The sequence below is a fragment of the Venustampulla echinocandica genome, assembly GCF_003357145.1.
Source record: "Venustampulla echinocandica strain BP 5553 chromosome Unknown scaffold_1, whole genome shotgun sequence".
NCBI lineage: Eukaryota > Fungi > Ascomycota > Leotiomycetes > Helotiales > Pleuroascaceae > Venustampulla > Venustampulla echinocandica.
The window spans coordinates 3,591,670-3,826,392 of record NW_022474206.1 but is presented as its reverse complement, the minus strand read 5'-3'; the positions used below and the strand labels follow the sequence as shown (position 1 = coordinate 3,826,392).

General features: G+C 48.9%; 75 protein-coding genes across 75 annotated transcripts; 43 read left to right on the top strand and 32 right to left on the bottom strand.

Annotated features, from left to right (window-relative positions):
* Positions 1 to 390: 390 nt before the first annotated feature.
* BP5553_03790 (Uncharacterized protein) lies at positions 391 to 1,272 on the top strand (the record flags this gene model as incomplete). Its single annotated transcript, XM_032012413.1, has 3 exons — positions 391 to 540; positions 621 to 896; positions 946 to 1,272. 3 exons carry the CDS (start codon positions 391 to 393, stop codon positions 1,270 to 1,272), a joined length of 753 nt encoding a protein of 250 aa, XP_031872106.1.
* Positions 1,273 to 1,928: 656 nt separating this feature from the next.
* Positions 1,929 to 2,957, top strand: BP5553_03789 (uncharacterized protein; the record flags this gene model as incomplete). Its single annotated transcript, XM_032012412.1, has 1 exon — positions 1,929 to 2,957. One exon carries the CDS (start codon positions 1,929 to 1,931, stop codon positions 2,955 to 2,957), a length of 1,029 nt encoding a protein of 342 aa, XP_031872105.1.
* A 576-nt stretch (positions 2,958 to 3,533) lies between these two features.
* Positions 3,534 to 4,505, bottom strand: BP5553_03788 (uncharacterized protein; the record flags this gene model as incomplete). The annotated part of the gene is made up of 1 exon (XM_032012411.1): positions 3,534 to 4,505. One exon carries the CDS (start codon positions 4,503 to 4,505, stop codon positions 3,534 to 3,536), a length of 972 nt encoding a protein of 323 aa, XP_031872104.1.
* Positions 4,506 to 5,299: 794 nt separating this feature from the next.
* BP5553_03787 (Uncharacterized protein) lies at positions 5,300 to 7,076 on the bottom strand (the record flags this gene model as incomplete). Its single annotated transcript, XM_032012410.1, has 4 exons — positions 5,300 to 5,686; positions 5,737 to 6,384; positions 6,448 to 6,537; positions 6,699 to 7,076. The coding sequence occupies 4 exons, from the start codon at positions 7,074 to 7,076 to the stop codon at positions 5,300 to 5,302; spliced, it is 1,503 nt and encodes a 500-aa protein (XP_031872103.1).
* A 2,145-nt stretch (positions 7,077 to 9,221) lies between these two features.
* BP5553_03786 (uncharacterized protein) lies at positions 9,222 to 10,410 on the top strand (the record flags this gene model as incomplete). Its single annotated transcript, XM_032012409.1, has 3 exons — positions 9,222 to 9,284; positions 9,337 to 9,480; positions 9,532 to 10,410. 3 exons carry the CDS (start codon positions 9,222 to 9,224, stop codon positions 10,408 to 10,410), a joined length of 1,086 nt encoding a protein of 361 aa, XP_031872102.1.
* A 1,532-nt stretch (positions 10,411 to 11,942) lies between these two features.
* On the bottom strand, positions 11,943 to 13,255 carry BP5553_03785 (uncharacterized protein; the record flags this gene model as incomplete). The annotated part of the gene is made up of 2 exons (XM_032012408.1): positions 11,943 to 12,944; positions 13,007 to 13,255. 2 exons carry the CDS (start codon positions 13,253 to 13,255, stop codon positions 11,943 to 11,945), a joined length of 1,251 nt encoding a protein of 416 aa, XP_031872101.1.
* A 1,102-nt stretch (positions 13,256 to 14,357) lies between these two features.
* On the top strand, positions 14,358 to 17,941 carry BP5553_03784 (p-loop containing nucleoside triphosphate hydrolase protein; the record flags this gene model as incomplete). The annotated part of the gene is made up of 6 exons (XM_032012407.1): positions 14,358 to 14,420; positions 14,489 to 14,509; positions 14,592 to 15,550; positions 15,633 to 17,135; positions 17,182 to 17,507; positions 17,559 to 17,941. The coding sequence occupies 6 exons, from the start codon at positions 14,358 to 14,360 to the stop codon at positions 17,939 to 17,941; spliced, it is 3,255 nt and encodes a 1,084-aa protein (XP_031872100.1).
* A 415-nt stretch (positions 17,942 to 18,356) lies between these two features.
* Positions 18,357 to 19,693, bottom strand: BP5553_03783 (putative 54S ribosomal protein L35, mitochondrial; the record flags this gene model as incomplete). Its single annotated transcript, XM_032012406.1, has 2 exons — positions 18,357 to 19,111; positions 19,168 to 19,693. The coding sequence occupies 2 exons, from the start codon at positions 19,691 to 19,693 to the stop codon at positions 18,357 to 18,359; spliced, it is 1,281 nt and encodes a 426-aa protein (XP_031872099.1).
* Positions 19,694 to 20,034: 341 nt separating this feature from the next.
* Positions 20,035 to 20,859, top strand: BP5553_03782 (50S ribosomal protein-like protein L4; the record flags this gene model as incomplete). Its single annotated transcript, XM_032012405.1, has 2 exons — positions 20,035 to 20,128; positions 20,180 to 20,859. 2 exons carry the CDS (start codon positions 20,035 to 20,037, stop codon positions 20,857 to 20,859), a joined length of 774 nt encoding a protein of 257 aa, XP_031872098.1.
* A 4,436-nt stretch (positions 20,860 to 25,295) lies between these two features.
* Positions 25,296 to 25,994, top strand: BP5553_03781 (uncharacterized protein; the record flags this gene model as incomplete). The annotated part of the gene is made up of 1 exon (XM_032012404.1): positions 25,296 to 25,994. One exon carries the CDS (start codon positions 25,296 to 25,298, stop codon positions 25,992 to 25,994), a length of 699 nt encoding a protein of 232 aa, XP_031872097.1.
* Positions 25,995 to 27,902: 1,908 nt separating this feature from the next.
* Positions 27,903 to 28,334, top strand: BP5553_03780 (Nucleic acid-binding protein; the record flags this gene model as incomplete). Its single annotated transcript, XM_032012403.1, has 2 exons — positions 27,903 to 28,164; positions 28,264 to 28,334. 2 exons carry the CDS (start codon positions 27,903 to 27,905, stop codon positions 28,332 to 28,334), a joined length of 333 nt encoding a protein of 110 aa, XP_031872096.1.
* Positions 28,335 to 28,816: 482 nt separating this feature from the next.
* Positions 28,817 to 32,790, bottom strand: BP5553_03779 (uncharacterized protein; the record flags this gene model as incomplete). Its single annotated transcript, XM_032012402.1, has 3 exons — positions 28,817 to 30,129; positions 30,175 to 32,607; positions 32,667 to 32,790. 3 exons carry the CDS (start codon positions 32,788 to 32,790, stop codon positions 28,817 to 28,819), a joined length of 3,870 nt encoding a protein of 1,289 aa, XP_031872095.1.
* Positions 32,791 to 33,742: 952 nt separating this feature from the next.
* On the bottom strand, positions 33,743 to 35,240 carry BP5553_03778 (3-hydroxyisobutyryl-CoA hydrolase, mitochondrial; the record flags this gene model as incomplete). The annotated part of the gene is made up of 2 exons (XM_032012401.1): positions 33,743 to 35,140; positions 35,190 to 35,240. 2 exons carry the CDS (start codon positions 35,238 to 35,240, stop codon positions 33,743 to 33,745), a joined length of 1,449 nt encoding a protein of 482 aa, XP_031872094.1.
* Positions 35,241 to 35,576: 336 nt separating this feature from the next.
* On the top strand, positions 35,577 to 36,022 carry BP5553_03777 (Small nuclear ribonucleo protein Sm D2; the record flags this gene model as incomplete). Its single annotated transcript, XM_032012400.1, has 3 exons — positions 35,577 to 35,596; positions 35,656 to 35,688; positions 35,761 to 36,022. 3 exons carry the CDS (start codon positions 35,577 to 35,579, stop codon positions 36,020 to 36,022), a joined length of 315 nt encoding a protein of 104 aa, XP_031872093.1.
* A 696-nt stretch (positions 36,023 to 36,718) lies between these two features.
* On the bottom strand, positions 36,719 to 40,320 carry BP5553_03776 (uncharacterized protein; the record flags this gene model as incomplete). The annotated part of the gene is made up of 4 exons (XM_032012399.1): positions 36,719 to 37,062; positions 37,232 to 38,104; positions 38,555 to 38,983; positions 39,033 to 40,320. The coding sequence occupies 4 exons, from the start codon at positions 40,318 to 40,320 to the stop codon at positions 36,719 to 36,721; spliced, it is 2,934 nt and encodes a 977-aa protein (XP_031872092.1).
* Positions 40,321 to 41,327: 1,007 nt separating this feature from the next.
* BP5553_03775 (Uncharacterized protein) lies at positions 41,328 to 42,048 on the top strand (the record flags this gene model as incomplete). The annotated part of the gene is made up of 2 exons (XM_032012398.1): positions 41,328 to 41,816; positions 41,878 to 42,048. 2 exons carry the CDS (start codon positions 41,328 to 41,330, stop codon positions 42,046 to 42,048), a joined length of 660 nt encoding a protein of 219 aa, XP_031872091.1.
* Positions 42,049 to 42,948: 900 nt separating this feature from the next.
* On the bottom strand, positions 42,949 to 48,808 carry BP5553_03774 (uncharacterized protein; the record flags this gene model as incomplete). The annotated part of the gene is made up of 8 exons (XM_032012397.1): positions 42,949 to 43,038; positions 43,118 to 43,302; positions 43,679 to 43,835; positions 44,491 to 47,000; positions 47,059 to 47,958; positions 48,008 to 48,302; positions 48,355 to 48,396; positions 48,449 to 48,808. 8 exons carry the CDS (start codon positions 48,806 to 48,808, stop codon positions 42,949 to 42,951), a joined length of 4,539 nt encoding a protein of 1,512 aa, XP_031872090.1.
* A 420-nt stretch (positions 48,809 to 49,228) lies between these two features.
* BP5553_03773 (CBS-domain-containing protein) lies at positions 49,229 to 50,578 on the bottom strand (the record flags this gene model as incomplete). The annotated part of the gene is made up of 4 exons (XM_032012396.1): positions 49,229 to 49,875; positions 49,929 to 50,078; positions 50,134 to 50,257; positions 50,381 to 50,578. The coding sequence occupies 4 exons, from the start codon at positions 50,576 to 50,578 to the stop codon at positions 49,229 to 49,231; spliced, it is 1,119 nt and encodes a 372-aa protein (XP_031872089.1).
* Positions 50,579 to 51,890: 1,312 nt separating this feature from the next.
* On the top strand, positions 51,891 to 54,013 carry BP5553_03772 (ARM repeat-containing protein; the record flags this gene model as incomplete). The annotated part of the gene is made up of 7 exons (XM_032012395.1): positions 51,891 to 51,921; positions 51,984 to 52,069; positions 52,134 to 52,254; positions 52,412 to 52,525; positions 52,584 to 52,829; positions 52,882 to 53,631; positions 53,682 to 54,013. The coding sequence occupies 7 exons, from the start codon at positions 51,891 to 51,893 to the stop codon at positions 54,011 to 54,013; spliced, it is 1,680 nt and encodes a 559-aa protein (XP_031872088.1).
* A 377-nt stretch (positions 54,014 to 54,390) lies between these two features.
* BP5553_03771 (uncharacterized protein) lies at positions 54,391 to 54,832 on the bottom strand (the record flags this gene model as incomplete). Its single annotated transcript, XM_032012394.1, has 2 exons — positions 54,391 to 54,564; positions 54,626 to 54,832. The coding sequence occupies 2 exons, from the start codon at positions 54,830 to 54,832 to the stop codon at positions 54,391 to 54,393; spliced, it is 381 nt and encodes a 126-aa protein (XP_031872087.1).
* Positions 54,833 to 55,233: 401 nt separating this feature from the next.
* BP5553_03770 (uncharacterized protein) lies at positions 55,234 to 55,962 on the top strand (the record flags this gene model as incomplete). Its single annotated transcript, XM_032012393.1, has 1 exon — positions 55,234 to 55,962. One exon carries the CDS (start codon positions 55,234 to 55,236, stop codon positions 55,960 to 55,962), a length of 729 nt encoding a protein of 242 aa, XP_031872086.1.
* A 665-nt stretch (positions 55,963 to 56,627) lies between these two features.
* On the bottom strand, positions 56,628 to 58,349 carry BP5553_03769 (putative maltose permease; the record flags this gene model as incomplete). Its single annotated transcript, XM_032012392.1, has 3 exons — positions 56,628 to 57,119; positions 57,164 to 57,228; positions 57,281 to 58,349. The coding sequence occupies 3 exons, from the start codon at positions 58,347 to 58,349 to the stop codon at positions 56,628 to 56,630; spliced, it is 1,626 nt and encodes a 541-aa protein (XP_031872085.1).
* Positions 58,350 to 59,368: 1,019 nt separating this feature from the next.
* Positions 59,369 to 59,959, top strand: BP5553_03768 (Uncharacterized protein; the record flags this gene model as incomplete). Its single annotated transcript, XM_032012391.1, has 2 exons — positions 59,369 to 59,652; positions 59,710 to 59,959. 2 exons carry the CDS (start codon positions 59,369 to 59,371, stop codon positions 59,957 to 59,959), a joined length of 534 nt encoding a protein of 177 aa, XP_031872084.1.
* A 2,070-nt stretch (positions 59,960 to 62,029) lies between these two features.
* Positions 62,030 to 63,452, top strand: BP5553_03767 (uncharacterized protein; the record flags this gene model as incomplete). Its single annotated transcript, XM_032012390.1, has 2 exons — positions 62,030 to 62,524; positions 62,589 to 63,452. The coding sequence occupies 2 exons, from the start codon at positions 62,030 to 62,032 to the stop codon at positions 63,450 to 63,452; spliced, it is 1,359 nt and encodes a 452-aa protein (XP_031872083.1).
* A 361-nt stretch (positions 63,453 to 63,813) lies between these two features.
* BP5553_03766 (putative NADH-ubiquinone oxidoreductase 14 kDa subunit) lies at positions 63,814 to 64,137 on the bottom strand (the record flags this gene model as incomplete). Its single annotated transcript, XM_032012389.1, has 2 exons — positions 63,814 to 64,043; positions 64,104 to 64,137. The coding sequence occupies 2 exons, from the start codon at positions 64,135 to 64,137 to the stop codon at positions 63,814 to 63,816; spliced, it is 264 nt and encodes an 87-aa protein (XP_031872082.1).
* Positions 64,138 to 64,545: 408 nt separating this feature from the next.
* On the top strand, positions 64,546 to 66,985 carry BP5553_03765 (uncharacterized protein; the record flags this gene model as incomplete). The annotated part of the gene is made up of 2 exons (XM_032012388.1): positions 64,546 to 64,725; positions 64,817 to 66,985. 2 exons carry the CDS (start codon positions 64,546 to 64,548, stop codon positions 66,983 to 66,985), a joined length of 2,349 nt encoding a protein of 782 aa, XP_031872081.1.
* Positions 66,986 to 67,658: 673 nt separating this feature from the next.
* On the bottom strand, positions 67,659 to 73,055 carry BP5553_03764 (uncharacterized protein; the record flags this gene model as incomplete). Its single annotated transcript, XM_032012387.1, has 10 exons — positions 67,659 to 67,999; positions 68,052 to 68,157; positions 68,215 to 68,367; positions 68,422 to 68,781; positions 68,859 to 69,103; positions 69,153 to 69,873; positions 69,932 to 70,435; positions 70,493 to 70,627; positions 70,679 to 70,693; positions 70,755 to 73,055. 10 exons carry the CDS (start codon positions 73,053 to 73,055, stop codon positions 67,659 to 67,661), a joined length of 4,881 nt encoding a protein of 1,626 aa, XP_031872080.1.
* Positions 73,056 to 74,205: 1,150 nt separating this feature from the next.
* BP5553_03763 (uncharacterized protein) lies at positions 74,206 to 74,940 on the top strand (the record flags this gene model as incomplete). The annotated part of the gene is made up of 1 exon (XM_032012386.1): positions 74,206 to 74,940. One exon carries the CDS (start codon positions 74,206 to 74,208, stop codon positions 74,938 to 74,940), a length of 735 nt encoding a protein of 244 aa, XP_031872079.1.
* Positions 74,941 to 75,497: 557 nt separating this feature from the next.
* On the bottom strand, positions 75,498 to 76,792 carry BP5553_03762 (uncharacterized protein; the record flags this gene model as incomplete). The annotated part of the gene is made up of 2 exons (XM_032012385.1): positions 75,498 to 76,273; positions 76,342 to 76,792. 2 exons carry the CDS (start codon positions 76,790 to 76,792, stop codon positions 75,498 to 75,500), a joined length of 1,227 nt encoding a protein of 408 aa, XP_031872078.1.
* Positions 76,793 to 78,873: 2,081 nt separating this feature from the next.
* Positions 78,874 to 80,991, bottom strand: BP5553_03761 (Cysteine proteinase; the record flags this gene model as incomplete). Its single annotated transcript, XM_032012384.1, has 1 exon — positions 78,874 to 80,991. The coding sequence occupies one exon, from the start codon at positions 80,989 to 80,991 to the stop codon at positions 78,874 to 78,876; it is 2,118 nt and encodes a 705-aa protein (XP_031872077.1).
* A 1,033-nt stretch (positions 80,992 to 82,024) lies between these two features.
* BP5553_03760 (Kinase-like protein) lies at positions 82,025 to 83,138 on the top strand (the record flags this gene model as incomplete). Its single annotated transcript, XM_032012383.1, has 2 exons — positions 82,025 to 82,169; positions 82,273 to 83,138. The coding sequence occupies 2 exons, from the start codon at positions 82,025 to 82,027 to the stop codon at positions 83,136 to 83,138; spliced, it is 1,011 nt and encodes a 336-aa protein (XP_031872076.1).
* Positions 83,139 to 84,148: 1,010 nt separating this feature from the next.
* BP5553_03759 (Uncharacterized protein) lies at positions 84,149 to 84,752 on the top strand (the record flags this gene model as incomplete). The annotated part of the gene is made up of 2 exons (XM_032012382.1): positions 84,149 to 84,182; positions 84,235 to 84,752. 2 exons carry the CDS (start codon positions 84,149 to 84,151, stop codon positions 84,750 to 84,752), a joined length of 552 nt encoding a protein of 183 aa, XP_031872075.1.
* Positions 84,753 to 85,345: 593 nt separating this feature from the next.
* BP5553_03758 (uncharacterized protein) lies at positions 85,346 to 86,779 on the top strand (the record flags this gene model as incomplete). Its single annotated transcript, XM_032012381.1, has 1 exon — positions 85,346 to 86,779. The coding sequence occupies one exon, from the start codon at positions 85,346 to 85,348 to the stop codon at positions 86,777 to 86,779; it is 1,434 nt and encodes a 477-aa protein (XP_031872074.1).
* Positions 86,780 to 86,906: 127 nt separating this feature from the next.
* Positions 86,907 to 89,096, bottom strand: BP5553_03757 (DNA polymerase alpha subunit B; the record flags this gene model as incomplete). The annotated part of the gene is made up of 4 exons (XM_032012380.1): positions 86,907 to 87,083; positions 87,177 to 88,497; positions 88,549 to 88,722; positions 88,771 to 89,096. The coding sequence occupies 4 exons, from the start codon at positions 89,094 to 89,096 to the stop codon at positions 86,907 to 86,909; spliced, it is 1,998 nt and encodes a 665-aa protein (XP_031872073.1).
* Positions 89,097 to 89,928: 832 nt separating this feature from the next.
* Positions 89,929 to 94,082, bottom strand: BP5553_03756 (Uncharacterized protein; the record flags this gene model as incomplete). Its single annotated transcript, XM_032012379.1, has 4 exons — positions 89,929 to 89,969; positions 90,020 to 93,688; positions 93,747 to 93,934; positions 94,009 to 94,082. 4 exons carry the CDS (start codon positions 94,080 to 94,082, stop codon positions 89,929 to 89,931), a joined length of 3,972 nt encoding a protein of 1,323 aa, XP_031872072.1.
* A 2,818-nt stretch (positions 94,083 to 96,900) lies between these two features.
* BP5553_03755 (uncharacterized protein) lies at positions 96,901 to 97,478 on the top strand (the record flags this gene model as incomplete). The annotated part of the gene is made up of 3 exons (XM_032012378.1): positions 96,901 to 96,991; positions 97,045 to 97,340; positions 97,404 to 97,478. The coding sequence occupies 3 exons, from the start codon at positions 96,901 to 96,903 to the stop codon at positions 97,476 to 97,478; spliced, it is 462 nt and encodes a 153-aa protein (XP_031872071.1).
* Positions 97,479 to 97,936: 458 nt separating this feature from the next.
* BP5553_03754 (uncharacterized protein) lies at positions 97,937 to 102,534 on the top strand (the record flags this gene model as incomplete). Its single annotated transcript, XM_032012377.1, has 11 exons — positions 97,937 to 98,067; positions 98,131 to 98,174; positions 98,229 to 98,326; positions 98,384 to 98,919; positions 98,980 to 99,109; positions 99,156 to 99,253; positions 99,311 to 99,623; positions 100,088 to 100,148; positions 100,337 to 101,690; positions 101,762 to 102,030; positions 102,302 to 102,534. The coding sequence occupies 11 exons, from the start codon at positions 97,937 to 97,939 to the stop codon at positions 102,532 to 102,534; spliced, it is 3,267 nt and encodes a 1,088-aa protein (XP_031872070.1).
* A 784-nt stretch (positions 102,535 to 103,318) lies between these two features.
* BP5553_03753 (putative Carbonic anhydrase) lies at positions 103,319 to 104,417 on the top strand (the record flags this gene model as incomplete). The annotated part of the gene is made up of 4 exons (XM_032012376.1): positions 103,319 to 103,485; positions 103,569 to 103,787; positions 103,878 to 103,975; positions 104,062 to 104,417. 4 exons carry the CDS (start codon positions 103,319 to 103,321, stop codon positions 104,415 to 104,417), a joined length of 840 nt encoding a protein of 279 aa, XP_031872069.1.
* Positions 104,418 to 105,815: 1,398 nt separating this feature from the next.
* Positions 105,816 to 107,677, top strand: BP5553_03752 (uncharacterized protein; the record flags this gene model as incomplete). The annotated part of the gene is made up of 3 exons (XM_032012375.1): positions 105,816 to 106,100; positions 106,154 to 106,455; positions 106,510 to 107,677. The coding sequence occupies 3 exons, from the start codon at positions 105,816 to 105,818 to the stop codon at positions 107,675 to 107,677; spliced, it is 1,755 nt and encodes a 584-aa protein (XP_031872068.1).
* Positions 107,678 to 108,271: 594 nt separating this feature from the next.
* BP5553_03751 (POZ protein) lies at positions 108,272 to 110,015 on the top strand (the record flags this gene model as incomplete). Its single annotated transcript, XM_032012374.1, has 3 exons — positions 108,272 to 108,515; positions 108,594 to 108,800; positions 108,850 to 110,015. 3 exons carry the CDS (start codon positions 108,272 to 108,274, stop codon positions 110,013 to 110,015), a joined length of 1,617 nt encoding a protein of 538 aa, XP_031872067.1.
* A 348-nt stretch (positions 110,016 to 110,363) lies between these two features.
* Positions 110,364 to 111,827, top strand: BP5553_03750 (uncharacterized protein; the record flags this gene model as incomplete). Its single annotated transcript, XM_032012373.1, has 1 exon — positions 110,364 to 111,827. The coding sequence occupies one exon, from the start codon at positions 110,364 to 110,366 to the stop codon at positions 111,825 to 111,827; it is 1,464 nt and encodes a 487-aa protein (XP_031872066.1).
* Positions 111,828 to 113,289: 1,462 nt separating this feature from the next.
* BP5553_03749 (uncharacterized protein) lies at positions 113,290 to 116,065 on the bottom strand (the record flags this gene model as incomplete). The annotated part of the gene is made up of 2 exons (XM_032012372.1): positions 113,290 to 114,644; positions 114,694 to 116,065. The coding sequence occupies 2 exons, from the start codon at positions 116,063 to 116,065 to the stop codon at positions 113,290 to 113,292; spliced, it is 2,727 nt and encodes a 908-aa protein (XP_031872065.1).
* A 1,510-nt stretch (positions 116,066 to 117,575) lies between these two features.
* BP5553_03748 (PLP-binding barrel) lies at positions 117,576 to 118,999 on the top strand (the record flags this gene model as incomplete). The annotated part of the gene is made up of 3 exons (XM_032012371.1): positions 117,576 to 117,695; positions 117,752 to 117,920; positions 118,497 to 118,999. The coding sequence occupies 3 exons, from the start codon at positions 117,576 to 117,578 to the stop codon at positions 118,997 to 118,999; spliced, it is 792 nt and encodes a 263-aa protein (XP_031872064.1).
* An 890-nt stretch (positions 119,000 to 119,889) lies between these two features.
* Positions 119,890 to 121,656, top strand: BP5553_03747 (uncharacterized protein; the record flags this gene model as incomplete). Its single annotated transcript, XM_032012370.1, has 1 exon — positions 119,890 to 121,656. The coding sequence occupies one exon, from the start codon at positions 119,890 to 119,892 to the stop codon at positions 121,654 to 121,656; it is 1,767 nt and encodes a 588-aa protein (XP_031872063.1).
* A 393-nt stretch (positions 121,657 to 122,049) lies between these two features.
* On the top strand, positions 122,050 to 126,651 carry BP5553_03746 (uncharacterized protein; the record flags this gene model as incomplete). Its single annotated transcript, XM_032012369.1, has 4 exons — positions 122,050 to 123,272; positions 123,348 to 123,405; positions 123,592 to 125,646; positions 125,719 to 126,651. The coding sequence occupies 4 exons, from the start codon at positions 122,050 to 122,052 to the stop codon at positions 126,649 to 126,651; spliced, it is 4,269 nt and encodes a 1,422-aa protein (XP_031872062.1).
* A 589-nt stretch (positions 126,652 to 127,240) lies between these two features.
* BP5553_03745 (Actin-like ATPase) lies at positions 127,241 to 130,375 on the bottom strand (the record flags this gene model as incomplete). Its single annotated transcript, XM_032012368.1, has 1 exon — positions 127,241 to 130,375. The coding sequence occupies one exon, from the start codon at positions 130,373 to 130,375 to the stop codon at positions 127,241 to 127,243; it is 3,135 nt and encodes a 1,044-aa protein (XP_031872061.1).
* A 745-nt stretch (positions 130,376 to 131,120) lies between these two features.
* On the top strand, positions 131,121 to 132,085 carry BP5553_03744 (Uncharacterized protein; the record flags this gene model as incomplete). The annotated part of the gene is made up of 3 exons (XM_032012367.1): positions 131,121 to 131,324; positions 131,389 to 131,971; positions 132,015 to 132,085. 3 exons carry the CDS (start codon positions 131,121 to 131,123, stop codon positions 132,083 to 132,085), a joined length of 858 nt encoding a protein of 285 aa, XP_031872060.1.
* A 606-nt stretch (positions 132,086 to 132,691) lies between these two features.
* On the bottom strand, positions 132,692 to 133,220 carry BP5553_03743 (uncharacterized protein; the record flags this gene model as incomplete). The annotated part of the gene is made up of 2 exons (XM_032012366.1): positions 132,692 to 132,712; positions 132,780 to 133,220. The coding sequence occupies 2 exons, from the start codon at positions 133,218 to 133,220 to the stop codon at positions 132,692 to 132,694; spliced, it is 462 nt and encodes a 153-aa protein (XP_031872059.1).
* Positions 133,221 to 134,481: 1,261 nt separating this feature from the next.
* BP5553_03742 (uncharacterized protein) lies at positions 134,482 to 134,970 on the top strand (the record flags this gene model as incomplete). Its single annotated transcript, XM_032012365.1, has 2 exons — positions 134,482 to 134,704; positions 134,759 to 134,970. The coding sequence occupies 2 exons, from the start codon at positions 134,482 to 134,484 to the stop codon at positions 134,968 to 134,970; spliced, it is 435 nt and encodes a 144-aa protein (XP_031872058.1).
* Positions 134,971 to 135,272: 302 nt separating this feature from the next.
* Positions 135,273 to 135,701, top strand: BP5553_03741 (uncharacterized protein; the record flags this gene model as incomplete). Its single annotated transcript, XM_032012364.1, has 1 exon — positions 135,273 to 135,701. The coding sequence occupies one exon, from the start codon at positions 135,273 to 135,275 to the stop codon at positions 135,699 to 135,701; it is 429 nt and encodes a 142-aa protein (XP_031872057.1).
* Positions 135,702 to 135,771: 70 nt separating this feature from the next.
* BP5553_03740 (uncharacterized protein) lies at positions 135,772 to 136,260 on the top strand (the record flags this gene model as incomplete). The annotated part of the gene is made up of 1 exon (XM_032012363.1): positions 135,772 to 136,260. The coding sequence occupies one exon, from the start codon at positions 135,772 to 135,774 to the stop codon at positions 136,258 to 136,260; it is 489 nt and encodes a 162-aa protein (XP_031872056.1).
* Positions 136,261 to 137,621: 1,361 nt separating this feature from the next.
* BP5553_03739 (Uncharacterized protein) lies at positions 137,622 to 138,988 on the bottom strand (the record flags this gene model as incomplete). Its single annotated transcript, XM_032012362.1, has 3 exons — positions 137,622 to 138,260; positions 138,361 to 138,852; positions 138,899 to 138,988. The coding sequence occupies 3 exons, from the start codon at positions 138,986 to 138,988 to the stop codon at positions 137,622 to 137,624; spliced, it is 1,221 nt and encodes a 406-aa protein (XP_031872055.1).
* A 2,028-nt stretch (positions 138,989 to 141,016) lies between these two features.
* On the top strand, positions 141,017 to 141,871 carry BP5553_03738 (uncharacterized protein; the record flags this gene model as incomplete). Its single annotated transcript, XM_032012361.1, has 1 exon — positions 141,017 to 141,871. The coding sequence occupies one exon, from the start codon at positions 141,017 to 141,019 to the stop codon at positions 141,869 to 141,871; it is 855 nt and encodes a 284-aa protein (XP_031872054.1).
* A 1,498-nt stretch (positions 141,872 to 143,369) lies between these two features.
* On the top strand, positions 143,370 to 149,079 carry BP5553_03737 (Uncharacterized protein; the record flags this gene model as incomplete). Its single annotated transcript, XM_032012360.1, has 2 exons — positions 143,370 to 146,390; positions 146,443 to 149,079. 2 exons carry the CDS (start codon positions 143,370 to 143,372, stop codon positions 149,077 to 149,079), a joined length of 5,658 nt encoding a protein of 1,885 aa, XP_031872053.1.
* An 856-nt stretch (positions 149,080 to 149,935) lies between these two features.
* Positions 149,936 to 151,151, bottom strand: BP5553_03736 (S-adenosyl-L-methionine-dependent methyltransferase; the record flags this gene model as incomplete). Its single annotated transcript, XM_032012359.1, has 4 exons — positions 149,936 to 149,994; positions 150,058 to 150,721; positions 150,772 to 150,890; positions 151,037 to 151,151. 4 exons carry the CDS (start codon positions 151,149 to 151,151, stop codon positions 149,936 to 149,938), a joined length of 957 nt encoding a protein of 318 aa, XP_031872052.1.
* A 1,823-nt stretch (positions 151,152 to 152,974) lies between these two features.
* On the top strand, positions 152,975 to 153,985 carry BP5553_03735 (uncharacterized protein; the record flags this gene model as incomplete). The annotated part of the gene is made up of 3 exons (XM_032012358.1): positions 152,975 to 153,032; positions 153,086 to 153,444; positions 153,497 to 153,985. 3 exons carry the CDS (start codon positions 152,975 to 152,977, stop codon positions 153,983 to 153,985), a joined length of 906 nt encoding a protein of 301 aa, XP_031872051.1.
* A 1,274-nt stretch (positions 153,986 to 155,259) lies between these two features.
* On the top strand, positions 155,260 to 155,799 carry BP5553_03734 (uncharacterized protein; the record flags this gene model as incomplete). The annotated part of the gene is made up of 1 exon (XM_032012357.1): positions 155,260 to 155,799. The coding sequence occupies one exon, from the start codon at positions 155,260 to 155,262 to the stop codon at positions 155,797 to 155,799; it is 540 nt and encodes a 179-aa protein (XP_031872050.1).
* Positions 155,800 to 160,054: 4,255 nt separating this feature from the next.
* BP5553_03733 (uncharacterized protein) lies at positions 160,055 to 161,287 on the top strand (the record flags this gene model as incomplete). The annotated part of the gene is made up of 3 exons (XM_032012356.1): positions 160,055 to 160,304; positions 160,352 to 160,578; positions 160,628 to 161,287. The coding sequence occupies 3 exons, from the start codon at positions 160,055 to 160,057 to the stop codon at positions 161,285 to 161,287; spliced, it is 1,137 nt and encodes a 378-aa protein (XP_031872049.1).
* A 2,276-nt stretch (positions 161,288 to 163,563) lies between these two features.
* Positions 163,564 to 165,641, bottom strand: BP5553_03732 (Uncharacterized protein; the record flags this gene model as incomplete). The annotated part of the gene is made up of 4 exons (XM_032012355.1): positions 163,564 to 164,382; positions 164,431 to 164,541; positions 164,605 to 165,401; positions 165,515 to 165,641. 4 exons carry the CDS (start codon positions 165,639 to 165,641, stop codon positions 163,564 to 163,566), a joined length of 1,854 nt encoding a protein of 617 aa, XP_031872048.1.
* A 995-nt stretch (positions 165,642 to 166,636) lies between these two features.
* Positions 166,637 to 167,503, bottom strand: BP5553_03731 (EBDP2, emopamil-binding protein; the record flags this gene model as incomplete). Its single annotated transcript, XM_032012354.1, has 3 exons — positions 166,637 to 166,731; positions 166,789 to 167,023; positions 167,093 to 167,503. 3 exons carry the CDS (start codon positions 167,501 to 167,503, stop codon positions 166,637 to 166,639), a joined length of 741 nt encoding a protein of 246 aa, XP_031872047.1.
* A 1,182-nt stretch (positions 167,504 to 168,685) lies between these two features.
* BP5553_03730 (WD40-containing protein) lies at positions 168,686 to 170,416 on the bottom strand (the record flags this gene model as incomplete). Its single annotated transcript, XM_032012353.1, has 3 exons — positions 168,686 to 169,417; positions 169,463 to 170,319; positions 170,392 to 170,416. The coding sequence occupies 3 exons, from the start codon at positions 170,414 to 170,416 to the stop codon at positions 168,686 to 168,688; spliced, it is 1,614 nt and encodes a 537-aa protein (XP_031872046.1).
* Positions 170,417 to 170,786: 370 nt separating this feature from the next.
* Positions 170,787 to 173,059, top strand: BP5553_03729 (Molybdenum cofactor biosynthesis protein 1 B; the record flags this gene model as incomplete). Its single annotated transcript, XM_032012352.1, has 2 exons — positions 170,787 to 172,092; positions 172,272 to 173,059. 2 exons carry the CDS (start codon positions 170,787 to 170,789, stop codon positions 173,057 to 173,059), a joined length of 2,094 nt encoding a protein of 697 aa, XP_031872045.1.
* A 255-nt stretch (positions 173,060 to 173,314) lies between these two features.
* BP5553_03728 (uncharacterized protein) lies at positions 173,315 to 174,354 on the bottom strand (the record flags this gene model as incomplete). The annotated part of the gene is made up of 2 exons (XM_032012351.1): positions 173,315 to 173,961; positions 174,093 to 174,354. The coding sequence occupies 2 exons, from the start codon at positions 174,352 to 174,354 to the stop codon at positions 173,315 to 173,317; spliced, it is 909 nt and encodes a 302-aa protein (XP_031872044.1).
* Positions 174,355 to 178,509: 4,155 nt separating this feature from the next.
* BP5553_03727 (Phosphodiesterase) lies at positions 178,510 to 181,617 on the top strand (the record flags this gene model as incomplete). Its single annotated transcript, XM_032012350.1, has 4 exons — positions 178,510 to 178,705; positions 178,762 to 179,637; positions 179,705 to 180,297; positions 180,349 to 181,617. 4 exons carry the CDS (start codon positions 178,510 to 178,512, stop codon positions 181,615 to 181,617), a joined length of 2,934 nt encoding a protein of 977 aa, XP_031872043.1.
* Positions 181,618 to 183,341: 1,724 nt separating this feature from the next.
* On the bottom strand, positions 183,342 to 184,722 carry BP5553_03726 (uncharacterized protein; the record flags this gene model as incomplete). Its single annotated transcript, XM_032012349.1, has 4 exons — positions 183,342 to 183,830; positions 184,055 to 184,255; positions 184,311 to 184,526; positions 184,573 to 184,722. The coding sequence occupies 4 exons, from the start codon at positions 184,720 to 184,722 to the stop codon at positions 183,342 to 183,344; spliced, it is 1,056 nt and encodes a 351-aa protein (XP_031872042.1).
* A 213-nt stretch (positions 184,723 to 184,935) lies between these two features.
* On the bottom strand, positions 184,936 to 186,435 carry BP5553_03725 (Uncharacterized protein; the record flags this gene model as incomplete). Its single annotated transcript, XM_032012348.1, has 2 exons — positions 184,936 to 185,938; positions 185,993 to 186,435. 2 exons carry the CDS (start codon positions 186,433 to 186,435, stop codon positions 184,936 to 184,938), a joined length of 1,446 nt encoding a protein of 481 aa, XP_031872041.1.
* A 3,543-nt stretch (positions 186,436 to 189,978) lies between these two features.
* Positions 189,979 to 191,862, top strand: BP5553_03724 (uncharacterized protein; the record flags this gene model as incomplete). Its single annotated transcript, XM_032012347.1, has 3 exons — positions 189,979 to 190,579; positions 190,629 to 191,178; positions 191,232 to 191,862. 3 exons carry the CDS (start codon positions 189,979 to 189,981, stop codon positions 191,860 to 191,862), a joined length of 1,782 nt encoding a protein of 593 aa, XP_031872040.1.
* Positions 191,863 to 194,509: 2,647 nt separating this feature from the next.
* On the bottom strand, positions 194,510 to 200,379 carry BP5553_03723 (uncharacterized protein; the record flags this gene model as incomplete). Its single annotated transcript, XM_032012346.1, has 6 exons — positions 194,510 to 194,974; positions 195,044 to 195,558; positions 195,763 to 198,019; positions 198,091 to 198,507; positions 198,663 to 199,121; positions 199,225 to 200,379. 6 exons carry the CDS (start codon positions 200,377 to 200,379, stop codon positions 194,510 to 194,512), a joined length of 5,268 nt encoding a protein of 1,755 aa, XP_031872039.1.
* Positions 200,380 to 205,999: 5,620 nt separating this feature from the next.
* On the top strand, positions 206,000 to 206,636 carry BP5553_03722 (uncharacterized protein; the record flags this gene model as incomplete). Its single annotated transcript, XM_032012345.1, has 2 exons — positions 206,000 to 206,222; positions 206,290 to 206,636. The coding sequence occupies 2 exons, from the start codon at positions 206,000 to 206,002 to the stop codon at positions 206,634 to 206,636; spliced, it is 570 nt and encodes a 189-aa protein (XP_031872038.1).
* Positions 206,637 to 207,133: 497 nt separating this feature from the next.
* On the bottom strand, positions 207,134 to 208,607 carry BP5553_03721 (putative Histidyl-tRNA synthetase; the record flags this gene model as incomplete). Its single annotated transcript, XM_032012344.1, has 3 exons — positions 207,134 to 207,607; positions 207,653 to 208,433; positions 208,498 to 208,607. The coding sequence occupies 3 exons, from the start codon at positions 208,605 to 208,607 to the stop codon at positions 207,134 to 207,136; spliced, it is 1,365 nt and encodes a 454-aa protein (XP_031872037.1).
* Positions 208,608 to 211,476: 2,869 nt separating this feature from the next.
* Positions 211,477 to 215,613, bottom strand: BP5553_03720 (uncharacterized protein; the record flags this gene model as incomplete). Its single annotated transcript, XM_032012343.1, has 3 exons — positions 211,477 to 212,330; positions 212,380 to 212,492; positions 212,543 to 215,613. 3 exons carry the CDS (start codon positions 215,611 to 215,613, stop codon positions 211,477 to 211,479), a joined length of 4,038 nt encoding a protein of 1,345 aa, XP_031872036.1.
* Positions 215,614 to 218,721: 3,108 nt separating this feature from the next.
* Positions 218,722 to 221,691, top strand: BP5553_03719 (uncharacterized protein; the record flags this gene model as incomplete). Its single annotated transcript, XM_032012342.1, has 3 exons — positions 218,722 to 219,283; positions 219,344 to 219,422; positions 219,567 to 221,691. The coding sequence occupies 3 exons, from the start codon at positions 218,722 to 218,724 to the stop codon at positions 221,689 to 221,691; spliced, it is 2,766 nt and encodes a 921-aa protein (XP_031872035.1).
* Positions 221,692 to 222,329: 638 nt separating this feature from the next.
* On the top strand, positions 222,330 to 223,156 carry BP5553_03718 (Uncharacterized protein; the record flags this gene model as incomplete). The annotated part of the gene is made up of 2 exons (XM_032012341.1): positions 222,330 to 222,865; positions 222,949 to 223,156. The coding sequence occupies 2 exons, from the start codon at positions 222,330 to 222,332 to the stop codon at positions 223,154 to 223,156; spliced, it is 744 nt and encodes a 247-aa protein (XP_031872034.1).
* A 2,080-nt stretch (positions 223,157 to 225,236) lies between these two features.
* BP5553_03717 (uncharacterized protein) lies at positions 225,237 to 227,250 on the bottom strand (the record flags this gene model as incomplete). The annotated part of the gene is made up of 5 exons (XM_032012340.1): positions 225,237 to 225,991; positions 226,044 to 226,280; positions 226,332 to 226,793; positions 226,852 to 227,056; positions 227,107 to 227,250. 5 exons carry the CDS (start codon positions 227,248 to 227,250, stop codon positions 225,237 to 225,239), a joined length of 1,803 nt encoding a protein of 600 aa, XP_031872033.1.
* A 1,907-nt stretch (positions 227,251 to 229,157) lies between these two features.
* BP5553_03716 (uncharacterized protein) lies at positions 229,158 to 229,592 on the top strand (the record flags this gene model as incomplete). Its single annotated transcript, XM_032012339.1, has 1 exon — positions 229,158 to 229,592. The coding sequence occupies one exon, from the start codon at positions 229,158 to 229,160 to the stop codon at positions 229,590 to 229,592; it is 435 nt and encodes a 144-aa protein (XP_031872032.1).
* Positions 229,593 to 234,723: the final 5,131 nt, after the last annotated feature.

Here is a 234,723-nt window from a genome sequence, read left to right as displayed (position 1 = left end):
AAACATCAACATCAGCATCAACAACGTCGCATCTCAGCTCGTTACTTCGCCTCACTGTCAATTGCACCGCACGGCGAACATATCACAACGGCCCGACGTGCGAGCACGTATTGAAGATGTAAGCTACTCTGTCTTCCCGTTTGTTCGCGCATTGCATTGCATCGAATCACGCATCCCCCGGCCTCTTTGTCGCATCCTGGTCGCGAGTACCTCGGCCTCGTTCTCGTCCCCCGTAAACATTCGAAGTCCCCTTCAGCGATGTTTAGCCACTCTATCTTATACGCCCCTAATCACCTCTCAACACTGACACGGCTTCCGATCGTCCTGCTGATATCCGATCTAGACTAGATTCTCCTGCAAATCCCGTGGCACATCGCCCCTCACCTCACCATGTCGGTCAAATTTGAGAAAGATACGATCAAGGAGACCACCGAGCAGGTTGGGAACATCGCGAAAGGAGGCAAACATGATTTGGTGCACGATTTAGGGACGGCGATAACTGGAGGGAAGGCTAATGAGGGCACAAAGGGTTACCTGGCCGTACGTGATCAATCCAATCCAATCTAGGCATGGAGTGAAGGTCATATTGCTGATGGGATGGGCCTCCCGCCCGTATACAGGCATACATGAAGGAGCTTCAGACGAATCCTCTGCGGACCAAGATGCTGACTTCTGGCACCCTGTCTGGTCTGCAAGAAATCCTCGCATCCTGGATCGCAAAGGATCGCAATAAGAGCGGCAACTACTTCACAACCCGCGTTCCGAAGATGGCTGCGTATGGCGCTTTCATCAGCGCGCCGCTAGGCCATGTTCTGGTCAGCATCCTCCAGAAACTGTTCCATGGCCGCACGAGCTTGAAGGCCAAGATCCTCCAGATTCTTCTGAGCAACTTAGTGGTAAGTGTGCTATGCCCGATTGTACTGCATCGATTCTGATAGTACCCAGATTGCTCCTATCCAGAATACCGTGTACTTGATATCAATGGCCATCATCGCAGGCGCGAAGAGCATTCATCAAGTCCATGCAACCTGGAAAGCCGGCTTCATGCCTGTCATGAAGGTCAGCTGGATCACGTCGCCGTTGGCTCTGGCCTTCGCACAGAAGTTCCTACCCGAACACACCTGGGTGCCGTTCTTCAATATTATCGGCTTCTTCATTGGAACATACGTCAACTCAGTCACAAAGAAGAAGCGTCTCGCGGCCCTCCGCAAGAGATATCAAGATGAGAGAGGAGGCAGACCTGACGATTACTCCGGCGCACCGAAGTACTAAGTGAACACTCGAAAATCGAATAGATGGAGATTTTCCAGTGCGCCCATTGTTTGTGCGTCCTGAAATGCAGACGTCTGATTGAAGCAGAATCGCCGTTATACAGGTTTTCCCCGCAGTGCGATCATTCATAATATGCAGCTTTTTGCGAAACTATGTATGTAACGGGTTCATGCAGGCATTGCGTCGGCATGTTCGCCTCGAATATTTGTATAATCCCGCTATCGTTTGGTTCCCGGTTTGGTAGATGCATATAGGTATCTATTGGCGTTTGCCCCGCAAGTTGTACTTCCCATGCGATTTTCCAGTCCTTAAACGGTAAGCTTTTGTGCCCAATGTATATTCTACACGTTTGTTTTCCTATATGACAGACGGGAAGAGGATCATAATCTTGTCATATGCCAGCGGCATTTGTACAACCTGATGTAGTAACACATATGGCAAAACACATTACGGCAAAACACATATGGCAAAGTCAAGATGCCCTAATTCCGAAGTAGCTGACTCGATCGAGCACATGCTATATATCTCCTGTCTTTAATCTTCGTTTATCCCCATTTTCTAAGCACCTGTGCAATCAAGTGAGGGTATCATCTCCATTTCACTCTCAATTCTCAGATCAAAACCGGGTCTCTTTTCGCTAACGTATTATACGGCTCATGGACCTTTTCAACCTGCCGCTACGCTCTCGCGGCGGGTATGTTCCTCCTCCTAGCTCACACAGGAGACACGTCAACATAGGCATGGAGATCCCATTTCATGACCCGCTACGGCGGCGAAGAGGGATGCTAGAGTTTCCTGAACCATTTGTCGGAGGGTCACTCCCTCGACGCGATCGCCATCGAGTCATGGGCCCAAGGACTGACCCATCACCAGAGATGGGTGACCCGTGCCTTGGTCTCGCCGCAGAACGCAGAAAACCTTCACTCGCCACTCCGGCCTATGACGAATACTCGTTCTATTTTCCAGATCAAGGTCCCGACTGTCATACATCTAGGCCGAAATATCAGGGCCATGCTCCCTCTCTCCAAACACGTCTCCCTATTCCCCCTCAGCGTCATACATACCGACATGCCCACTTTGGACGAGGTTGTTCACCGCATCACCACTGTGGTTGCGGGGGCGGCAGCAACTACAGTAGCGAAGACAAATTCAGCTTCAAAACGAAGGATATCTGCGTACGGGGCAAAGCGTACAAGGTTCGGTCATCCTACCTTGCAGAAGCCCCGAAATTCGAAACAGACCTCATCAAGTATCTGGACAAGAAAATAGAAGAGGTTGTGCCACAGCGGGTAGTGAGGATGCTGGTCGACTTCATCAACTACGATGATTACAACCACGAAGGTGGTCTGCTGGACGAAGCGAAGCTCAACATTCTGGCGACAAATGTGGGCGCTAAAAGCGTTATTGACTTTAGCCTGGACTTTCTGAAACAAAATATCGATTGTGATGTTCAAGCAGAAGATTTGTGCGATATCGTTACTACGGTCATGATGAGCGACGGTGTTGGTGATGGCTTGAAAGAGTGGCTGAAAAAGTACTTAACCCCCGGTCAGCGCCTGGAGAGACTCTTTTACCATGAATCCTACGCAGAATTGATGTTAGATCACCCGGAGGTGGAGACCAAGCTGGAGATCTTGCTTGGAGTTAGGAGGAAGGAGGATGATGGGAAGTATAAGGCTATGTAGCGGAAATTCTATCCCTAGCTAGGCGCTAAGTTGGATGGATTGTGATTTTGGATGAAAAGATGGATGAGAGAACATACGTTTTTGCGTCGCAACCCCGATGCTACCGTGGTCAGTCATGGAGTTGGGCCTTAATTGGTTTCTTGTCGGCAGCATCAAGTTCCGCTTTATCTTGTGCTTTTCCCATTTCCCCATCAAAGATTTAGCTTAGCACTCTATGCTCGGTGATACGATGTATAGAAATCCAAATATGGATAGTTTGTTTTGTTTCCATGACTTTCTATCTTGGGTTGGACGAAATAACATATCATTTTCTTGCCGTCCCGTTCTAACCCTTAATTCTTTGCCTGTCCTATGAGCATTTACCATTCCCAGCCGATGCCGCTCTCTAAGTTGTACACCGCTGTTCAAACATATGTTACAGTTCTACTCTGTCACACAGGTCCATGGTCCGTGTCTTTCCCGTGTCACATACCCCACCATCTCCGGCTTGTCACGTCCAACAATCCCTCGCCCGTTGATATACATGGCAATCAATCATCCATAGCAAAAGTCCCTTCAGAAACTATAGCCGTTATCTTAAATGCCAGCACCCGTAACCCTCCAAGCCTCCCTCAACCCACCCAACCCAGCAATACTCCCAAAAACACCGACCCAGAAATCCCCCACTAGCCCCTTCTCTAAGCTCCAATGCAGAGTCAACGGCGCATAAGCCGCATTAACCACCATTTCCCTCCTCCATTTCCATATTAGTTTCTCCTGCTCTTCCGCATCCTTCCCCTTCTTACTCCATTCTCGGGCCAGTCTAATGAAATCAAGCCCAACGTGCGTCATCCAAAACCGCGAGCTCCATATCCAAGCCCAATTCTGCTTCTCTGTATTCCACCCTAGCACACCCTTTGAACTCAGGTACGCGCCGTTCTCCAGGAACTGGTATAAGATATTGACGAGGACCTGAGCGGCCTCGATACCTGTGCCAACCCTATCGCTGCTTTCATCATCCTTTTCCATAGGGCTCCCTTTATTCCTCTCCTTGTGTATCCGGAGCAAAACACTCTTTCCCCAACCCCACAGCCCAACCAACCCCCACAACCTCACAAATATCCTAAAATCCGATATCAACCCGTTGAGCGCCTTCAGTCTCTTCCCCGCAACTAACAACCGCGAGCCTGGAATCTTTAACTCCGACGCATTGATAATTACTGTCGTGTTCGCCGGCAAGGCGAAGGCTTTCTCGATTATTGAGCGTGCTCGCGTGTGCAGTTGGCGCTGAGAGATTGAGGTTGCGACAGTGGAGGTGAGGAGGGATGTGTAGCCCAGGGTGCAGAGAAGTCTGTCAGTTCCTGAGGGGCTGGAAAGGAGGGCTGACAGGTGGTTTATAACTCGGTCGGTTTTGGAGAGGTAGAGAGGTGCCCAGGCGACGAGGTTTTGGATAGAGGGTGTGTGATTGGAGACTGAGGGTGGTAGTGGGGTTACATCTGAGGGTTTTGGAGGGGAGGTTGCGCCAGATGGCGGGGTTTCGGGTGGTGGAAGGTCGTTGACTTTGGACATTGTAATGGTTACTAGTTTACAGGAAGAGAATCAGATGCTTTGGGCATGGTGGAGGGAAGTTGAAGTAGATATTGTCGTCGGGTTCCCTGTCAAATAATCTTGAATTGGGCTGGACAACGCGGAACGCGATATGCGACCCGGGCCGAGGTACAGCACAAATCATGTGGCCCGACCAAGGATCGTCGGCCTTCCGCATGGGCGGGATAAACCCATCTAAAGCTTCTAATTGTTCCAAGAACGCTACGTCTCAAGACCTCGAGAATAATAATAGTCAAATTCGTCGCAAGATTCAATCAAGGGTAGCGACTTGTTTTATATGTTGAATTTTAGTCTCATTACAGTCTGTCCAAACTACACACACATATCCACCCATCCCAACACCACCACATCATAACGACAAGCATGACTTAGAATTTGAGATGGGTATGAACTGGGTAGTCGCTATAGTAGATTCGTGACTCGTTACGACAAGCGAAAGAGAAACGGCTACAATCAAATGCAGAAGACATCCAAAGTCGACCGACGACAGCCTAGGAAAACAACTTTTGGTCGATGTGAAATCACCCTTCCAAAGACTTAACGAATACAGAAAAAGCGGAGAGTGGAAATCAACGTTCATATGCAATTTTACGCGAACGGCCTAGCCGGTAGATGAGAGGCCGTAGCATGGAAAACCAAATGCAGAAACCGAAAAATTAGCTGCCCAATTGATATCCCCAATCCCTCCACGAAACACGCCCAAAGTTTACCAAAGTGAATATCGTTGAAATAAAGGCGTCGAGAAGTCATGGCAATCATCCTTGGTAACCGCCAAAGCCGTTTCCAAAGTTTTGAGCTGGGGGAGCACTCCACTGAGCAGCCGGAGCTGGCTGAGCGCCACGACCATAGCCGCCAGCACTTGCAGATCCTCCGTATGGCATTTGCTGATTAGGATATTGACCTGGGGAATGGGCAGGTGGTCCACCATACCCGCCTTGCTGGCCAGGGAACTGGCCTGGAGACTGCTGGTTGGTCATCGGTCCGGCTGACTGGGGTCCTGGTTGTTGAGGCATTCCACCATATTGAGGGAAATAGGCTGACGGAGTTCCTGGATATGCGCCAGGGGTTGGTCCAGCCTGAGGGCTATAACCTTGCTGAGTTGCATCAAAGCCAGTCTGGGGCGGTGCTTTGTCCTTACCCCACTAAAAGACGATTAGAACGTGACGGGATGGAGAATTTGAGCCTAACTTACACTACACTTGAGGGGACGGCCATTGACATTGTAGCCGCTCAATTGGCAGATAGCCATTGCAGCATTCTCGTGGGTATCCATCTTGACAAAGGCAAATCCGCGATCGGCCTGGAATCGAGTCTCGACAACGTAACCAAAGTTCTGGAAAAGAGGAATGAGATCATTCTGAGTTGTGTACGGAGTGAGATTGCCAACGTAGCATGTGGTCTGCCAAGCTGGAGTCTGTTGGACGATCATATCGTAGCTCTGAACGCCATGAGTTGGGAAGTGATGATGTCCAAATGGCGTGGTTGGAGTCATGCCCATAGCAGACATAGCTTGTTGCTGTGAAATAGATGGCTGGCCCTTCTGGTTGGCCCAGTTGCAGCGAATAGCACGAGAGCCAAGCCATTCACCATCCATCGAACTCAAAGCCTTCTCTGCATCCTGACGCTCGCGGAAAGCAACAAATCCATATCCCCTTGAGCGCCCAGTCTTCATGTCCCACATGACGCGAGCCTCAGAGACAGAGCCGAACGCTGAGAATGCCTGGAGGAGGACTTCGTCGTTGACTTCGTTTGACAGATCGCCAACGAAGATGTGGAAGTGGTTGGAGGTATCTTCCTTGTTTGAGGTGTTGGATTGGTAAGCCCAGTTAACACGGATCTCCTACGTGGAACGTTAGTATTCATAGATGGCACATCCAGTCATGGTACTTGCCGCTTGATGAACTCGACGTCCGTTGAGAGTCTGCATGGCGCGTTCTGCTGCTCCAGGGTCGTCATATTCAATGAAGCCGTAGTTAAATCCCTTAGACTGAAACTAGACCGCGATTAGCGAGCCGCAACTTTCAACGAGTGAATAATAGGTAGAAGAACAAAGCTGAATAGTTGTGAAACCCTTGTTGATAGGAGAATTCAACAAACTTTACTAGAATTCTCAAGGATTTGACAGAGTTAAAGGGTGATACTGACGGCACCTACATTCTTGTCAGGAATGATTTTGACATTTTGGACATGACCAGTCGTCTCGAAGATTTGTCTAAGGACATCCTCCGTGACTCTAGGATCAAGACCTCCTACATACAACGCCCTCTTATTCGGCTCAGGGGCGGCACGGCGTACAAACCCGCCTGCACTATCTGGTGACATAACACCTCCGTTCTCTCCCATGGGGGATGTAATAGCCGTTGGAATCGGATTTGTGTTTTGTGGGATTATGACAGGTGGTAGCGGTGGGGGGGGCATGTGCGAGGGGTTGGTTTGGCCATTATGACCGTTCTCGTAGCCCGGCGCTCCAGCGGTGGCCTGTGGAGGTGGCGGTAGCTGTGCGCCTGAAGGGGGAGGTCCATTATCCGCCATCTTAAGATAAATCGAGATAGATTGAGATAGATCGAAATTCGCGGAAACTGGCGATTAGGAAGCGCGAAAAAGCGACGCGCGGGTTGTGATGTCAATGGCGAATGCGAGCGCGGCGGAGTTTTCAAAATGGTTGATGAAGACCAGAAAAGTTCGAGCTGACGAATGAGAACAACTAAAGCAGAGCTTTGGTGTGTTGCGCTGGACCTTGCTAAGCCTTGCGACCTTGTGCGACTCGAGTGATAAGGAGCGCGCTCTTATACTCGAAGGACTGCGAAATGGACCGATGAAAGCTCAACGGCGACAAGTGAGAAAAATCGCTTGTACGGAAGAGGAGCAGCAGCAGTACGAGCAGAGGCGATGACTGGGAGATGATGCAACAGAGGGCTGTCGCAGGAAGATGAAGACGAGTGGTATAGGTATAGGTATAGGCAGAGCAGAAGATTGAGGTGGGGAGCTCTGCGATAATCGAGAATGACTTGGAAAGTAAGAAGGCGGAGAGACGACGATGACGATGACGCTTAAACGGATGGAAGGGAAGAAAAGGACCACAAAAAGGACGACAGGAAGAGAGAGAGGAGAAAGGCCACTCCAAATTCCAGACGCCCGATGATGGATAAGAGACGGATGTGATGGTGGATGATTCTTTGATCAGGAGGAAGAGAGGCGGATGGGAAATGGGGCTCGAGAAGTTTATTACATAAAGCGCGACGAGCGAGTAGGGTTGCAGGCGCGGTTTTGCGCTTGGCCTGAGGCGGTTAGGGCGCCGGGATGGGGGGGTTCTCTAATCTCTCGCCATGCAAATCGCAGTTGAAATAATAATAATAGGGGAGGACGTAGCAGAAGAACACACAGGATCACATCAATGATCAACACTAGCTCTACTCCGCATGGCTATTACCTGTATTTTGCTGATTAGATAGTCCAGAGCGCTTCGCTGCCCAGCTGAATGGAACGTCAACCCACCCCTCGGTCAGAAGCACGAAATACAGGTTGCGCCACGAGCTGGGAGACCGTGGGTGGCCGTGCTGCGGCTTTCAGCAAACGGAAGACTTTCCTCCAAAACCAGATAGGCGTGCAGCAGGCTCCGGAGGCACAGGTCTCCATACCAGAGACCAATTCCGCCCAATGGATTGCGAATTATGTGACGAGACCCGCAGCTTTGTTGCCGCATGCATGGAGGGTGTACTCTGTAGGGCAGGCATCTGAAATCACCTCCTCCATGGGCACGAAATGCTATTGGCACGGCAGCCCTTCGCTGCAACCCCGGGTGGGCAAATATCATTAGGAGAATACGCACTAGCAAAGCATACGGAATAGCGAGAGATACCTTCGAGGGTTCTACAAGAGCCAATTCGTCTTGTGCAAAGCCTTTTGTCAAGCCTCGGATGCCTCTTAACTGCAGAGCCCGGGGTATCTTCAGGTCGCTCTGCCAAAATTGTAAATTCCTATACTTCGCCTAGGGCGTCCAGCACTAGGACCTAGTATTGGGTTTGGTAGAATTTAAGCAATCAATTGTTTATATAGGTAATTATATAATGAGAACACAGGCGCGGATTATCTTCCCTTCCCCCTACGACTCCCGAACATCTAAGTAAAGCTGGATACTTGACAGTACTCCGTACTGAATCCTAAGATGTTGAAGTAGCATCTTTGGAAGTAGCTTAGTGTCCTGAGCCTTGAGGTATCAAATAGGCTTTACGGAGTAGGCTTCAGTAGGGGTTCATAATGTCTTGGCGCCATGGGAAGGATTCAAGAGTATCCCAACTTCAGGGGCAACATGCTATAAATGGCCAATTGAGTTTATAAACTGATTGGGCTATTTGAATTGGCTCCTGTAGTTTATCGAAGGTTTTGCCTTCTACGTAGCACTCTGCACGTAGGCGTTGGCCAGGTACAGTACCACCAGTAAGTAGTACTTTGTATTGACTGAGCCACTAGGCCATGATCGCCCGGTGCACGGACTTCAACAACCTCAATCTGTCAGCCTTTAAGCTCTGCACTCCACACTCCAGCATCAGCCTCTCTATTCATATACTCTGTACACCTCCAGCGTAATGCGAGACGCCCCATGGCTTGTGGCATATAAAACTGCAACCAAAATTTGATATCAAACAGACTATACTCTTCCTAAAATATATATTCACAATGGCACAACCGCCTCGCACAAAGCATCCCCTTGATATCCTCCAGGGCATGATCAATGGCATAGTATATACCCCGCTCGCCGTTTTGCTTGAATGGGCAGCTAACTGGCTGGCAGCTCATAGAAACAGGAAGGGCCCTAAAAACGTCCACCAAGGATGGTAGAAGAGCGCTTTCCAGTAACAATCCTCGCCTTCAATCGACAATCCCCCCCGCGGTGGAGACCTTCCAGCAAGCACTCGACGAGCTTGAATGCGATATTGTAAGGGCGAACTGTTATGATTTTGTTTGACATCTGCTAACCGAGGGTTAGCTTCGTGCGAAATCCGTCTTGTCGCGAGATCTAGAAGAAGCACGACTGAAGCGGATCGCGTTGGAAACTCCCGCAAATATCCCCGAAGAAGCTCCTCAAAATAACGGCATAGCGACTGAGAGCACTGAACCTGAGACCCAACCTGTCGAGGTCAATGATTCGCTTCAAGCTACAGAACCCGAGCCTTCGCCGATCAAGGAAGAGCGGCAACCGAGAAGCCCAGAAAAGCAGCAACTACCAGACATTACTCAAGAACCTATGCCGGATGAGCCGAAAGACGCGCCCGCAATTGCGTCGGGTACCCCCAAGGGGTTGCAAATCCCTTCGCCCCCTGCTTCCTACAATGAAGCCAACACAACTACAAACCCGATCGGTCTTGGAATAAACACAGAAGCGAAACCTGATGATTCTGACCCCACGACTAATGGACCTCAAGATCCCTCAATCGATTCGTTGTTTGACATTCCAGATAACGATGACACCAACATAGACCTCAACTTCGATAGCATGGATTTCTCCTTTAATACAAATACCAACACGCAGACCCAAGATCAACCTCAGACGCAAAATGATGACTTTGATCTCTCGGCATTCGGAAACACCTCCCCAGACTTCAACTTACCGAGCCTCAATCCGCCAAAGGATGCCAATTCTGAAAATATTGAAAAGGCCGCTGAAAATAAACCAGTAGAGGACCTCCTCAACCTAGGAGCTAATGTCGGAGGTGGTGATAGTATGGACTTGGATCTAAATCTTGACATGGTTGGAGCAGAGGATAGTGCTTTCGATGACATGTTCTTCGATAATGAGGGTGGAATGAGCGCCGGCGGTGAAATGGAGCACGACACCTATGACAGTGCATTCTTCGGCTTGAGTTGATTGGTGGCGATTTAGCGATAAACTGAGGCTCTCATATATCAAACGAGCTCATTGCTTAACATCACGCCGTCCTAGAGTCACATATTAGACGGAGAAGACGGAGAAGAATAAGGCTAAAAGGCCAAAAGACTTTTACCTTATTTGCTAGTTTACATCCACATCATATTTATAAACTCCACATCTATCAAGCGTCTCAGGGTTGAATTGTGAATAGCTGCTGCTAAGCTAGTTTGTCCTCAATACTATTTCCCTCATTCTTGTTAATATTTCACTTAGCACGACTATATTGCAACTCTTTCATATTTCAAACCACTATCCATTGTCTCAGAAGGGATCAGCTCGAGTCTCTTCCATACATACTGACCTTTTGCTGCTTCTAGGACAATCACTCTCCACGTATATATATGCACCGACCATACGTCGCAAGTTCTCAACATTGCGTTTTTGTTACTCCCCAAACCATCTCTGCATGCAGCGAGCACAGTACACCAACAACCCAAGGCCCTTCCAAAATGTCAAGATTTCCATTCTGGGGCTCCTTAAAAGAAGTCCACCAGCGCCCAGCGCCCTTCAAACATGTCAGCCTCTCCATCCAGGGGCTGTGACGAAAGTCCAGCAACAACCTAACACCGTTTCGTTATGTCAGCTCTTCCATGCTTAGGGACCATTCTTTCGCTATTACATGTCTCTCTGCTTCTTTCTTGTACGTGAGTGAAGCTGACACGTATACCGGTTGTTGACTAAATCGGGCAAATACACCAAGCACCGAAGCAAATAATACCTTGAGGGCTTTCTAATGAGGTTTTATTATTTAAGAAACCGTGTACGCTGATTTGCATTTCATCTTTTTATAGTCTGTAGTATACGCATAAGCCCTCGGATTACCTTCCTAAATACCTTTTCTTTGCGGATTCTTCTCTACGTAGGTCGCAGGGATTGAAACTCAATTCAGTGGGACTATGAAGCTCTGCGAATGGTCGGGGAATTTTGGCAATCCTTTTGGGGGACTGATTAAGGATACAAGTTCACACATATACGTGATGCTTGTCTAAGGCTCCCTCCCACCAAGTTGTGAGGGAATGCATGAAAAATATTTGCATAGCCTGGGGAGGGAGGAATTAAACTCAAGTAGCATGCATAGTAGGAGACACATCAGCAACTACTAACACGTCAGGAAAGATTATTCTGCAAATATAATATGGTTGGCTTTATTTGAGAGCAAACGTATGTACTATACGTAGTACAACAAGGAATAACAACACCCCATCCCAGCCGAAAATTATACAATACTATTGGTATATCATCATTATCGTGATTCATCGCCGCCTTGTTGGCATTATTCATCGCATAAGGGTTTCCGTTTCATTCTTGGCCCATGTCAGTCCTAATCCATCAGTCCTGCTTGGTATAAAAGCAACCATGACTTCTAGAAGCTCGGCGGTGACATCTTCTCCCGCTAGTGGTATCGTGAAATTCATATTGCGCCGCGCCGCCGCCGGTATTTTGGTCGTTTCAATCATTTCTCATTATCGTCACCGGCCTTGGTTAGCCCTTAGAATCTCAAACTCCTTCCTCTTCGCTAATAGACTCTTCACTGCCCCTAACAATTTGTCCAGTGCATCCTCGCTAAGTGCACAGAACTTGTAACTCTTTTCTTCCGTGATCACCTGCAAACAGTGCCGCTTTGTCTTGCTCAAAGGGTCGATCTCTACCACGTTGATAACGGCGGAGAATGGTATTAGGAGGACAGGCGAATATTCAGAATCGTCTTTGTACAAGGCAATGTTGCGTGGTCGGATGACGGCCCAGACGTCTTTCCATTGACGGACTCCACCTTTACTCTTCAGGTAGAGTATGTAGCCTTGCCACACTATGCGCTCGGGATCCATTTCCATGTTGAAGCCACTCATTTGACTCGCATTTCGAGGGCCGAGCATAGTTTGGGAGCCTGGAGTTTTGACAGCCAGGGTTTCTTCTGGTATTGAGAGAGCTGAGGCTCCTGGAGCTCGAACCACCTCAGCATCAGACATATCTGAATGCGACGCGACTTCGTTTCCAGAATATTCAATAGTATGAGACATCCTTCGATTCGGGGCGAGACGAGAGATGTTATTCCTCGACACCTTGGCCACAGGATCGGTGGGCTCCGGGGAGCTTGACCCAAGCCGTTCATCATGGAGTCGTCTTTGCTCGTTATTAGCGTTCATAACTCGCCCAAACCCGTTATATGAACCAGTAATATTGCCTCCCGGGCTTGCGAGTAGCAGCTCCTCCTCCTCCTCCTCAATCCGCGCTTCCTGTCGAATGAGTGAAACCCACTCGTCGAGATCGCTTCTCGTAACTGCTTCCAAGTGGTAGTTTCGAGACGGCGAAAAGAGGCCAAACACATTTTGTCGCTTTTGCTTGCGGTCCTTCAACAAGGCAACGGCGGTGAGGTCGGAGAGGTGGATCTTATGCCTTAATTTGGCTTCGTTCTGGTCTTTGTATATGGAGAGGGAGTTGGGGCGTAGGACAAGAAATATCGGTTTCCACGTCTATGAGATTTCATTAGCAGGGAGGATTTTGGGGGTTTCGCAAGTGGTGATGTATCACGCACCTTGGTTTTTCGAGTCCGCTTCTGGACGTATCCGCTCTTAATCACACGGTCGAACTCAAAGCTGCCATTTTCGTTGACTGGCGAAAAGGCATCGTGCCCAAGGAAAGAGTTGCGCACTCGGCTGGCGGAGGTAGAGATCGGCGGTGCGACGGTAGAAGTGGGAGGAGGTATTTGTAGAGCTGTTGTTCGTGTTGGGATCTGTCGAGGCTGGCTTGCTTCTTGCACTGGCGCGTGCTGCGCTTCGGCCATGGTGGTGTTTGAAATCAAAAAGGAAGCCGTGATTGTGATGGTGGTCTGCAGAGGTGGGAATGGATAGAGCAGCAGTGTACTTCGTAATTGTTATTATATATCCGGCTGGGTTGGGTGGTTGGCAGTGGCTGGGCGGGGGAAAGAGGCCTCGTGAGTGTCGACAAAATGTGTCTCTGATGTGGTGCTTGCTGTCGCTGTCGCTGTCACCATCACACTGACGACCGTCGTGACCGTGAAGCAGTGAGTATAGTTACCTTCGTGAAGAGTTGAGTTCCGGGCCTCAGCAACAGGAAGCTGGCGCCGTGGATGAAGCTCCTTCTGCCGTCGACATCACCCCTTTGTGTGCAGTGTGCAGTGTACAGTGTACCTAGGGATTTTCGCGACACCGTGCAGGGTCGAGTCGGCTGGATCGCACTGCAATTTTATATCAGAAGGGATGGCGGGGGGAGCTGGGAAGGGAAGATTGCGATCAAGGCTCAAGCTCTGGTCTGGCATCAAATATTATTATTATTCATGGGCGAACAGGTTCTGAGCTTCAGAGCTTCAGAGCTTCAGAGTTTCAGAGTCTCGGCCAGGGAGATGTCGGGGCCAGAAGCGCTGTCAACCAATGCTCCGGGCCAGGTCACTTGGCGGTGGTGCAACGGACGCTTCAGGTTGCCCCCGGCGGTTCCAAGAGCTCCGGCGTCTCTTCATGCACTGGGTCTTGGGACAGGATAACCAACTAAACAGAGAGATTATTTCCTAGAGATAGTTCTATTTTTATATATATATATTTTTGAGAACATGACAAAGAGTGTGTGCTGCTTAGGGATGGTGGTCTTTTATTATTATCAGTATTAACCAATAACAGCAGCATAGGTACCCTTACCTTAGTATTCCCCCCAAAGTGCACCTAGATGTCACGTGTCGTCACTATGGGTCTGGCCAAGCTGGGGTGTGACGCATTTATCGCCATCGCCAAAAAATAAACAATCGTCCATTCATCAGCCAAGCGTCTGTTGGTGAATTTACCATATAACGCTCCACCCCCCCATCCCACACAGCAGTTTTGCTCTTGCCAACCGGTATCCTGCTCGGATAAGCATGAAGCATCAATCTGAAAATGCCTGTCGTCAATCCAGAGAAACTGGTCGCTTTGCAGCGGAATCCAGACGGAATCCGAAATGTGCGTTATCTTCTTATCCGTGGTGGGGTAATTTTGTATCTTTTTGCTGACAGCAACTCCCCGTGTAGATTTGCATTTTAGCCCACGTTGTAAGTCCTCCCTCCTCCCCATACAATATCAAGCATGAATGGGAAAATAGAAAATAGAAAGATATGCTGACGGGTGCATTAGGATCATGGAAAAACCTCACTCACCGACGCCCTTATCGCGACGAATGGCATCATTTCTCCCAAATTGGCTGGCAAGATCAGGTATCTCGATTCCCGACCAGATGAACAAATTAGGGGCATCACCATGGAATCCTCTGCGATATCTTTATACTTCTCGATGTTGCGTCGGTCGGCGCCAGATGCTACCCCCGAGCAGAAGGAATATCTAGTCAACCTGATAGACTCCCCGGGACATATCGACTTCAGCAGCGAAGTCTCGACCGCATCCCGTCTATGTGATGGGGCTGTAGTCCTAGTGGATGCTGTTGAAGGCGTATGCAGCCAGACTGTGACGGTGCTTCGACAGACATGGGTCGAGCACATGAAGCCATTGCTTGTCATTAACAAAATGGATAGACTAATTACAGAATTAAAGATGACCCCTGGAGAAGCCTATATCCATCTTGATAAATTACTGGGACAAGTCAATGCCGTCCTGGGGAGCTTCTTCCAAGGTGAGAGAATGGAGGAGGACCTTAATTGGCGCGAGAGAGTCGATGAGAGGATCGCTGCCGCCGCTGTTAAAGGAGCGGAGAAGGCAGGCAAGGATAACCCGAATGATGCCAATGGAAACTCCGTCGACACCGAAAATCTCGCTGAGAATCAAGAATTTCAAGAGAAAGATGATGAAGATCTCTACTTTGCTCCTGAGCGGAACAACGTCATATTTAGCAGTGCCATTGACGGTTGGGCATTCACCGTACGACAATTTGCAAGTTTGTATGAGAAAAAGCTAGGTATAAAACGTACTGCTATGGAGAAAGTTCTGTGGGGAGACTTCTACTTAGATCCGAAGACGAAGAAAGTCTTGGCACAAAAGCATCTGAAAGGGCGAAACCTCAAACCGATGTTCGTGCAGCTAGTACTGGAGCAAATTTGGGCTGTATATCAAGCTACTACTGGTGGTGACAATGGGAAGGGGTGCGTGCTTTCCATTACCCCCAGCCTTTTGTCGATACATTCAGTGAATTCTAAAGATTATCATGTTCTGACTTGCTGTTAGTGATCCTGTTATGACTGAAAAAATCACGAAATCCCTAAACATAACACTGCCACCATATGTTGTACGCTCCCGAGATCCCCGCGTCATTCTCACAACGGTCTTTTCCGCATGGTTGCCTATTTCCACGGCGCTCCTGGTCTCTGTGATCGAATCCCTACCCTCGCCTCCTGTTGCACAGGAAGCTAGACTCCCGGCTTTGATCGATGCCTCGCCCGGTGCCTCCTACGTTGACGCTCAGGTCAGAGAGGCGATGGTCAAGTCAAAGACCTCCGCAGCTGACCCAGTTGTTGCGTATGTCAGCAAAATGGTCTCAATACCGGAAAGTGAGCTACCTCAGAATAGGCGCAGAGGCGGTGGTCTGAGTCCTGAAGAAGCCATAGAACTCGGTCGCAAGAAAAGAGAGGAGATTGCGCGAGCACGAGCTTTAGAAAATAGCACCGCCGAAGATTCCATCAACGTCGTCTCTGACGCACTCGAAGCAGCTGGGCTCCAGGAAGCAACCCCCGACGAGGTGAAAGGTGACCCTGAGCATCTAATCGGGTTTGCAAGAATCTACTCTGGAACATTATCTGTTGGTGATGAAATATATGTCATCCCACCAAAGTTCTCTCCGGCGCATCCGCATAACAGCCCTGAACCACAAAAGGTCACAGTCAAGGCATTGTACCTACTAATGGGCCGTGGGCTCGAGCCACTTACTTCGGTGCCTGCTGGCGTGGTCTTTGGAATTGCTGGTTTGGAAGGTCACATACTAAAATCTGGGACCCTCTGTAGTCAGCTGGAAGGCAGTGTCAACCTGGCTGGAGTCAGCATGGCATCTCAACCTATTGTGCGGGTCGCGCTTGAACCGGTCAGCCCCGCAGATCTCGATAAGATGATCTCTGGCCTCAAATTATTAGTCCAGAGTGACCCTTGCGCCGAGTATGAGCTATTCTCAAGTGGGGAGCATGTTCTACTGACTGCAGGTGAGTTGCATCTCGAGCGATGCTTGACAGATCTTCGGGAGCGGTTTGCCAAGTGCGAGATTCAGGCTGGTGAACCAATTGTGCCATACAGGGAAACAATAGTTAGGGCGGAGGAGATGAAGCCCCCTGCCAATAAGGAACTTGGTAGAGGTACTGTCATCGCAGTAACTACATCTAAGCAAGTTACAATCCGATTGACTGTTCGGCCCCTACCCTCTGAAGTCATTGAGTTTCTGGTCAAGAATTCTAGCGCGATCAAAAGGTTATATTCTGAACTCCACACGGTAGTGAAGAAGCAATCCGAGGGCAGCCAAGAGCAATCCGAGCAAGAAGATATCGACGAGGACGGTGTGGTCGATTCTTCGAGGCTCATGTCACTTGCAGACTTTAAAACGAAGCTTCAAGCCGCGTTCCAGGCTGCCAAAGGTCAACGAGATATTTGGGCCAATTCTGTGGAGCAAATCGCAGCATTTGGGCCCCGGAGAACAGGTCCGAATATTTTATTCGATGCCACCAATTCGAGCATCTGTGGCAAATTGTAAGTTCCTAACGTTGCCTTCTTGTATTCCCGCTAACTATACTAGTCTTCGCGATAGCTCTGCAGAAGAAACACAGCAAACCATCGGTGAAACTTTACAAGCACGAGACTTCTCCGATAAAATCAGCTATGCGTTTCAATTAGCCACAGCAAAAGGGCCGCTCTGCGACGAGCCCGTTCAAGGAATAGCGGTCTTCCTCGAAGAAGTAACCGTTAGCGCTTCATCCGACGATGGATCCTCAGCACGAGATACGCTTGGCCGGCTGACGGGCGAGGTAATTAAAACCGTACAACAGGCCATTAAGCAAGGCTTCTTAGATTGGAGTCCGCGGTTGCTCCTCGCCATATATTCTTGCGAGATTCAAGCAAGCAGTAAGTCACCTCCGTATTTCCTCACGCATTCAAGTCCTAACAGAATCACAGCCGAAGTCCTAGGTCGTGTTTACGACGTTCTAACCCGCCGTCGTGGACGCATCCTCTCGGAATCCCTCAAAGAAGGCACGCCATTCTTTACCATCCTCTCACTCCTCCCCGTCGCCGAATCCTTTGGCTTCAGCGACGAGATTCGCAAGCGCACCTCGGGTGCCGCGTCCCCCCAACTCATCTTCCAAGGATATGAAATCCTGGATGAAGATCCGTTCTGGGTACCTTTTACTGAGGATGATCTGGAAGATTTAGGTGAATTGGCGGATAAGGAGAACGTTGCGAAGAGATATATGGATGGCGTGAGGAGTAGGAAGGGGTTGATGGTTACTGGGAAGAAGTTAGTTAAGGATGCTGAAAAGCAGAAGACCCTCAAGAGGTGAGCGGTTAGTGTTGTTTAGACGTATATGTTAGAGCATTATGTGGCAGTGGGGCGATTGGATAGATGGTTGTATGGGAATTGGTCCATAAATAGGTATATTGGACTTAGACAAAGATCCCCAAGTTATCCCTAGAACTCGGTAGAGAAAACTGTTCGTCGAGCCTCCTCGGAGATAAATTGGAATGTTCTAAATATAGCTGACGATAAAATTAATATTAAAGGAGACATTTGTGGCATATCCTTAACCCATTGCCCTAAGCGGACCGATGATAAATATATTCGAGTAATACGTCGGAAAATAGAAGTAGTCACGAAGTTTGTCAGAAAATGTAAACACCAAACATAGGAGCTGCATTACACGGTACAGATATGATACACGGACATATACCCTCTCTCTCCCTCTCTTATACAATAGATCATCTCCACAGCTGTCTATACTTAGCGCTAGAGTGCCGTGCCTCCCAGCCTCTCGCCTTCTGCTTCGGTTTAAGGGCCTCGACCCTCTTCCTCTTGAACTCAATATCCGCGCCCTCAATGCCGGCTCTCTGCATGACCCCTGCAGTCCCTTCATCCCATGTGCTGCGGAATATGCTCATCCCGATCGGGTCCAGCTTATACTTGTCTTTGAAGCTTCGTAGTCGGAACCCATCGCGTTGCACAGCCTCCTTCAGCTGCGCAGCATCTAGAGTCTCGCCGGGCTGTTGTTGCAGGACGAAGACGGAGTAGCGGTGATATGGCGACCCCTTTTGCGCGAACGGCGGCATCCAAGGTAGTGCAATCGACTCTTTAGGGAGTTGCGAAATGGGTATTGAGGTGATGGTGGGAGAGAGCGGAATGTTGGTCGCAAGGAAATGGCAGCGGGATGTGAAGTTATCCTCCTCGGAAACTGGAACATCCGAATCAATAACCACGATACTGACAAGTCGCTCGCCCTTGTCAAAGACCTGTACTTTCAATCGGAGAGGGACCTCGCTGACTCGAGAATCGACATATTCTCCATGCTGCACACTACGTTGCTTGAATGCTAGGCGTACATCGGCGGTAGGTTCGAAATGGGGAAGCACGTCGGGGACAATGTTGAACTGGTCTATGCGCTGAGCGATGAGGAGCTGTTGGTATTTCCGCCATTGTTTCTCAGCCATGTAGCGGTAGATGGGTTTGTTCATATCGCCTGAAATCATGATTAGCATTTAAATCAGTTGTAGTAGACACATTCTTTGTAAATACCTTCGCCGTCCTCAAAGCGCTTCTTGATTAGCGGATCATTAATATCCGCCTGGATCTTCAGATACTCAAGATGGCTTCTCATGCTAACCAGCCGTCTCTGCTTCTGCACCTCTCCACCCTTAACGTTTGAAGCATCTTGAGCTTCTAGATTCGATATCCGTAATCTCTCGGTTTGAATCTGCTTCAGCTTCTCCTCCCTATCTGTTCGGAAAATCTTGAGAGCCTCCTGAAAGCATTGGTAAGGAAGTTGCTCGAATGGGAGATTTCCGGAAGATTTCAGGGCTGCACGACGACGTCTTGACCCAATTGGCATCACACCACTCTTCATCAATGCCTTTTCGCCCTTTCTGGATGTGACTGTAGCTGGGTCGTAAACGATGGGCTCGGTTTCAGGCACTGTAGCAACCTCCCCGTCCCGCCGGGACGTGGTTGTAAACTGTCGAATTGATCTTGCTGAAAAACATGGTGGTTGAGAGGTCTGCATACATCGCGCCAACGGCCTTGCGGCCTTGTGACAAACAGCCATTCTGAATCGTTGGCGCTGTCGCTGATGTTGGTGTTCCGTTCCTGAAGTTTCGCGATGTCGAAGCTTGGGGAAATTTTGACGGAAGATGCCGAGAACTTTTCTTAGACGCTAGACCTGTTCCTCCTGACATTGCAACAACAACAACAGATTCGTTCATACGAATCAATAGCAACACCAACCATGGCACTGAAAGGTCTCCAGGGCCTTCCGAAGGCTTTGGGCACTTTACGAGCGTTTGCTAGCTCGAAAGACCCGCTAACAGTGCGAATCTGTCTCCAAGCCTTGCATAGCTCCCACTGACCTGCTTCCAGCAATGTCTTGCGCCAGGACTCTCGAGGTCAATGGCAACAGAGACTTCGTTGCCATCAAATGAGACCCAAGACTACAGTCATTCCATTCTCAGAAATACCACAACTCCAGTGGCTGAGTTCACACGTACGCTCTACTCCTGTACTTTCCGCCTGAGATGGTATTAACCACTTCTAGCTCCCACCGTCCCTACAACCATTTACAAATTTCCCACCATGGAACCCCTCCGCTTCGAATCCTACTCCAGCAAATATTTGTACCTACCCCTTCGCCGAGATATTCTCCATCGCGCCGTAATCTTCGAAGGCGACGCTACACGGCAAGGAACAGCCAGCACTAAAACCCGATACGAGGTACACGGCTCACACAGAAAAGTACGGCCGCAGAAAGGAATGGGTAAGGCACGTCTTGGGACGAGACAATCACCCGTGATTAGAGGAGGTGGGAAATCCTTTGGTCCTCACCCAAGAGACTTTTCCACGGAGCTGCCAAGGAAGGTCTATGACCTGGCTTGGAGAACGGCGCTGAGCTGGCGGTATAGGAAAGGAGGGTTGATTATATGCGAGGATGGCATGGATATCGATTATTTGAAGGCGCGATATGCGAAGCGGATTTTCGATCACAATCATTGGGGGAATGCATATGGCCGTTCTCTTGTGGTCACGAATTCATACAGGAAGAACCTTTTTGGGGCTATGCAAGACCTTGGTTCTGAGGGCAGGGTGCAAGTGGTAGATGATGTGGATGTTAAGGACTTGCTGGAGCAGGGAAGGATCATTATCGAGAAGAGCGCGTTAGATGAGATTCTGCGGCAACATCAGAGTGACTTGGTTGCCAAAGTCAGGACGGGTGTATAGGTGTCGTGCCTAGCTGGTATTAAAGGCAGGGGCTGGGTTGTACAAAATGTAACAATTACTGATCATGTTTCCTAGTTGGTTATTGCTTCACTGTGCCCTATTAGATTGCTGGAACGTCAAGAGCGAAGTCTCAACCTTTACACATCACCGCGGGCCTGTTTGAAGTCACCAGTTATCTAATCTGTCGGCATATAGACTGATGTTCAATCTAAGCACCGTATAGGTTGGTAGGTACCTAAGGTATGTCTAATGCACTTCTTGTACTCGTAATACCTCGATGGACACTTATAGTACCGATAAATCCAGTCACCTCCTGAACGGCAGCTCTACCATGCCATCCTATCTCATGTCGATTTTTCTTGTCGACCTCTATTACTATTCCATAGCTTCTAGATCTATTAAAGTAAGTCCATAACGGCAGCACACATACTTGGATCCATCAGTATGGAGTCAATATCCCTGCTTGGTATCATCGCACCGTCCTGCTGAAGACCCCCAAAGTAGGCGCTTATCGCGGTGTATGTTTCTCGAACCTACACTTCAATGACTGATTATTGCCTATAGGTTGCAATCATCTTCGCGTATAATGGACGTTCCAAGATTGCATACTGTACGGCCCGCCCCGTAAGGAAAGGAAAGGAACTATGCCACATGCAATGTTGGTGCTGCTTTAGGGCCTTACAAAAAACCCTACTGTTTTACGACACGTTGCGTAAGGTATATAACTATGGTATTGTAACAATTATCGCGAGATAGGGCATCACCCTATGATTTCTACGATTGATATGAATAGCATGGCTCTATTCTTCAGGTATGCGCGCTTTCCATAGCTGTTAGTCTTTATACCCCGGATTTGGAACTTGACCGCCTGCCTAAGCATCACAAAAAACCCTTGAAATACCATTTGTTTCTTTCCGGGGTTCCGGTGTCCTTGCGTTCGTTCTAAATCCAACCCTGTGTGGGCTTGGCCGCTAAAAGCGAAAGTGCAGCATCTTCCTTTGCATTTCCCATTGCATATTCTTAGGCATTAGAAGCATGAATGCGATTGCGTTTCTCTGCTTCTTTGCCTTTCGCGCCAGCTTCCAAAATCTGCTCATATTTGCTGTTATCGACCTTCATGCCCTTTATCCCTTCATCGTATGCAGTCATTCTTGTATGGCCGATCGACGAGTGGATGTTCCCGTTCATCCTGGCATGGGTAAAGGTCATGGGCACTGCTATACTTCTCGGAGTCCGCAGACCCTATATTCGTTGTCTGGAATCATGTACATAATGACGGTCGAAAATCTAGTATTGCCCGATTCTTCCGATGGTGCCCAACGTCGCCAAAACAACACAAACTTCTGCATTTAGCAATACCTGCGATTCTAGGATCCGTTGCCTAACCGTATCCAACATCATATTCGCCGTCAAAATTTGAGAGATCCCTTTGCAACACTCTCCCAAGAATAAGCACTGCGATTGTGGCTTGCTGGTCTTTCTCTCTCCAAGGCCTGGCGACTACATAGGCAAAGATCAGTGGTTATCTCCGGGGGAATCTTTGGTTGAGTTATCGTGGGCAATCTTTCTCCATCTCTTGTAGCATGGAGCTATATGCAGCCGCCGCCGATGGTGGACGATGGCCGATGCAAGAGTGGTACTCTCCATCTAGGGCGTGAAACGGTTGGTATCGATGACTTTATAGGTCAACCTAGCATGACACCAGAAATTACCTAGGCAGGTGATGGAGTATTCTAACAATACCTCGAGGATGTTTCTAGCACTGCTCCAAATATGGTGAGAGGGGAGCTCGAAGGATGGGCGAAGCTGTGGCCTATGGCGCTGACCCGTTCTAAGCAACAGAAGCCTAATAAAATTAATAAATTAGTGCTGTTCAAGATACCTCCAGGGGCGTCAATTTGGTGTCGATAGCTAAAGATATCATGGCCAAGGTATAGGGTCAAAGTATAAGCTAACGTACCTCAAAGTTGGGGAAATAATGATCCGCGTGGAGTGTTTTTGAAAAGGACTTCATTGTTATATGGTACTAGATTTGGTAGACAAACGGCAATGGCCGTATGTGTCGTTTTCGTACTCGCTGGCCATTAGTCGAGGAGGCTGAGAGGCATCATTCCGCTCTAGTGTTGAGTTGCCTCATTGCAAGTGCGCCAGGGTCGAAGTTGGTGTCTCGCATGGTGGACAAGGACAAATACTATTCCATGAGATGATAACTGCCTATGTTGCTGAAATTTGTTTTGTAGAGAAGCGTCTATATTTTGAAGATCCTGAGGCATTTGAATCGCTCCTGCCTTCCCCAATATATCTACATCCATCCACTAGTGTGGTTGAAACCCACCCAGAAAGTCTAATTTGCTTGATCTCCCTCAACAAAGTCGCGCATACAGATGGGCGAATGGACTATAGTTATTGGGGGTTTACTACGTTTAATATCTTTTTCTATTGCTAATAGGTGGTGGTGGTGGGGTTTTCAAGTTGTAAGCCATGTCAAATGGTAAGGTTCAATTTATGCTCCCCTCAACCTCGACATATCAGGGGTTATTGCTCTGGGTCCGTGGTCCATGGTGGGGTATGACTTCTGACGATCCCCAAAGGAGCACAGGTGGCTGATGATGCCTCCTCCTCCGCCCCCTTCGAGGGGATACCGCTTGAGGCGCTAGGGGCAATGTCCGTGGTACTCACGAGCACCCTAGAAGCAAGAGCGAACCATCCCTGTCATCGTCCGTTCGGAGAACTGATTTATTATATATGGCCGTGTGTATCCAAATGTTAATGGGAATATATTACATGTTTACAAAATTTCAACTTCCATATCATCTTATATCAAATCCAGACAACCCTCAGAAAGGCTGTGCTCGAGGTCTACGCCATCTACCTTGGGCTTTTGATTCCCACACGTCATTAGGGTCGCAAACCTCAATGCCTCTCGGGCAGTTTAGAGTTTCTGTCCACCAGGGTAGGACTCTGCTATCGCAGCAAAAGCAGGCCGCATCCAGGCCCAATCTGGATTAGAGTTTAACGATCCTAAGGTACTCCTTCTCCGCATCTTTCCCCATCGAGTACCTATGCGGGATCAACAGGGCCCTGAAGTGTCTATATCCACAGCAGTTCCATGACAGTAGCTCTGGAAGCTGTACTAGTAAGCTCGGTTCCTGGGGGTTGAGCCAGGCACAACAGTTGGCAGTGGGGATCAACGGGTATGAAAAGTATACTACCAGTCACTGCCCAACCTGGAGTCAGTCACAGTCAAAAGGTAGGTACTGTGTAACGCACCACAAAACAGAAAGGTCTATTTACTTCTCAGTTACCATTATCAAATTCATAGCGAGGACTGGGCATGTATCAAGTGATTTATAACATCCATTCTTCTGGTCAACTTTTGGAAGCGGAATATCAGGTCGGCGACCCTGGTCTGGCCTTAGGGACGTTGCGGCATCCACGGAGTAGAGAAGGACGGTACTTCAACAGCCACCCAAAACAGCCACTGTTGAAGTTAGCCGTCCATGCATTAGTGCCCCAACCCCCTCAACTATGGCTATATCTAGTCTGGTTGACTCACGATAGTTTCGACGTCATAAATCAACCGAACTTCTTCATTTTATGGATGCCCCCAAGGTCTCGTTTGCCTTCCAAATTCGAATATCAGCGTTCTTTAACTTGTCGAGGCAAGAATTATTTCCCATTTCGGCATTTCGAAGGAGCCTCTCCACCCCAATTCCAGCTCTGTGATGATGTCTAACCTTGTAACTGAAGGAGAATAGTCCAAATTAAGTTGGCCTTGCTTTGAGGGTCTCTTGCTGCCATCCAAATAGCATGTAGACCATATCCAGTCTTTCAACAGCGCATGGGGGTATACCCCACAAAGGGTGTGCGGATCCTCTCTTAGCTCAATTAGTAGCGCTAATATCCCAAGTTAAATCCGGCCATATGCTCTCGAATATCATATCAAGGGCTCAACTAGTTGTGTAGTCCAACTGGAAACGGCAAGTCTGACCATTGTAGACCGAGCAGCACCTGTTGATGTAGTTCGTCTTATCCAATTGCTCACTATTCCCACGGCTCTGCTCTAGATCGAAGAATCCTTTGGTACTTTCAAGGACCCTTCTCGTCCACGATTTGAGTTTATTACTCACACACTACTTTTGAGGACCCTTTGAGGTGTACCTATTCCCGTGTACAAATCCCCGTCCAGTAATTTCTCTCTCTCCATCTATTTTTATCCCTCTACAACCAATTCCCCCCTGCTATCAAATCAGGAGTTTTATCATATTCAAGTCACTAAAACCATACCACAAACAATATCTCTCCATCCTCCAGTTGAGTTACGAGCTCTCATCAGCCAACCATATCTATCACACCCTTGCCTCAGTTGCAGCTTTTCAGTTGCCAATAATTAACCTGGTAATACATCAACCCACTGTTTACCTCACTCGTCGAATATGGCTTTCACCAAGGCTGAGCAGAAAGTAAACAATACTGCTGCTGCCAGAAGGCACAGGGAGAAGAGGAAGCTTGAGCAAGAACAAAACTCCAAACTGGTAGCGAGACTTCAGCAGAAGGTGGCTGAGCAAGAGGCCACGATCAAAAGTCTCAACGACTACATCCTGAACCTGAGAACCGCCATCGTGGAACATGGCTTTAGCTGCAATATCCAAACTTCCAATTATATGCAACTAAAGGCGTGCGCATCAAACTCCCCTTCTAACGATGCTCCAAGTCCAAATCCAAATCCAAATCCAACTCAGTATCCAACACCGCCTCGTCAACGAACGCTTACACCGCCTAGTAAAGCAGCACCAGTTGATAATCTGAATCAACAGCGAACAACTATTAGTTTTGGCTCCACAAACAACGTTTATCCGGTGGCATCGGTCACAAATACCGTGGATTCAACCTTCAATGGGCCCTTGGTGGACAACACCGGGGATGGATCTCTTCTATTCGATGACTGGAGGGGCAGTCCAATCCAACAGCCAACATCCGCGGGTTTTGGCTTCATAAACAACGCACATTTGGCACCAGTCACGAATACAATGGATATAAACTGGGGGGCACCTTTGGATGACAGCACCGGGGATGGAACTTTTCCAGACCGGGACTTGATGGGTTTCGACTTCGAGTGTTACGAGAACTTATAGGTCACCAAAGTGGTGTCGATATTTGGTTCATTTTTCAATTTGGTGTTACTTTGTGGAAATAAGGACTATTGGGGCTTGGGCGCTATGGTTGAGGACAAATTGAGATTTAACGCTGCTGGGAGGGGTGGAGTTGGGAATGGGCATGGGCAAGGGGATTCGGGAATATGGAATATGGGATGGTAGACTGTCTTTGCATTTCGGTATGCTGGTTTACGGAAAACAAGTGCCCGGCGTGGCAATGGTGTTCCACTGAGGATATGCACTCAACCTTCATGAGTCGTTAGTTTTGAATTCAATACAAGTTTTGTTTTCCAACTCCAGTTGCATTGATTTAAAATTCTTGTGATAGTGCTACTGATGATACCTAATAACGCAGAGCTGCCCCTATTACTTACACATCGCTGGTACTTATTCACCGTAAGTATGAGTTAGCTAAACCCGTGGTCATATTTTGGTGTGGAAAAGCAGGGTTATGACGCATTATATATAGGAACAAACCGGTGTTTTTCGAGAATAACACCGCGATATCCTTTATATCTGAACCCGAAATGGGTTATTCGAGTCGCGCTGGCGGTATTTGGTCTATACGCTCCGGCCATAAGCCTGCTAGGCCCTACCTATCTATAGGATCAACGATATAATAGTATTAAGTCTGAATAGGAAAAGCCTATAGAGGAAGATAATTTATATTGTACAGATTGGGTCAGTGCTGAGTAAGTAGTTAGATGTTATATAATCTAATAGATCCTAATGAAGGTAGGTAACTGGTGTCGCGAATACCTCAATTTCGGTCAAATGTGGAGGATGTGGCTGGAAGTAATTCCTATATAAAATCCAGTAGCGGAGGACGAAGGCTACCACGGATCTGCGCATGACCTCACTTTGCGACGGCTGAATATTGATTGGAATGTCCCACGAATTTTGACACTCTCTGGGAATTATGGCCTCCACAGTGTTAAACTGACAGTGGTTTCCATGTGCAGAGGGTGGATGGGTATGTTGGCTGGCTAGGGTGTGCATCTGGCTGGGGGCGTGTTGCACTCAGTGCATAGTGGTCTGTTTGGTTTATAAGTAGAAATAGGCAAGTTCCGTATTATAGAGAACACTACATCCATAATGGTGTAACGGTTTAGCATTTCGGCTTTTCATCTTCCAAAGAAGTTGCCGGAGATCGGGGTTCGATTCCCCGTTATGGAAAATCTGCTAGTTCTATATTTTTTTCGATATTTCTTCTTTTTTTGATCCTTCTGTTGATATGATCGTAATAATAGTAGATGGTTCAAGCAGAAAGATCTTGCTTCTTTTTTGTGCAGATCTTTCCTTGTGGACCCCGTAGCGAGGACCATAAGCGAGCAGACCCCGTATTTCTATTGCTCTAACCAAATGTCTTTTTGGGAAACCAGAACGTCTATAAAATGGTATGGTCGTGGTTAAACCTGGGAAGAAAAGTATCCACGTCTACGTGCTACGTACATTAACATTATACATTGATATATATCCGCGTTCTCTAAATTGCTTTTTTGTCAACGAGTTTGATTGGCGGCTCATCATGGAGCAAAGCTACCTGTCAGTGTACTTGATAGGGAGCTATGCTAGTGAAGGCTATAGGAAAGAAGTGCATTGAAATGAGAAATCCTCGGTCCATTTGAAATTAATGACTACATGCCAGTGGTATTTGTTGCATATTCAATGAGAAGACAATGTGGGGCAGGGACGACGAGGGGGACCTTTCACGCACGTGACAACGCGAGCGCGTCAACTTTCAATTCTCGCGTCTCCAACTCCAACACCTAACAACATCATCATCCACCCCCGCCAATACAACATACTTACAAAGCCCTTTCCAACTAATCCACGAACAACTCCCACAAGTACTCCTCATCCCCATCTCTCAAACGTAATAAAACAATGTCGGAACTTATCTCCACCCCGCGCATTCTAACTCCCCACCTCGACTCCTTCACATCCCGCACAGTCCGCCTTATCGGGAAAGTCGTCCAGCTCCGCGGCGACCAAGCGACCATCGACTGTAGCGGCAATGTAACAGCCCTACTGAACCGCGATGCGCACTTGACAGTTGGGCATGCGGTGGAAATCGTGGGGAAGGTGAATAACGATTTGACGGTTAAGGTGCTGAGCGCTACGGATTTAGGGAGGGAGGGAGGTATTGGTAAGTTATATCTTTACTTGTATTTTGGTTCTCGTCGTGGAAGATAAAGGAAGGAACGCTCTCTGAATTGATGCTAATGTTTACATTTGGTATGCATAGATTTCGAGGCCGTGAATGCGGTTGTCGACGCGACACATCGGTATAAGGAGATCTTTTATTCCACTGATTGATGGGTCTGTCGAGTTTTGCGTGGTGATACTAGTTTGATGGTAGGGATATATGGAAGACGAGGCATAATCGAATTGGTCAATATGGTGGCTCAAGGAAGCTGAGGTCAAACGATATGATTATACGATGTTTATTATGGCTACGGCAACATGTAAAGGCTGTTGCTTTAGTCGCGGTTACTTTAGCCACATTGAATGGTGCAAAATTAGGCGGTCCGCGATACAGACGTTGATCACGATTCACGAATAGAGACGTTTACAAATTTGCGAATTGATCTTGTAATAATGCTGTATATCCTTGTTTCTTCCATCTCGCATGTTGGCCACCATCGGCTCGTCGCTATACGGAACCTATTGCCTTTCTTCATTCGCAAATGCTTATCCAGACTCCTCACTTTCATGCACCATGTCTCCCAATGCATTAAACCAAACGCCACGCTATAATGTACGATACAATTAAACAAATTCCCGCGGGGTTTATGATATTATGCTTTCCCAATTCCCGTGGTATTCTCCCCTCGCTTTTGAGGAGAGTCTTCCGGCTCGGGTTTAATCGCCACTTCTCCATCCACACCATTCGACTTGTGTTGACCGCCAATGCGACCGAATTGATTCCAATCAATGTTTTGCATAGCCGTCGGATCTTCGTAGAGGTGGAACATTCTTGGTGGAGAGCTTGGCATCGGAACATCTGTAGAAAAGAAATCCTCTATGTTGAAATTCATGTCACCATCATTAACATTTATGTTCGGTAATTCTGATGGGTGCCCGAAATCGAGTTCCAGGGCATCCCGCGTGGGTGACTGGTTATTAGCTTCGGACATAAGCTGATTCATTGTCGCAGTGAAAGGTGATTCGAAAATAGAGTCATGGTTTCTAGGTGATCGTCGAGGCGTTTTTGTTGGCGTCTGCTGCCCAAACGACAACAGTTGTCCCGGTGATTTTGCAGATCGGATAGATCTCGATACGCTTCGTGTGATCGGTCTGTGGCTCGGGGTCGGTCGGGTTGGTGTCTTAAAAGGATTCGGTATGGGTGATTTCTGGGTAGGCGTTCTAGGTCGCTCCATCTCTTGATCAAAAAGCTTTAAAAGTTCCGCATCCATATCCCCAGCCTCAATTGCTGGAGGGCAGTTCTCTTTGTCGGTTGCCTCGACCGCCCCTCCCTTCGATGGACGAAAGTCGGTTGCAACATGCTCAACATTGATCATCACCTCCCCCAATATTTTGGGTGATCCATCCTTTCTCGGCGAGGGGAACAGTAATCTTCGGGTGGAACCTAAATCCTCTTCGACATCAATTGGGCTTTGTCGTGTGCCATCAACTGGACTTGTTCGTGTTCCCGCCCATCTTGCTGGGCTAGATTGAATAGCTCTCTTTAAAGCTGTCGAAGCAGCACCGGACGTTATCGCTTTTAGACGCTTTGTAGGCTGGGAGCTGGTTGATCGCCTTCTCTCGTCTTGTTCTTGACGTTGTTTGTCAGAAAGTTGCCGCATTTGACCCGTGGTATCGGTAGGAGAGACACCCTCTAGGGGCCCTGTGGTACCTCGCTGTAGTTGATGTACTTCTTGTGTTGGGAAGTAACCTTCTGAAGGTGGGAAATATGCATCTGAAGGAGGGAAGTTCGCTTCGGATGTAGGCACCATGAGGTTTGCGCTTTGTGCATTCTTAGCCTTTGACGGACGCTGTGCCCTTCCACCATTGCCCCCTCCATCCATTCCCTTCCTCGTAGCTGGTGCGTAGCTTTCCCATTTCTCCTTTGGCCGTTGAATTTTGTATTTTGTCATCCAAATACCGCAAGCTGCATTTGTTAGCAGGGAGCATACTAGCTGGTTGGGATACTTACGGTTGCAAAGGAGGAACTCTTTATATTCCTCCTTCTTTTCCCCTGGGGATAAAGATTTTTTGATCAACTGATAAGATGTGGGCATTCCTGCGCTATCACGGGCTAGGATATTGATGCATGTGACCCTGCCTGGCAAGTCAGAGTACTCGTGATATCCTGGCGCTCCTTGATGATCTTGGGACCAAGCTTTACGCCATGTTGGAGTTTCGATCGCGCCACAATTACTACAAAAAGGTGGCATCTGCCCATTTGCAATGGCCAATTCCAACTTCTGTCTAATTGATGCCTTCTTTTCAAGACAAGCGCGACTGTATTCCGAACTATTATCCGGCATTGGTTGACATGGTTGCATTCCCCGCATGTGGGGGTGGGGAAAGACTTCCTCGGTGCCTGGACGGACATCCGACCAAGTTTGAGATCGCTGAAGGCTTGATGGTGGCATGGCCGGCTCACTGGCGGGGACTTCTGGAAAGGTGAGTGCTCCCATCGAGGCAGTGCGGGCCATCATCCTTGACCCATATCTGGTTGGAGGTGCTGGGGCTGGAGCGGATTGGGTGGTGTGAATGGGGGTGACTTGCCCTGCAGAAGCTTGTGCTTTATGCTCTCGAGACTCTGATGGCTCCGGGGCAGGTGACTGTGCTTGAGAGCCGGTAGCAGCAATGGATTGCGGCATCGGAAGGTGCTGCAATGTCGGTTCTGACTGAGGTAAAGCCTGAGGTAGCGAGAGTTGACTAGGTGTGGCTCTGCTATCTCTTCGCAAGGGTGGAAGAGTTTGTTGTCCATCTTCAGACATCACACTACCTGCGCGAGACCTGTGACGAGATAGGGTGCGTTTGGAGGGTGCTGGCTTCGGTTTGTGAACAGGAATTTTTGTGGGCAAGAGCTCCATCGGACCTGGAGTCTCCTCTTCAATTCTGAATCCCGAATCAAAGAAAGGTGCGGTTTGAGGAGCTGGATGTCGATTAAATTCTGGATTTACTTCAATTCGATCATTATCGCCAACATGCGGGCCATCATCATTGCCTTCCCCAAAGAGGTCTTCAAGGGAGGCGCTCATAAATCCGGAGTCCGTTCGTGGCATCTGAGGCAACACAGGACTTGAAGGACATGGTGGGCTTGATCGGATTGGTGAAGGAGGCCGAGTCCTCATAACCGGTGGAGATGAATTAATACCTGGGGGTGTATCCACTGGGCTATCATTTCGTTCTGGAGAGTTGTTTGCCGACTCGATGGAAAACCTGGGCTGGTCCTCAGGCTTTTGCAATGGAGGATACGGAGAAATATGTCGCTGTGGGGCATCAGCCTGACCCGTAAAGAAATCGGCCCGGAAATTGCTCTGTGAAGATGTTCGAGGGCGAGTGAGATATTGGTTTGACATATTCGGAACAGGAGTTGGTGCTCTTGGCATATCTTGGAGGTGGCTGCCCCCAGTGGGCATAGGGCTCATTGCAATTGGACGGAAGAGGCGCAAGGAGCCGGCAGTACTAGCAGCAACTCGCAACGAATCCGTTGCAGAACCAATTGTTGATTTGCTGCTCCAGTCAGCCTTAGTAATTTTGGCTCTTTTCTTGCTCGGTGGGCCATCATCTCCATCTGTCCCCTCTTCATATCCAGAAGTATTTCCACCTTGTGCAGTAGCATTCTTAGGAGGGCGGCCCTTTCTTGGTCTCTTAACAGCTGCTCTTGAAGGTGGGGGGGAGGCTTTCTTGGGGTTTTCGGTGGTGGTTGTTGTCTCAGCTGGCGACCCACGACAAATATTTTCGTTGGTGTTACCTTGATTAGGCGGCTTTGGTAGTGACTGTTCCTGCACACTGGGGCTGAGGAGCTGATTAACAAGTTCCATACTCGTGCCGTCCCTCTGAGTAGGCTGTATGCTGGGGGTCGGGGTAGCTTTATTCGCTAACTGTGCGAAATTCGGGTTCGACTGGAGGAAGGCTGTCCACTCGTTGGGATCAAGTCCGGCGGGTATAACCCTGCTCAATTCTCTATACTTCTCCATGGCATTGATATATTCGCTCTGTAATACCGTAGGGACAGGTACAAGACGTAGCTTAACCTCCAGAGTCTCCTTCACGCCGTTTGCAAAAAGGCCTAGGATGTTTTTGCAAACGCGCCCAGTAATGAGCTTATTCGATTGATGGGCGGGAGAATCCGGTGTTGAAGAAGCTGCTCCAAGTGCCCATGAAAGCATTCCTTGACCCACGAGAGGATTATCGTATTCGGAGAAGTCATACGCGTAGACGGTATAATCCTGGCCAAGTCTGGCAACAAGTTCGGGGCTGCACTGAACTATGGCTTGTATGCATGTTTTCAGCTCTATTACTCCTATAGAAGTAGTCTCATCCATCGCGACGGTTTGTATTTGGAGGACGTGAGGCCATCGCGCTAGGCAATTGGTTTTGTTTTGGTCGTCGAAGGTGTAAAGGACTTTAACTAAAAATTAATGAACATCAGTATTCTGTAGCCAATTGCGATCTCCTGGCAGCACATACGCCTCATTGGCCTGACAGACACCCCATCATCAGTGCTACTAGTATTTGTGCCCATCGCGGAGACTTGAGACTCTGGGTTTGACCAAGGAGTGGGACCTTGGATCAAGGCTGCTGGCGACGACATCGCGAGCCTCTTCCGGGCTGGAAGGCCAAAATAAATGCTCTGGAGAGATGGTGAAGCTCCCCAAAGACTATATTATAGATTATAGAGTCATTGGGGGTTTATCGGGGCGTGGGCTTGTTGGGTAATTCGGCGAGAGGGCGAGACTGTACGTGTAATTGTGGTGGCCGGTACTTCGTACCTTGTTCGCGTGGCTCGCGAAGTATCAACGTGCACGTACTAAGTAGCGGTAGCACGCGTAGCTCGGTCGGGAATGGTCGCAAAACAGCCTTCAAACAGGATATTTCAATGGATTTTTGGAGTAGAGGCAACTGAATAAATGATAGGAAGTGAATAGACTTCTTTCAAAATAATTATAGTGAACGCGTTGATTGTTCCTTGAGCGATATGTGGTGATAGTACCTTGATGTTGACCGAGTTTCGTCTCGTCCAATAGTCGCGAAGGACGCGGAGGGCGGCTAGCGGGGTTGTTTAGCGCAAGGCTTAAATTTCACTGCTGCCTCAGGCGCAAATCAAATACAATAAGGCCGCCACGTTTTTATATTCGCGTAAGAGGTGCGAACCGCCAGCCGTAGCAACGCCTTGAATGGTGAGATCGAAAGGCAGCACTCCAACATGATGGGTTTTCTTGTCATTTTAGCGGGGGCGATACGGCTTTTATACTCTGCGCCAGAGCGGTTCGTTTTTGATATCACACTAGCCTAACATCTATGACTCAGCCCCCCCGATTAGGCTGATACGTGATATGTATGTCAGGTAGCCACACAACCTCCTTAGAAATCACATGATGAATACTCCTTTCCAGGTTTGTACCATCAATACCTTCTACCTTACTTACATTGCGACCGGTAATATCACGACCCGATAGTCTGCACAGTCGCCACACAAATGCCATATCATACAACTCCCCAACATCAACATCCTCCTGTTGTCTTCATACCTGTACATTGTCATTTTAGGTTGCTTTCCAGAAAGCCTTTCCGTTTTGGGTCTCTGTTCTTCTCTGCAGCACATCCGACACTACTTCCTTAACACCTTGCTTTCCTCGCTTTTCCCTCACAAAATAATCGATAACTTCTTTCACACTCTTGCCTCCCCTTTTCACAACGGCCTCGACGTGGCTCTCACTAGGAAGGCCAAAATGATGAGGATACTCCTTATAGTCCCCATCACTCAGCAATTGCAGCCGTTGCTGGCCCTCGACTTCAAAAAATGAATCGACGAGCTTAGGATCCTTTCCGACTTCTTCGAGGGTACTAGGGGTCCACTGTGGTTTTCCGTCCTTCCGGATAAGCAACGCACTCACACCCTCGGTGAAATCAGGATGACGCATGAATTTGGCAGCAATTTGGTGTTCTCGCTGGAATGTTTCCGCAATAGACCAGGTTTTGCCGAGCTTCATTTGTTTGACAGTCACGTAAACACTTGTGGGCGACCGCTGCTTTAGTGTTTGTTGGGTTTTGGCTGCCCATTCAGCCACCTTAGGTTCGTGACGACGAGTGGCTAGTTCAACTTCTTTGAAGATTTCTTCGACGCTGTTTTTCCCAAATGCTTGGTCGATGGCGTTCCGTACTTTGCCACTGAGGATCATTGGCTCATCATGGGGTAATCCGGTAGCAAATTCTTCGATAGTTGAATCAATAAGCTGTAGCCGCTCACTGGGTGATTGGTAGTCCTTGAATCTAAGTTCAGCTAGACGGCGTTCAAGTGCGGGCAGAGAAGTCGAATGGATGTAATGTGTTGCGACGCCAGCATAATATACATTGACGCCCTTCAATTTATCGCTCGTGAGGGCAAGGTACGTGCCAACCGCTCCAGGCATCCGAGGCAAGAAGAATGAGGCACCGACATCCGGGAAGAAGCCTATCGTCGTTTCGGGCATGGCGAAAACAGTTCTTTCCGTAGCTATCCTGAACGGGGCATGTGCACTCAACCCAACACCACCACCCATCGTCACGCCATCCATGAATGCCACATAAGGCTTACGGTATGTCGCAATAAGATGGTCGAGCTTGTATTCGAGGGCGAAATACTCTGCTGATCTGTTTTGGCCCTCCTCTCCCTGTGTGTTGTCCTTGGCAAGGTGTGTGACATCTCCGCCAGCACAAAATGCCTTGTCTCCAGAACCCTTGATGACCACCACATTCGCCATATCCGACTTCGCCCACTCTTGTAATCTGGGCACAATCTTCCGAATCATAGATCCATTGAGGGAGTGAAGCTTCTTCGGTCGGTTGAGCTCAATTGTCCGCAGGCCAAATAAATTATTGAAGATGACATCCTCTGGTTCATCTCCAGGTAGCTCTTTGATGACTTCTGGTGCCTGTTTCTGCGATTCGGAAGCTGTAGACATCTGCCATCTCTTTAGATTAATAACCCGTTATTTATTGCAGGCTACATACCTTTGCATTACCCGCAAAAGCAGGGGCGGTAACCTTTGCTCTCAACGGCATTGCAGAAGTATTGCGGACTACCGTCCCAACCCTCGCAGAAAAGGATCTGACGAACATCAAGAAAAAGAAGGAATCTAAAGAAACATGAAACCACTGTAATAAAGACTGAATGCGGAGTAAGACCTCTAGCCCGGCAGAGGAGACACGATAACCTCGGGTTTATTTTCTCGGTCAGAGTTCGGGTCGTGTACTACCTGCTCTACCCACAGCGAAAATAAGCTTTTGACGCTAAACTGCTTTGGGAGCTATCGCGATTTTGATCTCGACGACCATCTTTATCTGCGAGCGAGGCAGAGCGAAAAGTCGGCTGCTGTATTTACACCCAACAACGACATCATGGCAGACGCAAAGATCACGTATGTTTATTTCTGGAGGTCCCCTCTTCTAGTGCTCGGGATGCTAATGAATGTCACAGAGAGCTGCTCAATAAGCCTCGCAACGAGCTTACGTGCGTCACCAATTTCCCATTCCCATCCACCTGGGTTCTTCCCATCCGAAGGTACTAATAGTCTCCTGATAGCGAATATGAGATCGCGCAACTCGAGGAACATGAATTCACATCGGGGCCTCTCTCTATCCTCCAAACCGCCGTTAGATCACACACCCAAGTCCTGATTTCCTGCCGAAACAACCGCAAGCTGCTCGCTCGCGTCAAGGCCTTCGATAGGCACTGTAACATGGTGCTGGAGAACGTGAAGGAGATGTGGACAGAGACGCCAAGGAATAGTGCGGGAAAGAAGGGGAGAGCAGTGAACAAGGATCGGTTTATTAGCAAGATGTGAGTTTGGCGTTTCTTACTTTAATACCCCTCCCTATGTGGCGGTAATGAGGGATGGGTTGGCATATATTAGGCCTGGTACTGACTTTCCAATCAGGTTCTTGAGAGGAGATTCCGTGATCCTAGTGCTCTTGAGTTGAGGTTATATCATACGGGTTGCTGGAGGGGTGGTCGGGATCATAAAGGGTCGGCTCATAGTGATTCTTTGGGAATGAATACATTGGCGTTGAAAAGTCGATGAATATACCAATTCGTCGTTTCCAGATGAGATCAAGGGGATATATGGCGTCCAGACTCAAGCGCCGGTGATATGGGACTCCAAAATTGAACTCATTGTACTAGGACTTATCTTTTCTGATCACTGTGAGAATGTGAGTACTTCGCCTTGAGATTCGTAACTCACTTCATGGTCAGATTAACCATATGCAATTCTTTGTCAAGGTAAGCCTTTTAAAGTTGAAGAGGGTTCTTTATTTCCATTATTAAACCCCGTATCTCTGGGCAATTTATATAATTATTCTATTTCGCTCCTAAAAGAATCAGCTAATATCAGGTTGCATTCTGTTGTTTCCTGATATCCCAGCCAATTCCGAAAGCTCGAGGAAGAAAATAACGATCATGACAGTCTACCATATCACCTCCAACCGAAAAGAGTTTGTCAATTCAAAGGATCACCCCTTAGGTAACCGCTCCTTCCCGCTCAATAAAACAGATCACCAATGGCGCGATCCATCACCATCTCCGCCCAACCCGAAGCCACTGGCCAGTTGAACGCGGCCATAACCTCTGGCTCCACCCCCAAGGTAGAGACCATGGGAATGGTCCAGCGCTTAATGGCCGGCTCCCACTTCTCGTACCACGGTATCCCCCCATACCGCTGTTCCTCGCACAAGTCCGCGTCTACAGGCCATCTGAGTCGGTGGTTATCGAACCTCCACCAGTTCTCTTGGAGGAACTGGTACACCTCCACTGCGTCAGCATCTGTGCATCTCCATCTTTGACTGTGTTGCCGAAGTACTGGAAACCAAGTTACCTCCGCCCAAGCTATGGAGAGGTTAGCATCTGGTCATATCACTCAGCCAAAAAAAGAAAGTAGTATATGTAGAGATGAATCTCTCATAATACATGGAACTTCCCAAGTGGTAAGGAATCTCTCAGAATGAGTGGAGTATTCTAAGTAGGATAAGAGTATTACCCCTCATGGTTGACTTACCTGGTAGCGGATCCGCCAAGCCAGTATATAGAGCTGTATACTCTTCCACCCCCTTAAAGACCAGCCTGCTCATACCGCACAGGCCAGCCCCTCGATCTCGTTTACTTCGATGGCTCCGACTTTGTCGTTTATTGCTATATTGCCATTCATCCCATACAAGTTCTGTGTCAACCATAAGACGACGAACTTTAGCCAGTTCTTCCTGGTCGCAGTTGGTGCGAAAGTATATGTGGTTGTCCTCGTCGATCAAGCGGCGTCCGAGCAAGAGAGTGTCGGTCTCGAAGTTGAACGGGACCATCGGTGGGTTATAATTCACCGAAAAACTCAACGGATGAGTCTTGTGCGCCTCCCTTCGAGATTCTCTGCAGATATATAGATTGGTAATCTGTTTTCCAAAGGCAATAAAGTCGTTATTGTCCTCGACGACTTCGACGAGGCGTGGTCCAGGCATGTTGAGTGACCAAATATGACGGCGGACTGTGATGGGTAGCCTTGCGAATGGATGGAATGTCCTCGGGATGTCGATTTCGACGATCGTGCCTGAGCTCGAGTTCGAGGATAGTGACATGGCAGTGCTGTCAGTAATAGACATGGTTGCCAGCTGTAGCTGTAGTGGTGGTGTTATGATGGAAGATTCTTCTGGTGTTGTGATTGAAGGCTCGTCTGGTGTTATGATGGAAGGCTCTTCTGATGTTGTGTAAAGTTGTGGAAGCTCGATCTTTTTCCGAAGTGCGATCTGCCAAGTTGGCTCGGTGTCTTTTTGACAGTCATTATTATCACACCGCACTGCGCGGTGAAGATCTTCCTGTTCTCTCGAGGGAGATCTGACAGCATCTGGTGATGGGAAGCGTTCTGCTGTTGCAGCAGCAGATACTAGTTCTGGTTTATGATCCTATTCATCATCCTCCTCGTCTTCCTCGAGGATTACAGAGCACCGGAGGGGCTTGTGTGCCTGTAGTATATGGCGAGACATGCTGTATTCAATAGCTGTCCCGAGGATCTTGGATAATGAAAGCAGCTGATCGATCATATAATAAATCAAAGCAAGAGGAGCGAAGGTGTAGATTGGTTTGTGAAGCGTTGTTAAGGAAAAAAAGACAATGTGAAGCAACACAAGAGAACACAACGTGATAGAACGCAACGCAAACCAACTCAAGGTATAGGATGGGAATCACATGTTACAACTAAAATGTTCAAGGTAATTCATTATTCAGTACACATAGGTGGTGTCAAGTCAAACCATCGCTGAGCCGCAGACTAATCTCATTCCACATCCTCACTCAGGCGTCTCCTTGACCCCTGCAAACCCAAGGAAAAATTCACTAAGTCCCCAAGCCCCAGGGTCGGGTACTTGCTCAAAGCCTGATCCGCCGATATAGACGGCTCTGCCTAGACTGGCCTGCATGCCCTTTGTCCCCGCCGCCCCTTTCCTTGAGGCCAAGGCTGCCTGCTTCACATCGCCCGTCGAATTGAGAGTATCAACGAACGGGTACAAGGCATCGATCAGAGTCCGATCTCCCGGCTGTGCCGGAGTGTACTTGGACAGAGCCTCTGATGCATATTTGAGTGCTGCAGCCCATACCTTTGCGGTTGCCTCACCAGCAGCTTGCTCCTGCAGTGATGTGATCAAGGCGTTGAGATATATAGCGTATATGGCTCCTGAAGTTCCATCCATAGAGCTCTCCACGACTCGAGCGACCTTGCTCACATCCACTGCTGCGTCACCGGAGAAGTTAAGTTCCTTCAAGATAGCTAATTTCGTTAGCGATATTGTAATTGTGTGGCGAGGCATGGGACTTACCTTCAGCTCCTCTCTTCAGACAGATACCACAGTCGCCATCGCCGACAACTGTATCATATTTTGTAACATCAGGCTCTGAAAGAATCAATCTCTCCAGACCAGCGGTCAAGGACGCCCTTGCAGCCTCAGGGTTTAGCTTTAATCCACTTGTCTTGGCCCTTTCTATTTTCGAGCTTAAAGTATCTCGTACTTGGCTTGACTTGGCTTCCCAAGTCTCTTTTCTGATCGGGGCGGCCCATCCAGTAGCTTCGCAAGGATCGTCCAGTAACTGAATCATGCTGGGGCCACCGATATTTGTGTTGACGGTGTTGAGGATGGATATGCTGAATCCAAGGCCATTGAGACTAGTCATATAGGTCCCAGCCAATACCCTAGCCGGCTTGATTTTGTAGGTTTTCTCCAATTGCTCAATTACCTCCGTGGTGATCCCACCGAGCTCCAGAACACTTATACCGCCGAGGTTGTTGATTAAAACGACGACCTCATTTGAATTGACGTTCAAATATGCGCGGTCCTCGTCCTTCCAGTCCAACAGCTGCTGAAGCATTCTGCTTACCAGTTCGGGAAGAGCGACCACAGCCCGTCCGCTTCCGGGCTCGTTGTGAATGCCCATGCCAATTTCGACTTCCTCGGTGGCCAGACGCTCATCAGCGATCGCATCAACCGGGGCGGGAGCTCGGCCTGGTACATGGACATGGTCTAAACTGGCACCAACACTGACAATATTGTCGGCGGTCAGCTTTGCCACGTTGTAGACATCTTGGAGGCTTGCTCCTCTTGCTGCTAAGGCACCAGAGATCTTGTGAACCAGAACAGTTCCTGCAATTCCTCGTCTGCCGACTTTCCCAGACTTTATTCGGCCAACCCCCACATCGTCTCCAACAACCAGCATCTCAACGTTGAAGCCTTCCGATTTGGCCTTTTCCACCGCCATGCCGAAGTTAAGCACGTCGCCAGTGTAGTTCATGACCGTGACTAGTATGCCCTTCTCAGCGTCGACTCGGGCAGTGATAGCTTGGCGGATTTGCTCCGAGCTTGGGGAGGCGAATATTGTTCCAGCTACAGCGGCCGAGAGCAATCCATCTCCAACAAAGGCTCCAAAGCTAGGCTCATGGCCACTGCCTCCTCCGGACACAATAGCAACCTGCTTTGCGGCATCGGTTGGACGGCGGTAGATAACCTTGTGCTCGGCATCGAGGGCGACGGCGGGATTGGTGATGGTCAAGGCCTTTAGGGCCGAATTTACCAGATGGGTAGGATCATTGATGAAGTGTTTCGGAGACGACATCTTGAGGGATGGTAGTTAAGTCAGGAAAGGGGTAAGGAAGTCGAGCAAAAGGGCTCTGGTCTGAGAGGGGTAGCAAGACCCTTATATCGCAAGGCCTGGGCCATGGTGCAACAGTGGGAGTGGGAGTGGGAGAGCGAGTGGCGGGGAACTGGACAGTTATTGATGGTTGATCCATTGATGTAAGATGCGGGGCCCTTCGCGGGGCTTCGAAAGGGGAGCTGTGCAGGGCGTTTTAGGCGTTCAGCGTTCAGCGTTCAGCGTTAGGCATCAGGCATCAGGCATGTGAGAGGCGAGAGGCGAGGGGGGAGTCTGGGGGAGAAGATCAACATCCGCATCCGCATCCGCACCCGCACCCGCATCTCTGTCCCCCCCTTACTCCTTACTTTGGAAGGTCTTCCGATGCTGCGGGAGCCGTTCGGTTGCCACGATGGAGTTAGATGGAATGGTCACCCCACACCCAACACCCGAGTTCGGGTACTTGGTTAGGTCGTAGGTATGCATGCGAATGCGAATTTACATCACAAATAGTAGCCACAAATGAGTAGCCTCATGCTATTATTATTGTTATTATATTACTCGTACATACCTATATAATTAATGTTAGCTTGTCGTGAAGTGTTCCTCTTTTTAGTTAAGTTAAAATTCCCCTTGAAACTACGTTACCTTCAATCTTTAGCGTGTAGTCGTAGTGTGTACGCCTTCTGCAAGAACTACTCTGTAAGAACTAAGAACTAACTATTATTGTCTGTTATCCCTCGGCAATACGCCGCTTATACGGCGGGAATAGAAATCTCATTCGATTAATAAGGTTGTATATCGATGGTGGCAGAAAAAGAGGCGGTGAGAGCGATATAGAGCTTTATTACTTCGGTATCATCTTGCCCAGCACTTGCACTTGTACATGTACGCTAACAGGATAACCAACCATCCCTGCAATGATAAGTAATAATAATTTGTGACGACGACCCTTCCGTCGAATTAACCCAACTTCATCAAAACCCTCTGCAATGGCCGAAGGAACAGTAACGACCCTCGCCGTGCCAGGCCAGCTACTGGGCGCTACGAGCGAGTATCTGCCAGGGCCAGGCACACACATTCACAACTCGAGCGTCTATGCCTCGATCCTGGGGCCGGTTACCACCACTACGCCTCCAAAACCAGCGGGGCCTCAAAAACGATTGACGAAGATCACCCCGGCAGCTCCAGCAGCCCTGCCTACCATTTCTATCGAGAGGAAGATATCTGCGGGCAATCCAAAGGATCCACGGGGCAGAACAAAGACGGAGGTCTTGCCGGAAGTGGGTAGTGCCGTGCTTTGCAGAGTGTCGAGAATAACTCCCAGACAAGCCAATGTCTCAATTCTAGTCGTGGGGGAAACAGTGTTGGATGGCGAGTGGCAGGGCTTGATACGGGTGCAGGATGTCAGGGCGACGGAGAAGGATAAGGTCAAGATATTCGAGAGCTTCAGACCCGGAGACATTGTGCGCGCGACTGTGGTATGTGATCTAAATTGCAGAAATCAATACGAAAAACCTTGAGGCTAACTGAGAACTACAGATCTCTCTGGGCGATCAATCGAATTACTACCTCTCCACCGCAAGCAACAACCTGGGTGTCATCATGGCTACAAGTGAAGCTGGGAACACCATGTATCCCGTCAGCTGGAAGGAATACCGGGACCCTGAGACAGGTGCCAGCGAGGCTCGAAAGGTTGCGAAGCCATTCTAGGAGGATCTCTAGTGTCTTGAAAGATGTGTCGATATATTGGCATAGCGGCCGGAGTCTGGAGCCATTCGAAAAAAATACCCGCACATGATATAAAATTCGAATTTTGATTTCCAATCTGCCGGGGCTGGGTTACATATTCACAATAGAATGTACGTCCGGTATTGCCATTACGTTGGCCCTTGCTCTGGCAACATAGACAAATTTGGGGGACGGGTCTCTGAGAAGCACATCGGACGCATTGAGAAATATCGGTTCCCAGTTGGGGAGTGTCGACCCTTTCGCGGGATACTCTTGTCTTCGACAGGTGGTGATGACTAGATAGTTGCTGTGCTCTGGGATGGCAAGTCATCGAATTAGTCCTCGATGGCTGTTGTCTCCCAAATTTTATATTGGCCCAGCGGCGGAAGATATCTTACGAGATGAAAACATTCTCTGGGGCCCTAGTGTATCAACATCCTAGTATGGAAATTTATCTATGAAGCTTGCTACTCCTTAAAGCTCCCAAAAAGAGCTATTCTCTGATTTATTGCTTTTCCGGCTCCAAAATGCACTGGCGTAATTTCCATCCTTCCATATCTTGCCTTTACTTCTCAACTCTTACCTTCAAATGATGCAGTTTTTGATATGCAACGGCTACATTACCACGACATATCACTCGTCCTGTATATGTATACCCGCAAATTGGATATAGGCTATCATCCTTGATTTCTACCGCGGAAACTCAGCTGTAAGAGCGTTCAGCTCAGACCGATAAATAGCATTGTTCCATAAAGTCAAGCAACCGCCTTTGCAATAGCATTCTACCCTTCTTATCCCTCTAGCTACCCCTCCCCTAACCGCCACCATGGAAGCCATAGACCCGCCAACTGAACGAACATTCTCAGATTCCCTAGGCTTTACTTAAACCCCTCCAGTAACGGTCATATGCTCCTCGGAAGCGGGAGGCTCATCCATCATTTCAGTTTTTAGTTGCGCATTCAATTCTTTTTCCTAAACCGCCAACAAGTATGTCAGTAAGCTCATTGCCCTTCACTTCACCATTCCCGCCTCCCAGGGACGAAACGCCTACCTCAAGAACCGCCCTCGCACTTTCCAACGCCCGAACCGCAAGTCCCCACCACTCAGTCTGCTCCTTCAAGCTATTGATCAACTCTTCTTTCTCCTCCTTCAACCTATTGATCATCTCCTCCTCCTCCCGCGCTAGTTGGATAGCCCATGAGATGAGGATAATGCAATTGGTGACCGCGAACAGAACTACGGGACATGTCAGCAAAGTAAGGATAGCATAACCCCAGAAAGGATACTACGTGCTTCGATTTCCTATGATCCCCGAAGGACACCTCATCAACTTCTCATACCCCACCCATCGAAAGACCTCGCGATTGAGGTATGTTAAAGCCCAGGATATAGGCAGGCCGATGAAGACATCCCATATAACTGTGCAATCCGAAAACGCGTGCTACGGTTAGCCTCTCCCCCGTCTTTAAAGAAGTATCTTGAGCAAAGAAAATGCCGTGTAATTAGGAAACGGGTAAACACGAAGGGGAAAATGGACGTGGGGAAAGTGAATAGTATGTACTTAGCACCAAACCCGGATTCCTCAGATCGAAAGGCTTTTTTTTGTTCTCACGTAATAGGAGAAAGGACGGTGATGGCAGTGGAGGTAACTCGCCAAGGTCTTTCATGGCTGCTGATTTATTATCGCAAGTCCTTGCTTCTATGATACGAGTTGCGGTTAAAGTCGCATAAACAGGGTCCCAACCGAATGGCCTGAGGGGGTGTTGTATCTGTGGTCGTATTTAGCGTAACGTCGTATGGCATGTAGAGCTGAAGTTGACCCCTTCAAGACGGAGCCTGGGAACTGGGAGGGGGTACAAATGATGATGAGAACCCGAGAAAATACGATGGCAGGTCATCAATATAGCAGGTGATAAGAAATACTGCGTGAGGCCTTGTGTAGCGGTTCTACTCCTAGTGTGACCCAAGGTACCTTTCCGGAAGTCATTCACCGCCCAGGCGAAATCGTCAAGGTTCAACTAATTTGATCCCATGTATCCATCACTTAGGGCTACGTACGGTGTTGATGATAGCACATTTAACAGAGTTAGGGCTTCATTAATTCTAATAAACGCTGTTTGAACTAACATGACACCTCCTATTCGACGGATTCTAAGGCATATTTAATAGTGGTTAGTCATTCTCGTCGTTTTGTGATCATACCCTGCATCATACAAGAACCTCTGACTATTGTCCAAGCAAAAGGCCTATCCTGATAGACATAAAATTTGGCTTATACTCAGAACCAGGCGTGGAGCAGATTCCACAACCGCCATGGTCTTTGCTATCTGCATACTATTATTCTTCTCCGGGAACAACGCCATTGATATCATGAATGGCAGTCCCACTACTCTCGTATCGACTTAGCTGAGATGGGCTTCTTACACCCTCCACCCCAAGTAGACCTCTGTTCGTTATATCCGCCATTGCGGGATTCTCGCTTTGATAGTCCATATTCGGCCCGCATACGTTTTCATTATCATGCGATAACCGCGGGGTCCTCATCCCTCGACTAAAGTTGCTCTTAGAGCGAACGGATACCTTCGAGAAAATTTCGACTTGCTTTTCAGCAGTTTCAGCTCTGCTCTTCCAAATCTGTATCTCCCATTTAGCCTCTCGAAGCTGGGTACTCAGGGTTCTAATATCTAGAGTGCTCTTTGTATCTAAATCCTGTTTCAACCTTCGCATATCAGCCTCCATCTTCCCGATATGGAGGTGGAGAGCCCTGATTTGCGAATGCAGCAGCGAGTTGCTACGTGGTGATCGTGGGCTTGACTCTTGGTTGCGATATTGTGTCTTGTTAGAGGCATCTATAAAGTGACGAGGATGTTGCATAAAGTTGGCGGGAGCTTTATTTGGGGCATTGGAAGGCGGCCGATGAAATTTCATACGTTCAATCACTTGAGGCGGCTGAGTGGCCGACATGACTTTCCTTTCGACATTTCCACCACCTGACGGACGATCAACGTGCGCGCTACCCTGGTGCTTTGCCATTGAACCCGTACAAAGCTCAAGATGTTCCGAAGAAACAGAGTATGGGCTGACGCTACCCACTGCAAAAGCTGCAGGGAAGTTGTTTATCTCTCTAGAAAGCTTTCGATGTCGTTGAGGTGGCTTAGACTTTCCCAAAGGCTGCTGTATAGAGGTCCGCTGCGGAGTCCAAGGACTCTCTTGTCTCGAACCCCGATGCACGCCAGCCTTCCAGTTGTGTTCTGCTAGCAAAATATTGCGATTTGGCCGTGGAGTTAGGTCCAAAGTTCCCGACTTTTCGGATTTTGTAGGCGACGTTGGACTTGCATGGTATGGGGCGACGAGACCAAGTCTCCTTGGTGATTCAAAACCGGACGATGAATCGATAGACAAAGATTCTGCCCCCGCACGCCCTTTTGAAGTGGATGGTGGCCTATCAAATTTTGCGGCAAGGGCTTTGACACTGCCTTGAGAACTGCCGCGACCTACAAGATCCTTCCGATCATCGTGACTAGTTGACGGCGTTTTGGTTGTCGATAATATGCTATTGAGCTTCTGGTTATAATTCTCATGGACAACTTTTACCGGGCTATACTTATTCATAGGAAGTAAAGGGGGGTCCTTTCCCTGTATCGTGAAGGCATTTAGTTCAGGTAGACAAGAAGCGGTTGCAGAATTGGCCTGGGTTGATGTATTGGATGCTGGACCGCCGTCGGCCCCATTTTCCTGGGCATGTCTAAGGGAACTGTGGATCTTGGTCTCTTGATCATGTGTCTCCCCCGCCTCTACGTTATTATCAGCCTTGTTTAATGGTTCATTGGGCATGAACTGTGCAAGTACAGCCAACGAAGCTAAATCTTCATTATGAGAGATAGCTGATAGATGATCTTTAGTAGGGCTCTTAAACGACCCCCAGATATACTCAGGTGTCAAATCTGGAAACATGGGATCCGAGAGTCGCCTTGGAAGAGTGACCTGCAGTTCTGGCAGATGGGTTGGCTCGCGTTGCACAGCCGGATTGGATATTTCGATGCCGGGTTGTTCTGAAGTATAAAACGGCCAAGTTTCACCTTTCAAGCCGAATGGAGGGATTTGTTGGGATGTCGCAACTTGTTTAATCGGTGACAAATCCACGACATCAGTGGTGAAGTTTTCCTCTTGGAAACTCTTCTTTTTGTCCGATGGATGTTGCTTTCGCAGCTTGATACGCTTTCCAGGTATTTCCGAAGACTGCCCGCTTGGATCATCATGACGGCTGCCGGTGGTAGCCCGGATCGTGGTAGACTTCCGTTTTCCCGGAGACGTGGAAACCACCAGCTCCTTGTTGTCATCATTTTGAGGACTCTGTGGCAGTTTTCCCCTGGAAGAAGTGGCATCCGAGTCTTGACAATGAGGATATTCGCTCCGTAAAATTTCCCCGAACGTTCGAGGGGTTGTTTGATTCTCAAGAGTCATGTGGCTGTGGGAGCCATTCTCGTCTGATGCTTCTATATGATACTCCATTTTTATCGGAGCAACATCGATATTTGACATGTTACTGACGACACATTCTTCCTCTGGAGGAGTAGTGGGGCTCCCTTCTTGCTTATAATTTGTATCCGGTCCGCCGAGTGGTCCTGGAGTGTGGACCGGGGCGTCGAAAGGCGGAGATGATGAGCAGGGAGGCTTATTGTTACCATCTTCGTGTGACCTTTTTGGAACATTGATCCTTTTTCCTATCTTAAACGTGCTTCTGGGGGTCTTCAACAAATCCGGATCAATTAGTTCCTCGACAGTTGGGGAGAGTGCGCTAATCGACTTCGATTTTGCGAGGATATGGCTAGAATTTGATCGAGTTCGTGATCGCTGCTTTTTAACCATCAAATCATCGTTCTGTTGCGATTCTGAGATCCCTCTAGGATTATCTTTACTGAAGTCACCGATCCCTATTCAATAATCTAAATTAGCTACTAGAAATTATAAACCAAGAGAGATAACGCCTACATCGAGTTGGAGTTGGAGACCCGCTTCTTTCAATGTTCCTTAGCGGAAGCTTAACACCGTCCCAGCTCGGCGGTTTTCGTAGAGCAAATGTCTCTGATATCGAAGTCCGTGGGAATGGGAGATCTGAATCATGGGATTCAAAGACTTGAGGGCCACCGATAACTTTGAGCGAAGTCAACGTTTTCATGTGGCGGGTGACATCACTCCAATGAGTGATAAGCATCTCTGTGATGCCATTAGCAATCTTGATTTTATCCACCTGCGTATTGAATGAGACGCCCTGCTCTGTGCTTTGCACCTGCTTTAGCCTTTGCTTTTTGGATTTCGGCGGGCTAATTGGAAGCAGAACTAGTCCTGCCCGTGATTTTGCCAAGTGTATATTCCAATCATCAAGCAATTCTCCAACGAGTAGCGGACCAAATACGATCCCTAGGGCTGCGTAGCCCATGAGATCAGATGTAGGGAGCGGGCTTCCTCCGTCCCTGGACGAAATTTCGGCTGTCCGGCCAACCATGCAAAGAAGGCCGAATACTGCACAGATGAGCTCCCGTCGGTACTGGGATCTCAAAGTAGATATGGCTAGGGCGATGAGCCTTGCTAAGGCTTTCCGCTGTTTAGTCCCTGTCAATTCAGTATCCCATTGCAGCTGGCTTTGAATGGAAACGAAGGCATCAAAGAGTAGCAGAGAACCCAATATTCCGCCGGGTAAACCGGAAAGTAACTTTTTGAACGTTGACGCAACATCGTGTACGTCGCATCTAATGTGGCCAGGGAGGGTCGGGCATCTAACCGTACCGGAGATTACCTCTGGGTTTTCGTCGACGGGGCAATAATGATCGTATAACGCTTCAACTACGTGATGCGAGCCAGGAACTCTGAATACTCCGCTGGTAACGGGCGCTTAATGTGTATCAGTACAGGTAACGAGTGAGGTGCGGAAACGCCCTACCGTGCTGAATAAGATATTGTGCCGTCGCACGAAAGCATGTCGGGATGGCCAAATTCCCAGTAGCGTATTCTGCAGGTAAATATAAGGGACTCAACCCACAAAGTCGGACTAATTCCGGGAGACTCTTGTTCTTCAGTTTATCCTTTCGAAGTTTCAGCCGTAGAGATATATCGCTAATGCTACGCCTATGCTTCAGGTGTTTCTCCGGTTTAGCGCTTTGCGTTGCCGGTATTCTCTTGAGAATCTTCCTCAAAAACCAACTTCCAGGTTTGCCATTAATAGTGGTCGAACGATCCTGTAATATCTAGTCAGCATTTTGTCGGCGTAATAGAAGGACTTTTGCCTACACTATCTTCATAGTCATCCGCAACGATAACGCGGACTCCGTGCTAAAACAAGAAATCAGCAATGAATAGTGACGCAGCTCCGGGTCCTTCAAACCTTCGCTGCGAGTCGGTTATATTCCTGAACAAAGGCTGATCGGTCCTCGAATTCTTCACGGTCAGAGAGAATGTCTTGACTTGAACAGGTCCAGGTAGTGCTGCTGCGCATCACCCGCCGAGGTTTGCTTGCTTCGTCCGATTCCGTACGTCTACCCTGCATTTTCAACGGCTCGAGAGTTTGGTCTCCAATGGGAGGGCTTGTAGATGATGCCTGTCGTTGTGAAATATGAGATCTCATGAGAAGGCCTTGCGCAATATTTATATTGTCGGATATGCCGCCCAGCGCATCTAACGGGTGGGGATTTGATATGGTTCCCGATGATGAACGGGAAATAAGACCATGATTGAAGAATGGCATATTGACGCGTCTTTTTGTTTCAATAATAAGTAGTTGTGATTGTTTTGATTCCTTTTGACGCCTACCACTTGAAGGACAGATCAAAATTCTAGCTTTGGAGGGCACGACCGCACCTACTAAATCTTAGACTCTAGGAATTATAATGCGCACTTGCTTTGTTTCGCTCGAAGTTCTATTTGTGGTAGGAGGGTCTTGCCCGTTATTCCTTTTATTACCGGGAAGGTGCCCTTGACGCCTTCCTTCACGCTAACTCAGATTTAAGTTTGACAGGGAATGCATGGAGAATGGTATTATTGAAGAAACCGCAAAGGAAATCTATATGGACTCCGCCTCCTAGTATGTGCGAGGCTCACCGGACGCCAGTTCGCTATGCAACGCCTTCCCAATCGTAAGCTTTCATGATAAATCCAACAGATGTACTTATCCATCCTCCGCTCCGTGTAGAAGAACATATTTCAGAATATCGGAAAGCGATATAACACCTTTCAGACGGTTCTCTTCGTCAATAATAACCAGTCGATGAACTCGAGATTTTCGGATCGTATCGAAAATCGAATCTAGTCTATCCTCCTCGCTACAGGTGTAGATCCCGGGGAAATCTTCAGCTCGCTTTCCCAAGGCATCCCCTACATTCGTAGTAAGATCGTCGTAAACCCCGCCTTTAATGATGGTGATCACGTCAACGGCCTCGAAAACGTTCAAGACACGGTTGTCTTCGTCAACGATGGGCACACTTGAGATATTGTACTTGACCATTAAATGGATGACGTCGATGACTCTGGTATCCACGTTTGCCGTCTGCAAGTTCCCGTAAGTGCCGAGGTTGATTTCCGAGACACTTTTCTTCAACATCTCGGTCTCGACCACGTTGACGGCTATGAACTTCAGGATTCTATACTGTGTGATGACGCTAACCACCATCTCTCGCCCGGTCTCATCATCGATGTCAACGAGCGGTATTCTTCGAGCTCGGGTTTTTAACATTTGGGTGCAGGCTTCATAAAGAGGTCGTGTCGGGTTGACTGATAACGTTTCTAGCGGTAGAACACCGATCGCCTTCTCGATATCTATCAAACATTCAGCCTAATCTTCCAGTGGTGTTTATGGGATTCGGCCCTACCTCTTAAGCTGCTCAGCCGGAATTGGTCTATCTGATTCAGGGCGTCCGGGTTCTGCCAGTAGTATTGCACAACGTTGATATAGTCCGAAGTTGTGAGGAGGCCCGCGAAGGATGATGTGTGAGAATCCCAGAGCGGGGCGGAGACGATTCCTGCGGGGTTTACTCATTAGCACTCTATGCCATTCAAACGGGAACATATATCTACCATTCTGCAGTAATATGTTCAAGCTCTTCTTCACGAGCAGATCAGTGTTGAGTATGATGAGTCGGAAGGAGAGCGGGAGGACGTCGTAGCTTGTCCGAATCTTGAGGAAGTCCCGGATCGCCTTCTACAGGATCCAAGTATGTCAGCCTCGCGGATTCAATAAGGAAGCCAAAACATCTATCGCTCGTCTCCGGCGTCCACGAGCGGATAGCAACATCGTTATAAATCGAACTGGGGCCCCACTTACCAACCCGCTCTGCTGGTCCTTGTCCACGGTGCTCAACGGTTTGTCCTGCATTGCGCGGTTCTGGGCTGGGGAAAGGAAGGTGGAAGGTTGGGCAATCTGGGACGACTCGTGACCATGTCTAGCGATGCTCGTTGGCGTTGCGATGTTCTTGACGGGATTGGGTGCGGGTGGCCGTGAGCCCTCAGCCGTATCAGACATGGGTGATTGAATATGGGGGGGAGATGGACATTGAAGAGGGAGAAGACTCGGGGGAGTGATATCTGGGGGGTGATTGCCCTTGCCCTTCGCAGACTTCGCGGGTAGATCGTGCGGAAGGTGATTTGGAAGTACAATGACCAGAATGGAGAGAAAATGGATATCCCTAGGGCGAGCTTCCTGGCGGTTGATGGGGCTGGAGAAGATCGGCGGGGGACCTTTCGACGTCGCGTTTGGCGATTCACGTGACGTGTTGCTGTGGGGAAGGGCGATTATCAAGCAGCTCGCCCAATCATTCTACTACGTTTGATGTTTACTAATATGCTGCTTTGGGCGATTTTATGTGCACATAGTAAGAAGTACTTCGTAGCCACGACTGATCTCCTCCTTGGTTCTCTTTGGAACTTTAACTTAATTTGGAACTTTGAAAATCTAATAATGTTATTGGTATAGACTGCATAATCTCTGGTCTCTCCTTTTATATGAGGATGCTACTCGGCGCGGAGAACCACCGAAACACTCCTTGCATTCCTCTTGATCTCGAGGTAGGACACGAGTAGGAGATGAGTAGCCTGGATAGGATAGCTGATAACAGCGAGACTCAACTGATACTTGCCCGTCATATAACTCGGTCCCCGGTAGTTCACGCATAGATGGACAGGTAGGTACCTAGCTACTGATGTACTTAGGTACTACTGAAGGCTCCGAGTAAACGCTGCACCGACGTGCAATGGTCCGCCTATATATCTTGACCTCCCTCCCATGTATTCAGCCTCCTTGAACGAAGTATTTCTTACTCTGGATTAGACTCAGACTCAGGCTTAGACTCAGACTCAGACTCAAGACACTGTGTCGAAGTGCAAGTCGTCTGACATCCCGTCAAGTGCAAATGTCTCGTCTAATTAAGGGAAATAGTCGAGCAAGGCCTGCCTTGGCGTCCGCCGCGCGCCGACGTACGAAGTCGCATCTCCAAGCTAATCCAGGACAAGCTTCAACTCGTGAGCTCTGCAGCTGTCCAACTCCATGACGCCCCGAGCAACGCGGTGCACCTACACAACGCCGACGTAGGTTGCCTCATCGACCTCTCGCTCCGTCTGTTACTCTCTGGGTGGCCGCGCTGTCTCCTCCTGTATCACCGCCAGCCTTGACCATACAAGTACCCAACTGCCGCCTCGCCCGCTCACCACCTGTGTTCCGCCTGCCGTGCCGACTTGCTTGCTTGGTTCAACCTTCGGCTCGCATTCCACCAACAACAACACAGTTAACCTCACGAATACAATAAAAACACCTGGTCCTGCAGGACCAACCTCTAGAGATGGGTGCCTGCAGCTCGTCGTGCTGTGGAGGTATGCATAGACTGTTTGTCCTGGGTTCATTTTCGGGGTGCTGACCATCATTCCATTGACAGGCAGGTCTCGCGATGGACTGTATGAACCAGTCTTGGCCGAAAGCGAAAGAGAGGCCGTTGCAGACCTACTTCAATATCTGGAGAATGTAAGAATGCCTCACCTGGTCAAGGTATCTCTATCTACATCTACATCCACTAATACCTCTCCAGCGTGGCGAGACCGACTTCTTCTCTGGCGAACCCTTACGAGCTTTAAGCACCCTAGTCTTTTCCGATAATGTCGACCTGCAGCGCAGCGCAAGTTTGACATTCGCCGAGATTACAGAACGAGGTACGTCTATAGTGCGATGGCGGAAGAGCCGCGATCTGGATGCCCTCCACGCGCGACGATGCTGTCCTGTTGCGTACGGAGAGATGGAACTTATACCACGCTCGCGGCTGTCACTTTGGATGATTATCATTGGGCAACATACTAAACGGTATTACAGATGTCCGCGAAGTCGGCCGAGATACGCTTGAGCCAATTCTATTTTTGTTACAAAGCGCGGATATCGAGGTTCAGCGGGCAGCTAGCGCGGCGTTGGGAAACCTTGCTGTTAATAGTAAGTACCTCAAGTAGAATCTTGAAACCACTTGGTGTGCAGTTTCTGACTTTGTCAGCCGAAAATAAAGTGGCTATTGTTCTCCTGGGGGGTCTTACCCCCCTTATCCGCCAAATGATGTCGCCCAATGTTGAAGTACAATGCAATGCGGTTGGTTGCATCACAAACCTGGCAACGCACGAGGACAACAAAGCCAAAATAGCCAGATCGGGAGCGCTGGGCCCTCTTACACGCCTGGCAAAATCGAAGGACATGCGGGTACAAAGAAATGCAACTGGAGCTCTTTTAAATATGACACATTCTGGTAAGCCCTTGTAGGCAATGGTTAAGTTGTCAATCTAACTTATGGCTTGTAGATGAAAACCGGCAACAGCTTGTGAATGCCGGCGCAATCCCGGTCCTCGTACAACTTCTGTCTTCCTCGGATGTCGATGTCCAATACTATTGCACGACTGCTTTGAGCAACATCGCCGTCGATGCCAGCAACAGGAAGAAGCTCGCTCAAAGCGAAACCAGGCTCATCCAGTCCTTAGTTAACCTCATGGACTCGTCATCTCCAAAGGTTCAGTGCCAGGCGGCGTTGGCTCTACGTAACCTTGCCTCCGACGAGAAGTACCAGCTTGAGATCGTCCGCGCACGTGGATTAGCCCCTTTGCTCCGACTTCTACAGTCCTCATACCTACCTCTTATTCTATCTGCCGTCGCTTGTATACGTAATATCTCTATCCATCCCCTGAACGAATCGCCTATTATCGACGCCGGCTTTTTAAAGCCCTTGGTGGACCTGCTAGGATCAACAGATAACGAAGAGATACAATGTCACGCTATCTCGACGCTCCGGAATTTAGCTGCCAGTTCCGATCGCAACAAAGCCTTGGTCTTGGAGGCCGGTGCTGTCCAGAAATGTAAACAGCTAGTCCTCGACGTTCCATTGAGCGTGCAGTCGGAAATGACGGCAGCCATTGCAGTTTTGGCTCTGAGTGACGACCTCAAGACTCATCTATTGAACTTGGGTGTTTTTGATGTACTCATTCCCCTAACCGACTCTCAAAGCATCGAAGTGCAAGGTAATAGTGCTGCGGCTCTTGGGAATTTGTCTTCAAAAGGTGAGGCGGTATCCGAAACCTTCCCCTTTCCTCCTACTAACAGTTTCCAGTCGGCGACTACTCCATATTCATCCAAGACTGGACAGAGCCTAATGGAGGCATCCATGGATACCTCAAGCGTTTCCTTGCAAGCGGAGATGCGACGTTTCAACATATCGCAATCTGGACCCTTCTTCAATTATTGGAATCCGAGGATAAGAAATTGATTAGCCTCATTGGGAAGTCAGAGGAGATTGTTCAAATGATCAAAACGATTGCCGACACACAAATCGAGTCCGATGATGAGGGCGAAGAGGATGGTGAAGGAGAGGTCGTTCAGCTTGCTCAACGATCCCTGCAGCTCTTAGGGCAAGGTAGCAAGACCTCACATATTGAAGGTTGAACGACGTGCGTCTCGAATAGAACTTTGCTTTGTTTTGCATTCTGCGGTGTCGGAAGGCGTGGTGTTAGGCGTATGTACCTGGGAGGTCATCTTTTAGCAGCGCGCATTGGTGGAGTGAGGATACTCAGGACTTATCCCCTGCGGCCAGACACAGTGGAAGACTTCCCCTGTCGTTATCAACAAGTCTGCATACATATCTTTTCAGACGTCTCCTTGGACCTGTTACAATTCATATTCATATTTTGTTATTCACTTATTGTTTTATGTACTTAGAGAAGGGGTTTATGATATCCACTAGTAAAACCAGATTCAAGGCTAATGATACATTCTATTCATTAAGAGCAATTTTAGGTGGCAAGCATAGCAGGCGACACAATCTAATGCTCGTCGATAGGGGTCAAAATATTCTCAGTCCACTGCCGCTCGCTCCAAGGTAAAACTTTTGCGATAACTTTACCCTTAATCAGCGCCATAGGCAAGGGCCCAAAATGCCTAGAATCCTTCGACCAAAGTAAATTATCTCCAACAACCCAGCAATGTCCCTTTGGAACCTAGCAAAACATAAGCTTCTTATGCACCCCAACTACATACATACCATCATGCAAAACTCACCTGTAGCATCTTGTCACTCATACTTTCCCTTGGGGAACCCATCATCACATAATCCCCCTCCATGCCCAGCACTCTCTTGATCACCTTGGCTCCCGGCTCATCCACGGAATCGAACGTGACTACATCCCCAACTTTTATACCCCTTCCACGGCGGTAGTACCGGGAAACCAAAACACTATCCCCGTAGGCGCTGAATGTGGGAAGCATTGAGGGGCCTAGCGTTATCGCGGTTGCGAAGCCATATTGCACGAACAAGTGGGCGGCGAGGATAGCTTTAAATGTACCGATAAAGAGGCGAAAGGATTGGCGGGCGCGCTGGGTTTGCAGTAGGTGGATTGGCATGGCATTACCGTTCGTAGCCTGTATTCAAAGGGATTTCGGGATACAGTATTTGATGAGTGGTCGTTATAAGGCAATGTATTGTTTGATGGTTGCCGATTTGAGATCACGAGGTTTCAAGTCAGGTGTTTCCAATTCGGAGACCCAATTGGGCCAACTCCCAACGCCTCGTTCAGATTTAACATCATAAGCACTATGCTTCTTCCTTCTATTCCTACACCTATAGCAAACAAGCAACAACACAACAACCCAAAGTCAGCATCCTCAAGATGCAAAGCTCAAAATGTATCTTCAGCACGGCTGCAGCTCTGCAGCGCACTTTCATCACGCCCTTTGAGCAACGACAGCTCCAATTTGTATTCCAATCCTCCCGCGCAAGCTCCCTGTGCAGACAAGCTCCTCGGCTCCTTTCCCCTCTCGCTCGACAGCAACAAAAACGATATTACTATGTGGCCGGCACCAACCCAGTCAAATCGAGGCTCCCTCAGAACGATGAAATTAAAGCTTTCTCCGTACATTTGGTAAATGAGGATGGCACGTTAGGAGAACTACACCGAACACGATTTTTACTCGACAGGCTGGTCAAAGGAGAAGCCCTGATAATGGTTGCGGAAGCGGAAGCCGGCCGCCCTCCCGTCTGCAAAATCATAAATCGCAAAGAGCAGGCCGCTGCAGACCGCGAGAAAAAGAAAAAAGCGCAAGCGACGAAAGACCCAAGTTCAACGGTTAAGAACATCGAGCTGAACTGGGCTATTGAATCTAACGATCTGGGACACCGGATGGACAGGCTCAAGGAGTTTTTGGGGAAGGGATACAAGGTTGATTTACTGCTGCAGAAGAAGAGGAAGGGAAGGCCTACGACTATGGAGGAGGCACAGGAATTGGTGAATACGGTTAAGCAGACGGTGGAGGATGCTGGGGGGAGGGAGTATAAGGAGATGACGGGCGATTTGTTGCGGCAGGTTATGCTGTTTACTGTGGGAAAGGTACAGAAATAGATGGGAGAGTTTAGGTAATACAGGTGATGTTCTGTTTTCACGCCGAAAATGAGATTCTGGCTTGTTTTAAGATATCTATCAATAGAGACATCCCAAGTGGCAAGCGATCATGCATACTCTCAACTGATATAGAACATTATGTATTTCAGCATTTCTATTTTCTGTCTCTACATCTCTAAACTTATATTCCTGACCTTCGTAGCCGGGGGACTCTCTACAAGAAGCCAAAGTCGGTTATCATCAGGCTTAGTTATACTGTGATATAAGAGTGATTCTTCCCCTTGAGTTAGCACAAGGTGGCAGGCTAGTGTTAAGAGAGAAGGGGGTTTATGCCATGCTCAGTGGGTACATATTTATCTGGAGAATACTTCTTATGAAATAGACAATTTGCCAGCTAGGTGTGCAAAAGTTGCCGGTTCTTCTGGAGTGCTGCGATTGCCTCCATAGTTCACAATTGCAAGTTTGCAGTTCGTGAATTAGGCTAGGATGCAAAGTTTGGCAGTTGGGAATAAGTGCAGTCAGACTTGGAAGGATAAATCGGCTATGAAGCATCGTGCATATTTAATTGCTCCTATTTATTCCATTACTCAACATCGTACATGCCAGCATTTGCCTGACTGATCAATTACTTCCGCGTTGATTTAGCTATACCCGCTTCATACCACTCAAGCCGTCTCATTCGCGTCTGTATCGAGGAGATTATGTGTCGAGAATTTCCTCGAAGGCACCTTCCTTTCGAATAGGATATCCAGTTCCTCGAAAGTACGTCCTCTACTCTCAGGAATTCTGAACCAGCACCATACAAGACAGAAAAAGCTCACAGGGCCAAAGAGAAACCCAGCCTTTCCGCGCCAATTCGCTTGATCAGCATTAAGCATGTATGGGATGGCCACGGTGAAAATAATGGATGCACCGGCTTGTACAGCAGTGGCAATGGCGACTGTCTTTCCACGAAGTCTTGTTGCTGATATTTCGGAGATGATGACGAAGCAAATTGGCCCGACGGTCATCTGGTACACGAAGGTCCAGACGTCCATGAGCGAAGCTTGTGTCCAAACGACCGCAGTATTACTCCGACCGAAATCGAGGAAGGCGATAATGAATAAGAGCGTCGTCATTAGGGCCATGCCTGAATTATATATTGTCCGTCGGCCGAGCTTTTCCTATCAGCAAAAGTCTTTCAAAAGAGTGATATACGTACATAAGACATCAGAGGCCAGGAAAGGCACGTTCCGACGAAACCTAAGGCTGTATTACCGACTCCCACTATTTGCTGTTAATATTCATCTCACTCAAATTCCAATGGGTAGCGACTGACTGTTAAATGCATCTGCCGACTTGAGGCCGGCCTGCTCGAAAAAGTAATTGGCATAGCCGATGAGTGGATTGCCTCCGATAACTTGGATAAGGTACACCATGACTGAGATTTCAGTTCTCTTCAGATTGACACCCCTAAAACAATCAAGATACGTGGTTGTAGCTTCGAGCTCTTTTTCGAGGAGATCCGTCTCTTCAATCATAAGCAAAACCGAATCGATGTCTGGGCGATGTTTGGCGGAGGAGAGCTTCATCAGTGATTTTTTGGCATCCTCCTTTCGTTGCTGTCGAACCAGCCAGTATGGGCTTTCGGGGGCAAATGGCAAGCCTGCGAGCAAAATGATAGGCCATAACCATTGAACCGCAAATGGACCCCTATAAGCCCATTCATCCAATCTGCTCTCGAGGCCTGCCGCGCAGCCCTGGGCGATGAATTGTCCGATGACGAAAGCCAGGTTTACAGACGCTGTAAGGACACCTCGGAGTGCCAAAGGGCAGACTTCGGAGGCATAGACCGGGCCGATGACGACGTAAAATCCATAGGCCAACCCTCCAAGCATCTCTCCGGCGCATAGCATTCCAATACTTGTCGAGAAGAACTGCACGAAGACGAAGATGCTCGACCAGACACAGCACACGGCTAGAGTTTTTTTGCGTCCGAAACGCTCAAGCGGCCAGCCAGACGCAAGAGCCCCGAGGATTTGTCCGATGGGATTCCCCATGCCCAATGCAGTCTGCCACTCAGCCGGGATGATATATTCGCCTTCGTACTCATACCCAAATCGCCGTTGAAATGCGGGTAGGGCATAGAACGACGTGATGAGCTGCGCATCAAAACCCGCCATGATAACTGAAATACAGAAAAAGAGCGCCCAGAAAATTGCTGTTGGGTATTGCTTCACAGCTGTCCAGAATCCAAGGTTATGCTCCGCACTGGTGATGTCCCGAGTCGCGTCAATCTCAAGAAGGTTGCCTTTCTTGACATCATGCGACACCTGGTGAGTGTTGGTATCGTTGCCGTCAGCCATCTTGATATCCCCGTCCGTATCCTGCTTTGTCTCCGTCGCCATCTTTAGATTGCCCTCTGGTGTAGTGTGACGAGAGTTAAAAGGTGATGAGGAGGATGCGAGGGGGAAACGACGGTATTTTAAGCCCAACTATAAGTGACTTCTTATCTACGAAGTCACGATATGAAGGCTAACTAACATGATCGCCATTGGCCTATCTGGTTCGGTGGATAGTTGCGGGCATCCCCAGTTTGATTGATACCTAGGTAGGCAGTAACCTTGGGTTTGAACCTTGCGTGCAGCGTACTCCGCACCATGATGAGGCCCAATAACGAAGTGTCATATTCCCCGCAATGTCTAATTAGCTGGCGCTGATAGGCTTCTGCTTGTAGCCAGCAACGTTACATGGGTAGGAAATCAAAGCTCGTACTCCATAAAAGGAGTTAGGGTGGCACAAACAGAATCCAGTGATAGATGGCGTACAGCAGAGATTCGGTAAAGCTCGGCTTTTGATATTGCATTTATGACCTCGGACGGCATCCGGGGGAGATCCCACTTTTGTCAGTGCCGTTATCAGAAAGCAATGCTTATTATTTGCTCGGAAACGTACGAATATAATCCGAGGCGTAGCCATAGTGTAACGTCGTCCCACTAAAAGTATCCCGCTAGGCATGGAGTACACACGGAATACGTACATACCTAGACACATGTAACCATCCACGTGTCGCTTCTCCTACCTGGACTCCTAGGATACAGTACCGTTACCAAATATCAAGAAACCCCAGCACTCTGCTTTATCAAACAATCAAGCGCCGTAGTCCTAAGATTTGCCCCGCCTTCTATCATTTGCGAACCTAGTGGTGGCCTGCAGGAGCTGGGGTAGGTCATCGGGCACTGGAAGTCTACGGAATCGAAACAACATTTCTTGCTTCTCGTTCTGAACAAATTTCTCTACTCAACCCATTCTCTATTTCCGAGATATTTCGTTTTGAGAATCGAGCCCAAGACTTTCTAGCTAAGCTATACAGGTTCCATCACCTCCACATCCACGGCCAGCTACTTGTCCCTAATAGCCCACCAATATGGCAGCATCACAACCCCTCTTCTCGCCGGACCTGATATCTCCAGCCGTATCCAGCTCCCTCCCATCGCCATACAAAGTCCGCCCCTTGGAGCGAGGCGACTATGGGAAGGGCTTCTTAGACTGCTTGCGGGTCTTAACTCACATTGGAGATATCTCGGAAAAGCAATTTATTGAGCGGTATGAGTTCATGGCTACGCAGGGCAAAGGAACTTATTACTTTGTGGTTATTGATGATGGGACTCGGATTGTGGGAACCGGAGCATTAATCGTAGAGAAGAAATTGTAAGTCCTCTGGCATGAAGCCCTGTGGAAATGCATTGCTAAACCTCATCACTCAAGCATCCATGACTTCGGGACTATCGGTCACATCGAAGAAATTTCCGTCTTGAAAGATCAGCAAGGCAAGAGTTTAGGGAAGAAAGTGATCGAAACCCTCAACGACGTGGCCGTTAATGTCGGTTGCTACAAGACAATTCTGAATTGTAGCGAGGAGAATGAGAAATTTTACGCAAAGTGCGGGTACTCGAGGGGATCGCTCGAGATGACGAATTATTTTGAGGTAGAGAAAAGCTCTTATTATCGCGGTTAGATTTACGACTTCAAGATCTTGGGAAGGTGTTTTGGGAAACTAGAGGGACGGAAAAGATGAGGAAGCATAGACTAAAGGATCATCAGTTGAGATGTCAGTGGATATGCGCCTGGATTTAGCCACCAGTGTCGGGGCACAAGACTTGGGATTTATTTGATAATACAACTTGGGGAATTGGCTGCATTCTCAATTTATTCAAGGACGAATCGTGCATAGCAACAGCTGAAAATAGGTCGAGCTTGTGATATTATGTGACTCGTAATGCTTCGTAGTGTAGAAGTGCCCTTGAAACAAGCAAATGACGAGAAGCCAATTCCCGCCTAGAAAAGCCTCTTCAGCACCTTTTGCTTGGACTTGTGGCTTGGGCCTGCGAAGCTATCCCTGCTGACCTGCTCAAACCAACCACACAGCGCCAAAACTAGATATTATACACCTAGCCCATCAAGATAACGTCCAATGAAGTAGAGTGCCAAGCCAACTAAGCCGTCGGAAATGAACACAAACAGACCATGTGCTTATCCCGAAGCTGTGGCACGCCTATGCAGATGCCCCCTTCTTGGAACTCTACACGATGACACTATCCGCGGGCTGCTATTTGTATTGTGGGACCTGAGCATCCCCTCATTCTAGGCCAAGGCTTTCAAAGCCCGAAGTCTCAATCTCATACCACATTCCATTCTCTATCATACGTTACGAAAATGGGTAGATAGAGGAGCTGTTAACTACGTACAAGCCATCGATCAGCGTCGCATACGGTGAACACGTTACTATCTTGCTAGACGCCAAAATAACACTAGTAGAGGTAGTCGGCAATCGGCCAAAAAGCTGGCTTTTTCTAGGAATAACATTCTGCTGGTAACCTATTGCTAATCCTAATTTGCCTGGGCAAACCGCCCTGGCAAAGCCTCGGCTAAAAAGGGGGAGACCGCCCACTGGTTTCTGAAGGTTATATAGCCCAATAATAAGCCTTTTTGCAATTACAACACAACAGGCGGCCACTGGGCTTGGTGGATCGGGACAAATTGTGTTAGGCCGAGAAGGAGAAGAAAAAATGGGCAACAACAACGACATAACGACATAACAACAAGAGATAGGCACTCGACCGGGCGGAACTCTTTTTGCTTCTGCTATATCTGGATTCCTGACAAGTTTCCATATTAGCTATTTCCTCTTTTCCTTCGTTTTTCTGTTTCTAATCATTTTGAGACGCGTTGATAACATTTTACATTTCTTTTGCGCGTCGGTGAGGGGTTGTTTTGTCGGATCTCCAGCCAAAACCTCATGACCGCGGCACCGCCAATGAGACAATCGCCAGTGTTTGCAGCCCAATTCATAATAATTACAGCCTCGAGCATCACCTTATTTGCAGGCGTATAAGTAATCCCCCCAAATGCAGCCCCAAAGCTGAGAGCATTTACCAATTGCTCTTGAGACCCTACTATCTTTGAGGTCATCTAGAAACCCGCTTGGATCTTATAGTGTCTGTGTGCGGCTACCCGTATCTGATACGGTATGAGGGGTTTCGAGGCGAGCCATAAAGGGCGCGTGAAAGTAGATGCTTAGGGGAGGTATAGAGTATATAAGGATGAGATACGAAGGCTCTGGTCAAAGGCTGGCAGAGCAACAGTTACTGCCGTAACATTAGGGCATCTCTAGGCGCTGTAGGTCTCAGCTTTAGGGGCTGAAGCCTAAAGCCCACGCTGTAGCCGAATATCCTCCAGGCTCTTCAGGCTCCTCCCGTTGCTAGGTGACGGGTTCATAGCCCTTAGCATTGGCTCCCCCTGCTTAGCGTATATCAGGGCTTTTGACCAGAGCCTTTGTATTGGGAAGATGTAGTAGCAACTTGGTGGTGTTGTATTGTATTGGAGGAGATGAAGGTGAACTGAGTTGTCATCGGAGCAACCCCTGGGCCTCGCCGACCCCTCCAGCCCCCGCTAAATTTTTATCGTCCGAAGCTTAATTCCTCAGCCTAACTCGCCTAACTCCGACCGAGAGAGGAACAAGCGCAAACAGTCATGTTCATACAATACTACTCCCGTCACCACATCACCTCAAAAGAACACCAGAACAATGGCATCCCCTTCATCCGCGACTGTAGAGCCCGCCGGGCCAAATCCTAGTACCAAGCCTACCCAACCGGAATCTGCTGCGCCACGACTCTCGGGTGCCGAATTAAAAAAACAAAAGCAAGCTGAGAAGGCTGCGCGGAGGGCGCAAACAATCCAAGAGAAGCAGGCTGGGGTTCCGCCAGCAGCCCAAAAAGTCAAAAGTGACACTACGACAGGCGCAAAGACCCAGCAGAAAAGGCCCAGCTCAGCTGCAGCTCCAAGAGACCTTCCAGTCAGATCGCAACGGCCGGCGGCAGCAGCTACTCCCGAGGCACCTAAGAAAGAAGACAAGACGGTGGAGCTATTTAGGCATTTATATAAACCGCGAGTGACGAGCATTGCGGGCGCGGGGAAGGATGTTCATCCTGCAGTTCTGGCACTGGGATTACAGATGAGCAGTTACACCATCTGCGGGAGCTGTGCAAGGCTTGTTGCGACATTGCAGGCGTTTAAGAAAGTTCGTTCCCCTGGGGGATTTTTGCCTTTGTCTGTTAAAGGGTTGCTGCTAATGTTTGTATAAGGTTATCGAGTCATATGCAACCCCACCAGGAAATACCCTCACTAGACATCTCACATCTCACGTCCTCTCCCCTCAGATCGAATATCTCGCCGCTTGCCGACCACTATCTATATCTATGGGAAACGCAATTCGTTGGCTTAAGCTCGAGATTTCAAAAGTCGATATAGACGTTCCTGATGCGGAGGCTAAAAAGGGTCTTTGTGACGCTATCGATGTCTTTATCCGCGAGCGAGTCACATTTGCCGACCAGGTCATTGCCTCCAGTGCTGTTGAAAAAATAAAAGACGGCGACGTTATCCTCACATATGCAAAGAGCAGTGTCATCCAGAGGACGCTAATGACAGCACACCAGGAGGGTAGGAAATTCCGAGTTATAGTAGTCGACTCCAGGCCATTACATGAAGGAAAACATCTAGCTGCAGCTTTGGTGGGCATAGGTATAGAAGTCAAATACTGTCTCATTAATGGGCTAAGTCACAATATCCAAGATGCGACAAAGGTCTTACTGGGGGCTCATGCTATGATGAGCAATGGAAGGCTATTTTCAAGAATTGGGACGGCTCTCGTTGCGATGGAAGCAAATGAGGCAGACAAACCTGTGCTCGTCCTCTGCGAAACGATAAAGTTCACAGAGAGAGTGGCTCTTGACTCTATCGTCCATAATGAGATTGCGCCTGCAGACGAGCTGGTCATTCCCGGGGGGCCGTTAGAGAAATGGGGTGATGTGAAGAAGTTGCAGTTGTGTAATCTGATGTACGATGTCACACCGGCAGAGTATATCCAGATGATTGTTACAGAGTCTGGAAATGTACCGCCTACATCGGTGCCGGTTTTACACAGATTAGGCAACGAGAGCCAAGGTTGAAATGGTGAGGGCAGGGGAAATCACCATCTGGCTATAATTAAGCCTCATTCGCACAATCATATCGGGCCATGGGGCTTAGGGTGGCTCATCCGTATAATGGGTTGATCGATAATGATGTAAGGGCCCATAGCTACATTACAGCCTAGCAAGGCTACAGCATCAGCGGGTGTAAGTTATTATAACGATCCGGACCACCCGAAACACCCAGAACAATTGAATCCGAATGTCTTTATTTGTCTTCCGCAAGCCGTTGTTTAATTGTTAACCGTAGAAATGCCATCTTATTGTAGCACATCCTCCTCAGCCCAGTTCTGTACAATGGCTCAATTTTCCAGCCCTCCTTCCCCTTTCCACCCACTCATCAGGACTCCTGCACTTTCTCAAGACCCTCCCTTTCCGCCCTCCTCGCCCTCTTCTCTAACAATTGCTGCTTCCTCGCCTGCAAAATCGTCTGCTGTCTCTGATCCACGCCCAAAAGCCAATAACCGAAACTAGCGCCGAGACCGCCATACAGAGGGTATCCCCATAGTGAGCCACGGTTAAAGAAGGGACGCATTTCCAGGCCCAATTGCCAGGCGCGAACTGCGAGGCCTATTAAGAGAGAGTGGGATTAGTGGGGGGCAATGTAAGAGGGAGGATCGGAGCGCATACCGAAGCCTGTCCAGAAGACAACTTTGTGAACCATTGTGGGGGTTGAAAGCGCCTGATTTAGGGAGTTTCCAGGAGGAGAAGGCCTTCAATCCAATGTGCTTGGTTGAATGCTGCGATGGGGCGGGAGTTTATGGTGTGGTTCGCCAGCAATGGCAATAATTTGTAACTTCTCACCTCAATATCTCAACTTGACGTTGGAGCTCAAGGTTCAGCGATCGACGCTAGCTCAATCGCACGTGATCTCGTGGCGCGGCGTGAATCTAGCAAATCGCGAACTTATACTCTTAATCCCTATCGAGAGCCTACAACTTGTACTTATAGCTTGGGCGCATACAATCCCTTCCCACTATCAACATTGAAGTGCCCTTTCTAATTCCCTCTCGGCCAGGGCCAACACACCAGCCCATGCTGTAATACAACCCAGCTCTGTGGCCTCCCAAAAATGGCACCCTCGAAGGAAGCCGTTTTTGATCCTACGACAGGCAGGAAAAAGCTGAAGACTTCCGATCTGCCACTCACTTCTGCGACGCGCGGAGCAATCGAGGGGCTAAGTCATAGGTTTAAAAAGAAAGGCGGCTATGACTCCTTGCGGAAGCAAGTGTGGGAGGACTTGGAACGAAGTGTACGCATCCCTCCTTGAGCTCCTTGCCTCAACATTTACCCTCTCCTGACATTGAATGTACACGAGGCTAATGGTAGTGATGAATGCGCAGGACTTCGAGGCCGGAATTAAAGATGAGATCCTCAAAGTTGCGGAAGCCGAGATTGATAAAAACCCGGAACAGCTTCTCAAATTAGATAAAGGCAAAGCGACGTTACTTATTGAGGGCGCCGTGGATCGTGCGGGTGTTTATCAGGAGGCGGAAAAGAGGATTGATGCGCTTATCGATGCACATCTCGCCGCCATCGTGAGTGGGGTCAGAGGGCTCAGGGCCGAAGATATTGGCCAGGAAGCTGCAGCCGAGGAAGAGTTGAGGGGTAGCAAGACAGAGGAGCAGTATGCCGAAGAAGCGGCAATGAGACGAGCCGAGAGAGAAAAGAAGAGGCAGGAGGCGAGAGAGATGGAGAGAGAGGCCGCGGATGAGAAAAAGAAGATTGAGCGGGCAAAGCGGAAGGAGGAGGAGAAGAAGATTGAAGCTGAGCAGGAGAAACGACGGGTAGAGAGAGAAGCAAGGAGGAAGGCTGAACGGGAAAGAGAGGAGGAGAAGGAGAGAGAATTGCGTGCACATGAGCGGGAGAAGGAGAGGGAGAGGGATGCAGCTAGGGATCGCGATCGTCACCGTGAGAGAGATCGCGAGAGAGACTACGACCGAGAGCGAGACGAACGGCACAGAAGGCACGATGATGACTCTGCCCGCCGGCCCTCAGCCAGAAATGACAAGGAACCAACCAAAATCCCAAAGGCCGAGCTTTCCAAAGAGGATATCGAACGCCTCGAGCAGGAGGCTCTCAATGATCTTCTGAAGGAAGGCAAGCGCGTTGCACAGCGATCAAGACATCAATTAGAGCTCGACATCGACGAGACTCTAGCGCCACCCCCTCGAAAAGCCATGCCAGCTTCAGCCATCAAGCCCATCTCCAAAGACTCCAAATCTACAGAAGTTAAGAAAATACCAACAGGGCCAAAAGCAGCTAAGGTCGATGCAGACGGGTTTAAGACGCCCCTTCCGAAAATGGCTGAAGAAGAGAAACTCGATAGTCGCGAGAGGCGGAGTCGTCAGAAGAGCCATAGCCGTGATAGAGCCTCAACTCGGCGGCCAAGTCGAAGCAGAAGTCGTCGCCGTGACAGCAGAGACCGAGAATCTGTACGTTCCTCAAGACGAGATAGTCGGGAACGCGATAGAGACTCAGGCCGTACCCGGCGTGACAGTCGAGACAGGGACAGGCGACGGCACGATAGCAGAGATAGGGACCATCGACGTGAAGACAGTAGAGACCGGCGCCGGAGAGATAGCAGGGATCGCTCCCGGTCTCGTGATCGTGATAGGAGACGAAGCTATCGATCGCGAAGTCGAAGTCGAGACCGTCGCGATAGAGACAGGGATCGCATTCGTGCATCCAGTCCTAGAATCAGCAGAGAGGAACAAGAAGCTATCAAGCTGCAGGGTATCAAAGAGCGTGAACTGGAGGCCAAGGAATGGTTGGCCGCTAGGAATGAAGCACAAGAAAAGGGCCTCCCGCTCCCAGTGTGGGGTGAGTGGAAGAGAGAACGGGATAGGCAAACTGCCAACGCCAACCCGAGCCTACCTGCAGCTCATGGCAAGGATGAACCAAGCTCTTCTCGCCGGCGGGATTCGAAGGATCGCGAGCGGGATAGGGTCGGCAGATCTTCACGAGCCGATCGAAGCAGATCACGTCCCCCTACTGCCAGGAGAGAAAGGTCTACTAGTCCGGTCAATATCGATCGCTATGTGCCCGGCGCTGCCAGGCGCAGTAGCACAGCCCGTCGAGACAGGAGTAGGAGTCGGGATCGAGATCGTGACCGCGACCGTGATAGGGATAGGGGCCATGATGGGGATCGAGATAGGGATAGACACCCGAAAGACGGCGACCTGAAGACTAGAAAAAGGTCTCGGTCCCGGGATAGGAGTCGTAGAAGAGATAGGAGCAGAGACCGGGATCGAGACCGTAAGGCTAGGAGTAGGAGCCGTAGCGTGTATAGCAGACGCGATAGGGACAGTCGGAGAGATAGAAGTAGAAGTCGGGAGAGGGAGAGGGACAGGGACAGAGATAGAGACAGGCGGCGAGATAGAAGTCGAAGCCATGGTAGAGATAGGGAGAGGGAGAAGGATAAAGATAGGGAAAGGGGAAGAGACCGTGACTATGACAGGAAGCGGAGTCGAAGTAGGGGAAGTAGGAGGGAGTCGAAACGCGGCGATTAGTGTATAGAAGGCTACATAAAGGTGTAGCTGCTAATATTATATCAAAGATTGTCATCTGTTCCATGAAGCCAGTTTCTTACTAGATAGTTCGACGCTAAGCGGAATGAGTTATATACATGTCATGCGATTACTGGGTATCAAGACAGCACACTGTGCGAGGTAACTGTTTGTACATTGTACTTATAAATTAGCTGTAACGGCTAAGCCATAGCCCAATAAGAAGGGAGGCTATATTGGAAGATATTATATTCGACTAGTATACCTGTTTCATTCAAGAAATATTCCAAATAGAAAGGATGCCCCTAACTAAATCCCGGCTCATAATAATTACTTTGTCAATGTTTGTAGTTACACCTGATAGTTTCCAGAGAGATAATGTTTTGGTAACAGTCGGAGTCTGAGGCGCAAAGTAAAGTTCTTGGGAGGTCAGGAGACCTCTGATAGTAGGTATTAACTCTAGTTTGTATGATAAAATCCAAATCAAACCATCTTCATAGGTTTAATTTTAGATATCTCGTTTAGAAATATATTCATACCGTTGGGGTCGATAAAGCCGCAAACGGAAAGACAATTAAATAAGCACTATTTCCAAGCTTGATAGCACGAAAAATCCAAAATAATAAACCACCCAAGAGGAAAAGGCTACTATATAAATCCAAGAAATATTCGACTATTATTTCTCAGACGAATCGCCAGTTAAAATCTCTTCCGACTGAGCGACAACAACCTTACTCGGCTTACCCTCTCCCCGCTCAATTCGGGACTCCGCTTGTGGGGAAGCTCTGTGTCGACGGTATATAAATTTTGGCTTGAGTTTGGCCCGCAGCTGAGTTAGACCTGAAGTACCACTCGTTTTAGGCACAACGTTTTTTAGTCTCTGGGTGATGGGCGAAGAAGGTTGTTTGGGACCCTTGTTTTGGGAGGCACGAGGACCAGGTCCAAATAGATCTAGCAACTTGTTGATATATATGGCTATGAGGACTAAGGGAATAGTAAGCGCTGCAGAGGTGCCAACTATAGCCAGGTTAGCCGTTTTGACTAGTATATACGCAAGAGTTTCACGAACATATTCTTGAAAATATCCAATCCGATGTATACAACAGGTTTCCATCTGCGTGCGGGAATGACTTGATGTTTAGTGCGAAGAAAGATGATAGGAAGGACATTGGTAACTAAAGCGCAGTGACTTGGTGAGCATTTCGAAAAGCATAATTGCAGAGGCTTCTTACAAATATAATCGTAACAATCGTGAAGACGAGGATCGTCCTTCCCTGTTTTGTGGTCTCTATCGACTGCTTAAACGTTTGCTCAGTTTGTATCCGCGCTTGAGCAGCTTCCATGATGTTCGCATTCTTCTGCTTAAGATCCAGGAGATGATTAAGCTGCGTAGATCAGCTTAGGTTCTCCGTTGTAGACAAAGTATTGGGGGAACTCACCGAATTATACGCGGTGCCAGCATCCATCTGCAATTTCCGGATTTTCTCAATTCGCAATTTGATATCACTGCGTTCTCGGTAGTAGTTGAGTACAGGGTCTTTCTCGATTTTCTGTTCTGCCACTGTATCTGGTTGGGAAATCAAGGTGGATAACCTCTGCAACAAATCTTCCTGGTCTTCGAGAATACTGTGAAGAATGTTGAGTTCATCGCGAATATCCTTGATCTCCTCAAGTAGCTTGATATCTTTCTGGAGGTCCAACCCATGGGAATGGGAACTAGTATCGTCCATCTCGTGGGGGTCCTCATGTTTGCTAATCTCTCGTTTGAAGACCTCGAAGCACCTAACCTCTTCATCTGTCTACAGATTACGTGATAAAAGTCAGACACAATAAGTAGAGGAAAATAAAGTGAGAACAAGCTCACGGTTTATCTTACCACAATACTAATAGAGCCCGAGAACATATGAAGGAACGATTCAGGTCCGTCGGGAAGACTTGCGTGACAGTCTTCTATGAAGCCGGCACACAAGCTCGTTATAACTGTAGCAAGATGATAAATCGATGAAATTTCTGGGCGCGTATCTTCGTGTATGTGCAGGCGAATTTTATCAACCAGCTCACGCCGGCTGCTCTCCTTGGTTTCTCCGCCACAACTTTTTGGGAAGCAAGTGACCACGGTCTCTGGAGGATAGCAGTCAGTAATGGAACCGCGTTCGAAGAAGAAACCTACTATCATCTATGACCCAGAGCCATAGTTGGTCCACCATTCCCATCTGGAAATTAGAATCATCATCTGGCGTTTTGCTGTTGCTCCCATGGTTGTGCTCCGCTTCTTCTTCCCACTTCCGAGTTTGATATCGACGTACGACCTGATCCGCATCACGCCGACTGGTATCGGCAAGTGACGAGTAATAGTACTGGTCGATCGATCGAGACGTGTGAATACCTTTTTCCTCTCCAGGCCGAAGGTACTGTTGGTACAATCCGTTGGTTTTCGAATCATTTTGACGGTTCTTCATACCTTGCTTGACGATGTCAATAGAGTCCTGAAGCCTCTCACGCCACTCCAGAACTTCGGAAGGAGTATTTTCCATCCTCAGCTCTTTGAGACACTTCTCAATTGACTTTAGATTTTCTTTCGATTCTAGACTCGTGTTGTCGTTAGTGTTGATACTAGCGATCGCCTCTCGAAGCCTCTGGAGTTCGTCGCATGTACAAGAGCCCAACTTTAGCCTCTTGGAGTCACAGAGCGTCTTCTCTAGTAGATTATTACCCTGCATAATCGCGTTCGTAAGGAGGGCCAATCTGGCTGGTCGAACAAAGTCCTCCAAAACTGCATTCTCTTGTGGATTCTTGCTCTTGGGTGATATACGATGGACCTCCTCCGCCAGTCGGATCGCTTGTCGTAACTTTCGGTGGGCCTTTACAGTCCGAAACGTGAGATATGGCAACTAAATAACATTAAAAATGCTGTAGTGTCTTAATTCATATCGGCCAGGAGCTGCTTACGCATAGGGCCATTCTACAGCCTTCTAAATGGACCGTTGCGGGCTCACACATGGACTCCCCCTGGCCTGATCTTGGAACCTCCTTATTTGGCTGGTCATTTGTGTGGTGCTGCTTGGGTTCCGGCTGTTCAGCGCGCCGCTCGAGATTTTTCGTTTCCTTGTCGTTTTTCGTGACACTGTTATCTTTGATTGTAGTCAGTTGCACCCGATCCTCCACGTCCTGCAGGTTACCTCTCACTTCTTTACCCCCGCGTTCTTTGGTAGCATCTGACATGTACAGATTCGTAGGGCCTCCGTACTGTCCCCTTGGTTGAACAGGGCCAGCGACTATACCTTTGGAAGTGTTGGCCACAGCGCCCGTCTTATTGGTTTTAGGCTCTGGAGGGTTCTCGGGTTTCTGTGACCCTTTTGGTTTTTTAATTTTGCCCAGTTCTTCTTTCTTCGCTTGATTTTGAAGCGTGGTGATGTTTGCTCCGCCTCCGGTGTGAAAATCCTTGTTCTCAAACTATATCCTCTTGTCAGTGATTTCACGCTTATTATAGTTCAGTTTCCAAGCCCTTACAGTGAGAGCTGGATACATAAATCGGCATTGAGTTTTTCCAAGATGCTCACGGCGGTTCTGTTCCACAAAGTGCCTCAGTCTTGTATATTCGCCGGCGGATTGCTTGGATTCATATGAAATTCTTCTCATGAGGTCCTGTACGATAATGAGCGCAGTTCAGATGAAAGCAATGTTGACTATTCATACCTCTACCCATATCCACTACTCGAGGCTTTTGTTAGAGTACGCTACTGGACGAGTTGGCAGGGATAATTTAACTTACATTGTTGGCAGGGATATGAATCCATCGGAAACGCTGCTGGAGCTTGATATTCCAATTATCTCTTGCTTGGGACATGATCTTCTCTGGACCTTCTTTATAAATAATATCATATACAGCACTTTTTCTCTCGAGTGTGTAGAAACGACCATCCGAAGGGTAAAAGTCAATGATATTTGCATGGACCCTTTTGCAGACCTCTTGAAGGCCACCAGGTCCCAAATGCGGCTCAACTAACTGGATAGGTTTCCGAGGAAGCCTTAGCGGCGTTTCCAATAGGCTGACGATTGTTCGGACGAGATGGAAACCATCCTTCAAACGTCTAGCCATATTCACAGCGGTCAAAACGCCTTCCCCTTCGTCCCCTATAGTAGCCTCAGGATTAGCCCCGTTCATCAGCATATATCTCACCACCTCCACTGCCCTTGGATCATTATAGTTGACAGCCCAATGAAGCGGAGTCCATGACTTCGTTAGCGAAAGGGTGCGCGTGTCGATAAATCCGATGCCGCTGAAACCCATCATTTTTCGTAGTAATTGCTGGACAACCTGCTCGTGCCCGTTCCGGGCCGCTGCCAGAACAGATTTGGGGCCAGCATCGTCAGAGAGTATCATTTTAGGATCAGTCTTTTCGTATTCATGCAGCAACATCTCAATGATATTTTCTTGACCACCAACAGCGGCCCAATAAAGTGTATCTCTAAGCGCAGCGTGGGTTCTTAGTTTCCGGACCAGCGTTATGTGGCCATTACGAGCAGCCCAATACAAGGTCTTCTTGGTGGATTCCTCCAGGTTGAACTCAATGTCCAAGAGCAGGGCACCTATTGCCTCGACCTGTTTCGGATTTGGTCTTTCCATCTTCGGCCACTTTTGTCCGCTTTCCATCTCTTCCAGAGAAATATCAGCCTCATTGTTCACCAGAAGCTGCACTATGGTCTTGTTGCCTGCATCGGTTGCGATTGCAAGTGCAGTCTCTCCGTTGAGGTTTTTCTCCGCGATGATATTGCGAACCCCCTCTGATAAATGCTTCAGCAGCAATGCAATCGGGCCTTCACCTTTCTTGTCGCTGGCTAGATGTAAGGCAGTATTGCCGTCGGAATTCTTTGCCGTCAAGAGAGCGGCTTTCCTGTTCAAGAGTAGCTCCATTGTCTTAGTGTGTCCGTACTTGGATGCATGGTGCAAGGCTGTCCACTGTGCAGCATCTCGTGTATTGATGTTGGCGCCGTTTCGTAACAAAACCGCTACAACATCTTCGCTTCCATTCACCGACGCAATGTGTAATGCGGTTTCGCCAGCTTTTGACTTCGATTCGATGCCAACTCCAGTTTTAGTGGGCACAATCTTCGTCTCTGGTTGTTTGTCCTCTATAGTTAAACGTGGGCCCGATTGCTGATCGACATCAACTGGAGCGCCATCCTTAAGTACTAGCTCAGTGAAGGCGACGCTTCCTGAAATGGAAGACCAATGCAATGCTGTGTACCCGTCATTATCTGCTGCTGCAGGATCAGCTTTTTCCAAAAGCAGCAAATGCCCAACTGGTTCGTGGCCTCCCCGAGCAGCCCAGAGAAAGGGTGTCATGCCAACTTCATTAGCTGTTCCAACATCTGCACCTTTTTTAAGCAAACTTTCTGCAAGTTGGAGGTTTCCATGGAACGCCGCGTGGCTCAATTCCGAATCTCCTTCTGCATCGACTGCTCCAAGTCTGGCCCCATTGTCCAACAGAATCTCAGCAATGTCCGCTTCATTACATATGGCAGCCTGTAAGAGCGCCGTGGCCCCATTCGGAGTCTTCACATTGACATCTGCGTTACTTCTCAGCAATAGGTTCACAGTCGTTTTGTTTCCTTCAGTGACGGCTCTCCAAAGAGGGGTCTCTCCATCATCGTCTCTGATCTCGATACCGGGGTTTTCCCACAAAATGCGCTTTACAGCCTTATCGCAATTCCATAACACCGCGCGGTATAGTGGTGTAATTCCACCTCGCCCTTTAAAATTAACATTGGCGCCTTTGTTCAATAAGAGGTCCAAAAATCTTTCATCTGGCATCGTGGCAGCTCTCCAAAGAGGGGTCTCTCCATCCTCGCCCGTAGCTTCGAGATCTGGTATTTCATGTTGATTCATCAAGAACTCCACGATTTGATACTGCCCGAACAATACTGCTTTATATAAAGGAGTCATTCCATAACTATCCTTGGTATTGATGTCGGCGCCTCGAGCAAGACAAAGTTCAACTTCATTAAGGGCGCCCTCTCCGGCCGCTTCAACCAAGCGCGTATTAAAATAATTGCCAGTAAACTCGGGCATATTGATATAAGGGCTCGGGCAGATATTAATGATTCGGAATATTAACGGGCGGCGCCCATGGAAACTCGAACAGTTCCACCAGAAAGCGGAGATTGCTTCCGAGATGGGATGTTTTCGAGTCTCTGGGTGATTGGCCTCCCAGCTCAGGACAAGACAACACTGAGTCCAAACTGCAAAGGCCTTTCCCCCGCGACTTGGTATGCAAAATGTGGCTTATTCCGGTCAGGCGGTGGTAAATGATGATGAGAAGCGGACATTGTCAGAGAGCGTTGTCGTGATCTATCGTAGATGCCATGCATGGATGAGGCTGCAATGGTATTTGGGGTGTACTCTGGAGGGAGTAAGACAGCATTGAGGTGGCAGCCGATCAACCCACCTTGGTACTTCGCACTCATACTCTCCCCCCCCTAATTACTTGTAATCGTGGGCCCCCTGTCCTCCTATACAAAATAGCCTTACGACCAGGGGGCCCACTGCGAGAATACTTCGCACTCATAGTGTAATCCTCGAAACTTCAGCCCAAAGTTCCAAACAGACCCTGCGCCGGCGCACTTGTGCTCCCACACCTCTCGTAAGCGGACATTACGAAGAACTCCCTCAGCATGGTCACTGAACCATGGTGGCGCACAGCCGTGGGGTCCTGGGAAGGGCAGCAGGGACGCATATAAATAAATGATCCTCTCTGAAGGTGTCCATACTGCGGATTTTGGACTGCTCGGAGACCACCACATCTAAGCAAGCTTCTTTTGGCGACGTCCTATGAAAGATCGCTAAGCACCACCACGTGTCTCGGCTCTGCTATGGCACTAAAACTAAGCTTTATCTAGGTACGTAAACTGCGTAGCAGCGAATCACGGACACTTGGTTTGTCGCTCGAGAATAGCTTCTCTTTCACGCTCTAAAGCTATCAAGGTAGCATGGCTCGCATGGGTGGATCGGATTTAAGTAAAGCCGAAACTCAGGGGCTAAATTGGACGACCTCCAGCTAACCACCAGCAGCCAACGGCTTCCAATCACCAACGTCCTTGTATACAGTAGCAATGACTAGCGAAATAATACGATACATAGGTACCTAGTAGCCTGTGCTGCTTAAGCTGGGCTTAGTTGCGAACCTTCCAAAACAAGAAAACCAACCCGTCAAATCCTCACCATGTCAGATACGTCCGACGAAACCGAAATCCCAGATGAGCTTGAACGCTTCGTCAAAAACCTCGAAAGGGAAGAATCTGAAGGACACTGGGGATTCACAGTTTACACCACATATCCAATCCCCTCCACCGCCACCTCTACTTTAGAAGCGTCTACCGATGAAGCATTCGACAAGAGCGTTTGCGAGCGATTCCAGTCATACATCGCCGCCTACCTACGCTTTGAGGCCGAGAAGCCATACGGAGTAAAGATCCCACTCCACATCGAATACATCCGACTCCCCTCCGCAAGCCTCTACGACGCGCGAACACATTTCCGAGCTAAATACGGCTGGCCTGTGAAATACCAGGAAGGTAAGGAGGAGAGGACCCACGAGCATCATGATATGCGACATAGATATTTTGTTGTAATTAACGAGGAGACGATCAAGACATTGTTCGATGCTCCCGAAGCTATTGCAAAGATTCGGAGAGGCTTAGACTATAGGGAGGTAACCGAGAAAGAGGATGAAATTGTTATAACAGTTGTGCAGGTGGATTATAATGAGGCGTGTGAGGGGATAATATTTGCGACAGCATCAAGGCAACCGACGAAAGGTAGTTCCGATTGTACTACATTTTATAGTTATATTAAGACGACACCGAGGTGGCTAAAGGAGATTTGGCTTGAGATTATAGATATGGATGTTCAGTTCCTCTTTAAACACAAGGACCACGTGTATAAAGGGGGGTGGTAAAGGATAAGGTAGAATCCAACTCAACTGATCCTCCTGGCTCTAAGGTTATCGTAAAATCAACATCGGTACTTGGTAATATCTTTAATCACCTTGAAAATGGACGTAGCAACCGCCATTATCCGTGGAGATGGTAAAATATCATTTTCTTTACAATTCTTCCCACTCACATTGCTGTCTTATTACTACCAATTCTTCTACAAGCTTTGGACTTGGGAGTTAACACACATTTGTTAGGAAGCAAATATTTTGTCGAGTCGAGTTACCCGAGTAGATATAATAGATATAAAATCTACACTAGAATTTTAGATATAATATTCTATCTTGTGTCTACGTGCATTACTAAAATTCCTACACTCTAGATAATAACAATTTGTGTATGACAAGACGGCTCTTAGTAGCTAGGAATAGGGTTGAAAACGTTTTGTCATTTGTGGAATTAACTGATCGGCGACAACAGGCATAGTCCTGGGGAATATATAGAGAAGCTAACACCCAGCTTAAGCTAAAATGTTTGAAAAAACACTTGTGATAAAGAGTGCGAGAAATTTAGCATAATACTAGTGCACTGGCTGCGCCGTCAAACTTTGGGTCGCCTCTCTTTCACGAAGTACCTTCACACCCTCAATATCAACGTATCCGGTCTCAAATCCAAGTTTGTAGACGACAGCACCGGGACCAATTTCCATCGTATACCTCCTGAATTGCTTCTTGTTCGAGCGCGCCACAAAAGGGTTCGCTCGGAAACCGAAGAAGTCCTTGTACTCCACCCACCAACACAGATGGCCGCAGACTAGGGTCGGTGCTTTGAATCGTATGTCCGGGGTCAAGGTCGGCGAGCGGCATGAGGCCTTTTGTTCGTTCTCAGTGAGAAAGTCATATCCAAGGCGCCTGAAGCCTGCTACGAAGGCATCCTCAGCAATCTGCGCCTCAACCGTCCGTACTCTTTGCTTCTCGATTCGCCTAGCCACACCTTGTGGCGTGTTTTCGACTGGCAACAGACGTAGAGCAGCGGCAAGTAGCGCAGAGACGATTGCTTCATCTAGAGTTGTTTTGGTATGCCTGACAATGAAATCAACTGTAGGTTGCTGGGAACGATGACGAACAGCGAAGGCAAAGACGGGTGTAATAACCGAGCGATCGAGGCCAAGGTATTCGACTAGAATTTCTTTAATAGAGAGAGCATTCGAACTAATCCGGGAGCCGGTGCCACTGTTATGTATACAATGATGTTGATCAAGTTGTCTTTCCGTGTCGAAATCGGCAACATAAGGACACCGAGGACACGCGTTGTGGCGGGAATTATCAATCAGCTGGTGGGTTCTACCCTCCCCTTCTAAAGACTGGGTCAGCTGGCTACTGGACTCTAGTATATAGGATTATTAGGAAGACTTGTATATATACCTTCGCAGAAAACTTCCTTGGGCACAGCCTCCTTTCCATCGCCCACTTTCAGCTTGGCCCTGATGGGTTTTGTCGTAACTCGAGTCGGCTTTCTGATGCGTCCCGACTTTCTGTCAACGCGATACTGTCTGGCCACCGGAGCACTCTCTGATGAAGTACTATTTGGCATAGTAGTATCGCTTCCAAGCCCACTAGGCGACAAGAGCGTGGGGAAAGTAGCCTCCGCTGCTGACTTTGATTCAAATAAACCCGCTGCTAGAAGATCTCCTAAAATCCTGCAGGTTTTCCTCGTATCCACTGATACGGCGGATTGCTCATAGTAGAGGTGATCTTTGTGCTTCTCCACTACCTTGCGTATCTTACTCCGTTTCCTTAGCTTTGCAAGTTTATCTTTGAAAATGTCGCGATAGGCAAGATATACTATCCTCTTATCAAGGTCTGTATCTGACATAGTGCATCCGATGACCTAATGAGAGCACCAGGACGAAGATTATGATTTCGGACGAGGGCAATGTAGAGCAAATCTAGATTGGGAATCTGCAGGGTTCTGTCCTAGATGCTGGATCGCATCAAAACATAGGAGCGCGTTACCTGTTGGACGCGTTTCGTTCGGGGATTTAGCCGATTCAGAGGGTGGAAGTAGATCGAAATTACAAGGAGTGAATCGTACGCTGTAACTTGCAAGGCGGTAGATATACAGAGAAAGCTGGTGGTTTTTCGTGACTATATCACCTAGATTGCCCACCACTACACCAGACCGCCAAGTGCAGACGACCCTACCAACTGCAAATGTACGTACGTAGATGACTAATTATATCTGGCAGGCACTCTCAGCGCCCAGGCTGTATACTAGGTCTGCCTACTCCAAATGCAGCAATTCAGAATGAGAATTTAAGTCTGTTCATCGTCATGTTTCTGGAATTGAGCGAAGACTTCCTACCTGGAAAGTGAAGCCTAGGTACCTATACCTTTATATATTATATGGCGTCTCTATTCCTTTTTTGTCAACCTCCTTTCCATTGCCAATGCACTAGACGTGTTACCCCGAACGGGTCGGCCCGTAAATCCCTCACGAACCAACTCAGCATGGATGACGGCCTAGTTAGTTTTTGTAAAGCCGGCAACTACCCAGAAGTGATAATTCCAGTGCCCACTTGCGTTGTAAAAAGTTCCGGTACCTTTGAGATCAGCGCAACATATGAAGAGGTATATTCTCCTAAACAAAATTGGTTGGCGATGTGTGCATATTTCGCTCGCTTCTAATATTCGAAGCTGCCTGTGAGAGAATCTTTCGGACGTCTGAGTGTTTTCGAGCCCTAGTTTGGATACATAAACCATATGAAAGCGAAAGAAGTTGCCGTAGCGAGGAGCATTATATAGACGCCCATTGCTAAAACCCCGAGGCGAGTAGACTTCGGAGAGATAATTGTTTGGGTTGGGAGAACTAGGAATAGTGTACATGGAATAAATGAATGAACATAGAAAGACGAAGATGTAACGATAAAACAATATTTGATAGAGATGGCTCGAACAAGCACCCTATACCCCATAGTCGATTTCCAAGGCTCAGGCATGCGAGGTAGCATCTTGGGATTATGTCCCGTAGCCATGAATGAGCAAGAAGCACCACCAATAACAAATACCAGGAAAATTAAACTAACATTAACGTAAAAGCAGATAATAATTCGAACTCCTAGGTGATCGTAGAATGATTTGACCATGGAAGATAGAGACAAAAGTTGACAATGGATTAGGGTCGATGCCGCCTTTAAGTGTTTAGAATGACCACTTGCTGCATGGTGATTCTCTGTACTCACATCGTATTTGGCTTCTGGTTGATATTTCGCATGGCTTTTGTTTCTTTGTCGGCGGCGTCCACGGTCTACCAAGATAAGTGAGAATATGCAAACCTGGTAGTATTTAGCAAAATTTATATCTGAAAGCCAATCTGAATCCGGACAAGTGGAAGGGCTGAATGTATGGGTACGTACTGGTTCGGCTGCCTCGCGAATGCATACGGCTATTGTAGCACAAGAGCCTGGGAATTCTGGGAAACGAGAAATGGGCAGACAACTATTGAAATCAAGAGCTCTTTTCGCTTTCATTTCATCTGACAGAGTTTGGAATTATGAGAAGTTGAGATCACGTACAATATGATGTCGTGCGCTCCTCGCTCAAGCCCCTTTAATGCCGTCGCCTGTGTGTAGGTACGGTACATGTGTTGCGGCCAGTAATACCTAGAACCATATATACATGAGTAGATATGATACATGCTGAATTGAGCTACACCCTGAGTTGGGGCCAATCCAATTCTGCTTTGAACGCTGGCTTACACGGTATGATGCTGTGGGCCATCCCGAGACGCCGTGGTTTAGTAATAATACAATGCCAGACCATTCTTCCGATGGCAGCACTATCAAAAGTGCGGAGAAACTCCTGCCATTCCGTGCCCCGAAACGCCACGCTATGCAAAGGAGATCCTAATCCCATTCCACCCATAAAGTGCATTATCACTTATCCCTCGTGTCGCTGTTAAACCATCAGCAAGCTCCCTGTCGAGCCTGGTAAAACGCCCTCATTCTGTTTCTTCCCACCGGTTTGCTGAATATATGGTGGGACGATAATCGGCTGAGGCAGATCATAATCGTCCTTGTCACCCTCATGAATTTCCTCGTCTTTAAAGTCAGAGACGCTGGTTGCAGTTGTGGCACTTCCTTCGCGGTCTATGGTATTTTGATCCGAAATTGAAGAGAAATCGGTGTCGTCAACTTCCGGGATTGGTGTGTTGATCGCGAGAGCTATATCTTCCGGATTCGATTGTTCTAACACGCGTAAGGGCTCAGGTGGAACAGGTTCGGCTGGGACAGTGGATTGGAGCTGCACAGAAGGGGCGGATTGAAGAGGAGCTGTCTTGGCTGATAGTGGGGTTGCTGGTTCGATGCAATCGTAAAATAACATAAACACACCCCCTTGACCCAAGACATTATCCTCGCTGACCTTCATTACGTCGTCATCGCTCAAACGCCACCACTGCCCTTTCTTTTCTGGATCCCGAGAATCAGTAGCTGGGGGATGCTTCCTGTAACATATGTAATGCCCATTTTCATGGCGCCCGTAGTGAGTCACGACAGCCCTGAGTTCATATATCGGACCCTTTATTCTTGATGGTCGACTACTGCTGGCAATCATAGGTTTCTCGGGATTGAGCAGCCATTCTTCCATTCCAGCCTCATCCCCGCTGCCCAGGCTCCCGAGAGACCAGGAGCCAAGATCGAGGAACTTCGGAAATCGGACTTCAGAATGGTTTTTTCGTAACTCGCCAGTCTGTTCATCAAACAAACTGCGATTAAAGTGTGCCACAAGGGATCTAGGAGGGCGTGCTATGACCGCTTGACGGGTTTTGGTTGCAGAGACTCGACTTTTGGGAGGGATTTTGCACTTATGAAGAAGAGTCTTGTCGTCATAATTATCTTCCTCTAAGGCGGAGTTGACGGCTTCTAGTCTCTCGGTGCTTTGGCGATGTATATGGTTGCCATCTGGTGAGTCCTTGGTGCGGTCTAGGATCGTAGAAAGTAATCTTTGAGACTTCAACAGCGTACATTTCCCACATTCGACGCCTTCGATGTTCTCCAGCTTCGTGTACTCGTCTAGACATTCGGTTATATCTTGGCCCCATGACTTACCTAGAGGCACAGTTAAACAATTAAAAGGGATCATGGAAAATCCCTCAGAATAGCCGCATTTCGTGCACCCAACTCGTTGAGCAATTAACCCTTCTAGTGGATTCCGATATATCGACAAAGGCTGCTGCGACTGGGTTGAGGATCCGGTTCCCTCAACTCCAAATCCCTGAGACCTCCGCACTAACTTTGCAGCCTTGCCAACCTCCTTATCAATCTCATCCAGGACCTTCGAAAAGTACTCCTGAGCATCCTGCTGCTGCCAACTACTCATATTCTTCAGGGCTGCAGGAGTCCATATTTTTCTTCCGTTATTCTGCGGGTCGTTTAGCGTGGCAATGAGCTCCTTCAGCGCTTCCGCCATCTTCATCTCTGGCTTCTCCTTTCCCTTAACAATCCGTACGTCAATACTGGGATTGGTAAGATAACGTGAGAGAGAATCCAGTGACGCCAGCCCCTGGAGCACACTGTTTTGATAACATGAATTATCCCAGTTTCCCAGTCCCGCAGGCCGGCCGTCAGCTCCAGAAGATGTCACGCTAATACCTGGCAAAGAGGATAATCGCCTCCTTGACGCTTGCGCCACTGACCCTATAATCCCACCCGGTTTGTCCAGCCCCAATATGCGCCGCATGGCCTCGCTTTTTGCGGCATGAGTCCGGGGTATGTGCCTTGATGTGGGATTCGGAATTCGGAGCGGGTTCGTGTAGGTTTCGATGGCATCAAGGAGTCGTGAGGGTGTGAGATAAACAACGTAGTTCCAGACTAGCTCAGGGAGAGGTAGAAGATCGTAATCGAGGATGTGAAGAATATGGTAGATGACGGGGATGAGGCAGAGTATGAGCGGGAGTATAAAGCCGATCTGAGTGAAGGATGGATATGTAGTTCCACGATAGTCTTGATGGTATTCAGCGTCGATGCCCAGGTCACCGTCGAAAAGGTCCTGCATTCGCTGCTTGTAACGATTCATGGTAACCCATATGGGCACGGTTCACGGTTCTTTGCGTGGTTCAACAGATTCCACCGGTACGAAAGAACAAGCGTTAACGGTATGATTATGTAGCACATGCGCTGCAAGAATCCTACGTCGAAGCTTTGGGTTCATCCAGGTTGAAGCTTGGCGAAGTGGTGGGGCGAGGGTGCGTTTGATTTGCTCAGCAGACCGATGGCGATCGAGAAGACCCCTGCGATCCTAGGTTCAACGACAAAGTTGTAGATGCAGCAATTTGGGATTCTAAGAATCCTATTTCTGGATATAATACTTTAAGTCGCTCTTCAATCAATTAAGACCTCTAGAAGTCGCGTGTCTTCCAAAGGCGCTGGAAGGGAATGAAGAAGCTGCCTTGAAATGCATCATCCTAAGGTCGGACAAGGGAGCCGTTCTGGTTGCCCGGCTCCAGTTACAACCCTCATGTAGGTGCCTACCTACCTAAGGTATATAGCTATATCTCTGCTGGCACGTGGCTAACTAGGAGTATAGCCTTTAGTCCAATCCCGTGTCAACGCCAGTGCAATGCGGCACTAAAAAGTATTCAAAGTAGATCTCGCCATCGTAGGCTCTCAGACCACTTTAGCACTACACTCTTTTCGACACAATTTGTCAATTGCTCTCCGTGCTATGAGAGAAGATGGCTCTGGTATGCCATAGCTCAATCTATTGTTATCTATTTTGCTGATTCGACAGTTGAGGACATTCCGGAGGCAGATCTCTACAGATACTCTAGGCATCGCTGGGTGTCCGCTTATAGCAACCCCTTACTGGTCATGTGTGCTGACCAGTCAATTACAATGAAGCACGTAATCTATCTCAGAAATATCTCAAGTTCAACCTACAGGAACTTGTACGCATCGCAGTTGAAGCAACCGCTAAAGGGGGGGCCATCGATGTATGCTATTTCAAATTTAGCATAACGTAATATTTCGTACATGTGCTAACCAAATTTCTAGGTACGAATGTACTCAAATGTAAGGAAGGCATGAATAATAGAGCGTATCTGCTCAAAATGGATAATGATTTAGTGGTATTTGCGACGCTACCCAATTTAGGTGCTGGGCCAGCCTTCTATCATAAGTTACTAATCGGAAAGCGTCCTAAAGAACTCGGCTGCGAGGTGCTTAGCGATTATTATTTTGGGCAAGGCGCTGCACGTACGTGATCGCGCTCTTTGATATATCCAGGACTGCGATTACCGTCGTCCATTATCCGTTAATTAATTATCACAACATGTCAAAACGAAATCATTTACCCTAGCCATGTCCGTCACGGGCCAGCCGCTCAGCCCCTGCCTACCCAACGTCGCTGTCTTCTCGTATACAGATGTCACCATAGAATCTCTTCAACCTAAAGTCATTGGGCTCGGCACTACATGCTACGTGACGACCACGGACAATAGAACTGTCCTAAAGGGGTACCAGGTCTGGTTTGACGACAACCTCGTCTTTGACTACGGCGTTACGTGCGAGGAGCGCCTGGCTCGGGAAGCCACAGTATATGAGCACCTCGGCAAACATTCTCGAATCCTGACTTGCTTCGGACTCGAAGAGGAGCACCATGGTGTCCACTCGCTCCGTCCAGAGATGGCTCCCTTAGGGTGCATCCGCGCGTATATACAGAAGCACGCTGAAAACACACCTCCTATCCAACACCGCCTACAGATGGCCCTCGATGTAGCTACGGGCTTAAGCTATGTGTATTTACGAGGTGAAATGCCTTGCGACCTGTCCTGTACAAATCTCTTCGTCTTCGACAAACTACGTATTAAGCTTGGCGATTTTGTGGGGGCCCTCCTTGAAGGATTCGACTTTGAATGGGACCAGACGCACGAGTCTCGTTACCACTTACCTTCACGAGGGCGGGAGTACGACGACGTGCCGCTTATGAAGAGGGAGCTCTTCGCCTTGGGATCGGCGATATATGAAATCACAGTGTGGAAAAGATCATTTTCGGAACTGAATGATGACGACGACGACGACGAAGTAGATAACAACTATGCTAAGGAGAAGTTTCTACCACTTGACGGCAATGTTGCTAGAGACATAATTTGGAATTGTTGGGCTGAAGCTTATGCAACTGCGCAGGAAGTCGCCCATGATTTGAAGAGCTGCGGGTCGTCTTGAGGTGCTTAGTAGGATATGGTTTCTCTAGGTCTGTTTATCTGGGAGTAGCGGCAACAGAGAATTCTGCCTGATGCGACGCAATCCCCAGTAGAGCCCGAGTACCGCAACGGCTGCTTTCATGTCCAGTTAGCATTATGGAGGATGGCCATGAGTGGAGATGGAGAGCCTCACCATTCCGAATCAAGCAGGGCAAAGGGGACAATCTTTCGGGGAGTTGCTGCTGCCGAAAACTATGCTTGTGTCAAGCTCGAGATCTGGGCAAGCTAGGTCGAGCTTCTTGTCGCACGTGGTGGTGATCTTGCGGCAGGTCGTGACCTGTTTGTTCTCCGTCATTTTACACTCCCTGTATTTAAACGTGGCATTGACGTACTTGCGCATTGTTGAAGTGAAGGTCTGATTCTCACAAGTTTTGAAAGCCCTGAAAATGACTAGGAAGGGTGAGTGTTGTGGTTGGGGTTTGCGTTGGGGAATGTTTGTGGAGAACTGACCACTGCTACGAAGGAGATAATCGGTTGACTTATACTACCGCTGTCACATAAATTAGAGATGCCAAGGTGTGGTGCGACTCTCCCACCAGCATCATCTGGGCAATTATTTACCTTGGAAACCAAATCAATGATACAGTTTTTGCTAATCACAGGAGACGATGCCGTCAAACTTCGTGCAAGCAAATACAGGGCTAGGGAACTGCCCAGCTAGAATCCTTGCTCAGCGAGAATGACCGATTTTATGCATTGCCTCTTGTATGAGACACTGCCTACCTACCTACTTATGTACCTAAAGTAGGTAGAATCAAGCCATTCACGATGAATTAGAGAGAAAGTGAGTTGTAGCAAAGCTGCTCAAGGCCATATGAATGCTTGGCGATGGGGACAAACCTGTACATGTGACAAACGCCCGAAGTTTTGCCGGGCAGCCCAAAATTTCTAAGGAACCCCACACTAAAGTGCACAGAGAATCTGGTACTTCGTAGCAACTTGCAACATTTCGAACCTCAACCCATCTTTGAAATGGCAAAAACGGCACCGAACAAGAAGGCAGCTCGTGAGTAGAATACCCAGCCATCTTAGACGACTCAAATTCTAATGTACAACAGCGGTCTCCATCCATTCCCGCGCTGCGAAACGTGCCTCGTCTCCGGGAATCGACTTGGACAAATCTCTGAAAGATGTCAAACCTCCTACCGATTCCAAAAACCAACGTCCTTCAGTCCTCGCAGTCCATCAAGGCGCAGGTGTAACCAAAAAATCTAAACATGGGCGGAAATCAGTAATGAGTGCAAGAGCACGGCGGAGACATGAGAAGGGATTGGATCGTGCGGAATCGGTCATGGATAAGACGGAGATGAAAGTCGAGAAGAGCAAGGGGAGAGCGAGGACGGTGCAGGAGAGGAGTAAGGCCTGGGAAGAGTTAAACAAAAAGATTCTTGCGAAGAATGCTGCAGAGGAGGCGGCGAGGATTGAGAAGGAAAATATGACTGATGAAGACGAGGTTGAAAGCATGGAGGATGTTGATGTCCAGGGTGGAGCCGAACAGAAAGATTTACCTATGGAAGCTGTGGCACAACAGACTCCTCTCCCCGACGTGGGAGATGACGACGATGAGATTTTATAAGTCTTAGGGATTGTTCGTTATGTTTGCTGGCTTGGCGTTTTGGGTGAATAAACTACTGGAGACTGGGCAAACAGATAGCATTGCAGGGCGTTTCGCAGAGAAAATTATCGAGATCTGTAGTTGTTGTTCACCCCAAGACTCTGAAACGTTATGACTGATTCATGATATGGTTTGAGCTCTATTACATGAGTGCGAGGATTTGTATGTGGGAAAAGAAAGTTAATCTTTGGTTTAGAGGATACCTACGAAGCCAAGGTGAATATGAAAGGTTTAACAATAATAATCAAGACTATATCGACTGCCCTCATCCTTTTATGCCGATGTGGCTTTTGTAGTATTGTTGACTTATTTCCTATTTAAGGCGAATCTTTCACTCAAAGATCCCCTCGCTTATGTAATCACCTACCTCATTCTAGCGTTCTGGTGGCTTGGTTAGCCTATCAGCTCCTCGATTGCGCTAGTAGCAGGTACGTACTATTTGGCTGGGACAACCTCAGCCTTGCCGACCAGAAAACCTCGCCGGTTCGCGCTCCAGACATTCCAGATTCCAATCCCATACCACTCAGCCAACTCTTCCGCATACATCCCCCAAGATGCCTCCCAAACGCATGACCGCGAATCCTATTAAAGCTCCCAGATATCGCCCTGGGAAACCCCTCGCCGAAGAACCCTCCTCCGACTCAGAAGCCAGTTCCGAAGAAGACGCCGAATCCCCAGCCCCTCAAAGCAAACCAATTCCCGCGCCGCCAAAAGTATCCACAGCCGCAGGCATCACAAGCAATCTAAGCAAAGTCGATCTCAATGAGCGACGGAAACAAGCCATCGCGAGGGAGGCTTCGCGATTAGAAGAGGAAAAGGCTCTGAAGGCAAAAGAGGAAGAGGGATTCGTGACGGAGTCCGAAGAGGAAGAGGAATCTGGATCGGAAGATGGGAGCGAGGATGAACAGGATGAAAGTAGCGAGGAGGAGGAGGCGCCGAGGAGGGTGATGATGCGACCTACGTTCATTAAGAAAGATAAACGGAGCCAACTTGCCGGTAATGGTGGCATAGGAGCTGGCTCCAAAGATACGAAGACCGAGGAGGAATTAGCTGCAGCTGAAGAAGCAAGGCGGATAGCCGCAGCGAATGAAATAGTCGAGGAGCAAATTCGAAAAGACCTTGCAGCTAAAGAGGCGGGCAAACGGAATTGGGATGATGAAGAAGATGAGGGCGATGACGTTGATGATACCGATGATATCGATCCTGACGCCGAGTACGCGGCATGGAAGTTACGAGAACTCAAACGCATCAAGCGGGAACGGGAAGCTATTGAAGAGCGCGAGAAGGAGATCGAGGAGATCGAGCGCCGGAAGAACCTCACCGAGGAAGAGCGGAAAGAGGAAGATGATGCGTATCTAGCGAAGCAGAAGGAGGAGAGCGAGGGCAAGGGAAAGATGGCATATATGCAGAAATATTACCACAAAGGGGCCTTCTTCCAGGATGATCTGAAGGCCGAGGGGCTAGATCAGAGGGATATTATGGGCTCGAGGTTTTTGGATGATGTTCAGAATCGGGAGTTGTTGCCGCAGGCGCTGCAGATGAGGGATATGACTAAGTTGGGTAAGAAGGGCGCAACGAAGTATAAGGATCTGAAGAGCGAGGATACAGGCCGATGGGGTGTGTTTGATGACCGCCGGAAAGGCGGAGGTGGATTTGGTGCTGATGAGAGGTTTATGCCCGACAGAGATAGGGGAGGACCTGGAGCTAGTGGTTCGAATAGCGTGCCTGTTGGTGACCGGAAAAAGGTTGTTGGTGCCCCCGAGGGACCCAGAGCTTTACGGGAAGGCGGTGACAGCAGAGATGGAGACCATTATCGCCCTAGAGGGGGTAAAGCAGACAGTGCACGCTCACGATCACGGTCACGGTCAAGGTCTAGATCACCAAGTCGGCAGAGGCATAACGATGAAAGGAGCCGGAGGAAAAGATGTACATCCAGGGATCTGGATCGTTATGAGGGCGACAAGCGTCGAAGAATAGACTCTAGATAGCTAAGCAGCAGCTAGTTATCAATATGTAATATAAGCATAAACCCACACTTGATACCCTGTGGCCCGATTTAAGACCACTAAACGCCAAAGGCATCTCAACATAGCATTATCATGACTACTCATCTACTCATATCCTCAAAATATCCACACGCGCCCTCTCAAACAGCCGGTGCCCTACCATCTGAGGCGAATCTCGCTCCTCGTCCGTTAAAGAAGGTGGATATACTGTTAACTTAGCATAAGTGCCCGCACCTCTTCGCTTAGACAAATATCCAGGATTAATGGCAACAACACTCTCGACAACCTATTCGCATAGAGATAGCACATATTAGCAATCTAATAATATTCTAGTAGGAAATAAACCTGGGTGGAATACAAGGGATAAAGATATTCATACCTTGGCAAAAGGAGGCAAAGCACTAGGCACGATCAACACATCGGGCCTAACATTAACCATCTCTCCCAACTTTAAGTAACTCGTATCCAACATAGCACCTACAGGTCTACTATCCCCTGCCCCTGTTTTCGGAAGGCTCCCTCTATCAACAGGCGGGAATAGTGGGAAGAAATTCCGCTGCTCAATTAAATATTTCGGCAATCGGGCAAGGAGAGAGCTCTCTTTTAACCTGCCACCTACGACTTCGGATTGGCGGAGTTCGGTTAGAATATCTTGGGAGGAGATGCCGATGGCTATTTCATTTAGGGAGAGCGTCATAGGGTTCCCAATTATTTTAACGGATTTAGGAAGGCCGAGTTCTTTGCGCGGGGTTGGCTCCTGAGGCCAGGATACGTGTTTGCTTATTACATCTTTAACGGACGGGACGAGGAGAATAGTGATGTTTGGGTTAGATGATACCAGGGTTACCAGGGCGGAGGATATCAGGTATTTGAAGACGGTCGTCATGGTTATCGTATCGGGTTCGGCGAGGGCCTCGTCGGGGAGATCAAAGTCTCCGGTTGCGATGAGAGGATGATCGATATCGATGAAGGGGCCGACAAGAACAAGGGCATCAGCGTATGAATCCGCGGCTTGGCTGCAAAGTGCGTGGAACGGCTCAAAGTCGAGGTTATCATCTGCTGTGTATGGGCCTGCGGCAACGAGGATGTTTAATGGAGAGGGATCGGTGTCCGATTCCATGGCATTGAGGTCTCCTCGGAGTCTCTGGGTGTGTTCGCGAAGTCTCGCTGTTGCTGATGCCGCACCGCCCAACAAAGGCATTTCTAACACCTCAGTCACGGTGAAATATTCCCCAGAAGCATTGATGCCTTTTAGTGCAACGATCTGGCCCGGAAAGAATTGAAATCCGGGGAGGGAGTGCACTTTCAGGGGTATTCTCCGGCCAGCACCCATTCGTCGTGAAGTTTCTAATACCAGAGACGAGACATTAAGCTTTCCTTCCGAGGAATCGCAGGCTATTCGTCCAACCGCCACTATCTCATTTGTATTCTGACTGGCAGCACTTCCAAACGCGGAGTCCTCGAGGCTGTGGTGACCCTGAACAAGCGCCATAAATTCATCTATCCGATCATCCAGAACTTCCGAGGCCTCAGAAGATTTCATGGCCATTGGTTTGTATGCCAGCTTTTTGAAATCTGAATTGGCAACGACTTTTAGACGAGGTTCGGAGTAAGGAGCGATTGGTGGTTCTGAGACTTGCAAGTGGTCATTGAGAACCTCGACTGCTTGCCCGGCGTTTGGGCGGTCATTGAACACGATTCTACGCCTAGTCAGTTGGATATATTTGGAAGGGAATTTTATCAAGACATACGTTGCGCCGTTTTGTTCCCCTGGCTTAAATGGTGTTTTAAAATCAGGAGGACTGCTTGCTGGTTCGGCTTTGACTCTCGATATAGAGGGCGTTTCCAGTCTTCGTTTGCTGGTTGACCCGTTGGCTCTATTCGTGGCTCTAACCCTCGGTGTATTTGGAACCACGCCATCCAATCTAACCAATGTTTAGCACTCTGTGATACTGCTTATCCGGTTTACCTACATTCCAAATACATCCCCATTACTTATCACATTTCGCGGTGTAGCACCTCCACGTTTATTCGTCTGCACATGCGCTTTACTCCTGTTCTCGCGTTCCAATCCATCCTGGATATCTTGTTTGAGGTTCCTCGCAGTTTCAATGTTCAATTTCATATCGTCGGAGCCCATCTTCATGCTATATGACTCCCATTTGTACCAGAGCTCCTCCACGTCGATTGAATGTAGCCTCATAATGGATTGCATTTCGGAGAGCACGTCCGCCTCTAACGAGCGGCCCGCCGCAGAGCTAAAGCGCATCTGAAGCTCTTGGGTGTCAACGTCAGCCATGATGAACGTTTAGGTTGGGAGATATCCTGTGTGTCGTTGTCGGCTTGTATATTTCTGTGGTGGGCTGGTGTTGGGGAAACGCGTCTCGCGTAAAGAGCTTTTGGAAGTCGCGTCAACATCGGGCTTCTTATCAGCCCAAAGCTCCGAGGTAATTGTGCAACGATATATGCAAGAGTCCAACATTTAAAACCCGCATGCCGTCCTTAGTCTTCGATATCTTTGTAGGGTTTTAATTTACAATTTATTTTATATAAACATTAACACCCCTGCACAGAAGCAACCAAAAATTTACGCTGAAGAGGAGGTTACTCTAAGGCAAGATCACCACACTGTTGAAAGATAGGGTAGGTATTTGGTACCTACCTACCTACCGTATCACGATCATTACTCACACCGCTGGTCACATATCTTAATTTAATTGATTCAATTCAGCTCAATTCCGTTTAATGTCAAGGTCGATCCCAGCCTCCCAACCATCTCCAAAAACACCATTTTCAGTGCATCCAATGTGCAATGCTAATGGCTGGGCGTTAAATAAGTACAAACTCTGAAGTGTCAACTAAACAAAGGAGATGCACAGAACGTGCGCGTGCCCTTTGGGTGCAGTACATAGAACAAATTTTAGTGACCTGGCGAAAGATCTGGTATCTGAGTATGATACAACAAGAGCTTAACATGAGCATTCTTGTATCATAATCGCCGAATGGGACTTGTCAATCCCGGTGAAAGACTGCGAGAATATATGAACAAGAAAAAATGGAGCGCGAATAGATCGCGGTCCTCAATAGGGGCAAGGAAAAGGAGGTGAGTGTGGGGGAGTGAAGTGGCATGGCTATCCGTGTGCTGACCATGTCCGGTGAGCTTCTTGAAGAGCTGTTATGTGCGTTAGCAACTGGGATGTAAAGAGCAGAGCCGAGACATACCCTGAAATATCCGTCCCTGACCAGCCCGATCTTCACACGCAACCTGTAATCCCCCTCCTTCGAAGAAATCAAGTACAACACTGTTTGGAAGCTCCTGCATCTCGACATCCGGGATCACAGGCGGCCTGAACTCGCTGAGATGGAATCTTCGAGTGGCGCCGCCAGTTTGATTCTTTGCGTTCCCGCTAGTTGTTAGCGGCGCCAGAAGGAGAGATCCACGAGGGTCGAGTAGCATCGAGCGTCTCTTCCAGAGTAGACTATCAGGAAATTGGACATTAACATCTCCAATATTAATATTAGGTGTGGGGGGCGTTGAAGGATGAGGTGACATAGAAGTCGGGAAACCGTTATTCGGCGGCTCAGATTCTTCGCGGACGGTGGGAGACACTGCGTGAGATATGGCCTTACGACCCGATGAAAGAGAAGATGACATTCTTCGAAGCATTCGACTAGCTCGGTTGGACTTCTTGTCGCTTTTTTCCTCGCCAATCGAGGACGCATAGTCAGATGTTAGAGGTGCTGGGGAAACTATGTTCTGGTCGTGACTAGAAGAAGATAAACGGCTGCTAATAGACATGGATCTTTGATGTATGGGGGATGCGTGGGTAGATGGTGGGCGGGATGGAGACTTGACGGAGGGTGGCCGAGAAGGGGTCCTAAGATTTGTTGATGAGGCTGATGGGTCAAAATTTATCGACCGGCGACGCTCAGCGAACGAGGAACGGGTATCATTGATCAGGTCTTTTACTACCGTGATAGATGATCTTCGACCTTTCGGGGTGGTGTTTGTTGCCTCGGACGACGTTGACAGCCTCTTTTCTTTCGAAAGACGCCTCTCTTGGATGGTTTCCTTTGCAGGCTTGACAACTGCTTTCTGGTGGTTAATTACCAACGGAGATTGTTTGAGATCTAAAGGAGCATATTCAAAGGGGTCTTTGCCGACTTCTGGCTGTGTTTGGAAAGGTTGTGCTGGGTCTCTAATTATCCTTGCAGTGACAGAGATAGACTCAGGCCGTGATCGAGATGGCCGATCGAAGGGAACCGGACTGGGTTCAAATGCGCTAACACGGTTTTTGATAGAGCTAGATCTGTCACGGACCTTCACAGTTTCTGGTGAAGATTCGCGAGATATAGAGGGTGATGGTGTGTTCTTGGTTAACGAATTTGTTCTCTCAGCAATAGACGAAGATTTCGAAGGTCTACGGATACTGCTCTTCCTAACCGAGAAGAACGATGTGGCTCCTGCAGCAGGAGAAGCCGCAGTTGGAGCAGCGGTAGCTCCTGGGGCCGTGCTGGAGAGCTTCTCCAACGCCTTGATTCTTTGCGAAATCCCAGAACCCAGATTGACTTTCTTGGCGATGGGCTTTGCAGCCTCCTGGTTGATCCGGTTTAAATAAGCAGAAGATGCAGAAGCGGACCGTACCGTCTCATGCTTAGCGGGAGGTGTGAGTAACTGAGACTCCGGTTCTTCTTTTCGTAAAGGATTGGAGGCTGCGCGGGAAAGTCTGTGCCGCCATGTGTCCGCTTTCTTAACAGTAGGTGATAAAGGCGTCATCGGAGTCTTTGAAACCGAAACGGGTTTTGCCTCTTCAACCACTGCCGACTGTAACTCGTCCATAAGATCTTCATCGGAAGAGAAATTAGCATCAGAATTGCGGTTACTTCTATCAGTCAACTCAAGATCTGTCCGAATAGGCTCGATAAGCCCCCGTCGATTTTGGCGTTTATTTGTTATCTGGTCTGCGTTCGCTTGGTCGTCTTCCGCGGTTGGCTCCCTTACGTCAACGGAGATGGTGCTTACAATTGGCGATTTTTGAGGAGTATGGAAAGTTGACAAGAGAGTTGGTTGTGGGGTTGGCTGTGTTGGTATGCTTGGAGTTCCCTCATCGGATTGGAGGTTTTGCATGCTGAACTTCGATCTAGGGATTTTCAATTCCTTGGGTTCGGGTTTTGCGGGAGACTTCGTTGGGGCGACAGGTACTGGAATAGCCGTGGTTTCTGATTCCTGAACAGTAACTGGGATTTCCTCTGTTGGGATTTCCTCTGTGGTGGAAACTTCGACCGGAGCTTCTGCAACCTGGGGGTTTTCCGCAACCTGGGCTTCTGCAACCTGGGGGATTTCTGCAACCTGGGCTTCTGCAACCTGAGGCACTGGAACATGGAAGGTCGCGAGAGGGTGATCAGTTGCAGTTGCTATCGGTTCATCATCCTTCTTATAAGGCTCCTCTAGTGCTAATTCCGATGGTTCCGAGGAGGACTTTGATGTACTATCTTGCGTAGGTGTTGTCTGGCTTTCAGGCTCGTACGTGGTTTGTGGTAGTTGAAAGTCGGACTCAACATCCCCTATTTCTACGCCCTTCTCGTGCAATGACACAGGCTCTTGATTGTCCACATTATTAGAAATATTGTCGTCCAACTCTGGTTCCGCCACCTGAGGCGGTGGCTTGGAGTTGTCCGCGTCCTGCACGGTTTGGTCTGTGGATTCGGAAATTGACGAAGCCTTCGTTGATTCGGCATGCTCTGAAGGCCCGACAGGTGATGCTGGATATGAATCTGATCTCGTTGCGTCGGACTCGTCAGTTTTCAGGGTCGAGCTATGGCCAAATGAGATCCCGGAATCATCCCCCCTCAACATGTCATCCAGTACAGTTAAGCTGTCATTAACGTCCTTTGGCGTTCTAGATAGTCTATTCGGTTCAGCTCTTGGAGCGTCGAGATTGGTACTGGGACTTGGTGAGAGCGGTTCCACTGGATGTGGTGCGCTCATTTGCTTCTTGCGGAGCTCCAAAGCCTTCATAAGTCGTGCCTTTTCAGGAGTAATGGAAGATGTTTTGGCGGCATTCAGGTTAGTTCCTATTAGAGGCCTAATTGAAGCAGTAGGACTAGGTGGCGGTCGACCGCCGCTAGTATGAGGCCGTGAGGGAGCGGTTGCGAATGATGGTAACATGGAATCTGGTACTGGCGGGGGCGAAATAGTCATGCTAGGGGGTTCCACATTGTATTGGGACTGCGGTCTCCCAGTTCCTTTCCTGGATCCCTTTGAGAAAATTTTCAACCCAACAGGAAGTGTAGAGACTGGACGATAATGGGAAGTTGCTCCGGAAGTATGCGGCCTCCCGCTCACATCGAGTGAAGGCCTTGGTCCCAACTTTACTTTTGGCCTGCCCATTGAACTATGACTATTATAGGTGTAGAGGTTGGGTCTTGTCGACTGGGATGATTTTCGAGGTTCTGGTTCGTCGGTATGTTTTGTTGGGGAGCGTGACCGAGCCCTAGAATCGTGAGGCTCTCGAGGGGGAGGTGGTGATGTTTCGAGCTCAGCGATTTTGGCCGAAAAGGAAGTGGAAGTCGGGAGTGAATTCGTAGGAGGCTCTGGTGGAGAGGAGATCTGCACTCCGGAAACTGAAGGGGCTTTTGCAGTCACTGGGCGCTCTTCTAGAACAGTTGACTGTCTCTTTCGAGTGTCTTCCTCCTCATCTTCAGCAATTTCCATTAGCCGCCGGCCCCTCAGAGAGCTCGTTGACGAAGATGTAGACCCAGAGGCGGTATGTAACGAACATGCTGCAGAGAGTGAGGTATCTCGAAGTTCTTTAGAATTGGATATGGGAAACACGGTATCGTGAGGAGAAAATCGCTCCGTAACAGCGTTGAAGTGAACGGTAACGCGTGCTAGGGCAAATCTTAGCTTGTGTCCTATAGGAGTTTTGGATTGGGTAAATATGCTCACCCTGAACCAATCTCGAACAATCTTCAGGAATGTACTTGATAAGCACATTTCTCCTCCTATAGCGTAGGAATCCGAATAGAGGCGACGGCTCTTCGTAAGTCGCTATGGTATTCCGAATCTCCACGATGCCCCCATTTCCACGTCCTAGAAGACCCACCTCATCTCGCAAGATATATTTGAGAAGAAACCTGCAAAGATTCAGTAAGCCTGTGGTCCAGAATCCTTCGCGGTGGGCAACAGAAAAGTCCCGGGGGGGTCTCACCATCCTCCTGGCTCGGCCACAGCGGCATCGTGCGCTTCCTTGAGCTTCACATCATCCAAGCCATTCAGCGACATGGCCTTGCGATTCTACTCGACCGCACACAGTTAGATCGTGGTGTTTTGGTACCTCGAATCGTTGGTGATATTTCGGAGTTCGCTTTCAGGGGTAAGCTTGTGCCGGAACATTGATCCTCCAAAGCAGCTTATCTGCTGCCGACGGACTCAGGGCATTAAAGCTCCCATAAACCTGGCGGTGGGCGAGGTTTATGCTATTAGTATTGGTGTTGCAATTGCAATGCGATTGCAATGCAATAGCAGAGACTGTTGAGGGGACTGTGTCTGCTGTCAAGGTTTCCAGATCGGCCAAAAAGATGCTTCCTGTTCCTGCCCTGGACCCCTGCGGTGCCACTTTGGAGCTTAGCGCGCGCGTTGAGAGGCGTGATTGACTATTGCTTCTTCCGCCAGTGTTCCCTTTAAGGCTTAAGCTGTTGTGGCCGTTCGACGACGAGTTGTTCGTGAGTACGTGTGCGGACGATTGTTGTCAACGTTCAGCTTCGAAGCCTTCGTTCGGGATGCAGAGTACCGCATGAAACTCTTTGCCCGCACTCTTCTCCAGGTTGGCGATGGATCCGCTTTGACCGTCTGTTCTCGCCGTGCGGTTTGGACGCACAGAGCTCCCCGCTCCGATTCAACTGGACAATAGAGCCAATAGAACATGACGTTTGAGAATATATCCGCTGCGTTGGATTGGGAAGGATGGGCGACACCGCCACGTTATTGAAGAGTTCCTCTGATGATCCCTCGAGGCAGCATCACGGTCTGGATTCTATCATATTCGCAGGGGCTGGGCCCGATATTGGCACTACTGTAAATGATCCAACACAAGCACAGACTACTGTCTCCCGCCGAGGCCATTCACGGCATCTCGACACTCTTTTCCTCATTGCAGCCAATAAAACAAACCAATCGTCTTTGCGGCCGAAATATAGGTCTATCTGAGTCTAGTCTATATGGGTTGTGGCTGTAGTGCAACATAACACAATGGGAGTTCCATCTAACAAGCTAAAATATAGAATAATAAGCAAAATGATGGCGCCTCTGTCTAGCACTACCCAAGCCACCATAATACTTTCTGACTGCAAATGCTCTCCCAAAACATACCTATCACAGCCATAACCAATCAAGTAACACAGAGGTGCGTTTATAAATTCACCTTCGATACACGATTATAATCGCCTTCGCTTCGATCTTTCCATTGACTCCATGGTGGTTCACGGGGCTTCAATCGTGCTTTTACACCTGTGAAGTGGCAGTCACCGGCAACATCTGATATGAAGGTCCCGATAACTCGGTGCCTTTCTTGCTAGATGTTTGTGCTGAGCTGCCTAGTTTGAGTACATTTAGGTTTCTCCTTCGCTAGTTTCTGCAGCACACCACCTATATCTCCACGTTGGCTGCCGAGCTGTTGGCTTGCCTTTGGCCCCTAAATAAAACGTTTTTTCGGCGTAAGTTTCCTCGGCCAGTTCATCTTCCGGGAATGATGGAACCATGGACATCTGGATATCTCCATCGGCATCCATTTCATACAATTTCCGCATGTTGGAAGTGTCTGCAGCTGTCGGTCGTCCTTGCGCCACTATGGACTTTGCTTTCGATTTGATAGTCGGAGCCTTAAGTTCAGAACGCTGCTTGGAGGACGAAGGTCCCACTAGTTTGAGGTCTTTTGCTTCTTCTGCTTCACAGGTAACTCTTCATTAGTAGTATTTTATTTCCGCGTCTTTGGAGTAAGTTCCCGCTAGCCGTTGGTAGCTTCAATAGAATTGCTTCCCATTCAATTTTCCTCAGCTAGTCCCGTACAGCATCCCTCGTCCGTCCTATAATTATCCACCGATCTGGATTTGGTTTTCTCCTTCCTGCCCATGGGGCATCGGACGATACTGTCCCTGGACCCATACTCTCCACTTGAGCAGCAACTGCAAGCCGTTCATTAACCCCCACTTTGGGTGCTATGATATACCAATCGGCAGGCCGTTCTATGCTACCTTTGGGAATTTCTTCTGGAAGGGACCTCAAGAGATTTAATTTGGTTTTCTGTTCAGCGCTCTTCAGGGAGCTCCAAATGTATCCGGGAGAGCCTTGTTCCTCGCCTTGAACTCTTTATTTAACTCCATTTCGACTGCTTTAATCTCCCGCAACATTTCCTTTTTCGACCCAAATTCAAAGCTGTAGGCCGTTTATAGCCCAGGATTGGTTCAATCCACTGAATGCGCATTGTGCCTTCCAGTAGCGCGCCGGCTGCTTCTGAATTTCCTTTGGTTTGCTGCTAACTTTGGTAGATCTCAGAGGGACGGGTTTCTCGGGCTTCGGATCGTAATACCAGTCGTCTTTGCGTAAATAAGTCGTCCCGCAACAAGATAAATTGAATGGGCTTATGGATATGTTCGAGTGGAGGAACGACAATGGGTATATTAGCCCCGCCATTGAGCGAGAGCTATGTATTACTAATATCAATTCATCTAATTCATTTTCAAAGGGGACTTCCTCGACTTACGCCACTTAGAAAAATTATAGTTTGCTGTATTTCCTCCAATTTCTATGCGTGCCTAGGCAAACCATCAATCTTTAAGGTACCCATTCCGGAGGCAGGTAGTAGTTGTGACAACCTCGGGATACATCCGAAGAGCATGTTACTCGAGTTAGGATAGCGCGTCGCGACTGACATGGGTTAGTCTCTAGCGTTGCCGAGACCAAAAAAGTTGACGAAGCCAAGTTCGAAGGTGCTCCAGCCTGCATCTCCATACCAAACTCTTGCCCTCAACCGTCGCCCAGCTCTATCCTACGATACATACCTCGCAGTCGCAATACATACTATACACCTTGCGGGATTTACAAGATGGTTGAATTAGTCGAAGTTGAGGACGAGTCCTTCGAGACAAAGCAGGCTGGCCCTCAGGAGAACGAGGACGACTACTACACTGACACTGGTTCGTGCATCGTGCGATCAATACCTTCTTACTACAGCTAACATCCTTTGTAGATTCGGAGATATCTACGGATGATGAAGATGATATTCCCGATGAAGAAACGCTCGCAGATCGTCTGGCTGCGCTCCGCGACATAATCCCCCCGACCACCCGATCATACATTTCTCAGAAGGTTGATACAACCACAAGCTGGATTAAGTCGGGTATTTTCCTGAGTGGCAAGACGCTCTGGATTGTTAGCACGAGTGCGCTTCTATTAGGCGTGCCTTGGGCGTTGGCGTTTGCGGAGGAACAACAAGTGGTTGAGATGGAGAACGAGATGAAGATGAGAGAGCAAGGCACTCGTGAGGTAAGCATTATCATTTAATTGACGACCGTTTTTATCTAACACAGGCTGACTCAATGGAACTAGATTCTCACCCCTGATCAATCAACAGCAGCACAAGTGAGCGCCCAATTGAATGCGCAAGCAAAGCCAGCGCTATAATGATCAAATAATGGCTGTTTATTGCGAGCATGGGGATATGGAATAAGAAATAAAAGGGGGCATGCTAGCATTGTATATCTATGAGTGTTGGGTTGGGAAGGTTGCTCTACAGGCATTCGGGTTACAAAGCCTGTGTTGTAATTATAGTCATCTCATCTCGGGAAAAGGTTTCTACAAGTACGCTATTCGTAAACTTCCCTACTCCGTGTAGGCGTGATTGAGATGGAATGCTTTCGATCAGCACCCCCGCGCATTGGTATGAAAATGGGTTTGGTTTTGCTGTCTCACCACCGCCAGTTTCTAGCGAACCAGTCAAACTGTACACAACTGTTTCCAATGCCGGTCCGTAATGTAAGGCTTCAACTTCTTTGCGTCATGAGAGGCCGCGAGCAAACACCAACTCATTCCTCACATATCGCAATAACACGTTCGTGACATGCATTTCGCCCAGTCTAACGATGCCCATCTCACTCTCTCGCCATGGGTCTATGCTACCCATAGCGAAGATGCGGGCGAATGATAGAGATCGATCGCGAACCCGTATTGATACGTACCCCCTAGCTAATAGCTCACGAAAAAAGGAGAGGAGGTAAGTGCTGCACCAGTATACACTGAGATTCGAATAAGTTTTGCAATATTAATACGTTAGTAGATGGCCTCTCGTTCTGAGGTTTTGGAAAGGCTCCATTCATGGCAGTAGGTAGCCCATCGAGAACCGTATACACCCAGTAATCTAACCATACCTCTCAGCTATCATATTTCCTGTTTCCGTACACGCTCTCCTGGCCGCATTTATCGTCTATGTCAACCAGCGTACCAATAATGACTTTAACCTCCCGAGCAGCATCGTGAGCCCCTCTCCCTCCGGAGTTGCACAGTATCACGTGCCTGACAATAATTTATAGATACCTTCTCTGTCGATTGTGGTCGGTTTGATGCTCGTGTTTCGCAATCAAACAGCGTATTCGCGGTTTTGGGGTGGCCGCTGTGAACTGAATATAGTTACGACAGCAATCCGATGCCTTTCCCGAGAGCTCTTGGTCCTGGTACCGGCCCCCCAAGCGTCTGGGCTCCATACAGTATTATCCAGCGACAGCATGCTTCCTCGGAATATCAGAGCGCAAATGATCTCGCGCGAGCGAGATGCGAGTCCATCTGTTGAACGGGAACCGGAGCTATCGAAGGCTGATGAAGCTAGGACGATTGAGACGGTCAAGATTTTGATTGCGATGCTTTACACTATCAAGAACCATTTGAGGGCAGAATGGGGAGTAGCTCTTAGCCCTGGGACCAGCCTCACGGAAGATGGACAAGATGCCACGACGGAGGAATATAAAGATTTGCTACCCACCGGATTGAAAGGGTACGAGCATCGGGGACTCGGTTTAACTCTCGAGTTGGCAACTTTTATTGAGAAGTTCATTAGCGAAGGCGTAAAGAAGTGAGTTCCAATCAGAATAGCCTACAGCTAAGCACTGTAATATTAATATTTTTGATTTAGGGGATGGTTCCATAATGCCGCCTCCTCAAGAATGCTCTCACAACTAGATGATTTGATTAAAGCATATGGAAATATGGAGGTCATTCGCCTGGTGCCGATACCCGTCGCTCATCTGCAAGTCCTCTCCGCTGTTCTCTGACACAAACTCTAATTGTTGAGGCAGCATACATCATAAGCAAACGTTGGCCTTATTTTGCGGGATCCTCCCTTTCGCCCTGGCTTCTGAATTGGACTGGTGGGCTGTACCACTGGTGGCATTCGTTGCGTTTACATTGTAAGTCTCCAGTCTGAGTGCTACTGATTAATATACAATTACTGACGATCCACCAAGATACGGAATAGAAGGCATTGCCCAAACATACGAGGATCCATTCGGTGTAGCCAAAATTAATATAGACCTGGACGGATTCGTTGCAGATGCACGAAAAGAAGTGGAGGTTCTACTCACTGCCTGGCAGACCCAAGGAGCCGGCAACGGAGGCATGTTCCGCCCTCGCATTGGAGAGTCGCCAAAGTCGGATAACAGCAGCATGCACTACACCGACTTGGTTAACGAAAATGGGCAGAATTTGGCACGAAGCCAAGTCAGGGTTGTGGTTAATGACGACGACAGTGGCAGGTTGCGAACGAGGATGGCGAGCGTCGTTAGCCCAGGGACAGTAGTAGAGGGTAGCGAATACTTTAGCGCTTAGCATATAGAGTTAGAATTTAGAATTTATTCTGTATACAAACTAGGAAATTTTCACAGGCCGTAGGATCGATTTCCCTTTAGGACTAGTAGTCCTAATCGAAATAGACCCGAACAACCTCGAACCAACGGGCCCATGCGGACGTTCATCTCTGCCTACCTAAGATACCTGTAGGTAAAGTTCCGGTGGCAGAACTAAAAGTGGTGAGACGTCGAAACGCAACGAACCTGGACGCCGCCTAGCATAGGTAAGGTACCTAGGTACCTGATAAAGATGGCAGAATGAGAATCAAAAAGTGGTGAGTCTTGAGGCTTGAGTACAGTAAGGTATTGATGGGGCAGGTCACATGCTGTCGCGTAAAGACTTGTGAGTTTCGCCTCGCATCGCATCGCGAAATCGCGCTCCCACATCATCCCAAGTGCGTCCGATCTGGAAATACACCACCAACAAAGGATCTACTGGACTGGCATATCATTACTGGTAAGTGTCGCACATTCTAGCTCCTTTATACCCTTACTGCGACGGCCATTTCTCCACTATACTGCACCCTCCACTTTCTGTTTTAAAATCTCAAGGCAGCCCCACCCTCCCCCCATACGCTACCCAAAACTCAAAGCGTCATTGCATTCCCATCTACCTACGCATCTGCTGATTAAAACGCTACATAGTCGATGATATGGCTTCCAATCCGAAGCGCACAGATCGACGGAAGAGGCAAACGCGCCTTACTTTCGACCCAGTCGATCCGCCTGCCAACTCCTCCCCCTCCCAACTTACTCCTGCCAAAGTTCGATATGAACATCCAGATAAATCACGAACCGCAATCCGACCTCCAGGTTTATTTACGACTCGTACCACCCGCTCTGGTGAAAAGCGCCAGCCGATCCAAGTCGACACAACAAGCTATCGGGACCCGCCCACAATCTCTTCCAGTCAAGCAGCGCCAACTCCGCGCCAAACGATTGTCCAATTATCGGACGAAGATAGTGACGTGGTGACACCTCTGAAGCGCCGCAGACGACCAGTTTCAGAAGAAGAAGAGGTCGATGACGAGGATGATTCTGATATCAGTCCACATCCTGCGAAACGGCTGCGGAAGTTTTTAGAAGAGCGTGACGACGACAGTGATAGTGATTTGCCATCTTCGAGTGGGCTTACATTCAGGAATAGGAGGACAGCAACTCCCGGAAGTTCCGATGCAAATGACCGCTACACCCGACAGAATAAGACCAAGAGACACAGAACAGAGAAGGAGAAACAGCTTGAAAAACTGAGGCGCAAGCGTGCAGGCGAGAAGGACCCTGAGCTGACTCCTTCGGAGTCTGAATCCGGTGAAAGTGATTCAAACCTCGTGGAGGCACTTTCGGAGTTCGAGGATGAAGAAATGGAGGAGGAAACAGTAGAAAAGCCCAGAACCAGCCCCAAACCTCCTCAACCGGACAAGGATGGTAGTGACGAAGACGATTTCATTATTGAGGACGATGAAGAGAATCTTGGTGTACCTCACCACGCTATTCCCCTCGAATTCACATATGCCAACAATAAACCCGAAAAGGAACATTTCAAAGATGTAGTGGAATGGCTCGTTCACAAGAAGCTCAACCCAGCCTTTCCTAGCCGGGACCCAGTCTACGTGAGAGCTTTTGAAAAGCTTAACCAAAAGCCCGCCATTTTACGAAGCAGCAAATATGGATCCTCACAGTGGACGGCGGATTTCAATGCCGCCCTAGACGCTCGCCCCGTCTTCGAGGAGAGACGATTGGGACCTGGTGAGGGCTTAGCACTACGGGGGGAAATCAGATGCGAAGCATGCAATCGCGGGAGCCACCCAACGAGTTACGCTATCCAGTTTAAGGGAAAGGCTTATGATAACCATACCTTGGAGGAGCTTCAACAGGAAAACGACAGTGATGATGAGTCAGAGTGTAACGATAAGTCGGGGTCGGAGTCCGACAGGAGCAGAAGTGTAGATGGTACTGGCCGTCATCTTCCAAGTGAGGAAACAGAATGGCTCGCTGGACGGTATGTACTCTGCCGACTTTTGGTCACTGGAATTAAAGTGTACTCTTCCACTAACCTGTCTGTGCTTCCAGATTCTGCAGAGACAAGGCCAGAAAAGCACATCTCCTTGCACATTGGAAGTATCACCTCTACGAATGGGTCCTAGGCACGTTGGAGGCTGAAGGGGAACTTGATGCCGAGCACTTGGTGAAGCGCGAAAGAATGAGGTCGTGGGAAAAGAAGAACTACGCGAATAGTGTAGTGGATCGGTGGGACGAAAATGGCCAGCTCCGAGGCTTGTATGAAGATTATAAAAACCAGATCAGTGAGCTGGAAGAGGCCAGAGAACATGGTGGCTGGGGTAAAGGCGATTAATGAGGCTGGGAAATAAAGGGTTGCAATTAGCGGGAGTTTGGAGTCGGTATGAAGATCAGTTGCTAGTATGCTACGCGGTCATGTCATGCCTTACGATTCAAGAAGATACCCCAGACCGAAATCCGGATTCTGCGCGACTTGATTACCGATGTATTAAAATGGAGATCCCATTAATATATTCTGAACGGGTGTTCTAACTCGCCCTTTCCGGGTGCTGATATAATAGTTCGGGGATCGTGCTAAATATACACAAACAGAAATCAGTCAATTCGACGGGAAGGATTATGCCATGTCCGAGAATAGAGCTATGCCCAGGCCATTCTTCCTCTTCGGGCTCGTCCCAACTTGCCCCGTCTTCTACACCATGCAGCCGAAAGCTTCCTCCCAGCAGGTTTCCACCATCGTAAGCTCCGACACCTTGGCAATCCCAGGGCAAATCGTCGAAACGACCGAGATCCTAGATAAATACCAAAATGTACCAACGAAATGATCCGGAACGTGAGTAAAGAGTGCGGTTATTATTGCTATTGGTACTTTTCATTCTACACTGGGAGAATGTCATGATGCGTTGCAATAATGGATATATAAAATAGGGATCGACAATTCGAGTCTTCGTGGTAATTTGTAGGGGAGTCTAGGCCCCGAATCGATGTCGGGTGGCAGTGCGGCCCCCCCCCACGGGCGACGGTGTTTTAGAAGTCATTCGATTCCGACAGCTTCTAGCCAGACGCGGCCACTCCAGGGCTGAATGATGAAGGGTGCAAAACATAACAATCTCTGGGCACTTCTCTGTGCATGGGGACTGTGCGCCTTCATTTTGGTCAATCAAGAGGCTCGGGTTTGCAGAGCAGGCCGGAGCCGCGGGATATCGACACGCCTCGTTTGCCCAGCCTACAGGGCCGTTTGGAAGTCGTAAGAAGGGTCATCTCCCAAGACTTTCGAGCTCTTGGTATAAGCAGTAGTCCAGTGAGCATCTATTGATAAGGGCAGCCAAGAGAAAAGGAGTTGCTTGTTGTTGCAATCCAAGACATTCGTGAACCAAGCCCCTCGTGGGTATATTGCGCCTCCTGAATCTTCGGTTCACTATTGATTCACGGGCTACTTATCTTCATCAGTATCTCTCGCTGTTTTGTGTCTTACCAGCTTTACTTCTTTCTTCTTTTCGTTTCTTCTGCACCCCAACTATCAGTGTCTCTTTCCTTACACTAATCGCAAAGTCCTGTACTATAGTATTTTATTTTATCCTATTGTCAGCTGAGCTGCAAGCGGTAATCATGAAGTCTTCAACGTCCTACCTAGTCCTTTTTGTCAATCTTTTTGTCCAATCTGCCACAGCATCATGTGGTCATGGAACAAGTTTGCATAAACGAACAGTTACCACCAATGGTCTTGTCAAGAGGGTTGAAGTTGGGAAATTTGGATATATTGGCACCCAAGGACCGTATGTCACCCAAGTCTTATCACCACCTCGGACTCGTCATCTTGGACATTCATATCAAGGATCTATTGCTGACTAGAACTCAGAGCAAACTGGCAAAATCTCGCACCGGAGAACGTTCAGTGTGCAAACGGCAGCAATCAATCTCCGATCAATATTACACCTGAGAGCAGTACGTTGGTAGAGCCTGGTTCGCTCACCATCAATATTCCAGCAGTTGAAGCAGCCGAGTTTGAGAATCTTGGGACGACGATTGAGGTTTTGATGGAGGGGAAGAACGCCAGTTCTGTTATCGGTGGCAAGAGGTAATTCCTGTCTCCCTCAAATCCCGGCCTAGCACAATATGGTTGAGTGAAGCAAAGATATGCTGATGCTAACATGTTATGGATGAACAGTTTCAGCTTGAAGCAATTCCATTTCCACTCACCTAGTGAGCATACTATCGCTGGGGAACACTTCCCTCTGGAAATGCACATGGTTCATGAAGCCGAAGGTACGAATATTTGCCCCATCTCCGTCCTATACCATCACATCACGATCCCCCTTTTCATCTACGCGTCGCTAACTCACCTACCACAGACAAGTCCATAGCCGTGTTAACTGTCCTCTTCCAACTCTGTGAGGCCAACGGCGGCAACCCGGTCATAAATGCCCTCCTCCCTTCCATTGAAGCCATCAGAGCCCCCGGCTCTGTCACCGAAACCGGTCCCATCGACTTCGCCCCTCTCATAACAGCATTGAATGCTCAACCCATGCGCATGTATCAAGGCTCCTTGACTACGCCACCTTGCACCGAAGGTCCCAGCTTCGTCATCACGACACAAACCTTGCCACTGGATATCAAGGCGTACAACATGTTTAAGAGTGTTGTGGGATTCAACTCAAGGTTTCTGCAGACGTCGATAGGTGAACCAAACGTGTTGGCTGCTAAGTAAGATATAAACGGTTTGAAGGAGTGGGTTTCGTTTGCAGCCTGGAGTTGATGGACGGATCTTAGACACCTGGAAAAGTAATAGCGAAATTTGGAAATAATTTGCCAAGCTCATTAGCTAGTATTGTGATAGTGATAAAAGAGAAGTGAACAATGTTGTTCTTACTGTACTTCGTAGCACTCAGTGTGAAAACAAGGGAAGCTTACTCCGTGGGATTTGGCCGCAATCTGACATCGCACCCAAACCTCGGCTGTGGTCTTGAGGCGTGGACAATGCTTACGAAGTACACCTTCTAGAATGGTTGTCTAGCGCTTACTAACATTCCATTCCTTGATAATATGATCATCTTACCTCCCTACCTACCTAGATAGGTAGCTAGGTACATTGCAGCAGACTGACTAGCCCACTTCTCATGCTTGATATTGCACGTTAGCCAGTCCATTGTTCGCATCTGCGATTTTGAGGGACAAGTGGAGTAAGTATCTAAGGGTATGCTATGCCACCACTATTAGGGCAGTAGCCATAGCGATACAGCACTCAATAAAAGCATCCTTCTTAAGGAGTATACAATACTTCCCAGAAAGGACAATTCGCTACTATACGGCAGGCAGACTTCCGACGCTCTCCGCAATGATCTCGAACTAGGATTTTGGTCACAATTGGTCACACTCCGGGCGTCCACTTGGTGCACGAAAGCTCCTTCGGAGCCTTGGATGACGTGGCTGGGTGAGATTTGGCAGATATGACATAATACCATTGGTGGGCGAAGTTCCGACAGTATTAGAAGTCGTAATAATAACGGTCTGTTAGAACTTTTGACTTGAAGATGGGGAGTTTGAGGGGGCCGACCCACGTGAAATAAGTAATAACTGGTAATGACCGAGCAACTGACTATTGCGCCTCATCCGTCCTAGTGAAGGAATCGTCGCAATCAGACCCGTAAGCAGTAACTTCACCGGCCAGTGTGATCACCTGAAAGGCTGAGCTAGGAGACTACGCCCCAACGCGGACTGTTTATTGCTGTTCTCCGAAGCTTCCCCGCAGAAGAATCCCACGCTGGGCTCCTTTCTCTCGGCCTACCAGACCCTACACTCCCTTACCCAGCTCTTAACACGCCAACCGAGCCATACACCGTTCCGATAGCCGCCTGGCCCGACGCCAATATGCCCTCGGTGGGTTTATCGTTATTGGACATGCAACATGGCGGCTCCATCCTCTTGGTTTAGCTTGATTTTCTCCACTACTCCACCTTTTCAATGTACGGGGAAAGGACGAGGCAGTCGCGGCTGGAGCTGGAATGGAGAGCAGAAAATATTACCGGCCAAGTCAAGTAGCTGAGCTCTCCCAAAATGTCACCGTCATCCAGCTTGCTCTCGTTGTTTTCTATATCCGCTCCTCAAGATGAAGACCTCTGATATCCTCCTTCACTTGAGTGCTGCTTTCGGCGCCTCTGCCGCATCCATTGGGGGTTTACAAATCCACGAGAGGGCTTCAAGCTGGAAAGTTGGCCAAACGGTGCAAACGAGCAGCGGTCCAGTTTCCGGCCATGCTGCCACTAATAGTAAAAACAACTCGGGGGTCTCAGAATATCTAGGTATTCCTTTTGCACAACCTCCAGTTGGGGACCTGCGGTTTGCTGCTCCGGTCAAGTATGCGGGCAATTCCAGTATCAATGGCACATCCTTCGTAGGTTACCATGCAACCCCGTCCTTTGATAGAAGCTAATATGGCATTGGCAGGGCCCATCGTGTCCAGTGAGGAAGTCCAATTCCAGCTCAATCCCCTCCGCAGATGTTCTTGAGGCTGCAAACCTTACCGTGGCTGGCCTCGCCATGAACACCATCTTCAGCGATTTGACACCCAATTACAGCGAAGATTGCTTATATGTAAACGTATGGACGAAGCCACAGACAGGAGACACGAAGAAGGCAGTTCTGGTTTGGATATATGGAGGCGGCTTTAGCAGTGGGAGCACGTCGTACGAAGGATATAACGGAGCAAGCATTGTGGAGCAGGAAGATGTTGTGGTGGTCTCTCTGAAGTAAGTGGCCTATGTTACTTTTGTTATTCATGCAGATGTACTAACAATTAGCAGCTATCGCTTGAGTATTCTGGGCTTCCCGGGGAATCCCACTAGCACAAATAACCTCGCTCTTTTGGATCAAAGGCTTGCGATAGAATGGGTTAGGGATAACATTGAGAATTTTGGAGGTGACAAGTCGCGAATTACACTCTTCGGCCAGTCAGCTGGAGGCGCTTCTGTCGATTACTATTCTTATGCATGGAATTCGGATCCAATTGCTGCTGGATTCATCCCGGAGTCTGGCACGGTCTTCAGTTGGGGTCTACCAAACGCAAAGTCCGTGAGTGCTGTGGCTTGGTTCAACGTTACGACAAAGCTAGGATGTGGCAATGCCTCGTCTGACGCCGCATCAGTCCTTTCTTGTATGCGTTCAAAGGATTATGCTTCGATCTTGAGCGCAATACCTTCCGCAACTGGCACCACCGCAATCTTAGGCTTCTTCGGGCCCACGGTCGATGACACGGTCGTATTCTCCAACTATACAGACCGAACCCCAGCAAAGGTTCCTGTCCTTGTTGGCAGCAACAACTATGAAAGCGGCTACTTTAGGACACAATTTGCTCTGGCTGGCATAACCTACCCAGATGTGTTTTGGGATATTTTCAACCTCCAGGAATTTACCTGTCCGACAGGTCTCCGCGCCAACGCCAGCGTATCTTCTGGAAATCCAACCTGGCGCTATCGCTACTTTGGTGTTTTCCCCAACACTGCAATATCGTCCGAGGCCGGTGCATACCATTCTGCCGAGCTCCCTATTCTTTTCGATACTGCACCCACAATTCCAGCCAATACGCCCGAAGAGGTGTCGATTGGACAATACATGCGTGGTGCCTGGGCTGCTTTTGCGAAGGACCCGGCAGAAGGATTAACAAAGTATGGCTGGCCGTCCTATAACGCTTCGGGGGATACTTTGATCAGACTGGCATATGACAATGTTACCGGCACAAATGCTGTTAACCCGTCCCTGTATGATGCCAATTGCAAATACGTTAACGTATCAAATACGGATCCAAATGCATACACTGGACTAGCGACAGCTATTCCTACAGCCACTGCCACGAATATCCCCACAGCCTCAGGGACGAATGCACCAGCGGCTAGTACATCAAAGAGTGCAGGAAGCAGAGTCTCATGTTCGTTTGCTATGGCGATAGGATTCGTTGCAATGTGGCTTCTGTGATTTTGGGGCTTGATGACATAGCTACAACGGGGTTGCAGCCACTAATACTGAATTATGAATAAATATATATATACAATTTCATCATCAAAATCAAATTTGCTCTGAACCAGTAGAAACCATCTCTGACCCAAACATAATTCCCTGCTGACGCCCCCAAACAATGTGCATTGAGAAATTCATATCACGTGATATCAATAACCGCCGGAACCATCCCGAAATCGCTTAGCGCTTATCCTGTTCCAATCGGTTTGATGTTAAGTCAAGGTACGGAGATCCTCTCAGGGAGCGTCTCATCTCATCATCTACTCCTTCTTTGCCATATTTGGCCTGAAAATCCAACCAGGGCGGAGCGCATCTTACCTCCAGGCTGTATTAATACTTTTTCAATGTAAATGGGTAACTACCGCCGCCAAAATTCATGAACAGCTGAGTGAGACGCGGAAAGTGCAGCGTCAGCATCCTTACTTAGTATCACGTGTTAGAACGCCGCAACGACAAGCTCTTGGGGGGCAGCAAACTGGGGCCAGGGCCTTAGGTCCACATTAGAAGAAAGTTCGAAGCCTTGGGAAGGCTGGTCGGGCGAAGAAGCAAGCAATGGCGACTAGCAATGGAGGGGGACGAGCGAAGGAAGGCAAAGGACCAGGCAATGCTGGAATGCCCATCAGGAGAGAGGACACGATAACGCCAAATCCGCCTGGCATACTACGCGATCCAGCGGTAACAAGAGCGAGGAAGTTCAACACGGACATTCCAGAGATCCTTCCTCACGAAAGGGTGTTTCCTATTCAGATTGGAAGTGAGTTGTTCAGGTTAAGTGGGGCAAGTATTAGCTCTGATGGTATGTACCCTGTTTCCTTTCCTTGGGAAGACGATCCTTAGAGCGGTTTTCCGTGAATGAAGACTGAGAAACCTAGAGCACCCTCATACTTTTCCCAATTTTTTCAGTGTCAGCTGAAACAAGCCGAGGAGAATGGCGATGATTCGAATGCCATACGGACGCTGTATATCGATCGGGATCCGGTGACATTTCAAGACATCTCGTTACATTTACAAGGCTATCATATCAAGCCCACGGACGGGAGCCATTTTGTGAAGTTATTTGCCGATGCGCAGTTTTATAGCTGTAAGAAATATTCTATTCTCGGTCTACGGTACGTGCTAACAATCGGAAGTACCACGATTGGTATCTCAGCTCTACGAAGAGAGTATCTTTATATCGATTGGACATCGAGATTTCCAGATTCCGCGAGATATATTTTCAGACCCAGGCAACAGCCCCAATTACTTCTCCTTGGGCTTCGCTGTATTCTTTAGTACGCCAGCCGAAGTATTTCCCGGCCTCCACCGCGATGGTCTTCTTCGACCCCCCTCCATCCTACCACCTTCAATACCCAATCGCTCCGCCGACGTCTTTGCCCAGCTAGTGCAACTTCTACGCGGCTATCCATTACACATCAAAAATGAAGACCATCGCGCAGAACTACTCCGTGATTGCAGATATTTCCATCTCAAGGGCCTCGAGCAAAAGCTCATCCGCCACTCCATCTCATTCAACCTCTCACGCAAGAAAGAAGAAATTACTCTACGACTAGAAGACGTCCGGCAATCAGGCATTTCAGTCGTTGGGGATCAGTCTCAAGCAGCCCCGCCTCCTCCGGCAAACTCCGTGTACGACATGCAGCATAATCCACAGATGGGTTTAGTCGGGTACGTAAATTATGCTCGACCATTCGTGGACACCAAACCATACGAGTTGGTTCTAGAGATAGGCGGCGAATGCACAAGGTTGCATTTCAAGTCAGGTTTTGATTCAGGCTGGCCAGCGATCCGCGCGGAGTTCTTCGGTGATTGTAAGACGAGAATAAGTAGACTCTTTGAGGTTATCGCTACGAAGTTGAATTTACCTACCAACCAACCGTTGGGTCTGCTCATGAAGAAAGGAGGCGCGAGTTCGCAGCCTGCGAGCCCTGGGAATACTCCGCTTAATGAGGGGGACTTGGTGCGTGTGGTGATTGATGACGATTCATATATAAGGTTGGATGGGAGGGAATGGTCGGGCCGCGAGAAGGAGAAGGAGGAGGATAGTAGCGTCGCCAGCCTAAATCTTGATGATGAGAATCCTAGGAAGAGGAGGAGGACTGAGGATGGTGGCGTTATTAGGAGGTTTGCGGATGAGAATCAGTCGTGGATTGTGAGGTCGGGACAGTGGAGACTGAGGATCAAGAATACCGCTAGGGGCGGGAAGGCGAGTGTGGAATGTGTGCTTGTTGCTGTGATGTTGGATGCGTTTTCGGGGGAGTTGGGGAGAAATGCTCAGAGGCAGTTCCTTGGTGCATGACCTGGTGGTTTTACTCGCCATTAACGTATTTAGTGCTTAGATAACTGTATTTAACTGTGTCAACATTTGACAGTTGTTAGACTTTCCAATAGTCAACTTACATGAATATTAGACCCCTTCCCTCTGCCCTGATATCGCCAGTGCCTTTACCGGAGTTTTCCCGTTTACTCTGGTCAACGTCAACGGCTCACGGACGTCATTCATCCACACACCAGAACTCTACTTCCTATCTATTATTATCAGTACTCATCTTCGCAATTTATCTCACTGCGGCACATTAAGACTACTATGCCATAGACGGAAATGCACATCTCTCTCGAAATGTCTAAAACGGGGGTTTGAGAAGAGATGCAGTCGAAATCAGGGCCACCACCCCCATTTTTTCCCTCCACCTCATCCACCACCAAGCGTAAGATCAGCACATTTGAAAGATCAATCAGTCCTCCGGCTTTAAAAAGGAAAAGGCCTGTATCCCGTGACGGTATCAGTGCTACCTCTTCTACCTCTGCTTCTGCTCTTACTCCTCGCTTTTCGGAAGTTTCCCATGCATCCTCACGGGAGGTTGTTGAGAAAAGCGGCGATGATGAAAAAAGACGAGAAGAAGTAGGCATGAGAGATAAGAGCACAGAGATTAACATATTGTCCTGGAATGTAAATGGACTTACACATCTCCTCCATAAATCAATGCGGACAATCACATCTTTTTTCAGCACTACTTTTTCGAGGAAGAAAAGGGATGGAGAATTATATGACTCCGAGGATGAGAGGATGGAACAAGAGGAGGGACGACGTGGAAATGGAATACCGCCCATGAGAGGGTTTTTAAAGAGGCACCATTGGCCGCATATTGTGTGTCCCCAGGAGGTTAAGATTGCTCCTAGTGAAAAGGAGAGAATGGAAAAGGCCCTGGAGAAGGCTGCTAATTTTGAGGAGGATGGGAGGGGGAATGAGACCGTTGGTCCAAAGTATTATGTGATTTTGTCATTGCCTAGGGATCAGTATAATGCAAAGGGGTTCGGAGGACGAGTGCATGGTGTTTGCTCGTTGGTACGAAAGGATCTGGAATGTTGCGGCGGCATCCCCGAGAAAGCTATGGAAGCAAAGAAGAGGGTAACTACGAAAGGTGTAGAATGGGACCTCGAAGGTCGCGTCCTCATTACTGAGATCATAAACCAAGATTCCACAGGTGACAGTGAAAGGAGAAGGGAAAGCCTAGTAGGATGCTGGAAACTGGAAGTAATCAACGGATACTGGCCCAACGGGACCACCAACCCCTATCGGTCCCCAACCACGGGTGAAATATCCGGCACCCGCCGTGATTTCAAAAGGAGTTTCTACAAACGGATGCTAACCCAAGTCCAGACCTATCAAAAGGATGGCTGGCACGTCTTTCTCATCGGCGACATGAATATCGCTCCTCAGCGTATCGATGGGTTTCCCAATCTTCGCTTGGGCGTTGAACATGTGCGGAATCGGGAAGACTTTAACAGAAAATTCCTCTCGGGTGATAACCCCAACGGGATGGGAGGTGTAGATACTTTCCGCTGGATTAGGGGCCAGCTGAAGAAGTATAGCTACCATGGGGAGAGAGCTGATCAATGGGGAATGAGTTGTGATAGAGTTGATTTAGGGATTGTGAGTCGTGGAGTTGTGGAGCGCGACGCGTTGGTTAATGCTGATATATTGGAGACTGTTGAGGAGAGAGGTGGAAGTGACCACGTGCCTATTGGGGTTGTTATTGATGTTGAGAAGTTGGCGAGGGTATCTAGGTTAGGAGAGGCTGTGTCTGACCTCCAGATAGGTAAAGTTTGAGGCAGATGTTGATGGCTTGTGGATAAGCGGATGTATAGTTCCTCTGCTATGCTTACGAAGAGACGAGAATGAGCGGAATTCGACGGGGGCATAAGTTGATAGCTGGTATGCTGTTGTTCTGTTCCATGGTATGTATCGTGACTAAAGAAGTGTAGCAATACGAGGCATATACAGTGGTATAAAGACTTCACTAGCCTTGTCCATGCTACAACCAAGAAGCAACTGCTCTACAAATGAAAATATAAGACTATACAATGCTAGCATAGAAGCCCGGGTCATTTAGAGTTTCGATGCTACTCTCACGGTGGGTTGCACCTTCCCCCCCCCATAACCGAACCCGTACTATATAACAGCCTTTAAGCCTTATACAAGAAAATAAAAACGCCCTGAGCCCCTGTGGTTCAGTGGTCTGCTTGGTGGAGAGCCGTGCGCTTACCTTCAACCCTAAGCACAGTTGAGCTGGACGTAGTGAAAGCGAAATCCATCATCTGTTACTGGGTGTTTCGGGGAGAGTTGCGAACTTCAACGATGAACTGGGTAGTGCGTAAGCAGCGTGCAGGGACCCTTGGAGTGTCCGGCCGGTGGCCTTCTTTTTTTTTAAATAATTCTTTTTAATCTATTTACTTTTTTGTTGTTGTTGTTTTGTAGAGCGTGTTGTTGTCGTCGCCTCTTGTAAGCGAAAAGGGGGCGGTGAATGTAATTTGTAGGTAGTGGCCGAATATTGGTGCGAGGCAGGAGCTGCTCGGTTGCTGATTTGGTAACTGGGTTCAATAACGGAAGAAGTTTGATAGGAGATGAGGTATTCTATTTTTGATACTATCTAGGTATGGATGGGGAATTGGAACGAACGTTTGGGTTTAGTAAAATCATCGCAAGGCAAAATACAACCTAGGGAGAATTTGGCAGATAAAAGTTATACAAAAGTAGGTAGCCCTCGTTCGTTGCTACTATATCCTACTTAAGCCTGGGTTCTAAGTACACCTTACCATTCTAGTTATTTTACCTTGGTGTCGTATACTTCGCACGGCCTTCGATAAGAAAGCCAAAAGATATTTTGGGAGTTCTAGAGGGACGACGAGAGATATTGGAAGGAACTGACGGTAGGAACGCTGGTACTCATGAGGGACGACCAAACTATACCTACCTTCGGCCTAAAATATGTTTGGGCATAGGTTGACTAGTAGGCGTTTCCTTTCACATTAAAGTATGTACCTAACAGTGAGCGGTATATCAATTCTCATGATCTGTATTGAGCTTTTTGATTTTTCGGTAACATCACCGATCTATTTTACATTACACAACATACGGTAATCTACTCTATCTCTCCATGCTGAACTCCGGTATAAACCCTCATATCCCTAACAAAATGCCATGAGTGAAATAGTGTGCCAGTATTGTGCTTCTGGCCTTAAGCTGTAGGTGTCATCAGGTCATTCATTGCTATGCAATCTCAACATTCATATTACTGCGCTGGAGGTGCAGGACCGCCACCAGGTCTACCACCTGGAGTCAAGTCCCTTTGTCGTCCTTGGCCCTGCTGTCCGCCTGTTGGAGCTTGTCTACCGGACGGCGAGCTTGAAAGTGGGTGTAGTTGCATTCCTTGACCTTCCGGCTGCGACTGTTGAGTGGGAGGATAAGTTAGGTATGTGGGGCGGTTAATTTGTTGCTGTCGGACATATTCCGAACTATCATACCCCCGCGAGTATAATGGTCCCGTTGAATTGGTTTGATGGAGTCCCAACTCCGCCTCCTCGTCCACGACACCTCGTCCGCCATAACCTGACCTTGTTGGACTAGCAGCCGTCACGCCGAGGGCTGGTTGACCTTGAACTTCTGCAGGAGGGATGGTGTCGCCGGCCTTTCGGCGCCCACGGGAAGATTTGCGGTGCGCCAGACCTCCGTCGAGCCCTCCCACTTCACCGGTGCGATCCCGCTCCTCGCTGGTTCGGGGAAGATGGACAGTCGGATCACCCCTTCCACTGGACCAGCCAGCATCAAGGTGCGCCGCATCAGCGACTGGGTTGCGAGAGTTGATGGCCTCAGCTGCCTTTGCCTCTCCAACTAAGGCATCATCACTGTCGGTCTTGGGAGGGACGGGAATGAATCGTGCCTCATTCTTGTCCTTTTTTGATTTTTCTCTTGCTTGAGCTGCCCAATCGTCGTTGATCGCTACGCTGTAAGACGGATTACTTGGGCCTCCAAGGGCGTCGCCGCCGCCTCCTGGGCCATTGATAGGTATTTTGCGAAGAGCGAGGACGAGCGCGCACATGAATTTCGAGCGCCGAGCAGCACGGATCGTTTCGTTATGCCAGTTTGATTTGTGACGGATCTCGATCTGTAGTTGCAATTTATCCATGTTTCCAACTCCTGTAGCCTCAAGTAGCAGATCAGGTTGGAAGTCACGGGCGTTATCTGGATGTGTCACAAAAGCCTCCATTTCGCTGCGTAGAAGGGCGAGGTCCTCAAGCGATGTATCAAAGGAGATGGCCATGTCAAGTTGCTCCTTCATTGCGTTGGAACGAGTGATATTCTCGATCCACAGATTGTTGAGGACAATGTTGGGAACTTGCACCATCTTCATGTTGTCAATGCGTTTGAACAATGTATACAGGAGAGATATTTGTTCGACAACCAGGTATTCCTTTTCCGGTCCGGTGATGTCAACACGGTCGCCAACATCGAAGGGGTGTTTGACAAAAAGGAAGATACAGCTTCCAAGGAACTCCTGGGTAGTGGCAGCGAAGACGAACGAAAGGGAAAGAATAGCTGTCCCGGCTGTGGCAAGCGTTGTGACGAAATTAGTGTTTTGAAATGCGACTACATGTTGTTAGTAAACCTTGAGAGATTGAGGGGAGGTAGGCCATACCGAATATGAATATCGTGATAACTAGGAGGACGGTAACCAGGATCTGGTCAAGAACACCAATGGCCTGTCCAATATCTCGCATGCTCGTAGCAATGGCCTTTCGTTCCCTTCCGATCTCCACGACTTTCAAAATCATCTCTTCGAGACTGATATCACCGTTCCCATCACTATCGATACAGGCAAAGACCTCCTCTGCCTCATCGGCCCGAGATGGCCCAAGGACCTCCCGGATATCGTCCAAGGATAAAGATTCCTTGCCCTCGACGACAAACGACATCCATAATCGTTTTGCCAAGGCTTCAGACGACCTAGTTTTCTCCAGAGCTTCGATCACGATGGAATGGGCGGAAGTGGGATTGAAGACCTGCTTGCCAGTGATCTCAGATGCAATGTTTCCAAAAACAGAAGTGACCTTATCTCCAATGCGTCCAATATCTCCGATTAACTTCAGTGGGGTAGCAGCGCCCGAGGGACCAATTGATTTGCCAAGAAGGGACTCGATTGTGGCATTGATAACATAATCCTCCTCTGCGAATTCGGGGCAATACATAGGGAACAAGGTCCTCGATGCGTCGTAAAGAAGGCCTAGAAGATGGATGGTGTGCTTCGATTCCTTGATTCTCGCGTCGAATGAACGGCGGTGGTAATGTATACTGATGATCTGAATTATCATCTTCTCGGCGAGTAAGAGAATGGTTGCAAACAGGGCGGGGAGCAACAGATTGGTCATCACCAGAATCCAGCGCGGGTTATCCTCAGGGTTTCGATTATTGATACGGTTTCCAGTTAGGGCAGTGAATGTAACCAACGATGTTATTGCCCAACCCACCAAGCTAAGCGGCATCTCGACGGCTCTCAAGACTTGGGCGTATTTTCGAGTTCCTGAGCTCACAACCCCACAAAGGAATATGAACAACCAGGGAACTGCCTTGGACAACAATTTTGTAACCCAAAGTGATAACCAGACAATCTCTATCCAGAGGAAGAATAGATATACCCTTACGCCAGTTGTGGTGAGCTTGGCATTGGGTTTCTGTACGGCGTAATAGATAATGGGTGCCGCAAGCACGAGTGCCACCGGGAGCACGTACACGAAGTAGCGAGTGACGATGGAGAATTCAATGATTTTCTTGTAGAATCTGCCCATGCTGTTCACTGAAGTTTCCTCGCCATCAGTAACCGCCCTCGTCGGTCTCTGGCCGGGGCGCCTGCCCTTCATCCCGCTCCTGAAATAATCGTTCTTCTCGTCATCCTTCGATGAGGGCGAACTCTCAAGGTCGTGCGATGAGTTTAAGCCATCGCCTTGCTTGCGGGCGCCGGTAGAGGCATTCGAGCGAACGGTGGTCAGAGGAATATCGGTTTCGTAGGGCATGTTGGTTTCATTCGTATTAGAGAGGGGTTGGAAACCGCGGCGAGAAAAGTCTGTTGGTGAACGAGGTGAACGAGGGGACCGCAGAGACATTTGATCAGCGAGCGGAGGGGGGGAGTGAAAGTTGCAAGCCTTCGGAGGCTGCTTCGAAGATCTGGAGGAGGTGGTTTGCTAGCAGCGGGAGGTTTTGATTCCGACTGCAAAGTTGGAGTGCAGCTGGGAGGCGTGGTGGAGACGTGGTGGAGACGCTGCCAGAGAAAGGAAAGAAGGGACAGAAAGTAAGTCAATCAATTGACTCTTTTGGCTAGTGAATGGAGCGGAGGTGAATGAATGGTAGTAATGTCGAGGATTCGCCAGGGGAAACAATGGACCGCGTCAAGCGTTCTGCGGGGAGGGCAATAATAATTGAGCACACGAAGCACACAGGACAAGCAAGACAAGCAGAGGAAGGGCGGAGCGAGTGAAAGGGATAGAAAAAGGGAAAGAATGTCGATGATGACCGAACTGTGGAGTTGGCGTTGGCGTTGGTAGTCTTCGACGATCGAAGGAGTACGAACCCTCGAAGTCCTGTACGTACTACTCAGTACTAAACTACTACTACTACTACACTGGGTCCGGATAGCAGCAATTTATTCTTTCTCCCTGCCAGGAGCTAGGAATAGCATCCCGGTAGGTGGCGGAATACCGAGCAGTGGCTGGGCATCCCGGCACACAATATGCTGTTGGGTGCAACTTGGTGCAACTTCGGTGGTGGAAATTGTGGGATACGGGCTTGTTATGATCGCCTGTCATTGCCTCCGTATCCTGCTGTATATTGTCCTTATCCACCATCGGCTCGCCACATATCGGCTCCCATTGGGTCAGCAGCGCTAAGCAGGTCAGCCCAGCTGTTTCAGCGTCCCACAGGGGATTCACGCCCCTGAAGGATCTGAGACGGCGTAGAATAGCCCCCGGTGTCAGATCCTCCTGTTGGACCCCCAGAGCCCAGGCTCCAGAGCTTCATTTATTTTCAAGGTGGAGAAGAAAAAGGGGAGGACTTTAATTACTTACTACGGAGTATTGTAGTTGCAGTTCCAAGCTTTACACGGAGTAATATACGAAGTACCATCTTTTAGATCATTTCCCACAGCCTTCTCTTGGTTAGCTGTACGAGTCCGGCGCTCGAAGTACTGTACATATTATTATTAGTTACCTGGTGTACTTCGTCTGCGCTATGAGATGCTGAGTACCTTATTCGTCCTGACTCAAGTCCGCTATGATTCGATCCTTTCACGCTCCTTTTACCATTTTCAGTAGCTAGGCAACTCTCTATCTTCTGTTAAGTTACTAGTATGTACTTTCTATCTGGTAGTTTATTAATGACGGGGCCAGATCACATGATGTATCACGTGTCACGCTGCTCCTCGTCACACAATGCGCTCCGCTCGGCTCAAGCGGCCTCCGCCCCTTATCATATTTCCTACTCACTCCGCACGAAAGGGTGGATGCACACTGCATACTGTAAATGTACATGATGAGCGATAATCACGAAGACCAACCCAATATGAAAATCGACCCCGCTCGCGCTGCTTCCTTGGCCGCATCGCTGCAGTCCGTTTCCCAGCGGGTTGTGAAAGCTGCAAATGGCCGGAATGTAAAGTATCCTTCCTCCCCTCCGCTTCAAGTTGCCATAGACTGATGTGTGAATAGGTGAGAACAGTGGCCGTCTCGAAGCTGAAGCCCGCGGCCGACATTCTGGCTCTTTATCAGGAAGCCAAACAGGAGCACTTTGGAGAGAACTATGCTCAAGAGTTGATGGAGAAGGCAGAGATGCTGCCAAAAGATATCAAGTGGCATTTTATTGGTGGACTGCAAAGTAGTAAGTGTGTATCTTCATGTGTGGTGATCTACTTGCGTATTTCCCTTCCGGTGGTAGGTAAGGCGGGGTTACCGGGCCTTGCCATGGGCGTCCTGCAAGTGCAGCTTTGAGTTGCAGGAGGCATCGTGCGGGGATATTGAGGGAAGCATAATGCCTTGCTACAGTATGATTTCTTATGAAGTGTCTACTGTATCCACCAGGCGGATCACTCTGGCCGTATTGTGTGGCACGTGACCCGTATTCTCCTCTTTCCAGGTTTGGAGAGCGACGGCGTTCATATCTTCTCATTCACGGCTCCTATCTTTTGATCTACAAATCGGTATTCATCAAGTTTCAGACTATGGTTTTGTTTTGTCACGCTTAAGGCTCGTTAAGAGACCTTACTCCTAGGAAGCGTTGTTCTTTGAGAATGATTCGCTCCTATGGGAAATCAGAGCCCGCTCTACTATCATCTCATCTGCCACAGTTCACTTTTGTATTATATTCATTATATCTTCAGTCGCTGATACACTTCTAATTTAATACGGGGATCCTTATCCGTTGTCCTACTTTCAGCTAGCTAATCCATATCCATAGATAAATGCAAGCCCCTTACAACAGCCATCTCGAACCTCTGGTGCGTCTCCTCAGTTGACTCGGAGAAGAAAGCCACTCAACTTTCCCTTGGCCGCTCCACTCATACCTCCCTCGCTCCCTTGAACATCCACATCCAAGTCAACACATCTGGCGAGGCCGCCAAATCCGGCGCCACCCCAGGCTCTGAAACCACCACACTCGCAAAACATGTCCTAAGCACTTGTCCACACTTAAACCTCCTCGGACTGATGACCATTGGTGCTATCGCGCGAAGCAAGGAGATGAAAGCCGGGGAGGAGAACGAAGACTTCAGGATACTGAAGGAGGAGCGCGATCGATTGGAAACAGAGCTTAAGGAGGAACTGGGAGGCAGGAAACTAGAGTTAAGTATGGGTATGAGTGAGGATTTTGAGGGCGCGATTATGATGGGCAGTGATGAGGTCCGCGTCGGAAGTACCATATTTGGGGAGCGGCCTAAAAAAGAAGAGTTCACTGTTAAGTAAGGGGTAGGGAGAGTGCTGGGTGTCATAGACAACCTACTCGCATCTTATCCTGCTATCATCTCGGCAAATTCAGGCTCCAAGGTCTGAAATATATTGTGTTATCGAGATATAGTGCTCCTGGAGCTAGCCATGGCGGAGCATGTTGTGGCAACGGCTTTGGCCAACGTTGTGCCAACCATGGTTAGACCATGGTCGTCCTCAAATTATGCCGCGTTTACTGAAGATCACGGGGAGCCACAATTCCCATTAATTCTGTACAATTACCGTTCTGCCGGGGAAATTCACATACAGGGCATAGGTCAACTGCCATTCCTCAGTATAGAGAAGGGAGGTTGGAGCAAGCCCCTAGTAAGGAGTGAACAATGGGGTGACTGGCTGAGCGAAGCGGTCACAAAATCAACTGCACTTGTCTCTACTGATTAACTTTTTGCGCGCCAAACTCTCAGTCACAAATATCGATGCTCTGGGACAACTTACAGGCAGTCTGCATGGTCTGCACTCCGTGCCATTCTTCAGCCGCAGGCACCGACACCATATGCACTTTCGTCACATGCAAGCTATAGCCGCCTCCCCAACGAGGCTGAAACAATTGGAGCTCCTGCTCAGCTAGGCCCGCCGCTGTAACCCCATCTTCTCTGCAATTATATGCTCAACTATTAATAACTGCATGGCGTCAAATGGATTATGCCGCACCAGGCGTAGCCAGGCGACGGACTACGCCCTTAAGTCTGGCCAGGGCCGCCAGGCTCTCTGAACGAGCTGGAACCAGAGCACATGGCTAAGGGACCATTGAGACATATCGTAACTTTTCATTTTTAATGTTGGAAAAGGCTTGAGAGACGCACATCCAAGTACAATCCCCAATCATCACAAACAACAACTCCGCCATAATGGATCCTGCCAGTATTTCGGGCCTGGCGATGGCTGGCCTGACCCTTCCAGCTCAAGTCTTTACTAGCGGCGCTATCACGTATACAACAATTTCCCAAGTGCGGACTATGGGTAATTCCCTTGGCAAACATTACTGGCGCTTTAAGATCCAAGAAAACCGTTTCATCTTTTGGGGGATGTCCCACAAAGCCTGTAGCCCGGGTGGTCTTGATCCTAATCATATGCCGAAGCTTATATTTGAGTCGGTGGTCAACACTCTCATTCAGATCAATGGGCTGTTAGGAGATCGAGACAAGCTCTGTGAGAGATATGGATTGCAGGAAGTGGGCGAGGTGCGACATATTGAGTTATCGGTCATCAAAAGAGAATCAATGAGGCAACAAAATATGGTCAAACGGCTTCAGAAGAGCAGTTCGCTCCTCCGAAAAGTCCAATGGGCAGTCAAGGACCAGAGCAGATTCTCAGACCTGGTTCAGGAATTGACCGAATTTAACAACACTCTCTACGAAATGCTCCCTGTGCTGGGAGGCGCGGTTCTTGAGGGCCCCATTATAGCCCAAACACTTGCGGACGAGCTCGTCAATACAGGCAGCTTGAGGGCCGCTGATGGCCTTCTACAGACGACGGATATTGGGTTGTCAGACCTAAGGCAAACATATATAGCGATGAGCTCGGCTTTGAGACGTGACAGCGCAGAGGCATTTACATTATCCGGCCAACCTACTCCACCCTCTCCGCATCTACTCCTTGATGTTCAGTATCTAGAATTTCCAGATCGGATATCGATTCCAAACCCAGCTCCGGATCTTCGTTCATGGGCACGACCACGGCAGAACAACCCCTTCTCTAGCGCGGATTTTATGGTGGTTGAGTGGCTCCGCTATGACTTACGACGCAACAGAGCAGAAGACGTGGACTTGAGAGCAATTCTACAAGCTCGAATTGAAGCATTGGCGCAAATGCTAAAAGAAAAACCCAGATCCGATTCTTTTCGAGTTCTCAATTGCGTAGGCTACGTTGAAGACAATACCGACAGCAGGTTTGGCCTTACATTTCGCTTTCCCAATATTTCGAGCGGACAGCAAGTCTCAGTGCCGCGGTCGCTCTACGAGACTATAACCAAATACCCCTATAATACGCCTTATCTCGGTGACCGTTTTCGTCTTGCCTATCTCTTGGCTGAATCTGTCCATGCTTTCCTCGCAACTGGGTGGCTGCACAAAAGCATATGTTCCTATAACATCCTCCTTTTCCCTGGCAACTCACAAGTATCTCAAGGCAATTGCCAACACCCGGTCTCCCTGGATAATCCTTATTTTACCGGCTTCGCTTTGTCGCGTCCTGACGACCCCAATGTTGACTCTTCCCGTAGTGCTGCTGGAGCTAAAATGGCAATATATCGACATCCGCAAGTGCAAGGTTTTGGAGGCAAGGAGATTGTGACTTACCGTGCTATACACGATATTTATAGCCTGGGCACTATGCTTTTAGAGATTGCAACCTGGCGTACTATGTCCAGATATTACCCCAGCAGCCCCCCGCCAGGGTATGATTTCAAGGCATTTCTTCTGGAGAAGGTAGTACCAGGCATCGGCGTGTCAATGGGTGAGCGATATATGACGGCGGTCAGGAAATGTCTCGATGGAAGTTTCGAGAAACTCGATGGATTTAGTCAAGACGAGTACGACTCCGCAGACTATAAGGAAAATCTGCGCCAGGGCTTTTTCTGGGAGGTCGTGAGTATTCTGCGAGACTGCCGTGCCTAAAACCCAGTATCATAGGAATTGGAATAAGGCTCTACAATCCTGCCTAGAAGTGAGCGATTTCGACGTTTAGACATGCAAACCCCATGTTTAACAAAGCCTTCTGAGCTCTAGATGTCGCCCGATATTTTGCTTTTTATGGCCAGAACCCACATTGATACCCATAATAGCCAAATGGCGTCGCTTTTGGCGCTGCTGCAATGCAATGTGGCTGGGCAGCCAACGAATCCCATTACTGGGCTGCCAGCCTTGCCTCCAAATGCAATAAAGCAGCGCATAGTTGAAGAAGTCGTCTCCGAGTTCCTGCATATGGAATTCAGATATCTTATGTGCTTCATGCTCGAAATTATACGCTCGAAATTATGAGCTCAAAATTCTTTACTGCTAAAAGCTAGGATGGGCGAACGTATACTGTACCCAGGAATTCTTGGTGTCTACGAACCCGACTATTCAACTCTTGCAGCCTCACAGCGCATTTTGCAAAGTAACAATGGCGACAGCCGCCTTCAGCCGCTACAGAGTATCTCGGAGGTCACATCGTGTCCTACCTTTCCGCCCCTCTTAAGAATTCTGTGCATATTTCTTCGGCATACAACCAACAATAACAACCAACAGAATTTCAAAGCATTTCTCACCAATGTGGCCGCTCTTCACGACGTTGCATTTTCTCCGAAATGTCCCATTTTAGGTATGGGCCACCACTTTGCCGTTTGGGCTAGCCCATTCGATGAATCCGACCTGGGCTTCACTGCTATCGATGGACGGTCTATTAATACCGAGGTCTATTGTCTCAAGACTCCAAATTTTGCTTCTGGAGGGAAGGTGGACGCCATAGGCGCGTTCTGCAGGGAATATTATGAGACCACGCTCCAGGAATTGAGGGTCTTGCTGCACCCTCATCTAAGAGATTGTGAGTATATCATTAGTCTTTTTGGATTAGATTTCCAGCAAGACTACGATGACCACACATTGGCATGGCCAGTATTGCTGGTGGAGTACGCCGAGTACGGTACGCTAGATACTCTTCAGGAAGATATATGCCTGGGAACGGAGTTGTCGAGAGTCTTGCTACTTGATGTTGCTCGTGGGATCCAGGCGCTCCATGGGTGCAACATCGTTCATGGAGATGTCAAATCGGAAAACGTGCTCATCTGCCGACACCAGCATCGGAAATATGTTGCACGGCTTGCTGATTTTGGTCTTTCCGTGATTAACCCTGATATCACAAGGAATGACCACCGACTCCCTGGCGGCACTTTCCTCTGGAGCGCACCAGAAGTTGACCAAGCTCTGTCCGTCCAAGGTCTGAAGCAAACAGACGTTTATTCTTTTGGCCTTACTGCGTGGCGCGTGTTCAGCAACAATCCAAACCCGTTTTCTTTGATCTCAATAGCAACCCTTGGATTACGAAGCCCCGGTACACTCAGTGAGATAGTAACTCGGGCGAAATCGCACGAAGATTTCACACAAATTGTCTTGCAACTCATGACGAAACACCAGGATAACCCGCCATACTTTCCTTCCATAGTCGAAGGCACCCTTTGCAATGACCCAGCAAGCCGTGACCTGGGCCGGGTGATATTTATATTAGCTCAGGGCCAGGAGAATATAATACCCACGTGAGTATATATACCAGAATGTCTAGCGAGGTCTGCGGAACGATCGAAGCCCGCTGATGATGATTATCTAAATAGTAATGATGATGATCAAGCGTATTGGGCTTCGGAAGAGCCATTAATAACTATGGAAGAGGTAAATCTTGTTTCATCTTATAAGCCTAATTGTGCCCGTTTGCGGGGGATGCCTCATCCCCTTATTTTATATTTTCTAGCATTCCCCACCTCGAATTAATTATTGCTGTCGCCTTAGTCGTTTGGTACCTCGGATTTTCTTAGCTAACACCCACTTATATTTTATACACTGACATGAGACCCGTAGTTAGGTTCGTCATACCCGGAAGAATTTGTTCCTTTTGTATTCAAGCCTTCAATCCTTTTATCCCTTGTCAATAGCTTGGAAGCCGTTCTACATTCAGCCTACTCAACATTAGAGCTGGCTCGCTACACCGGGTGGCTTCTCTTTCAATTTACATCTGGCCCCCAGTTCCAGGCAGTAACGAAACGTGCTGAGGATTGCTGTGCGATATTGATCCGGCTATGCCAGTTAGACTCTGCCTATGCCAAAGGGACCGTGGTCCGCTTTCATGAACTGCATGGCTTAGAAGTTGACGGTTTAGATCCAGAGTGGCTTGAAGCTGCGGCATCAAATGGATCATACTATGCTGCGGAGAGTCTCCGTTTACTATATCCAGAAAAACACAAGTGGCTAATGCAATCCCATTTGATCTTCGAGGCTACACCATCTCCGCCCGATGAGAAGATGTACCGCCTTATCGACTGTTTCCGTGCAGGAGACTATGAGGGCAGTAGAGTGATGCTCAAAAATGGCGTGACGGCGCATCCTCCAGAAATCGGAACGGTTTCTGCGCTCCATTGGCTGGTCTCTTTTGAAGACCCAAAGCATATCGACGACCTTTTGGAACTCCTTTTAGAAAACGGCGCCGTATTAGAGGCATTCGAGGGGGAAATGGATGACTTCATATTTGGAAGGGCTGTCGGGACCCCGTTGCACTGGGCTGTCTGGCATCGCAATATCTACCTGGTTCGCGCATTAACAAGGGCAATTGATGAGCCAGACCAGGAGAATGTCAACCGAGCCATAATAATTGCAGCTGCCATGCATTTCCCTGATGCCTTGGAAGCTCTCAAAGACTGGATCGTCAGCCTGAAAGATTCTACACCCTCGGCGTATAATTGGCAAGGTGCTTTGGAAAGTGCGACAAATAGCACCATATACCAATTACCGCGGCGGTTTCGACATGGCGATAAAAAGCTTCCTGAAGCTCTTGAGCGCACTATGGATATCATATTAAGTATCCAAAAGCCTGCACCAATCGAAGTCCAGGCTATGTTCTCAACAGCGAGGCGCTATAATCAACCGGCACTGTTAAGGTATCTGTTCAATCGCTTAGATATTGGGAATCGAAATGGGTTCTTCAAAGAAAGTGGTAGCGACATTGTACTCGAATCACTCGTAATGGGTTTCAGGGAAGTTTTTGAAATGTACATTGAAAAAGGCCTGGTCACACCCCAGACCGAGCATTGGACTGATAAGTTCACAACACTTCAAATTTGCTGCATTACGCGACAGAGGGACCCAGAGTTTGCCAAACGGCTTCTTGAAATTGGCTGCCATGTTGATGGGGTGGGCTCGACTGAAGCGTCGTCATGGACGCCATTCATGATAGCTGTCTCCCTGGGACTATACGATATTGCCATTATGCTTCTCGAACACGGAGCCGACAAAGATTATATAAGCGGGCGTTTGGGGGGCAACACAGCAACAATGAACTTGATGCGGAGCTGGCCAGATATTCCAATCTCTCGCCTTAGATTCCTCCTCGAAGAGGTTCCCCGCCTTGGATTCGGGCATGTGACATTCTGGGGCTGGCCAGGGGCTGGAGGTAATATCCTCTATGCACTCTCTTGTAACCACTGGGCTTCTTATGCTACTGGAAGTCGCCTGGAGGAAACAGCTAAGTACATATTGAGTCAGATGGCGGACAAGAGCTGTTTAAATAAAATCGATAAGTTGGGCGCGACAGCTTTGCGGATGGCATGTGCAAACGGCAACTTGGAGATCTGCCGAGCCCTAATTGATGCTGGCCAGGATGTTAATCTGGCACTTGGATTCTCTCCATTGAGGAACGCAATAGAGTGGAGCGAGAAATGCAAAAAGCGCGAGAAACGAGCATTTGCAAACCATAATGGCCCTGGCCGGGAGGGGAGATTGGCACAAACACTGCGCGTTCGATCCGAGAAGACAATTGAGCTCCTAATTGCGAATGGGGCTGTAGATCGAGGGGTCCATGAGTCTATAAGGAATACCATGGACTACATGGCCAACGGCCAGTGGCAGAAGCCAAGCTTTGAGGTAATCATCATCCCGGTGGATTCATTTCTCCCTCAGAAATATATGACTGACATTATTCAAACCAATATCTAGACGGCTCTAGAAATGTTCTCCGGGTTTATCGATTCATCAAGTATGGTGAAACCTGGCAGCACACCATTAAATCCAACCTCACGAAAACACTTCAAGGCAGGCCAGGGAAAAGAGACAACTGCTCAAAGGCTCCTCCGCAATTTAGGGGCTAAGATGGACAATGCTAATGGAAAATCTGAACCTAGGGTGGCTCTACGTTATCAACCGCATGATTGTTTTCCTTGGCGCAGCGACTGTTGTACTTCCTCGAGCCGCTCTGGTTCGGGAAACCTCGAGATGAGCTCTATGACAAGCCATTCGCCTGGTCAATCACAATGGCACAAACCTGCCTCAGGACCATCCTTTCCAGGAGCATCGATTGGCCTTACATCCCCTCCCGCTGCCCTACCCACATTTGCAAATCCAAATCTCCCTCAACATGGGCCTCTCCATCCCCAGGCATCTCCACATTCAGGATTGTCTGGACAAAGTCCCGTCTCATTCAACACCACACTACCCCAACACCCCCCTTTAAGTATAAGGCCGCAATCCTACTCCACTGCCTCTCAAACACTCCTATCAAACATTGAAAACAGACAGCACATATACAATCCTCCGCGAAAGGTCGATGATGTCCTCCAAACCATCCGGAACAAATTAATTCTCCATTTCCTTGAAGGGCCGGGCGCCACGGCCACACCGTCAGAACTGCGACTACATGCAACACACGTTCTCAATGAGCAATTGCACTTACCGGTTTTTCTCAGTGTGCAACGTAATGATATTAGTTCGTGCGAAGAATTTGATGATATTAAGGAGACGGTGAAGAGTTGCTTGGAGGTAATGGGGGTTCAGGGTGCTTTGAGCTTAGTGCCTGAGTTGGTGGAGGATGGCCGTGGACTTCAGGTTCATATCTTCTCCGCTGAATCTGGTAGGGGGATGATGACTAGGTGAACTTGAAGCTGAAAGTGCGGTCTTTGAAACGATATTTTCTAGGTTGTCTCTGTAAGTAATCGAAATGTGTATCACTAAAACTCGATATGAGCTATTTCTGTACCCGATGCCTTGTCTACATTTGTTTCACTGCATAGCAATTTCAACAGTATAATTTATGGTGATAGTGTAATAGCTATAGGATCGGCATAGGAGGAAAATGTGTCATTATTCTCCTATAAGGACCGCTGTTTATCCGCTGCAAAACCTGCCTGGAAGAAAATACATGCCCATGATGTAATCGAGGCAATCCTATGTGGGTGGAGATGAAGTGTGATGAGAATAGTAGCTAGGAGCTCTGTGGAACTCTGCTCTGAAAAGTCATGCCGCAAACGTAACTGTTCATTGAAGCCCCTTAGGAAAGGCTTTAGGGCTATGGTGGTAGGCGACTAAGTTGTTCAAAAAGGACAACTTACCTAGGAAATGCCAGGCTCAGATGTAATAACCACGAGGTTAGGTAGGTTGTGACAAACAATTCAAAATTGGTAGTAGCAATATTGATCAAACGCTTAAATGCAAACAAAATCTCTATCTAGTCTTATGTCCTATTTCATAGCTCGTCTATTTTATGCTCCTTCGGCGGCTCAGGCTCCTTGTCCTTACTCGCCGCATCCCCATTCGTATTAGACTCCTCCTTCAGCTTCCTCGCCTCGTCCGCAGCCATCTCCTTGTCGAGAAATGCGCGGAGCTCCTCCTCAGAAGGTAACTTTCCATCCTCGCCCACCTTGAAGACAGGCTGGCCCTGGTCATTGAGCTCGAGGGTGTTCTCGGCCTTGGCCGCTGAAGCAGTCTTTGACTGAGAGGCCGACTTGGGCTTCTTGGGCTTCTTAGCCTTCTTGGCTTTCTTGGTGGGCCGTTGTGTTTTGAAGGGTTGCTTCATGCTCTTCATGATGAGGTCGACTTGGATATCTTCGAGCTCTTTTACTTTTGCCGCTACATCTTTGGTGAGAAGGATAGGATCAGCGGTTATGGCGAGTTTGTCCTGTTTGGCGAGCTTTTCGGCAAGCCACTTGGATATTACCTCGTGTGCTTTTTGGGGCTTGATGAGATCATCTGTTTTATACACTGGAGGGGCCATAGTCTCCTCGGGAAGCGGTTCGTCATCAGTGGTTGTTGCCGGCTCATCCTCTAGATCGTCAAAGTCATTCTCGACCTTCGCGGATGGTTTGACAGTAACGGTGGCACTGGCAGCACTTAATTTGGAAGCGCTGAATGCCTCATGAGCCTTCGTATCGTTCGCGATCTGCTTGGTAATACCGGCAATCATAATTTGTGTTTGGTTCAGAGATTGTTGAAGCTGCTTAAGCTTTTCTGGGAGTGTCACAGCTTCTTCCTTCCGCATCTCAATTGGCGTAGTAATATCTTTTATCTCTTTCAGTTTGGCCTTCAGCTCCTCTCGGCTGGCGTCTACGCCGCCCGAATAGATCCACTCGCTCGCTGCCTTCGATTTGGCCTCAAGATTGGCTCGTTCATCAGCTGTAGAAACTGCGACGAATTCCTCGTCATCCAATAAATCTCTTACTCTGTATGTGAACCCCTCGAGTTGATTGAGGGACTCTTCTCGCAGTTGACGATTTCGATCGGAATCTTCAAATGCAGAAATCCGGTCTTTCATGCGTTTGATGTCGGACGCTGATGGTTGAGGCAGCCCCTTGGACTCAATTGTGAATTTCACTGGGATGATTTCGAAACGCTTGATCATCTTTCCTTTTGCATCTTTTGAATCTTTAGTCTTCGCATCCTTGGTGTCCTTTGCTGACGGAGATGCAGAGGCAGAAGCAGTCGACGTTGAGCCGCTGGCAGACTCGGAAGAGCTGGAGATGGTCTCGACAAGCTCATCTTCCTCTTCAGAAAGGGGAGCTTGGTCTTTCTTCCCAAAGCCAAGCATATTCTTCACGCTATCAACAACACTTTCCTTTTCTTCTGTCTCTTCAACCTCGCAATCAACGACTACCTTAAGGACCTCTACCCGGCCTTTGCTAGTTGAAAGACGGGCGCTGAGCTTAAGATTGATATCGGCATCGGAACACCCGAACTTGTCCTTAAGACGGGCGACCGATTCTGTCAAATTTTGAGTTGTCAATGTCAGAAGTTGCTGCTCTGTGTAGGTTTCAGTGGCTTCCGATGATGGAGCTTGCTGATAAAAGTCGATCGAGAAATCCTTTTGGTTCTTGAAAGTGTACTGCTTTTCCGCCCCGAAGAACGAAGTTGGTTGCCATAATTTTTGATATTGCAGTTTCTCGTTTGTGTTAATCCATTTGATGCCGGCCGGGTGCATGGCAGCTTCTGAAGCTCTGATCTCCTTCACACGGAATGATGGGCTGAGGCCGGCACCCTTAAATCCAGCGCCAAATACAGCAGCCTCGTCGGAATTAACATTCGTTCTAATTTTGTCTGTGGAGCCAACAAAATTCTCGAGCGCCTTCTGAACAAAAGGAGTCCGGATAGCGCCACCGTGCAGAATTATAGAGTCAAGGTCCTTGATTTTGAGACCTGCCATGTCTAAAGCCTTTTCCAATGCAATAGTGGCACGTGCCGCATGAGCTTCGGAGAGCTTCTCGAACTGTACCCGAGTAATTTTGTACTTGAAATCGATATCCTCGTAAAGGCTCTCGAAGCTAGCTTGAGTGTTGGCATTGGCGCTGAGAATATGTCTTAATCGTTCGGCTTCCTTTAGCAGCTTGGCCGTGGCTCGTCCATGTCCTTTGACTGCCTGAGCAGTTATTGAGGCACTTTTTGCAGCGGGTGAAGCAACGAATTGAGCGACCATGTCGTCCACAATGACCGCGTTCAGAGCATCACCGCCTAGTGTCCTATCCCAGCCGCTCCCCAGAACTTGAACTTCCTGGACTGTCTTGTTGAATTTTCCAACGTCTTTCACAGTTCGTCCCTGGAATTTCAGGATTGTAGCCTTTGTAGAACCAGCACCCATGTCAAAAACCATGTGGCGCTCTGGACTTCCACCTTCATTGATACTCTTGAATTGCCGTGACATAGCGTAGTTCAGGCCTACAGCTAGTCCGTCACTCACGAGCTCCAGGACCCGAAGTCCAGCCAATTCAGCCGCTAATTCCACTGCCCTCCTCTCCTCCACCGTGTAAAAAGGAGGCACAGTAACAACCAGATCCTTGACCCGGCTGCCCTTTCCTGCATGCGCTTCGGCGTTTTTTTGTATGCTCTGGAGCTCCATGGCCAAAAGCTCCTCTACCGTCCATGCCTCCTCGTCTGCCGCAAATGCACCGCTTTTAAATGCCACGGTACCCCTCGTCTTTGCTGCCTCGATCTGCAATGCTGGATGTAGTGAAGAGAAATCTTTGACTATTGGATCGTCCGTTCGCAGGCCCAAAAGGGTCATGAGGTTGGGATACACATCGCCCGGGAATCGGGCACTTAAAGACATAGCGTCGGAGCCGTATAGTCGTTCAGGGAATTCACCCTTCTTTGGATTCTTCGGGTGCTTAAAGGCAACGGCGGACGCCTCTTTCCGCCGCGAGTCTTTCGTCAAGACGATTTCGAGAGGGATTCCGGGTTTGACGAGAGCTGCTTTAATATATTCAGTGCCTAGGTCGACTCCCAGAACTGCCGATGCAGCCAGTGCGGTCGAGCTGAAGAGGTAGACAAGGCATAGTAGAGAGAGGATGGGCGAGGAGAGCATCTTGCTCAATGGGGGGCCCAGAGGCGCCATGTTGGGTCAATTAGTTGTTGTACACTGCAGAAAGAGCTGCTAAATGAATGAAGCAACACAGGTAATGGCGATAGAATAGGAAGGGGACACGTTTATATGGAGCCTAAAAAGCAGCCCGCATAAATCTGGCCACAAGCCTCAAGTGCCAGTTTGCATTTGTAAAACCAAGAGGAAATGGAGTTTCTTGGGGAGTATTATCCTTGTCGCCACCACAAAGGACACTTTGCGATTGAGAGCTCCAAGATATTCGCTTCGAGGATCACGGCGGTAATTGGTTGAAGCCTGGGATGTCGGGCATGTGGACTTACTGCCGACTCAGCCTTGCAGATGCTGTGGACAGACGACTGCGAAGTGCAACAAGCAAGTGGCTACGTAGTGCAGTACGTACAGTAAGTAGCACCTATTTTTGTTATCTTGATAAGTACTTTACTTTATTTGCAGAGAACAGTAATGTACTGTACCCTGGAAGATGTCTCTTTTCTCCCTGGGGATACTCGAGTGTTCAACGGACACCCCGAGTCATACTTCGTCCTAGTACTTATTAATATCTACTGGTAGCTCGGCCGCGTAGCTTTATAGATCAACCAAAATACGACATCCAGCAGGGATCGCTACTCCAAAGATAACGCTTATTGTTTGCCTCGAAGCCATCAGCTCTTGTGTGGTGTTACTTCCACAACGCAGCAAGTGCGGAATATACAACTAGATCATACTTCAAATTCAGCGCAGCTCTGTAACCTTCACAATGGCTCCAACGCCCTTCATTACCTTTCTCGGGCCGTCGAATCTCATTGGATATGACCGCCAGCGCAAACCATCCGAGCAGCCGCCCCACATCCCAAAGACTTTCTTGGATGCGATGGAGGTTAGGGAAGAGGTGTTTGTTAAAGAGCAAGGCGTTGCGCTACAAAACGAGTTCGATGCGGATGATGCCCGAGCATGCCATTGGGTAAGCATTCGCTGTACTCCTTCGCTGTCATATCATCGCCCTCACTAACGATTATATTCCCCAGGTTGTTTATGCTTCGATCAATACCACAACTGAACCCGAGAAAAGAGACGACAAGGGCAATATCACGCAAAACAAGCAAAGCGTGACGAAGTCTCAGCCAATTGGCACAATCCGTCTTGTACCATTTCCGCATCCTTCACACCCAATGCCCGGCTCCTCTTACGCGGCCGATGCCCTTGAAACCGATTCCGAACGAGAGTCATCTGGTCCTCCACCATACATTATTGATCGAGCCACAACCTACCACGATGGTAAAGAACCATATATCAAGCTTGGAAGGCTTGCGGTATTGAAGGAATTCAGAGGTCTAGGAATTTCTAAGCTCCTCGGGAGTAGCGCAATGAACTGGGCGCAAGAAAACCCGACCTTGTTCAACCCATCAATCACAAGCATGGGTATGGAGAAAATGGGAATTTCAAGCGCCGACGAAGTACCCAAATGGAACGGCCTGATTTGTGTTCATGCCCAAGAACAAGTGACGAAATTCTGGCAGAAATGGGGCTTCAAGTTAGATGACGAAATGGGAACCTGGATTGAGGAGGGAATCAATCATGTCGGGATGTTTCAAAAACTAGACGTGAAAAGTCCAAACCTCCTTTCAAATATCAGCTGAATGGACATTCCTAGTGGATTTCGGTATGGAGCTCGCCAGTAATGCCAACTGGCAGGTCATGAAGCGGGAAGAAGCACATCCGTAGGCCCTAACTTGATAAAAGGATTGCCCCACACTATGATATCTCAGAAGTCATCGTTGGTCGAATTCAACACACCTGAAAGAAAGGGCTGAAAGAGGAGTTATTGACTAAATACTCATTATTATTAATCCCTTAGAGGGCGAAGCGGCCCCAAAAGTGGTCTCGGAGGGGCCATCATCATTACTCATGTTTCATCACGAAAACTATTAATTCGGCATCCCTATCAGGACAGTCGCCAGCCAACGGTACTCCTAGGAACCTGCTTCGGGCCTATTGCACAAAGGGCGTTCGAACTGCTACACTTCCGTCAATTAACTCCCCCTTTTACACTCACTATCGCAAAATCATATATTATCCGAGTTAATATGCTTGAAGTCTCCATGCTACACCCTGTACTTTAGTCGTTGCATGATAGTGGAGGTAGTGTTTATATCTTCTGTGATGGTTTGCATGCGGATGTTCGTCCAATGTTTCGCCAACAATCGATATCTCTTATTAATTAATTTTAGATTATCTGTATCTTTGAACGTCGTAGATAGGCGTAACACGCTCCATTTAGCGTTGAGAGTAAATTATTACTAAGATCCCTTTCCCCATAGCTTCTGATCCCTAACAAACAGCTTGCATGGCCTAGAAATCGTAAACCGTTAGCAACCTTCTTCCTAAATATCGAAAACAGAAGCGCAAAAGGACTTACCCTAGTACAATAAAACTCCCCAACGCATTCATCTCCATCACCATCCCAAACCACCTCCTCCGCGCCCCTGAAGCAATTTAAGATACTATACCCCGTATCCTTACAGCTCTCAATATCAGCATACATCGCTCTCCCGATTTTCTCATCCACTGGCTTGGTGTACGCATCAGCGTTTATAGTGATGATTAATGAGTCCTCGAGGATTAAGCCTCTCGTATAGGTTTCATTCCATTCGGTGGGTGGGAGGGTGTAGGTGTCGGTTGGGGGGGTTGCGGGATGGGGAGAGGTGTTGTCGGCGAAGTACAGGATTGAGGAGTGGTTTGAGCAGGCTGCTAGGTGGAAGATGTCGGCCGTCATGGGAACTTGTCGAGTGACGAGGGCGGCGACAGACAGGAGCGGCGAGAGCAGGAGCAGGGCCGCGGGAGAAGAAATTGGTAGCATCGTGATTTGTATATTGCGGTTTGTATGTGGTGCTTTAAGGGAGCAATTGTGTAAAGCAGGGAGAGTGAGTACTTGTAGAGAACTGTGGCAAATGATTAGGGGAAATGATCTTTTGAATTATTAGAGTATAGCCCTGGTATATATGCGTTAACAGAAAAGCCTAGCTATACGAAGAACGCGCAGTGAAAATCAACAGATCGACCGGAGCGGCAGTGTTCGTATTCTATGATGTTGTAGCAGGCTAAATCGATCTGTTTGCTCCACTGTGCCCCGAGCCAAGATACAGCATAAGTAAGGATTTACTAGGTACCAGGTACAGTAACAAGCGCGTACTTTGTACGTACGAAAGCGAGCAAGGGAAGAACGAGCTCGGAAGAATCGGGTGCCTGCAGAACAGGATAAGAATATCATTACCTTGTATAGCTATCCCCGTCATAGCAACCTCGGCCTTGCAGTTTGCTGGCCCTGCAGGGGAGGACGCCTATCTATAGGTACCTAGGTACTTTGCACAATTGTTACGGAGTACGAAGTATGCCAGAGAAGGATGACGTCTCCCGTGACTACTCCAGCAACTGAATTACCTCATTTACCACCACCACTGCCAGAAGGTAGAACGCGTTTCCTGGGTTATCTTTCTCGCTTTTCCGATGACACTTTTAGGGTGAGTAGAAAATGGATGGCCCCTATCCCCTATGGAATATAGCATAGCCGTATATTTCATCCACCATTGCGCTCATTGGCAAGGTGCTCCAGCAGCCTGCAATGAGCGAGGTGTTGCCCCGCAGCTCGCTCGCTGGTGCGGTCTTCTCAGCTGCGACATGGAATGCACATAACATCGGAGGACCGAACGTCGCGAGGCAGAGACTGTGGGGTCGTGTTGGAAAAGGAAGAAGGAGGGGGGGGCGATAGGGAGCAGCGCGGTTCTTATTTATACAAATAGCAAGCCTCCTACTCTATACACTTGTATACAAGTAGCCGCATGTAGCTGACTAAGCGCAAGTAGTAAGTTGCAGGACAAGCCGATGGTGCGGAAAGCCAACTGAACCAAACAAAGAAATATGTAACTCGTACATTCCCTAGAATACCTAGGGCGAAGCAACTACTGCTTTGTTAGTCCTCTCTTATCACCGCCCTTGAGGCAGCTCTATAGACCCTACGACACGATGTGCGATAAACGCCTGGATCTTCTTCGCCCTGTGACCCTGTCACCCTATAACCAATCTCCTGTCTAACTTCGCCAAATTGCTACTCAAGGCTCGACATGCCTTCCATTTTAACTGGCAAAGGTGTGAAAGAGGCTCTGTTGCTCATTGAGAATGCCGGGCTGCCTCACCCCTCTGGCCCGCTGCTTTCATCCTTCGTCGTCGAAGCTCTTAGCCCTCCGCTGGCCGCTCAGTATTTACTGCCGGCATGTCAGTCCGGTTACAACCAACAGGCCGATCTTCTTCAAATTGTGTCTGATTGGAGCTATATTGTTGAGTCTAGTACATCTACGTGTCACATCTATTCCTGTTTTTAATAGTTAATAAATGCTTAAGTTTCAACACACGGCTGTCCTCCACCACTGCTCGACCCCGTCACTCGGGCTGCTATCACTAAACGCGGTGGTGACAGGTGCTGCATTACCGGCAAAGCCGGTCGTTTCTGGGATCCACTGGTCGTGGTTCCTGTTCTTCCGCTTCCGTCTCGCTGGATCGAAGTTGAGGTATGTCCAGTCGTTCAAGACGATTACGACCCGACGGGAAGCTGACCCCTATCGTTGAATGCCCCGAATCTTCGACGTGCTCGGTGCTTTCTTTACCCCCTCCTACCGCGACTGGTGGCTTGTCTATGCTCAAAATCCCGGTTCCATGAGCCCCTATCACAACCACTGGCTTGTCCGTAAATCAGTAGCCGACGCCTTTGCACGGGGAATTGTAAAATTAGACAGGTTGCAGCCGTCTATGGTCGAAGTAAGTTGTGACCGATGATGCAAAACACTGGAACTTCCATTTCTTTCTTCCCCTGTCTTCCACTTTCTTGCTGATACCCCGGAATAGTATAAAGTCAAACATGTCTTCTCCGCTGTTGGGTGACCATTCTCGCCGTCGTGTCGGAAAGGTGGATCCACGCTTTATAGGGACTCATGCTCGGCTTGCCCCGAGCTGTCGGTGGCTTGACATTTCCAAGCAAATTGCCCTGAACATGGAAATTCGACTATCCTCATCGATAGGTCACGCAGATCATTCAACAACAGATTTCCAGGCAGGCCAAAGGAGCTCGTTCGATTTTACTGGCCCTGTGGGGACTGCTTGCTTCGCAGCCTGGCTCATGTTCCCAGGTAGGGTCCGAGTAGTCGCCTATGAGATGTTGCAAATGGTAGGACATCGACTTTACGGGAAGCCTCACACCTTCGAAACCGTCCAGACCCTACCTTTCGGTCTCTACCTAAAGTCTCGAGGAGACCCTGAAGGGTTTCGCAACGAATTCAACACCTTGTAAATGATCCGCCGGTATACTTCAGTGCCTCTCCCTCGCCCACTTGACTTCGCCATTATGCCAACAGACTCAGATGGCTCATTCTATCCCCATGACGCATACCTTCTCACGTCCCGTGTTCCAGGTATACCCCCTTTCAGACTGTAAGGACATGCTGTCAGAAAGAGACGGTGCTGAGTTTGTTGCTCAGATGCAGGACTACCTGGCTCAAATACGAGCTCTCCCCAAGGCTGTCAGTCCAGAATATGCCATCTGCGACTCTCTGGGCGGAGCTTGCAGAGACCCTCGCACTTGCGATGCAAATCCCGTAGGGCCTTTCGTGGACGAGGAGGCTTTTAACCAGGTCCTGCGAAACCCCGACGAGTTGAGCCGCAGAGGACACAAGGTCTTGTTCACGCATGGGGATCTGAATCCCCGGAATATCTTGGCTGATCGGGTCATCCGGCCGGATGGGACTCGCGGATGGAAAGTGTCGGGGATTGTGGACTGGGAGACTTCCGGGTACTTCCCTGAATATTGGGACTATACTAAGGCGCTTTTTGAGGGATTTAGGTACACCTAGCGGTGGCATAACTTCGTGCACGATACCTTCAAGTCGTTTGGGGACCTTTCAAAGGATTTTGAGGTAGAGAAGAGAAGCTGGGAAGCGGGCGATTATGTATGAACATCCTGCATCGTTGACCCAATTGATTGGCGAAAGTAGACACGATTGCCTGGGTTCTTTCGGTCACGATATTTAGTTGAGTTGTACAAGCAAATGAGGCCGGTCACAGTCTCATCTCCCAATCGTCGGCGAGGCCGAGAAATTGGGGGCAGGGAAGACATCGGCGATGGCAAGTAGAGTGGTTTGATCTCGGATGTGGTAACCTTCCGCGATCTTGGTGGAGGCGGAGAGATGGAGTCTGACAATTGAGGATTGCGTCACGAAGATGGCCATAACGGCGTGCCCCAAGAAGCACATTAACATGCAATAAGTGGTGGTAGCAGCCGTGGATAGGGGATTGGGGTCAGTACTTGGAGGCGTCTATATAGTTCTCCTGAAATTCCTGCTTCAGGAAACCGGCGTAATAAATTCAGCTTCTTGATATGTTTTCTCCCCACTTTCAATCCCTCAACAATAGCGACTGTCGATATGGGCCGTGTCCAGTTTGGGTAGCCTTCCTTAAACGCTTCATTTCACTTCATTTCACTTCATTTCACTTCATTTCACTTCATTTCACTTCATTTCACTTCANCTTCATTTCACTTCATTTCACTTCATTTCACTTCATTTCACTTCATTTCACTTCATTTCACTTCACACTCGCAAAAAAGGACAGTTTGTTACTGCACAACAAAGTAGTTGGAGCACTCATGCACGGTAGCGAGGCTACCTTAAGTCTACGGTCGCAGCGACTTAGCCTCAAGGGCGTGACTTTTCTCCCCAACTGGAAAGGGAGCAGTTGAAGCCCAATGTACGATCAAGAGATGATTCCGGAGATGAACCTGGCTAATAGATTATAAATACTACAGGCTGATATAATACCAGTGGTGACGGCAAAGCGGACGACGACTTCCCATCGATCGTACAGCTACTACGTCAGATCTTGACGCAGCTGAATTATGAAGATACTGCACACCATACCTACTAAAGATTACGTCTAGCTCCCGCAAATTCCAAGACATGTGTGGCGCAGTCTAGAATGTTACAATGTCCTGTGAAAATGCACGCGGTCTGGATGCCACGCGTGGAGGTGACAGGTAAGGGCATCGTCGCGGCTAGGTCTTCTTCTCGACAATCATATGCCATAAAACCCCCTGCGCTTGACCTCATGTTGTTTCCGGAGCTCTAAGTAAGGCACGGCATTTTTTTATTGACTTCAAAGATGAGAAGCTGTCTGATTGTGAACCAAAGCATGCAAACAGGAAAAAAACCACTAATTCTCATAGGCCTCCATCACCATACTTGTCAAGTGCCTGCTTGTACCACGCATCCCAATCGAATGTTTCTACCCCATTGGTGGCTTTCCACCACCCACTAAAAAGTCTCACAAAATTCTGCCGATCCCAAGGATCAGTCTCAATAACTTGATCTACTCTAAAATTCGGCTTTTGCTCAGCTAATGTAGAAAGCTCAACTGCCCTTTTCTCCTCCCGCAAGATCTTCGAAAGGCGCCTTTCATCTTCGCTTGGCGTTGAGAGACCTTCATGATACAATTCGCCCAAATTGTACAGCAAGAGAGGTGATTGGAATGCCGAGCCTTTTGAGGTGACAATAGCTAGCTCCCAGTCGATGATACCAGTAATATTGTAGTCATTATCGACTAAGAAATTCGTGTCTCTAGAATCCACATGCCGGAGGAAAAAAGGACCAGACTCATTTACTGGGAGATAGTCAAGGAGACTCATATAGACAAGGTATTGATCAAGAGGCGCAGAAGATGCGATCTCACCGGTTTTGATAGCTGGATTCTCTGTTGAATTAAGGCGGTGTAGTAGTCGTTTGAAGAACTGAATGAGCCGAATGGGATCAAGTTTCCACTCGGGCCGTAGTCGAAGAAGGCTGGTCCGGTTCTGGCAGCTCTATAGATGAGAGCTGCAGACGTCTTAGCCTATTAAGAGGATGCTGTTCTAGGCTAGTATAAATCTCTGCTAACTGACGAGAGATCCTTTCTTTCTGTACATCGCTTGCTTCATCCCAGGCCAATGGCTTCCCAGCTAGTTTTTCAAGGAGAATATACCCAGCGCCAACAAGGTTTATAGGATCGTCGTCATCAGCACAGTCGTATACCTCGGGGACTGGAACAGCAGTTCTAGCAAGGAAGCGATATGTTGCAAACTCACTGCATCTGTCGAAGTTCCTCTCTTGCAGTGGGGGCTCGTTGTGATTTGGGAGTCTGAACCTTGCTAACCAAGTCTTACCGTCTTCAAATACAATCGAGCCATGGTAGTTACACCCACCAAGGACGTCAAAGTTGAAGTACGCTGTATCGGCTGACGGGAGATTGACAGTACATTTGATCCCATCACGTAACGTCTCTGCACGCGCGCAAAGGGCATCGCAATTGATAGTTTCTAGCAATCTGGAGATCACATTTTCGCCTGCCGTTCGTCGGACCAAGTTTAGATCTGTGAGCCTAGCAGGGTCACCAGATACGTATATCGCGTGGATGTCCTGCAACCATGTTAGACATTCTGGCCTTGTTCAATTATCGTTTCACCCATTCAAACCTCTTTTGCAGGACAAGTATGTAGCGGTGAAACCACATGTTTTGTGCAGAAATGTCAATGGCAAAGTTCGCACTGTCCATGGAGGGCCCTCAAAGCCGGCAGATCGCATGGCTGAAGCGCACAAGACCACTTCATATTGGAGTTGGTTGATTATTTTGAGGACTGTTGTTTTCGAAGGAAGGGGGATAGGCTTAACTATGTAAACGCTACCTAGATGCGTCCAGTTTCTGACGAGAATTCTAATATCCAGTCAGGTACGAATGTTAACCAACAAATCAATCCTTGCTGCATATGTGATGTGTGATGTGTGATGACTACTGCTCTTCTCACGTCGCCTCTTGATGTCGTTAGAACTAGGCTACATTCCGATTTCAATCGACCAAGGCTGGCTACTCCTAGAGTCCTAGATATCGAAACCTGCCAACATCTCGGCCGCTCCCTTTTCTCCGGTTCTCTATTCTCCACTTCCGCGACACGTTCCAACTCTCTTCAACATACCGCGTCGAAGGATAGCGCACGCTTTTCAAAGGTCTCGGTCCCAAATCTTGTCGGCGTCGCTCCTTCTAGCGCGATAAAGTTTTACACCTATAGCAATAGCAAGGGCGTGATCTCGCAAAAGCTGTTTGGGAGATAGGAGACGGCATCGGTACACCTACTTGCTGCTGCTACGGCAGGTGTGGCAACGAGCACAGCGGCTAATCCTATATGGCTTGTGAAGACCAGACTATAGCTTGACAAATCGCTCACCAAGACGACAGGCCGCAGATATAAAAATGCCTTCGATTGCATGTTGCAGGTTATTGGGCAAGAAAAAACCAAGGGGCTATATAGAGGCTTGAGCGCAAGTTACTTGGGTGTTACGGAAAGCACGTTACATTGGGTTTTGTACGAGTAGATGAAGATACCCCTTGCGAAATTCTCTGACAGGAATCAAGCATGGATGTGACATGAGGCTGTAGATTTGGGAGGGAGAATTGGTGCTGCAGGAAACTTCGAAATTCCTTGCTGTTATGGTTACGTATCCTCACAAGGTTAGATGTCTTATCCTTGGTATATCTTAGTGAACGTTGACTAGCTAATAATAGGTCGTAAGAACTGGGCTACGCTAGGCGCTAATGAGCAATGGACAGCTGAAATATACCAGTATTTTGCAGTGTTTCCATCTCATATATAAGGAAGAGGGTATGGCGGCGATGTATGGTGGCCTTACTCCCTATCTTTTGCGTTCAGTACCGTCTACTGCTATCATGTTTGGTGTTTTGAAGCTGTGATGAAATTCCTTGAGTCTCGGTTGAGTGGAAACAAAACGGTCACTGCTAACAGTAGACAAGCCTTATGAAAATTATTGTGTAAACATATAGACTGTACGCTAGATAAGTAATGGAAATAAATGCTGCCACATACTTCATTGCGTGGTCCATCCTGAACCGCCCTTCTCTCGTGGGTCATTACGGCTACGACGTCACGTTCTGTCGTTTAAACCCCTATCCGAGCCGTTTTGCAGCCTTCCTAGTAGCCAGCTGTTAGAGTTTTGCCACGTGCAACAAAAGCCAAATGCATTAGTTGAATGATTGATTTATTCATACTGGGATCCAGCTGCTAAGATCTGCAGCTATTCCAGAAATGGCAGTAATAGCTAGAAACCAATAATCTGTGTGGTTGCGAGCAAATTTTTGAGCACAATCTCGAAATCCATTGGTTACTGTTCCAGCCCCCGGTGGCCCAAGGCAACGCCTGTTGTCAACGACCTATTCGCCAATCACGTTTAATAGACGTATCTTATTATAATTACCTAGGTGGTATACTAAGGGGTACAAAGGCTACCTAGGTAGGGAGTGCAAAGCCTGACTCAGCAACACGAATCCATCTTCTAACACTCATAACCACTTTCTTTATATCTCGAGTTATCCAAATTTAGATATTCTTTGTACTGGTTATCTATAAAGGGTAGAAGGATTCCTTTAGCAAGTACAGTTTTCATCATTTCAACACTCTTCCAAATTTAGGCCTCTCTATACTTATATTCACCACTTCCATCAAATCACCATCAAATCACCATCAAATCACCATCAATTCTATCCTTTTAAGACTTCTACAATTTGTTCACTATGGATCTCACGGTGGTCATCATTCCTCCCTCCGCACCTCACACGCATACGGTCATCTTCTTACATGGGCGCGGAGACAGCGCCAAAAGTTGCGCTTCATCGTTGTCTTACTCAAGGGACTCAAGCAGGCGCAGTCTCTCAGAGATATTCCCCTCCTTCCGCTGGGTGTTCCCCCAGACCAAGATGCGGGAGTGCGAAGCCTTTCCTCGCCACAAAATGTCCCAGTGGTTCGATATATGGAACGTGAGCGACTTCTCACAGCATGAGGAGCTGCAAGCGACGGGTTTAAGGGAGAGCGTTGCCAGTATAAGGCGCCTCCTCGTGAGCGAGGCTACCATATTAGGCGGACAATGGGATCACCTTGTGCTGGCTGGTATTAGTCAAGGTGCTGCGACGAGCGTGCATACGTTACTGAATCTCGGTTTGCCGCCGGCTGCGGAAGCTCTGGAGGATCAACAGGTGCCTTGTGCACTCGGTGCCTTTCTTGGGTTTTCGTGTAGGATGCCTTTCCCCGGGAGATCGCTCGCTGAGACCAGGAACGTACTAAGCGTGGAGGCCCCCCGGGACAATAACGAAGTCCTGGACATCGATGAGATCCTACGCAACACGCCTATGTTGCTTGAACACCGCGTCGATGATGCACTCGTTCCTGTAGAAAGCGGCCGGGGCTTGCGAGATACGTTGCGGGGGTTTGGGGCCCAAGTGACGTGGAAGGAATACCGTAATGGAGGACACTGGTTCAACTCGCCGGCCGGGATAGATAATGCTGTGGAGTTTCTGAACAACCACGTTCTTAAGAAGCTGAATGCTGGGGAAATATTATCGAGCCAATTCCATGGTCTGTCTCTAGCTTGATGGGCACGTATCATCCTTGGTCTTAGTAACCACAACCACTCCAGTGACGACTAATTTGAACATCGAAGGGATCCAATAAACCGATGAATGGGTTCGTAATCATGAGGAGGGCGAGGCAAAATAAAAATACATCCACGCCGGCCTTGGTACCATTTGAATTTGGAGTTCTAAGTCATGAAGCTGCCGGGTACGGGTACCAGTGACAGCAACAATGTATAGAGGTCGGGTAAGAAATTGAGCAGCTCTGTTAAACAGTGAATCATTCCAAGAGCTGAGCTTTCATAGTCCGAGTTAGATGCGCCACAATATGCCCAATATAGCTACTTGTCTCAGCCGCTACTTGCCCTTGCTTTGTAAATATATATTGCGCGCCTTCAACCACCTTTCAACCAGAATTTCATTCGGTCTAGTTATAACTCCTCGCTTCTAAGACAAAAGTGCACATTTGCAAATACTTAAACACTAACAAGAAGAGGATATAACGATAACATGTGAATCAGAACCTCTGTAAAAGATAAGGCACTGACTGGTGCATAGAGGACGCCACAACTTGTGAAGAATCAAGATCAACCAAAAACAGGGGTAAGCTCACGGCCTTCTGCGGAGTACTACGTACCTAAGAAGCTTTGGTGATCCATCTGCACTTGCAGATGTTCACAATAAACAAGAGCAGCAGAGACATGCAGAGACATGCAGAATCAATGTTTAAGAGTTCCCCATACGGAGTAGATACATCCTCTCAAGAACGTGCAGAGGATGATTGGTTCGATGTGTCTCTGCTGGTGCCCGCGATGTGCATATCCGTGAATCTGCGAATGCGCAATCGACCTGGAGTGCACGGACTGCAGAGCCGATCGATCATGCGTCGGCACTGCCTGTTACTCCGTCCACCGCCCAGAAGTAAACAAACCAAGGCAATACCCCGGCCCAGATATAGCTCCCGCTGTGCTGATATACAAACAAAACAATGCCATTCAATGCCATCTTTGCGTGAGATTGCTGGTTGTTGTCAACATAACAAGTACAGCCGGCTCTTGCCCCGTCCCACTGGTTTGCATTAGAGGGCCAACAGAATAACCTTGAAGAGAGAGAGACAGGTGTCACTGACAGCAACGTCGATAGCTCGTTGCTACACCAACGAGTGGAGCTGCATCTGATCGACTGAGGGAGCTGGTCATTGGGCGGCAGCTCTCTAGCACACGGCATCTAGACTCAGACTGATCTTCGTCCCAAGCACAAATTCCGATCCAGTTCGCTACCCAAGGTCGCATCGCACGCAGTATTTGACGCAGGAACTAAATATCCTCATGTACATCATCCCGTTGTACCTGTGTTTTGGTGGTGGAAAGAGCTCGAGTTTCCGCCGTTGATAACTGAGAGGTTCCGGTACGTAAATCAAGGTTGAGAAGCTCATACACTGTCGCACATTCCATTGTATCGAAAGCATTCCAAAGGTAGAACTCGAGCTAACATAGGGCATTCTTCCCCCTTTTCAGACATGGCATCTCCCAAAGCCGAACCTCCAGACGATGAAAGCCAGCTTCCAACACAAGCCCGGAGAGAATTCGGTGCGAGTAATACCCCGCGACGTGGCCCTGCTTCCAAGCGCAATGCCACGAACACTCCAAATGCGCCTACCACACCTATCGGGAGGACGTCTGCCCTGAATAACAAGCGCATACCCACATCAGCACCAGCCCGCACGAAGCCCGGCACCAGGAAAGCAGAGCCTACGCTCCTCGGAGATTTCCTACTTGGAAGACCCAGTCCAGCTCGTACAAGGAGGAAAAGTCTCGATGTTGTCAAGGCCGAAATGCGAGAAGATGTTGTGGGGAAGGTGCAGGCGCCTGGTGGAGTGAAGGACCGAGTGAAGCAGTGGCAGAAGACGAGTGCGGCTGCCGTTGTAGCTGACCCTCTTGCGGATGCTGCAAGCCAGCCGGATGATATAGGTGGCTGGGAGAATGAAGACGATGAGAGTGTTGATGAGCGGGAGCGACAGAGGATTAAGTTTCGGGCGGCCAGGCGGCCGAGCGGGAGGAGAAAAAGCAAGGACGGAGTAGAGAGTGTCCCCAAACAGAACGCTGTTGCTCCGAAAAAAAGGGTGATAAGTGATTCGCATTGGATGAAAAATAAGAAGAAAAGTCCATTGGGGAAAGGAACTGCAATTCCGAAGGATTTCCTGAAGACGACGGCTATAAACCCTCCACTAGAAAAGAAAATTGAGGACTGGGTCAAACGGACAGAAGGCGAAGAGCCCGTAACTCAAAAGCCAAAGGATAAGCCACGAAATCGAAATACTCCCAGAAAATATACCATGGATGACGGAATTCGAGTGGCGCCTTCGAGTACAACTTCTCGGGAAGATGGAATCCGGGTGACTCCTTCAAAACATCATGAAGAATCCCAGCCTAATAGCTATGAGGATGATGGTATTCGAATCACGCCTTCCAATGGTCTAGCAAAGGAGGGTTCCCGTAATGAAGGCGCGAAAGATGGCAGCATTCGGCTTACACCTTCAAAACAAGATTCCCAGGACGATAGCATCCGGATAACGCCTTCCAAAGAGAGCTTGGTGGAGGATGGCGTTCGGGCTAGGCCTGTACGGAAGGATACAAATAAGAGGAGACCTAACCAGTCTGGTTTGGAAGATGCTCTGTCAAGAAAGAGCCGCGGCAAGAACTTGAATGCTGGCTCTGGGTCGAAGAGCAAACGCATGGCCAATTCTCAGACGGCGGTAGAACATGGCGAGGAGGACGAGGATAAGTTCTCTTGGATGACACCGAGCCCGCCTGAGAATTCCAAGCGCCGAAACCGAAATTCGCGGACCCCTCCCGAATCACTCGCTGATATACCGTTCGGAAATTCTGCTTTCAGTGTTCTAGAATTGCCGCTTGGTGCTGAAGCTGGCACAATGAAGCGGCCCCCTCCAAAACGGAATCCTAGCTTTGCGGGTGTACCAAAGGCGTTGAAGAAAGTATTCAACGAAGGCATGAAGATCGCTCATGATACAGTTGAACCACCTCGAGGTGGGATAAACCAACCACCGAGCATCGAGTCTTGGTTGAATAATACCTCTGATCCTTTTGTTGACCACTCAAGCTCACCGGCACCTTCATCCCTAGATGTTCCAGAATCCGGATGCTCTCGGAAGCCGAGCTTCAAGCAGGATGATCCGTCTGAGAAAGCGCTTACCGCTGACCACAATTCCGAACAAAACGACGAAAGACGAAACCCCCGTTCCCGTAGCATTCATGAGCCCGAGGCAGGTACTCCCGAAAAGGCATCGCCCGTTGGGAACCCGAAGACCCGTCAACATCTTCCGAGTATGGTGAAGTCCCAACCAATGGCCCCTACTGGCCTGAAAAGAAGCCCAGCGGCTCGAAATACGTCGTCGCCGAAGGCCAAGAAGCTGCCTCTCAAAGACGCGTTCATTGATGCTTTCAGGGGCGAGTCAACAACCTCACGTCCAAGAAGTGGCTCCAACCCATTTGTTGACATCACTGGCCTTCGAGAAAGGGATGTCAATAGCGATCTTCCGCATGCTTCAGATGTCAAGCCTAGCCATGACTCTCGTGATACATCTCAAGACACCCCTAGTAAACGCAGTCCGCGAGCCCATCAAAAGAAGGATGTTGAGGACCACCGGTTAGAAAAGCCATTGGCACCGCCCGAGAGAAGGTCTGCTCCAATGACTGGCATGCATAGGTTATCGACAATTTTATCTGTTGAGACTCTTAGCACATCATCATCAAAAACAGAGTCAGCGTCAGAACTCTCGCAAACCACTGTAACCCAGGACACAGTCTACACTGGAACCACAATGTCGAGCCTGTCACGTAGCAGTCAAAGAAGCAATAAACAAGGACTGAAGAGGCGACTAACAAAGCATTCAGATCTAGTCTCCATGCTGTCTCTACCGGATGCTGTCGAACCAGGAAGAGCAAAGAGCATAAAGTCTGCTCGCAGTATTCGTACGACAAGGACTCATCTTGATACGGCCACCGTGCAAGATCTTATGCGAGAATTGGCCGAGGATGAGGTTAAATATATGCGAGAGTTGAAAACCTTGGTCGACGGGGTGATCCCCGTGTTATTGACGTGCCTCCTCTCAAAATCCGACTCAGCGATTGCCGCAGGGCTGCTTGACCCCAACCACGATATATCTGACGCCGCTTCATTCACAAAGCCCATCGTTGATATGGGCGTTGCTCTTGAAAGACTAAAAAGCTTACACAAACGCATTCCGCTCACTGACGCCGATGCCTTTATCACTTGGGCTCACACCGCACATAAAACATATGAAGACTATCTTGCTACTTGGCGGGCTGGTTTTAACGACGTCGTGGTCAATCTTGCGCCAGCATCACCTTCCGCGTCTGCACAAGAGCAATTAGATCTTGACGATATCCCAAGAAATATGGATGGAGATGCTCTTGGCTCGAATGGTGAGCGCGCGGATGTTGCTTACTTTTTGAAGAGGCCGCTGGTTAGAGTCAAATATCTGAGCAGAACGACAAAGGTAAACACCCACAGTTCTCTGTTTTAGATCACCTAAACTAATGATGTATAAGGGATTGAGCAAGTTAATGGATTCAGATATGGCTCGGAAGGTCGAAGAGAAATATAGAAAGCTCACTCAAGTGGCTCGACGTCGGCACAAAGAAGAGCAGGCGAGACTTGAGAATGAAAAGGCTAATAACACTGATACCACGAGAGCTCGAGACCCGAGAACCTTGGATCTCGTTGAGGGCATAAATATCGATCGATCTAGGCAAGTCTGCGCAAAGGACTTGTTCTCCTTGGATCTCCAGCACTCCAGTGGACAACGTCTCGGCTGCCGTGTCGAATTGATATTGCGCGACAAGCCCAATGATACAGGCGATCTCCTAATCTGCGAGGCCGACGAAGCGGCACGGTTTCTTCTATTTCCTCCGATCTCGCAAGATCTAGTATCAGCTCGGCTCGGTGAGACTACTGATCAGGTCGTTGTCATGATCAGGGGTATCAGAGGAGTTGATGAATGGGATGAGCTCCTGCTCCTCGAGGCTGAATTTCCCGAGGCTGCCAAAGAGTGGATTGAAATGTTAGGCACAGAACCTGCTCCTCCTGAAGTTAGGAAGGATGCCACTTACATCGATCCGCTTGATTTACTAGTTTCAACTATTACAGGTACAAAGGAACCGAAGAGCTACTACATGTCAGGAGCTCTTGATCTACAGGACCCCCAGATTCCCATTGGAGAAAGCATCAGACGAGAGGCTGAACAGATTGAAAGCTCTCCAATACAGGACCGACAACGGGTATCTAGACGACAGGCAGGGACGTCCAACTCCATGCCGGAATCCATCAAAGAAGAGTCAATTATTAGCGAAGATATTAAAGATCTTAACGATGCGATGAACAAAGCTGGATCCCCTACAACTTTACCGCAGCGGCAGAGAGCTGCCAGATACCATGGCCGAGTCAATAACTCGCGGCCTACAACACCTCAATCTGACCCAGTTGACAGTGACTCGGAGCAGACCACACCTACACAGGCCCGACACGCAGGAAATAACACGAATGACCTTGACTTCTCTCCTATGGACGAGCTTTCCATTCCCAAGAGGCGTACTCCATCCACTACTCCTACTCGGGATGACGGTGCGCCCCCGCCTCCAGCTCACAGAACGCCAACAACTCCGTCCACACTGAAGAAGGCACCAATTCTTGATACACCTACTCCCCGAGCAAACAATCGACGTACATCGTCCCCTCTAAAGCATGAATACCAGCTCTCCAATGCATCTGGGACTTCTTCTGCGGAAGAAGATTCTGATTCTCAAGATAGTGACACATATACCGAGTCATCCTCCGAGGAAGAACTTGAAGCTGCTGATGTTCCCGGACCATTGCCTATATATGGAAGACGTGTATCGCCTTCTGGCTCTATCTACAGTCTCCCAAATACAACACTAGCCCCGTCAAACTCTGCTTCTCAAGCCCCATATCGCCAGGCTCCGCTTGAATGCTCAGCAAAGGATACAGATAAGCATACGGTTATGAGCATCTCCTATTGGAATGACAAAGGCAAATGGATCGATATACAGTCTAGTCCTTGTTCCGTTGTTGTAGGTCCTGGATGGGTCCGGGCATTTAACCTGGACGAATCCCCTCCTACTATCTCTCCTGGCGCAACCCCCCCTTCTAGCACTTCGGATGGGACCGAGGATGACAGCAGAGTGGCACCAAGACCTCTAGTGGCGCAAGAACTTACACCAAACGTGCCTATGCAAAGACATATGATTGATATTCACGTCCGTTCGCCCTTAATGACAGAATCCACCCTAAAGTGCAAGGGCATTATGATCAGATACCATGTCCTCACGCCCATTGACTGTATTCGCCTTTACCAAGCGCTGTACGAATCAAGCAAGAACAACATGGTTTATAATAAACTAGAGGAGGAGCGTAGGGTCAATGCTTTTGGGAGTCAGCCACTCGCCACGAAGAACCGAAGGGGAAGCTGGTTTGGTCGCAGGAATAGCTACCGTGCTTCAGCCCGTGCCCCATCCGAGATGGCCTCCGAACAGAGCGGAAAGTCTTCTTCGTCTAGACTCTCGGCCCTTAAACAACGATGGAGAGGCGGAAATGCATTTAACATCGCTAAATCCTCTGTTAATGTTGCACAGCGCGGGAATGGGGATGGATCCGGGTCGACCAGCCTCTATTCCTCGGATGCTGGACTCACCCCCCCTCGAACGCCTATTAGCGGCAGTCTGTTTTCCGGCACAACCACTTCACAAATGATCGACCTGGGATCTGAAAATATCAAGATCAGGCTTTATGAGCTAGCAACACAGAGCAGATGGGAGGACTATCATTGCGCATTTTTGACTGTTACTCCTCCACCTCCAGGTCGACGTCAGGTATCAACATTGCATCACGGACTCGAGAAACATGTCATTGTCACCCGTAGGCCGCACAACCATCCCGACGGCCCTGGCCAAATACTAGTTGATGAAGTCCTAGGCGCCGGATGCTTTAAGATGCTCGGTGTCAAGGGCGTACTGTGCACCATCTGGCTGGATATCCGCGGACCGAATGGAGAGGTGGGTATGATAGGCGCAAGGGGAGGTGTTTCCGGCAGGCAGCGAAAAGTCTTGTTTCAGACAAACCATGTTGCGCACGCCAACTGGATCTTTAATCTTCTTGCTGCTGGCCATTAAACAGGCAGCTAATCATTTCTTCTGCATGGGTTGCCAGCCAGGTTTTTATGAAGGAACGATCATAACGAATTTTCTTTGATTTTGTACTGTGCCTTGCGATACTTTTGCATAGTAATGCATATAGGGTATCCATGGAGTTTTATGTCTTTTGTATTGTATGCATTTGGGCGGATAGCGATGCGACGGTTGCCCTTGTTCTAGCACCGTATATTTGCATTTAGAGGGGTGGGGGTATTCATCTTCGATGGGCGGATGGATGGAATGGCGTTTAACATGGCATAATTCCACGAAGATGTAATCATTGCAGCAATTGAATTGAACTACTTTATCAGCCCTAGTTTAAATGTATACCTTAAACCTGTGCGTTAAAGATAATTAATCGACTCGTGCTACCAAAAGGCTTGAGAAAATAGTACCAAGTGGAATTGTGCACATTCCACAAGGACCGACTATATGTGTTCTATTCTACCTTCTGGTAGCAAGAGGTATGCCTGTTTAGCTGGGTCTCAAAGCCGGGGATCGACTCTGAACTGTTACTAGCCAGCCTCCTTGAATAATTTATAGCAGACAAGATATGTTAGGATTGATCCGTTTCAGTACGTGCAATGTGAGTGGACATATGATGGATGCAACACTTTTCTTATTTTTGATAGACAACCCTATGTAGAACGAGACCTGGACGCCAGGACCTGTAGTTACACCAGATAGAGAAATAACAAGACAACCTTCCATATCCTGACAAGTGAAAGCGCAGACCGTAAGCAGAATTTTGGACACTAGGTTCCCCAATAGAGGATGCGCCTGATAGCGTCCTGAGCGATTAAGAGAAAATCCATGGGCGGAAGGGGGGGCGGTCCTAGGTGGTCGAGCGGACATAACGTCCCACGACAACACAATGATCTCTCTCGAACGGCTCTGTGATGGACAATTAGCAACTAGGAGCAGACGAGGAAATGCAGGAGGGTTGAAGAGACATACCAAGCGTCAGTTGCTCTAAAGGCTTAATTCTCTCCTCTCTCAGCTTCGTTACCTCATTCGCGAATACTTGCTCTGCTGGTGCGGTACTGTCGATACAGTTTGCCTTGATGGAAATAACAATGCCTCCTCCGACCTTCAAGAACAGATGCGCATTCAATCCAACAATACGGGCTTGATCGGGTTGCGCAACATCTGCAAATATGACATCGACCATGGAAACTAACATTCGGTACCGTAGAGGGTGGCGAGCGTCCTCGATGATAGGGATGACGTTAGTGCGGTGCGTAGCCATGTTGATCAAGTCACGGCCGGATCGGTGAGAAAACTCGACTGCAAAAACGGTACCGGTAGGGCCAACAATATCTGCAACATGGGAAACGGAAGTTCCAGATGCAGCACCGAGATATAAGACTTTCGCGCCGGGCTTGATGAAGATTTCGTCGAGACCGCCCAAAACACCTGCTGCTAACTTGCTGCGGAAGGGATTCCAGACGCGGTATTCGGTCTTGGTGACATTGGGTGTGCCGTCTGCATTCACGGAGCCGGAGTTCTCGACACTGATACGCTTCTCGCCGTAGACTGATTCACCTGGGCAAAGGTTCTTGGTCACCAACATGTCTTCCTTTCCACGGGCAACGAAAATGCCTGCATGACGATGGGGTTCCTACTCATGTTAGGAATTGAGATCTGAAGAGCGTGAGATGCACAACATACAACAATAGTCTTTGCTCCTCCTCGGGCACCTGCTCCTCCTCTTCCTCTGGGTGCACCACGGCCTCGTGGTGCGCCTCTGCCTCCTCCACGTCCGCCGCCTCTGCTATCACCTCGACCTCCTTACCCTCCGGTCAGCTACCCTTGTTCTCATAATGTTTCTTGAACCTGAAACGCAAACAATGATCCAATGCCCAGCCAGCCATTCAGAACCTCTCAATTGCTGAACAGGCAGCTGAGCATTGCCCAGAATGGAGTGTAAACTAACCTCGTCCACCACCTCGAGAGAATCCTCCTCTTCCACCACGGTCGCCTCCACCTCGAGAGAATCCGCCTCTGCCGCCACGGTCGCCGCCGCGTCCTCCTCTGGGTGTGAATGCCATCGCTGTATTAAGTTGTAGGAATTTATGGCGGGGCAAGTGTGTGTTGTGTGGTGCTTGACGGAGATAGAGCGATAGAGCTTAGATTTCGAGATTCGCTGTGAAATTTTATTTTTTACCGATCGAAAGCTCCCACCAATAAGCGAGCTCAGAGCTAGCGGAGTGGGGTTTGGAGTCACGTGGTGCCCAGTCTCCACCCGCAGAACGAATTCTTGCTCTTCGTCTCTTCATTTGGTCTTCATTCCAAGGTGGATCGGGTCTTTAGGAGCCCAGGCTCACTCCTACTCGTGGATGCCACCCTCTCAATACAACTCAGAACGAAACTTTGGGAAACCATCCTCACTACGCTGACTGGAGGTGATTGCTGCTGCTGTCCATTGCGCATGAGCGATCTTCGAAACTCAGGGCTTTGGCATTGGCTTTGATGGTCATTGAAACAAAAGATCCGTGGGGCGCGGCATTCGAAAATCTACCCATGACAGGAAAGGCAAGGCCTTGAGTTCAAAGTCTCTGATGATCTGATCGCACCTTACTATCGTTTGTTCTTCTAGTAAGTGGCGTCCCGAAGGCAGCCAGAGTTTGGTATGCAAGTTTTAACTTACCTTCCATCAATCAAGGAGGCTCATGGCCCCTTCAAACTGTTCCTAGCCCTACAAGATGCGTACGGAGGGGAGTACTCTCCGTCGGCCCATGAAAGCCAACTACAACTACACATGTTCGCAAATTACGGAAGTGTCAAGGCTCGTTCGAGTGAACAGCCGGCCACTTCCGGGAATTCGTGTGATTGCGTGGATACTGGTCCAAGTTATCAGACGGTTCATCTTCTTCTGGGCCTGTTTTGAGGCAATCCCCGTCACATGCCCGCTGGTTGCCCCCATGCCAGGCTGCGGCATCTCTTCTCTTCCCTTCTCTTCAGACGTCATGGATCACTGTCACTTGCTTATGGCTCGGGTTCAGTCGACCCCAGCATTGGCAGCGGAACGGACCAGATGGGGGGACAACGCTGTATGGCCAATCCAACAAACTTCCTTGGGATTAGTTCAACATCTATCATCTCTATCTTGCAAATACACTCTTCGCGTGACTTCTCACTAAGATATCTCACACCGTCTGCGTCGCACAGTGGCCAAAATCCGGCCATTTAAGCTGCCGGGTTTCGCGTAGGTCTCAGCTCTGCCACCGAGACAGGGAGCTACCCCGCCAAGTCTTTCTGCGCTCGTCCTTTAAACCCCCAATTGCCCTTCATTCACTTCCATTGGTTAATTCTTGTTCGATGTTTATTTTTATTGGTGCATGTTCCACGGTTTGCTCACATTCCGTGCCATTTTTCATGGGATGGTGTCTGTGCATCACCACGACATCAGACGCACTGAGGTCTATGATGATGGCACCGCCATATGCCACCAGCACAACACTCCCCTCAGGCTCCCACGTACGACTTCCGGCATCTATTCGATCCTTGACATATGCATTGAGTTCAAATTGTCAAGGGCAATACCCAGAACGGAGCTACCTGTGTCTGGAATGAGCCTAATTCGATTAAACTCGGCTTGCCGAGCCTCTAGAGCAGCCTCATGAGCGGAAAATGATGGTTCCGAAGAAATCATACACCAACATTTGAAATGCCGGGTCAGTATATTAACTCTGGCAGCCCGTCCCATCGAAAGTACTTTTGATCAGCACGCTTTCAATCTTACAACCAGCCCACCCTCCAGTCCCTTCATTCCTTTCAACGAGCGCCCTAGTGGCCGCCACAGTCTTTTTTTTATTTAAACAAACAACCTTCTAATATATACCTACCTACTACCCTCGACCTATCTATCATCATGCTCGTCCCTACATTGTCTGTGTCCGTGTTGGGATTTGCGGCGGGTGTCTTTGCTGGTCAGTTTATTTCGATTCCGATCACTTACCATTTGGCTAACTCGAATTCGTAGCTCCTCATCTCCATTCTCGACATGAAATAGTTGCGCGGGAGCCGGCTGAACATGCTGAGAGGGGCCTTACCTGGACCCCAACAAAGCGATCTCGATCGAACGGGTTTAATGCGTTTAATTCGCTTGGAAGCTTCAACAATGTCAACAATGTGAACTTCATCCAAGACTTCAACCAGTTCAGCCAAGCAACCACGGTGGTCATCACCGAGATCCAGCAGAATTCGATCAACCAGCAACAGCTTTTGTTGGAACAGCAGCTTTCACAGCTCATCCAACAGCAGTTGTTCGCTCTCCAGTCACAAAACTTCCTCATCGATAACATCCGAAGAAACCATTTCAACAGCAGGAACAACAATGTGGTATGTCATATCAACCGTCCTGTTTTTAGTACATGATCTAACACTTTTATAGAACACTATTATCCTGATCTGCCAACAGGTCCTCGATAACCGAAATGGCAACAACAACAACAGATGGTTCACTCGTCAAATTCAGAGCAACCCCAACATTCAACAGCAGGTCGTGGTCGTTATCCAGGATAACAACGTCCTAAACCTCGGCAACTTCGGCAACAACGCCTTCGTCCCTAGCGGGACTGAACAGTTTGCTGCACAAGCAACTGGAGGCGCCAACTTCGAAGCCCCTGTTTTGGGAACCTATCAGCCAAACTCATCGGTGTTCCAAGGCTTCACACAGAACGTCGCTCTCCTCCCAGCTGGCGTGCAACAGCCACAGTTCGGTTTCGGCAAGGTCGGCGTCGACCCAGCTCTGATCATCCTCGAGAACCAGCCAATGTCCATCTCATTCGGACAACAACAGCAACAATCGATCGACGCACAAATCCTAAACATTCCATCATTCGCCGCGTCTAGTGTCGGTGGAAACACGCTCATCATCTGAGCGGTGAACAATGTGAAGGCAGTTAGGGGTTGAGGTGCAATCATCATAATGTATATAGTCAATACTCGAGCGTTGGAGCTAGGTAGAGGGAGGGAATTCTATGATTGTCGACGGTAGACCCGAGGCATGAATAGCGGGGGAGGGTGAAGGCCTGGGTTGGGGGGGGAGGGCGAAGGTGAAGGCGTAGGTGTGTGGGTTTTTGTTAGCCATTATCGGAAATGAAATTGGTTAGAAATAGGTATAATGTGCATTCTTCAACCACCTAGCCAAATGTGCAATGTCCATCATTTCGCCCCAACTCTCTGCTCTCGATATGGCATGTTACGCTCTACTCTACCCCGTAGAAACGTGCATATGCTCTCCGGTCAGTCATTCGAAGCACAGAACCGTCCTGTACCCAAGCGTTGACTGCCGTTGTCAGGCCAGGCAGGGGAGGCAAGCTTCGGTCAATGCATTGTGATCGAAGCTTATGTAGACCCTGGCGTCGGGGTGCGGATGGCATATTGGAACGGGGGCAAGTTTTGTCTGGGGACATATCTGAGACGACCATTCGGCATTTTTCCCATGACCGGCGCCGTCCTGCAGATGGCCCCTTGGAACTTGGTTGGTGACGGGTGCCAGGAGGGGTCGCGGCCCATACCCCGCCATGGAACGCGGGTATGGATTGGAATTTGCAAGTACAGCACAGTACAGTACAGTATGCTGCGATGGACTGGTCGAACTGGCGCTCGAACGTGGATGTTGTGCTGTATCCAGTCGTGCTCCATTACATTACCCAGGATGTCGCGCCTTAGGCACCAAATGCCGCCAATTGGCCAAGCCCGTTGACGAGATGCCTGACGTAGTGTCGTGCTGGAGCGCATTACTCGCAACAGTACTTCGACCTGTACTGTACATGTACAGTCAGTACCCCCATCCTCGTCGACAACCAACACCACCGTCATTTCGCGACACTCACATCAACGTTACAGTAATGGCTACCTCGGCCATAGGCAATACGCGGCAGCTTCCCAATTCTTGGCTCCATCGACGAGGTCTTGGGTCTATTTATCTATTTCCCTTTCAATTTCAATTTCTATTTCAATTTCTATTTATGGGCTTCAGGTAGCACTTCTGCCCTTCCAATTACCTGCCTGTTTGGATCAAACCCGCCCGTCAGCGAGAACACCAACGTCGCTCACCACCCCCCGGCGCATCCGGAACAAGCACATTAGGACAAAACAAAAGCATTGGGGACCTCGACGGCGAACAACGGCGTATCTCAACAAGGGAAAATGGCATTGAAAGACCGATTGCGTCGCGCGATGGGTCGCTCCGAACCATCCCCGATCGAATATACCCGTTCAACATCCACCATAAATCGTTCTCGCTCCACTAGCACCCCCACATCCACTCCCACTTCCACAGCCTCCTCTTCACCTCCCATCACACTTATCAAGACAACATCCTCGCGGCTGTCAAAACGATTCACATTTCAAAGCAAGGCCAAGCGCGAAGCGAAGAGCCGGCAGCGATTAGAGGATTGGGAAAGGCGAGATGCTGAAGAATGGAATGTGCCGACGGTTAAGCGTCCCGGGCGTAAAAGCCAGCACCATCAAGATATACTAAGGACCTTTGAGTGGCAATTTGGGAGGAAGAGCAGGGATGGTGTGCCGAGGCGGAGTGCGAGTATTTGGAGCGGTATTAGTCCGGGTACTAGTATGATGGAGACTACGGATGAGGGGGGTTTGGATAGGGTATTATCTGTGAATAGGAGTGAAAGGAATGGGAGGGCAGGACAACAGGTTCCGGGGAACGCTGAGCCGGGCAATTAAACGCAGTTGGGAATTTAGGATCAGGATCCTAATAGAATAGGCAGCCGGCGCCAATTACGATCGACGAATGATTACCACGATAGAGGCTTGTACATACGAAGCTTTGGTTCTACATTGGGGCTTTTAAGTCTCCGACTACCCCATTGGTTTCTCGTCAACGATACCTAGGCAGGATATGGGAAACGGCATATGGAGTTTGGATATTGGAGTTTGCATCACAGTGCAGGGACTGGTGGTGGGGTGGACGTAGGGTCTACGAACAAGAACATAACATTAGGAACCATGCCGGTACGAAAATACATATTTGAATTACTTGTAAAGCACTCGCTAGTTGGGTTGATTTCCCCGATATAGTACTTGGACTCGTCTAACGCTTCCAGTAAGTTATCCGATAGCGTGATCACGGCCGCGTCTGCTCTTGTCCTGCGCGCAGTTTACCACTCTAGTCATGTCAAAATACGGAGGGAAAAAGACCACTTCCGGTCCATGAGAACCCAGCTTTAGAGGGAATCGTGAAGTGTAGCCTAGTGGTGTGCATTTCCCCCCCCCCCCCCTTGTTTGCTCCCCATTATCTGACGATATCCCTACTCCAGATTTAATCCTTGAACTTTCTTTGTTAGTTTTTGCCAATCCTTCGAATACCTCAAGTTTGCGACCATATGCACAAGCTCTCTACTTGCAATTATAATGGGCAACGACAACAATCTGCATGAACCTCTGGCCGCCTTAGCCAATATTGCTAGCTTTAATAGTATGCTAGTATGCAACAATTAGATTCTCCGTATTTCTCATCGTATTGCGATGTATCTGTCGGCTCACGGCTTAAGACAAGTAAGTTCTGTAGAGATACAGAGATCGAAGATTTACATCTCTCGTTACCTGTCTTCGGTCTTTTTTTGAAACTATGTCTCGTTTCTAATACGGAAAGTTACTTTCAACTCTCAATCCTGGTTGTCTATACTGGACTAGTTACCAATTCAAAAAATCTATCTAAAAACGTCCAGTGGACTATATTTGACAACGCAGCTACATTTACAACACATATCTCTAGTATTGCTAGTCACCATTGTACTGAGAAGACGATCGTTTACCTTGGCATGCAGCACAATCATAATACTAAATCCATAATGCGTGTCGGTCTAGTGCCAAGTTCCAAGACACGGTTAGGGACGAAGGCTACCTTGGGGCATAAAGAACATAATTAATCCTTTGAGATTATCAACGGGTCTCGGTAATAGGACGGGCTCCCTACTGCCTCCAAAATGAACAAATTTATTCGTCAGCTTCATCGTCCCGTATAACAACCAGTACTATGGTAACCGAATATGCCTACAAGTATGGCATTCGGTTCATTTTTGCGCTTAGCTAGTTGGCTAAGGATTTCTACAGCAATAGATATCAAAGCATAAGCCTTGTATTGTGAGGGATATGAGGGATAGGTAGGTGACCCTTTTGGTGCTTGGTAACAATTCAGAAAGCCTTTTACATTATTTCTAAGGGTTTTATCGGAGTGTTTAATAGTCCCAGGGACAGAGAACGTGTAAAGCTTTATGTTAGAAAAGACTTGCCGGATAGGTAGGAAAGGAAAAGGGGAGCGGATCAGGTGACGGTGTTCCTAATAGGGAAAGGATAGCCGAGGCTGACTATGGATCAATACTACGTACACCGGACGTCTCTCGTTTCGAAACCAAGATACCAACATCACTCCAGCTGAAAGCCCAACCAGAGATCCATATCTGCTAATTTGTTATTCGGGAGGCGAACATCCGAGGAAGCCGATATTCTATGCCGATCTCGGGATACTTCCTTGGTTATTGGAACGGGATTGATTTGTCTCGAGCCGGTTCTGTAGACGCGTCCCCAACCACCTTCATCCAATTCCAGACGGGACACCGGCCCGATCGCATCCCCGTCTTAGTCCCTACTAATTGGCAGATGGTGCTGATTGTTATATATCACCTGGTTTACTTATAAATTCCCCGCCCTGTCCGCCAACGTGCTGTTCACGTTCTCAAGCTTTGCAGCACCACCAGTATGGGTGCTCGTGCGTGGTCTGATGCCGTTTTCCTGTTTTTAAATACTTTGTTTACTGATCTTGCAAGGTTTGGTGAAGTTATACGGAGTCCTCCTACGTATGGTTGACCTCCTTGCATTATTTTTGCTTTTTATCTGTTTCTCCGCCCCCTCCGGGATCTTGCTTGTTGATAATCTACGCAGGGCCATGGAGCCCATGTTGATGACCCGACTGTGGCAAGTGCAAGAGCCTCGATCATCTACTTTAAAATTTGTGGCTGGTTTCACCCGCCATCCTCAGAAATTTCCGTTAGCTATGAAGTACAGAGTATGGTGCGGCAGTTGTCATCCTGTTATCAACAGCCCTGTCATCCGAAAACGGGCTGGTTTTTAGGGCGCTATTAAAGATTTGAGGAAGGTTAGTGCTAAGCTGCTGCCCCGGATCACCATTGCATTTGTGCGACAGCGACTGACTGCAAATCATGGCCACCTACAGACCAGCATTCAGCACCAGAACTTCAAGCTTGAGAGCTACAATTCCAATACTCTGGAGCTCTCTCCTGCCCACTAAGTTATTTTTTGAAGTTCGAGGCCGTGGAATATTATCACGGCCACACCCCATAGACCCCCCACTCTAGTTATGGTATCTATGATGATTTGCTGATCAGATCTCAGGGCGATAGCAAACTACCATGCTTCTCTCAACAATGAGTGGCTTGAAAATGGAAGCTTATGCTCGCCGTAGCCATTACATGAGCCTCTCCTCTCAAATCGTCGTCTCCTGGTCACGATGGCCTTGAGATTTCAGCCAAGATGTTGGAACGAGTTAAAGTCTCCAATAATGCAGCATCAACCTTTTCAGATCAAGAGGCTCGCGCCGCGTCACCGCAGAATCCACGAATCTACGACCTCTCATCTTGACTGGCATAGACCTGGAAACGGGACGAGAACGTGTTGTGGCGGCAGCGTGTATAGCTTTACCGATTTTATGCGGGGAGCCCATGTTTTGTTTGCCTGTGGCTTTGCTTTGATTGATCCAAGTCGCTCGCAGTTTCCCGGAGCTATTATTTATATCCATACTAGGCTGTAGCGGTCAAATCGGGCTGCAATAAGCGAATTTGTCGTCGAGTTTTAACTCGGTCAAGCAAACAACATCGCCAGATCCTCCATCTCCACCAGGCTGCAGTCCCCATACCCCGTGTTTCCAATCCAGTCAACATCACTTCCGAAGAATGTTAGAGTTTTGCTATATTGCGCACGGCCGCACCTACATCACCCCCACAGCAAATGTAAATGGAGGATGTAGATTCTTCGTACCGCTGTATCTCAATAAACGGCTTCTAACATAAAGGCTCCCGGCCCTGAGCATGTCCATACCCCAGCGGCGGGGAAGCAATAGGCACATATCCGGAATGCGGGCACCATTGCAACCGTGATACGCGGTTCTCTTTGCCTATTTGCCATGGGGCGGGAATTAGGGTGACTGTTGTTTCTTCTTTGGAGCGCCTACTACCAATGCGATCCCGAGTACCTGGTTTTGCGCGCCAAGGCGTCCACACTGTTACGTTCCGTATAACTGCTTTCATATCTTTCCGCCACCCCACCCTTAAACCCCGACTTGCCACGCAGCATCAAGGCTTTGGAGGCCACATAAACTGCCGGACTTCTCTCACGCTTGCTTTGAGGCCCTCATAGGATGCGATGGCGTCACTGTAAGTTGCCTGGATTGTTGGTGGCGGTTGGTGGCAAGCATCACTCATAGGTCTCCAAAACGTGTCTTGGGCTATCGTTACTCGCGTCTGTTGGGCATGGATAAAAATACTCCCCTGCAAATAGGTCGGTTTGTTTTGGCGGAGTATATCATTGCAGAACGCCCAGTTATAGTGACCGATTGCATATGCATAGATATGTGATTGAGGAAGGTGTGGCTGTGTTCCGGAAACCTTACCAGGATAATGGCAGGATTCAGCTAGGCCATATAAGCTTGTTGAAGCAGTCGAGACTCGGCCCAACATTTGGTCACATTTGTGCTTTTTCCATGTTACGGGGATGTGATAATAGAAATACCTCTCTTCCTTAGGAGCACATCCTCAAAAACAGTTGCTTTCTTCTCTTCAACTCCATTTAAGTAATGTCGCTCAGCAACCTATTTTGCCCTACTAACATATCCATCCATCATTGCTCCGTTCTATCGCACTTAACTACTGTATCCTTTTCAACTTGAACTACTGCCAAAAACATCATGACGCCTACCTCTCCTCAATGTCTCCAACCACGATCACCTGTTCCACCGGGTAGGGACACTGGACTCTATTATATTAATGTTGCAGGATTACCCTGGCAATGCCCATGGCAAGACTTGAAGGATCTCGCCCGAGCTGCCCAAACTGATGGAACATGTATCAACGTTGAGCATGCAGTAGTGTATCCTGGCTCCACTAATGGCTGGGTCAGCATTCGTGGAGGAAGGGATGAGTTCCTAAAAGTGTTGGGTAGGAGAAGAACTCTTCCCAACGACACAGAGACTAATATTTTGAAGCACATCTAGATGGGGGGATTCTTGATAATCGCTCCTTGATTGCTGACGGACGCAATGAGACCGAGTGGGTCCATCTTCGGGACCTTGATACTTTACAGTCTCGAAAACACCGAGTCAATAAAACATCCACCGGCGGCCCTTTCATGCCCTCTCGCTTTTCTTGTGAACAGCCAGCCACTCCACCCCAGTGCTCTTACACATACGTTATTCCAGACCCATCTTTAGCAGTAGGAAATCAAACCCTGAAACACCTTTGACCGAGCTAATATTTTCCAGTGGCACTTCCCACACCCCTCAGCTTGTGGCAACTATTCTCCAATACTCCCGACAGGATTTGTGGCCCCTATGATGCAATTTCCGAGTTCAGCAACTGAATACTACCCGGGGGCGCCTGTATCAGTTATACATCCAGAACCGAACAAGATCATTATCAAAAAGCTTCCGTGTGGAATCAATGAAACTTACCTTTACGATTTTCTCCAACAGAGGCTACCACCAGATTGCAGCACTATTCAAACCGTCAAAATAGCCCGTCACTCTCCGAAAGAACCTAAACGACATGCATTTATCACGTTTGATAGTTATGCTGCTGCTCAAACTGCGGTGACAATTCTAGATGGGACCGAGTCTTGGGGGTGCTATCTACAGGCACGCTTGGTCAGGGAAGGGGCGTCTCCTACCAAAAGACATGCTCCACAGCGGTCACTCGCTTCCCGAACGCGAACAATACCGAATCCGCCGGCGCCGGTAATTACCAGCAATTTCTCGGACGATTCCCAACAAAAAGTGTCCCCTGTTGTTTCTTCATTGATGGCATATTCAAACTGTTCGAGATCACCGGAGCTGGAGTCCCCATCAAACTCTGATGACATAGTTTATACAACCCCGGCTGTTGTGGATGGATCTTCGAGGGCTGTAGTAGCTAGTTTGGGATAATATAAATACTTAGGTATCTTTATGCCGTATTACAGCTTTGGATATCAACTTATTTCGTTATATTTTCACCAGCGGATTACGGTCCCCTATACTTGTGACGACAAGGCGTATTAAATGTGCATAGTTTAATCACAGCCGGCTTGCTCCGCCGGAATATATCAGTACCGCAGGTGAAATACATCTTTTGGATCTCGGATTTATAACTGCTTAAACACCTCTACCTGGTCATTCCTCCTGCCCCTTTCACGCAATTACAGGTTAGTTATACCTCTTACTGCTCTCATAGCAATAATATTAATAGCTCACAGGCACGTATTTGGAAGAAGAGCTCGTTCATAGAGTTACGAATATCGAGACTGGACTGCACGAGTTTAAGTCGGGAATGTACGAGTACAAGATGGGAGTGAAGGAGTCTGACATCGAGAGGAAGGCCTTCTTCTATGTATGGCCTTATGGCTAGCTACAGACCACGCACTTGCTACGCCTTGGTCGGTGATTTTCGCCAGTTAGGCCCATACTTTATGACCGCGGATAATCCTGACTTTCCTAACCTGTTCTATCGGGCCGCGACTCACTCTGTACTCGCACTTGCTCGTGACAATCGACTGAGCATCATCACTTTCTATCAGCAAAACCGTATGTGGACACCCCACCTAGCGGCTTGGATTTCTCATAGAGCCTACTATGGCATGATATAGGACGGTAACCATGGGCGATCATAGCCACCACAAGTTCCCTTCGTGTAGGAATTCCTTTCTACTCGGTTCGCAATCCAGAAGAAAGAGAATTTTGTCGTCATAGTTACCTCTAGTAGACGGTCATCAAAGGAAGTAGAGGGTACCTCGATGCAGAACCTTCATCATGTTGCCCAAGTCGCAGATGTTATAAGCGATTTCAAGACGTACCTCGATAATGCCAACGTCAAATTCAATAAGGACCATTTCACAGTTATCCATCTCACACCGTATAAAATGCAGCAGATGCTATTCGACTCCTACTAGACGGGCGTCTCTGATCCATAATAGCCACAGATAACACGATACCGTTTTAGCCCATCCTAATTACCAACATTCCTTTATTCGCTAATATTTTGGGACCTTTGAAACAGGTGATGTGATTGACAACAGGTGATGTAATTGACAGTATCAAGGTAATAACAATACAGGAAGTAATTGACATTTAAATTAGAATGATTATACGGTATAGGTAACAGAAGCTCGGCGGATCTATCCGAATTAAATCAACGCAGAAGCTTCTTGTAAAATTTTAGGAACTCTATGTTCTGCTATGCCCCGTGCATCGAATATGGGGAATATCGTTCCTGGGCTTTTGCTTTCTTACTAGAAATGAAGAATTTACAGGGTTGATTTTAATTATTTGCCTTTTATTGAACCTCCCTGTTCAGCCCTTCTCTATCCTCGAGATAGGAAGTACAATAGTGGTAGATAATTTGCATATGTATTATTCACTTCGCTCTGATAAATAGAGGGTATCCGCAAAGGCCATGTCTCAGCGAGGATGGACTACAGTGTAACCTAAAGGATATGGTTAATTGCAGGGTGGGATTTTAGAACAGTTCCTGCCAGTGATGGGAAAGTAAAAGAGAAAAACAGGTACACAATGGTGCAAAGTTAAAAATATTGATTGGAGATTTCTAAGATACAAATACACCGGAGGCCTGAGTAAATTGAGTGGCATATCGGGCGGTACTCATTCATTCGGTACTCCCTAATTAATGTGGATGCTAATTCGTCCACTGTGCCATCACAGGGACGTAAATCGATCGTTCCGCAGAGGTAAGGCTCTTGTAGAGAAAATGCTAATAGTCTCACTAGTTTAAACTCTTTAAATAGCTTCATCCTCCCAGTGCAATACGCCAACTGGGTCGTCATTGGGAACCAATGCAGCTCCCGGGATAATGCCCGATAATGCCCGACCTCTGCATAGTTTCCCTCAAGTTTCCATAATATAATGGCCGTTCACAGCCCAATCCACTACTTTCCCACCGCTTTCCCTTCATAATTCAGGGCTTCTACCTCTATTCCAGCGGTTCCCGTCAGCTACATTTATTATTTGCTCTCTTTCAGTTCGAGCAGTGGAGTTAGGCATCAAAAGCTTGACAACAATGGGTTGTTCAGCTATGTCCTCTCGAATGCTGTACAGCAATCCAATGCATCGTATCCGATGTATCGTTGAAGCCCGTCTAGAAGCATATATCGTCATCCCTCCTGGCGTGGATCAGAAGTGGCCAAAACTTCGAAGCCACCGCCCATGGTTTAGCCAAAGATAATACTGAATCCATGTTCTGCAGAGATATCTCTCCAATCAACATCGTAATCGACTAAATCAGTTCTCCTCCACACTTCCTGCACGACCTCCCATGCCCTCCTGATATTGTTCATCTTCTGCCTGTGCTCGGTGCCACAGAATGCCTTCAGAGCTAACTCTCTATCGTCATCGGTGATAGCTTCACAAGCAGCCACGAAAAGCGGCCAGAGAAGAGCTGACATCGGCCCATCGTTACATTGGTTGGCATACTTCACGACTTCGGAGCAGGCAAGGAGAGAGAGGTGGGCGTGCTTTTGTACTGATATGTGGTTTCGAGGACGGGAGTGAATCGTTCGATAGAGGTAGACAAAGGCCGAGTGGCGGTATGCTTCGGCATTATTTATGATGCTTTGGATCCGAGGATCAACGGAGAGATCGACGTCAGGTTCTTGAGTTGGGAGCTCATCGTCATCGTTGGGGAAATTAATCCCTGTGGCTATAGAGGGCCTCCAGCCTGCAAGTGCCAGTTCGATGGCTTGAGAAGTATTTTCAAACTCGGCTCGTAAGACTGAGGCTTTCGTAGTTTCGCCAGCATCTTGGGCCGCTTCGAGAGACTTTTTAAAAGATAGGAGGTGGGATAGACGATGAATAATGGGCCAGAGTTCTGTAGAAAAACCAAGGAGGGTGTCCACAGAGCTCAACGGCGAACCAGCCATATTTTGGTTGTGCAAGGTTGTAAATGCGAATGGAGGGGCCGTGGGTTGGATGGTAGTATTGGGGCATGTGCCAAGTGAGAGTGCTGCAATCACATCGTAGAATCGAAAAGCCTGCTTTTTGTCAGCCGTGTAAGATTATGCAGCCACCCGAAAACTTACATGTTCCAAAAACATACTTGTCGGACTACGAATCCGAGGACCTGACTTCATGATTGTCATGGCCCCTTTCAAATGACCAGTAACAATATTTGACGTGCCTCTTTGAACCAGCTATTATGGCGTTAGTAATTTATCACCCCATTCTACGTCGATAGAAACTGGCAAAAGACGTACAACTTCGTAATACACCAGCAGCATGATGGCCCCCAGGACTTCTTCTCGGTGAGATTGGTCATTCTTATCAATGAGTTGAGCCAGCCCCTGCAAAGCGCGGTTATGAAATGTTAAGGACTTCTCCTCGGTCTCAATCCCTCCGTACTCAAGATGCGCACTGGACAGCGCAAATATCGCATTCATAACTGGCGAGCAGGCATGCGACAATGGCAGTACCAATTGGCGGAAGGGATTCCCAGTATCTTCTTTAAAAACAATCAAATGCGACAATACATTGCAGAAGTGGTCAACCAAGGAGCGACGATTTCTCTGCTCCGCAAACTCCGCGTATAGCGGAGCGCTGAACTCAAGGAGGGGCGACACGACAGGCGAAGGAGCAATCATCGCAAGATCTGGATATTGGCTTCGTGAGCGTACGAGAGGCCACGATGTTGTAACGTTCTCCGGCGGCTCTGTCCGAACAATCTCTTCTGCTTCTTCATTGCCCGGTGAAACTGCCCAGTCAAATGCCGAAGCCTCCGATTCAGCATACCGAAACAGCGAACTCGTATCCCAGTTATGTACGGTTTCCTCGTCGTCGTTACTTGGCGGATCGTATGCCTCGGCGTCATCGTATGGGTTAGACCAGAGGTCACTGGGGAAACTGGGGGATCGCGGCGTGTGCGAGACTGCTGAGTGTGCCACCGAGGGCCGTCTTCGCTTTCGCGGCTTCACCGGCTCATATTCGCACTGTAGGCCATGCTCGATGCATCGATCGCATTCCGGTCGGTTTTCGTTACACTTCTTCTTCTGCGTAGCTGTCAGGAACTATGCAACACGATTGCATCTGATGTCGAAGGGCTACCTTTTTTTTACTGCGACAAAAAATTAGTAAGAGGCAATGTCTGTGCGAGGTGCCGAGATGACTTACCATGAGATACATCCTCCAAAACCATCGCTATTAGCATAATTCCGAGGGGAGGGGCAATCCGTCTCTTACCAGCTCTTGACCTCCTCTTGGGCTCTTTCGGAGCCGCTCGCCTTGTGTAGATCAACATGTTTCCCAGCCAATTACAGCTGGCGATCGGCCATGCTGCGAGTAAACCGCGTCCCCACTACGGCGTAGCAGCGTAGCAGTTGAATTGACTGAGTTTGCAAATCAGAGGATCGAAATAGAAGGTATGCGTATACATATATATATATATAGATAGATGATTGCAGTAGGCGGACTATGTTGGAAAGGAAGAAATTGAAGGATCTGATACGTAGACGGGGTAGGACGTGCCTGGGGATGGATGGGCCTAGTACTTGTAGCCGTATTATATATTATGCGGGGTAGGGCGACGGTCGGATAGCGATCCCTGCCCAGAGCCAACGAGAGCCACGGAGAGAAACATCCAAGCAACCGTGGCTTCGGGGTTCTGGGTTTGCTCTGCATAAGCGACAAACGGTTTTAATATTTAAGCACCGGACCTTTGAGTAGGGCCGTGGGAAGGGGCTCCGAACCGCTGGATTGGGACACGAGCTGGTGAGGAGACAATATAATTAAATAGAATAGAATATATAACGAAGAGACACGTCTCTGGCTAAGGAGAGGGGAGGAGAGGAGAAGAGAGCGGACGAGGAAACGGAGCTACCAGATTAACATGGCAAGTATTGGCGGTTTTGGTAAAGCACAGAAGATGCAGTGGGTGAGCTTGGCTTTGCTTAAGTGCACGACGAATCTCGTAGTTTGGCTTGTAGGGGATAGTGACTGCAATGGCTATGGCTATGGCTTGGTGGGTAGCCCTAACAATACGAGCAGCCAAGGAACACTAATTAACACGCCCACTAAGTCTGCTCAAGACGACAGTTCGTTTATAAGTGCTTGTATGAACTAAACGCAAGCAAGAAGCCATGTCTAGAAACCATTACCTGAGCTAGCCCAGCAGTTTTAATTGGGTGTTGATCCATCTATGATTCGCCTCTAAGTTTTGCCCTTGGAGTCAACCGTAAATCTATACAATGAACATGTGTCTACGCGCAACGTTATCCCCAGCAATCAAATCTAAATCTAGGCCTTTTTCTTGGTTGCGCCGGACTTCGCCTCCATCTTCTCCAGAGTCTTGAAAGCGTTCGCAATTCTTCGGACGCTGCTGACAAGTAGAGCTTTAAACAAAACGTTAGCAAAGACGCGTTTTAACGAAGCAGGGGGATTAGACTTACCTCCAGGGAAGATCATCCAGAGGAAGTTAATGAAGAAGTAGTAGATCCAGAAGTACACGAATTCCGGGCGACTGTAGGTAACCTCCTTGTAGTAGTGATCGAACATGCTAGTGGCATAGTAGAGGATTAAGCCGTAGATTTGGCCAGTGCAGACGATTATCTGGAGGGGGTGGCGGAGGGGGTGCGAGGTCGTGATGAACGCGGCGACGATGAAGCAGAGAGGGCCCCAGGTAAACTATCCAAACACAACATCATTAGCGCCCATTATCAAACAAAAGCACACACAAGAGATAGGGCAGCCCACAGCAGTGATCGTCTCCATGCAGAGCACAAACGGATCGGAGGTCAAATATCTGGAATCAGACAGCGCATATTCCTTCCACAGCTGGCCAAACAGATCTTGCGCGGGACCCATGCGGGTATGGTTGTAGGAGAAATATCCCTCGAAGAACAGATGGATGCATCCTGAGAGGACGAACCACCAGATGGCAGCTTTCTCCTTGCCTGGCAGGTTGGGATGGAGGCGTTTCACGATGGCCAGCGTTCCCAGCAGGATGGCGGCGCAGAGGGTAGAAAAGCTGCCCAGCAGCACTGGCACCGACCATTCGTTTGCGAGGTAGCTTGCGATCTCGACCTCCAATGGATAGTAGGGGTGGTTTGTGATCATCAGGGGCGACGAGCTGTTCATCTTGAGGGTTTGGAAGGAGGACGCCATGGCGGATAAAGAGTGGGTGTTCGTATGTCTTCGGAGACGACACAAACGGGAAGGGGGTGAAGATGAGGGGGATTGGAGAGCGGTCTGGGACAAAGCACGGCAATTGAGGTGAATGGAGGAGAGGAGAGAGAGTCAAGGGGATGAAGAAGAAAGGAGAGAGAGGTGCTGCGAACCTGCGACCCACGAAGGAATACGATCCAGCCAAGGACTTGCGCCCAAAGCAGCAACTTAGAGGGGACTTGGTCCCTCAAGGAGCGATCCAAGGCTCCAGAGTCGGGAATTTGACGAATTTATCTCTTTGGGCGCTGGCTTGGGGGACCAACCTTGCACGCAGGTCGAGATAAACCCACCGCTGCTCTCTCCACGAGCCAGTAGCCAGCGATTCAGCCCTCAGCCGCCTGGTGCCAAGGGGCCCGAGGTCCGGAGAAGGTCGACTTGGTCGTGGTCAACCACGGGCCAACGTTTTTTCTCCGGGGTTGATATTGGAAGTTATATTATTGAGCCGCCATAGCAGGATGGAATACGCATATTTTCTATTTCTACAGCTCCTACGGCTTCTACAGCTACTATGTACAACTACTCCCGCTATTTTCCCGGCTGCCCTTGTGCACATCACATCAATACCAACCCCAATACCACTAGCAGGCACTTTGTATAATCGGGATCGTTTCTGTTGAGCTCCCCTTGGACGGTGTGGCGTAACACTGCAGCCCTGGGATCTCGCTTCTCTGCAGTGTGTCGGTGTTGGTGTCCCGGACAAAGTGCTGACACTCCAAGTCGTCCAATCTAATCTGCGCGAGATTATGATTTTCCTAGTTTTCCTGTTTCCATGTTTTCGATTGCTGGGACTCCTTTATACACGTGCAGACATGTACTCCATGCAACCGCATCTCCAAACCCTCTCGTGGCGCATTCTTCCTTCCCCTGAGCCCGTTGACGATGGTTTGTGCAAGCTCGGCGCTACGACGCAGTAGGAAACTAGTAACTAGCCAGAGGCGATATATTGCCCCCTAGTTGACATCGTTCATTTCGTACTTCGTAGGCAGGCCGCGTACCTCGTACTTCATAGTGGGATAATAATGTGGTACCTACCTCCTACCAGGCTGCGTACGACGCTCTCAACGCCACACACGTGGAGTCGCGGTGCGCATCTTTCAAACGAAGCCAATCTCAACTCCCCAATTACTCAACAAACTTTCGAAATTGGAAAGTATCTTCCACCTCATCACTCCCACTACTCATTTTAGTAAAGCCATCGTCCTCCATTAGAGCATCAACTGATATCTTGTGAGATCCCCTCTTCTCGTTCACTGGTACCAGGTTCAACGGGGATTCCTGTCTCTGTCCATATATATCAAACTCTCGCGTTGGGCCATCTTGCCACGGCAAGTCGTCGTCGTCAGATCCGGATATGGAAGCAAGAAGATAGTCGTGCAAATCACTAAATAGCATTGCCGGGCTTGCACTCTGAGTATTCAGCCATCGGGCAATGGTCTTTCCAAGAACCTTGTTCCCACCCATTTGTGCTGCAAAATCAATGATCTCCGGGTTTTCCCAAGAAGGATCCCATAGGTGGACAAGGCCGCGGCTGTCTTCATTTTCGCATCTAATCATAAGCACCCCACCGATGCTCGGATGCCAGGTGACTCGTGCGATGGGAGCATGCATTATCATAACCGCTCGTAGTATCTTGGTCCCAATATCCCATATCCAGATTGTTGTTGGCATATTCTCAGTTCTCGTCGCCAGAAGCGTGCCGGAATTATCAAAGGACATAATATTTGTACCAGCCTTTTCGTCCACATTGCTATTTGGCGGAGTGCTGGATGTTGGGGGGTACAGCACTTGTGTTGCACGTACAAACTTCCGACCAAATCCTCCATGCTGTGATAGGAGTACTTGTTCTTGCCAAACCTACTAAAGTCAGTATGATATTGGCTTAGGGAAAAGCAACAGTACCTGCAGAGTCTCGGTGGGTGTGATAGCTGTTGGATGGAGGATCTTCATAGATTCGACAAAAGACGGGACAGACAGAATTGTCACTCTCCTGCTATAATCGCCCACTGCCATATGAGTCCCCGTCCGATTCCAATCAAACAACTTGATCCCCGCTCCCAATTCTATATCCCCATCCTCGTCTAACACAGGGATTGGGCCGTTCCAGACCTTGAAAAGATGGCCATCTGCCGTATACACAAATAACCTGTGTCCCTGCGCCGCCGACTCCCAAACCACGAGCCATTTGCCATCCGGACTCCACGCAATCCCCTGGGCATCAACAGTCTCTGGGTGCCATGATCTCATAACCCCCGAAACATCTCGTGCATGAATGCTAATTATATCTTTCCCTCCACTGCGAGTTAAGAGGGCCAGGTTTTGTGTCTTAGGGCGGTACGCGAATCCCTTTCCAGCAACAGCAGGATGATAAAGTTTGGGCGCAAGGATATCCACTGATTTCGAAGTATTGAGGTTTATAACAGAAAGTTGGATTCCAAATTCGGAAAACACGCATATCTCATCATCCGTCGCCCCGAATGCTACAAATGTAATTTTCGTTGTATCCGATGTCGGGTTTTTGATATTGGCTGAGAATTGGGAGTTGCTTGGGGAATAAACGCGGATGTTGTCCGTCGATGCTACGAGGAGCCGCGCGGAGGATGGAGACCATAAGAACCAACTGATGGAGGCAGAAAGTTCCGGAGGTAATGATATTGCGCGTATAATTTCGAGGGTGGCTGTTTTTCTAATGCTGAGCTTTGAGGGGAGGATGGTCGCAATGTATGCGCCATCGGGGCTGGGGAGACATTGTGGTGATGCTAAGGTTCAGAGATACATTAGTAGGCACTTCATATTGCACCAGTTCTCTGAGATATGAATCTGGGGCTTACATTTCAATGCCCGAGAAAAGCGCATGGTCAAAGACACCTGGTTCTTGGATATGAGGTGGTAGTAAGCACCCCGCGATGTTTTGTTTACATGGTAGTATACGCAAATACTCAATTGTCCGCGACCGAATTGCTCTCACCGCCTGTCATTCTGCCGCTCCCCTCACTAGCCTCGGATCTCCGGAACGTGCCGCAGCTACCCCACCTAAAGTAGATAAGAGCAGGATTCTGTTTGCTTACCTTTATCTATGACTAGATTCGCCCTGCAATACAACACCACACCTGTCGAAGAAGAGCCATAGTTGTTGCTCTCTAGTCGGAATGGCTTGGTCTCCTACTCATGCTCCAACATACACTCATGGTACTTGAGCGGAACCTTCCTTGAGCCACCGCCATCGATGGCACTGTTAACCAGAGTCCCTCGAAGACATTGCTTGCAAACTGTCAAATCGGCTTTGCTCCTCGCTGCTCCTCGACGGAGCATTGCATCTGGGGCGTCAGCGCCAACTATTCAGATTCAGGATGAACAGCCGCAAGGATTTCCTTCAGCTCAAATACCAGTCCCAAGCCGTCCAGAGGCAATCAAAAATGCGAAGCCATTCTCCGCCTTCCTCACCGACACCTTTCAACGGCAGCACAGCTATCTCCGAATATCCCTAACAGAAAAATGTAATCTACGATGTCTATATTGCATGCCCGAGGAAGGTGTCCCTCAGTCACCGACACGCGACCTCCTCACAACCCCTGAAATATACCTTCTATCCTCGACTTTCGTCTCTGAGGGTGTTACCAAGATCCGCTTGACAGGTGGCGAACCTACTGTGAGGCGGGATATCATCCCTTTAATGAACCAACTTGGTTCTCTCCGTTCACAAGGCCTGCGAGAACTCTGCATCACGACAAATGGCATATCACTTCATCGGAAGTTGGACAGTATGGCCGAGGCTGGATTGACGGGTGTAAATCTAAGTCTTGACACTCTTGACCCATTTCAATTCCAGATCATGACTCGGAGGAAAGGATTCGAGGCAGTGATGAAAAGCATGCAACGGATTTTGGAGATGAATAAGTTGGGTGCCGGGATAAAACTCAAGATAAACTGCGTCGTCATGCGTGGCATGAATGAGCGTGAGATTATCCCCTTCGTTGAACTGGGTCGCGAGCAGGATCTCGAGGTCCGATTCATCGAATACATGCCGTTTGATGGCAACAAGTGGAGCCAAGGGAAAATGTTGGGTTATAAGGAGATGTTGGACATGATCCGGGCCAAGTATCCCACGCTGCGGAAAGTCCAGGACCATAAGAATGATACCAGCAAGACTTATGAAATCCCTGGGTTTGTTGGAAGAATGGGGTTTATTACAAGTATGACGCATAATTTCTGCGGCACTTGTAATAGGCTGCGTATTACCAGTGACGGAAACCTTAAGGTATGCTTATTTGGCAACGCCGAGGTCTCATTACGGGACATCCTAAGGAAATCAAACAATGGCGAACCAATCGACGAAGAAGCCTTCGAGGCGATGAAGCAAATATCAATGGATCGAAAACAAGGCTTGACGACCTCTAATGATCCCCTTGGGGGGTCGGAACATGAACGAGAACTGCTCGACGTTATAGGTCTGGCAGTTAGCCGAAAGAAGGCGAAGCATGCTGGAATGGGCCAGTTGGAAAATATGAAGAACAGGCCGATGATCTTGATAGGTGGGTAGGTTTCTATATTCTTATTCATGAGCGTATATATGATTTGGAACTGGCATTTATGGCGTTGAATACTTGTACACCCCCAAGTGTATATAAGTTTTGTCACATAGGAAATGAAGTTATGTAAGAGATGAGCTGCGTTTGCCTCCCTACGATTGTGGTAGCTAACCAATCCATAGATGAGAACTCTACCCGTCAAACCTACTCCCCCGCCATGTGGAAGCTCGGGAAAACCGTTCCTATATTCCAATCGCTGTCGACTAGGATCCATATTCCCACGCACCTTCTAACCACGACATCAACGCATCACAGAAGCCTTCGTCTTCATTCTACAAAATCTCCATCCACTCCTCCATCGCCATCGCCACCACCAACAAACCTCACTCACCTAACCCCACAAGGCCACGCACACATGGTCGCTATATCCTCCAAAACACCCACAACACGTACAGCCATCGCAAAATGCACAGTCTACTTCTCCAACCCTACAGCCGTGCCTCTAATCCAGACCAACAACATAAAAAAGGGGGACGTCCTATCAGTAGCGCGGATCGCAGGCATTATGGCAGCGAAGAAGACGAGCGACCTGATACCGCTCTGTCACCCAATTGGCATCACGCACGTTGCTGTTGATCTCGATGTTGTTGGATTAGGGGTGCTTGATTCTGCGGATGGCAAGGATGATGGATCTCCTAGCCTGAAAGGGGGGGAGGTGGCATTGGCTGGGGAAACCGGCCAGCAGAAGGATGTCGAGGGTTTTGGGCGTGTCGATATTAAAGCTACGGTTACATGTGACGGCAAGACTGGAGTGGAAATGGAGGCGTTGACTGCAGCGAGCATAGCGGCGCTTACTGTGTACGATATGTGCAAGGGTGTGGATAAGGGGATGAGAGTTATGGATTTAAGGGTTGTGAGGAAGGAAGGGGGGAAGAGTGGAGTTTGGGTTGAAGGGGAGAAGATGGGCTGAGAATTGCAATTTTGGATAAGGTATATGTGCATGGAGCCGGATTACATAGAAGTAACCTAACTAGAGAACCTGTACGATGGGGTTGTATAGTGGCATCAAATTTATTGGCAACTTATAGAACAATTCCAAATAGTTGAATTTATTTTTGACCTTAAACATACTTGTGCTTCTCTGCTAATATGTACTTTACTCGACTTGGACTCTAGGGCCCACTATATGCATATAGAAGACGAATGAGCACTGATTTCAAAATCACTATCTAACAAACCGGCCGATCCAGACATCCATACACCTCATCCCCGACAGTCCCCCGTCGACGCCACCAACAGCACCAACAACAGCATCTCCCATGGCTTCAATTACCGTCCGCTCCGCATCCCCCAACCCATCCAACCCCGCCAACAAACCTCCCTCCCCATGTCTTTTCCGGATCAAATCCCTAACTTCCCAATACGCATCCTGCATGCCCTCCCCCGTCTCCACAACACTCTCCCTCTCCATCCCCCAACCCGATTTCTGCGCCGCCCTAGAGATCTGTTCTGGCGATAACACGGTGCGGATATTCCCGCTGGACTCAACGGTCTGTTTACTCTCCAGGAGTGAGCATAAAAGAGCCGTGAGGACGTGGGGGGATGAGGACTGCGAGCGAGAGTGAAGGGACCATTCAGCAATACATAGATGCGTGTTATAAGCAGGGAGAGAGGAGAGGGAGGATAGGAGATCAGGGAGGATAGATGGGTTGGAGAAGTAGTAGATGCTGTGGGAAAGGACTATATAGTCATATGGAGCGCCAGTGTAGGATTCTATGTACGACGTTGGGGTGGTACAGTGGAAGGCGATACGGGGTCCCAGGGCGGAGTTCGTGATGTGGGATTGTGCTTGAGAGAGTGTAAAAGGAGCGCCTAGAGAAACCGCGATGGTGAGTTTAAAAAGGAGGATATAATCTTTTGCTCAAAAGACTCGATATAAAAGAGAGGAAAAAACACTTTCGTAAAATGAAAATTCATCGCAAAGGAAGATCGAATCCGCGTACCATAATCCGGCGCCCCGGGATCAACCGCATCGACATGTCCATGCTCTCCTACTGCATCGGCCAGAGCTACGGTGCAGTCACCTTGACCGCATCCGATTTCCAGAACTCTGGATCCGGGAGCGATGGCCCAGAAGGAAACTAGCTTTATCCGATGCTCGATTTGAGCGAGCAGACTGGGGGAGCTTTTGGTGCTGCCTTCCGGTCGCTTTTCGATGAAGTATTGGGCTAGTTTTTCAGCTTTTGAGGATGGGGGTTCCGCCATTATTTATTGGATATGGAAGGGGAGTAAAGTACTTGGGAATGATGAAACAGTGGAAATTCTAGGTTGAGACTCGGGATGAAGGAATTGCAGAACATAAAGCGTATGGTTACTCCATTGACTGCAATGGGAAAACTTGTGAAGCTGTTGCAGCGAGTGAGTCATCGTTAACCCCATAAGCGACAAACAGCGCTGGTTGAGTTCAAGGTAACCTGCCAATGTTTAAAAAACAGAAAATAAAGACCAGAAGATAAGTAGCGTAAAGAGTTAATAATAGAAGTAGAAAATGGTGCGCAATTGATTAACTGCTGCTACCCCGTACTACAATTATTCCTGGCGTCAACCCGTTAAGAGTCCGTAAGCTTACCCCAACTCCCGCCTTGGCAGAGGCTTTTCAAGTACGAAGTACTGCGTGCTTTAGCGGATACAACTTAGAAGGTTGCATTTACAATTAATGTATTGTTGATGATTACTGAATTGCCTATGGGCTTCCACATTGTGCTAGTTGCGCTCGACCCTAGAGGCAAGAAAGTGGCGTCAAATCAAATTGAAATCGCGGCTTTGTGTCCTTTGAGTGTGGCGGCAGGGTGAGAGAGGGGACTGCCAGTGGCGATAATAATGTCACTACACAGGTACCACCACATGGCAGTGGATACCTTACTTGTTCCTTATCGACTGCTCTCAGCAAGAGAGAGACAGCGGGCTGGCATCTGGCGTGCGCGGTGTACAAACGAAGTAATAAGCAACCTTAAACTGATAATCTGGCGACCTCCTTTTTAGGCGAGCCGGGTATCTACGTACTGTACCAACCTTTGCACCTCCGCCAAAATTAAACCTGGAACTCGGAAGCGTGCGGAGAGCTTCAAGCCTCAAGCTTCAAGCTTCAAGTCCTTGGAAAGTGGACGCTCGACAGCTTGACCTGACCAAATGAGGGCGAGGAGGGGTAAGCTAGCAAGAATGGTGGAGTGAAACACACTATTCGCGGGGGGCATGGCCAGTTGAAACGCACCACCATATTGGCGCCATGCGAAGGCAACTCTGGAAAGTCCAGAACCCAAGAACCCAGAAGCCGGTACGAAGTAGTGACTATGTGCAGCAGCAGGAAGGACGGAACGGGGTTCTCCAGCGTTACAATGCAAGCTGCAAGATCCGAAATCGACAGCTGGGAGTCCGAGATCCCGAGCCACCAAAGCAAGCCGGAATCCACCGGCCAAAACGCTGGGTCAGATCCCTAGATACTCGAACTTTTGAAGCCTGGGAAGCTCTGAACCGTACATGTGCCTGGAACTGTGGCAGAGCAATTTAGGCGCGCTAAGCGGGACTCAGTTCACTCTCTGGGAGTCTGAGCTGAAAGAGATATCTGCCTGCCGTGTCTGGCGAGCCTAGCCAACGGCTTCTCAAGCCTCGTAGCATTCTTTTCGACAGCTACTTGGTAGCAACAGAAAGAAACAACAGGACGGACAAATCGGGGCGTCTCCTGGCCCACGAGCACGCGCCGCACCGTGCCATCCGGAAGTGCCATGTCTCAACTGTGCCATGTACGAAGTACATGTACATAGCACTTCTCTGTACGAAGTACCCACTCAGCAAGCAGTTTATTACGGAGTACCCGTTGCTGATTATCTTCGGTCCAGGTTCAAGGTTGAAGATGCGGAGGTTGGAGCTGCACTGTGAGCCTCGGTGGTGTGGGATCGAGCTGTCGGAATTCAGCAGGATAACTGTTCGTGTAGGGAAGATCCCGAGAGCTATGTAGTATCCCAACACTGGCAGTCCCGGAGATATAGAACCGGTGGAGGGGAGATCTGGAAGCTATGGAGGAATTCCTTCAGCTACAGTAGAGACCTAGGAGACAAGTACTTGGGTCTCGGTACCGGGTGCGGACAATATTCAACTGTCAAGTTTCAACCGCAGCATCTTCATCGTCTTTAGATCCCGAACCCAACACATCATTTTCATACCTGGTACTGGATCCCCGATCCTCGATACAACTTGTACGACACGGATACACCCTGCCTGCCCTTCGGGCCACCTTTCGCTTTCTCCCTCTCTCCATTTCCCTACCTAGGTATCTCCCCTGCGCGTCTCTGTTTTTTCCCTCGCCCAGCCAACTGCAGTCAATGACAGGGCGGAGCTCGCTGCGGCGACGTGGGGCCGCTGTGACAACAGCCCAGCAGCCAGCACCAAACTTGTGACCAAAGCGCTGCCGGAGAATACGTCTTACGCCGCTAGACATTGATCGGCCGTCCACTCGTACAGAGTACGGAGGCACAGAGGACAGAGGACAAAGGACGGACTCCAGAGTACGAAAGAGTACTGTGCAGTACAAACAATCGGCAGAGGCCAGCAGGCGAACCGGTCGCGATATTATTAAGAGTACGGGAGGGTTTCGCGGCAACGGCAACGACAACAGCAATACTCGAGTAACGTGCTCGCATGGGACAGGGCGAAGACTGACGGGCGCCGGGCTTTGAGGCTTTGAGGCTTGAGTTGCACTGTTGCACATTGATGAGTCTGCAGGCCTATTCTGTAAGGATCTCTGCTTCTGGAGCAGCGAGTTACAGGTGCTGTACGTCGTAGGGAGCAGTGGCTACGAAGTACTCCGTGCAGGTTCCACTGTTCCTCTGTGCTGTTCCACCACCTTACTTCGTACAGCACGCTCTCCACTCTCCACGCTCCAGCAGCCAGTCTCCAGGGATCCCCCATCAGCATCCCGATTCCTCGCGCCTCTAGCGGCCTTCGAGAAGCCCTTTCGAAGCGCGAGAATCTTCCTTACCGTGGCTGCCAGCCAAGCCAAGCCGGCCCCCCGTCCCCCCGTCATCCTGTGCTGCAAGTCTGCAAGTGAGAAGATCGATCACGACTCAAGGCAAAAGTCCAGTTGCCCGACAGCCAGCTACCTCTTTGGAGCCTACCACTGTTCACAAGGAGCGATCTGGAAGCAAGCCAACGACGAAGTACCGACGCCCATCTATCTCGATCCCCATTCCCATCCCCATTCCTATTCTCGTCGCCATCTCCGTCGCTATTTTCAACTCCCGGCTCCCTTCTGGGCATCCATTCCTCGTGTGTCCCGCCCGCGGTCCCCGACGAATCACAGCACCGTCAGCGACTTGCCCATTCCGAACAGGCCCTGCCTCCGTACACCTTCTCGAGAGAGAAACTCTGTCCGAGTTTGTGCTGTACGAAGTACAGACTTGCAGACTTGACTTGCAGAAGACGCTCTCGTCTGCTCTCTGAAGGACATCCCCCAAACATCGAATCCTCCTTCTCGTCGTCGGTCGTCACTCCAGTGGCCACATCAGCCCATCCGAACCCGATAGCAAATATTTAACCTTTTTCTCCCCTAAGTCCACCGCTACTGACTACAGTACTGGTCTCCATTTACCACCACTCATCCCCCTTCGCTCCTGGATCCCGATCATCGTCCTCACTCGTCATTTGCATCGTCGCCACAGCCGTAATGAGCGCTATTCGCCATTGAAGTCTGCAGCGCAGACCGTTCCAACCCTCGCATTCCCCCGTTGTGCGCGAACTGGGAATCACCTGCCTGTGCTGCTGCATGCGCCGGCGACTCGAGTTCCATGTTTGCAGAGGCCCCAGTCGTACAAATTGCAATTGACGTGCGACCCTCCCCACGGCTCCCGCGACCCTCCAAGGACCATCTTTCCGAAACCCCCCTCCCCCGCGACGTGTGTGCTTGTACAATAATTTTGGCGTAGAGCCATCATTGGCGTTAGGCATCCTTTGTTGTATCGATTGTCAGGCGTGACGTCGGCCCTTCGGAACCAGATCCACCCTTCGATCGACATCTTCAAAGATCCCTTTCTTCCCATCGCCGCTGCCTTGCGCCTGGTGCAGAACCCTTTAACGAGCCGAATATTTGAGGCAATACTCTTTGTCCACTGTGGGCGACACAGATACCGAGAAACGTCCTTCATCGCGAGCCGCAGACGTCAATCAATTTTCCCCCGCGACATTCTGCCTCGATCGTAACCATTGCGCGCGAACTAACGCTATCGCGACACGACCGATTGCGACAATCATCGCAGATATAGGCCTGGTTCGTTGAGTTATACATATTCTGAAGGAGCCTAGGGACTCTGACACCTGCTGGCGGCGAGAGGATCCGAGGAATCCTGCGCCGCCGTGTGCGAAGCAGTCATGGAATACGCTGCTTGCAATGTTGTGTATGTGGATTGCGCAGCTCCAGAGGATAAATTAGTAAAGCGGAGCGATTCGACGTTTACTTCTGCGACAAGCAATGGCCAAAATAAATTGGCAGAAGATGGCACACTTCCCCGGAACTCCTCGGTCATGGAGGAGAATCTACGAATGTTACTAGGGACATTCAGTGAAGGTTGGCTACGACCCTTTCCACACTAGGTATCTGCGTAATTTACTGATACACTATAGTCCATATATGCGCCACGGGCAAGTCTTGCATATCCAAGTTATCCGAATTGAATCAATCCTCCATTGTCGAATTAATACCTACGCTGGTCCTCGTCGATATCCCATACGAAGACCAGCTACAAGTAAGGCCGTCGAGGGATATGCGAACGCCTTCCCCTAGCTCGAAACAGCAGGTTGATGGGTTTCTAGAGGATCCATCAGTAACCGAAGCATATGGGTTAAGCTTACTGCAATGGATAGTGTCGGAAATTCAATATCAGAGCCTTTCGAAGCTCATCGTCCCCGTAGCCTTGGTCGCCCTCCCAGATAATAATTCCCTGACAGTTACTCCAAGGGGCCGCGCCGAGTCAAGGTCCGAAGGATATCTCAACTACGATCCTTTTGGGTCCAACTCGAAAAGGCGGGGAGGTTCGGGTAACCCACTAGATCAAGTGAGGACAATGAGGTATTTGGACATTGGAGCTGTAGATGTATTAACGAGCCCGCTGTTGCAAGACCGATTGCCTAGCCTTGCCGCACATGCATATCGAGCTCATAAAGATGCTTCGAAAGAGCAAAGAGCATTATTAGAGTTGAAGCGGGGAAGGAAGCGTTCTTGGGTAGGAGTGGATGATCAGAAGCCATACGCATATTTACGAGAAGCCATGGTATCGGGATTAATGGATGGGATTTGCAAGCTTGGTGGAGATGATGAGCCGTTTGGCTATATCAGAATCACTGTGGCGCTAGATCGCCGGGAGGAGATAGCCGCTGCTGTTGGTGCATGGCAGTTTTCGGCCCATGATTTCACAGACGACGAGCTTCTCCATGCGGCGTTACTGATGTTACAGCATGCGCTCGCGATGCCAGAGCTTGAGAAGTGGCGGATATCGACAGGTACGAGAATCTGTTTTATGGCTATGTTTCGGATAAGTTGCGGTGCATATGCTAACACCCGCTCCAGAAAATCTCACAGCCTTCCTGTTTGCCAGCCGCTCGGCGTACAATGCGTTTGTCCCGTATCACAATTTCCGCCATGTCATCGATGTCTTACAAGCAACATTCTACTTCCTTCTCCAGCTTGGCCGGCTACCTCCATACCCATCTCCTTGCACAGCTTCACCGAAAATTCCCCCCTCACCTATTGCCACTCTCATAAGACCCTTTGAAGCTCTAACATTGCTGATTACCGCTATTGGTCACGATGTGGGTCATCCGGGGGTCAACAATGCATTTCTTGTTGCTCTCAACGCGCCTCTCGCCCAACTTTATAATGATAGATCGGTCCTAGAATCATTCCACTGCGCCGCATACTCACAAATATTGCGTCGCCACTGGCCATCTGCCTTCTTAGAACCTGACATGAGAAAGTTAATGATTAACTCGATCCTAGCGACGGATATGCAATTACATTTTGATTACATGAAAAAGCTTGGCTGGCTACAAGAGAAACTCCATGAGAATGGAGGAATTGATGGTTGGAATGGCAGAATCATCGAAGACCAACGAACCCTTGCTTGTTCGTTATTAATAAAATGTGCGGATATTAGCAACGTGGTATGTGTTCCATGTTGTTTTATTACAGCGCTACATACTAATGATCTTCAGGCTCGAAAATATGATGTGGCAGCTCAGTGGACTATGATTTTGACGGACGAATTCTCTCGTCAAGCTACCATGGAACAAGATCTTGGTATACCAACAGCTCTTTTCGCAGCACCTGTCCGCGAAACTATCGAACTGGGGAAGTCCCAAATCAGCTTCATAAACATGTTTGCGATGCCATTATTTCAAGGGGTAACCGATATAATGCCGGCTATGGCTTTCTCTGTTGATGAACTACAGCGCAATAAGTTGTTTTGGAGCGAGAAGATTGTAGAGGAGCAAGCGAAAAAGAGACAAAACAGCGGTGATTCAGCTCTCACTGAAGGCACATTCTCACCTCGAACGATGAGCGTGGCGGTATCTTCTGATTCGACTGTGCAGAAATCAGCTAATGCATTTCCCGCCGAGGTTGACCTCAGGATCAAATCATTGCTACAGAGCAATCCTTTTACGCCAGCAAACGGTACCTTGGCGGAAGAAACCCCCCAATCTTTACCGAAGCTATCCACCCAGAACGCTACCGACACGCCCATTCTCGGTTCGAGTTTAAGTGAAGAATCAGGTTCTCACTCGCCACCACGCCTGAGCATTGCTACTGCCAATGGTTACGGGGTTCTAGATCACAAAAACAAAGCCACTGAGATTGTCACCAACGGCAAGGCGCAACGCGATAGAATGGCAACACGCCCCCCAGTCGATATACTCTCCAATGGCTGGTCCCAAGGTGATGAACCTCCAATATCTTCGTCGGTTTTCGCTGAGCGTGTAGTTCTACCCCGGGAACCGGAACAAGTTCTCAAGGCCGAATCCTCAGATAAACAGCGCAGCAGTGATGGTACAGAAGGAAGTAGTTCGGCAACGGGAGATTGGACAAGCCAAGCGACTAGCGCAAATACCCCCAAAATGCCCCTTTCGCCAAGCACTCGAGGGACGAGCATCACAAGTCGGGATTCGAATGAAAAGGCCTCGTTGGGTCGGACACCGACGGGGAGCCCTTCGGGAAGTGGATATCGACCTCGCTCAATGGTTGCCCCAGATTTAGGGGAATATCACGGTTCCGCCGATCAACAATTAGAAGGTAAAGGGGTCATGGTTATGGAAAAAGTGCGGAGTCTTAGGAAGAAACCTAGCCGGTTCCGGATGGAGAAGCTCAATTTCTGGAAACGGAGCAAGAGCGCTAGTCCACCTGTCCCTGTTCCCGATATATCGAGGATCCATAGGAGGGCTGGCAGTGAGGATCAATCTGTGCCAAGACTCACGAGGCAATGCTGACTCCAACTATTCCGACGTTCAACGAGCAAGGTCACAGTGCGAGTCGGAAATTCATAGGCCCATGACGCGACCAATCTGTCCGGTCAGAAAGATGAAGGAGATATAGGATTACGGCGTGCATAGCATTGATCGGACTCCACTCTGTATATTGTACACACACATACGCTACCCTACCCGACGATACGATACGATACACCAAGATTACATAACGGCTGGCTTCAGAGCAAGCCTCAACTTTTGCCTTGTGTTTATGGGAATGGCATTAAGGAGTTTTCTTCGAATTAGCCGAGCTTGTTGGGCGGTCGGCGTGCAAAGACAGGCGTTTTTTTAATTATTTTTAATCATTTTGTTTGTTGCTGGGACTGGATACGCAAGCATATTTGGAATCTGTTTATTGTTTAATTCCGCGATGGAGTAGGTAGTGGCGTTTTTGGGCGGCTCCAGTGCAACGGCCATGCCATGAATTGATGATTGGGTTGGTCGATTGCGTGGAATTGTTAGATGCCACATATATCCGGTGCTTGCTGGCAATAACGTGGCGAGAAAAAATGGGGGGAATTTTGTGGGAATTGGGAGTTGAAGATGGCTTTGGGCGGGCGGCTCTTGTTCGTTCGACGGAGGTCTACGCATGGGCTGGATATGGAGTAGGGGATATATATAACAAACCTCTGGTGGAGTATGATGATGCTGTGTCTAGCTGAGATGGATTTTATTTATCTATATAGCTGGATGCTGGCTCATTATACTCGATACCCAATATAAAGGAATTATCAAGTACTGTACCTTAATCCACGGATCAAATACTCATCTTTACACTAAAAGTTATGTACTGCTTTTGTCGGCCAAAGAATGAGAAAACCACCTAGACGGAGTTATGCTGGTTGGCTTTAGTAGCAAACCCTTGCAACTATTTCAGCACAGCTTTACTAACAAAACGGGCACCTTCACAACACTTCCCTTTATACCCATGTGCTTTCCTTCAGTGCACTAACAATTTCACTTCTACCCGGATATAAACCTGCACGCCATACATACATCCATACCTTCATTAACATCCATATCCATATCCATATCCACACCGGGACGTAACCCTCCGAGTCCACCTCATAGCCCCAGATCCAAGCCCTGCTTTCAGACATCCCGCAATTTTCCCCGGCAAGAGCAGACCGATATATGTACATACCGTATATGCGTTTTAGTTCCTCTTATCAGTAAGATATTATTTATGGCACCAAGTACGTGGGTACTTAGGGTCGTATGTAGGAGTGATATGCACTACTGTACTCCACGGTTCAACTACGGCCCGCCAATTCCGCTTTTATGCTTCCGTGCTCCGGAGGAAACAGGGAAGTGGCCCTGGTTGGTCACTTCGTGTTGCTTGGGGTAATACTGAAAGTGCGCTATGTTCTAATTAGTATAAACCTCTACTCCGTAGGGAGGTCGACGTCTGTGGAGCTAGGAAATATGCCGAGGTAGGTGGGGGGGGGGAGGTTGTGGGGTTGTTTGCGGGTGTGCTGGGCAGGATGGCTATCTGGGCTGTAGGGGATTTGGCGGGCGGTTACAATGAGAGCGCGAAGATGTGAAACAGAATCCTAAGTTTAGTAGTGGCATTCCATCCGATTTCCGAGTAGCCATATGGCTATATTTATATCTATCTGTGCCTTCACCGTACTATGTATAATCTTGCCAACAGCTCTCGCAAAGAGAAGCAAGAACCCCCCCCCTTAGACTCTCGCCATACACAACTCAATATACTCCTTTGTATCCTGTATCCCTTCCCCTGCCTCCTTCAACATCTCCCTTGGGAACACAACAAACGCATGCGGAGCCCCTGTATAAATCTTAATATACGTCTCCCCGCCATACATCGTCCATCTCGTCCCCATAAATACACTATCATCTAGCAATGGATCCACCGTCCCACATGTGAACAGTGCGCTGGGCAGGCGCCCCCGGAATGGTGCGAGGTCTTCGTACATTGGTGATACTGAAGGGTCGTTGCGCTGCTCTAGCGACATGTTGGGGAGGAAAGCATCGATGAAGTGTTTGGACACGATCTGCGGGATAATCGGGGCATCGGTCATGTTGTAGTATAGGGGGAGGTGGGAGAGGTCGTAGGCGCCGAAATGGAGAAGGAGGCCTGCGAGGGTGAAAGTGGGGAAGGTTTTTAGGAGGTGGAAGGTTGTTAGGAGCGAAAGGTGGCCGCCGGCAGACTGTGGAAAGTGGTTTGTGTTAGCATAGCCATACGTTTGTTGAGAGAACATAGAACGCTTAAAATGATGTGAATGGAATATATCAGAAATAGTTTGTAGTGTAATCAACGGAACAGCTGCTCTATAGGAAGCAAATATCCCAATCATTCAAATCCCTTAACTTTATAGATCATCACATCTAGTCTTCTCTATGGGCGCAAATAAGAAATATGATATCGACGTACCTCGCCACCAATAAACCTTAACGGTCCCCCATACTCTTTCTCGGAATTCTTGACGAGATATTCGGCCACGTCTTGGCAATCCTCTGGGCCTTTAGGAAATGGGTTTTCGGGTGCAAGTCTGTACCCAACGGACAAAACAGCCAGGTCTCCGACGTTGGCATAGAATTGAATCAATGTGTCGTAAGATGATTCATCTCCTATCTACACAGCAGGTCAGGATTCTCTTCTTATAACAAGCCGCGAGATATCAACGTACCACCCAGCCGCCTCCATGTATATGCATTATTGTTCCCTTGCAGTGTCGACGGTCTTCCTCGCTTTCGCGGCTCGACGGGTACATGATTCGACACGGTATGTCCCTTCCGGAATCCCGAGAGGGGATCTTGAAATTGATGCCCTGGGGAAGCACAGGTGGAGGAGGCCCTGCTAGCTCGCCGCGCGATTGCATCTCCCGGTACTTGACGGCCCCAACCTAGAGACCGATTGCCATCGTTAGCGGAAGGCTCTCTTCTCCTCACCTTCGAACGTTGGGGTAGACAAACATCCCACCAGTTTGGATTCTTTGCTGAGAGTGCAATGAGGTTTTTGTTGAAGTTGTTTGCCTGTTCAGAATAATTGGCGGGGTCGAACTTCGCTGCGTCAAAGACGATGTCGGATTTGAGAGGCATGATTGGATATTACGCGGCGTGCAAAGGTCGATTTGTTGCTGTGATACATATATGAAAGACGATAGTATCAACTTGGAATGAAATCAAATATTGGCGGCAAGTAGTGGGGTGTTGTTGGATTCGCGGCTTGCTGGCATCAGTCGGCTTCGAATACCCTGCAGGTACAGTAGTTCGGTACGAAGCCAACTAATATATACCCCCGCAGTCTGAGCGTCATTGCTTTTTCATCATCCTGCCTTGAGACCGAGGTCCATCACCAGTCCGCCCATACGATGTATACTTCCCATTGGTGTTTTTGCTGGTGTTGTCGGAATTGTGGCTGGCTATCTTTGGCCTAGCAAATTTGATGAAGACCCCTATTGCCTTGAAGGGCAGGCTGGCAGCGGAAGTAAGGGCCTGGAATGGCAGCATCACAGCCGTCGCTGCCCATTCCACAACAACGGTCGTAAATTTGCGGTTCCTGTTCCCGTTGTTTGCTGCAGCGGCAGCTAGGGATATCGCGTCGCCGAGTCGCGCGTCCAGATCAAGCAATCTTGACTCGATTTGGAATGCGTGGAGGGTCGCGCGCTTCTCGTATCGGCGTACAGCTCGATTGAGAGCGTCGAGTTCAGGTTGAAGCTTCTTGAGGACTTCTGTTACAAGAATAGCTGTCTGTTTATTATTCAAGACAGGTTCGGAAGGGGGTGAAGGTTCATCGGCTGAGATTCGAGCTTCTAGCTCCTCCAGTCTTCGAATGATATCGTCCGGCGCGTTATTCGCCCTACCAATCGTGCTGGAATGGGGATTTGAGGCCACTACTCGTTGGAGATGAAGAGTTCTCGATTGTATGAGTCTTACGAGGTGTGCCATTGGGCGCAGCTCTGATGCCAGTAGGAAGATTGTCAAATTGTAATTTGAGACGAGTCCCTCTGATGGTCGACTTAATTGTGACCGAAGTGTATGGAGGAGGTATGCACCGAGGACCGGGAATAGGAAACATGAGAGGAGGGCGAGCAGCTCGTGTCGATATAACTCTCTCCTAGCAGCTTCGTGGGCAGGAGATGGAGGCACTGGTTTCTGTGATGATTCTGGTGCCTCTGTAGTCTCTGCTTTTGGTACCTCGTCCGAGTCGGCGTGCGCGAAGCTGGGATCATCATCATCGCTCTCTTCGTGGAATATTTGGTCTTCAATGCCTGTTTCCTTAGCTCGAATTGCCTGCGCAGAGTGGTACCAATCCCTATGAAGTTATTAGCGGCATAGCCTTCGTCCGTGGCGTGATGTGAATACTGACCATGGCAGTCTGACGGACCAGTTCAAGAAAATAGCAGCGAGTCCCAGGAGAATAATATCTGTGATGACCAGGCTCCCATTCGTGAAGAGCATACCACCGATGGCAGGCAAGAGCGCAAAAGCAAGCGGCACCGAGTCCCATGGTGAGGAGTCGTGGCCCAGTTCCCGGTCCGCCGTCCTGGGTTTGGGTAAGAGGAGCTCATCTGTCGAAGATTGGAAGCTCTTGCGGGCTTCATTCAGAGAGTACTCGGAGAAGTTGGAGCTCCTGCGCCTCCTGGAGCTCGAGGAACGGTGAACATCTGGATTTGTAGACAAGCGGTTCCCTAGAGGTCGACGTTGAAACTCCGGAGTCGAATCATCGAAGGTAGAGGCCCTTCGAATAGATGCGCCAGATGGAGACAATGACGCCGTTGTCTTCCTTGCAGGCGTCTCGGTGCCTCCCATTGCGATGACGCCTGATGCAGACGCCGACCACTGGAGTGGGAGATTGGGACTCGAGTAATAAACAACCTTGTTATAGCTTGGGTACTTATAGGGTCTGGAGAAACCTTAGACCATTGTCGAATAATTGTGATTATAGCACATCAAGAACGGTGCTCTTCCCGCCACTTGGAAATATTAAGGCGTTAAAATCGTCACGAGCCCATTACGGTGTCTGGCTTGAAGTTGGACAAGCTGAAATCAGCGAAGTGGAGTCAGCGCGCCCCGGATTCTGCCAATCGAGGCATCCTGGCCCAGATCCCGCCCTGCATGGATTCTATGCAGGGACAGTCCAATATTCCTCACAGAGCACTACGAAGTAGGTAGTTGAGAGATATTTAGATTAAGAGCAATATTGATGTATTATTCTTTCTTTCTCGACTTCCGGGTGCTGAGGGACTCGAGTAAAGCCCGTTCTCACATAGCAACTTTATGCCGACCGGACGAGAATGTCCACAACCACAACTCCAATTACATATGCTCAACCAATCAGAGCACTCATACATATATTTCCACATTCGATTTTCCTGGGATGACTATGAAATAACAACCAAAGTCATTTCCCAGTCTACTTTGTATAATATTCGGTCTCATTTCTCGTTGACAACGAAGTGCTAAACTTGTTCGAGTTAGGTAGGCCTCTAACAGACAGTGTTGCCCTACAGAAGTACTGTACATTGGTAGCAGTAGTTAACCAAGATAGATAGCTTCTCCAAATGTGCGTTGCTTTTCATACCCACGGCCGGTAGGTTCAGATGCACCGTAAATGCCCGCGAGCGCCTATTCTAAGATTGCCTGCTGTAGGGTAGCCACCCGGCCAATATGCTTCTGCCAAATCATAGATCGCTCGACGCAAGTATCCAAATCTGTTTAGAGAAGGAAAAGGTAGCCATCGACCATATGGAATCTCGCCAACGCCTTGAGATATAGTAGTCTTAATTGCGCCAAAATATACCTTAGTCCCCTCTCCCTAAGCCATTTCCTAGTATCCTCAACCCCCTATTTCCCTTCCTCTCCTTTCCCAACAGCCAAATCCGCCTCCGACCCTTGCTTCCCAGAAGTCCCAGGCCGAACACTGGCAGGTTCTGGATCTTTATTCAGTGGCTGCAACTTCACCACACGCGTATTCGCTGCAGAGCCTCGAACGACGTTTGTTCGTTCCTCGATCGGTCTGTTGTTGCGGCGGCCAAAGAACCAGGTCAGAAGGACTCCGCACATGGTTCTGTGGGTGAACTTTTATTGGAGTGTCTGGAGAATTCAGTAGATCTAAGAGCGAATATATGTCTGTAGTTCTTTTTCCTGGGTTTGTTAGTCAATATATATTTTTTGACATAGTGGCGCAGCTTTTGAACCAGATTAGCCGCGCTCGCGTTGCCTAGGGGGAGGTCTGCCCTTCGAGATGCCAACAGTATTTTTGCTAGGAAGAAGCGCAGAAATTATGTTTGCCAAGTGCGAGAACCAGGTAATAATATGGCCACAGGGCTAAAGATGACGCTCTCACCGACTTACACAGCCCCTCTAAGATCTTCATCAAGTGTCAGACTCGTACTCAAGAAGCAAAAGGGAAGAGAAAGAACAAACTAGAGGCTTAAGGACGTAGGTTATTTTGATTTCATCCATTGTATCCTACCAATCCCCATCATCCCCTCACCGATGTCACAAATGCTCGCAATTGTTTGGCAGTGTCTTTGCCAACCTACCTTAGGTAGAACAAGGTGATATTCTGTCCTATCAAACCTCGAAATACATGACCACGATTCTGCTTCCTAATGCATACTCGTACAGTGCAGGTTCTCGCAATTCTTTCCCTTAAGGCTAAAGTATGTCAATATCAAGTATTTGGTGGAGAGGGCGCGGCTAGTTTAGTTCGTTGCCCACTCAATTCGACTGTCGCGTTGAGTTCGAGCTAATATCGTAGGACTATGATTGGGTCTAGTCGTCGTGATGTATTTCGTATGTTCTCCGGAGAATGTTGGACGATCTTCTAGAGGCATCGAATCCTATTTCAAACATCATTTCCGAGATCATCGGCGCTCAGATATTCGTGATCTGTAGTTGGCCAATTGTCTGGTTTTGGGCTGGAGCTCGAAGAAGTCTGCCATCTCTCGTTTTCAAGAATGCTGCTAGTACATCGGCTCGTGATGGTCTAGGATAGGAAGAAGGCCATTGTAGACAAGAATAGGCCGCATCCTCACGTATCCCCTAGTTGGACAATGTTGCGTTCATATGGTGGTTATGCGAGGACAATGATCGAGCTCTAAGATTTTTCAAAAGTGAAATCGTGCCGGTGATGATAATTTGAGAAGGTAGAGACGCCAAGGAGCTGGATAATCTTCAGGGAAGCTTAAATACTGTGGCTGTAGGCCGTTTAAGCCACTGCATCACTGAGCCACGCTATTTCCTCGCTCCACCATCGTCTGGATCTTAATCTTCATAGCAACCTTTTCTCAACGTGATTTTGTTGTAGCCACATATCGGGACCATCCGAGCCCACGCAAATCCTACCTAGGCACCTGATACAAGGTGAACAGCATAACTACCGCGATTCAATCCGCAGTCTCAGCTGTCATCAGAACATCACCATCCACCTTGCAAGCCGCCCACGGGAGCAGCTCGGGCTTTCTTTTAGATACGGAGTATGGCAATAGTCATGGCATGTAACATGGTGCCAGAGCGTGCTCTGCTTTCCAGGTTGGCAGCGTGACAAAGCGTTGAAGTCGATGTTCTGGCCCCACATGGCAAGGCAAGGCAAGGCCAGGCCCGGCAATCAATGCAATGCCGCTTCCCATCGAGGGACCGTATTTGAGGGCAAATGTTTCGCGCTGGAGGATGCCATTAGTTGGATTCCAGTGTTTCCGTCGAGCTGGGCGCCATAGTTGTTTTGTTTGTTTCGAGTGTGTGTCGCTCTTGCTGCTCCTGTCGTTTTCATCGTCACTGCTCGCGCCTTCCCCAAAACGCGCCTCAATAGAGCTATTGAGGATTCAGCCACTCCCGCACGTCACAACAGCCACAACTCGTGGCAATACCATGATTAATCCCTGCCCCACGTTTTTCATTCTCAATAGCTAGCTATCTTCCTATCTGGGCTATCCGCAATATCAGTTTCTTTATTCTATTCTATCTATAGGCTCAATACTATGCCGTCACCATTGGCCGTGAATCTATCTTTGACCATGGCTCCCAAACCTTACTCCTGTCCCTTCCCGTTCCTATCCTTTTCCCTCCACGCTTTCCACAGAGATGAGATACTTGGGCTTGGGCATCGAATTACCATATCCAGGCTACTGGCGATCCTTCTTTGTCCTCCAAGATTACCATTCCACTCATCAACCTGACCCCTGTCTGACCTAAGTCTCGGTCCTAAGCCAGGACCCTAGGTTGAAGTTCCGTCTCCTTTCATATGAAGCGGAGTAGCTCCCCAGGGTACGACAGCTCTCAAACCATCGTTCAAGCCCTCATCATACCTGAGAATATCACTGCTGGACAGGATTCTTTTGATACAATATCATGGATAACTCTACGTCATCGTCACCCACTGCAGCGATGCTACAGATGGAGACTCCTGCAAATCCTGGCAACGCTATTGCTCTTCCAATATTTGCCGCGTTGTCCATCGTCGCCATGATCCTTCCCCTGCGAGACTTCTACCGAAAGGGGAACTTTGCAGCGTGCAGCATGATCGTCGCCGTCACTATCTTGAACTTCTATACCCTCGTCAACGCTATCCTATGGCCGGACGACGACTGGGAGCATTGGTGGAAAGGAGAAGGGCTTTGTGATCTGGAGGTCAACACGAGAGCTATGATGACCACAGCAATGTACTGCAGCATGTCCTGCTTTACCAGGAACCTGGCCGGTGTGTTCAACACGGACAACCATTCGTTCTTTCACAGCTCCGCAATGAAGCGCCGCAAACTCATGATTGACATCATCTACTGCTGGTTCCTCCCAGTCCTCCAGATTGCCTTGGTATATACCATCAGTCTTGGCAGGTACTCAATCTTTCCGGTGTATGGTTGTTACAATGGGGTGGATCACTCCTGGCCTTTCGTGGTATTTTATCTTATTCCGGGGCCAATCTTTACGCTCTTTACGGCATATTATGCCAGTAAGTCTCATTTTACCTCCCAAAGTTCTGTACTAATGAAATAATGTAGTTCTCATGATACGGGGCCTTCTCAAGTACCGCAGAAACATCAGCAGTGCACTCGCAAGCAGTGGCTCAGGAATGACTTCGCGCTACTTCGTTAAGCTTTCCATAATTGCCCTGTCACTCCTGGTTGTCTATTTCCCTGTTCAATTCTACTTCTTTTACGCCCAACTCCCAATACCGTTCCACGCATACAACTTTTCGGCGATCCATAACCCAGCCATCTGGAATCCGGTTATGTTCTTCCATACCTGGAACAGCCCTGGATTTCAGTACATTGGCTGGGCTTCGATATCCTTCTCATTTATGATATTCTGCTACTTCGGTTTCAACAACGATGCGATCGACACGTACCGCAGCTGTCTCGCCATGTGCGGGTTCGGGATGATCTGGCCGAGCCTAAAGAAGCCGAGAGTACGTCCGATGCAAGGTAGCACTGAGAGGAGCGGCTTTTGGGGCCGCTTCGACTTGGTGAGTAAGGCCATGAAGCACTTTGATATGAGCAGGAAAGATAGCCATGGAACGAGTGGTACGACAATGGTTGCTCCATCTGAGGTGTACGTTTCTTCTTCAAAGCTTAGGTACTTGACACTAATTATACTTAATCCAGCACGCAATCTTGCGGGGAATCCCAGGCTACATTTCCACTTACGCATATCAGCACAACCACCGGAGAGTCGACGAACGCACCCAGCTTCTACATGCACGCCGGTGCAGATTCGACTCCTGCCGGTCCATCAACGCTCGAGGCGACACCCTCTTCCAGCCTTCCCTTACAAGTCCCTCATACTATCCCTGGATCCGAAACACCGCCCTCACAGCCAAGGACGAAGACTCTATTCTCAATGTTTCGCACAAATATCAATCTCCCTTTTCCACCATTCCCAAACTCAAAGCATCACATTCCGACCCGACATAGAACCTCCACGTCGAGTACCCACTCTTTGTCTCCCTACGAAAGCAATAACCCGGACATAGAAGCCGCACATCACTCGCCCACGTCCCTGAACCACGGCCTAACAGGCACCACGACCAATATCTGGAGCGATACGCAATCTCCCTGCAAAGAAATGCGAATTGTGGAGCTCCAGAACCTAAAGAAAGGTTCAAGGCCATCCCGCGAGAGGGAACGTCGGCAGCCATCGGGATCGCAGTCGGAGAATTGTGGAATGCGCGGCGTTGTGGTTAAGAAGGAATTGGAAAGGAGGGAAAGTGATGCTGAAACTTCTAGTACCCCTTGAGGCACTTTATGTGCGGGAGGAAAGGGGCATTTCCTTTCTTGACGGTGGTATTTCCATGTAGTAGCTCGAGAAGGAGGACTAATAATATCGTGCTGATGAACATGGGTGAATATAGGGGTACATAGGCCACTATATAGTTTTCTTTTGTTTGTCACTTCATAGCTTCTCTTCTTTAGCGTTAGCTTTGCAGCATAATACCATTCAATGCCAGATTGCAGATAATGAAGAATATATTTATTTCCTCATGCTGTCCATAATTGCCTCCTGCTTAGAATGAACAGCGCCCCGACAATAAGAAGTCGAATCTAAAGCGAGTGTGCCTTATCTCGACAGAGGGTCTGGGCAGATATGACCTTTTGATTCCTTTCCACGTCATCATTTACTCCGGAACAGAGATTCGTTGGGAAGCAAACAAGTCTATGTATCTTGGGTGATCGTTTGGAGAAGAGAGAGCGAGCGCAGGCCGAGGGAGCACCCATCGGGGCCCCGTCCTTGCTACTATGGCCACGGGGGCGTATACTACCGTTCTGACTATTTTATAAGTGGGAATCTCGGTGGCGCAGCAGGGTCACCGAGAAACATAGCTGCACTAGGGGCTAACTTACCCGACCTTCAGCCCAGATAGGAGTCTCACGTGATCTGCCCCCCTTTTCCGCTTGCTCAGGTGAGTACGATATATCTCCTTGCATGACATTTAATAAATACGAAACAGAGTGCCCCCAGTATAACTTCCTGATCATTCTCCCAAAGGTACACCAACCTAACAACGTGATATACCATCCCATCCCCAGTACTATGACATATCACGTGTCCCCTCGCCATTGCTGGTCATGTGGGCACAACCGATGTCTCATCCACCCCTTTGTCCGGGAAGCCGACCACATATCATTCGGAACTTTTGCGACACCCCAAAAGCCTGATAGTAGCTCGTGAAAGATCCGTTCCCTGACTCCGGAGCTGGTTGGGGGGTCATGCGAATCTTGACGCTGATGCGGGTATATCTCCAGTGACAGAGTGAGCGTGTCCTGGAAAAATAGACTTTTGTGAAATGCGCGCTTTGCAGCTGATGGGCTACAATACGATAAATGGTACATATCATGGGGGTGGACGTCATTTAAAGAGGTGGTTTGCCCTGGAAGGGTTGTGTGAGGTTGAGGAGATGACTTAGGGACTCATAAACCTATTTTTGAGATTTTGCCTCAGCAGACTGGTGGGTTCTTGATTAATATGTACACCTGAGTTTGATCATGTTGCTTTGTCCTTTCCTATTACATATAGTTTTGTTCTACATTTCAGTTACCCAGTTTTCTCATACCTATCGAAAGAAGTCAGTTGGGGTTTCAAGTACTACATTACCCCTTCCTTTGTCTCCCTCGAGCTTTTACCTTTTCCTTTTCCTCTCCTTTCACTCCTCTTCCTCGGCCTCATCCCAAGAGACCATCCCAGCTACTTCACTATATTTTATACCAAGCCCCCAGCTCTAGACAGAAACCAGCCTTGCATAGTATCTATATATTCTAAAACATGCGCCGTTCAAACAGGTACCCCAGATCGTTCTCCCTCCGCGCACTCTTCCACATACACTCCTCGCCATCCTACACAAAGAAACATCACTCAAGACGGAGAAACTACCACACCCCAAGAACATACGTCCCAGCACCACCACCAAGCTACGGCTACTATCCTCCACAAGGTCCGCCACCCTTCCTCCTTCCTCCCGGCAAATCAATCTAACACATAAACCAGATCCCACTCCATCCCTTCCCCACAAGCACAAGCATAGGAGCAAACCCAAATCCGCATACATAACCAGCCTCCCACCAGAGCTAAAGCACTCCCTCCACTCCCACCTCGACCCCGTCTCCTCCGCCTGTCTCGGCCTCTCCTCCAAGCACTTCTATCCCATCCACTACGCACAGCACCCCCACGTCTCCCTAATGGAAACGGGTTCACCACCACCCCCAACAGGCCGCCACTCGCGAACCCGCCATCCACTCCCCCTCGCCATGCTTCTCCGGAAAGACAGAGATAGATATGGCCAGACGCAGTGGTGTCCCCCCGCGGAAGAATACGCGCTTGATTGGAAGGGGGACCGGTTTGTTCGCAAGAATAGGGAGAGGGATGATAGGAAGCCGAGGTATGTGTGGGAGGAGGGTAGGAGAGAGAGGGAGCAGGAGATGAGGAGGTTGTGGGGGAGGGAAGGGAGGTTGATGAGGAGGAGTGGGTATTATAGGGATTTGGATGTTGGGGGCCATAGATGGCGGTGATTTGTAGGCATGATGAGCATATATGATATACCTGTGCTTTAGATTTCGGTGGTTTTGGAAGGTGGGGTTTTGGGAGTATTGCATAACATGAATGGCGGACATTATTTGTTATATCTTTTAACGGCCACCTAGTTAATAGCTGCATTTAAGACAATAGCTTATGCGCGAACCCACGGGAATAGATATCATTTAAATATATACCCCTTTAACAAGAAAACGCTCGTAATACGTATCGACATCATGTATTCCGTCTAAAACAGCAACCAAACGGTTATAACGATATAAACAGCTCTGTAGGGCTATATGTAACCATGAAAAATTAAAAATAGACCTTCATAACTCATCCACCACCCAGCTCTCAATTCCGGTAAGGAAACATCTCACATATCCCTCAACCATTGGCCAACGGGATCCGGTTTCTCCTCGGCATAAACAACACCTCCATTGACAACAACCTGCGAGCCGGCGTACCTACTCCCGTAACCCTTCACGCGCTCCGCAACCTCCTTAGCCTCAAACAAGCTAACAAGTCTCCTCTTTGGATTCTGCTCTTCAGTATTCTTGCGATATTCTTTATCTGCAGCATCACAGATTTCCCAAGTTCGCTTTTTGCCCTGCTCGACTACGTCGTCTTCTTCAACAAAGCTACTAGCCGACTTTCGGATGATTGGTTGGTTGTTGTAGTGCAGGTTCCAGATCTCTGGTGGGTTTTCAACGCAGGAGGCGAGGTAGATTTCATTGGACATTTCGAGAGGCGTGCGACCAGTTGTATTTTCACGGTATAGGAGTGCAGGGTTGAGTGAGATGAGGTGGGAGATAATATCGCCAAACCCTTGTTTAACAGCCTAGGAATATATTAGTCTTCGAAGTGCGTGCTATAGTGGGAATTCGCTGGGGAAGAATAATGTGCTTACCACATGCAAGGGCAGCTCTCCTTCTCCATTAATCATCTCCAATTCCTCCCCAGAAGAATAGCGGCTCAAAACAGCCATGAAATCAGATTTCTTGTAATTGGTATTCATAGCCATCCACGATGCTAAAGGTGTATACGCCCCAGAATCAGTAGTGCCACGCTCAACGAGCATAGCCTTAACAGCTTCTTTGTCAAATAGTTCAAGCATGCATTGCAGCTTCTGAATGTCGGTCTTGGGGTTGCTATTAGTCTCCCACTTAGCGGTGACCATGCTGTGTATCATGTTTCTTCCACGCTTATCGCGCTGACGTTGGTTGGCTCCAAGAGAGAGGAAATAGGCAACGAGATCTTCACGGTCAAGCCAGACTGCCTGATGGAGGGGGGTCCAGCCCTCGATTGTTTTTTGCTCGAGAGCTTCGGGGGCTATAGAAATGAGGTGTTTGATTAGAGCCAGATGTTTATCGGTCTCGTCTTTGGCGACTTTGTGGAGAATGGCGGCATGAAGGACAAGTTCGCCTAGAGAGATGGTCAGCATTTCTGTGGGCACTTATGACTCTAGAATACTAGAGCTGTATCCTCTGGTCGATGTCTAGCTACAACTTGAAATAAAGCTGAAGAAGAAATACGACAAACGGAAAAGAAGTGCAGAGCCTTCATTTCCAGTACTCCGTCCAACAGCAGCAGAAGAATATGGGTTAAGCAACGAGGTGAAATACATACTCTTGGTAGTTAACCAGGATCCGATGGTGCTGTCAAAGCCTTTTCCAGCCCCGTCCAAAACCTTGATTCGCTTATCATTCTTATTCTTTTCAGCGAATTCCTTGTATCTCCGTAGAGGGGCATCACTCATGAACCATTCAACCGACTCCACGCTGCCAAGGTGAGCAGCCCGGAGCAAAGGAGGGATCTTCTCTTCAGTGACTTGAACATTGTCGTCTGGCGCCTGGGCCCAATCTGCACGCTTCTTCCCTCCCACTGACAATCCCTGGTAGTATTTTGGTTTTGTCTTGAGTTCCACTCCACTCTTCTCGACGAGTGCGTTCAAAGGGATACCGACGCCTGTGGTTTTAATCATTTCAGCGAGCATTTCCGTGCGGCCAAGTTGGATTGCCAACATAAACGCGGAAGGCTGGATGGTGTATGATCTTGGATCATCATGTTCCTCAGCAAGACGAGCTTTTTGCTCTGCTCCGAGCTCGATGATAAATCTCAGAAGCTTAATGTCGTTCGCGGCAACGGCATACTCTAATACGCCACCCCCAGCGTGAAACGCGCCACGGTTCGGGTCTGCTGGATCCAGGAATCTTTGGGAGTAGCACCTCCACTCAATCATCGTCAATGGCAAGACGTCACTTTTGACAGCTTTCGAAACTTCTCCTAAATTATCGATGGTGAAGTCATCACTGATTAATTCGCTGAATATAGGAAGAATATGTTCATCTTCTGATTCTTCGTCGGAGTACTCGTCTTCGCTTTCGTGGATTTGCATGCTCCAGCGTTGGCGCTGTGTCTTGCTATCATCCTTGTGGTATTGAGCCATGCATATTTCGATGATAGTCTTTGCTAGGTCGAAGTGGCCTCTTAGCACAGCAATTGAAAATGGGCTGAACTGCTTGGCATCTTGGACAGCAATTTTCAACGGAGCATCGGATGAAGCCCCATCGGCGTTGGAGAATGGAGTCAAAGTCATTGCCTTAACGGTATCCGAATCACCAACCCACGCGGCCTCGAAGAGTTTGAGATATCTATCTTTGTTGGCGTCCGTCAAGTCCGGGACTATAAAAGTCACGGATGTTTCATAGGGCTTTACTTCTGGGGGCGTGTAGCGATAGCTGCGTTGATTATCGTTGTACTTCGTGATTTTGGGATACTTTTCGTAGAAGGATTCAGCACCAGCCTTGATTAACAATCTCTCGGTATTTTCTAGCTCCTTGATCACTTCTGCTATTGCTGCACTTTTCTCCTTTGCCCCTTTCTGGATGTTTGATTTCAGGGACTCCTCATACCAGCCCCAGGCCCTCTTGTTGGCTTGTTCTTGGTTCCTGAAATCTTCCAGTGCATTGAAGTACTGGTAGGTGCCTTCGGGAATGCCACGAGTATAAACTTCTTGATCCTGAAGTTTCTCCGGTTTCTGTTGGCCATGGTGGTATGGTTCCTCATATTCTCTCAGTTCTTTGAGATTCTTCCGAATGATATCTAAGAGAAATTCGCCGCGCTGATAATTGCCGCGCTGGTGGTCTTGGATGATTAAATGTGTCATCGGTGAGCATGAGGCTTTATCGGCACCATATTTGATGAGTTCATCAACTGTCGAGCCCATAAAGTTGTCTGCCGCCTTAACAACTAGCTGAGTTACTTGACTGTGGAATCGTGTCTTAGTTTCTTCCGAGTTGAGATGCTTCGCCAAGCGATAGACAGCTAGATAGGTCTTGACCCAGTCGTCAAACTCGATAGAGGGTTTTGCTCCGGCCTGGAGCAATGTTGAAACCATATCACCATCCCCTTTATCAATAGCAGTAATGAGCGGCGCTGCAATCTGCGAGAAATATTCGTTGGACGATCCGACATTGTTGATAACACTGAGCGCTGCCGGTCGATCATCCGAAAACAGAACGTTTAAAATATCCTTGTTGCCTCCAGCGACAATATAGTGAAGCGCGGTGATACGTTTCATATCTCCCTGAGCCGACGTCGCACCGAGTTTCAGAAGAAGCTTTGCTACTTGCTTTGCCTTCTCAGCTGGGAGAGACATGGTAAGGACGAGTGTCATGATTGCTGCACGAGGACTATTGTTGTACGGATCAGTGAGCTTGACGGGTATCAGGACATCCGATCCATATTCTGAGACGAGAAGCTCAATGACATCCAGGTGTCCATTGAGGATGGCGAAATGAAGAGGAGAAAGACCGTGGTCCCAAGCAATGACATCAACATCATAGACATCGGGGCTATCTGGAGAGTCTTCGAGAACCTCATCCTAAATTTGTCATGTTAGCTAAAAAAGAGATCTCGCTCAAGTTCATAAAATAATAGTAGGAGTGCTCTTACCTCCTTCGGGTGTTCTTTGTCCACTTTAACGAAGGAGCCCATGGTCATAGCATCCGAATCATCGTCGCTGTCCAGAGTGATCTCAGAAGCTTCCGAGCTTGCATCGTCCATATCAACATCTTCCTGTTCCGTATCCTGGGTGTTGCGACCCTTACTAGCCCGTTCAGCCCGCTTAGCCTTGTGTCGAGCCTCCTTCTTCTCATCTTCTTCCTCTTCATTCTCTAAGCTCTTATCCATGAGTGCTGCGACCATTGCTGTACTTCCGCGTGCAGCAGCAATGTGCAAAGCAGTTCTGCCGTCCACGAGTCTAGCGGTCAACCGGGCGCCATTGTCAATCAAACATTGAACAATTTCAGGCGTGGAGGTCATAGTTGCTAGGTGTAGAGGGGTTCGCCCAGTGTAGTCCCGACAGTTAACCTGTGAGTATCGAGTTGTCAGTTAGGGTTCGATTAAAAATACAAGGTAGCTAGAGATCTTCTAGCACGGGAACGGCCCATATAAGATTCTCTAGGCAATAATGCGCAGCGATATGCACATCAAAAGTGGCGAACAGGTTTTAGGGAGGAACTTACATCTACGCCTTCTTGCCCACACCAGTCCTCGACGTGCTCCAGGTCACCGTCCGAAATTGCTTGGCAAAGGCGTGCGGTGTCTCCAACGTACGCCATGGTAGTCCATTCATCGTCTGTGATGGGGTTGAAACTTCCAATTTCCTGCCGGCCCGGATCATCCTTGAGAAATCTAAGTTCTCCGGAGAGATATGTCTTGCTCTCTTCTTCAGCGACTTCTATTTCTTCATCTGTCTTCGGAACTGGGCAGTATCCGCAGCAATCCTCCATGACTTCCGCAGCATTACCGAAGAAACAGGGATGCCTATGTAAATAGACCTCGCGATCCTTGGGCTGATTCCATTCCGCATTGAGCAACAGATCTTTGGCGTACAGCAAGCGATTGATGTTGGCTGCATGGTACTTTGGACCATATGGGACAGTCATGGTATGGTACGAAGCAACTTCCTCTTGCTCAACCCACTACAGCGGTAGAAAAATTAGCATTGAGTAACCTAAACGCTATTTCTTGAAAAGAACTCAGGTATCTAGCAGCAGAAAACGTGATTCTCTCCAAAGGACTTACTTCAGCAACGTCATCTTCTTCCTGCTCCTTGATATTACCACTGTTTCGAGAGTTAAAGCGCCAGCGATTAATAGCCGGTCTTCCACGCTCCTTGCGGCGTTTGTCCATGTAAGAATCACGATCAGCAGCCTTCGGAAGCTTTTCCAAAATCAGGAGTCGAGCAAGCCCTTGGGTGCGACCGAAAGTCCGCTCGAAAATCGTGGGATCAATGCGGGTTCGGTCTAAAGCTGGCCAATAGACTTCGAACCCACGGCGGCTATACTTGGAGAGACGGTTCTCGTACGACGGTGAGCGTCGGTTGAGATCGATTGTATTGCATTGGGTCATGAAGGCGGCGATAGCCCTTGGGGCCGCATACACTTGTTTACCATCATAGGCAGCACAGGCGCAATCAACATCAAAGCCGGTGATGATCTGAGATATGGAATCATAAAGACGGAGGACAATCTGGACATGGCGGGTAGGATATTGACTTGCGATAGTGATGGCATTCTTGGTTCGAATAGTCGTAACTTCATGAAGAATGCTGTCCTGGATGCAGCGCTCGATTTGCTCTATCTTTTCCATAGCTTCCTCCTCGTTCAAGCCGTATAGGAAGAGATCAACATCACTAGCAGGGGCGAGATGCTCGTGGTAGTATTCACGCATGCTCTTCTTGCTGTGTGCCCGTCCTTCGGGGATAGGAAGCATGGCAGTGGTGACCGAACTTCCAGCGGCAACGACGTTACTCCAATCAAGGTCGGCCAGCGATGACTCGGAAAACAGGTTGAAATTCTGTTGAAAATCCTTGAAGGACGAGACAACCGCCGGAGCACCAGAGGGCTTGCGCTCATCTTTGCCCAATGCCATGATATACTTTGACATTTCCTCATCGGATTCCTCGTCCAGAGACCTGGCTCGGATTTTGAGCTCCTGCTCATGACCAGCAAAAATGGGGACGAGGTTGACATTGGGGTCTTTGACGACCTCGTGGGAGGGCTCTTGGGCATAGACCTTGCGTAGTTCGTTCTCATATGCCTTGTAGGGCTCGAGGAGTTCTTCGACTGGGGTGTCAGGGTGGGCTGACAGATATGGGATGAAGCCTCTAACCCCTCCAGAAGGAAGCTTAGGGATCTGGATCTTCACAGGGCCTGGGATGATTGCGAGGGGAGCCATGGCTGGAAATGGATTGCGAGGAGTTGTATTCAACAGATATGATTCTGAACGGTTTATAAAAAATGGTACAAGGAAGCTGTCACTAAAACAAGAGTCGATGAGACCCGGACGTGGCTAATGGCTCGTCGGTTCCACCGCAAGACAAGTAATTAATTGGAGGAGATGGTGGCAGGACTTGAGATTGATGTTGATGAGAGAGAATGGTGGAGTAGAGAAATATAACTGAGGATCACGACGCATTTAAAGAGAAAGAGCTCCCGTCGATTGCAGACGACGTACGAAACCTACCCGAGGTTTACGAAGCATCGTGAGAACGAGCGGTCAGATCGCGTTATTTCCAAGAACGCCTAACACGGTTTGACACGAGTTCCCGTGACATTTTAGGCAGCACGGAGGTTGATGCCTTGCGCTAGAGCGTAATTGGTGCTCTAAGCGAGGTCCAAGACAAATCCGCCTCCTTTTTCAGGGGATGAAGAGGTTTTAAGAGTCACCAAAGGTCCACGCTAGGCGTCGCTGCCTTGAACACGCCAACTTCGATAGATTTGTCGAGTGTTCCTGAGCTAAGTATAGACACAACACGCGCTGTTCAGGTGGTACGGTTCTTGGTTTGTTTCCCCGTGTTTGCTATGGGTAGGCAGGTCACATGGACTCCGGCATGGGACTCTGGTGGCCATCAATAGAACCCGAGACTTATTTATGGAGTGAGAATTGGCCGAAACCTACTAGATCGAACAGTACCAAAACCCTTCTTCCTAGTTTCGTTCGGTGGCTTCATATATGTATGGCAGCTATGGCCTTTCTGTTGGATAGTAGCTGGGTGCCAGTTGCCTCAGGTACCGCTATCCGGACTACTGGTACCTACCCTCCAGCTCCAAAATGAAGCATAGGCCGTCATTCGGTAGCTACACATATGCATAGCAGCTACAGCGACCCTATTTACTGTCCAGGTGGCAGCCCATCACCCTGTGCCACTACATCTCAAAAAACGGATCACAAGTCGATAACCACCGGGGACAATCAAGATATTCCGTGTTGTGTTGAGCACAGGCAGTAATTCCTCCTCTTCCAAGCCTTTACTTTCCAGAGCGGATATCTCAATGCTGCAGTGTATCACCCAGGTCCAGCCATAAATGCTCGAGAATCCTGCGGGACATCGTACGAGATACGTTGGGAGAAAATGCTATCCTAGAGAAGATATATATCGAGTTCCATATGGTTTTGGGTTCGAGGGGATATTTCTGCAACTCAAGAGACGGAGCGCTTCCGGCCATAGCTCGACGAGGTGTCGTAAAGTCTGCGTGTACCGTTTTGGTTTCATTGCAGCATCATCCCAATCATTCAGAGCTTATGCATATTCGAGAAACGGTTCGGACGTATCCATGCAACGGATTGGTTTTCTTCTTCGATGTAGTAGATTATCATGCGACTGGTTGGATTTCTCCATCGATGTGGTAAGCTTCGGCGGCTAGTTTCGAATCGAGTGCATCTGTTCGAGTCAACCTATCCTATTCGAAAGAAGAAAAATTAATTGAAGGGACAAAGATTGGCAGTAATCGATGGGATTACTGCGATGTGGTATGACAGCTAGCAGACAATTCAAAGTTTGTTTGATATTGTAGCTTTCCAATCAGAGAGGTATGTTCGAGGCAGGCTAGCAGTGGCTAGGAATGTTGAACGAAACGGGTTCCTCTTAACGAAAGAAGCCCTCCAAAGATGAGCTCAAGCACCAAAGTCTCGACTTTTGACTTGAAGAGAAAATGATTCGAGGTTCTGTAGCAAGCAAGAGGGAAATCGGGTTTGAGGGGGGTGGGCTACACCACGCAACAACAGGTCCTTTTTGGCCGGCCACTGTCCATCTTGGAACCCCAAGAAACGGGAACGTGAAGCCTCGTACGAAGTCTCACGCGACCAACAAACTAGACGAACCCGAACCCTTTAGTCGACGAAGGAAATATCCGGGAACATTGAACACCTCGGTCGGAATTGACGTCGTGGGATTGTCGACATAACGCTGTTGGTGGATGGTTCTAGGTATGCTGACGGAAACTTCTCGAATAATAAGAATAGCTTGCTGATCCTTCTGACGGATGGATTGGTTTCCGATGACAGGGTGGCGATGCTGTGCAACATCACATGAAGCCAGCTACATCAGAGGCACCCGGAGCGTTCGACGCAAACAGCCTGCCCTTGCGAGACAACCGCAATCGGCAAAAGGCTGAAAGCCTTCAATTCAAAGTTTTGAAACTGTAGCGTGAAGTGGTGGCACGAGGTACGTAGCTAAAACTCAGCAGCGAAAAGTCCCGAACCTGTCAGAAGGAATGACGATGTAGATCTGCCAACAACTTCGCACTTTACTTATATTACCTGGTGGCGGGCGTAGCACCTCAAACTGCCAAGTTCCAAGCTGCCAGCCAAGTTTGGAACCTGCGATTCGTTGCCCGGTTAATTCAGGGTTGCACTTGGCGGGCCGGACGATATTCCGCTTTGCGTACTTGAAGCTCCGGAGGGCCCGGGGTGGCTCATCCACAACAGAGCATGGTGTGTTGTACCCAGGATGTGCATACCTGCACTACGTACTGTACATGTACGAAGTACCCTTATCTGTGTGCTGTGCCATAATAATAATAGATGCGGAGACACCGGGGGGTTCTTTCTTTCACATGGGACCGACCGAGGGAAGCACCGTGATTATTGCTGTGTTTGTTTGTTTTGTCGGTTGACATATGCAACGCTGCTGCATGGAAGTATGGAAGTGTAGTGTAACTGCAGGCAGGTTACGGCGTAACTCCAATTGTACGGAATAATTAGGACATGCAGCCGCATTATTGCATTTGCAAGCAGGGAAAGGGCGAAGCTGTTGGCACTGTAGAATACGGAGTAATGTGGAGAAAATGCGGAGTGCTGGGTGTCAGGATGCTATTGATGCTGCTGCTGGCCATGGCCATGGCGGTTATTGCTCTTGCTAGTCAGGAACCGAATGTAGATTTGCAGCAACAGGCAATGCGTATAGTACGGAGCAATGTAGTGCTGCTTGTTGGAGCTCCATACGGAATTAGGGCGTAGACTCGTATGACCATAATAACAACCACCCCATACTTCGTACTACCATATTAATAGCCTACCTACCTAGGAGGCAGGCTCTGGGGAAATGGATTCCATGGAAGCTTGATTTGCTCCGTAGAGACTTATTATCGACTCGGTGACTTGGTATTGCCCCAGATGTGGCCCCAGGCCGGGGGTTCCGATCGGAACGCGGCGGATACAGAGCGAGCTGTGTGTTTCTCTGGGGAAGGATTCGTGGTTTCTCGCTCTGGAGCCTGGAGCCTGGAGCCTGGAGAATGGAGAATGGAGAATGGAGAATGGACCGGTACCAGTAACGAAGAGGGAAAATCGGATTAGGATTAATTAGGATTTAGGATTGGGATTGGGATTGGGATAGGCGGATAGCGAGAGTTGCCGGATGCGGCGGTGTTGGTGTTGGTTTCGGACTTGGGTTGCACGAGGGAGAGCGTTGAGCACTGTAGCGCTGTAGCAGTCAGGTACCTCTGTTGGTACAGTGGTAGCACCTGTGCTACAGCGCTGCAGTGCTCAACTAACAGTGCTGCAGAAAGGTACATTCCATTCCAGTGGTACTGTATCACATGTGGTGACCAAATGCCTCGGTGCGCACTGAAGAGTTTTTGCCTAGAAAGATTAGGGAGGTACCTAGTCAGTTTTAGTGGTGATTTCCCCACACTGCCCACAGTTAGCAGCGGGCCTAGCAGCGAACCTAGCATTGTTCGCAGCAGCCCGGGCGCCCGCTAGAAGAAACGCCGCCTCTATACAGTACAGTAGATGTCATGTCCTACAACGTCCGCCCGCCACCGCCCGCCACCGCCAAAACCCACGCCCCAACCTCCCCCCGCCTAACCGTCTCCAGCCACTTCTCCGCCGCCATCATGCACACGCCAAATCATCAACGGGCCAACACCAACAAACTTATTCTTATTCTTATTATTATTATCAACTAACCAACTACTACAGTAGCCAATTACCCACTAACCACTCTAGATCGTCGATCGCCACTCCCTCCCCCCCTCCCCCCGTCTGCGTTCCAAGTTCCAACCCCGCCGTTAATCGCCACCCAGGTTTCTGCCCTGATTTCCCCTTTCCCCCCGCCGTTTCCAGTCAACTCGCTCTTCTCCTACGTAGGTACTCGAGGGCTGCACTGTACCACCACTCTACCTGCGAGATTACGGAGCTGCCCAGCGCGGCAGTGTGTGGATGGCACGAGGGTAATAATCGTACCGTACGGGGAACACTCGCTCAAGTCGTACAGCCAATTTCGAAGGGCCTGGTTTGGACGCCGGCCCCGTCGGATTCGATAATAGCACACACATCTCGATCCCTTGGCGATCACAGCTCTGCTATTTGGGAGTTGGAAACGGCCAAATTAGCCCTTTGAGGATTGGGGGAAAGAGCGCATATCGCATGGCATACGGTATTATTGCACGCAGAGGGTTTTTCTTGCTGGACTACGTGACTGCCCGGCCATACCGATTCTCTCTACGTAAAGCAGCTAAAGCTGAACCATGAGCAGTGGGCTATGCTGGGCCATCTTCGGCTTTGCAACGTTTCAACCTCACGACGATCCGGGTGGGCAGGCAGCTCGTCTCCAATAACGGCCCAGGGGCAGGAAAGGGGGAAAACAGGGTTGGACCCCGGGGAAAGAATACCGCCCTGTACGTAGGTACTGTACCGTACTCTGTAAAGTACGAAGTACATGAGGAAAAGAGTTGGTCGACCAGGTTATCACCAGTCATCATAGGTCACCACCAAGTACCAGGTTCTCCACATCCACGGTGCAGTTGCGGTCCGCACGCGAGTAATCCGTAATTGTTGCCACACCCACACCCTCCGAGTACTCGTACGGTACACGTACATGTACCTACGTCGCACGTAGCACTGCGCTTAGGGCTTTTTGGTTATTGCTTCTTGGGACTTTTGTTTAGGCCCGGGACTTTGCCGCTATTGACCTATTGGCCTCTGATGGCCCCCTGAGAGGCTGAGCGACGGAAAGGGAACCTCTCGCCGATATGGAACCAAGGCAATTGGCCCAGGCGAACCTATGTCATTCTGGTTGCGGGCTCGGGGGGGCGACGGTTCGCTGCACCCAGCTACCTACGAAGTAGGTAATATCCGCCCAGGCCCCAGGGGGCCACTAGCTGCGAAGTACTCTATGTACAGTACGATGAACGCAGGCCACAAATCCACAATCCGCACTACACGAACGGACCGGGTTAGTACTGTCTCTTATACACATCTAGATGTGTATAAGAGACAGGGCTGGGGCAGCAGCAGAGCATGTGCAGCGGTGGATCGATCTCCCCAAGACGGGGGGAGGGGGGAGGAGGGGAGGAGGGGGAGGAAGGGGAAGCGCAAGACAAGGGGAGCCCGGGGCCGCGATGCCTGTCCTCTTCATTTCATGCTTCTATATAACCAGCCCCGACGTCGTTCTCCTCCTCCTCTTTTCTTCCCACTCACCATCCTCAATCTCAACAATCAGCCTCCATCTCTAACTTTGCCATCACTCGTTTAAAGGCATTTCCCGCAAATCCCCAAACCCAAACCAACCATCAAGATGAAGTTCTCCTCCACCATCGCCATCATGGCTCTTGCCGGCTTCACCGCCGCTGCTGGTCTTGATTCCATCCCAGCCTGTGCTAAGCAGTGCATCGACGATGCCGTCACCAAGGTCACCACGTGCACCACCACCGACGTCCCTTGCAGCTGCAAGAACATGGACAAGATCCAGACCGAGGCCACTCCCTGTGTCTTGAAGGCTTGCGGAGCCAAGGCAGTTGGTAAGTTTTTTTTTTGGATGGTTTTTGAGTGTTATTCTCGGACAATCGCTAATATCATTCTTTATAGATGTCATCACTGCTGTCACGGAGCTCTGCAAGGACGGTGGAGCTGCCCCATCCAGCTCTGCTGCCCCAGAGACCTCTGCCGCACCATCCAGCTCAGCGGCCGCCCCTTCCAGCTCCGCTGAGGGATCCTCCAGCGCTGCTCCATCCAGCTCCGCCGCTGCCCCAACCTCCGCAGCCGGAACTGGATCCGCCCCAACCGTCATCTCCTCCTCCAAGGTCGCCGCTCCCACCAACGGCACCTCCACCGGCACCGCTCCTCCCGTCGAGGTCACCGGTGCTGCTGGCCAGCTCGTCATCGGTGCCGGAAGCTTCGTCGCTGCCGGTATGGCTGTCCTCGCCGCCTTGTAAATATCTCATCCTTTACTGGATTGGGTTACGAACTAGGCTGGAGTGAATGATATCATCAAATAACGCATTAATTCGACGGGATGGGTTTATTTTTGGCGGGGGGAGTAATGAGTGTGCATATATGGTCATTGCTGTAACGATGTATCTATTGCTACCTTTATGTTGCTCGCTCGAAAATAGCTTAGAGGATGTAATAATGAACTGAGTGTACCAATACATGCACTGTTTTCGGATCAATATCTCTTGTCTGCAATATGTGATATCAATTGACTTATTCTTGCCTGTTCACAGTATGCCTTTTGGGCTAGCATCTCCAAGATATAATTACCATATTGACTTTATAGGTACCGAAGAAGCTTTCGTTCGCAAATCTGACTGATGGCTAATGGATGGTAGAAAACCGTTGAAGAGAAGGAAAGGTGCGCAAAAGCTCAGAGAAGAAAAGATGTCGAAAACCGAAAACTGGTCCGGCTTCGAAGCCAATGAATAATATATTCTCATATAAGTAACTTCTTAACCTCTTCAACCAAATTCCCTCTAGATACAAGGTGCCCCCGATCCTTCGAATCCGATTCATCATCACTATCTCTCAAAACCTTCACCCGGACTTGACCGGCAGCTAGTTCATCCTGGCCAAGGATAACAGCAAGACGTAAATTCTTCGCCGCCTTGAACTGCTTGTCAAATTTGGGCTTCACCTTAGCAGCAAATTCCGCCGATATACCAGCATTCCACAGCTGGCGAGCCACCGACATGCGTTCGAGAAGCAGCCCGTCGAATTCCTTGCCGCCAAAAGCCATGACATATACATCGACCTTGTGTGTTAGTTTTTTCTTGCGGCACGCGTTTAAGATGTTGAAGATACGGTCGACCCCAAATGATATGCCAACACATGGAATGGGGTTCTTAGCGTACATACCCACCAGATTATCGTAGCGTCCGCCCGCGGCAATGCTACCAACCTGGCTAGACTAGTTTTCGCTCTTGCCATTTGTGCTCAGTGGTTTGTTGATCACTTCGAATATCAGACCGGAGTAGTAGTCTAGCCCTCGAGCAAGCGAAAGGTCAAAGGAGACCTTATCAACAACGTCTAATGCCTCCAGGTACGAGATAAGAAGACTCATGTCGTCGATTCCCGCTTTCACATTTTCATTTGCACACAGTCTTGGATCTGACTTGAGAAATTGTAGCATCTCGCTCATATCACCGCTGCGTCTCACGTATTCGCCGATTTGGTCTGCGACCTCATCCGAAATGCCTTTCTCGTCGACCATCTCCTTCTTGACGTCGGCCCACGTCATCTTATCCAATTTATCTACCGCCGAGCTGATCGACCGTATCTTTTCGTCCGGAACACCTGCAACCGCAAACAAGCCGTCTAGAATCCGTCTGTGGTTGATTTTTATAGTAACCTCTAGCTCAAGAGCCTCGAACACCTCAACAATGACACGTAGGGTCTCGGCGTCAGCGATCATAGGGTCGTAAAGACCAGCAATGTCGAAATCGCACTGGTAGAACTCGCGGAGCCTGCCCCTTGCTATCGCTGGCTGGTCTCGCCGGTAGACCTTGGCGATCTGGTAGCGCTTAATCTGCGACACATTATTCATCGCCAACCAGCGAGCAAACGGAACCGTCAGGTCGAATCGCAAAGAGCAGATTTCACCACCTTGGTCGGCTAGATCGTACATGAGACGCGCATCCTCGCCGTACTTTTCTGCGAGAATTGATTTTAGCTCGAAGGCTGGTGTATCCAGGGGAGTGCCGCCGTGGCGTTTGAAAACTTCGCTGGCTGTCTGACTGTTGATGAGTTAGCATATAGAACATTTGGTCAAAGGCCTATATCTCCATCTACCTCACTTACAGGATATGGTCACGTAGAATCAGATCTGAGCCAACCCAATCACGAGTGCCTTTGGGGGTCTTTAGCTGGCCGCCTGGGCGGGCGGGTATCTTGACATCTTTGGTGGCCATATTGTTGTTCGAGGTAAGATAAAGCTACGAATAAACTGTGATAATCAAAGTTTTGTTGTGTGCGTGTACAGGAAATGAAGTACATCCCCAGATTCCCAACCTTGACTCATCGTAGACTCACCGCGACGTCTGCACAGGTACATTCCTCCTCCACTTCATGTGATAATAAAAGAATACATTTTTGGGTATCTCTAAATATCATTGTATAGAATTGGCAACTTTCGCGCGGCAAAAAAGAATACTAAAATAAATTATGATTAGTCCCGGAAAGGAGATTAGGGTTCTCATTAAAACTGCCACTCCTGGAAACGAGAACTCTAGAGAATCCTTGGAGCGAGAGTATAACATCTACCAAAGACCCGCTATCGCATCATCTGCATGTATCCGGACCTTGTACGACGTCGTGGGAAGGTATGGAGGCATGGCATAAATCTTTTTGAACTAACAAGGCGGGAATTGCTTGGCTAGAAAAGAAAATACTTGCATATAAAAGATATTTCATATGTCCAGATGATGTTTATGCTCCCAGGAGAGTCGAGCCAGGGCTAAAAATTTGTTGAGAAATTGTTATGACTCTAAATCTAACTACATAGTGTTTGGTTTCAAGCTTATTAGTATGTTTCTAAATTGTATATTTTTAATCACTCTCAACCACTCTTGATCAGCTAAGAATAACATACGTATATAGTTAATCCGGTTCCTTTCAGGAATATCGCGTTCAATATTTATTTGATCTCTTTCTTATATAAATATCTTGATTTACATTTAATCCGCTACTTATGCTTGATAATCCCCTCAAAAGAGCCTGTGTATTGATCACGTGATATTTCCCCGAGAGAGGCATCAAAATAATGGCCCAGTTCTTGGCCTCGGGTCCCAAATCAGCGCCGTTATATATCTCCGCGTAAAATTGACACAGTTTATATAGGACAGCGGATATAAAAAATGTATAGCTGCCAACAAGCGTAAGGGCCTAGAAATAGGACTTGGTACGACTCAATAGTAGTAGCGGCTCCTCAGGTAGAAACAAAGGTTGAGAGACTAGTGAGCAGTTAGTGATGAGCTGGGCAGTGGCAATGTGCCAATACCATTTTATTGGCATGGCAACTTGTAAACATTCCTGAAGGAAACTCTTGGTCGTTCGATTTAGATGTGTCACAGCTTCCAGCCATGTCTCACTTCGCCCGCCACAATGCCACGCCCAGCCTTTCCCATCCGCCACCAAGTAACAACTCGTCGTCATCCATCCGCGTCGAGCCCATTATTAAATGCAACAGCCCGGATCAACGGCTGCATAGCAGATATCACCGATGAAGCACATTTTTATGCTAGCTACCATGCACTCTCCCAATCTCACAAATGCTACACAAACAACCCTAATTTTGCCTTCTAAGGCTTTTCCGTACGTCACCGCTTACAAGATCACAATAACATAATACTTTCCCCCAAAACAAACCCAACCCCTGCCCACGTACAATACCGCAACACAACAGGTACCTTATCCATATCCCTCCCTTTTCTACGGGGTTAGAACCTAAGGTGGAGGTGAATAATTGACGTGTATAATATCGTGAGATAGCATTAAATCGATTATAATTAAAAAGACTTTTACTCACAGCCTACTTGTTCTATATACCTACCTCAGGCACCTAACCTACTAGCGGTGTGATATCAAAAACCAAATGGTGGGGTTTTAGCGACCAAACACCCTCCTTAAAGATATATGGCCAAATAAGCAAAATATCCTTTAACGAGTACAAGGGCGTGGCACTTGGTCAAGTGTGTTCTGGTCAAATTGTACTTTTCGTTATCGCCAGGGACGAATAGGGAAAAAAAAAGGAAATCAACAACAACAAAAAGCGACAACAACAACAACAACAACAACAGAAAAGCGACAAGAGATGTAGGCAATCGACCGGGCCGAACTCTTTTGCCATTTTAAATCTCCTTTTTTATTATTATAGCAAACTAGAATACGTGATATAGGATTTAAATTGAATTTATTTCGCGATAGCCTCGTTTTGTTTTTTGTAGGGCGTTGATTTGGCGACGACGGTGAGGATGGGCAGATCGGTTTGGTAGTCACCGCTCTGAAAGGTGACAGTATAATGTGACGAATTGCTAAATAGTATGTATAATATATCGATCTGAGAAAGAATCATAGTCTGATAAAAATTTGCTAATTACAGCACTCAAAACATTTATATCTTAGGAGGATATACACATAGAGGTCATGTTGCGGGTTTAAATAGAGCTGTTATTAGAAAAGCGACGGTGCCGGTGCGGCCCGCTCGTTGGTTGCGTTAGCTACCTACCTTACCTTAGGTAGTATAGATAGAATGCGACGGGAAAGGACCAGATATTAGCTCCCCCTCCTCCTCGATCACAGATATCACATCACAACACTATCACTTCACTCGCCAAAATAACCATTCTAAAGAGCGGAACGAGAAATTATTCAGTTATTTTATAACCATGCGCTATATAAATAAGTGTACAAGTGTGTGTGTATCTCTGCACCAAACTTTTTCATAATCCAGCTTTCCCAAGCATCATTCTCAGGAGAAGATTTGATTTTCAAAAATAATAAGACGAAACTCTAAGTCAAAATCTGCGATGCACACACATGTTCTAAACAACGTATGCCATGCCGAATAGTAGGTTGTTTTCCAAACATAACGAGGGGAATGAGAGATGTGAATGTACCGCTGTATGTCCGAAACGCCATCGCCATGCATGCTGTGGAGCGATACCAAAAAAAAAAATTTAAGACAGGAGAAGAGGGGGTATGCGGGTGGGCTTGAGGGAGGGAAGGAATATTATGCGGTGGATGACCCAGAGGTATTTGGACAAGAGAGGGGACGAGGTTTTAATTCTTTCCCAAACTTTGTAGATTCACCAGCTCGGAATACCGCCCAGCTTTGGCCATCAGATCGTGATGCGTACCATGCTCAACAATCCTGCCCTGGTCGAAGACGTAGATAATATCCGCCTTCTGGATGGTGCTCAGACGATGCGCAACAGCGATGGTCGTCCGGCCCTTGGCGGCCTTATCTAGAGCAGCCTGGACAACATGTTCTGATTCCGAGTCCAAAGCAGAGGTGGCTTCGTCGAGGAGCAAGACCTTGGGGTCGCGGAGGAGAGCACGGGCGATGGCTATCCGTTGCTTTTGGCCACCTGAAAGCATAGAGCCTTTGGAACCGACCACGGTATTGAAGCCATCGGGGAGAGACATGATGAAGTCGTAGATGTTGGCTTCTCGGCATGCGAATTCGATTTCCGAGTCCGGCACATCCTTACGATCGGCTCCTAGGAGGACGTTGTCGCGGACCGTGCCTTGGTAGAGAGTTGGCTCCTGAGATACCAGGGCGATGAAAGAGCGGTAATCGTTGATGTTTAGACTTGAGATTTCCTTGCCGTCGATATAAATACCGCCAACGAGTGGGTCATAGAATCTTTCGAGGAGCGCAATAGTGGTAGATTTTCCGCAGCCAGAAGCGCCAACGAGGGCAATGTATTGGCCGGGAGCAACAGAGAGGTTGAGCCCTCTAAGCACCGGCTGTTCTGGACGTGTCGGGTATCGGAAGTGTACGTCTCGGAACTCGATATTTCCTTCAACTGACTCGAGAGGAGCTCCGTCAGTGGACCAAGTATCCATATTTGGCTTGCGGTCGAAAAGGATCTTGAGCTCTTGCGCCGCTTGCTTGGCCTTGCTCATGTCCGCTATATGGTGTTAGCTTTCGGAGAGCTTCCTAGAAGGAGGTATACTTACGTGCGAAAGAAAAGATGGTGCCAGCAGATTGAGCACCGAAGATGACAGCTGAAAAGCAGACGAAGAATTGGAAGAGCGTATACTCTCTATCAGCGATGCGGTTACCGCCATACCTACGAGGGTGTTAGAGACTGTTGAATGCAATATCACTGAAAATACGTACCAGAAGCCAAGAGCCACGCAAAGGAACATCAGAGATTGCGACGCGGCATACAGAAGCGACGTTTTCAAGACCGATTTCAGACTTCTCTTACTTTGGGCGTCTAGGGAGTCCTGGTACTGCCGAAGGACATCCTGTTCCCTCGTCAAGGAAGCAACAGTGCGGATGGCACTTGTTGCCTCACAAGCAAAACTGGCACTTTTCTCATATGCCTTCTTTGCTCTTTCTTGGAACTTAGCCAACAGCCAAAACCTGAGGAAACCGCAGCTAAGCAGGACGGGAATGGTTGCAGTACACACCAATGCCAGTTTCCAGGCGATGGCGGTACTGACGGCGATAGCGGCGATAAGAGTTGTGATAACTGTCAGGAGCGTGCCCAGAGTGACGCCTGATAAACCGGCTACGTGGGTTGTTTGAGTGCTAAGGAAGGAGGTCAGTGCCCCTGCGGTGTTTTCCTCCTTATCAAAGAACTCGATATCTTGTCGAAGCATAGTTCTAAATGCCAGGTTCCGCACTCGATGGATTAGCCTCTCGGAACAGAATGCAAAGGCAACACCCTGTCCACAAAAGGCGATAAACTGAACAAACGCCAACATAAGGTACATGAGGGACCAGAAATTTACTTCAGAACGTAGGTGGGCCTTAGCACCCGGGATCTCCTCTTTGGTGAAGGGGTTAACTAGAGGGGTGGAAAGAGATATAATCTCCTTGGCGAAGAAGACAGCTTGAGTGGGATTGCCTCCTCCACAGATAACTGAAAAGAACAGCCCCACAAGCATCAAATGCCATTCGGTCGTGTTAAAGGATGCAATGAGTCGAATTAATGTCCAGAGCGAGTCTCGCTGTTCCACGCCTGCTTTCCGGTTCTGTAGCGCAAGCGATGATTGAGATTTCTCGGATTGTGTGCGTTTCAACTTATTTGCGATATTCTTGTCGTCCGGATCTTGGATATAACCTTGGCCACTTCGGTTGGATTGTTCTCGTGTAAGCTGCTCATCCTTGGCATCCAAAATCTCTTGCTCCTCCGGGGTCAAGTCATTCGTTTCCGCAATCTTTTGAGCCTCGATCAGGGAGTAGTATGGACCGCGTGCCGCTAACAGTTCGTTATGGGTGCCTTGCTCCACGATACGGCCTTCGTTCATGACAACGATATTATCAGCGTCCTTAATTGTCGAAAGGCGATGTGCAATAGAGATGGTGGTTCTTCCTGCAGAAGCAACTTCAAGGGCAGCTTGAACAACACCTTCGGACTTGGTGTCAAGCGCAGATGTTGCCTCATCGAGCAACAGTATCTTAGGATCGCTAACTATAGCTCTAGCAATGGCTATACGCTGTTTCTGACCTCCAGATAAGAGGAACCCGCGTTCTCCAACATTGGTCTCGTAGCCTTCAGGCAGTGCCGTGATGAAGTCATGGGCGTTGGCCTTCTTAGAAGCTTCGATGACAAGTTCTCTCAACTTGTCCTCCTTCTCCTGTTCGAACTTTGTCCCAATGAGGCCATGGCGAATATTATGGTAGATGGTGGTACCGAACAGGGTGGGTTCTTGGCTGACCAAGGAAATCTGCTGTCGCAACCATCGGAGGTTTAAGGTGCTCACGTCATGCCCGTCCAGATAAACATTGCCGCCGACAGGATCATAAAACCTCTCAACTAGGCCAACAATTGTACTTTTTCCAGAACCGGAGGCACCGACAAGAGCCGTGTTCTTGCCGGCTGGAATCACCAAGCTTACATCTTCCATAACTGTAACCTCGGGTCTAGATGGGTAGATATGCTTGATGTTTCGAAGCTCAATAGTCCCTTCCACGTTCTCAAGAATTTCCCCCGAGTCCGACGTGGGATCTAGAGGAGATACTCGATCGATGGTGTTGAAGATCTTGACGGCGGCCGAGATAGCGGTCGTAAATGCCTGTGCATTAGGAGCGACGTTTCCAAGCGCAAAGGCTCCAATCATGATAGACAGCAGGATGGTAAGAATGTCGCTTAGCCCAATTTCTCCTTTGACTAGGAATCTGCTACCCATCCAAAATGCGAGACCATAGTTGAGATAAATGGTCATGAACATGCCGCCAACCATAATTGCCAGCGCAAACTTAACCTTGTAGCCAAATTTTTCAGCTGCAGCGAGATGGGCGTCATACTGGCGTGCCAGCTTATCCTGGGTGCCAAAAGCCACGGCATTTCGGATGGACGAGATGACCTCTTCTGCAATAGAACCACCAAGAGCGTAGGACTCCAGGGATTGCTTGCTGTATTTGACGATGAAAGTTGAGCCACCGCCCATAATGGCTGTAATTGCGGCGACGGTGGAGATCAAAATCAAGGTCAACTTCCATGACTTGATGAATCCGATAACGAAAGCGGTGATAAAAGTGGCAGTGGCGTTCATGGTCAAGGCGACCTTCTCGGAGATACCATCTTGTACCAGATTTGTATCGGCCGTGATTCTCGTGGTGATCTCTCCAGAGCCAAGATTGTCGAAAAATCCAATATTCTGTCTCATACACGCCTGGAGATAATGGGCTCTGATCTTGCCACTGATATTTTCACCGGTATAGATAAACCCAACAGTCGAGATATAGATGGTGACGAACTCCGCGATGCCAATGTAGACGAAATACAGGACCATATGCGCAATGGTATGGTTGAACTCAGAGCGAGTGATCACGCCCGCGAAGAAGTTATTGAATTCTCCTGCCAAATTACCAAAAACCACTGTCATCAAGGGCAGGGCAGCACCGGCGGCAATGGCGCATACGGAGCTGACCGCAATGATCAGGTAGTCGTTCACGGTTGCGTATCGGTATAATGCTTTCCAGCCGCTCTTGACCACGGGGGTCTCGACCTGCCGCTTCAGAATCAGGGCCTCGGCCGGGGGAAGATGGGCGTAAAGATCCTCCTCATCCTTGGACGCAGGAATGTTGACGACCTTGGAGTCCAGCTTCGAGAGAGCGGCGGGGTCTTGGCCTTCGGTTGCCTGCTTTCTGGCGGAATCGCGCTCGTCGGCAGAGCCAGCGCGGCTCGAGGGTTGCGAGGAGGAGGCCTCTGCCTTTTCTGACGGTTCGGTCGTCATTGTGGTCGCGACGTTCCTAGGAATTCGTTGACCGTGGTGGGGGGGGGATTGCGACCCGATCAAACGGGGGGGGGGGGGGTCAACAAAGAGTTAGGATGGCATGGGCGAATCGCAACGCTCTGAAGAAGATATGGAAGGGCTGCTGGTGAGGCAAACGGCGAGGAAGTGGCAAGTGGGAAAGAAAGGGAAGGGAATTAGAAGTATTGTATTTTTGTATTGTAGTTGGTATGAAGAAAGAAAGGAGGGCTGGTCTGGTCTGGAGAAGGTGGCGGTTGGGGAGAGGAGGAGGGAGAAGCTTATATTCGAGCAGAGGGAAAAAGAGGGCAAGGTTACGAACAAGGGCGACTTGGATTTTTATTAACCCCGTCCTGTAAGGTGCTATGGACTTATCGGAGACACAACAGGAACATTGAATAATAATTGAACACGGCCAGGCCACCACCCACCACCGCGACTTACTTGCACAGACGAGTTATCCATCGAGACGGAAGGGAAATGCCCCGATCTGCGTCACGCCGTGTCGAGGCGTAAGAATTGTTCAGGACCGAGGCTAGCGACGGGGGGACGGGGGACGTGGGGACTGGGGGACTGAGAACTACTGGGGACTGGGAATGGGAATAATGGGGACTGGGCACTGGGGAGTTGGGGTTCCTTTAGATTACGTAGGACCCCGTTGGAGTCATTCGGAGTCATACTGTAGAAGACATTAGGTCTGATGTGATATGGTACGTGAGATTCGTAATGTGTAATGTGTAATGTGTAAGATGCTATTCGAATACTCCATCTGCTTCTACTACGTCCTACTTCCTTCCTACTTCGTATTTATTATTTATTTATTTGTTTATTTATTTATTTATTATTTATTTATCCTTGATGATCTCCATTCTCCATTCCCTCTGTACCAGTACGCAGTCCTGTATCTGCCGGCGCCGTATTCGTACCCGCAGCTGCGTATTCCTTCGTGATGCTGACCGGATTCGGAGCGAGCAGGGGTCCCACGGGGGGGAAATCCTCCGAGGCCGAGTTTTTCGCTCTCGCATAAACCACTGATTGGCTGGACTGGAGTCTGGTAGTGGCGGCGAGCAGGCACGTAGCGTACGGTAGTTTGTTTTCTTATATTGACAATTACCTACTTCGTACTCCGTACAGCATCACTGGGCACATGTACAGTACAGTACACAAAGTGGTATCATTGTGCTTGTATGAAGTACTTCGTACAACGTACTACTAAAGTAGATTGGATGCTTGCATGGTCCACACGTGGGGGATGATTATTATTACTCGTATTATCTATTCGCCGTGCGAAGGACGAGGAATCTGACGAGTACCTCACACCTCGTACTACGCGAGTGCACACCACAAAACCACAAACCACAACCCAACCGCAATCATCGTTCTGTGGGCCAACGCTTACCTAACCCGAACTCCCTAGTGCCTAAGGTACCTACCAGTTGCTACCTGCCAGTTGCTTTGTGCTAGAGTTGGTTGGAGTGGGAGTTGGAGACGAAGGCGCTAGCCAACACATTTATTACTGTGTGTGAGCTGCCAAATCACATGCAGTTAGCATGCCGGAGCCTCTGTTGTTACAGTAGTAGGCATATCTCTATGATTCGCTATTGACGCCATTCCTGGGGAACTATTGCTGGAGCTGAAACCAATTCCCATCGTTAAGCCAAGCCACGACCTTGCAACGCGGCTTTGTCTCACCAGCGCGGCTGAGAGTATGTCGCGCAGCTAATAAGCATGAAGCCAAACTCCGGAACGAACACGTAAACGCCCAAAGCTCAAAGCTCAAAGCCCCAAGTTCCCAACCCCACATAACAGAGCCTGTTACTCGAGTAGTACGAAGGTAAGTACTGTGCTCCGTACCATAAAATAAGAAAACTCGGTTCCATCCTGACCAAAGCGTTTTCGTATATGGCCACCTGCGATTGGCCGACGCGTACCCGGACAGCTGTGCAAAGTTATGCAAAACACCTAGGCCAGACTAGGTAGATTCCTCGTCAGGCGAGTCGGAACATAGAAGTTAGCGAAGTCAATGGTTAACTCCGCCTCCGCCGTCGTAACTCCTCCGGAGAGAGCCCACTTTCTGACGCCCGCCGCACACGGAGTATTCCTGAATTGCCTGCTCCGGTCCAGTGTCCCGATTGCCAACGTCGATCTCAACGTCGTCCTTCATAACAGTCGACTCCGCTTTAAATATATTGTTATTTACTTAGAGCAGAATATTAATTTCGTATTCCTTACTACGTAGTACGTACCTAGGTCGGTAATTAAGGTTGACAGTTTAGTTGACGCTGAGAGGAGCACTCAAGCATATATATGGCTTCTCAAAGATGATGCTACCAAGCGCATGCTGTGCTAGTGCCACGGTCAAAGGGCTCTACGCTTTTAATTGCCTGTGCGATTTTAATTAATACCTAACAAGTAATATCACGACGAAAGGTTTCTGTCGCTGGCAATAGAAGCAATATTTAGTATACTTTCGATCTGCTGGGAAACTAATTGTTCAGCAGAGGAATGGGACCAGCAACTTGAACGTAGGCATAGATAATATCATTTCAGCCGACTTCAAAGCCGTAGCATTGAAAAACATAATTAAAATAGAACTGAAATAAGTCCCAGCGCAAAACACATAGGCTTTGATAGACTCCCAACGGTGGGACAATAATAAAACATCCATCTCAAGCAATCGATAAATATTAAATGTCAGTCAATAATGTTGCAATGACACAACAAGATGCGCTGTCCCAGTTGCTCAATCCTGTTGTGCTTATGTCCCAGCAGTTCTAGAACATCACCAAAAACCAGTGCACTCGAGATGCATATTCGAGGACCTAGACTCTTTAAGTTACCATCTTTAATCAAAGTAATTATATGTATTATTGTGTATTGTGTTACCATGCACCACGTTGAACCTAGATGTTTTCTGGAGCGCGGGGGAAGTCGAGGAGGCAGGGTCTGATCATGTGACTCGCTTAGCCTTACCGGAATGTCGGTGAACGGGTGTTTTTCTGCCGACATCACCACTGGCAACGCCAACGGAATATTGTCGGCGCGGTCTCACCTTTTTCCGACATCCGACGTTTACCCACCAAGCGATCCAACATGAGTCGAGAATTCTCGGATTTGGGCCGACAGGCTGTGGAGGAGCAGCGCGTCTCACAACTTCCCCAATCCAGGATTCCACGATATCATCTAAGGCCTCTCCCATCGCGCGTTAGAAACGGGGTGAGATCCAATCGCGCTTTCGAGGGCTTGAGGCGCGTAAGCAACCGACCAGTTCAACAAGTTACCAGGAACCCAGTGCCTGAAGGGATCCCTTATCGGAGTCCCCACGGCCGACAATCAACTGAGTCTCGAGCTGAGCTCAATCTCGAGGGCTCCGAGCGTCTATGCGAACGAGTAGATCGACAAGGTGTCAGGAATCCAGTACTTGAAAGGCCCCCTGGTCTCAAACCCTACAGTGGACATACAAGTGAGACTCGAGCTGAGTTCACTTTCAGGGTCTTAGGACGAGCCGAGCGACAACCTCAACTAGCTATCAGGAACCCAGTGCTTGAAGGCTTCCCTTACCAGAGTTCCCCCGGCAGTCAATCAACTGAGTTTGGATCTGAATCCGCAATCATGGTGGGGAAGAAGTCTGGAAAGGCGCTCCTGCGCGAGGAGGGTATGGGAGATCCTCTCTCTTGTGGAATATCGAATCAATGCTGACTAGATACGTTTTTAGGGCTTGCCCGTACAGATAACGGCATGAAGATGACTAGTTGGCCGGAGGTGTCTATGATTAACCAGAAGAATTACTACACGTAAGTGATCCATGATATTTGCTCCTGCTGGGCAATGCCCAATTACAGCAGAGGGGTCGCGCATTTTCTATCTATTAGACTTAAGACGCGCCTCATCTTCCTTTGACTTTGCTTCGCGTATGGGGGCTAATATATATCTCGCAGGGACTACATGAAGCGCGATGATCAGATCCTCCCAATTCGTCTCCAAACTGAAGCCAATCGTGACCGAATGATTCGAGATGCGAAGGATAGAGATCGAGCCCTCGCCCGTACAGGAACTACCGAGGTCCCACTTCCTCTGCCTGCTGAGGGTGAGCCGGACGAGGATAGTACAAGTACCAGCTATAGCACCGATGCATCAAAGCTCATTGTCATCCATCCTGGAAGCCAGAATCTCAGAATCGGCTTTGCCAGTGATGCTTTACCAAAGACCATACCTAGCGCGCTTGCTGTGAAGAGCAAATCCACCGAATCGGAAGAATGCGAACCTGCCCCAGCGCGGCTCAAGATGAGCGGCTCTCCGGAAGATAAGTTTGGAGAGGAGTTTTCGAAGAAGTATACCAAACTGTCTAGTGAGCTGAAGGTCGAGATGCGCGCCAATAAGTTCAAGGTTTTACCGAACTCGAAGGAACTGGTGGTCAACTACAATCGCCGGGCCGTCCCGGATGTCATTCAGGAACACAACGACCCGTTCAGAGTTGAGTGGACAGATGTCAGCAAGGATGATGAATCGATGGCTTCTTATTTTGCAGGTATGGAGGCTTTGCGCATCCCTGAGAACTCCAAACCTCCTTACCGGATCTTTCGTCCACTCCAGCTGGGTGTATTCCATGAAAAGGATTACACAAGTTCAGATGCTCTGCTTGATGATTTTGAAGCCACCATTGAATCTGCATTGAGGAAGGAGTTGGGCTTGACGAGTTCGACCTCTTGGGCGCAGTACAGCTGTGTCGTTGTCATCCCGGATTTGTACGACAAGCGATATGTTCAAGAGATCCTTCACATCTGCTTAAAGAGCATCGAGTTCAAGCAGGTATGCTTTATACAAGAAAGCCTAGCTGCGACATATGGCGCCGGCTATACGAGTGCCTGTATCGTCGATGTTGGTGCTCAGAAGACTTCCATATGCTGCGTTGAAGAAGGCATGTGCGTTGAGGACTCGCGCATCAATCTTAAATACGGGGGCTACGATGTCACGGAGACTTTCATCAAGATGATGCTATACGATTACTTCCCATATGCGGATATCAACCTCAACCGACGCTACGATTTCCTTCTGGCGGAGGAGTTGAAGATCAACCATTGTACTATGAACCTAGCCAAAATCGCTGTTCAACTGTGCGATTTCCACCTGCGAGCCCCGAACCAAGATACGCGCAAGTACCAGTTCAAGACTTACGATGAGCCCATATTAGCTCCCAAGGGGTTCTTCGATCCGTCGATCTTTAACAACAGCGGAAAACTCGAGGGTCGTCGTAGCCTCATCGAACGTTCGTACAATGCATACGATACTGAGACCCCGGATGACCCGACATCCACAGCTCAAACGGCCATCCTGACTAGTATCAAACCCTCCCTCGTTACGACCGCGACTGGACTCTCTTCTAATGTTAATGGAAACGCCGAATTTGCAACACCTTCGAAGGAGAAGCCAAATCCTCTCAACATCGTCGCCCGTATGGACAGCGAGGCCAATGGCGGATCCCGAGTTACCTCTGCAGCCGCATCGCCTGCCCCGGAAGGTACAAACACACCAGTCCAGTCAGGACTCTCTGTCTCAGGCGTCAATGGTGTAAACGGCGGCTCCCCAGGTCCCAGTGGTAACGTGTTCGCTTTTGGTGGCTCCCATAACGGTGGAACCCCTGCACCTGCGGGGATGTTCGTCGACCAGCAGGCACGAACGGCGAAAGACTTGGCCATCGAGCGGGATTCTGTGCTGCCTATTGCTCCTCTCGATGCCGCCATCATTACCAGCATAACCCACGCTGCCAAAGGGGACGAGAAGAAAGTCCGGGATTTCCTTGGTGGAATCATGGTCATAGGTGGCGGTGCAAAGACTCCTGGTTTCGTACCCTTCCTCGAAGAGAAATTGAAGAGCAAGAGACCTGACTTGGCTGAGAAAATCCTCGTTGGCACTAGCCCTAGAGAGATGGATGGCCAAGTCGTGGTTTGGAAAGGCGCAAGTGTGTTCGCACGTATGACTTCTCATGAGTGCTGGATCGGACCTCTGGAGTATGAGAGACTGGGAAGCCGTGTTTTATACACCAAGGTTCTATGGAATTATTGAGCGAGCATCTGGCGTTTGGGGCGGAGATGATACCTTACAAAAAAACGGAGTTTTAAAATACAAAGGGGCATCTTACATTTGGTGGCGTTTTTTATTGAGCGGATCAAATGGATGGATGGATACCTTCATGATAACATATTGTAGGATTACAAAACAAACTAAGTCATCGCATTTGATGATGGCAACAAGCTCAAATAGATAAAGCTTGAGTATGGCGGCATAATGGCTAGCTACCTTAGGTAGATCAAGTTACAGAATCGAATTTCTCAAAACTGACATAAGCCATCACGTACTTGAACTCTTTTCTGCATTAAACAGTGCTAAGCCTCCTCGGCCACCTAATAAATAATAGGACGATGCAGGGTCCTCATATCATATTCTAGTTTATGAAACATGGAGGTACGTATGCCAACATCCTTGCATTGTTTATCTTTATCCAAACAAGGCCCCTCTTGCGGCACAGCCTCGAAGGCAACCAGCTCCTCAAGAATCCTCACTTCCCATCTCACACTATCAATAATAACCTCACTTCCCTTGGTGAACCAAATTCAGCGAGTTATAAATACCATATTCTTGTTTCTCCAGATAACGAGAAATCAAAGTTTCCCACGCAACCCATCATCGATCATCCTGCATCCATGGCGTCCTCCTCAGCGCGCTATACCCTTCTGGCCGACGACCAGCGCCCCTCCATCGACTCAACCTACGACGAGGATGAAAGACTCCTCCTCGGCGGCCTCGCAAGCACATCTCCCACCCGGCCTCTCTTCACCAGCTTCCACCCAACGCTCTACACACGCGCCCTCGGACTAATCCTCGCTCTCCCCGCCTTCATAATCTTCATCATCCGCGGGGGACATTTCGCCCCCTCAATCCTCTTCCTCTCCTTTGCCATCGCGCGACAGGTCGTAGTTATAGGCGTGCATTTCGGAAGCCGGATTGTAAGGATCCGTGTGGAGGCTGTGCATCAGAGGTTGAAAGGCGTGTCGGCGGCAACGCAGGAAAAATGGATTCAGAGAATTTTTGGGCTGGTGGTTGATGGGGTAATTTTGGTGGGGATGTTGGTTACATTGAGTTTAAATGCGCATGAGGTTGCGACGTGTCACTATAGTTGTTACTATAGGAGGGGGATGAGGGAGATTGAGCAAGCTGTGATAGTGGGGTTTATTGCGTTGTAAGTTATTTTTCGTATTTCCTGGGCTGAATGATTCCTTGGGTCTGCTGTGGAGGAACATTGCTAATGTAATGCTGGTATAGTGGTTTGCTTCTCATATCCGCTTTTGATTTTGGGAGCCCCAGCGAGGTAACTATGGTGGTTGCCATTGAGAAACCCCGCACGGGACTGCTGAAGTTCTCTTCCAGTCTGTTATACGGCCGGTCAGAAGATTCTGATGTCGATGGTGTGGGTGCTGAGGCTGGCGGGAACGTTCAACGCAAGAATTCTTCCGGAGAGCATATGGTTTGAGTCTCTGTGTTAGGATTTTGGAATAGGATAGCTTTGTTCGGGGTGATTTATTGGGGATGGAGTTTTATCTGAGCGGATATATTGTGGTTTACGGCCTTGGGAATGGCAGTGGCACTCTCGTAGCTAGCAATCCGGAGTACAATTTATTATCACTGCAATTTATTAGTTACTCTGCTCCATAGACACTACAGGAACGAACAAGCAGCTACTTGGACCCCGATACTGGAGCCCTTACTGAATATTAAGCGTAGCCCATCAAGTTGGTTTATACTGAGAGCCTAACCTTAAGCTAGTACTTTTCAACAGGTAAGGCCTACCATCCCCGAACCTCTTGAGGAAGCAATGGGAACGGCAGGAAATCCATGTGCGGGCATCTTTCTGTTAAGCATTTGTCATTCCGTACGAACTTGGATTGACGATAATTCTCAAGGTACATATTTATCTCACACGCCCTTAACCCCTTCCTTCGCCATGACATGCTTACTCGATTTATTTTTACATTTTATATCTAGATGGCAAGCGCTCACAGTTATAGTTGCAATAGTATGGAAGCTATAGTATAGCGCAAGTAGAGTAATGCGAGAAAAGCCCAAATCAGAGCCGCCCATTAGGGAATATAAAGATTGCCCAGAAATTACCCCTCTAATATTAAAAAAACCAGTACCTGTCCTTAATCCATGCGTCTATCTAAACGCAATAGCACCCTCACATATCCGAGATTGACGCATTAGCAATTGAATAATAGGTCAGGGTTCTTGGATAGGTGGTCATGGCTACTGGCGAATATATATACCCTTGCTAATCCGCGATGTGGCGTAGTGTTGCTTCGATGGGGGTTGAAGGGTGAAGATTGTATGAGCATGTGTGAGAGGTCGATTGTTGTAATAGGATGTGGAAGTGTATTGAGGGAGAATATACCTACTGATTGTGATCAACTAGGTCTGGTAGGCAAAGTAGAAGACGGATGGGTTCTGAGACAGATAATTGCTTAGTAGAAGGCCTTTTAACCACGGTGATGATGGTGGGTGTAAACATGCTGTGAATTAAGACGTCAACTGATTAATTTGACGATCATAAATATTTAGATCTGGGATAGAAAATTCAAAATATACAGAACTAGTCAAAGTAGTAAGTGATATTGGGATAATATTCAAGGGGTTTGACCCGCCTAATATATACTTCCGCACACCCAGCCCTGACTCCATTGTCCATCACCCACTAATTAGCCTTCATTCATAACCCATATCATTCTATCAATAGTTTCATCCTCATATCTCATTCCTATCACTCCTTGTCCGGGCCTGCATCCAACAAGACCCAATCCAATCCATAGCTCAAGGACACGGGTGAAGAAAAGGTCCTATAATTATAGAAAAAAACGTCGAAACAACACGCTCAAACGAGCCAACCTAAACCGCGACTCAAATACGCAAAACAAGCAGCGGTAGAAAAATCTTTTCCCAACCCCTGCCCCCAAATCTTTCAGGGCACATTTGTCTAAGGAAATTGTCGTAAAATAATCAGTCATCATGTTGAATCCTCGTGGAACGTGGGTTCCACTATCGCCTTTTTGCATTTGCTCCACATAGGTAATCATATCTTGCCCAGACACCTTTTTAAAGAAAAGAAAAACGCCCTCGGCGCCGTTTGAAAAACGACCTTAAAGCAACGCTAAATCGATGATTTTCCAGAATGGAAAGATGCGGTAGGGTATATAAAAAAATCCGAGGAAAACAATTAGCTGGCCAAGGCGCATAAATACCGTGCCGATATTAACTTTGAGAACGACCTTGTAGCTTGGGACATACTTGTGATGGCCTGCCGGCCAGGACATACGTGAATCTCAGCTAATAGTATAGAGAGTTGGGTATCCCACGATACTGTGAGATCTAGGTGAATGAATGCACTTAATATTTCGAGAAATAGAATGCTTGCACCGCCGATTTAAGATAAAATATTGACGAAAGATGAGTCGGGTATCCGCGAATAGCATTGCCTCATTTGCCCGGTTATGGAGCAATCTGAAAATCACTGCCGAATCTGTAGGTCACAATCATATATTGCGAGTACCAAGTCATGGTTAACTGGAGCGCATGTGGTGCTCTTCTTTCAAGTCGGAGTCGTGGTGACCAAACGAGTTGCCGTCTTGAAGATATTCACCGAAGCTATGACTTGGAGACATTTGATGAGGATGGCCCAAACTACCAGTTCTCAATTGATTACCGAGTGCAGGCCCTGAGTCGTAATGCCTGGGGACCGGTGGTAGCCCGTCATACGCCCTTGGAGGTGCGATGCCCTGTTGAGCATGGGGTCCAGGTTGTAGTGCAGGCAGTTGAACTCCCCCATGCGGTAGTGTAAGTGATGATTCAGGCATGCTCGTAACGTAACAATTTGATGGAAGCGATCCATTGCTGCCCATAGTTGTGCTTGGCCAGCCTCCAGCATACATGTTCTGCTGGGGACTCGTGAAACCTGGACGATAGCCATCTTGAAGCCCTGGGCTATGGGATTGGAATGTGCCCATGGGGCGATGGAACGTCGAATAATAGGGGGGATGGTCTTCGATATGTTGCGGATGTGGAGTATTGCGAACCATCGTTGGATGTGGTCGGGACTGAATTATGTTTTGAGAGTCCGAATCGAACTGGGATTGATGGTGCTGCAAGTTCGGCATCATGGTGGTGGGGGAGACAAGGCTGTCAGGGGTCGTGGATACGTTGGTAAGGGCTACATTGCCCTGTTCATCGTCTTCTTCCTTCAGTCCATCGTCTTCACCATCCGATTCTTCGACCCCAGAAAGTTCACCGCACATAATCGGGATCTCGGTATCGGCATCTGCGATCAAGGTAAGCTTTGGAGTAAAATTAGTGAGAGCGTGGAAGGCTACCAATTTCGCCATTCTTGTAGCGTTCCTCGGCCTTCGCGACTTTGAATATCTCTTTGAGGAAGGGCCTCTTGGCTGCATTTTCGGGATGCGCCTCTTCGGAAAACCAATTCGACATGACCTCCATGGTCACATCTTCCAGCTTCTTTACATTGAGACTAAGTTTCCGCACCGTTGGACATTGGTTCTCTGGACGCTCAACAATCATGCGGAGAATGTGGACTAGGAGCCGAATGCGTTCTGCACGCGTACGTTAATACATGGTCCGTAGTGCCCGTCGAAAAAGCTTACCAGGTTTAAGTAAATGATCTGGCTCCTTGTGCCGAACGGAGTTCTCGCCGGTGGTTGGCGGCCACCACGGTGGAGCTTGCGTATCGCCTTTGATATATGGATGGTGCGTTTGCTTCTTGGGCTCAACCAATTTAACAAATGCCTTCCCCATGACCTTGCATGAAGACTGTTGCATATCCTTAAACCGACCCTTGTAGTACTTCTCGACTTCAGCTGCATCCCCGATGACGAGAGGTTGGAATTTCTGGGCAGGGACTGGAATAGGAGCATCATTATCAGGGTGATGAGTTCGCTTCCTTTTACCCCCTATCATATCTTGACCTGGCCCTTGGGCTCTCGATTGACGAGGGCGGTAAAGACGTCCCATATCGGACGATGACTCTCCTCCACTGCTGGACTGTCTCCGGTACCCATTGGCACTATCAACGTCGAATTCACCATACATGCTCTCTTGACTATAGGCTACGAGGGAACTAGTTAACAAGCCGCCGATATATAGTAAACGAGATTTCTGACGCACCTGAGGTCGGATACGATCTATCTGCACCGGCCTTCCGCGTATGATCATGGAACAGGCGTATGTAACTTTCTGGGAACAGCTTCTGGTGATATGGTTTCAAAGAAGTTGAGGTGTATGTTCTTGTTTCTCCATTCTCAAGCTTCACAACGAGAACGAAGTCTTTCACGGGAACTTGAGCACCTTCTCTCAATGCGGTCTCGATCAGCTTGCAATAAATTAGTTCGATCACTCTGAAAGCTAGGAAGAGAAACCAACCATAGGATAGCTAGGATTAAGGGGCGCCGAGTATCTCGTTTCTGGCGGGATCTCCATATAAGGTCTTTCATTGCGAGTCCAGCCATCCCTGGTGGGGTGGAACTCGCCTTGTAGTAAGGAGTTCTCACGTCCTATGTTGACCATGCTGGGCGATGAGAGACAGGTAAGGAGATACTAGAGATACAAAGACTCTTCAGTGCGGGGCCGATGTACAAATCGAGCTGTCGTTTTGAGAATATATTTTTGCGAGATGAAATTGTTTATCAAATAGATTGATCAGGGCTAATTGTATCAACCCGACCGATTGGGAATGCAAGGCTCGTCGAGTGTGTGTGGGGACTGACACTTATATCCGATCGCTGCACACAAGACAAGTAGCTTGAGCGTGGCTGAGATGCACTGGGGTGGAACAAGCGGACAAGTTTTAGGAGGGAAAAGAAAATAGAAGAACAGGTGCAGCGCCGTGATGGGTAGGGCGGTATCGAACGTTTCTTTTTAGAGAAGGGTGGATCATGCGTTAGCTGGCTTTTGAAGTGCTCTGGCGGCCTTGTTGTGGTGGGCGTTTGCTCAAGATGAAGGAGCCCCGGGTGGTAGTTAGATGCCGTGGGAGTAGTGGTACAAGTGATCCAGGAGGTCGAATACGTGCAGCTAAGCGGCGGCGGCGGGGGGGGGGACTGTGCGGAGAAGCTGGGAAAGCTGGGAAGCTTACAGTATTATTAGCTATTGATTGCGGCGTGAGGCGTTGATGGTGGAAGGCTTGTCAGCATTGCAGCAAGCATGAGACCTGGACGAAGCCGACCGAGATCCTAATGAGCCCTCCCTCCCGAGACGTCACCCGTGTGTGCCGATTGGATCGGGGTTCTCCCTCGCAGAAACGGGAGTAATAAGATGAAGGCGGCGAGGTGGAGATGCCAGTTGCAACGACGCCGTTAACTCTGTTTGGCAGTGTGTTGTTTGTGTAGCTCTCTGTTGACAGGCTGGGCTGGAGATGTTGGGACCTGTTGGACCTGTGCGAGGTGCCCTTTTGTGTTTGATTGCCCTCTACTGCCCCAGAATTATACACATTCCCGAGCAGGAACGGGTATAAGACATCCGCCGCTATTATTAACTGTCTTTGATCGGCAGCCGGCAGAACTCGAGGGGGAGCTCGAGACTAGGCTGACAGGATTGGTACGATGGGACGGCCTCGCACTGCTGGATCACTGAGCAACGTTTCGAGCTGGCGGATGAGGCGAACCACAGACGCCAGCAAAGGGTGGAACAGGTAATTTGGGAAATTCCCGCGGTATCGGCGAGGGTTGAGACCTATATCCTAGGTTCGTGGACGAGGGGGTAGAGGGCGGAGGGGTTGGCGAGTCTTGGAGGTAAATAATGTCACACGAAACACATGGTATCCAAAACGCTCTCTCGTCGGGGGGTCTGAAAAGCAGGTCTCTCCCGTATTCAGATGGGGGGCGATGGACGAGGGCAGAGGGTGCTGCTGCGCTGCACGAAAAGATATAGAAAATTCACCGGCCCGCTTTAGCAGCACATCCCCGCGCAAATCGTGGAGGGTGTGGCAGAAGGTTGCAATGCTGAGCAAGGTTGGCAAGGTGGTAGTAAGGCTCAGAAGAAACAATATAAACGAGGGGTTGAGCTGCGTTGGACCCCGTCCTGGCGCTGTGCATCCTCTGCTGCCGTGACGCGATATGCAATGAGCGATTGCATGACGGGACCAAGTCCCGGTTCTTGCTCGTGCTCGTGGCAATAGTAGCGTTCTTGGGGCAGAGACACAGAGAACCCGGGAGAAAGATAGCGGTCAAGGCCGGTGTTCGAGATCAAAGCAGAGGTATTAGGTTATAGGCCAGGCCAGGGCAAGGCAGGGCAAGGCAAGAGACTCGAGAGACAGACAACAACAAGGAGCCATCTGCAGCGGACTGAGTGCAGATGGCAGACACTAACTGGCCCCGAAGTCCAACGCACCCTGTCAGCCCGTCCAGCGTACTGCGTATTGCGTACTCCACCGAGCAGAAGCGTTTGAAGCAGCGATGGGCAATAATTTACCAGTCCAGATGGCTGACGACACGCAAACATGCTTCCCACCAGTAACAGTAACCGTAAGCCTGGAGAGCTTGCGGTTGGCGCGTCTTTTGCGGACGCAAAACACAGGAGTATCAGTACTTCGTACGCTGCGGCAGGCCAGCAGGGAGGGAGAAAGCCTCATCGACGCCCACCCTGGCTGCCATCAGGGAGGGGGGCCGATCAGTAACGGTTCCTGGCGAGACACGCCCTGGACTGTGGACTCTGGAGGTCCTGGAGCCCTTGGAGCCCACTGTCGCGCCCTTGAATTGGGCGGCGCTGCATCCGCTCCCGATGGATGGGAGATCGAGGGAGATCGCGAGGGCACAGTGGCCAGAGACAGAGAGAGTAGAGAGAGACAAAACGACGATTATCAGGAAATAGCGAAGAGAGAAGATGTTCTGCGCATTTGTCGCGGTTTCAAATAAGCCGTACGTACACTCAGGAAGCCGATATAATTAATTGTGGCCCTTAGCCCGTTCGTTATTATTCAGTCCTTGTTCCCCCTGAGCTCCGCCATGCTCGCCTCCGCCTTGGCCGGTGATCTCGCCCTCCTCGTGTGAGTTCGTTTGCGGGCAAAGAAAGCATTTAGCAGCACCGTCTATCTATCTCTGTTCCCAACGCTCCCCAAAGCTCCCCATCATTCAGCGTCTCGCCGTGGCGGTGGCTGTCGCCGCTCGGCCGCGGGGCCGCGAGTATGAAAGGGGCCCCCAGCCAGGGCGTTTGGTATTCGAGTTCTTCGTACTTCGTACCTGTACATAGTACGTACAGAGTATCGTAGTATACAGGACGAACCTCGTAACTCGATGCTGTCGACCGCGGACGCTGGGGGCCACTCGGTCGTGGGTCTAATCCGGAGCCCAAAGCCCATACGACAGTGCTATTTGCGGCGGGGATGCAGCCGGCGGGGAGCCAACCAGGCACTATGGGTGATAGCATACTATACTCCGTACGAAGTATAGTCTCGTCGTCTCGTCGTCTCATCGTCCCATCATCTCACCATCCCGTCGTAGGCACAGGCTCCAGGAGACACGACGCGCATGGCATCGCAGCGCATGGCATGGAAAGGCGTGGGCGGGCGTGGGGGCTGCTATCCTGTCGACACGTCAGGCTGGGGAACTTGTAATAAGAAAGATCGCTCTCGACCCTCCAGGCGACTTACTGGCACCTTTGTCTGGAACAATTTCGGTCTGTGAGCTGTAATAACACCACGGCTCCGTACAATAACAATATTAAAATCCGGAAAGCACGGCTTCACCCTGGAGTAGCAGTCGCAGGAGTAGTAATAATACAAAATGGCATATTGGTCGCGTCTCGAGGAGTCTTGTGGCAATGGACTTTTTGGAGCGGTGTTTAGCGGGTGGTTGAATAGTGATCGGGCGTTGTCGTACAGCACCCAAATCGCTATGGACGTGGTGTTTTCCGTGTGGTATTCTCCCCGACTACACCATTGGGCGTCGCGGGTTGCAAGTCGCACAAACATTCTTCATTCTTGGTACTGGAACTGGGTCAGGAAACCTACACTGCTCTTCTTCCGGCATGTCCCGTTGATGCTGGCTCAAGTATGTGCTACGTACGAGCCTCGGAGCGCATACCGCGGCAGGTGCCAAACTCCAGGACATGGCATGGTACTATCTACGGAGTATGGTGCTATAGGTACGTTATATAGAGTATCCAGCAGCATAGGAAAGGGGCAACGAGCTACGACCATGAGTTTGGGGTTGAGTTTGAGTTTGAGTTAGAGTTTAGCACCTGAAAGCTAAAGAAGTTTGAAGCCACATCCCCAGGTCCAAGTCTTCATTCCCACCCTCATCCTCACTCTCGTCACCATTGCCATCGCCATCACTGATAATTCTAGATCTCGAGAGCTCTCAAACACCCCCCACCGTCAGACGGTTGTGAGGTGCCGCAGGGCAGAGAACCGCGCCGTCCTCTTGCTTGTAGGATCAAGCTTGGGATATTCAATCTTCGGGCCCTGTTGTTGAATCCCAGCCCCAACGTAGCATCCTCCGTCAAATATTCCGGCTCCCAGACGAATCCAACGATGGTAGCGATCCTCCAGGATTATTTTCTACTAGCCGGTCTCGCATCACGCTCAAGCATCCCACCTGTAACCGGGACGTCTTCTCAAAATATTTTTTTACGGGTTGGCGTTTGATGGAGCTGGTACCGTGACTGATCGTCGTCTTGTCGGGGCTAGGCGCCGGAGGTGCTCCTGCGTATAGACTACACTTGTCGTGAACAAAGTATCCTCCGAATCTCCGATTTCCAAACAATTGGACCTAGGGACATCACCGCTCTAGGAGGTATAGTACTTCGTACCGCTACGGGATATTCCGTTTAATTCAGGTTTGTCCACCACTCCCACACACTCGTAACTGGAAGTTGACAACTTATCTAGGTCTCGGATATTTTCGGCATACTTCCCTAAGCATCATACTTCCTTGTTATGGTTGAGCGAGCCGACTGATACAACGACTCTACTACTGTAGCTCGAGTGGCGACAATGTCTTGCTATCCCCACGAATGTTTCGAAGCCTTGTTTCGGAATCCGTCATCTAGATGTGCTTACTCAATTTTTAGGTACCATTCCTATTTTTGGCCAGTTCTCGACTGTGGTAAACTTGCGCTGGCACCACAGTAGATTGGGTACCGTACCATGATCCGTGTCGCTGGTCGCCGGTCAGTGTTGGGCTTGCATCGAGAAGTCCGAGAAGTCGCCATAGATGGTATCACACGACGAGATCTTCCAGATTATCTTTAGGGCCCTACCCGCCTTTACCATTGGAATTCCGAATCCAGCCCCGTTAAGAGTCAAGATACTTTTTGGTGTGCTCGTATAGGCCGGGCAGTGTAACGTGCCTGCACTGAGATGGTGGTGCACCGAAGATACGGCATCACCTTGTACTGCGTACAGAGGGATGGACCCCGACGCATGCCGCCTGGTTGAGCATCATGTCAGTACATGGAGGACTGGTAAGCAGTAGTGATTCTCCCATATGCACATGCACATCCATACCCCTATTCTATTCAAGGATGAACATCCGCGCTGGATATACTTCAGTCACGCGTGTCTATATGCAGCTATTTGCAGTGATACTTCGTACTCACTTCGCACATCTCGCCGCCCGCTTCGCACTATTACCTGCGCCGGTTGTCTCGCGTGGGCTCCGCGCCATAGAGCGGCGGTCCTTCTGGCCGCAACGGGCGCAACCTTATGTCGCACAACACACCACAGCGCAACTGAGAGTACGGTGGCGGGCGAGGGATATTTCTTCCCCGGGCCAATAACAATGCCAAATGCCAATCCTTCCGCAATTTATGGATCCCCCGCCATACGGACGCTACCCGCTGGGCTGGCTGGCGTTGGGCTTGCTGCGTTGGCCGCGTGCAGGTTGATGTGAAGATTGTTAGCGTGTGTAGAATGTCCATGTAGATGTACATAAGATCCAACAGAGGATGTACTATGCGGTGCTAGCACTATACAGTAATACTCGAGTACATCAATCACACTCTCCCTGTCTCCCTGTCGCGACCAGTCACTTCTCATATCAGCCGCCTCCCAGCGGGTCGGATACCAGATCTCCAATCCCTGTCTCGGGCTAGGATCTCGCTGCCGTCGGGAAGTGGCCGACTCGGCATGCGCCAATGGCGGCACGGCTCAGCCAATCGACCCTAATCCACGGCGCGGCCCTTCTGGCCCGCGGGCAAGCGGGCCGGCGGTCTCGGCTCGGCGCTCGGGCGTTCCAGGAGAGGGAGTGGGAGAGGACAAGGACGAGGAAGAGGGCGAGGGAGAGACATAAAGGCTGCTCCGTGTATATACGGAGGTCCATACGGAAGTTCTGCATAAGGTGGGTACATACGGCGCAGACTCCGTTATAGATACATAAAGCCACCAACAACCGGCTACCACCACCATCGCAAGGGCTGCGACAAGGGGCAGCGTACGGTACGGACGAGGCATGCGGTGCGATAGAGGATGATGCCTTCCGTACGTGGCATTGCAAGCATGTATTTCCATATCGGTAGGCGGGGTTATCTTTCGTGCTAAGTTGTTTCCCCAGCGGGTGTACTTCGTATAAAGCAAGGGACTTCTCACCAAATCAATCCAAATTGTACTCTACTTGACCGTCCACGGCCCTAATCCTCGATATGGCGTGCGCCCCGAAAAAGATAAAAAGAAATAAGGCTTAGGACCTGCAGTGTATTCCTCCTTAGGTGAGTTTGACGTACAAAACCGGCCACGTGCAGAAGGGAGGCTAATCGAAATGCAGCCCTAGAGGTCATCGAACCTGCTTTCCTGCTTGTTTCTTGTTTCCTGTTTCTTGACGAAACAGTTCGCAGCCACCAGATACTGCGGAGAAATCCACGCCTATCATAAAGGAGTGGAGAACTTCGAAGGCGGCTCATGGCTTCGCTGCTGTCGAAATATGTTTGCCCGTCTAGGTTCTTCCCGCCCGGATGCAGGGCCGTTCCCTGGAGATGCCGCTGTTGATCTTGTTCTGCTGCAGAAAACGCGTCGTACGCCCGCATCCTGGGTGGCGCCTAACAAGACTTGTGACGATAACGATGTTGTCTGGAGTCGCTGGTACCCTGGCATACAACGCTCAGTCTGTAAGACATCCTGCCATTGCACCAATCAATCCTCACTATCCCGTCCGCAGTAACCTTCCCAGCCAAAGACTTTGGTCAAACCAGAAACCTACACATCATTGCCCAATAGTTACGAATCCACCTCGAGCCTCCAAGAACGGAAACCATTTCCCCGGCGCCTAGATTCCTTGATATAACAGCGCTTGTTTAGTGGTGTGTGCGGAACGGGGGCCGCTTGAGGCAGCTAGTGCTTCCTTCGCCGTTTGTAGGTACACAAGATACATACATGTACAACCCCAGCCACGCGGAGTACGTTACGCAAGGTCTCGGATCGTCGAGGCCGGGGCCGAAACCATGATGATCTTAGACATGTCTTGGGTTTATGGACCAGGCTCATACAGCCCCCTACGTCCAAGAATCTGGACTCGCAACTCTCTGAATCACCTCATTTCATTTCACTATTCACGGAGTATTCCTGGGCCGGAGCAAGGATCTAGAACAGCACGCCAATGTTTAATAACCTAATTCTCACAGTATGGGCAGTAGTGCGACATATCCCAAATGAATTGATGGGCCTGATGACGTTGAGCACTTCCGGGTTCTGCGGGCATGTAACGCTAGATCGACATCCCATCCGAGTCAAATCCTACTCTTATGCTATGCCACGAGTCGTGGATCTCTGAGGCTATCCTCCATTTTAGTAAACAAGCCTCGGTCCCTTATTTTCAGCTGCAAATTCCACCCGTGTTAATTAGTTTGCCACCTCCTGGATTTCACACTAGCGCCTAAGCTAAAATAGATACCAATATATCCCTACCCAGAACCAAGTTTCCAACCTGGTTATTATTTCTTTTCCCTAAAATTAATAGAAGGGAGCAGCAAATCAATTCAGTAGAGGCTGACAGTCATATGGTATCACTGGTTACACACACCTGGAGTGGCAAAGTTTATATAACCTGTTGGCCC